The sequence below is a fragment of the Lepidochelys kempii genome, chromosome 7 (assembly GCF_965140285.1).
Source record: "Lepidochelys kempii isolate rLepKem1 chromosome 7, rLepKem1.hap1, whole genome shotgun sequence".
NCBI classification, from domain to species: domain Eukaryota; kingdom Metazoa; phylum Chordata; order Testudines; family Cheloniidae; genus Lepidochelys; species Lepidochelys kempii.
The window spans coordinates 124,462,758-124,740,605 of record NC_136386.1 but is presented as its reverse complement, the minus strand read 5'-3'; the positions used below and the strand labels follow the sequence as shown (position 1 = coordinate 124,740,605).

The 277,848-nt window shown below is 58.0% G+C and overlaps 4 protein-coding genes across 6 annotated transcripts; all 4 read left to right on the top strand.

Annotated features, from left to right (window-relative positions):
* Nucleotides 1-2,581: 2,581 nt before the first annotated feature.
* RRP12 (ribosomal RNA processing 12 homolog) lies at nucleotides 2,582-26,366 on the top strand. The gene is made up of 34 exons (XM_073354615.2): nucleotides 2,582-2,790; nucleotides 4,560-4,795; nucleotides 5,233-5,316; nucleotides 6,264-6,340; nucleotides 6,691-6,796; nucleotides 7,175-7,291; nucleotides 7,573-7,711; nucleotides 8,026-8,153; nucleotides 8,517-8,615; nucleotides 8,747-8,838; nucleotides 9,027-9,138; nucleotides 9,339-9,424; nucleotides 9,582-9,696; nucleotides 10,369-10,511; nucleotides 13,760-13,881; nucleotides 14,657-14,721; nucleotides 14,870-15,032; nucleotides 16,152-16,306; nucleotides 16,814-16,881; nucleotides 17,285-17,378; nucleotides 17,664-17,822; nucleotides 17,951-18,031; nucleotides 18,237-18,342; nucleotides 18,749-18,856; nucleotides 19,316-19,473; nucleotides 20,258-20,349; nucleotides 20,557-20,709; nucleotides 21,116-21,285; nucleotides 21,557-21,673; nucleotides 22,202-22,251; nucleotides 22,499-22,577; nucleotides 24,335-24,402; nucleotides 24,991-25,073; nucleotides 25,924-26,366. The coding sequence occupies exons 1-34, from the start codon at nucleotides 2,652-2,654 to the stop codon at nucleotides 26,024-26,026; spliced, it is 3,867 nt and encodes a 1,288-aa protein (XP_073210716.2). The 5' UTR covers nucleotides 2,582-2,651; the 3' UTR covers nucleotides 26,027-26,366.
* Nucleotides 26,367-37,747: 11,381 nt separating this feature from the next.
* On the top strand, nucleotides 37,748-43,504 carry LOC140915399 (neurotensin receptor type 1). Its single transcript, XM_073354987.2, has 2 exons — nucleotides 37,748-38,362; nucleotides 41,991-43,504. The coding sequence occupies exons 1-2, from the start codon at nucleotides 37,978-37,980 to the stop codon at nucleotides 42,302-42,304; spliced, it is 699 nt and encodes a 232-aa protein (XP_073211088.1). The 5' UTR covers nucleotides 37,748-37,977; the 3' UTR covers nucleotides 42,305-43,504.
* A 6,615-nt stretch (nucleotides 43,505-50,119) lies between these two features.
* ARHGAP19 (Rho GTPase activating protein 19) lies at nucleotides 50,120-111,654 on the top strand. 3 transcript variants are annotated; one of them, XM_073354612.2, is made up of 12 exons: nucleotides 50,121-50,316; nucleotides 84,766-85,031; nucleotides 97,306-97,386; nucleotides 99,022-99,231; nucleotides 99,619-99,845; nucleotides 100,412-100,498; nucleotides 102,091-102,156; nucleotides 103,006-103,194; nucleotides 103,413-103,511; nucleotides 105,290-105,382; nucleotides 106,490-106,564; nucleotides 107,455-111,654. In XM_073354612.2, exons 1-12 carry the CDS (start codon nucleotides 50,159-50,161, stop codon nucleotides 107,509-107,511), a joined length of 1,608 nt encoding a protein of 535 aa, XP_073210713.1. In that variant the 5' UTR covers nucleotides 50,121-50,158; the 3' UTR covers nucleotides 107,512-111,654. The 3 variants fall into 3 exon arrangements, with proteins under 3 accessions (XP_073210715.1, XP_073210713.1, XP_073210714.1); XM_073354613.2 differs by lacking the exon at nucleotides 50,121-50,316 and adding an exon at nucleotides 72,380-72,514; XM_073354614.2 differs by lacking the exon at nucleotides 103,006-103,194 and having other exon boundaries at nucleotides 50,120-50,316.
* A 25,638-nt stretch (nucleotides 111,655-137,292) lies between these two features.
* Nucleotides 137,293-276,197, top strand: SLIT1 (slit guidance ligand 1). Its single transcript, XM_073354611.2, is given in 38 exon segments — nucleotides 137,293-137,471; nucleotides 164,992-165,063; nucleotides 166,015-166,086; nucleotides 169,188-169,259; nucleotides 231,650-231,721; nucleotides 232,520-232,591; nucleotides 233,810-233,881; nucleotides 236,803-236,902; nucleotides 236,904-236,967; nucleotides 237,344-237,491; nucleotides 242,769-242,840; nucleotides 245,015-245,086; nucleotides 245,654-245,725; nucleotides 245,890-246,033; nucleotides 246,562-246,725; nucleotides 247,312-247,335; nucleotides 248,061-248,205; nucleotides 248,434-248,508; nucleotides 249,039-249,182; nucleotides 249,898-250,041; nucleotides 251,354-251,520; nucleotides 252,295-252,427; nucleotides 256,487-256,555; nucleotides 258,822-258,893; nucleotides 259,282-259,353; nucleotides 260,484-260,555; nucleotides 261,857-262,020; nucleotides 266,229-266,353; nucleotides 266,644-266,741; nucleotides 268,618-268,757; nucleotides 269,484-269,577; nucleotides 270,373-270,510; nucleotides 270,991-271,222; nucleotides 271,657-271,787; nucleotides 272,834-272,988; nucleotides 273,327-273,615; nucleotides 275,163-275,374; nucleotides 275,866-276,197. Coding segments are annotated over 38 exon segments (4,581 nt in total). The 3' UTR covers nucleotides 276,105-276,197.
* Nucleotides 276,198-277,848: the final 1,651 nt, after the last annotated feature.

Below are 277,848 nucleotides of genomic sequence, written 5' to 3'. Positions count from 1 at the left end.
AGACAGGCTGCTCCCAGAAAGGAGACTTCCCCAGAGTCCTGGCTGGCTTCATAGGGAGCAGTTCCAGGGCATCGCCCAGGGACTCTGTGACACCGTGTTAGTCTGTATCAACAAAAACAATGAGGAGTCCTTGTGGCACCTTAGAGATGAACACATTTATTTGGACAGAAGCTTTCATAAAAGGGCTATAACCGTTATAGCCCACGAAAGCTTATGCCCACATAAATGTGTTCGTCTCTAAGGTGCCACAAGGACTCCCGTTGTTTTTCCAGGAAGTGTGACAGCGGTCACAGAGTTTGCATGCCCATTGTGAGACCCATAAGCCCTGGTTTTCAAAGGTGCTGGTTGCCCACAACACTGTTGCCAACTCTTATGATATTTGGTGTTTGTGCCCACTCTAGGCCCGAGTGGATAGCAAATGTTCAGGGCCCTGCAGGTTGTTTCTGTTAGGAGGAGAAATTGGTGATGGAGACAGGTATCTCAGGTACAACCCTGTGCATGTACAAATAATGAACAAAGTCCACATAAGAACAGCCAGACTGGGCCAGGTTGTTGCCGGCACCCAGTGCCGAGAGGCTGAACAACAGCTTGAGTGGTTCGTTACCCGGTGTGCTACACCCAATAATCACAACGTGATGGAGAAGCAGAAAAGTTTATTTGAAGCTTCAAATAGGTACAGGGAGATTTGAATCTCAAATCCTGTACACAGAGCAGGAAGTTACACAGGCTTTTATACATCCTTTTTCCCAGCATACTTATCCAATAGCAAGCTGCCCCAAGTATCCATATAGCCAGCCAATCCAGTTCCCAGCTAGTTCCCTGGTTCTCTGTATCATTTGTTAAACTATACATAAAGCTGCTTTATTCAGCATTGTTCTTCCATATTTGTCCTGTTTGGCCTTGCTTAGTTTCAGGCAGTCTGACTCGGCAGCATATTGTTGCAGATCCACAGCTTAACTGCTGTGTGTGCCTCTAGGCGGGGGGGCCAAGGACACTTGGGCCTAGTACGCAGAGCTGCTGCGAGTGCCTCCAGGCGGGGCGGGGGGGGGGGCAAGGACACCTGGGCCTAGTGCGAGGGGGCTTCATCGACACTCGTGGTCTTCCATCCCCTTGAGTTACCTAGTGGCCATGCCCCAGTGTCCCCAACAAGGTCAATGGTCCATCTAGCCCAGTGTCTTGTCTTCCGACATTGGCCAGTGCCAGGTGCCCCAGGGGGAATGAACAGAACAGGGAATCATCAAGGGATCCATCCCCTGTGGCCCATTCCCAGCTTCTGGCAAACAGAGGCTTGGGACACCCAGATCATGGGGTTGCGTCCCTTCCCATCCTCACTAATAGCCATTGCTGGATCCAGGAACTTATCTAGTTCTTTTTTGAACCCAGTTATAGTTTTGGCCTTCGCAACATCCCCTGGCAAGGAGTTCCCCAGGTTGACTGCATGTGGTGTGAAGAAGTACTTCCTTGTGTTTGTTTTAAACTTGCTGTCTGTTAAGTCCTGTTAATAAATCCTATTCCCCTGAACACAGCAGGAATGGAACTGTAGGAGACAGTTTCTTTGCTCACAGCTCCGAGCCCCTTTCAGACAGCACTCTGCCCAAAAGCCCTCCACTCTCTCTCGGCTTTCATGGGGCCACGGTGCGGGTGCTTGTGTTGCTGTGTGTGGTGCTTCCTTGCCGCCTTTTCTCTCATCTTCTCTGGTCTTTCTGCCTCTTTCACAGACACCCAAACCTTCACAAAAGAATAGCCAGCGAAACCCTTCCACCCTCGTGTGGCTTTGTTTTGGGCGGTGACATGCCTGAGTTTGAGGTGGAGGCTGCTGTTGTTTCAGCCACCTGGGTCCATAAAAGAGCTGACTGGCTTCCTACCCGAAGGGCAGTGGTTATGCACAACATGCTCTTCTGAAAGCCCCAGCTCCCAGAGTCATGGGATTAGGTCCGACTCTCAGTTTCCTTTAAGGGTTCCAGCCCTAGCCGTGGTGGGTAAAGGCCTGGAAATGTGACCCCTAAAGGCACCAGCATTAGAAGGCCCATAAAAGGACCCACATTGATTCTCAAACTCATCTCATGATTCTGGGGGCCCTGGTTCATGACTTTTAATGGTTGTGGTGACAAACTGGAGAGGGCCACAACTCCCTCCGGAGCCCGTGGGGCTCAGCCCCTCTGACCCTCCGGCTCTGGCGGCTCCCGAAAGCCCCAAGGCCCCCAAGGGCAGGCTGTGACCGCTCTGGGCCGGCTCTGGGGCTCTCCGACGGGTGCTGTGTGGGCGCAGGGCGGGGCTCTAGGGCAGAAGCCCCCTGGGGCAGGGCTGGGGCTGAACTGGATGGGGGGAGCCCCTCGGTGCCACCGGTGCTGGGCCAGGCCCGTGGCACGCAGGGCACAGGGGCCAACGCAGCTGCCCCAGTTGTGCCCCCAGGCTCTCGGGGCGGGGGGGGGGGGGCGGGCTGGCAGTGAGGGCGGAAGTAGTGGCTGTGGCCGACGAGGGGGGGAGGAAAAAAAAAATCATCCCGTCTGCCCGCAGTAAAGATGGCGCCCTGCCCAGACCGGAAGTGCCCCCACTCCCGGGCCGGAAGGGGCGGCGGAGAGGGCGGAAGTGGGCCGCACGTGGTTTCCGCGTGGCCGGCGCCGCGGCTGCTGTGTCCCGCCAGGCTCGCGATGGGCAAGGCCGGGAGGCTCCGCTCCGGGGCCGCCCGCAAGCTCCGGCGCTGGCAGAAGGGCCACAGCAGCGACAGCAACCCCGAGAGCCGCCGCCACCGCCTGGCCGCCCGCAGCCGCTTCTTCAGCCGGCCCGCGGGTGAGCGGGGCTGGGAGCCGGGGGGGAGCGGGGGGCGCCGGGCTGGGGGGGCCAGGCAGGGGGCGGGGCTGGGGGAAGCGGGGCTGGGGGGGGCCAGGCAGGGGGCGGGGCTGGGGGGGCCAGGCAGGGGGCGGGGCTGGGGGAAGCGGGGCTGGGGGGGCCAGGCAGGGGGCGGGGCTGGGGGGGCCAGGCAGGGAGCGGGGATGGGGGAAGCGGGGCTGGGGGGCGCCGGGCAGGGAGCGGGGATGGGGGAAGCGGGGCTGGGGGGGCCAGGCAGGGAGCGGGGATGGGGGAAGCGGGGCTGGGGGGCGCCGGGCTGGGGGGGCCAGGCAGGGGGCGGGGCTGGGGGAAGCGGGGCTGGGGGGCGCCGGGCAGGGGGCGGGGCTGTGGGAAGCGGGGATGGGGGGGCCGCACTCTGTCCTTGAGGGGCCTGGGGCACAAGCCACCCAGTCGATCTTCACACCCAACTCCTCCTGGTGCTGGGGCCCCCAGGCTGCTCCCCGTGCGGAGCCCCTTTCCCGGGTCTCCTGTGGCGCTAGGTGGTGCAGGCTGGCCCCCCGGGGTGCTTGTAAGGAGACGCTGGGGCCTGCAGGGGGTGGGGCGGTCCTTGGGCTCTGGCCCAGTGCAGCGCTGTGGCTCAGTCCAGTTTCCAGCTCCCTGGGGGACGGGGGAGGGAGTGGGGCGCAGCATGGGGCTGGGGGGAACAGCTTGTCTATCGGGGTGCTGGTCTTGGGGCAGAACTGACCTGCACCGTGCCATGGGGCCTGCTGCTGGGCGGTTGGCAGGCTGCGTCTGGCTGGCAGCTGTGGGATGTGTCCGCTGTCCCAGGTGTGGGTTGTGTGGGAAGATCACGGGCTCTGGGTCGGGGCCTGCCAGCCTGCGTGTCTGAGTGGAGCACAGCGGTCCCGCTCCTGGCTGGGGCCTCTGGGTGCGACTGCACTGCAGCCAGTAACACCTCTGCGAAGGTGATGCAAAGCCTGACGTGCCGGGCCGCGGTCCCTGGACTTGAAAGATGCCAGGAAAACGTGCCCGGGTTATAAACCCCTTGGTGTCGTGAGCGCCGGGGGGCAGTGCTGGGAACCGGACCTGGCACGACTCCTGTGCTGGGAGCTGCAGGAGGCCAAAGCACGGCCCGTGCCCTGGGGGTGTTGAAAACCCAGGTGCTGCGGGTAACGCTGGCGGGGATTTGTTTCTCTCACCCGTTTGGAAGCATCACCTCTCAACTTGGGAAGGGAAATGCTGCTCTGGCAACGCACGGTTACCTGCCACAGCTGGGGCCACAGGTGGTGAGAGCTGCCTGCTACCTTGGCGGGAATCAGAAGCTACCTGGAAACTGCCGGCGTCTCCGCATTGCACTGGCTAGGAGATGGTGACAGGGCTCTTGAGTTCCCGGACCCCCCTGCCCTGACACAGCACAGCCAAGCACGCCTAAGGCTTTGCCTCCTGAGGGGGAGGAGGCTGGGCTGGATGGGCTGGCCTGGGGTGTCTGCACCCCGGTGAGCAGCCTTATAGACCCCCTGCTCCCTCGCTCACTGCTCTGCCTCCTCGGTGGTTCTGGCCCAGGGCTCTCGTTCCACTGGAGATCTGTGACCCTGCCAGGCCGCCAGAGGTCCATGCGCTGCAGGCCTGGCCCGGCCCGGAGGACCCGTGCGAGGCCAGGTGTTGGCTGCATTGGCTGCATGGCAGTGTGAGGATTAGGGCGCCAGCCTGGGGGAGGGGAGGGAATTCGGGTGTCGATCTGGCCGGCCCTGAGCATGTCCGTCCCACAGAGAAGAGCGACCTGACTGTGGATGCCCTGAAGCTGCACAATGAGCTGCAGTCGGGGTCCGTGCTCTCGGAGCTGCCGGGCCAGGGCGCCCAGCTCCGCATGGAGGAGGACGACGACGGACCCGCTGTCAGCGAGAAGTCCTCGCGCACCTTCCTGAGCGGCTTGAGCGACTGCACCAACATCACCTTCAGCAAAGTGCAGCGGTTCTGGGAGTCCAACTCCGCGGCGCACAGAGAGGTGGGTGGGGCGCTCAGCTTGCAGGCGGCGGAGACTCTGGCCTTTGCCTCGGGGGGGAGGGGATTTGTGCACTTGGGGCCTTTGTGAGCACGTTGCCCCCTGCCCACGGAGGGGGGTGGCGTGTTCTGGTGCCAGGTTCTTGCCCCCCGGCCTGGCCCAGATGCTGTGGAGGGGTGGGGCGGCATGTTCTGGGGCCGGGTTCTTGGCCCCCCAGCCTGGCCCAGATGCCACAGAGGGGGAGGGGTGGTGTGTTCTGGGGCTGGGTTCTTGCCCCCCGGCCTGGCCCAGATGCCGCGGAGGGGGGGGCAGCGTGTTCTGGGGTTGGGTTCTTGCCCCCCGGCCTGGCCCGGAGACTGCGGAGGGGGTGGGGCGGTGTGCGCTGGGGCCAGGCCTGCGTCCTGTGGTGCTCACCCGTCCCCTCCTGCATGCTCTCGCAGATCTGTGCCGTGCTGGCTGCGGTGACGGAGGTGATCCGCTCACAGGGCGGCACGGAGAGTGAGACCGAGTACTTCGCTGCGCTGGTGAGTGGTTGTTGTGTGTGGGGCAGGTCTCAGCTAGAGGTGGGGAGCAGCCTGTGCTGGGGGGCGCTGGAAGGGACTGTGACCTTCCCTCTGCACTGGGCTGTCCTGGGGTAGCTGGATGGGCTGCGTACGGCCAGAGGCTGCGGGGGTCTCCGTGAAGGGCCCTGGGTACTGTGGCAACAGAGCTCTGGCTAGGAGGGCCAGGTGCTGGACACCCCCCTCCCCCTCCAGCTGTGCTCAGTGGGGCTGAGCCCTGGGGCTGGGGGGTGGTTCCTTCAGCAAGCCAGAGGTGAAGCCGTCAGGCAGTATGAGTTTGAGGGACATGGACTCCACCATGGTGGGCCTGGGGGTGTCCAGCCGGGGGTCCTAGCCAGGCGGTTGCCGTGCATAGAGGGATGGGCTGGGGATCCGTGAGTGGCTCTTGGTGGAGCCCTAGAGGCTGCCTGCTCTGCTATCCCTGACATGGAGCGCCAGCTGGGTCGTGGGCACTCCCTCCCGCCGCCCCCGTGCTCGGCCGGGCCCGGCAGCGGGGTCGCCCGCCGCCCCCGGCCGGGCCCGGCAGCGGGGTCGCCCGCCGCCCCCGGCCGGGCCCGGCAGCGGGGTCGCCCGCCGCCCCCGGCCGGGCCCGGCAGCGGGGTCGCCCGCCGCCCCCGGCCGGGCCCGGCAGCGGGGTCGCCCGCCGCCCCCGGCCGGGCCCGGCAGCGGGGTCGCCCGCCGCCCCCGGCCGGGCCCGGCAGCGGGGTCGCCCGCCGCCCCCGGCCGGGCCCGGCAGCGGGGTCGCCCGCCGCCCCCGGCCGGGCCCGGCAGCGGGGTCGCCCGCCGCCCCCGGCCGGGCCCGGCAGCGGGGTCGCCCGCCGCCCCCGGCCGGGCCCGGCAGCGGGGTCGCCCGCCGCCCCCGGCCGGGCCCGGCAGCGGGGTCGCCCCACTCACCCCAGCTGTGTTGCCAGATGACGACGCTGGAGGCCGTGGAGTCGCCGGAGTCGCTGGCTGCTGTCGCCTACCTGCTCAACCTGGTGCTGAAGCGGTGAGTCACCCCCGCCCACGGGTTAGTCTCACTGCCCCGGGGGGTCGGGGCCTGGGCAGGGTGAGGCAGCGGCCAGGGATGGAAACAAGGTGTAGGGAACAATGCAGGGTGCTGCTTGCAGGCGGAGCCGTGTGGCCGCTGATGGCTGGTGTCTCCGAGTTGAGCTGGCAGGACCAGCCGTGTCGGAGGGTCCCACTCACAAGGGGGCTCACCCTTGAGCTCCGGGGTGTGGAAGGGCTGGGAATCGCGGCTGGGGGTGTGGGGTGGAGGCAGTGCAGCGCATCTCCCATTGTCTCCCTCCCCGTTGCGGGCCCCCAGCCATGCTGACGCCCTCCCCTCCCTGCCCGCAGGGTGCCAGGGCCCGTGCTGATAAAGAAGTTCTCGGACACCTCCAAAGTGTTGATGAGCATCATGGCCTCGCAGGCCGGCAGCGGCCCCTCCTCCGCCCTGCGGTGGGTGAGTTCAGGACGTGGGCAGGGGGTCACTGGGGTGCGGCTGGCTGGGGGTTGTGAGCTGGGGCAGCTGGCTCGGACTCCCTGCCCTCAGCGAGGGTGTGACTGGTACAGAGCCATCCCCTTGTGCTGAGCGTGCGGGGGGGGAAGGACAGGGTGTGTCTCCCCCAGCATCCTGGGGTTCCTGCCGTCCCTGGATGGGTCAGGCTGGTGGGGGTGCTCGGTGCGGGGGAGGGGCAGTCTGACTTTCGGGGCTGGGGGGGTCAGGCGTGCGTGGGACGAGCAGCCTGACTTGGGGGACTGGTGGGGGGAGGCAGGCAGTTGCCCTGGCTTGGGAGGGTGGCACCGATACCCACGTGTCCCTGTTGGTCTCTCCCTGCAGGTGCTCTCCTGCCTGGCCACGCTGCTACGGAAGCAGGACCTGGCAGCCTGGAGCTACCCTGTCACGCTGCAGGTTTACCACGGCTTGCTGAGCTTCACGGTCCACGCCAAGCCCAAGGTGAGCTCATCGGGACCCTGTGGGGTGCCCCTCCTGCCCCCCAAGTGGGGTCCTGTGTAGCTCTGCCCCAGTCTGCAGGATCTTGCTAGGGCGTAGGTCTGGAGCTGCTTGGTCTGTGCGATGCCTTGGGCGCAGGGGTCCCAGCCCCACGGGGCCTGGTCAAGCAGGCAGGTGCACTCCAGGGGCTCCCAGCCCTGGCTCTCGCAGGTGTTGGCCTCCCTGATCTTTGGCAGGAGGCTGCCTGGGGCACCCCCTGCTCACCCCGCTCCCATGCTCGGCAGGTACGGAAGGAAGCCCAGCACGGCGTCTGTTCCATCCTGAAGGGCAGCGAGTTCCTGTTCGGGGACACGGCTCCCACACACCACCCAGCTGCACAGTCCACAGCCCGGTTCTGTGTGCAGGAGATCGAGAAGTCTGGAGGTACGGGAGGGACGGGGACGTGGGGTGCACAGCTGTGGGGGGTGCGTGGGGACCTGGCTGGGACGTGGGGTGCACGGGTGTGGGGGGTGCATGGGGACCTGGCTGGGACGTGGGGCTACTGGGTGACTGCCGGGCTCTGGGGTCTGTGCTGGGCTTTTTGGCCCCTGGCCCCTGTGCTGCTGCCCCTGAGCTGCATGCTGTGGGTTCGGTGTTGAGCTCTCGGGCCCCTGGCAGAGGGGTTCAGTCATGGGGGCCTCGCTGGCTGGGCCGAGCAGGGGGCTGTTCTGTGTGTTCATCTCTGCCCCGTTTCCCAGGTACCAAGGAGGCCACCACCACCCTGCACGTCCTGACCCTGCTCCGGGACCTGCTGCCCTGTCTGCCCCTGGCCGCGGTGAAGACCTGCTGCGAGACCCTGCTCCGCGTCATGACCCTCAGCCATGTGGTGAGCAGCCGGCCGGGCTCCGGGAGGGAGGGGACCCATCACTGTCCTCGGCCCCCAGCTTCTCGCCCCGGGACCGACCAGGCGCTGTCTCCGGGCCGTGACACACCAGGGCTAGGACTGCACAGCGCCCGCTCCCTGCCGGCCTGGGCCAGCTCCGCGGGGTCAGGCAAGGGGGCCCTGCAGGGTACCGGGGTGCGTGCGGGGGACACCTGGACTCCATCTAGGACAATTCCGCCCCTTCCCGCTGGCTGCAGCGTTCGTGGGGCTCCCGGCTGGGGCTGGGATCTGCCCAGGCCTGTGGATCGAGGGGCCCAGTAGGGCAGCACCTTCCCCCATCGCTCCCTAACGCTGTGTCCTTTGCAGCTGGTGACGGCGTGTGCCATGCAGGCCTTCCACAGCCTCTTCACGGCCAAGCCTGGCCTGGCGTGCCTGTCTGCCGAGCTCAACGCCCAGATCATCACCGTGAGTGCCGGGGTGGGGGCAGGGGGGCTGAGGGATGGGGGCGGGGTCAGAGGGAGGGGGCTGAGGGATGGGGGTGGGGTCACGGGGAGGGAGGCATCTTTCACTGAGCCCGCCCCGCCCTGCCCTGCCAGGCCCTGTACGACTACACGCCCAGCGAGAACGACCTGCAGCCCCTGCTGGCCTGGCTGGCCGTCATGGAGAAGGCACACAGCAACCTGGCCAGGTAACAGGCTGGGCCGGGATCGGGGTGGCAGGGGCTCCCATGGGGGGTCGGGTGCGGGGGCCCCTGGGGACGGGGGGAGGGGAGCAGGGACCCCATGGGGGGTGATGGGAGGGAGAGCGGGGGCCCCTGTTGCAGGAAGGGGGGCGGCCGGGGGCTCTCCCTGGTGCTGGACCCTCTCTCTCTTGCAGGCTGCAGAGGGACCTGTGCTGGGGACACCTCCCCCGCCTCTTCACGGCTGCCGTGAGCTGCCTCCTCTCCCCCCACCCACAGGTGCTGGCGGCCGCGACCCAGACACTCAAGGTACCGTGAGCAGCTGCTCCCCCCGTCCCGCCCTGGCCTGGCTATTCCAGCCCCCGCCATGGGGCACCAGGCTTTGTTCGGGCAGGCTGCGGTGGAGCGCTGCACGCTGGGATCTGCCCCGCTGCAGCCTGCTCCCGTCCCTGGCCCGCATGGAGCTGAGGGGCGTGACTAACCCCTCCCGTCCTGACTGCCCCCTGCAGGCTCTGCTGAGCGAGTGCGTTGCTCCCCACATGGCCGAGCTGGGGCCCGTTTCTGCCTCCGCCTCCCACGTCTGCAGGATGTTCAGGTGAGTGGGGCCCGCCTGGCTGTGGGGCTGGGGCTGCCCCATGGCCCCCTTCCCTCCCCACCTCCGGGCTCTTGTGCCTGGCCCGCGGGGAGCCCCGTGTGATGGGTGCCGGGACAGTGTGTCCTGCAGTGACGGGCGGTGCTCTCTCCCGGTGCAGGGCGGTGGAGGAGGGCTTGACGTACCGATTCCACGCGGCGTGGGCCTCCGTGCTGCAGGTGCTGCGGGCCTTCTTCGAGACGTGCGGGAAGCAGTGCCATCCCTTCATGAGGAAGGTAAGGGGGCAGGGAGAGCCCTGGGTGCTCGCTCGGAGAGGGGCCTGGGCTCGGGGCTCTGGGGCTGGGCCTTGCAAATGCTTCCCATGATACAGAGGCTGCTGAGAGCCGGTCGGTGGCGCTGGCTTCCCAGAGGTGGGCATTTGGGTGGCGAGTGGGCGCTTAAAGCCCCGTCCTGGGCATTCCAAGGGCCGTTCCAGGGTAGCAGGGTGGAGCGGGAGTCCAGCAGTGGCTTCCCAGACCCGGGCTGGCCTACGCTGCAGCAGCTGGCCCAGAGTGGGGGAGTGTGTGCATGGCACCCTGCTGCCCGGAGCCCGGGTTGCTATGGCTGAGGGGCTGCATGCCCCTGTGGGCCGGCCCTGCCCTTCCTGCCCCGGGGCGAAGGAGGTTCCAAGCGCTGTCCTGGGGCCAGAGATCTCTGGGTAGGCTTGCTCCTGCCTCCTTAGTCCACCCTGGCTGGTGCTGGCTGCGCTCCTCTTCAGAGGTGGCTGCACTGGCATGGCCCCACCTAGAGCGCCTGGGGATCTGCTCTGAGAAGGTCTCGGACTGTGGCCAGGCGTGTGACTGTCTCAGTGGGGCGGGGGGGGACACCTGCCTGTGGATGGGGGTTGCTCTCTGGCACAGGGACCCTCGGGGAGGAGTCCGTGTGACCACCCCGTCTCTGCTCTGCAGTGTCTCCAGTCCCTGTGCGACCTGCGCCACTCCCCACACTTCCCCCACACCAGCGAGCTGGACCGGGCAGTGGGGGCTGCTGTGGCCAGCATGGGCCCTGAGGTGGTGCTGCAGGCTGTGGCCCTGGAGATAGATGGCACGGAGTAAGTACAACCCCCGGGCGGCTGCAGGGAGCCACGGCTGGGCCTCACCCTCCTTCAGACAAACAGCTGGACGGGTCCAGGGACCGGATCCCAACAGGGCTGTACCAGGAGCCCTAAACCTTTACGCATCCTCATGGAGTCACGGGGTCTGGTCTATGCCCCAGGCTGTCCCCAGTCTGCCGGGGGTGACCCCTTTAGTGGGCTGGACCCAGGGCCTCTCTCTGCACTGCAGGGGCAGGACTCCCCACCGGGCCTCCGGCACCAGCAGTCCCTGTCTCTCCCCGGGGCTCCCTGCAGCAAATACAGCCAGGCCAGACTCCTGCAGAAGGCTTGTGCTGTAGCTTTGAGTGTTTCCAGGGACACAGGCAGCCCCTTCCAAACAAGGGAACTGGCTATTAGTCCCCTGGCCATGGGGGCTGGAAGCCCTTCGTGAAGGCTACAGCACAGACCCTTCTGGGCAGCCCAGCCACGCTCCAGTGAACCTCCCGTCAGGCTGCGTCTGACCTCCTGAGCCAGTTCCCAGGTGTCACGGAGCCCCAGGGTCAGTGCTACAGCCCAGAAGGAAGAGTGAGACCCCTCGAGGGCCTGGCCCGCTGAAAGGTTTCTAAGAGCATAAGAACAGCCATGCTGGATCAGACCAGTGGCCCCTCCTGCCTGATAGCCGTTGCTGGCCCTGTCCTCCAGGAACTTACCGAGTTGGTTTTTGAATCCACTTCTACGTTTGGCTTTTTCAGCATCCCCTGGCAAGGAGTTCCACAGGCTAGCTGTGTGGTGTGACGTGCTCCATGTGGAGGTTCTCACCCTCCGCCCTGTTAATGTCATTCGGTGACCCCATTCTGTGTGTTATGTGAAGGCCCCAACCCCTCCTGGTCTCTTCCCGCCCCGCACCGCCCCGGCGCCTTCTGCACACCTCGGAACAGCGGATCCCCCGTGGGCGGGAGGGAGGTGCTGATCGGCGGGGCTGCCGGTGGGTGCTCACCACCCACCATGTTTTCCCCGTGGGTGCTCCAGCCCCGGAGCACCCACGGAGTCGGCGCCTATGAAGTGAAGGAGTAAATAACACCTCCTTCTTCACTTTCTCCGCGCCAGTCACGATTTTATAGACCTGGATCGTCTCCCCCTGAGTCGTCTCTTTGCCAAGATGAACTGTCCCAGCTTTTTTAATCCCTCGTGCGGGAAATGCTCCATCCCCTTCATCGCTTTTGTTGCCCTTCTCTGCACCTTTCCCAGTTCTCACCAGGGTTCCCTCTAGTTTTTCCCACCCGTGTGCGGAATGAATTTTATGTGCACCATTATGGAAGCGACGTGTGACCCATCACCTCCTTGTTGGTGCACGTAACAAAATTCAAGCAGCAGGAGTGGGGCCAAGGGGTATGGAGAGTGGGAGGGGGCGGGCTCTGGCGTGGGGCTGGGGAGGAGGGGCTCGGGGAGGAGGGGCTCAGGGCTGGGGCAGAGGGTTGGGTGCAGGGGATGAGGGCTCCGGCTAGGGGTGCAGGCTCTGGGGTGCAGCCAGGGATGAGGGGCTCTGGGCTGGGGCAGAGGGTTGGGTGCAGGGGCTGAGGCTTTGGGGTGCAGAAGGGTGCTCCAGGACTACAGTGGGGAGAAAGGACTCTTCCCTCCCCCCCCAGCTCTCTCTCCCCACAGCAGCATCTGGGCTGGGGGGGAGAGGCGGCAGCTCTGCTGTGGGAGGTGCCCCTCCCCTGGCCCCAGCAGGTCTGGGCTGGGGGAGGGCCGTGGCAGGTTGGGGGCCCCTCCCCTGGCTGCGGCACGTCCCCAGGCGGGTTCCCTGGGCACCTGTGCAGCACTAAATGGGCTGCTGCACAGCCATGCAGCTTACAGAGAACGTAGGTTCTAATGTGTCTTCTTTGAGAGGGGGCAGCCAGGTCTGTACTCGGTGTTCATGGTGTGGGCATGCCCCGGATGTATATAGGGGAAGTATGATATTTACTGTCTAGTTATCTTTCCCTTTCCTAATGATTCCTAACATTGTTCGCTTTTTTGACGGCCGCTGCACATTGAGTGGATGTTTTCAGAGAACTCTCCATGGTGACCCCAAGATCTGTTTCTTGAGTGAGAACAGCTAATTCAGATTGCAGCGTTTTGGACGCATAGTTGGGATTGTTTTCCGATGGGCATTGCTTTGCATTTGTCAGCGCTGAATTTCTCCGGCCATTTTGCTGCCCAGTCACCCAGTTCTGTGAGGTCCCTTTTGTAACTATTTGCAGTCAGCTTTGGACTATCTTGAGTAATTTTGTATTGTCCGCAAACTGTTGACCCCTTTTTCCAGATCGTTTGTAATGTGTTGAACAGCACTGGTCCCCGTCCAGACCCCTGGGGGACATCGCTGTTTACCTTGTTCCATTGTGAAAACTGACCGTATCTTCCTACATTTTGTTTCTATCTTGTAACTAGTCACTGATCCGTGAGAGGGACCTTCCCTCTTATCCCATGACTCCTTACTTTTCTTAAGAGCCTTTGGTGAGGGACCTTGTCAAAGGCTTTCCGAAAGTCCAAGTAAACTATAGCCACTGGATCCCCGCATCCACATGCTTATTGACCCCCTAAAAGAATTCCAGTAGATTGGTGGGGATTGAGTTCCCTTTACAAAAGCCATGTTGACTCTTCCCGAGTATATCACGTTCGTCGGTCTGTGTGTCTGACAATTCTGTTCTTTACTACAGTTTCAGTCCGTTTGTCCGGTACTGAAATCCGGCTTAGCGGCCGGTGTTTGCCGGGATCACCTCTGGAACCTTTTTTTAATAATCAGCGTCACACTAGTTACCCTCCAGTCATTTGGGACAGAAACTGATTTAATCCAGTTAGCAGTTCTGCAGTTTCACGTCTCAGTTCCTTCAGAACCCTTGGGTGAATCCCATCTGGTCCTGGGGACGTATTGCTGTTTATCAGTTTGTTCCCAACCTCCTCTAGTGACCCCTCAGCCTGGGACAGTTCCTCAGATTGTCACCTAAGAAGCCTGGCTCAGGCGTGGGAATCTCCCTCGCGCCCTCAGCCGGGAAGAGCAAAGCAAAGAGTTCATTTAGTTTCTCCGCAGCGGCCTTGTCTGCCTGGAGCTCTCCTTTCACCCCACTGTCGCTTTGGCTGCTTCCTGCTTCCAGCGTAGGTAGTAGAGTGTTTGGTGTGTGTGAGCCTTTGGCCCGTTCTCCCGGACGCTGTTCCAGCATGGGGGGCGAAGCCCCGATCCTGCGGAGCACCCCCTGCTGCACCTCACCTGTGTGTTCCCTCCACAGGGAGACGCTGGATTTCCCCCGCAGCTGGCTCCTGCCGGTGATCCGGGACCACGTCCAGGGCACACGGCTCAGCTTCTTCACCAGCTATTTCCTGCCCCTGGCGGCCACCCTGAAAAGCAGAGGTAACTAGTGGGGGTGGGGGAGGGCCCCAAGGCGAGGCGCAGCCATGCTGCAGGCAACCCCTCCATTCAGCCTGGTGCAGGAGGCAGGGGGTGTCCCCATACTGGGGGTGGGGTGAGCTGCTGGGGGACATGGGGGCTGTCCCCAGAAGGCATGTCCCCATGGGGCACTGAGCCAACATGGCCCCCGCAGGGCAGGCAGATGAGGAGCACTGGCTGAATAAACTGCACCCTGGCCCATCTCCTGCTGTGGGTTCAGAGGCCATGGTCTGGGTGCTCTGCTCCCCAGGGGCCCTGAGATCAGAGGCTGGTGGTGCCTTTGGTCTCTCAGACTCTGCTGCCCCCCATGGGCAGATTTGCCCCATCGCAGGTGGCCCCGGGACGCTCCCAGGGATGCCCCTCCCCGGGTTAACTCTGGGGTTGCAGCCTGCAAGTACCCACGCAGGGAACGGGTACGGGAGGGTGGGCGCTGCTGTCTAGCCGAGGAAGGCCTAAGGCGACCCGGGGCTGGAAGCTGGAGCGAGACACACCGAGGCAGGTAATCAGGCATGGATCTGTGCCAGGGCAGGGAATTAACCTGGAACATCGCCCCGGGGCGGGTGGCTTCTCCGTCACTGACCATGTTTAAATCCAGGTGATCGGCTCTGGGGTCGTTGCGGGGCTGGTCTCTGGCCTGAGCTGTCCAGGGGTCAGACGAGTGGGTCCCAGTGAGTCCTTCTGGCCACAGGGTCTAGGCACCCCCTGCAGCCCTCACGCCCCTCTTGTCTCTTTGCTGCAGCCGTGGAGCTGGCGCAGGCCGGGAGGAGTCTGGAGTCCAAGATCTATGACACGCTGCAGTGTCAGGTGAGAGGCTCAGGCCCTGGGGCTCCCAGGGTGGGGCTCCCAGGAGCAGGGGCCTGCAGCTAGGCTGGCTGGATCCTCGCGAGGGGCGGCTCTGCCGTGTCAGGCTGGTGTCCCCTCCGCCCCTTCACGCACCTCCTTTACCTTTCAGATCTGGACCATGCTGCCTGGCTTCTGCACCAGGCCCACGGACTTGGCGGCCTCCTTCAAAGGGCTGGCGCGGACGCTGGGCACGGCCATCAGCGAGCGGGCAGACCTGCGGCTCACCGTCTGCCAGGCCCTGCGCACGCTCATCAGCAAGGGCTGCGAGACAGGTAAGGGCCGGGCCCTGGGGTGCCCCCGGCAAGGGGACTGGGCCACTCGGCAGGTGGAGGGGCACATTGCTGGGGCAGGCGCGCATCCTTCAGCGGACTGGGAGCTGCAGTGCGGCAGGGCCGAGGTCCAGTCTCTAGGGCCTTCAGTCCGCCCTGAGCCCCCCAGGGTGCTGGAATGCCCAATGGTCTTTCCCATCCGGGCTGGGTTCTGTCTCTCCTCCTCCACTCCTGTCCCCGCCGTGTCCCGTCCTCCTCTCCCCTCCCCCTCCCGTGGATCCCAGGGTTGTGGGAAGGTATCACGGAGTCCCCGGGCGGTGCTCTGGAACTGCTCCCTACGAAGCCAGTCAGGACTCTGGGGCAGTCGCCTTCCTGTGAGCAGCCTGTCTGCAGGACACACAGCTCACCCAGCTTCCACCTTCCTGGGTCTGACCTCGGAGCATTCAGCCTCCTCTGCCCCTCCGTGCGCTTCCCCCAGCAAGTCCGCCCAGGAAGGCTCCTGGGGAAGCCAGAGGGTCCTGCCCCCCAACTCCGCAGTCAGACGTGACTCTCAGCCAGCCAGTAACACAGAAGGTTTATTAGACGACAGGAACATGGTCTAACACAGAGCTTGCAGGTGCAGAGAATGGGACACCTCAGCTGGGTCCATTTTGGGGGCAGTGAGCCAGACAACCCCGTCTGCCCTTCACTCCATGTCCCCAGCCAGCCCCAAACTGAAATTCTCTCCCACCGCTCCTCCTCTGGGCTTTGTCCCTTTCCTGGGCCAGGAGGGCACCTGATTCCTTTGTTCTCCAACCCTTTAGCTCTCACCTTGCAGGGGGGAAGGGCCCAGGCCATCAGTTGCCAGGACACAGGGTGTCGGCCATTCTCTGTGTCCAGACCCCTGCACACACCTGCCCTCTGGGGCTCTGCAATGATCATACACCCTTACCCCACCCCCTAGATACTTAAGAACTGCCTAGGGGAAACTGAGGCACCCCCACACTATTCAGAGGAAACATTAAGAACAGTCCCACTTCGTCACAGAAGGTGCCAGGCGTGAGCAGCTGGATCCCTCTTGGGGCGGTGGGTGAGTCCGAGGGCCCTGGGTGCAGACCCTCACTGCTCTGTGCCCCTCCCCAGACGCCGAGCGGGCGGAGGTCGGCCGCTTTGCCAAGAACTTCCTGCCCATCCTGTTCAATGTGTACAGCCAGCCGGGGGACGCTGGGGAGGGCGCAGCCCATCGGCGCTCATTGCTGGACACCGTCCGCACGTACCTGACAGTCACTGAGCAGCAGGTGAGGCAGGCGGGGGCCCGGACCAGCCCTGTGGGGCAGGGGGTAGCTTTGCGGCATAGGGCAGCGCAGCCAGCTGTAACGATGGCCCGGGGAGCCCATGGAAGCAGCTCCCTGCGGGGCCTGCCGCAGAACCAGCTGCTGGCGTCTAGGCGCTGCGGAGCCCAGGCCTCGGGATGCTGAGTGACCATGGCTGGGGGGGTCATTCCCCCTGCCAGGGGCCTCACAGAAATGCTGTGTCTGGGTAATGCCTCTGTGCTGGGGAGGAGCACACCCCAGGGATGAGGTATTGAATTCCCTCTGGAGCTGGTGCGGGGCTCAGCGAGGACCCTGGGGAGCTGCCCTGGGGGGCTCAAGGCTCCGCTGCCTGAACTTTTGGCCTTGCTCAGGGGCTGCCATATGCTCGCCATCTCCTGCGGGCCAGTGGGCAGAGCCGTGCTGAGCGGGGGTTACGTGGGTGGGGTGTGGCCCCGAACTGATCCCGGGCCGGCGGCTCGTCCCCTCCTGCAGATGGTGTGCGGGTTCCTGGAGAAAGCCAGCGAGAAACTGACCAGCCCCGAGAGCACCGAGTTCACCAGGTAATGCCGCAGGTTAGCGCTCTGCCTGCCACGCCCCTGGGCGCCCCATCCCCGGGCCTGGGCACAGCCGAGCTGCTGGGGGGCACTGCACAGAGCGCTGGAAGGGACCTCCTGACCCTCACAGTTCCTCCCCTCCACAGACTCTTCCTGATCCCCCTTCTGACTGGGTGGGTTGTTTGCCCTGCTGGTGCTGGGGGGCTGGCCTGGAGCCTGCCTCTGCTGGTGGCTAGGAACGTCTCACTCGTGGTGGCGGTGTGGTCCTGGCCAGTGCCCCCCCCCCCCCACTTGTTCTCATTGCTGCTGGGCGGGGGGGCATGGCGCTGAGATCCTTCCCCCCCCCAGCAGGGAGCCGGGCAGAATCCTGGGCATCCCACCTCCCCTCCGCTAACCCCCTCTGCTGCAGGCTCTCCATCCTGGACCTGATAGTGGCCATGGCGCCCTACACCGACGAGCCCTCCCTGGGTGCCCTCTACCGCACCATCCAGCCCTCCCTGCAGGTGAGTCGCCCAGGCTGGGGCTGGGGCGGGAGGGGACTGGGCGCCCTGCGAGGGCCTCCAGGGTGCTCCACTTCCGGCTCCCCGATCCCTCCATCCCTCGCTGCAGGCTCTCTGGAGGGGGCCTGGCTCCTGACGCCTCTCCCTGGATCTGGGGAGCGGAGAGGCTCTGCGGCTCGGGGGTCTCTGGCTGAGGCTCGCTCAGTGGAGCGGGGGTGAGGCTGGCTCTCGGGGGGAGAGGTGTGGGCAGGGGCTTGGCTGACGCCGTCTGGTGCCGTCTCCCCGCAGAGCAAGGAGCATGGCATGCAGAAGAAGGCGTACCGCGTGCTGGAGGAGGTGTGCGCGGCTCCCCGGCTCCCCTGCCAGGCCTTCGTCCGCAGCCACCTGGCGGAGCTGAAGAGAGATCTGCTGGGCTCCCTGCAGAGCACCGCTTCCCCTGCCAAGAGGGTGAGCCGGGGTTGGGGGCAGGCGATGAGGAACCTGTGGGCGTGGGGCAGACGGCATGGCCCGGGGGGAAGGGGGGGCGCACAGGGGTGTCTCTGGATCTGACCGTGCTGCCCTGCTCCCCTCCCCAGCCACGGCTGAAATGCCTGTTCCACATTGTGAAGCAGCTGACGGCTGAGCACGAGGACTTCGTCGTGGCCCTGGTCCCAGAGGTGAGCGGGGGGGGCTTGGCCCCTGGGGCTGGGGGGTTCCGGGGGGGTGGCACGCGCAGCCGGGCTGTTCTATGGGAGCGGGCTCCTTGCAGAGTGCTGCTAAAACTTGGTGCAAGCGGCGCCGGGGGCGGGCGGTGGCGGGCGCCGGGGGAGCGGCAGCGGGTGCCGGGGGGGGCGCCGGTTCTGATGGTGTTTGCGCCGCCAGGTGATTCTCTGCACCAAGGAGGTGTCGGTGGGGGCCCGCAAGAACGCCTTTGTGCTGCTGGTGGAGATGGGGCAGGCCTTCCTCCGCTTTGGCCCCACACCGCAAGGTAAGGCGTCCCTGCCCCCTTCCCTGCCTGCCCTGCCCCCTTCCCTGCCTGGGCCCTGCTCCCGGCCCGCTCTGGACCTCTGGGTCCTCCGATTTCCACCCCCATCCATGCCAAGGCCTCTCCAATGCTCATTCCACCAGCCCAGCCATATAGCTGCTTCCAGCCCCCTCTGTGGGAGGCCCTGCCTACCCCTCTGTCCCAGCCCCGTGGGGCGCAAAGGCCTGTCCTGCACGGCCCCAGTGGCCAGCATGCCTTCCAGTCCCCTGCCCGTGCTGTGGGCTGCAGTGGGGCCTGCCGGGGCCGGGCACCAGGGCTAGCCTGGCGGAGGCCTCCAGCAGAGCCGGGAGGCCTTGGAGCTGCCACGGGGCCGGGCTGAGCTAACGCGGGGCCGTCCCTTCCCGCACAGGTGCCATGCAGCGGTTCCTGCTCCTGATCTCCGCGGGGCTGACGGGCTCGGTCACCATGGTCAGCTGCACCGTGCTGGTGCTGACCTGCCTCCTCTTCCAGTTCAAAGGTGAGGGGCTCTGTGGGGAGGGGTGGGAAGGGCTGTGCTGGGGCGGGGGCTGGAACCCCAGCTGCTCGCTTGACGCAGGACTGAGCAAGGGGTGTCCGACCCCCTGCGGCTGGGGCAGCCCCCGGGCACCTCCGCTGGCGCTCGCAGCCGGGCCTGGGGGTGGGAAGTGCCCCAGCCGCGGGGGCACTGGGTGCACATGGGGAGCACCATCGGGGCCTGCTGCACCCCTGGGCCAGCGGCTAGGGGCGCTGAGGCTGGCCAGAAGGCGGGGCGAGAGGGAAGGCCCTGCCCCATGGCTAAGGGGGCTGGCGCCGAGCACAGGTCGTGTTGGGCAAGCGTGTCCTGAGCCAACTCTCTCCAGCCTTCTCCCCCGGCTCCACCCCCCTGGGGCGGCTGCTGCCCCGGCCTGGGGGGCTGGGGGGACCCCGCTGCCCGGCCTGAGCCCTGTGCCTCTTGCAGATCACATGGGGCTGGCGGTGGCAGAGCAGCTGCTGCACAACGTCTGCCTGCTGCTGGGCTCGCGCACGCGGGACGTGGTCAAGGCCGCCCTGGGCTTCCTCAAGGCAGCCCTGCTGCTGGTGGATGCCCGGCTGCTGGCCAAGCACGTCCAGACCATGGTGAGTCGGGGTCAGGGGGGCAGGCCGGGGGGCCTCCAGAGAGGGAGTGGCTGCCTTTAGAACAGGGTCCCTGCCCGGCGTCCATGGGTCCTGCCCACAAGCTGGGGGCACATGGAGGGGCCCTTCCCTTGCTGTGGCTGGCTGCCTGCCCCATCTAGGGCCATTGGAGCCCAATCCTGGCCCTGAGGTGGATGCTGCCAATCCCTGTTCCTAGTGACCCACGCGAGGCCTGCCCTGCAGCGTGGGGGCCCGGGCGAGGCTCCTTTCCCCCAACAGCTGACAGGGGTCACTGCGCTCTGGCCGACTGCCCAGTGCCTGGGCTCTGAGCACGTAGGGAGAGCACCCGCTGTCAGGCACCCACCGCCAGCTTCCCCCTCCCAGCTGGCAGGGGAGGGTGGCAGGGCTGTGAGAGCTTGGGGGGCAGGGGTGACCGTGCAGGGAGGGTGAGGCCTGGCTGGGGAGTGCTGAGCAATGTCTGAGGAGTGGGGCCCATGGGCAGGGGGAGATGGTGCAGGGGTGAAGTGTCCTGTCCCATGGGGGTGGGGGATTGTGGTGAGGGGAACATGCATGCTGTCCCTGGAGATCGTAGGGGGGTGCCTGCATATTCTCTTGTGGGGAAGGGGATGGGGCGGGCACGCTCTGTCCCAAGTGGGGGGGGGGCAGAGGATGGGGGTGGGGGGTGCTGTCCCAGGGACGGGGGGTGATGGGTGCTGTCTGGGGAGGGCTGGGGATGGGGGACGCGTGCTGTCCCGGGGACTGGGGGTGACGCGCTCTGTCCCGGCAGCTGGAGGCCGTGGGGCGCCTGACGGACGACATGCGACGTCACTTCCGCATGAAGCTGAGAAACCTCTTCACCAAGTTCATCCGGAAGTTCGGGTGAGCGGGCTGGGGAGTCGGGGGGCTGCGGGGCTTGTGCTCGGGCCGCAGGCCAGCCGGGGGGCTCCAGCGCATGGGCTGTCCCCTGGCTTTGAGCTGGGCGGGGGGTGCATGTCTGGGGGAGGGGAGGCTGCTCTGTGTCGGGGGGTGTCGATCAGGGGGCTGTGCCAGGCTGGGGGTTGCTCAGCTCTCTCTCTCTGCCCCCAGCTTCGAGCTGGTGCGGGGGCTGCTGCCCCCCGAGTTCCACAAGGTGCTGCTGAACATCCGCAAGGCGGAGGCCCGGAGCCGCAAGCAGCGAGCCCTGAAGCAGGCGGTGGCCGCGAGCGAGGAGGAGGTGCCGGTGCAGCCCAGGGGAGACAGGTACTGCGGGGAGGGCAGCCCATGAGCCCAGGGCCTGGCACGTGGGGAGCCTCTGCCAGCCACAGCGCTGCCTGGCTTGTCCATCAGGAGACTTGTGGGGCAGGGACACCTGGGCCCAGGCCTGGGTTCCTCAGGAGTTGGGGAGGGGGGTGAATGACGCCCCAGGGCCTGTGCTGGGGGATGGCGTGGGGTTGAGGAGGGGTTCTCGTGCCCCAGGGCCTGTGCTGGGGGATGGCGTGGGGTTGAGGAGGGGTTCTCGTGCCCCAGGGCCTGTGCTGGGGGTGGCATGGGGCTGCGAGGGTGTCTCATGCCCCGGGGCTGGGCTGGGCTGGGCTGGGGGGTCTCGTGCTGGGCACTCTGCATTGGCCTGGCACAGCACCCTTTGCCGACTCTCTCTCCGTCCCAGCATGGAGGAACTCCTGGCCGACTCAGACTCGGAGGAGGAGGAGGGCGAGAGGCGCGGCGGCAGAGAGCAGAGGAAGCAGGCACGGCAGAAGAGCCAAGCCTGGCTGAAGGAGGGCGAAGGGGATGAGCCTCTCAACTTTCTGGACCCCAACGTGGCCCAGAGGGTGCTGGGTAAGGAGCGGCTGATGGGGCCCAGCATTGAGGACGTGGCTGTATCAACTCGGGGACCTTGGCCGTTGCCCCTGCTGTCCGGGTCAGTCCCCGTTCCCCAGTGCACGCAGGCTGGGCTTTGTGGGGCTGTGCACGGTGGGGTAGCCATGGGCATGCCCCAGCTGGGGGTGGGTTGGGTGGCTGGCCGGCCGTGTTCCCAGCCAGGGCCCCTCTCGGCTCGAGCTGTGTATGCCCCGGGCTCCCTAACCCCTCCGTCTCTCGGCTGAACCAGCTACGAAGCCGAGCAGCGGCAGGCCTAGGGGAGCGAGCCATGACTTCAAGGTGTCGGCGGACGGGCGCCTGGTTATCCGCGAGGGTCCCGAGGACGAGGACGACGAGGGAGCCAAAGGTACCGACCCGGGTGGAGAATGCGGGGACCCAGCTCCACCACACCTCCTCTGGAGGCTCAGCAACCTGCTCCGGGTTCACCTCCTCCCACCCAATGCTCCACGTTGGGCAGCCCCCTCCCTGCCCCAGTGCCCGCAGCTGGCATGCTGTGTGATGGGGCGTGGGCCCCGGAATGTCTCCTGGCCCTGGGCATGGGGTCTGGGGTCACCCCTCTGCTGGGCTCATGGCAGCCAGCCTGGGCAGTGCTGGGACAGTCTCACCCCGGGCGGGGGCGCTCTTTTGAGCTGTGAAGCTGCCCGGCCACACCCACCTGGTGACATGGGGCAGCCATAGCAAGCAGGTCTCCCCTTCTGGCAAAGGCGCCCTGGGGCCCCCCCAGCAGCCCTGCTGGGCACAGCAGCAGGGGAGCTGTGTCCGTCCCTGAGCCGCCCTCCGTCTGGCTATGCCGAGGCAGGAGGTCCCAGCCCCAGTGCTGGGTGGGTCCGGGCCCTGGCTCCCGGCTCTGACCCAGCTGTTCGCTGCTTTGCAGGAGTGGATGAGGAGATGGCCGACCTGATGCAGGAAGTGGGGATCCGGAGCGTAAGTACCAGCACTTGCCCCCAGGGCCGGGGTAGGGCTCCGGCCAGTCACGCCCTGCGGCCCCAGTGGGGGCTCGTTCCAGGGGAGAGACTGGGACCCGGGGCAGGCCCTTGTCTCTGCCTGGGGCACAGCCTTCTGGGCAGGGCCTCGCCAGCAAAGCAGATACCCATGGCGGGGATGGCGGCACAGAGGGATGGGGGGAGCGGGGGTCCTAGCTGCTCCTGGCTGAGCTGCCCTCTCCCTGCAGAAGAAGGCTCAGAAGCGCCGGTTCCGGGAGGAGGTGGAGGACGAGGAGCCGGAGGACGGGACCCAGGCACACTACAAAGGTGACTCCAGGCTGCGTGGTGCTGGCTCCAGCATGCGTGGGGGCCGGCCGGCCCGCTGCCCCCAGCCCCTGCGCAGCCGGCCGGCTCCCCGAGGGCGGGGCGTCCCGAGGCCTCAGCCTTGGCTCCCGCCCCCAGCCCCTGCGCAGCCGGCCGGCTCCCCGAGGGCGGGGCGTCCCGAGGCCTCAGCCTTGGCTCCCGCCCCCAGCCCCTGCACAGCCAGCCGGCTCCCCGAGGACGGGGCGTCCCGAGGCCTCAGCGTTGGCCCCCAGCCCCTGCGCAGCCGGCCGGCTCCCCGAGGGCGGGGCGTCCCAAGGCCTCGGCGTCCCGAGGCCTCAGCGTTGGCCCCCAGCCCCTGCACAGCCGGCCGGCTCCCCGAGGGTGGGGCGTCCCGAGGCCTCAGCGTTGGCCCCCAGCCCCTGCGCAGCCGGCCGGCTCCCCGAGGGCGGGGCGTCCCGAGGCCTCAGCCTTGGCTCCCGCCCCCAGCCCCTGCACAGCCGGCCGGCTCCCCGAGGGCGGGGCGTCCCGAGGCCTCAGCCTTGGCTCCCGCCCCCAGCCCCTGCACAGCCGGCCGGCTCCCCGAGGGCGGGGCGTCCCGAGGCCTCAGCGTTGGCCCCCAGCCCCTGCGCAGCCGGCCGGCTCTCCGAGGGCGGGGCGTCCCGAGGCCTCAGCGTTGGCCCCCAGCCCCTGCGCAGCCGGCCGGCTCCCCGAGGGCGGGGCGTCCCGAGGCCTCAGCGTTGGCCCCCAGCCCCTGCGCAGCCGGCCGGCTCCCCGAGGGCGGGGCGTCCCGAGGCCTCAGCCTTGGCTCCCAGCCCCTGCGCAGCTGGCCGGCTCCCCGAGGGCGGGGTGTCCCGAGGCCTCAGAGTTGGCTCCCGCCCCCAGCCCCTGCACAGCCGGCCGGCTCCCCGAGGGCGGGGCGTCCCGAGGCCTCAGCGTTGGCCCCCAGCCCCTGCGCAGCCGGCCGGCTCCCTGAGGGCGGGGCGTCCCGAGGCCTCAGCGTTGGCCCCAGCCCCTGCGCAGCCGGCCGGCTCCCCGAGGGCGGGGTGTCCCGAGGCCTCAGAGTTGGCTCCCGCCCCCAGCCCCTGCACAGCCGGCCGGCTCCCCGAGGGCGGGGCGTCCCGAGGCCTCAGCCTTGGCTCCCAGCCCCTGCTCAGCCGGCCGGCTCCCCGAGGGCGGGGCATCCCGAGGCCTCAGCGTTGGCCCCAGCCCCTGCGCAGCCGGCCGGCTCCCCGAGGGCGGGGTGTCCCGAGGCCTCAGAGTTGGCTCCCGCCCCCAGCCCCTGCACAGCCGGCCGGCTCCCCGAGGGCGGGGCGTCCCGAGGCCTCAGCCTTGGCTCCCAGCCCCTGCTCAGCCGGCCGGCTCCCCGAGGGCGGGGCATCCCGAGGCCTCAGCGTTGGCCCCAGCCCCTGCGCAGCCGGCCGGCTCCCCGAGGGCAGGGCGTCCCGAGGCCTCAGCGTTGGCTCCCGCCCCCAGCTCCTGCGGCTGGAGCTGGGTCCTGGATGGGCTCTGGGTCCCTGCGGGAGCGCTGGGCTTGGAGCCTGGTTCCAAGGCTGGGCTCAGTCACTGGCACACCCTGGCAGACCCGGGGATCGCCCCTACCTTGCCCATGGCCTGGGGCAGAACTCAGGGGTGTGGGATGCCCAGCTCTGTGCTGGTTCCTGCCTCTTGCCCTCCCCTGGGTAGGGACCATGAACCGGGGCCCCCCCTCCCAATCTCAGCCCTGGAGCTGCATCTGATGCACGTTTGCTGCTATTTTTCAGCTGGAGGCTCCGGCATCCACCGGCAGCTGGGCGCAGGGCCGGCGCTGGGGGCAGACTACAAGGCCAAGGTAAGGAGGCAGGGGGAGTCACTTTCCATGGGCTCTCAGGGGGGCAGGCTGAGGGGGCTGGGGGTGGAGTAAAGCAGATCCCGGGGGGGATGGGAGGGTGTTGTCCCCCCTGGCTGCAGGGCCCCGTCTCCAGGGGCTTTGGGGTCTGCCCTGGGAGGGAGCAGATGGCAGGGCAGTGCTGTTGCCTGGCACCCCCCCTTTGCAGCGTGTGGGCTGTGTGGGCAGTTTCCCAGCCTGGAGCTGCAGCATTTCCCTGGCCATGGGTGCAGGGGGCCCTGCCCTGGGGCGTGTTCCCTGGGATTGTCTCTCTGCCCTCACGGTCTCCTGGCCTGGTTCCCTCCCTGGAGCAGGTCTCTGCAGGGCTGGCATGGCCCAGCGGCCGCCCCTGACCAGGTGGACTGCAGCCCTGCTGCCTGGTCCTGGAGGTGGCTACAGCCAGGCTGGGCTCTGGGCTTGGTGAGAGGGGTGGGGCTGGACCCTGCTGGCCCCGTGGCTGCATCGGGGCCCCCTGCCCAGGGCTGTCAGCATGCCCGCCCCGACCTGGGTGTGCTGGTTCCTTACCCCCCCCCCGCCCCGTGTGCTCCCCAGAAAGGCCGAGGTGACGTGAAGAAGAAAGGCCGGCTGGACCCCTACGCCTACATCCCGCTGAACAGAGCCAAGCTCAACCGAAGGTGAGGCTGGGGTGGAACTGGAGTGAAGCCAGGAGTAGATCCCTGTGCTCCGTGGCCCTGCCAGCCCCCCCTGCTGGGAGAGGCCACGGCTGGAGTAGCCAGGATCCCTCCCCCACCGCCAGTGCCCTGCCCCCCTCCCCACAGCACCCCCTGCTGGGAGAGGCTGGGGCTGGAGTAGTCAGGAGGCCCCCCCATACACACACAGCCAGTGCCCTGCCCCCCTCCCCACAGCGCCCCCTGCTGGGAGAGGCTGGGGCTGGAGTAGTCAGGAGGCCCCCCCATACACACACAGCCAGTGCCCTGCCCCCCTCCCCACCGCACCCCCTGCTGGGAGAGGCTGGGGCTGGAGTAGCCAGGAGCCCCCCCCAGCCAGTGCCCTGCCCCCCTCCCCACAGCGCCCCCTGCTGGGAGAGGCCGGGGCTGGAGGAGCCGGGAGCCCTTCCCCCCCCTTCCCCCCACACAGCCAGTGCCCTGCCCCCCTCCCCACAGCGCCCCCTGCTGGGAGAGGCTGGGGCTGGAGTAGTCAGGAGGCCCCCCCATACACACACAGCCAGTGCCCTGCCCCCCTCCCCACCGCACCCCCTGCTGGGAGAGGCTGGGGCTGGAGTAGCCAGGAGCCCCCCCCAGCCAGTGCCCTGCCCCCCTCCCCACAGCGCCCCCTGCTGGGAGAGGCCGGGGCTGGAGTAGCCGGGAGCCCTTCCCCCCCCTTCCCCCCACACAGCCAGTGCCCTGCCCCCCTCCCCACAGCGCCCCCTGCTGGGAGAGGCCAGGCGCTCCCCACTCGGTGGCTTGCTCTGGAGCTGGCTTTGGGCAGTGCCCGCTCTAACCCGTGCCCCCTGCCCCCGCCCAGGAAGAAGGCGAAGATGCAGGGACAGTTCAAGGGGCTGATGAAGGGGGCCCAGCGGGGTGCGCAGACCGGCCGCAAGCACCACCAGAAGGAGCGTCGCGTGTGAGGTGGGGCCCCTCAGGGCTTTGAACACCCCTTCTCCCCACACCCCCTGCCGCCTTCGAAGACCCTCCCAGGCCGGACGCTGGTCCCTGCCCGCCCAGAGCCCCGTCTGCCCTTCCTGGGGCTGGTGGTTGGGGGCAGGGCGGGGGCTCAGCGTGGCCCCGGCAGGAGGAGATGGACACTGATGGTGCGAGATTTGTTCCGGACACGGGTGGGCTCCCAGCTGCAGCTGGGCCCTCTGTTTTGGGGAGGAGGAAGCTGCCTTGGCACGGAGCCAGGCTGGGGAGTGGGGCGAGCCAGTGACTGGCTGCACTGAACCAGCATGGTGAGAAATAAACACGGTGCCCACCTCACGCGGCTCCCTCGCCGTTCGTCCTGCCAGCAGGGCCCTGCTGTGCGGGGACAGTGCCCGGGGTGGCACCAGAGTGAGCGGCGGGGCCAGGCCCCATCGCTCCTCCCCACACTCTGCCCATTAACCCTCCCCGCTGTGGCTGGTTCCAGCCTCCCAGCAGCCTCCTGCTGCCCCCCCCCCATGCTGTGCTCAGACCCATGGCGGGTTTGTCCAGTGCCCTGCGCCCATGGGGCCTGGAAACGGGACCGGGCCTGGCACTCTGGGGTGTGGCTGGGCAGAAAGTGGCCGTGGGGAGGCTGGGGGAACTGTACGCTCACTCCGTTCCCGCCCGCCGGCTCGTGGGGCTGAGAGCCGGGCTGCTGGCCAGTCCCCCCACCCCCAGCCTGTCCCAGCCGGCTCTGCTAGGGCGCGGCGTGTCCCATCCCTGGGCCGGGGCCTGCCGGGGGCGCTCTAACCGGGCTGGACTCCGCTGCTCTGAGCGGGAGCATTGACCCCCCCCGGCCCCCCGCCGCATGCAGGCTCGTGCTGCTCCGAGGCCCGTGTGGTTTGTTAGCACTGTGCGGGTACGCGAGGAGACCCTCGCCCCCTGAAGCGGGCTGTAGACCCCGCTGGGCTGGGCCAGGAGAGGGTGGGGACGAGCTGAGGAATGTCTCCGAAAGGCCTCACGGCCCAGCCAGGGCCTCGCCGGGCAGCCGCGCTGGTCGGTGCTCCAGGGAGGAGAGCGGGGCTGGGGAAACTAGGCCGCTCGACGCTTCTGCGGTGGCAGTGTGGCCTCACCAGCCTGCTGTGCCAAAGCAAAGGAGCCAACAGGTCCCCCAGCCCAGCACCCGGCACTGGGCCTGGGCCTAAACCACTGTGGTCACAGGCAGGGAACAGGGGGAGCAGGGGCCCCCCTCCAGGCTGAGGCCCCTGACCGGGAAGTGAGTAGGGCAGGCAGCCAGATGATCCCAGCGTGGGGCCTGCACCTCATGCTGCCCGCAGAGGGAGGCAAATCCCCCCCAAGGTTGCTGCCGGTCTCGGGGGGGGGGGGGGAGATTCCTAAGGTCACCAGTTAGCCCCTGTGCAGGGGAGCAAGACCCATGGGCCATGTCCCTGAGGGGATTCTCTGGGGAGCCTCAGAGCCCCAGCCCTGAGGAAGGAGGAACAAAAAAATCCAGCCGGGACCCAGCTAATGGTGGAGTGGGTCTTTCTCTCCTTGGCCAGCGCGGCGCCCCCCGTCATGTCCTCTGTACCCAGCAAACACGCTGTGGTGGAGCCCCGGGGGGCACTAAATCCCCGTGTTTCTAACTGGGCCCCCCGCCAGGCCTGCTGCAGCCACACTGCTGCTCCAACAGTGTCTAAACCTGAGCGCTGAGCACCCCCAGGGGGTCACATACCCGATTCCTATACACCCCCTGCTGCCCCGTTCCCTTCCCCCGGGGCTAGGGTGCTGCTGGGTCTCCTCACCTGGGCATTGTCTGTGGGGTGCACAGGAATTGCCACCATGGCAGACGGTGGGGCCCGCCTTGCCAGCAGGATGTCCCCATGGGTCAGGTCGGCTCAAGCCGTGAAGCAGTAGAGGGTGTCGCCCAGCTAACCCTGACTACTTCCCCTCGTAACTCTGGCTCTTCTTGGTAGAGCACAATGTCCAGTCAAGCACAGACCCAGCCAGGGCACGAGGTGTAACCCGAGCACACCCCGACAGGCTGGCACACAGGTCTCCTAGACTAAGGCTGGGGCTGAGCTGGTAGGAGCAGTGCAAATCCCCATCATGTCTCGACCAGTCAAGCCTCAGTTCTCTCGTACCGCGAGCAGTCCCCAAGAGCAAGGATGTGCATGGCCGAACCGCGCTTTCAGGAGCGTAGGCCTGGCGGTGTGAATGGTTTGGCCTGAAAGGGGCTCGTTTGCAATCTCAAAAACCGTTGTCTAAAGTTCTTGTTTTAACTCTCCTAGGCCAGTTTGCTGGGGCCGGGGACTGTGGAAATATGAGTGTTAGAATCCAAACCATGTGCTGGTCACGTGTCGGGTTCTGCAGCTTCTTGGTGGTGTCACTCAACCCTTGGGCCTGTGACCCTGGCCAAAGGGTGAGGATGCTGGGGGGGGTGTGGGGGGTGGTCAGTAAGCCCTGGTGTCCCACACTGTGGCCTCAGGTGTGTGTACTCTGTCCAGACCCTGCTGGAGGAAGCCACCCTCTTGATTTCTGCTGGGGACTTTCCAACAGGCTTGTAGCTTTCAGCTCTGGGCTCTGCTCCGCTTCCAGCAGCAGCCAGTAGAGGGCACCGATGTGTGACTTTTTCAAGGAGACGGGGTGGGGGGAGAGAGATCTTTACCGGCCCAGCCTCTGGTGGGGGGAGCAATGCTTCCCGGTGTGCACAGGGCTCCAGGAAAGAACAAATGGTCGGCCTGTCTCACCCGCAGGATTGGGTCCAATCAAAGGTTTTCCTTCCCCCACCGTGTTGCTGATATCCCGGGAGCCAACGTGGCTCCAGCAACGCTGCAAACATGCTTCCCGTGCGCCTTTTACTCGGTGGAGTCGTTTGATTCCTGTCCTGGGCTGTGTTTGGCCGTGGCAGACTTCGAGTTTATCATTTTGACAGATCATATCAACGTTTCTTTTTAAGCATTTTTTTCGGCTGGGATCCGCTGGAATGTCCTCGGGGCGTGGTGGAATGCGGTTTGACTTCTTGTTTTTATTTTTTGAATCTCCACAGCTGTGGGACACTGCCGGGGGAGGGCTGAGGAGGGGGGACAGACAATTATTGAGTGGTGCCTGACCTCGGCAGGTGCAGGGCAGGCAGAGACCTCGGGTAGGGCAGCGAGGAGGAGCCCCCGTTCCTGTTTCTACAGCCCGGGGGCCATGCAAGGAGCCTCCTGCACCCACGTGGATATTTTTTTTCCCTTGATTTCTGTGTGTCACCTGAAATCAATCTTTACCAGCAACTAAGGAGATCAATCCAAGCCTGGCTGGATTTCAGTATCGGCCCAGACTATTGACTGGTCTTCTTTCTAAAGCAATGCCTTCTAACAGTTCCTAGCTATACCCTGGTTAGCGGCACTTATCTCCCAGCATCCCCTTTTCCTGCTTGGGCTGTGCAATTCCTACCACTCGTAGCGTCAGTTACAAAGGAAATCTCGGCTGGTTCCTCGGAATCTCGTGGGCAGGAGCCCTACGTTCTTTGATTATATTCAGTACTTCTCATTTTACCTCTTCCAGGGCTTATCCTGGGCTGAGAGATGTGTTGGTGGAACAAGCCATACAGAGAGATGGCTAGTTGCACAGTGCACACATGTACAGTTTCTAAGTTGGGTGAGAGACACAGATTGGACTTCTGCAGCCCTCAGGAAGTTTGAGCTGTGGAAATTCCAGCCTGTTTGAGTCACACAGCAAGCTGTTCTTAGCTAGTTTAAACTTGTTTTTTCTACACTCCATTCTGGCCCTTGGTTAGCCTAGAGGAGACAATGGAGACCTGGCACCGGACTAGAGCCGTTATTCTGGTCTCTTGCCCAGGAGGCATTCTCTAGTTAGAGGTGGGCGTCTTATCCACAAGTAAATTCTGAGCAGCTTTGGGCTGAAGGACGAAGAGTTGGAAGGTTTCTTCCTGAGCATCTGAGCTTTCCTGGGAATTGGTATTTTAAGTTTAGCTTAATTAATGCTCCCTCTCCAGGATTCCCCTGTTGGGATGCGTCTTTTGATGCCTATTGTCTCTAGCTCTGTGAGGAAGCCATTGGGTGAGGTTGCCACAGGCAGTTAGAAGGGCAGAGAGAGAACTGTAGATGTTAACTCATGTTCGAGGCACATTTGACACTTATGCTTCAGACACGTGGACTCTGGGCCTCTGTGACATCTTGTGACTGAGGTCCACAGACTCATGAAAGTATTTCCTTCTATCAGTGCTGGATTTCCACTTTTCAGCATCACTGAATGGCCCTTGGTCTTGTGTGAGGAGCCAGGAGTACAGGAGCGTCCGATCTACTTCTCTTTCCCAGCTATTGTTTTGTGTCCCGCTGTTGCATCTACTTGTGTGCTGTCTTCTCTCCCCTAAGGGAACCACTCCACGCTGCTCAGTCTCTCCATGTGAGAGTTTTTCCAGGCCCTGGATCGTTCTTGTCACCCTTCTCTGAACCTTTCTATTCGCTCTCCTGGTGAGCTGGGGGCTGGAAGCATTCCTGCATACGGCAATCAGAATAGGCCATACCCTTGATGCATAGAATGGCATCGGAAAAAGGTGCAACCCAACATCTTGTTGGCATTTTCCTGGCTGCTGACCGCTGAGCTGTGGGTTCAGGGAGCTCTTTGCACGCTGTCCTGCGCCCGTTACCTTGGCACCCAGGGGATGTAAGGAGTTCGGATTGTTCTCAGCCGCATGCAAGTCCTGGCTGCCTTCATTCTGCTGCTGTGGGGCACACACCAGGAGCTTTCCAGCCCCGCTTTCTCTGGATTCATGCAGCGCTCGTGCTGCCCTGTCCCCTCCGGCAGGAGCCAGGGGAGCGGTTCTGTTCTCACTGCAGGCGTGTCTGAGCCAGTCCGGACACCACCGTTGTGATGGGAATGTCTGAGACGACGAGCTCCTGGGGGCCAGCAAGGCATTTCCTAGGGGCGGGGGCATAGTCTGGGCCCCCAGGAGCTTATCCTGGGCTGAGAGACTCTCCCGCCAGCTCCTCTCTGCCTCATTACTCCCCTCCAGCCACCTTGGCCTCTGGCTCAGGTGCATTGCATCTACAGCCCGGTTCCAGCCCTGTCCCTGGGTTGGAGACAGGATCTTGGGTGGTCGGGGTAGAGGAGACCCATTGGCGTTAACTCCCCATCTCCCAAGGCCTTGGCAGAACCGTTCCCAGGCTGCAGTGTCTCACCCCGTCTGGCTGTACATGGCCCAAGCAGGGGGTGTCCAGCCTGTCCCTGGGGAGAGGCTTCTGCAGCTTGAGCCATCAGCTCCTACCTGGACACCGACTCCCTCCTGGCCCGGGCCCTGCAGTGCCCCCCTGCCGCTGACCCAGTTCAGCAGCATCAGAGCTTGTCTGGTCTCACCGTTAATTCTCTGGGCACCGGGACACAGGACTACGTGGAGTCAGCCAGTGCAAGCCTCCAATCCAGGCTCGGTGAACAGGTGAGGGGAGAGGAGGTTGTCAGCGATCATTAGCAGGGGGTGGGAATGCTTTGTCTGTCTGCTAGTGCACCCCACCAGCCTTGGACACCCCTGTGTTCACCCCACGCTAGCCTAGAAAGGGTTTCATGAGGCTGCGAACAGGCCACTCCTGAGGGGAATGTGGCCTAAGCAGCCCCGCTTGATGGTGGAGCAGGTGGGGTGATATAAAGCCAGGAGCTGACAGCACAAGGGGGATGCAGGGTGGGGAAGTCTGCAAAGAGGGAAAGGAGAACACCTGGGGGAGAGCCAAAGCCCTAGGTGCACCCAGGCCGTGGTGGAGAAGGAAGTCTGACAGACAAGTGGGAGAAGGCTCAGGGGAAACGCGCAAGGTTTGGGATGGAGCCAACCCCAGCTGCTGATTTGAGGGTCCCTGAGCTGGAACCCAGAGCAGCAGGCCAGGTTCCTCTGCCCGCCGCTGGGGAAGTGATGCAGTCTGGGCAGCAGAACGGAAGATGGCCTGAGACAGATCATCCGAAAGGGGGAACCACATAGTGAGGGGGCCGCGGTGCCGAGCCACAAAGAGGGAGCATGGCAGCTCCTGGAATGCCAGAGGGGCCGCTGTGCGAACGAGAGCCAGACGGGAATCGGACCGAGCGGAGCTATTCCCCAGACGTGCCCACAAGGAGGACCCCCAGTGGGGAGTACACCCCCGTGACAGCCCAGCACAGGCCTGGAGGAAAATTAGCGACTGTCACTGGCTGCCGGCTCTGATGCCGTTGGGATGAGACGAGCAGATTCCACCGATTTGGGCGACATAGTTTACCCTCTACACGCACGTCCTATGTCACTTGAAAGCTTATTTCGTCTGCTTTACGATGACGTACGATGTGGAGCTGTCAAGTGGTGTCATTACCATAGAAACGGGGATGAACAATGACCCCATCAACGGGTTAAAATTACCACTTGGAACTGTTTCCCTTTGTTTCTGTTACTTTGAATGACTGTCTTATGCCGAGACACAACTGGATTTCTTTGTGGCCTCAGAGCATCACGGCAACAGGCAAGCATAAATCAACCTCTAATGGTGTGCACTGGGATCGTTGAAATGTGATCGCGCTGGTGACATTTCTGCTCAATATCATTGTCGGCTTCTTGTTCATCTTTCCGATCTCTGCCAAGAGCACTGGGGGTGCCCCAGGCTCCAGATGCTGCACCCTGCAGGAGCACCGCTGACTTTCTGGGGAAAGTAAGTGACTCTTCTTTCCCATGCCTCAGTGATAGCCCAGCCTCATGGGAAACGTCTGCAGGCCGCTCTTGACATGCCTGTCTAGCCATTGAATGGAAGCCATCCTTACCCTCCATGAGTGCTAGCGTCTCCTTCCTGGACGAGCGCTTCCCACAGCGAGTCCCCCCAGGCGGGGTCCTGGGGAAGCTAGAGGGTCCTGCCTCCCAACTTCGCAGTCAGACGTGACTCTCAGCCAGCCAGTGAAACAGAGGTTTATTAGACGACAGTAACATGGTCTAAAACAGAGCTTGCAGGTGCAGAGAACCAGACCCCTCAGCCGGGTCCCTTTTGGGGGGCAGTGAGCCAGACAACCACATCTGCCCTTCGCTCCTCGTCCCCAGCCAGCCCCAAACTGAAACTCCCTCCAGCCCCTCCTCCTCTGGGCTTTGTCCCTTTCCCGGGCCAGGAGGTCACCGGATTCCTTTGTTCTCCAGCCCTTTAGCTCTCACCTTGCGGGGGGGGGGGGGGAAAGGCCAGGACATCAGTTGCCAGGAAACAGGGTGTCGGCCATTGTCTGTGTCCAGACCCCTGCACACACCTGCCCTCTAGGGCTCTGCAACGATCATACACCCTTACCCCACCCCCTAGATACTTAAGAACTGCGTAGGGGAAACTGAGGCACCCCCACACTATTCAGAGGAAACATTAAGAACAGTCCCACTTCGTCATACCACGCCAGCCCGGGTGTAGGGAGGGAGCCCCAGCTCCCTCTGCCGCCTGCTGCCCCTTGGTGCTCCCAGGTGCATTTCTGCCCCCTCTGTTGCTGCAGGGCGCTGTTGCCAGCTGGGACCGCTGTGGCTGCCAGTGCAGGGGAGAGGGCAGAGGCTGCTATTGTGCTACATTACCGGGGGAGTCGGGGCGCTGGCTGGGGTCACGCACCGGGTCGGCACTGGCTGGGGTCCCATGCCCTGGGGGGTCTGGGCGCTGGCTGGGGGTCCCATGCCCAGGGTGGGCCAGGCGCTGGCTGGGGTCCCATGCCCAGGGGAGGGGGGCAATGACCGGTGTCCCATGCCCAGGGTGGTCGGTGCGCTGGCCGGGGTCCCATGCCTGGGGGGTCCGGGGGCTGGCCGGGGTCTCATGCCCAGGGGGGGCCAGGCGCTGGCTGGGGTCCCATGCCCTGGGAGGTCGGGGCGCTGGCCGGGGTCCCATGCCCGGGGGGCTGGGCGCTGGCTGGGGGTCCCATGCCCAGGGAGGTTGGGGCGCTGGCCGGGGTCCCATGCCCAGGAGGGCCGGGCACTGGCCGGGGTCCCATGCCCTGGGAGGCCGGCCGCTGGCTGCGTGTCCCATGCCCGGGGGGTCTGGGCGCTGGCCGGGGGTCCCATGCCCAGGGGGGGCCGGGCACTGGCTGCGTGTCCCATGCCCAGGGGGGGCCGGGCACTGGCTGCGTGTCCCATGCCCAGGGGGATCTGGGCACTGGCCGGCAGTCCCATGCCCAGGGAGGTCAGGGCGCTGGCTGGGGGTCCCATGCCCAGGGGGGCCGGGCACTGGCTGGGGGTCTCATGGCCGGGTGCTGGCTGGGGCTCCCATGCCCAGGGGGGTCGGGGCGCTGGCTGGGGGTCCCATGCCCAGAAGGGCCGGGCGCTGGCCGGGGTCCCATGCCCAGGGAGGTCGGGGCGCTGGCCGGGGTCCCATGCCCGGGGGGCTGGGCGCTGGCTGGGGGTCCCATGCCCAGGGAGGTCGGGGCGCTGGCCGGGGTCCCATGCCCAGGAGGGCCGGGCACTGGCCGGGGTCCCATGCCCAGGGGGTCGGGGCGCTGGCCGGGGTCCTGCCCCCCGGTGCTCTGGGCTGCCCCCAGCATCCCTAGGCTCGGCCTGTTTGTCCCGACTCCCGGGCCCCAGGTCGCTGCGCCCCGAGCGCGGAGCCGGGCTGCGGGGATCGGGCTGCGCCCTGGGAGCCCGGCGGACGGTGCCTGGCGGAGCGGGGGGCGGCCAGCGAGCGGCAGCCCCGGCCCGGCTGGGTGGGGGGCAGGCGGGGGGCAGGTCCCTGGGCAGGAGCCGCCCCGCCGCCTGGCAGCGCCGCAGACCCCAGCCCGGCTCCCAGCAGCGCCGCGAGGCTCCGCACAGGTGAGTGGGGGACCCGGCGCCCCGGAGTGGGGGTGCCGGACAGACGGGGGGGCGGACAGACGGGCGGGGGGGGCGGATAGGCGGGCGGGGGGTGCCGGACAGACGGGGGGGCGGACAGACGGGCGGGGGGTGCCGGATAGGCGGGCGGGGGGTGCCGGACAGACGGCGGGGGCGGACAGACGGGGTGCCGGATAGGCGGGCGGGGGGTGCCGGACAGACGGGGTGCCGGATAGGCGGGCGGGGGGTGCCGGACAGACGGGGGGGGCGGATAGGCGGGCGGGGGGTGCACGCGAGAGGTCCCCGGCGCTAGAACGCGGGGGGCGCCCCAGAGCAGGGGGGGATGGGGGAGGTGCGGGGTGAACACTGGCGGTGGGGGGGGATGGAGGAGTGGAGGGGGTGTGCCCCAGAAGTACGGGGGGGGGCTGTGGTGTGGGGGGGGGGTGAAGGCTGGCAGTAGGGGGGGTGGAGGAGGGGAAGGGAGGGGGTGTGCCCCAGAAGCACGGGGGGGGGCTGGCAGTAGGGGGGGTTGGAGGAGGGAAGGGGAGGGGTGTGCCCTAGAAGCACACGGGGGGGGGCTGTGGTGGGGGGGTGAAGGCTGGCAGCAGGGGGAGATGGAGGAGGGGAAGGGAGGGGGTGTGCCCCAGAAGCACGGGGGGGGGCTGTGGTGGGGGGGTGAAGGCTGGCAGCAGGGGGAGATGGAGGAGGGGAAGGGAGGGGGTGTGCCCCAGAAGCACGGGGGGGGGCTGTGGTGGGGGGGTGAAGGCTGGCAGTAGGGGGGGTTGGAGGAGGGGAGGGGAGGGGGTGTGCCCCAGAAGCACGGGGGGGGGCTGTGGTGTGTGTGGGGGGAAGGCTGGCAGTAGGGGGGGTTGGAGGAGGGAAGGGGAGGGGTGTGCCCCAGAAGCACGGGGGGGGCTGTGGTGTGTGTGGGGGGGGAAGGCTGGCAGTAGGGGGGGTTGGAGGAGGGAAGGGGAGGGGTGTGCCCCAGAAGCACACAGGGGGGGCTGTGGTGGGGGGGTGAAGGCTGGCAGCAGGGGGGGATGGAGGAGGGGAGGGGAGGGGTGTGCCCCAGAAGCACACGGGGGGGGGGCTGTGGTGGGGGGGTGAAGGCTGGCAGTAGGGGGCATGGAGGAGGGGAGGGGGCCGGGTGTGCCCCAGCAGCCCCTCCATCTGCCCCAGGGGGAAGGGCCCTCTGCTCAGGGCAGCTCCTTGTGGAGCAGCTTCCTAGAAAGTCATTCTCCCCGCTAGCCCGGGGAGGTGCTGCCAGGTCCCCCCTTGGTCGTGCAGGGAGCCCTGAGTATCCTGGTTCCCCCAGCTAGGATGTGCCAAGGGACAACCTGGGGAGACCCAGGGGCGGTGGCCTGTGCCCTCCCTGTATCAGGAAAGGGGCAGAGCCGGCTCCTCGGGCGCCCCTGGGGACCCGTGCCCAGCCCCACCTCCACCAATTCGGGGCAGGGCTGCTCTGCGAACCCAGGTGTGCTCTGGCCCACGAGCAGCGCGGACCCAGCAACGCGGCCTGCAGCCTTAGGGGCACAAGCCTGCCGCTAACCCGCGTCACAAACCCACATGTGCCGCGTCCGCTGCCCTGTGCCAAGAACACACCTGGCTCTGGTGTGGCCAGGCCCTGCCAGGTCAGCATGGGTGGGCAGGCCTCTGCCCCTCGCCCTGAACAGCCTCGCCCTGGCAGCAGCTGCAGCCCAGGGGTGTGGGGTGGGGGTCGCTATGTTTCCCGGACACTTCCAGCCCCCAGAGAGGACGTGGTGTGGATGGCACTGTGGGGCTGAGGGCCAGGACCCAGGGAGAGTGCTCCCTGCTGGGGGAGCTGCCCAGGGGAGCCTGCTCGCTGCGGGGCCATCCAGTGCGCTGGGACCTGGGGCTGGGCCTACCGACGGGAGCTGGGCTCTCAGACCTGCCCCCCCTCACCAGTGCTCCTCCCCTGGCCATGGTGAGGGGCCAGGGGGTGCAGCCCAGGAGCCTCCCTCCCCCCTTTGTTCCCACCTCCCTGTATCCCGGCTGCCTGGCTCTTGGGCTGATCAGTCAGAGCTGCTGCATCTCCGCGGATCCTTCTCCAGCCGCCTTCTGCGGGGCCAGGGGTCTGCCGCCGTGGGGGCACAGCGGCACCCAGGCAGCTGAGTGGATGGCACACCATGGCCTGCCGCCCTCCCCAGCCCCCAACGTTGAGACAGCGTGGGCTAGTGGGCAGGGCTGGGGCCAGGGACTCCTGGGTCCTCTCCCCAGCCCTGCCACTGCCTCCCTCAGCAGCCCCTCCTGCAGGAGAGAGGGAGCAGCCAGCGTCTGGGAGGGCTGGGAAGGGGCCTGGTGTTCAGGGTGGTGGGCAGGGTGAAGCCACCTAACCGTCCCCCCCCCGGCCCCTCGGGGCCCCTCTGCAGGGAGGGAGACAAACCATGACAGCTCATTGCTTTCCCTCGAGGGGCCGGCTGCTGCAGAGCCTAGGAGTCAGGCTGGACCAGGAGAAACCTGCCCCGAATCCACCCCGGGGCACTCACTGATGCTCCCGCGCCTTCCCAGCATTCCCTGCTCTCCCCCGTCACGGAGGCAGGACACAGCGCTCGGCTGAGGGGGGTCGGATTCTGAAGCTGCTTCTGCAGTTCTCTTGGCCCTGGAGAGTGAACCCAGCTCCTTGGTGAGGCCCCCTGGCTCCCCAGGGCCCCCCGGCTGCCTGGATGGCCCCCAGCGCCAGCACCAACAGCTCTGAGCCCCTGGGTGCTGCGGCCAGCGACTGCCTGGGGTACCTGACTGCTCAGAACCACTTGGCCGGGAACAGCACCGCGGGGGCCCACGCGACCCAGCCAGACCCCCAGCTCCTCCTGATCGGCGCCCAGCAGCAGGAGCCCGACTACGTGGCCATCCCCGTCACCGTCTTCTACAGCCTGCTCTTCGTCTTCGGGCTCCTGGCCAACGGGCTGAGCCTGCTGACGCTGCTGCGGAGCGGGCGCATGAGGGCGGGCGCCGGGCGCTTCTACCTGCTGAGCCTGGCCACGGCCGACGTGCTGATGCTGCTCACTGTGCCGGGGACCCGGGACTGCTCCTTCTGGCAGACGGGGGGGGCGGACAGACGGGGCCCCCGGGCCCTGAGCGACGCCGTCTGCAAGCTCTGCTTCATGGCCCAGCACCACCGCCAGCTGGACCATCGTCGCCTTCACCGCGGAGCGCTACGCGGCCATCTGCCACCCCATGTGGGCCACGGCCGGCCTGCGGCGGTCCCGCATGGCCTACCTGCTGGCCCTCCTGAGCTCGGCGCCCCTCACCGTGGTCTACGGGAAGGCGTCAGCCTGCATCCTGGACTACACCTCCACCCGCCGGGTCTGCGAGATGCTGGAGCCCGAGCCGTACGCCATCTACAAGAGCATCATCGAAGCACGCAGTGTCCTCTGCTTCCTGCTCCCCCTGGCCGCCATCGTCACCTTCCACCTCCTCATCTTCCGCCACCTCAGCCAGACCCGCCGGCAGCGGGAGGAGATGGGCCTGACCCACCCCTGCTCAGGGGGCTTCTCTGCACAGGTCCACCAGCCCCCCGGGAGCCTGCCTCTGTCGGAGAGGAAGGCCCGGCACCTCATGGGTGAGTGACAGCCTCTGAACGGCGCTCAGTGTTACCCCAGCGCCTTCTGGCCCAGGGCCCTGCAGCACTTTCCTGGGGCAGGGCATGTCTTCAGCCCATTTCACAGGTGGGGAGGCCGGGGGGGGGGGGCCGCGGAAAGACCCCACGCTTCCAGACGTGGCCTCTCATCCCCAGTGACAAGTTCTAAGAGGCCACCTCTGAACACCTGGGGCCTGATACTTAGAGCTGCCGCATACCCGGAGCCCCCGGTCAGGATGCATGCTCGGCACCTCTGAAAGTCGGGCCCCAGCTGGCTCAGACCGAGCCCCAAACTCAGAGGCCACTTTCAGAATATCTGGGCCTAAGTGACTTGTCCAAGTCACAGGAGTCAGTGGCAGACCTGGGGCTCGATCCAATGTATTATCACACCCACATACACAGAGCAGCGTCACATCCTGCTTGTTTTATCACATCGTGTACTGCCCCACGCACTGCCCCTGGGGCAGTCCAGTGGACCTGGGCCTGGGGTGGTCTGGTGCACCTGGAGCGGTTCAGCGCAGCTGGGGCAGTCCAGTGAGGCTGGGATGGTCCAGTGGGCCTGGGGCAATGTGGGGGGCCTGGGAGGGTATCCTGCACCTCCTCCAGCCCCTTTGAAAAGCTAAACCATACTTTGAGACTCGTTTTAATCAGTAAAATAAATAATTTGTATTAACAAACTGGAGGGGTGAAAAGCTGCATAAATCCGACTGCCACATCCAATATCCAGGGTGCACCTAGGAGTTAACCAGCCCCTGCAGGGAGAGAAGGTCAAGCCAATACATGCTCCTAGCAGAGTCATCCCGACAGCGTCAGCCGCTGATGCACCGGTCCCATCTGCCCCGCAGGAAGTGCAATCCTGACACTGCTGTTCTTAGTGTTGTGGCATGAACAGCGCAGGCCTCAGTCGGGATCAGGCCCGCTGGACCTGGCTCTGTGTGGTACAGACACACAGGGAGACGTGCTCCCTGCCCCAGGAGCTCACAGTCCACATGCAAAGCCCAGTGTAACCTATGCTATGGCACTGTGACCAGCGCCTCCGGAACAAACAGACCCTCCTGTCTCCACTGTTCGTCAGACCCCTCCAGACGGCTGAGCAGATGCCGCTGACTCCTTCCAGCTGCGCGTTCCGTTCCCGGGTTGTGCTCCGCAGGTGGCTGGCTCGCTCAGCGCCCTGGCCTGGCGGGATGCTGGCCGCTAGTGGGGATTGCCAGTTCCCTCAAGCTCCCTTTGCAGGAAAGAATTCCTGCAGCCACGAATGGAGTCGGTCCCAGCGGCAGGCAGCCTCTGTGCCAAGCACAGTGAACACTCTCTATGCAAATCTCCCTTGTCGGTGGGCTCATCCCTCCTGGGGGCCGGGGCTGAGCCACATCGCAGGGTCCAGTCCCAACCTGTCTACTTCCCTAATGGCCTGGCCCGGCCCCATCCATAACCAAGGCCCTGTGGCTCGTTCAGCATGCTGGACCTAAACTATTCGATAGGGACCCTGGAATCGCTTGGCAGGCACCAGAATTCAGTGGCTGTGCTCCCCCAGCCCTCTCTCCCTTACTGCCCCCTTCTGCCCAGTCCAGTGCAATCCGTACAGCTGGTTAATCAATCATTCATTGTACGCTGCCCCAGGATTTTCATTGTGCTGCAGGTTTCTGTGTGGTGGCATTGTAGCAACTGGGAGGGGCAGGCAGAGATCTGGGGTAGCTGGGCACGGCTGCTGGGGCATTCGGCACCGAGGGAAGTTGTGAGAGTTGATTTCGGGGGTTGGCGCACAGGAGGCAGCTGAGGATCGCAGCGCTGGGAGGGGCTGCATCTCCCCATCCCGCCCTCAGCTGGGCAGGGCAAGAGGAGGAAGGCTGAATTCCTCATTCCCCATCCCAGGAAACATTGACTGCAGCTCATGGCCCCTGAGCTCGTATCAGGACATAAGAACAGCCAGACTGCATCAGGCCAATGGTCCATCGAGCCCAGTGTCCTGTTTCACAGTGGTCGGTGCCGGACGCTTCCGAGGAAATGAACAGAACAGGCCAATTATCGAGTGATCCATCCCCTGTCGTCCACTCCCAGCTTCTGGCAAACAGAGTCTTGGGGTTGTGTCCCTGGCCATCTTTGCTAATAGCCATTGATGAACCTGTCCTCCAGGAACCTGTCCTCCAGGAACTGTCCTCCAGACTAACCAATTTATTTGAGCATCAGCTTTTGTGAGCTACAGCTCACTTCATCGGATGCATTCAGTGGCCACATCGGATGCAGTGAGCTGTAGCTCACGAAAGCTGATGCTCAAATAAATTGGTTAGTCTCTAAGGTGCCACTCGTCCTCCTTTTCTTCTTGCGAATACAGACTAACACGGCTGCTACTCTGAGAGCTGGTCTGGTATTGCCACCCTTACTTAACATAACAGTCCAGAGTCCAGTCAGCAGGCAATGGGATGGGTTTACTGGGGCCAAACAAGCATGTTCCAAAGCCCTTCACACAGTCGGGCTATCGCTATACGCTGATAGAGTTTTCCTCTTTCGCTCCCCCAGCTGGTTTTCTAGTCGCTGCTGGAACCCCCTCCTTCTCCTGACCCCTAGCTCCCCACGCCGACAGAGCTCCCTCTTCCCCCTCCCTCTTCTTGGCAAACTGAATTATATTTGCAGTGCCCCTCCCCTGGTACCACCCTTCCAGTGTATGGTCCTGTTCCGTTCTGGGGGTCTGGGGGTGATGGGACACTTCTTTTGTATCTGGTGGGAGAGGTAAGGAGCGGGGTTACTTGTGTCCAGGGTCACTTCTTTGCAGACTTTGCATCTTTTCTTAACACCTTCCTGCTGCTCGATTAGCCCCTTATCTTCTCTTGTTACTGAAAGGTGCAGCCTTGTGCTTTCCCTTACATTCTCTTGCTTGCTTATTTAGCTTGTTTAAAAGCAAGGACAGAAGCAAGATTATTATTGTTTAGTTTTTATTTTATTTACTTTACATTCTTCTAACGATCAGCAGTGAGATGGTTGAGTGTGGAGGGTTAAAATCTCAAGGAACCCCTCAAGATGAAATCCAGTAAACATAAAAAACATTTTAAGAGTAATCTCTCTGCCCATTAGCACTTGGCTGATTTCTGCCGATTTACATCCCATTTTCCTACTTCTAAAATGTTTTTCTCTTCCCTGTTTCTACATGACATAGTGACACTACCTATACAGAAAGCATTGTCACATGTACAAAAGAAATACTGAAAAAACAGGGAAATTAAACCATCTTTCTGATCTCTCTGTTATAGTGAGCTGAGGTGTTAACTGCGACAAGAGCAGGTTAAAAATATTCAAGTGGAAATGTGATTTTGAAGTTCATCGTGATAAACAAGGTGTAATTTTTCTCTTCCAGAGCTGTGGTTTCAGGCTCTTTGCAGACTCAGGCAGGTGTCATTGTGTTGGTCACAGTTGGGTCACGTTTTGAAAGTTTACTTTGAAACCAAAAGGGCAGAGAGAGACATTTTTTTAATGAAATCTGAGTTTGTGGGTGCAACTGTGCATCAGGTTCTAAAAGAGGGACAATGATATGGTCATCTCCATGGTTGCATAATCCCATTATGCAAGGAGCCCTGTGCTATGTGGCTGGGCATTAATCTCTCTCCTCTCTTCCATGCAGGTGCTGTGGTGGCTGCGTTTTTCTTTTGCAACTTCCCCGACACGGCGTCATCCCTGATGCACGTTTACATTCACAGCTGGAGCACCAGCATCCTGGTGCTCTACACCTGGCTGAAGACCTACCTCTCACTGCCTCTCTGGTACCTCAACAGTGCCCTGGACCCCCTCCTCTTCTGCATCTCCTCAGCCTCCTTCCGCAACGCCTGCCACGAGAGCCTCCCCCACTCCTGCCCTGGATCAGTAAGAAACTGCAAGGCTCCTGTGTCAGGTCGGGAGGGCAAGTGCCCAGGACTGGAAGATCTTTGTGGACCTTAAATTCCATGAAAGGGGAGCAAAGCAAATCCTCCAGAGATTCTCAGCCCAGTGAGCCACAGCTCCTTTCCTGTGGGAAGAGAGCGGGCCCATGAGCCTTGCCCAGTGGAAACACAGCCTGTGCACAATAGAGAAAGCCATGCATTATTCACAATGTCCTGGCACAATCGTGTGAGAGATACCCTGGTGCACATGCATTCGTGCTTGCACACTTTCCCCTCCTCCCGGGTGCTAGGGGACCAAGTGGAGGCTTACTGCAGCAGGGATTGCAGCTGGTGTAACAGCTGACTAGCTAGCAGTTCCGCTGTTCCGTTGTTGCTCTTGTGTGGAAATCTGTTGCTGAGTTGTTTGCGGCGTGTTTGCTGTTGTGAGGCGTTTCGGTCACTATTGTGGTGCATGGCTCAGTCTGTGTGACACAGTGTAGGCTTTAGAGTAGCAGCCGTGTTAGTCTGTATCTGCAAAAAGAACAGGAGATCTTCTCGTCCATCCTCCCCGTGGAAGGAAAAGGCCTAGGTAGGGAGCGTCGAATCGTGGAAGTCAACGAATGGCTACACAGGTGGTGTCGGAGAGAAGGCTTTGGTTTCTTTGACCATGGGATGGTGTTCCATGAAGGAGGAGTGCTGGGCAGAGACGGGCTCCATCTTACGAAGAGAGGGAAGAGCATCTTTGCCAGCAGGCTGGCTAACCTAGTGAGGAGGGCTTTAAACTAGGTTCACCGGGGGAAGGAGACCAAAGCCCTGAGGTAAGTGGGAAAGCGGGATACCGGGAGGAAGCACAGGCAGGAATGTCTGTGAGGGGAGGGCTCCTGCCTCATACTGGCAATGAGGGGCGATCAACAGGTTATCTCAAGTGCTTATATACAAATGCACAAAGCCTTGGAAACAAGCAGGGAGAACTGGAGGTCCTGGTGATGTCAAGGAACTATGACGTGATCGGAATAACAGAGACTTGGTGGGATAACTCACATGACTGGAGTACTGTCATGGATGGTTATAAACTGTTCAGGAAGGACAGGCAGGGCAGAAAAGGTGGGGGAGTAGCACTGTATGTAAGGGAGCAGTATGACTGCTCAGAGCTCCGGTACAAAAGTGCAGAAAAACCTGAGTGTCTCTGGATTAAGTTTAGAAGTGTGTGCAACAAGAGTGATGTAGTGGTGGGAGTCTGCTATAGACCACCGGACCAGGGGGATGAGGTGGATGAGGCTTTCTTGTATAAGTAGGGGCATAGTGAGCAGATCGAGGGACGTGATCGTTCCCCTCTATTCGACATTGGTGAGGCCTCATCTGGAGTACTGTGTGCAGTTTTGGGCCCCACACTTCAAGAAGGATGTGGATAAATTGGAGAGAGTCCAGCGAAGGGCAACAAAAATGATTAGGGGTCTGGAACACATGAGTTATGAGGAGAGGCTGAGGGAGCTGGGATTGTTTAGCCTGCAGAAGAGAAGAATGAGGGGGGATTTGATAGCTGCTTTCAACTACCTGAAAGGGGGTTCCAAAGAGGATGGCTCTAGACTGTTCTCAATGGTAGCAGATGACAGAACGAGGAGTAATGGTCTCAAGTTGCAGTGGGGGAGGTTTAGATTGGATATTAGGAAAAACTTTTTCACTAAGAGGGTGGTGAAACACTGGAATGCGTTACCTAGGGAGGTGGTAGAATCTCCTTCCTTAGAGGTTTTTAAGGTCAGGCTTGACAAAGCCCTGGCTGGGATGATTTAACTGGGAATTGGTCCTGCTTTGAGCAGGGGGTTGGACTAGATGACCTTCTGGGGTCCCTTCCAACCCTGATATTCTATGATTCTATGATTCTATGATTCTTCCGGCAGCTCACGGAGGCTACTAGATCGCATGCCCTGATTCTCATGGGTGACTTTAATTTTCCTGATATCTGCTGGGAGAGCAATACAGCGGTGCATAGACAATCCAGGAAGTTTTTGGAAAGCGTAGGGGACAATTTCCTGGCGCAAGTGCTAGAGGAGCCAACTAGGGGGGGCGCTTTTCTTGACCTGCTGCTCACAAACCGGGTAGAATTAGTGGGGGAAGCAAAAGTGGATGGGAATCTGGGAGGCAGTGACCATGAGTTGGTTGAGTTCAGGATCCTGACGCAGGGAAGAAAGGTAAGCAGCAGGATACGGACCCTGGACTTCAGGAAAGCAGACTTCGACTCCCTCAGGGAACGGATGGCCAGGATCCCCTGGGGGACTAACTTGAAGGGGAAAGGAGTCCAGGAGAGCTGGCTGTATTTCAAGGAATCCCTGTTGAGGTTACAGGGACAAACCATCCCGATGAGTCGAAAGAATAGTAAATATGGCAGGCGACCAGCTTGGCTTAATGGTGAAATCCTAGCGGATCTTAAACATAAAAAAGAAGCTTACAAGAAGTGGAAGGTTGGACATATGACCAGGGAAGAGTATAAAAATATTGCTCGGGCATGTAGGAATGTTATCAGGAGGGCCAAATCGCACCTGGAGCTGCAGCTAGCCAGAGATGTCAAGAGTAACAAGAAGGGTTTCTTCAGGTATGTTGGCAACAAGAAGAAAGCCAAGGAATGTGTGGGCCCCTTACTGAATGAGGGAGGCAACCTAGTGACAGAGGATGTGGAAAAAGCTAATGTACTCAATGCTTTTTTTGCCTCTGTTTTCACTAACAAGGTCAGCTCCCAGACTGCTGCGCTGGGCATCATAAAATGTGGAAGAGATGGCCAGCCCTCTGTGGAGATAGAGGCGGTTAGGGACTATTTAGAAAAGCTGGACGTGCACAAGTCCATGGGGCCGGACGAGTTGCATCCGAGAGTGCTGAAGGAATTGGCGGCTGTGATTGCAGAGCCATTGGCCATTATCTTTGAAAACTCGTGGCGAACCGGGGAAGTCCCGGATGACTGGAAAAAGGCTAATGTAGTGCCAATCTTTAAAAAAGGGAAGAAGGAAGATCCTGGGAACTACAGGCCAGTCAGCCTCACCTCAGTCCCTGGAAAAATCATGGAGCAGGTCCTCAAAGAATCAATCCTGAAGCACTTGCATGAGAGGAAAGTGATCAGGAACAGCCAGCATGGATTCACCAAGGGAAGGTCATGCCTGACTAATCTAATCGCCTTTTACGATGAGATTACTGGTTCTGTGGATGAAGGGAAAGCAGTGGATGTATTGTTTCTTGACTTTAGCAAAGCTTTTGACACGGTCTCCCACAGTATTCTTGTCAGCAAGTTAAGGAAGTATGGGCTGGATGAATGCACTATAAGGTGGGTAGAAAGCTGGCTAGATTGTCGGGCTCAACGGGTAGTGATCAATGGCTCCATGTCTAGTTGGCAGCCGGTATCAAGTGGAGTGCCCCAAGGGTCGGTCCTGGGGCCGGTTTTATTCAATATCTTCATTAATGATCTGGAGGATGGTGTGGATTGCACTCTCAGCAAATTTGCGGATGATACTAAACTGGGAGGAGTGGTAGATACGCTGGAGGGGAGGGATAGGATACAGAAGGACCTAGACCAATTGGAAGATTGGGCCAAAAGGAATCTGATGAGGTTCAATAAGGATAAGTGCAGGGTCCTGCACTTAGGACGGAAGAACCCAATGCACAGCTACAGACTAGGGACCGAATGGCTAGGCAGCAGTTCTGCGGAAAAGGACCTAGGGGTGACAGTGGACGAGAAGCTGGATATGAGTCAGCAGTGTGCCCTTGTTGCCAAGAAGGCCAATGGCATTTTGGGATGTATAAGTAGGGGCATAGCGAGCAGATCGAGGGACGTGATCGTTCCCCTCTATTCGACATTGGTGAGGCCTCATCTGGAGTACTGTCCAGTTTTGGGCCCCACACTTCAAGAAGGATGTGGATAAATTGGAGAGAGTCCAGCGAAGGGCAACAAAAATGATTAGGGGACTGGAACACATGAGTTATGAGGAGAGGCTGAGGGAGCTGGGATTGTTTAGCCTGCAGAAGAGAAGAATGAGGGGGGATTTGATAGCTGCTTTCAACTACCTGAAAGGGGGTTCCAAAGAGGATGGCTCTAGACTGTTCTCAATGGTAGCAGATGACAGAACGAGGAGTAATGGTCTCAAGTTGCAGTGGGGGAGGTTTAGATTGGATATTAGGAAAAACTTTTTCACTAAGAGGGTGGTGAAACACTGGAATGCGTTACCTAGGGAGGTGGTGGAATCTCCTTCCTTAGAGGTTTTTAAGGTCAGGCTTGACAAAGCCCTGGCTGGGATGATTTAACTGGGAATTGGTCCTGCTTTGAGCAGGGGGTTGGACTAGATGACCTTCTGGGGTCCCTTCCAACCCTGATATTCTATGATTCTATGATTCTAGGAGGACTTGTGGCACCTTAGAGACTAACCAATTTATTTGAGCAGAAGCTTTCATGAAAGCTCATGCTCAAATAAATTGGTTAGTCTCTAAGGTGCCACAAGTCCTCCTGTTCTTAGTGTAGGCTTTGTACCTGCTTGAAATCTAGTTGTGTATTCTCTGGGCGGGCTAATATTTTGGAGGGCTATTGCAACAGGAGATAGGAACAGGTGGAGGACAATGGCTCCCTCCTTCTCCAGTTAGGGTTTCCCCCAACCTCAGTTTGATCAGGTTTCCTTTGTTCCAAGAATGGATGCAAGATACTGATACGAATCCCAAAATCCTTTGGGACATGGAGTCAACTCCCCAAAATACCACAGAATCCCAGAGCAAACCCTGAGCTCCTTATGGTGCTATCTCCCGGTCCTTACTCAGACACAACTCCCACTGGAGCCTGGAGCCGGTATTTCCATGAAGGAGAGAATGGATCCAAAACCCTGGGTATACAATGGCAAGCTGGGCCTGGAGTCTCTGGCATGGTCCCTGGATTCTGCATGGCTGTGAGGCAGCAGTTGGGAAATTTGGCAGGAGCTTAATTTTAATTAAAAAGAGAGTTTTTAAATTAAATCTGAAAGTGCACAATCCAATCAGCAGTGTCCTCTGAGTTATTCTGATATTACATTCCATTTATTTGATGCTGTCCCACACTTTAGATGTTGGTAGTGAGAATATGTAACTCATCGGAGTGGCCAAGGGAGCTGCATGTGCGTTTGAGAGAGACACACAAACACTGGGGCTTTTGGCATGAGGGTAGTAAGGAGGCAGCTGGAGATGGTGAGACTGCACATTAGCTAAAAGATCGGCAGTGAAATAGTTAAACATATTGACATTTAAATAGTCTTTGGCATTAACACCCCATGTGATGATGGAGCAGCCCACCTTTCTCGGAGCCAGTCTTTCAGGCTGCCTGCTGCTTCTTGACCAAAACACTGCTTCACTTCACCTGGCCCATGTTTTCAAGGTTACCTGTACAACCAGAAGAGACCTTGAGACATCATTGTTGGAAATGCAGGCTGAGATTGACGAACACAGTTCTGTGGCAGGGATGGATTCTGTGGCAAATCCTATGGGCACAGAATACAAGGTCATATCCACTGTGAATTTTTTTTTTTTTTTTGCTTAATATTGTAGCTGACTCGGGTCAGAGGTTAGACTTCAACGGGGGTTTCCCTGAGTGAGGACTGAGAAAAAAGGCAAGATCTCATCAGGATCTGGCCTCATAAAAGAGTTGTGTCTGTCTGTATTGAAGGCTGTACATCAGAATACCAGCTTCTTGTTGCGTGTCACGCTACTGCTTCGGCAGCCCCAAATCAGGTTTGTTTCTTTCTGGCATAATGCATTGCAAACTGCTGCTTAATTCTCTGCCCACTCTCCTCATTCACTGTCTTCCTCATCCGTCTGCTCCTTACTCCTAGGTTTCTCTTTCCCAGATGGTTTTATTTTCCCAGATGCATCAGCTGCATTTATCCAAGTTGAATCTCATCTGTAATTCCCTGCCAATATTTCTAACATACGTGACCTTTTGTATAATTTCTCTGTCCTCGCCGGCGGATGCAGCTTCTCTCAGTTTTGCATCATCTGGAGATTTTGTCGCGACCTGCTCCCTTTTTCAGCTCATTTAATAAATAAGAAAAAATGAGACCTACCACCCCACCATGAAGCACCTCACCAGGCCCACCTCCAAGTCAGTCCATATGCTATGGTCATTTTGTGGCTCTATTATTGTTAGTTATTTGTAGAGCAGTTTCTAGTCTATGTGACCATGCTCCTATCCGAGACAGCTGGAATTCTATCGTTTAATATGATTTTGTGAATCACCGTATCCGGTGCTTTATTAAGGCCAGAAACCTGCTGTGTTCTTTGTCCAAAGATGGTCAATTCTGTCAAAAAAAAAACCAACCCAGGTTTTTGGCATGACTTGCTCTTCCTACACCTCCAGTGTTGTTGATTGCTCATGTTCTGTCAGGCTCTAGGAGCCCGGTTTGTAAAGGTGGTGAGGTTTTATGGATCACTGAATCCAGCTGGTGATGTGGATGCTCAGCACCTCTGGAAATCAGGCCTTAAATGTTGCAAGCCAGATTATCCCCCTGAAAACTGCATAGCAGGGTCTCTCCCCATGCAGACCTCTACCTGCTTAGGTGGACGTTTGTATGTGTGTTGTCTCTGTGGCACGTTCCTCCCTTTCCCCTGCACAGGAGCTGTGCAAGTTGGGAGGGAGTGGATTCTGGCTGGGCACCTTCCCTCACGTCATGGAGGTAACCAACATGAGCTAAGGGGACCCCGGAGTGAAGGACCTGGTTTCCTCAGCAGGGGAACCAAGCCACCACGGCAGGAATTCTAAAGGCCCTCGGTGAGTTCCAGCTCCCTCTCTGCCCTCCCCTACATCACGCACCAGTGGTTCTCAAACCTTTTTTTTCGCAGACCACTTGAAAATTGCTGAGGGTCTCCGCGGACCACTTAATGATCTTTCCAAATGTTGTTTGTACCCTTAGCTGTTGTAAAGTGCAGCCACAGCCCTGGAGCTGGGGAAAGCCGTCTCTTTCTCTGGCTGCCAGAGCCCAGCATGTCCAAAATTTCCTCCACCCCCTCTTCTCACCCCACTGCCCCCTATTCCCCCAAGGCCACCTTACATGTGCGTCTTCTCCAGGGTCCAGACCTAATTAGTGGAGCCATGCCTGTGCGGCTCCACTAATTAGGTGGGTGGCCCTTTGTTCTCTTGTGTGCAGCCGCCCAGGCGGGCACCTCAGAGGGAACTGTCCACGGACCTCCTGAATGGAGCTCGCGGACCACAGTCTGAGAACCTCTGACGTAGGCTAATGGGAGAATGGGTCCCACAGTGACTTCTCCTCTTACTGCCGACCCCTGGTTTGACTTAGGTAGGAGTTATCCTCCCCGGCCAGACTCGCCCCTCAGTTGCTCAGTGAACTGGGAATGACGTCAGGCCAGGCTGGGCTCTGCTGCACCCGTGTAAATCCAGACTAACTGCCTTGACGTCAGTGGAACCAGGTGTAACAGCCGGGGTGGCCCCAGCAGAACGGAGCGGGGGGCCGGGGGTACGAGCGGTGTCTCAGATCTGCCTCGGACTGTTCCGCCCTGTGGTGTGGGCAAGCCCTTCCCCCTGTGCGGCCCCTGGCTGTGCAATGGGGACAAGGACCCCGACCCCCTTTGGAGGGGCCCTGGCCTGCCCATGTGCTGAGGGCTGCAGCGAGGGGGGGACCTGAGGTACCCCCCTGCCCCTGGCCACACAGAGGGGCTGCCACGTCCCCACTGCCTCGGCCTGTGCCAGCCCAGGCAGCGTTGGCAGCTGGGGAACCCCTGCCCCCTCCCCCACCACAGGCAGGGGCTGCTCCACCCCCACCCCCGCGGCTTCCCCGCCCTGGGGCGTGTCCTCAGCCTGGGGGCGGGGCCTGCTGATCCCCCTCCCCCTCAGGAAAACTACAACCCCCAGGACCCTTTGCGCACCCGGCGGCCCCCCGCCCGGCCAGCGCGCGGGTCGTCTGTTGACTATTCGAACCGGCCAATGGCGGCCCCGCCCTTTGGGGGCCCCGCCCCGGGACGGCGCTCGCTCCAGCCAATCGCTTTGCAGGGGCTGGGGCGCGGAGGGCCAATGGGGAAGCGGAGCGGCAGGTATGAGATGGCGGCGGGGAGCCCAGGAGCCGCTGCGCGCCGGGGCGGCAGGTAGGTGCGCGTCCGGTCCGGTCCGGTCCAGCCCGGCCCAGCCCAGCGGCTCGGCCTCTGGCTGGCTCCGGCGGGGGCCTGAGGGAGACCCGGGGCCGGGGGGGCCGGAAGGGAGAACGCTGCTGGGGGCGAACCCCCCCCCCCCGGCGCCGGTTGGCGGGGCGCGAGCAGGCCGCGGCTCCTGCGCTGCCCCCCCCCCCCCCGTGTGTCCCCGCCGCAGCCGGTTCGGCGCCCGCCGCAAGCCCAGCCGGCGGCCTCGGGGCGCCTCGGAGACGAGCCCGCCTGTTGGCGCCTAAGCTGCCCCGGCGCCCGCCCCGCGAAATACGGGCCGGGGGGGGGCGTTATCTGCCCCGCGGAGACCGGCCGCCGCGGGCGCTGCGCCGAGAGGCGCCCGAGCAGCGGCCGGGTCCGTCTGCACCCGCCCGACGAACCGGGGGGGGCTTGCGGCACCCTGGCGACGGACCCACGTGCCGGGGCCTCCGCCTGCCCGGGCGGGAGCCCGCTTCATCCCGTGCGGAGGCCCCGGCACGTGGGTCCGTCGCCAGGGTGCCGCAAGCCCCCCCCCCCCGCCCGGTTCCTCGCATTGCGCTGTGACGCCCTGCCCGGGTCTGCGCTGTGCCGGAAGAACGGGGGGGGCACCTCGGAGACTAGCCAACTTATCTGAGCGTGAGCTACAGCCCACTTCGTCGGGGCAGTACCTCCTTCTGCGAAGAAAACGTTTCTTTCGCAGGTACTTAAGCCTCCACCCCCACCCCCCCACCCCCACACACTGCAAAGACACAAAGTTTTGCAAATGGCAGTGTGACAAAGCTAACTCCAGCTCAGCCAGCGGGTGGTATTTTGTCAACAAGGGGGCCAATGAGGAGCATTTACACATGCTGACTTTTAGTGACAAGGCCGTGTGGACGCAGCCTTGTTGCTAAAAGCTGCGTGGTGTAGACACGCCCTCTGAATAGTTTTTCCAAACTCTGTGGAGCTTGAAAGCTTGTCTCTCTTGCTGGCACACATTAGTCCACCAAAACAGTGGTTCTTAACCAGGAGTCCAGAGAGGCCTTCCAGAGGGTACATCAACGCCTCTAGATATTTGCCTAGTTTTACAACAGGCCACATAAAACACTAATGAAGTCAGTACAAACTCAAATTTCATACTGACAATGGCTTGTTTATACTGCTCTATATGCTGAAATGTAAGTACAATATTTATATTCCAAACAATTTATTTTATAATTGCATGGTAAAAATGAGAATCGACCATTATTCAGTAATAGCGTGCTGTGCCTCTTTTGTGTTTCAATGTCTGATATGGTAAGCAAGTTGTTTTTAAGTGAGGTGATGCTTTGGGTACGCAAGACAAAGCAGACTCCTCAAATGGGTAGAGTAGTCTGTAAGGGCTGAGAACCACTGCAATAAAAGATCCACTCACCCACCTGGTCTCTAATATCCTGAGACCAATACGGCTATACTAACCCTGTGTACAAATGCCTACGAAGAGACCGCCTCTGCCCCAGAGAGCTCACAGTCTAAACAGCCAAACCAAAAGAGGGAAGTACAAGTGCAATACCTATTTGAGAGGAAAACTGAGGCAACTGGAGTTGAGGTGAGTGGTGTGTGGGTCTGCAGGAAGCTTGTGGCAGAGCTCCTGCCTCCTGGTTCAGTGCATCTTGTCTCTCTGAAAATGCCTTATCTGAGGGCAATCTTGATATCACTCACCCCTCTACCCCCCACCCTGGGCAGTGACACTTCCTTAAAATCTAGCATGGAGACAGACTTACTTAAAAAAAAACAACAAAAAAACAAAAAACCCACAACACATTCCTGTCCTGTTGGGCAACCCTCCAGACCCAAGCTCCAGCAGGGTTCTTTCTGCAGTTATTTCTATGACTGCATGTAACACCCCCTCCTGTTCTTATCCAGGGCTTTGTTGGGCTCGGACAGCAGGATCCTTGTTCTTCTACACTCCAGTACATTGTCTGGTCGGAAGAGGGGGTGGGGTAGCATTACTTGCCCACACAATCCAAAGCAGCATCTAGGTGCCTCCGTCTACCAGCCTAGCCAGTGTCCTTGTTCTAGTGATCATGTTCGTGGCACTGTGTAAAATGTCACCCCACATTTGAACTGGGGTGTGTCTTTGTGTCCAGAGGTGCCAATCAGGAATTGATTCCTCATTGGGCTGGGCACTGTGTGCAGGAAATAACAAGCCCCTGCCCCCAAATAGCTTACAGTGTAAGCCAGAGGGTCCCCAAAGTGTGGGGTGCAACCTCTCTAGGGAGGCATGGAGGAGTGTCGGGGGGGGGGGGGGTGCAGCCCAAGAAACCCTGCCCAGGGGTGGGGAGGGAGCGCCATGAAGCCCTCCCCTCCCCTCCCCTGCTCTGCTCCTGCCTCCAGCTGCATCCCTGGTCCCGGCCTTGGTGCGGTTCTACTCCCATCACCACACTAGCCGCTGGTTGTGGCTCCATTCCCTACCTGGGACCAATGCTGGGGGCAAAGCCGGAAGCGGAGCCGCACCTGGCTGCAGCTCTGCTCCCGCTCCAGCCTCGGCCCCTGGCTGTGGCACCTCTCCCGGCCACAAACCTGGCCTTAGCCTTAACCACCTTACCGCTGTTCCTCCTCCTCTTTCTCTTCTCCCCTCCTCCCCCCCCCACTGCCCCGGTGTGGGGACACAGACAAGTAAGGGGGGGGGGTTAGGGACAGCTCATCTAAGTGTATAACCAGTGGAGAAAACAAAGGGGGGGGGCAGATTGGCACTGAAATGGCTCTTTGATGTATTAAGTAGCAGTCACACTGAAGTCCACCAAGTCTTGATGATGTGACACATTTGGCCCCCATTGCTCCTTTCCTGGCCATAGCTGGTGTTGGACACTTCTCCCTCCTCAGCAAATAGTGCGCGCGCGCGCGCGCGCTCTCTCTCTCTATCTATATATAATTTTTTTTTTAGCAGGTTCATGCAGCTTTCTCTTAGTTACTTTAGAACCTATTCTCCTTTAGTTCTTTCTCTCACCTCTGGCTCTGGGACTTTGGCTTCTGGAGATAGGTCCATTTGCCTGCGTCACTCCCATTCTGTTGCTTTCAGGCATTGTGCTTTCTGTGAGGCCCTTGCATAGAGCCAGCAAGCACACATCCTGGTTAAATTGCAGAACTGAACCAAACTTGCATAAAATTACTCTCTAAACTGTTCACAGTGCCCCTTCTCTGTTCCATACAGAGTTTTGTTCTCCATAATCCAAGCTGTCTGTATGAATCGGTGTGGGGGAAGTAACTGGGAAAAAGACAGGTTTCAGAGCAGCAGCCCTGTTAGTCTGTATCCGCAAAAAGAACAGGAAGATTTGTGGCACCCTAGAGATGAACACATTTATTTGAGGTTTTGGCTTTCATTTTGTTTGCCAACACAAGTGTTGGCTTCTCCCACAGGGGGTGTTGCAGCCCCATCACCCTGTGGGGCAGGGTAGCAAATCCTCTTGGTCACCACCATATAAGTGGCATCCGACGGGTAACACATGCATCCGATGAGGTGAGCTGTAGCCCACAAAAGCTGATGCTCCAATAACCTTGTTAGTCTCTTAGGTGCCACACACCCCCTGTTCTGTTTGGGGAGAACGATGGAGGCTATTGCAGCCCATCCAGCTGTTTGTTTCAAAGGCTTATGGCCTGGCGGGATCCTCCGCCTCTGTGGGCTGCAGCTTTTCTCAGGACGACGCTATTTTATTATCTGCACTTGGCAGGAAAGTTGCATCCTTCTCTTCCTGATGCAGAGCCCTCGCTCCAGTGCTCCTGGCCTTTCCCGCCTCCTGGTTGGGTGAGAGCAGTGTGCACTACGTGGGGGCGTTCTCCTCACACCATTCAGAAATGGCAGTTCATGCAGAATGAGGCAGGCTGCTCACTAAGAGCACAGCACAGGGGTAACTGGCTGCCAGCCCTCTCCCAAAGAGACGTTTTAATGGGTTTGCCTTTGGCTTCCCAGCAAGACCTCCCCTCTCTCCCTGTGTAATGACATGGCAGGTGTGATCCTCTGAGGCAGGAAGTTCTGGGTGGCTCTGGACCTGGCTTCTCCCCCGGGTTTGCCAGAGCTCAGCTTTGATCCTGACATTATTCTGCTTTGTTGTGGAGACTTCTCAACATTTCGCGGGTGGGGTTGGTACCCTGCAGGGGACAGCTGGGTTATGGGCTGGCTCATGCTTTAGGGTGGGAGAGGCCCTTTGAGGAGGACCCTCCTTAGACTCACTTCTGTCTGGAACTTTTTTAACATGTTTGATTTAATGTGTGTAATTTACTTTTGTAAAAGTGCTGAGGGGATTATTGATAGTGCAGGAATCTCAGTCAGTGCTCCCTGGGCTTGGTTGAGTACATGAAAGAGAAATCTGATGCATCCCTCTGGTCGTGGCTCAGTCACAAAATACATGTTTCAGGGTGGGGGGACCCCCCCACCAATTTCCAGATTCTGAGGACAGCTTTTTTTCCCCCTGACATCAACTGCCTTGCATCCATACAAGTTATTTTTTGATTTATCTTTTGTCTTATCCTGCTTTAATCCTCTTTGCAAGCGGCATAACACTAGTCGGGAATGAGTATATATTCTGGTATATGGTTCATGTGGATACATCCCCATTTTGAATTAACTACCTCACTTCAAGATGTCCTCCCACTGCTATCCCACTCTGTAGTACTTTATACCTAGACTAGCCTGTCTGTTTACCCATGTGCCCTCCACTGCTCCAGGGTCCTCTTGTCCAGATGTCACCTGCCTATTTAAATGCTGTTTGCAGTGGTGTTGTAGCCACATTGATCTCAAGAAATGAGAGATACAAGCTAGGTAAGGTAATATCTTTTATTGGACCAACTTCTTTTGGTGTTTGGTTGAAGGTCCAAACTTTCAGGTTCTAAAGTTTGTACTTTCCACCAACAGGAGTTGGTCCAATAAAAGATATTTCCTTACCTACCTTGTCTCTGTCTCTCTCCTCTCTTTAATGGCTAGCATATGGCCAGGTATGCCCCTTTGTGATTCTACCCCTTGGTAAGTTCACATACCTGAAGTCCATTCTAGCAGCCGTGCCTGTATTTCTGTGTGGTCCTATCTGGAGGGCCTGGGTGTCTTTGCCCTCTGGGGAGAGGAGCATGTCAACCCCCATCTTAACAGCCCTTACCAGGATGTGGATATCTACAAGTGGCTATTGGAACAATTGTGGGAAAAGGGGCACTCCTGGGACGCACCCCTGTGCCCACCAAAGCTCAAGCAGAACTATGAAAACGGGACCAAAAGAGGGACCAAAACAAGCCCATCAGTAATGCTCCTGCTACATGTGCATATTCAGAGGAGCTGGATTGGATTTTTGCCAGGTCACCGCAGAATCCTGCTATGTTGTGGCTGTTTAGAACTGGCCACAGACCCTGTGAAGAAATTTCCCCAGACAGCTACGATATTTTCAGCACACCTGAGCCAGAGACCCATGAAGAGACACTCCCTGAGACCCAGGTGGATTGCTAGCCGCACACTACTGGGAAGGAAACCTCTACTAGTAAGTATTCCATGTTGCGTTACAATAAACTGTCTGGGTACTGACTGTATAGGAGGATTTAAGTAACTTTGTTCCAGGGACTGCTAGATGCTGCCTTGTTGTCCAGATACCACTAGTCATAGAATCATAGGACTGGAAGTGACCTTGAGAGGTCATCTAGTCCAGTCCCCTGCACTCGTGGCAGGACTAAGTATTATCCAGACCATTTCTGACAGGTGTTTGTCTAGCCTGCTCTTAAAAATCTCCAGTGATGGAGATTCCACAGCCTCAGGCAATTTATTCCAGTGCTTAACCACCCTGAGAGTTAGGAAGTTTTTTCCTAATGTCCAACCTAAACCTCCCTTGCTGCAATTTAAGCCCATTGCTTCTTGCCCTATCCTCAGGGGTTAACAAGAACAATTTACCTCCTTGGAACAATCTTTTATGTACTTGAAAACTGTTATGTCCCCTTTGTCCTCTTTTTCCAGACTAAACAAACCCAATTTTTTTCAATCTTCCCTCATAGGTCATGTTTTCTAGACCTTTAATCATTTTTGTTGCTCTTCTCTGGACTCTCTCCAGTTTGTCCACATCTTTTCTGAAATGTGGCCCCCAGAACCGGACACACTGCTCCAGTTGAGGCCAAATCAGTGCAGAGTAGAAGAACTACTGCTCATGCCTTGCTTACAACACTCCTGCTAAGACATCCCAGAGTGATATTTGCGCCTTTTTTTTTTTTTTTTTTTTTTTTTTTTTTTTTTGCAACAGCGTTACACTGTTGACTCGTAGTTAGCTTGTGGTCCGCTATGACCCTCAGATCCCTTTCCACAGTACTCCTTCCTAGGCAGTCATTTCCTATTGTGTATGTGTGCAACTGATTGTTCCTTCCTAAGTGGAGTACTTTGCATTTGTCCTTATTGAATTTCATCCTATTTACTTCAGACCATTTCTCCAGTTTGTCCAGATCATTTTGAATTTTAATCTTAGCCTCCAAAGCACTTGCAGCCCCTCCCAGCTTGGTATCATCCGCAAACTTTAAGTGTACTCTGCAAGCCAGTATCTAAATCATTGATGAAGATATGGAACAGAACCAGTCCCAGAACTGACCCTTGTGGGACCCCACTTTTTATGCCCTTCCAGCATGACTGTGAACCACTAACTACTCTCCGCAAATGGTTTTCCAACCAGTTTTGCACCCACCTTATAGTAGCTCTATCTAGGTTGCATTTCCCTAGTTGGTTTATGAGAAGGTCATGCAAGACAGTATCAAAAGCTTTACTAAAGTCAAGATATACCACGTCTACCGCTTCCCCCCATCCACAAGGCTTGTAACCCATCAAAGAAAGTGATCAGGTTGGTTTGACACTATTTGTTCTTGACAAATCCATGCTGATTGTTACTTATCACCTTATTATCTTCTAGATGTTGGCAAATTGATTGCTTAAGTATTTGCTCCATTATCTTAACAAGGTCAGCTCCCAGACTACTGCACTGGGCAGCACAGCATGGGGAGGAGGTGACCAGCCCTCTGTGGAGAAAAATGGTTCGGGACTATTTAGAAAAGCTGGATGAGCACAAGTCCATGGGGCCGGATGCGCTGCATCCAAGAGTGCTAAAGGAGTTGGCGGATGTGATTGCAGAGCCATTGGCCATTATCTTTGAAAACTCATGGCGATCGGGGGAAGTTCCAGACGACTGGAAAAAGGCTAATGTAGTGTCCATCTTTAAAAAAGGGAAGAAGGAGGATCCTAGGAATTATAGGCCAGTCAGCCTCACCTCAGTCCCTGGAAAAATCATGGAGCAGGTCCTCAAGGAATCAATTCTGAAGCACTTAGAGGAGAGGAAAATGATCAGGAACAGTCAGCATGGATTCACCAAGGGCAAGTCATGCCTGACTAATCTAATTGCCTTCTATGATGAGATAACTGGCTTTGTGGATGAGGGAAAAGCAGTGGACGTGTTATTCCTTGACTTTAGCAAAGCTTTTGACACGGTCTCCCACAATATTCTTGCCAGCAAGTTAAAGAAGTATGGGCTGGATGAATGGACTATAAGGTGGATAGAAAGTTGGCTAGATTGTCGGGCTCAACAGGTAGTGATCAATGGCTCCATGTCTAGTTGGCAGCCGGTATCTAGCGGAGTGCCCCGAGGGTCAGTCCTGGGGCCGGTTTTGTTCAAGATCTTCATTAATGATCTGGAGGATGGTGTGGATTGCACCCTCAGCAAGTTTGCAGATGACACTAAACTGGGAGGAGCGGTAGATAGGATACAGAGGGACCTAGACAAATTGAAGGATTGGGCCAAAAGAAATCTGATGAGGTTCAACAATGACAAGTGCAGAGTCCTGCACTTAGGACAGAAGAATCCCATGCACCGTTACAGACTAGGGACCGAATGGCTCGGCAGCAGTTCTGCAGAAAAGGACTTAGGGCTTACAGTGGACGAGAAGCTGGATATGAGTCAACAGTGTGCCCTTGTTGCCAAGAAGGCCAATGGCATTTTGGGATGTATAAGTAGGAGCATTGCCAGCAGATCGAGGGACATGATCGTTCCCCTCTATTTGACATTGGTGAGGCCTCATCTGGAGTACTGTCCAGTTTTGGGCCCCACACTACAAGAAGGATGTGGAAAAATTGGAGAGAGTCCAGCGGAGGGCAACAAAAATGATTAGGGGACTGGAACACATGACTTATGAGGAGAGGCTGAGGGAACTGGGATTGTTTAGTCTGCGGAAGAGAAGAATGTGGGGGGAATTTGATAGCTGCTTTCCACTACCTGAAAGGGGGTTCCAAAGAGGATGGATCTAGACTGTTCTCAGTGGTAGTTGATGACAGAGCAAGGAGTAATGGTCTCAAGTTGCAGTGGGGGTGGTTTAGGTTGAATATTAGGAAAAACTTTTTCACTAGGAGGGTGGTGAAACACTGGAATGCATTACTTAGGGAGGTGGTGGAATCTCTTTCCTTAGATATTTTTAAGGTCAGGCTTGACAAAGCCCTGTCTGGGATGATTTAGTTGGGGATTGATCCTGCTTTGAGCAGGGGGTTGGACTAGATGACCTCCTGAGGTCCCTTCCAACCCTGATATTCTATGATTCTTTCTGGGTTCAGAAGTTAAGCTGACTGGTCTGTAATTCCCTGGGTTGGACTTATTTCCCTTTTGTAGGTGGGCACTATATTTACCCTTTTCCAGTCTTTTGGAATCTCTCTCGTCTTCTATGACTTGTCAAAGATAATTGCCAATGGTTCAGATCTCCTCAGTCAGCTCCTTGAGTATTCTAGGATGCAGTTCATCAGGCCCTGGTGACTTGAAGACCTCTATTTTGTCTAAGTAACTTTTAACTTGTTCTTTCCCTATTTTTAGCCTCTCTTGATCCGACCTCATTTTTACCGGCATTCACTGTTATGTCCAATCACCACCAACCTTCTCGATGAAAACTGAAACAAAGAAGTCATTAAGCACCTCTGCCATTTCCACATTTTCTATTATTGTTTTCCCCCATTCATTGAGTAACGGGCCTACCCTGTCCTTGGTCTTCCTCTTGCTTCTAATGTATTCATAGGATGTTTTCTTGTTAGCCTTATATCTCTAGCTAGTTTGACCTCATTTTGTGCCTTGGCCTTTCCAATTTTGTCCCTACATACTTGTGTTATTTGTTTATATTTATGCTTTGTAATTTGACCTAGTTTCAACTTTTTAGAGAACTCTTTTTTGATTTTTAGATTATGAAGATCTGGTTAAGCCAGGGTGGTCTCTTGCCATACTTCATGTGTTTCCTACACAGTGGGATAGTTTGCTTTTGTGCCTTTAATAATGTCTCTTTGAAAAACTGCCAACTGTATTCAATTGTTTTTCCCCTTACGCTTGCTTCCCATGGGATTTTACTTACCAGCTCCCTGAGTTTGCTAAAGTCTACCTTCTTGAAATCCATTATCTTTATTTTATTGTTCTCCCTCCTACTATTCCTTAGAATCTCATCATTTCATGATCACTTTCACCCAAGCTGTCTTCCGCTTTCAAATTCTCCACCAGTTCTTCCCTATTTGTCAAAATCAAATCTAGAACAGTCTCTCCCTAGTAGCTGTCTCCACCTTCTGAAATAAAATAATTGTCTCCAATACATTCCAAAAGCTTGTTGGAGTTTCTGTGCCCCGCTGTGTTGTTTTTCCCAGCAGATGTCTGGGTGTTGAAGTCCCCCATCACCACCAAGTCCTGGGCTTTAAATAATTTTGTTAATTTGAAAAAAGCCTCATCCACCTCTTCTTCTTGTCATGGTAGGGGTCTACTACAGACCATCAAACATCACCCTTGTTTTTTACCCCTTTTATCCTTAGCCAGAGCCTCTCAACAAGTCTGTCTCCTATTCCCATCTCAACCTCAGTCCAATTGTGTATGTTTTTAATATCTAAGGCAACATCTCCTCCCTTTTTAACCTGCCTGTCCTTCCTCAGCAAGCTATAACCTTCTATGCCAATATTCCAGTCATGCATATTATCTCACCAGCTCTGTGATGCCAACTATTCTATTGTTTGTTTGTTAGTATTTTGTGTTCTTACTGCTTATTCCCCTTTCTTCTTGCATTAGTATACAGACACATAAGATACTGGTTTAATTTCCCCACAGTTCTGTCTTGTCTCTCCTTTATCCCTTCTATAACAGCCCATGCTCCCCCTAAATTGCAAAACTTCTCCCAGGTCTCTCTGTTCTTGACTTACCTGTGGGCTTTGATCACCTGCCCTCTTTGAACGTAGTTTAAAGCTCTTCTCATGAGGTTATCCAGTCTGTATCCAAATATGCTCTTCCCCTTCCTCAATAGGTGAACCCCATCTCTGCTTAGCAATCCTTCCTGGAACAGCATCCTATGGTCAAGGAAGCTGAAGCCCTCCTGGAGACACCATCTTCGCAGACAGGCATTCACCCCCCGGGGTGTATCTGTCTCTGCCTGGGCCCCTACCCTTGACCAGAAGGGTCAAAGAGAACACCACTTGTGCTCCCAACCCTTTCACTCTTTCTCCCAGAGCCCTGTAGTCACTTCTGATCAGCTGAGGGTCATACCTTGCTGTATCATTAGTGCCCACAGCGATGAGTAGCATGGGGTAGGAGTCAGCGGGCCGGATGATCCTCGACAATCCCTCTGTAACGTCTCTGATACGGGCCCCTGGCAGGCAGCATACCTCCCAGGATGCCATGTCAGGGGGACAGTTAAATGCCTCTGTACCCCTCAAAAAAGAGTCTCCAACCCCCACTACCCTATATTTTCTCCTAGGAGTGGTGGCTGTGATCCTCCCAGTCTTGGGGGTACATGGCTTCTCCTCCACCTTTTAGAGGTGATTCCTCAGCACTTGTTGCCAGGGCAGTATATTGAGATGTGAGAGGATGGAAATGTGTCCCTAGTTCTCAGCTCATTGGGCTTTTAACTCACTCGCCTTCTAATGATTCAGAATAGTGCCCACACTGACAAGTTTTATGCACAGATTTCCCTGAAATATTGACTCCACCAACCATGGAACAACTGTGCTGGCCCTGAATCCCCTTCCTGTGCTGCTTGAGACTCCCTCTCCCTCCCAGCAGACCTTCCCCTACTCTAGATGGCAGAACTACAGTGGTTTTTATTTAAAAAAACAAAAAAACCCCAACAACATGGCTGGCTATTTTTATTGTATCAGTCCATACAGAAAGAGAAATAGCAATAGAAACCTTACTCTGCATCACAGTTTGATCATTGCTCTGAACTTTTAGCTACCTGAAGTTTTCAAACATTCACTAAAATGATGTAAATTGGCTAGATATGGCTACTTATGCATTTCATAATTGCCCAAATGAGACATTCATAAGCACCGAGAGATAGCATTTGTGCTTACATAAGGACACGATTATCTGCCTTTGTTTGTTACAGTGAACAGCACTGTTAGTCCCGTTGTAGCTGAATGCGTTCAGAACAATCATTGCAAAAGTCTTTGTGCTCATCAGCAGGTGTCAATGAGAATTTAAGGCAAATATACTGCATTTTCCCCTGTTTGTATAGTGCCTTGCCCGATGGGGTCCTGGCTGGGGCTAAGGCTCCGAGCTGGTATGGTAATACATATAATTAATAAGATAATGTGGCCTTTTTAGGGCTTCCTATATAGGCAGCGGTTTCCTTCTATTTCTACACAAGATGAAATGGCAGCTTCTTGGTAAATAGCAACTCTGCATATTTTCCTGGTTAGCCCCTCGTTATAAAGCAAAAAAAAAAACCCCAGCACCCTTCTCTGACTCTTGGGGATGTGCTTCACAGTAACATCATCCAATGTAAGAATAGCCTGCAGAGGTGCCCATGCAATTTCCAACCTGCTGCTTTCCCCCTATTTAGCAGTGGTACAGAGGTCCTGGGGGAGGGGGAAAATAAGGTGGAAAACCTCATACCATCTCCAAGCATGTCCCAGACTGGCAAGAGCATGGGAAAGGGAATTCTAAAATTTGGGTGTGGGGGAGTGACATTTTATCACTGTTGGCGTGGAAACCATACTCGGATGACAACGTCTTATATTGTTTGTTCTCCTGGCACCTGACACACCACAGCCCTGGCAGAGAGGAGTGTTCTCAATCTCTGAATGCCTGGCAAAAGTCCAAGGGAAGAGAGAGAGAGGATATGTGCCTGCCTAGTTTCTGCATACCAGCAAGACAATAGAGTGGAGGGAAGGTTTCATGTTCCTGGCTCAGAAGGAGTGAGGACAGGGAGCAGTCAAGGGAATGCATGGCTGGACCAAGGGACATTCAGGAAAAGATGCCAGCTGTGACACAGAACTAAACTAACCTCCTGGAGAACACTCTTGCTCTCTGCAGTCTGTCAAGGACAGTGGGACTCCCCTGTCCCTGAACTGCAAGGGACAAGCCATTTCCCTGTCATTCCACACCCCTCCCTCCCCCAAGGCCATGTATGTGTTTGTGTGACCCTATTGGTGCAAAGATATATTCTCTGCACTTTGGGCAGGTCTGTCCCTTTTCTATTGGTTTTTATTACAACTTGGCTGAAAAGAAATTTGGCGGGCTCCTGCTCTGCCTAAGAACATCCACTCCTACTACCATCATTACACAAAGCATATTAATGGCCTTGGTTACATTACATTCATTTCCCTCACCTAGCCCCTGCTCTCAGAGTGGGAGCACGGCACTTCCCTGACTAGTTGGGGGATTTTGCAGAGGCAGCTTCTCTGGCTTTCGCAAAATTCCACAAGTCCTTCTGCCCCTTTGCCTTCAGGGAGGCTCTTTTGCTCTCATAGAGGTTGTTCAAATTATAGCAAGCACTTATAAGACAAAGTAGGTATTTCTCAGATGCCCTCTGCCCTTTGTATCAGGCACCTCCACCTTCCCTTCAGTCTTCCAAATGCACTCTCCATTGTCATTCTGCAGCTGCTCAGGGGAGAGTTAAACAGCTCCTTTCTCCTATCAAAGTGTCCACTAAAAGGCTTTATAAGCCAGGGAGCAGAGGGTAAGCTGGGTCTGCTATAATGACTGGAGGAATCACATCTCTGTCACCACCAATGTCCATTGGTGATCATGGAAGCAAAGTTCTATTTGTCATAAAGATCCTGGTATGGACCTTTCCAGACCACCTCACTTTATTACTAGTGAAGTCCGTAGAATCACAGAAGATTAGGGTTGGAATAGACCTCAGGAGATCATCTAGTCCAACCCCAGCTAAATCATCCCACCAAAGGTTTTGTTAAGCCGGGCCTTAGAGGCTTTTAAGGGTGGAGATTCCACCACCACCTGAGGTAACCAATTCCAGTTTTTTGCCACACTCCTAGTGAAATAGTGTTTCCTAATATCCAACCTAGATCTCCCACACTACAGCTTGAGACCATTGCTTCTTGTTCTGTCATCTGCCACCACTGAGAACAGCCGAGCTCCATCCTCTTTGGAACCCCCCTTCAAGTAGTTGAAGGCTGCTATCAAATCCTCCCTCCCTCCCTCCTGCAGACTAAATAAGCCTAGTTCCCTCAGCCTCTCCTCATAAGTAATGTGCTCCAGCCCCCTAATAATTTTTGTTGCACTCTGCTGGACTCATTCAATTTGTCCACATCCTTTCTGTAGTGGGGGGCCCAAAACTGGATGCGATACTCCAGATGTGGCCTCACCAGTGCTGAATAGAGGGGGGAATAATCACTTCCCTTGATCGGCTGGCAATGCTCCTACTTATACATCCCAAAATGCCATTAGCCTTCTTGGCAACACGGGCACACTGCTGATTCATATCCAGCTTCTCGTCCACTGTAATCCCCAGGTCCTTTCTGCAGAACTGCCACTTAGCCAGAGAATGATGGCCACACACTTCTCCATGCTGATGGGACCTGGCCCGTGGGTGTTCTGCAGCTTCAGCTCTGGAGCGAGCTCTGCAGAGATCTTCAGGACAGTAGCATTCCACATCTTGAAGTTCTGCCCCACTGGTGGTCATCCCAATTCTGTAGCAATGTCCTGTCCCACCAGTTGGTGTCGGGTGGCCAAACACAAAAGTGGGGCTCGGTGGAGGGAAGCTGCTCCAGGAAAATGTCATACAGAAGTAACTGCTGGGTTTCTTCTCCTCCAGCAATATCTGCGCGACATTGTGCAATGGCTGGCTCCCAGCTCCTCCAGAGCCATCTGGCTGCATGACCGCCGCTGTTTACATTAATGTCTGTCAGGAGTCTGGCGCTCAGCAGCGCTTCCTCCATGCTGCCTGACAAGTTTGAAAATGGTGCTGGCCTACTAAAACCAAATGAAATATGGGATACCAAAAAAGGAATCATGGGAGTTTGAGTGCCAGAATTCCCATAGGTTCTGGTAGGTATCTCACAATATGCTGCAAAAAAAAATATCTCAGAATGTGTAGAATCTAGCACTGGAACATTGCACCATGGGATATCTGCCCAGAAGCTGACTGGCTATTTCAGAAGCAGTGCAGAATGGGGTGGTTGCAGTTACTTCTCATGTGACTAGCTTAAACCAGCATAAACAAAGTGGTGGGGTGTAGTTTTGGGATAGTTATAGCAGAAAAACATATACAGTACTCTATTGGAAATGGTTTCGCCTGCAGAAAAGCCCTGAGCCTGAAGACGTTTTCTTCCAAAGGCTATGTGTACATTGTGACGAAGTGGGACTATTCTTAATGTTTCCTCTGAATAGTGTGGGGGTGCCTCAGTTTCCCCTATGCAGTTCTTAAGTATCTAGGGGGTGGGGTAAGGGTGTATGATCACTGCAGAGCCCTAGAGGGCAGGTGTGTGCAGGGGTGAGAGAATGGCCGACACCCTGTTTCCTGGCCACTGATGGCCTGGGCCCTTCCCCCCCGCCAGGTGAGAGCTAAAGGGTTGGAGAACAAAGGAATCAGGTGACCTCTTGGCCCGGGAAAGGGACAAAGCCCAGAGGAGGAGGGGCTGGAAGGAGTTTCAGTTTGGGGCTGGCTGGGACATGGAGTGAAGGGCAGACGGGGTTGTCTGGCTCCCTGCCCCCCAAAATGGACCCAGCTGAGGGGTCCTGTTCTCTGCACCTACAAGCTCTGTGTTAGACCATGTTCCTGTCGTCTAATAAACCTCTGTTTTACTGGCTGGCTGAGAGTCCTGTCTGACTGCGGAGTTGCGGGGCAGGACCCTCTGGCTTCCCCAGGACCCCGCCTGGGCAGACTCGCTGTCAGAAGCACATGGAGGGGCAGAGGATGCTGAATGCTCCGAGGTCAGACCCAGGAAGGTGGAAGCTGTGTGAGCTGTGTGTCCTGCAGGCAGGCTGCTCACAGAAAGGAGACTCCCCCAGAGTCCTGCCTGGCTTCGTAGGGAGCAGTTCCAGAGCATCGCCCAGGGACTCCGTGACATACATAACTGCCAGAGCCTGTCCCTGCGGCGAGGCTCTGGCAGGGTGGATATGGCAGGCTCTGGCAGCAGACAGCCACCCTACTGAAAATAGCAGTGTAGATGGGGGAGGCGCTGCCCACATGTGTAGAAAGCCGGTTAGGGTGCAGACCCTGTGGGTTCAGACATGTAGGGCACTCTACTTGCCTAAGCTGTGCCTCGCTGTCTCCACTGCTCTTTATACCCGTGCTAGCTGGGCACGAGGTGTCTGCACTCTACACGCCAGCACAAGCGCATATGCCCCGAGAGTGTTTTAGAACAAACCATATTTTCTTTAGAAACTCACAACTTGAATTAGAGGTTGCAACATCGAAGCTGTAGAAATTCTGTTCCTCTGAGGAATGGCCTCTCTAAGGTGAGAGGTTAAATCCTGTGGCTGATGAAAACAGCCAGGGTTCTTCTGTGTGCCCTGCTGTCTGGTGCATATCCCGGTGCTATGGCTGCCTGCCCCTTCCTTCTGCAGAAGGCAGTGTGTCTCCACATTTGCTTGGCTACTTGCCATTCAATTAGACAACGAGAGGGAATGTTCCATGGAAAAAGCTAGTTTGGGTTGACATCAGTGGAAGCAGGATTGGGCCCAAGCCTACCTCCCAGCTCTGCCTCTCTAAGGATTTTAAATAAAAATAGTTAGAGCCAGTGACAAAGATTGTGCAGCCCTGAAAGCTGAGGAAATGGATGCTGTTTTTCATTTTTAAATGTAAAATGTTGCACCGCTGTGGTATGAAGGGTGAGACTTTAATTGGACAACAATCTAGGGAGTCAGAGTTAAGGTTTCCCTAGTAGCATTATTTGTGCCCCATCGCATGGCTGCGTTACAATGAGGTTTTTAATCTGATTATAGCACATGCATGTGCCTTTTGAACTACATCAGGTTACATAGAAAGGGAGAGTTTAAGCATTAAACAGATTATTCACTGTTCAATCTAGCTAGAGGAGCAGTACAGAATACTGTGCAGCTCCCTCCCAGATTCCTGTTTTGTCCTTTTCCCTAGACTTTATTAATGTAAAGCTGCTGCCTTTCCCCTCTGGGGACAAATGGACTTTTATTAACATTTTTCAAGAACTAATTAACTTCTGGGCTCAGACCAGAATTTAGAGCAACTTCACTCTAAAATATAAATTTCTTTCAGAAAGTTCTAAGCACTTGAATAGCAGAGGTCGGTGAAAATGCCATGTCAGCCGTAACCAGTCTCGCTATTGCAATGTTAGTTGATACCCTGTGTTGTTGTAGTTAAAGACAGGTTTCAGAGTAACAGCCGTGTCAGTCTGTATTCGCAAAAAGAAAAGGAGGACTTGTGGCACCTTAGAGACTAACCCATTTATTTGAGCATGAGCTTTCGTGAGCTACAGCTCACTTCATTGGATGCATACCGTGGAAACTGCAGCAGACTTTATATACACACAGAGAACGTGAAACAATACCTCCTCCCACCCCACTGTCCTGCTGGTGGGGGGGTGGAGGGTGAGAAAACCTGGATTTGTGCTGGAAATGGCCCAACTTGATGAGCACTTTAGATAAGCTATTACCAGCAGGACAGTGGGGTGGGAGGAGGTATTGTTTCATGCTCTCTGTGTGTATATAAAGTCTGCTGCAGTTTCCACGGTAAGCATCCGATGCAGTGAGCTGTAGCTCACAAAAGCTCATGCTCAAATAAATTGGTTAGTCTCTAAGGTGCCACAAGTACTCCTTTTCTTTTTGTAGTTAAAGAGCAGATTTAAAGCAACAGACAAGCTGACTTTCCCAAGTAAGGGCACTTTTCTTTACGTCTCTAGATCCGCAGCAGAGTGTGGGCAATGATGCTTTTCAGGTCTGTTTGCTTTAATTGACGAAACTCAATTTGTTTATGACAGATTGTAGCAATAACTTGAATATTCTAAATTCTATGATTTAGCCAATGCCTAAAAGGTTGCAAAGACGAGTTACTGGTGACATCTGAAGCCTGTACAACACTTTATCTTTAAATTTCCCTAAATAAATGTGAGGGAAGCAGGGCAAAATTTCAGCAAGGAAGTGTTTTCTATTATGATTTATTATTTATATTGTAGTAGACTCTAAAAATACAAGTCAGGGATTGGCTCCCCTTGTGCAAGGCATCAGGGACACACAACAGAAAGCATGTCCCTGTCCTAAGGAGCTCGTAAATATAATCTATGCAAACATTACTAAATATTTATATTTAAAATGTATATAGAAAAATAAGTTTCAGAGTAGCAGCCGTGTTAGTCTGTATTCGCAAAAAGAACAGGAGTACTTGTGGCACCTTAGAGACTAACACATTTATTGGAGCATAAGCTTTCGTGAGCTGCATCCGATGAAGTGAGCTGTAGCTCACGAAAGCTCATGCTCAAATAAATTGGTTAGTCTCTAAGGTGCCACTAGTACTCCTTTTCTTTTTATAGAAAAATAAGTTATTCTATAGAAGAGAGATGGGCAAACTACGGCCCGCGGGCCACATCCGGCCCACGGCACCATCCTGCCCGGTCCCTGAGCTTCCGGCTGGGGAGGCTAGCCCCTGGCCCCTCCCCTGCTGTCCCCCCTCTCCCGCATCCTCAGTGCTCCGCTCCTGCCAGGCAGTGTGGCGGCGTGGCTGGCTCTTGTGTGGTAAGGGGGCGGGGAGCTGGGGGTCCCAGGGGGCAGAGCAAGGGGGGTTGGATGGGTTGGGGGGTTGCGGGGGCAGTCAGGGAGCAGGGGGCAGTTGGATAGGCATAGGAGTCCTGGGGGGCCTGTCGGGGGCGGGGGTGTGGATAAGGGGCAGGGCAATCAGGGAGCAGGGTGGTTGGATGGGTTGGGGGTCCTGGGGGGAAACAGGGAACAGGGGAGGTTGGATAGGGGATGGGGTTCCGGGGGCAGGGGGCCATGAAGGAGCAGGGGGCGTTGGATGGGTTGGAGATTCTGAGGGGGGCAGTCAGGGAGCAGGGGGGGTTGGATGGGGGGTTGGATAGGGGGTGGGGTCCCGGGGGGGGCCGTTAGGGGCAGGGGGTCCCAGGAAGGGGCCATCAGGGGACAAAGAGCAGGGGGGGTTGGATGGGTCAGGGATTCTGAGGGGGGCAGTCAGGGGCGGGAAGTGGGAGGGGGCGGATGCCAGGCTGTTTGGGGAGGCACAGCCTTCCCTACCCGGCCCTCCATATAGTTTTGCAACCCCGATACGGCCCTTTGACCAAAAAGTTTGCCCTCCCCGCTATAGAATCATAGAAGTGTAGCTGCAGGCGGCCGTGCCTGCAGACGAACAATGTAAACAAACTGTCTCGCGCCCCGCCAGCGGATTACTCTGACGGGCCGCAGGTTGCCCACCATTGCCTTGGACTTTGCTATTGCACTCCCCTAGTACCAGCTTTCATAGTGGCCAGTTGGGCTTTTGGCATCGGTGGCAGTTTGCACTCCTGTGGAGCCTGGCCTAGTGATCCAGCGTTGTCCTTAAACAACACAAGGGGAATTAACACGAACAAAGGGAGTCAATGTGAGAGAGAGAGAAGGAATGTAGGTATCCCAGGAGGTATCTCAAGCAGGTACTCCCTTCCCTCAGGGGCTGCAGTTGCAGGTGGGCTCTCTTCCCAGACCTGCCCCCAGCTGAGCTGCTCTGCTCTGCTCCAGCTCAGCTCAGCTCCCTGAGCATCTCTTGCGGGTGGGGCAGGGCTGGCTGAGCCTGGGGCAAGGCTGGCTGCGGGTGGGGCAGCTCCTTAACCCTTTGTTGTCTGGTGTGGGATTTGCATACCCCATCGCAGCATATTTTTGAAGCCTTCCCAAAACGCCCTTGCAGTATCCTATTACTACAAACCCATCTGCAGTTCTTCCATTTTCTGTTCCCTGTTCCATGTTTCCCTCGATGCCTGTCCATCTCTGACTGACACACCTGGAAACAGCCTCCAATTTCCTATTCCTGCACTTCAGTGGGCCTTTTAATTTATAAAGGTCACTTTATCAGTGACCCTTCCTCGCACACAAAGATGCCTGGGTATCGTTATTGATAATCAAAATGGAAATGTAAAGCAGGACCCCATTTCTGCACAGAAATAAAGCCCCCACAGGCATTGCACTCAATAATCCTGTTAATCTGCAACACCGCAAGTGTGTAACCTTCAGACAAAGCCCAGTGCTAATGCCTGCTATACCCAGGGTAAACAGGGAGAATGGATATGTCCCACCTACACACAGTTCACAGAACAGCAGCAAAGGGGAGACGGGCATTTGCTCAAACATGTCCTTTCTATTTTCTGCCTTGTTTGTAATTAGGATTTCTTTCCTCTTCCCTTTTATAGATTACTCATCACCATAGTATCTGAGTGCCTTTCATCATCTCAGAGTACACAATAAAGGAACAAATGGCTTGTTTTCCTTTCCCGCTCCCCTCCCCCTAATTAGCCCAAGGTTTTGTTATTATAGAGAAAGCTAGGACAAAACAGTGGGCACTAATTTTGCTCATAAGATTCACGGTGAGCCTAGCACCTTCTGGGAGCGAGTCTCACGATCATGGACAAGTTGCAGGAAAAGCTATCAGGCACACAAGTCTCACTCTAGGGGTAACAGTGCCATTATTTCAGTGGAGTGCAGCTGTTGTCAGAGGTCACAATCATGCAGGATGAATTGATCCCTTGTGTAGCTTGAGTCAATCTATGGAGGTCTTTGAAGATCAGGACTAAAGTGAGACCTCAGCTAGCAAACTATGGTTAACTGAGTTTGTGGAAAGAAATTTTGGGAAGCAAACAAATGGGATAATATAATAAAGGAAGTGAATGGCAAATGTCTCCAGGAAAGAGACAGGCTGTGTGACTGAGAATTGCCGTTATAGTGGGATACACGAGAAGTAAGTTCTGTTGACTTAATGGAGTTACATGAGCATAAAATCTGTGTTTGTGAAGTTAGAAGCAACCCCAGACAATGTAAAGCCAGAGCAGAACGTCAACCTAGGTAAATCAGGAGTTAAGAGTGAGAGGAACCATTTGCGAGCAGTGATGGAAGGCATGGAGCACAGACCTTCCTGGCTGGGAGAGTGGTAAAAACTGGGAGGCTGGAAGGCCAGAAGTAAGTTAACCACTTGAGTGCTACCTGATGTACCTGGCAGATGGGGAAAAGTTCATCTCCAGTGCTATGCTGCGTGCCTCCTACCTAGGTTCTCAGTGAAGTGCCAACGTTCCATCAGAGTCATTGCACAGTGGGAATGCCCTAACGTTCAGCAGTAAAAGGGTTAACGTTTATGACACAATTAGGCAGAAAATGGAAGAAAGACTCCACGTTTAACAATAAATTAAAAATGTTTAGAACATAGAAGATAAAGGCTAATGAAGGAAATGGTGAGTTCATTAGGAGATATCAAGGGTTGAGGGAGATGCAGGAAATACTAAATAGAAAAATGTAATGGATTCTTTGCCTGGGTCCTCACAAAGGAAGATGGGGACACAGATGCCACAAAGGCATATTTTTCTTCAGGAAGAAAGAAAAAATATTACAGAAAACTGAGATTGTGCCAGAACAAGAATCAAGGAACAAGAATGGCTGGAGCCAAATTTCCAGGGTCAGACAGGATTCATCCCAGATTTTTTTGGGGGGGGGGGGGGAGGGGGGGGGAGAGAAGAGGGACAGAAAAAAATGGAGGAACCTGTAGTGGAATGATGTGAAAAGCATTATCTTCTAGTCCTTTGGTACTTAAATGTATCTCCTCTATTTAAGAGAGGATTTAGGGAAGCTCTGATGAACATTTGATATGGAGACATTAGAAATTACTCTCTAATTTACATTGGGCATTAACATTGTTAACAAAATTAATATTGAATTAACACAATTAACATTTCTGAGACTGAAAGCAGGACTAAAATCCCTTTAAATTAGGGCTGTCAAGCGATTAAAAATATTAAGCGCGATTAATCGCACTGTTAAACAATAATAGAATAGCATTTATATATTTTTGAATGTCGTCTACATTTTCAAATATATTGATTTCAATTACAACACAGAATACAAAGTGTACAGTGCTCACTTTATATTTATTTTTGATTACAAGTATTTGCACTGTATATAAAAAAAGAAATAGTATTTTTCAATTCACCTCATACAAGTACTTTAGTGCAATCTCTTTATCATGAAAGTTGAACTTACAAATGTAGAATTATGTACAAAAAACCTGCATTCAAAAATAAAACAATGTAAAATTTTAGAGCCATTCAGTCCTACTTCTTGTTCAGGCAATCGCTCAGACAAACTAGTGTAACAAGTGTCTTTGTAAGTGGCGAACCGTGGCCACTGGGAGTTGCAGGCGGCCGTGCCTGTGGACGGTCAATGTAAACAAACTGTCTCGTACCCCGCCAGCAGATTACCATGACGGACTGCATGCGGCCCGCAGGTTGCCCATCACTGGTCCAAAGATATGGCTTTAGCACGATTGAGAGACATGGTGACGGCTCTGTAATCACTACAAAATGGAACCATGCTTCATCCCAGACAGGGGACCTGGTGACATGGCTTCACTTGTCATATAGATGGGTTAAATTGGGGCCCATTTGGTAGGTTCCTGTGAGTTACATTACTTAAGCCCAAAGTGTCCCTAATTCAAAGCCCTAGTTTCCATGCAGATGGAATTGGTTGCCATGAGACTCCAGCTACACTGGCATTTGGGAAGTGACATAATCAGTTTATCCAGCTTTTCTTTTCAGTTTTGTCTCTGCGTGACGGCTGATGCCCAGTGTGTGCCAAGGGGGCCCTTCAGACCCAATAATGCACCCTTGTGTCTTGTAGCATGCGTGGAATTTGCACAGGCTGTGCTGGGGCAGGCGGGTGTCTTTGTTGTTGGAAACAAGGAGCAAGTTCTTTTCTCGGTGTCTTTGCTTCCCAATGCCTCTCCAAAAGCTCTCAGCATTCATGTAAGAGATTTGGTTTTCTGTCTATTTTTGCTTTAGGCATTATTGAATTTACTGAAACTAACCTCTGGAATATGCATGGTGATCCTGTCGGTTGCTCTAGGTTGGCGAGTTATTTGATTTTAGTGCAGTGGGGTTTCTCTCTGTGAATCTAGAGATGTAATTAGCAGTGGAGGGAGCAGATAGTTTGTGCTTCTTGATGTAGCTGTTAGAGAGTATTTGCATATCTACTGTGTGGGGAACAAAAACTGCTAGTGAGTTAGTAACAGAGGATCATTGCGGGCAAGGTAGCTGGGTCTAAATATTAAACCACCTCATAAGAGTGGCCAGACTGGGTCAGATCAATGGTCCAGCTAGCCTAGCGTCCTGTCTTCCAACAGTGGCCAGTGCCAGACGCTTCAGAGGGAATGAACAAAACAGGACATTTGAGTGATCTATCCCCTGTCATCCAGTCCCATCTTTTAGTAGCCAGAGATTTAAGGACACCCAGAGAGTGGGTTTGCATCTCTGACCATCTTGGCTAATACCAATTGATGGATCTATCCTCCATTAGCTTATCTAATTCTTTTTTGAACCTGCTTATACTTTCAGTCTTTAACATCCCTTGGTAATGAGTTCCCCAGGTTGACTGTGCGTTGTGTGAAGAAGTACTTCCTTATGTTTGTTTTTAAACCTGCTGCCTGTTAATTTCATTGGTTGATTCCCAGTTCTTGTGTTATGTGAAGGGGTAAATAACACTTTTTCTCCAAATCAGTCATTATTTTATAGACCACTATCATATCCCCCATCAGTCGTCTCTTTTTCCAATTTAACAGTCCCAATCTTTTAAATCTCTCCTCCTATGGAAGCTGTTCCATACCCTGATCATTTTTGTTGCCCTTCTCTGTACTTTTTCCAATTCTAATATATTTTTTGAGATGGGGCAACCAGAACTGCATGCAGTATTCAAGATGTGGGCGTACCATGGATTTATATAGTGGCATTATGACATTTTCTGTCTTATTATCTATCTTTTTCCTAATGAGTCCTACCATTCTCTTAGCTTTTTTGACAGCCGCTGCACATTGAGCAGATGTTTTCAGAGAACTATCCATGATGATTCCAAGATCTCTTTCTTAAGTGGGAACAGCTAATTTAGATCCCACCATTTCGTATGTATAGTTGGGATTATGTTTTCCAATGTGCATTACTTTGCATTTATCAACATTGAATTTCCTCTGCCATCTTGTTGCCCAGTCACCTAGTTTTGTAAGATCCCTTTGTAACTCTTCACAGTCAGCAAGAGGACTTGTGTTGGATCAAAGTGGGTTGTTACAGATTTCAGGACGGAGCCCTGGCTCCACATTGTTGGGAAGAATTGGCACTTGTGTATGTTTTTAAATGCATCCGATGAAGTGAGCTGTAGCTCATGAAAGCTTATGCTCAAATAAATTGGTTAGTCTCTAAGGTGCCACAAGTCCTCCTTTTCTTTTTGTAACAATGTGAGTATTGGGAGATCAATCAGCGGGTGTCTTTGGCAGTTGGTACTGCATTGCTCCATTTTGGTCTTAAGTCCTTAGGTGCAACAAACGGCTGAGAAACCCATCAGGTGATACTGGAATCAGTAGCATGCTGCCTAGGCTACCCTACAGGATGCAGCTGTGAACCCCTCATAGCTTGTTACTCTGAGATGATTCTGCCAGTCTCATCTGCCTTGCATCCTTTCAGTCTCCAGCATTTTCTCAAAATAGCCCTCATCACGCCTGTATAGTAGTGACAGCAGGAGGGTTTCTGCTGGGACTCTCACTCAGCATAAATTGCAGAGTGCTGGCTGCAAGTCCATGGTTTACAGTGATTCCAGCAAGTACTTTCCACTGTGGAGTCTAAGTCCCAAGTTCTCTTGTCACTTATTCTGGTCACGTATCCTAGAAATGACACCACAGTCCTTCAAGTGCTTGCTCATGTCGATTCCATTCTAGGTGTGTGCGGTCATCAGAGATTTTTGCCTCTAGCGGTATTTGTAGGGCCGGCTGTGATGCCCCCTTGAGTGCCGTGCTCATGTGCTGGTATATCAGGCCGGCCAGCCCTACGCCCTCTCAGTTCTTTCTTACTGCCCATGGCCGTTAGTCGGAGCGCCTTTCCTTGCTTAGCAAGGGCTAGCAGTTTTCGTCTTCAGACTTTGTGCCTTTGGGCCTTGTAAATAGTTAATTTTTTAATAGCTGATGTTCAGCAGCTGTTACATGTTCATAGTTGTTAGTAGAGTCCCAGTCGGCACTTTGCCCTGGACGCGGCATGCCTCAGTCTCCCACATTTAATCCCTGCGCAGACTGTAACAGGTCTATGCCTGTGAGTGACCCCTACAGCAGCTGTCTCAAGTTCTTGGAGGAGGCATGTATTAAAGACAAGTGCCGTATTTGTAAGAACTTTCAGCTCAGCACGCAGAAGGAGCGGGTATTCGATTACGGGCTCTCCTCATGGAGTCCACCCTCTGTCTGGCCTCTGAGCTGTCCCAGCAGGATTTGCTGAGCACCTCTGCATCGGTGTGAAGTGCACTTCCAGCACCGACTTCAGCCCAGCACTGTTCCCCATTGACTGTGCCTAAAAAGAAGGCGAGGAAGTATGACTCCCTGGTGCCAGGAAAGAAAAGCCAGGTTTCATCGGGCAAAGGACCCACTTCAGACCACCTGTCTACCCCGGAGCCACGCAGTCGGCCTTCTCCCGTCGGAGCTGTTATCCCCATGAAAGGTCCTCCGATTCCTGTGAGTGGTATCAGACCAACACTCCTGCCGATACCAATGCCCTTGCGTGCTCACCCACCGCCGAGAGAGCAAAGGCCTCCACCCACGCCGCCAACACAGCAAGTGCCGCAGATTTCGGCTAAGGCTAAAGCTCCTCAGGGAGTGGTGGAGTGCTGCCAATCCCCGGAGACAATGACATGCTCTCCATCTCCACGCTGCAGGTCACTGGAGCCACCTCCCAGATCATCTGGGGCTCACCCTCGGTCACTGGCATCACAACTGCAGTCCCCGTCGTCTTGATGTGGATTGCCTAGAGTAACAGCCGTGTTAGTCTGTATTCGCAAAAAGAAAAGGAGGACTTGTGGCACCTTAGAGACTAACCAATTTATTTGAGCATAAGCTTTTGTGAGCTACAGCTCACTTCATCGGATGCATACTGATGAAGTGAGCTGTAGCTCATGAAAGCTTATGCGCAAATAAATTGGTTAGTCTCTAAGGTGCCACAAGTACTCCTTTTCTTTTTGCCTAGAGGGAGGCGCTGGTCTCCTTACTACCGGTACCAGTCACCCTCCTGCCACTTGCTTTCTCAATGCTGACCTTGGTTGCCCACACCATGGGAGCACTCTCCATCCCATCTCCGGTCCCCCCGGCTCCGACATCAGTCCCCTCGTTCCGGCACCAGTCTCCAATGACAGCGGTCTCTAAACAGACCCAGGCGTTCATGGCCCCACCATAGTCTCCGGAAGGCAGTTCCTCCGGCACGGAAGGGAGAGTTAGCCCCTCGCCTAGACCCCAACGGCGTGAATGGGTGCCCGAGGCTGCATCGGTGCAGTAGCAGCCCAGCCAGTGGCCTTGTTGGAACACGTGGGGAGTGCCGGTCATGGCAATGCCTCCTTCGCTCCGCTTGTCTGCCACTGCCTTGGAGCAGCAGGTGATGGCACTGATGGCACCAGGTTCAGTGCGAGAGGTGTGCCCGGAGGCAGAGGAGGCAGTACCCACTCCTAAGAGTTTGATACTCTGGTGGAGGAGGGCACCGCAATGGCCAGTTGCTCCTTCCAAATGGCATAGGATTCGGCGGTCTCAGCAGTCAGGGTGGTAGCATCCGTGGTGGTAATGAGGTGCAACTCCTGGCTTCAGACCACCGGACTCTCCCAGGAGATGTAGACTTCCATGCAAGACCTCCCGTTTGATGGGAACAGTCTCTTTTCTGACCAGATGGATGTGAGACTCCATGGGCTGAAAGACACCAGGTCCACCTTTCGCTCACTGGGCATGCAATCGCCACAGTCAGTGCGCAAGCAGTTCCAGCCACCTCCACCACCAAAGTCTTGGCAGCCTTGCCTGGGGTCTGTGAGAAGGAGGGAGAGAGACACTGGGTTTGGTCATCACTGTCTTTCCACCTCCCGCTCCCCTGAGCAGCCTGGCCCGGCAAAGCATTCCGGAAGCCAGAAGTGAGAGCGCAAGGCCCCAGTCAATCCCCTCGGCTCCACCGTTTTCTTTCCTCTACTACCTTCATCCCTACCATTCGTCCTGGTTGCAGGTCACCTTGGACTGCTGGGTACTGGACATAGTATCTCAGGGCTGTACCCTGCTGATGTATGCCTTCCCCCCAGTGCCATTGGTTCACAGGGTCCTTGTGAAAGTCAAGCAAGACAGAGCAAAGACTATCCTAGAGGCCCCCGCATGGCCTTGCCAGCACTGGTTCGGCATGTTGCTGAGCCTTTCAGCAGCTGCCCTGCTACACCTGCCACTTCGGCCAGATCTGCTGTCCCAGAACCGCGGCAGTCTGTTGCACCCGAACCTGGCAATGCTGCACTTGATGGCTTGGCTACTGTGTGGCTAAGCACAGACGAACGGGTATGCTCGACCCATGTTCAGCAGGTCTTGCTAGGCAGCAGGAAACCCTCCAGCAGGGCGACCTATCTGGCGAAGTGGAAAAGGTTCACATGTTGGACCTCGGGGTGTCATATTCGGGCCTCAGAGGCCCAGTTGCAGGATATCCTGGATTATTTGCTGCACCTCAAGCTCTAATGCTTGTCCATCTCTTCGATCAAGGTCCACCTGGCTGCCATTTCAGCGTTCCATCCTCCATTCTAAGGCAGGTCTATCTTCGCTCACCATATGACGGCGTGGTTTTTGAAGGGTCTGAAGCGGCTCTATCCACACATCTCGGGGCCTGAATCTTGTGCTGTCAAGGCTCATGGGATCTCCCTTTGAGCCTTTGGCTTCCTGCTCTCTCCTGGAAGGTTTCATTCTTGGTCGCGATAACGTCAGCCCATAGGGTGTCTGAGATCAGGTCTTGGAGCCACCGTGTACGATTTTCTATAAGGGCAAGGTTCAGCTGTGCCCACACCTGGCATTTCTGCCCAAGGTTATTTCCCAATTTCATACTGGCCAGGACATATACTTACCAGTCTTCATTCCAAAGCCTCATGCGTTAGATGAGGAACGCAGGCTACACACCCTGGACACCTGGAGGGCACAGGCTTTCTACATAGATAGAACGAAGCCGCTTCATAAGTGAATGCAGTTGTTCGTTGCAGTGGCAGACAGGATGAAGGGTTGCCCAATGCCTGCTCAGAGGATCTCGTCCTGGATCACGGGTTCCAGCCTGCATCCGCCAGTGATCATGATGGCACGCTCAACTAGGGCACAGGCGTCATTGGCAGCCTTCCTGGCACAGGTACCGAGCCAAGAGATCTGTCGAGATGCTACCTGGTCGTCCGTTCACACGTTCGCGTCTCATTATGCTCTGACCCAGCAAGCTTGAGACGATGCTAGCTTTGGCAGAGCAGTGCTGCAAGACTGTGAACTCTGAGCCCACCTCCGTTGATGCTGCTTGTGCGTCGCCTAGAATGGAATCAGCATAAGCAAGCACTCAAAGAAGAAAAAACGGTTACCTACCTTTTATAACTGTTGTTCTTCGAGATGTGTTGCTAATGTCCATTCCATTATCTGCCCTCTTGCCCCTCTGTCGGGGTTGTCAGGAAGAAGGAACCGAGATGCTGTAGGGCTGGTGGCACCTGATATACCAGCGGCTGAGAGCACACTCATGGGGGCGCCATGGCCAACCCTATGGATATCGCTAAGGCAAAAATCTCCGATGACCACACACGTGGGCGCGCGCACACGTACAATGGAATGGACATGAGCAACACATCTCAAAGAACAACAGTTACGAAAAGGTGGGTAACCGTTTTTTCTGCCTTTTAGGTGAAAGACGCTGTAACGAAGCGGCCTTTGGCAGGAAACTACTGAGAGTATCCATTCAGGACAAATTGCTTAGAGCAGGGCAGTTACAGCCCAAGGCTGGGGTTCCTTTACTAGCTGAGGCACACAAACCAGCCAAACAGAGAGGACTTCGGTTTTGCCCCACTGGCTAACCAGAAGTCACACATGCAATTCCCGTAGACACTCCAGTTTCTCGGTATCACCACCAGCACTGTTCCTTATGGGGATGAATGGTTATGAAAACCAATACCCCAGTAAAAGAAAAAAGGTTCTCCTGATCCCAAAGGACCGAGCCCCAAACCCCGGTCAATATACCAGGCAGATTTTACCCACAAATCAAGCTGTTTCCCATCCTTTAGAATCTAAAATCTAAAGGTTTATTTATAAAAAGAAAGAAATATAAATGAGACTTAAAACTGGTTAAATGGAATCAAATAGATACAACAACTGCAAAGTTCTTCGTTCAGGCTTGAAGGAACAAATATGGACACTGTGTAAAATCAAGCACATGGGTTTATTACATACAGTGCTGACGGAGTGTCACCTCACTTATTAGGCTCAGAGACACGGCCAAACAATTGATTACAATGGATTATATGGATTTTCCATGGGTGGAGGGAGATGATGGGGTAGGCAGTCCCAAACCCCTGGATAGGTCTAGCAGCAAGACCAGATAAGCACAGTAGCCAATAGTCAAAAGGTTACATAATGTCTCCGGCCATGGTTTCAGGTTAACACATGACACTTAATTAGTACACAGGTGTTTTCCATTAAACAATATATAAAGTGTGTTAGTATAAAATATATATGTTAAATTCTGATTTGGGATCCATAGATAATGAAGTAGCTCCCTTGATTGTCCAACACGTACACATCTAGGAGTTAAAGCAAAAGGACAAACGAAAAGTATATAGCAGTAAAGGTTGTCTTTTAATTATTCATTTGTGTTTCTAAGGCAGGTACTGGCAATGGCTTGGAGGAGAGGTGCACATCTGTGAGCGGGAGGATATCCTATCTCATACTGATATGTCTGAACCTCTTCCATAAACTTAAGGCTGGTGTGTAAGAAGGCACCTCTTCTACAGAAGAAACAGGGCCCCTTTCATTCCCATGGTCTGTTCTCAACTTTGAGATAAAGCCCGCAATTATAATTTCCACCTGGCTTCTTGCTGACCAAGCTTATCTTAGCAAAAAGCAAGGTTGTCCTTTGTTTGTTCTGCTTCTCAGCTAATATTGTTCACTATTTGCTAGGCCTCTGTCTTCTTGACCAAACTCTGGATTTTGGGCCTGTAGGAAGAGTTGACACAGTCTCTATATCAGGTTGTAACATAAACAACATAGGGATTTTAGCCGTTCAAGGCTTGTTTCAGGCTTGATGGGATTACTGCTGATTTAAACCAATTAAGTGTCTGTAGTACAAACATCCCAGCTTGGCTTGGTCGTTCAGTCCTTTGTTCAGAGCTTCAGTGTCAAGTATAGTCCCTCCAGAGGTCAGAAGGAGGGTTGAAGACAAAATGGAGAAGATGCAGCTGCCTTTTATAGTCTCTTGCCATGCGGCCTGTGCGCCTTTGTTTCAAACACAAGCTGCCCAGCACATGGCTTGCAAGCCTTAGAGTGCTGTCCATAGGCGTGTCTCTGCATGCCTTGCTGAGTCATAAGGTGTATCTGCCTTCTCTCAATGGGTCAGTTATATAACTGATGGTTCTTAATGGGCCAGCAAGCAGACTAGGCAGTACTGATGCCAAACTGTCTGGGGTGTCCCCCAGAAGCAGAGCACAAGTTTGAAATACAGACAGTATAGAGCCAATACTTATCACTTTAAATACAAAATGATACATGCATACAGATCGCATAATCATAACCAGCAAATCATAACCTTTTCATAGACACCTTACTTGATCTCCTTTGTACAAAATTTGGTGCCACTATAGGACCTTGGTTGCAACAATGATCTGTACGGTCACAGTTCATGTCAATAACATCACCGATGCGTATAGTTGTTCACATAGTTATTGAAGCTCACAAATAACAGGGAGACAATAGATTGTAGGTTGAGGTTACCTTTCTAACCTCTTCTGAGTAGGGAAGGAAATAGACTCTTCATCTGAGTAGGGAAGGAAATAGACTTCTAGGATGGAGGCTGGCACAACTGATTAAGAGAGCTTTAAACTAGGAATTTGGGGGAGATGGTTGGGAGATGTCCAGGTAATCTCCACGCCAGAATTTAGCATAGAGTGGAAAGAAAATGAAGTAAGAGTGGATACAGCTGTAGGTAGGAGGAAGGGCAGTGTAGATACAAGTCTAATAGGTTATACTGGTAGTAAAATAACCGTGCCTAATAGGGTACAGAATGTGAGTGAGGCCAAACAGCAAAAATTAAGATGTTTGTACACTAATGCAAGGAGCCTAGGTAACAAAATGGAGGAACTAGAGTTACTGGTGCAGGAAGTGAAACCAGATATTATAGGTATAACAGAGACCTGGTGGAATAGTCGTCATGACTGGGCTACAGGTATTGAAGGGTCTGTGCTGTTTAGGAAAGACAGAAATAAAGGTAAAGGTGGTGGAGTAGCCCTGTATATCAATGATGAGATAGAATGTAAAGAAATAAGAAGCGATGAAATGGATATGACTGAGTCTGTCTGGGCAACAATTAAATTGGGGAAGAAAACTATTAGAGCCTCCCCTGGGATAGTGCTTGGGGTGTGCTATAGACCGCCGGGATCTAATTTGGATATGGATAGAGCCCTTTTTAATGTTTTTAATAAAGTAAATACTAATGGAAACTGTGTGATCATGGGAGACTTTAACTTCCCAGATATAGACTGGAGGACGAGTGCTAGTAATAATAATAGGGCTCAGATTTTCCTAGATGCGATAGCTGATGGATTCCTTCAGCAAGTAGTTGCTGAACCGACTAGAGGGGATGCCATTTTAGATTTGGTCTTGGTGAGTAATGAGGACCTCATAGAGGAAATGGTTGTAGGGGATAATCTTGGCTCAAGTGATCATGAGCTAATTCAGTTCAAACTGAATGGAAGGATTAACAAAAATAAATCTGCAACTAAGGTTTTTGATTTCAAAAGGGCTGACTTTCAAAAATTAAGGAAATTAGTTAGGGAAGTGGATTGGACTGAAGAATTTATGGGTTTAAAGGTAGAGGAGGCCTGGGATTATTTTAAATTAAAGCTGCAGAAGCTATCGGAAGCCTGCATCCCAAGAAAGGGGAAAAAATTCATAGGCAGGAGTTGTAGACCAAGCTGGATGAGCAAGCATCTTAGAGAGGTAATTAAGAAAAAGCAGAAAGCATATAGGGAGTGGAAGAAGGGAGGGATCAGTAAGGAAAGCTACCTTATTGAGGTCAGAATATGTAGGGATAAAGTGAGACAGGCTAAAAGTCAAGTAGAGTTGGACCTTGCAAAGGGAATTAAAACCAATAGTAAAAGGTTCTATAGTCATATAAATAGGAAGAAAACAAAGAAAGAAGAAGTGGGACCGCTAAAAACTGAGGATGGAGTGGAGGTCAAGGATAATCTAGGCATGGCCCAATATCTAAACAAATACTTTGCCTCAGTCTTTAATAAGACTAAAGAGGATCTTAGGGATAATGGTAGCATGATAAATGGGAATGAGGATATGGAGGTAGACATCACCATATCTGAGGTAGAAGCGAAACTCAAACAGCTTAATGGGACTAAATCGGGGGGCCCAGATAATCTTCATCCAAGAATATTAAAAGAATTGGCACAAGAAATTGCAAGCCCATTAGCAAGAATTTTTAATGAATCTGTAAACTCAGGGGTTGTACCGTATGATTGGAGAATTGCTAACATAGTTCCTATTTTTAAGAAAGGGAAAAAAAGTGATCCAAGTAATTATAGGCCTGTTAGTTTGACATCTGTAGTATGCAAGGTCTTGGAAAAAATTTTGAAGGAGAAGGTAGTTAAGGACATTGAAGTCAATGGTAAATGGGACAAAATACAACATGGTTTTACAAAAGGTAGATCGTGCCAAACCAACCTGATCTCCTTCTTTGAGAGAGTAACAGATTTTTTAGATAAAGGAAACGCAGTGGATCTAATTTACTTAGATTTTAGTAAGGCGTTTGATACTGTGCCACATGGGGAATTATTAGTTAAATTGGATAAGATGGGCATCAATAGGAAAATTGAAAGGTGGATAGGGAATTGGTTAAAGGGGAGACTACAACGGGTCCTACTGAAAGGTGAACTGTCAAGTTGGAGGGAGGTTACCAGTGGAGTTCCTCAAGGATCAGTTTTGGGACCAATCTTATTTAATCTTTTTATTACTGACCTGGGCACAAAAAGTGGGAGTGTGCTAATAAAGTTTGCAGATGATACAAAGCTGGGAGGTATTGCTAATTTAGAGAAGGACAGGGATACCCTACAGGAGGATCTGGATGACCTTGTAAACTGGAGTAATAGGATGAAATTTAATAGTGAGAAGTGTAAGGTCATGCATTTAGGGATTAATAACAAGAATTTTAGTTATAAGCTAGGGACGCATCAACTAGAAGTAACGGAGGAGGAAAAGGACCTTGGAGTATTGGTTGATCATAGGATGACTATGAGCTGCCAATGTGATATGGCTGTGAAAAAAGCTAATGTCGTCTTGGGATGCATCAGGAGAGGTATTTCCAGTAGGGATAAGGAGGTTTTAGTACCGTTATATAAGGCACTGGTGAGACCTCACCTGGAATACTGTGTGCAGTTCTGGTCTCCCATGTTTAAGAAGGATGAATTCAAACTGGAACAGGTACAGAGAAGGGCTACTGGGATGATCCGAGGAATGGAAAACTTGTCTTATGAAAGGAGACTCAGGGAGCTTGGCTTGTTTAGCCTAACTAAAAGAAGGTTGAGGGGAGATATGATTGCTCTCTATAAATATATCAGAGGGATAAATACCAGAGAGGGAGAGGAATTATTTAAACTCAGTACCAATGTGGACACAAGAACAAATGGATATAAACTGGCCACTAGGAAATTTAGATTAGAAATTAGACGAAGGTTTCTAACCATCAGAGGAGTGAAGTTTTGGAATAGCCTTCCGAGGGAAGTAGTGGGGGCAAAAGATCTATCTTGCTTTAAGATTAAACTCGATAAGTTTATGGAGGAGATGGTATGATGGGATAACGTGGTTTTGGTAATTAAATATTCATGGTAAATAGGCCCAATGGCCTGTGATGGGTTTTTAGATGGGGTAAGATCCAAGTTACCCGGGAAAGAATTTTCTGTAGTATCTGGCTGATGAATCTTGCCCATATGCTCAGGGTTTAGCTGATCGCCATATTTGGGGTCGGGAAGGAATTTTCCTCCAGGGCAGATTGGAAGGCCCTGGAGGTTTTTCGCCTTCCTCTGTAGCATGGGGCACGGGTCACTTGCTGGAGGATTCTCTGCTCCTTGAGGTCTTCAAACTACAATTTGAGGACTTCAATAGCATAGATATAGGTGTGAGGTCTTTTTTAGGAGTGGTGGGTGAAATTCTGTGGCCTGCATTGTGCAGGAGGTCAGACTAGATGATCATAATGGTCCCTTCTGGCCTAAATATCTATGAATCTATGAATCTATGTGTAGTATGGGATTTTTTTCTGTCTTCTCCATTAATTGCTATTTGTAATTATTGGTTTACAGCAGCTAGTGGAGAATCCAGTCCCAGGGTTTAGTCCCTAATCTTGATCTGAGTACACTTGGGGCCCATAGTTTCTGTGGGCCTTTCTTTGTATTAAAAATAAAGGTAGTTGCAGGCTACATTGTAGCATTCCATGTGTGGCTGTGCTTTTGTTCCCTGGTATATATTCTTTGGGGATATGCTCACTGTCACAAGTGATAGTTGCTCTGGTAGTGGGACTAGAGCCTTCAGGTTTAAAGTTTAGTTAATGATTAAAATAGCTGCTTTTGAGGCTTTTTCCCTTTCTCTGAGATTTCTACCCTGAGGCATTTAGTGATCTGAAATCTTCCTGGCAAGGTTTATTAGACAGAGTTGTGAGACACTTGTACAGTTTTGTGCATCTTGTCTTGGCTACAGTTGTTAATTATAATGTTAACAAACAAAACCAAGAAGAGCTGTTGTCCCAGCTCGGCTGAAGCTGCGCACGGTGTGGATTAATAGCAAGCATTGGACAGGCAGTGGTTTTGAAGAACACACTGGCAGCTCCAGTGCGAGTAGGTGTCTTTTCCAGAGTGAGGTCGCTCAGGAGGCCTGTGATCTGGGATTTGGGGGGACACTGGCTGTACGAGAGAATTCTGGAGGAAATGTTTTACAACCTGTCTTCTTTTTCTTTCCCAGTGATGCCATCTGCAGGTTTGTCATCTGCAATGACTCCTCCCTCCATGGGCAAACAGTCATCTTCAACCCTGACTTCTTTGTGGAGAAGTTGCGGCATGAGAAGCCTGAAGTCTTCACAGAGCTAGTGGTCAGCAACATCACCAGGCTCATCGACCTGCCGGGAGCAGAGCTGGCCCAGCTGATGGGGGAGGAGGACCCCAAGCTGCCTGGTGGCATTGGCACAACCTCTGGATTCTTTCGGTCCCTAATGTCTCTGAAGCGTAAAGGTAGGCACTATGCTCTGCCTGGCAGCTGTCTCCATGGTTTGATGTGGACCACTGTGGTCCTGAATCAGATTCCATTAGCTATACCACATACCATACTCTCTCTCTAAGCACTCTTCGGAGCCAGGCGTGTTGCATATGTTCCTTATTGCATCCACCTGTTGTGTTACCTCTTCTATTTAGATTGTAAGCTCTTCAGGACAGTGCTTGTCTCTCTGTGTTTATTCATTGCCTGGTACCCTGGGGCTGTAATCCCAGACTAGGGCCCCCAGCATGGAGGAAGGAGCCAAACCAAGAGTGAATCTAATTAGCAGTGAATCCAAGGTAGCCCCCTCTTTCGTTTCTGCTTGATTTGTGGTGTCTGACCCCAGGGGTAGCTGCAGGGAGATCTCTGCACCCGTTCTCGTCATTCCCAAAGCATCAGCCTTTCTCAGGGAAGTCTTATTGAGTATTCAGATTCCTGTCGCTCCCCCAAAGCCCTGTGAGAAGGCAGCCCCATTGTGCCAGAGTCCGAACAAACATGTGTGAAGAAATGCTCCCTGCCCTGAAGAGCGGACAGTTTGAGAATGAATGAGGTCAGTCTATAACTGGATGGGTTATATCAAACTTGGACAGGTCTATGCAATCAGTCAAATTGAAGATAACTGGCTCTGTGGATGAGGGGAAAGCAGTGGACGTGGTGTCTCCCACAGCGGACACGGTCTCCCACAGTATTCTTGCCAGCAAGTTAAAGAAGTATGGGCTGGATGAATGGACTATAAGGTGGATAGAAAGTTGGCTAGATTGTCGGGCTTAATGGGTAGTGATCAATGGCTCCATGTCTAGTTGGCAGCCGGTATCAAGTGGAGTGCGCAGGGGTCGGTTCTGGGGCCGGTTTTGTTCAACAACTTCATTAATGATCTAGATGATAGGATGGATTGCACCCTCAGCAAGTTTGCGGATGACACTAAACTGGGGGGAGAGGTAGATACGCTGGAGGGTAGGGATAGGATACAGAGGGACCTAGACAAATTGGAGGATTGGGCCAAAAGAAATCTGATGAGGTTCAACAAGGACAAGTGCAGAGTCCTGCACTTAGGACAGAAGAATCCCATGCACTTCTACAGACTAGGGACCGAGTGGCTAGGCAGCAGTTCTGTAGGGTAAGGCTGGCTCCCGGAGTCAAGGTTTGGAGTGACCTAGCAGATCACTGGTCTGGATAACACCAGGAGAACGTCACAGTGGCAGTCTGAGAACAAGGTCATTGCCTGCACCTTGCTCCAAGAAGCATTTGATGTGGCTGATTCAGCCACCCACACCATGGCCTCTGGGGTAGCCATGAGGAGCAGCTCCTCGCTGCAAGTCTCAGGGCTCCCATATGACATCCAGCAGACTATACAGGACCTCCCCTTTGAGGTTTCCGGCCCTCTTTTCAGAAAAGACTGATTCACGGCTTCATAGCTTCAAGAATTCAAGGGCCACCCTCAAGTCCCTGGGTCTGCATGCTCTGGCTACACAATGGAGGCACTTTAAGCCGCAACCCACGACTCATTTTTACCACCCACAAAACGGGCAGGATTTTTCTTGGAGGCATAATAGAAACAACAGAAAGAGGCCTCCCCCTTCATTAGCTCTGGGCTTGCAAAACAGTCCTCAGGCCAGAAGCAGAACTTTTGAAAGTGTGCCTGGGGGCGACACACCAGTCTGGACTCTGGATCCATTCCCCCCTTACCTTCTTGTGCCGACTGTCCTGCGTGGGCCCAAATGACATTGGATCGCTGGATACTCTGTACGGTACAAAGGGGATACTCTCTCCAGTTCTCCCTCCCTTCCACCCCTCTTCAGGAACCCTTCTTACGAGCAACTCCTCACACAGGACGTGCACACTCCTAACGCTGGGGACAGTGGAAGAGATTCCTCAGGAGCTGAAGGGCAGGGGATTCTATTCCCAGTATGTCCTAATACTGAAAGCCAAATGCGGCCTCAGGCCCACCCTAGACCTGCGAGAGCTCAACAAGTTCATAAAGAAACTGAAGTTTTGCATTGTCTCTTTAGCCTCCATTATCCCTTGGATCCAGGGGACTGGTACGCTGCCCTTGACTTGAAGGATGCTTACTTTCATATTTCAATAACGCCGTCTCACAGAAGGTACCTGAGGTTCGTGGTGAACCACAATCATCATCAGTTCACAGTCCATCCATTCGGCCTGTCAGCAGCTCCTTGAATGTTTACTAAGAGCATGGCAGTTGTGGCTGCGTTCCTATGCAAGCATCAGGTGCAGGGATTCCCATACCTCGACAACTGGCTAATCAAGGGCCACTCCAGGGCGCAAGTGGAGGTGCAAGTGAGCTTCATAAGGGCTACTTTGGACAACGTGGGCCTTCTACTGAATGTACAGAAGTCAACCCTATCCCCCGTTCAGTGGACAGAGTTCATAGGGGCAGTGTTGGACTCTACACAGACGAGGGCGTACCTCCCGGAGTCACATTTCCGGTCCCTGTGCGACATCATACGAAGTCTTAGGCAGTTCCCTACCACCACAGCAAGGAATTGCCTAAAGCTTCTGGGCCACATGGCTGCTTGTACCTATGTAGTATAGCATACCAGACTGAGACTCTGACCTCTTCAGGCGTGGCTGGCTTCGGTGTATCGTTCTATTTGGGATAGTCTAGACAAAATCATCACTTTACCTCGACCGGTCCTCGAGTCCCTTCTATGGTGGCTCGACGTGTAGGCAGTGTGTGCGGGTGTCCCCTTCGTCAGACCACAGCCATCCCTTTCACTAGTGACAGACACGTCAGCATTGGGTTGGGGCGCGCACCTGGGAGACCGCAGGACTCAGGGCCTCTGGTCCCAAGCGGAGCTCTCATTTCACATCAATAAGGACAAGGTTCAACTTAGACCACATCCAGCTTTTCTTCCTAAAGTTGTCTCCCAGTTTCATGTTAACCAGGATATCTTCCAGTTTTCTACCTTAAGCCACACGCAGGCAGCAAGGAGCAAAAACTTCACTCGTTGGACGTTCGCTGGGCGTTAGGCTTCTATATCAAGCGGATGAAACCGTTCTGGAAGTCCATTCAGCTGTTTGTCGCAGTAGCAGACGGAATGAAAGGGCTTCTAGTCTCCGCCCAATCGTAGCATGCCCAGATACAGGATGTGATCCATGCTGAAATTCTTTGGGCAAAGATACCTGCCCCTCCGCTTACAGCACACTCCACAAGGACATTCCTGGCCCAGGTTCCGACCCAGGAAATCTGCAGAGCTGTGACGTGGTCCTCAGTCCACACTTTTACCTTGCATTACACCATTACCCAGCAGGCTAGAAATAATGCAGCCTTTGGCAGAGCGGTGCTATAGTCAGCAAACCTTTGAGCTCCGACCCCGCCTCCAAAATGTAGGCTTGGTAGTCACCTAATTGGAATTGACATGAGCAATCAGTCAAAGAAGAAAAACCGGTTACCTACCTTTCCAATACCCACAAACCTACCCCTCTGTCAAAGCAAACCTCCAAGAAGGAACTGAGTTGGTGGCGGGTTGGCAGGGCCCTATATTTGGCGCCACAGAGGCATGACTCCAGGGGATGCCTGGACCGACCCGATGGGTACTGCTAGGGGAAAAACCTTCTGGCTGCCATGCACGCGGCGCATGCACACCTAATTGGAATGGACGTGAGCAACATATCTTGAGGAACAACAGTTACGAAAGGTAGGCAACCATTTTTTTTAATGGCTTTCAGAACTGATGTCTCCACCAGCCCAGGTTCTATTAAGAATAGCCCGGAGAAGTTGACCTTTCTTGATACAATCTAGAAGTGTTTTCACAGTTATGCATCGCATCCATACTACAGCTGTTTTAGCAGGTGTTTCAGAGCTGCAATTCTAGGCTAGAGGGGAATTCTCTCTTAATGTTAAGATATCTAGCCTTTCCCTTTTTTAATCTCTCCGACGGAAGCTGTTCCATCCCCTCATCATCTTTGTTGCCCTGCTCCATATCTGTTCCAGTTCTAATCTATCTTCTTTGAGATAGGGCGACCAGAACGGCAGTATTCAAGGTGTGGGCGTACCAGGGATTTATACAGCGGCATTATGATATTTTCTGTTTTATTATTTATCCCTTTCCTAATGATTTCTAACATTCTGTTAGGGTTTTTTTGACTGACACTGCACACTGAGCAGATGTTTTCAGCGAACTATCCACAATGATGCCAAGATCTCTTTCTTGAATGGTAACAGCTGATTTAGACCCCATCATTTTGCATGTACAGTTAGGATCATGTTTTCCAGTGTGCATTACTTTGCACTTATACACTTAGCCCTGGTCTACGCTACGAGTTTAGGTCAAATTTAGCAGCATTAGGTCGATTTAACCCTGCACATGTCCACATGACGAAGCCATTTTTGTCCATTTAAAGGCTCTTAAAATCAATTTTTGTACTCCTCCCCGACAAGGGGATTTGCGCTAAAATCAACATCGCTGGGTCGAATTTGGGGTAGTGTGGATGCAATTTGATGGTACTTACCTCTGGGAGCTATCCCAGAGTGCTCCATTATGACCACTCTGGACAGCACTTTCAACTTAGATGCACTAGTCAGGTACACAGGAAAAGCCCCGGGAACTTTTGAATTTCATTTCCTGTTTGGCCAGCGTGGTGAGCTCATCAGCACAGGTGACCATGCAGTCCCAGAATCGCAAAAGAGTTTCAGCATAGGCTGAATGGGAGGTACTGGATCTGATCGCTGTATTGGGAGACGAATCCGTGCCATCAGAACTCCGTTCCAAAAGACGTATATATGCCAAAATCTCCAAGGGCAAATGTGAGGTGTTTACAATGCTCACAACTGCAGTGGTGATCAGAGTGGGCTCCTGCTTGCAAAGCTATGGCGTATGCGCGGGCAATCCAGGAAAAAGGGCGAGAAATGATTGTCTGCCATTGCTTTCACTGAGGGAGGGAGGGAGGGAATGGTCACTGACGACATGTACCCAAAACTACCTGCCGCTATCTTGTCCGTCAATTTTTTTTAATTAATAAAGAAAGAATGCATGGTTTCAAAACAATAGTTACTTTATTTCGAAGGGGGGGAGGGTGGTTGGCTTACAGGGAATTAAAATCAACAAAGGGGGCGGGTTTGCATCAAGGAGAAAAACACACAACTGTCACACTGTAGCCTGGCCAGTCATGAAACTGGTTTTCAAAGTCTCTGTGATGCGCCGCGTGCCTTGCTGTGCTCTTCTAATCAGTGTCTGGCTCCTCAAAATCGTACACCAGGCTATTTGCCTCAAACTCCCACCCCGCCATAAACTTACTCTTACACCCCCCCTTACTCTCACAGATAATATGGAGCACACAGCAATAACAATGGGAATATTGGTTTCGCTGAGGTCTGACCAACAGCGCCAGCGAGCTTTTAAACGTCCAAAGGCACATTTTACCACCATTCTGCACTTGCTCAGACGATAGTTGAACTGCTCCTTACTACTGCCAAGGCTTCATGAGCCATGGGAGCAAGGGATAGGCTGGGGTAGGTGTGACCGCGTGGTGCTGCCGGCTGGGAGAGCAGCCTGAGGCAGGTAAGCCTCCAGCTCACAGGAGCTCAGGATAGCAGAGTTGCAGCGGAAGAGGTGGAGCGAGCAAAACACCATTGATGAGGACAGCTAGCAGTCCTACTGTCCTGTCTGCTGCAGAGTTTCAGCGGAAGCGGTGGAGCCATTCACCACTGATGCGAAGGCACCCAGGAGCTGCTGCTGTGTGGCCAAGGCAAAAGAGCAAGAGCCCTGGAGCTGTTACATGTGGCATGTGCGGCTGCAGGATTCCTTCACCAGCGACAAAGGACAGGAATATGATGCACCTAAAATCTAAAAAGGCCCGCACATTTCCCAGAGTCACTATGCTTGATAACAGACCGTCAATGATTGCATTGGCTATTTGGATCACAGCAGCCCCCACAGTAGACTTGCCCGCAACAGCAGTGGTGACGGTGAGCTGAGCGGGCTCCTGCTTGCAGTGCTATGGCATCTGCGCAGTTAACTCAGGAGAAAAGCCACAAAATGATTGTCTGCTGTTGCTTTCACGGAGGGAGGGAGGGAGCAGCGACTGATGATGTACCCAAAACCACCTGCGACAATGTTTTTGCCCCATCAGGCATTGGGAGCTTAACCCAGAATTCCAATGGGCGGTAGAGACTGTGGGAACTGTGGGATAGCTACCCACTGTGTACCACTCTGAAAGTTGACCCTAGCCACGGTACTGTGGACGCACTCCGCCAACTCAGTGCGCTTAGTGGGGACGAACACAATTGACTGTATAAAACTGCTTCCTAAAAAATAGACTTCTATAAAATCGACCTAATTTCATAGTGTAAACATACCCTTATTTAAGTGCCTAAGAATGGGATCATAGAATCATAAAATATTAGGGTTGGAAGAGACCTCAGGAGGTCATCTAGTCATATTTTGTCTCCTCCAAAGACTCCAAATTTTTAATCTTCCATCCCCCACCTAAAGTTCTCTGGTGGTGGATATGGTGAACAAGTAGGGTAAGCAACACTACTCCGAGTCTACTCCATATGACAAAGACCAAAAGCACTTAGAACACTTTGCATGGAAGTCCTATTCATCAATGACCCTATAATTTTGGATTTCAAACTATCAGGCGGTCATGGCTAAATATAATTTCACAAACTATAATAAGTTTCTGGTCTTTATTGATCATCTTGAGGAACAGAGGAAACAATTTCTGGACATCATAATGGAGGGTCAGTTGTTAGCCAGGATGTCTCCAAGTGTCCTTGGATGCTGCAGACACTGGTGCCAGATCCATCTCTGTGGCGGTAGTTATGAGCAGTGCATCATGGTTCCAGCTCTCAGGGTTCCCAAGCATGGTTCAGAACACTGTTGAGGACCTCCCCTTCAATGGTTGAAAGTCGTTCTCAGAAACTATGGACAACTCTCTTCAAATGCTAAAAGATTCCAGGGCCATGTTAAGATCTCTGGGTATGTATACTCCTACGAATAAAAAATGATTTAATAGGTCACAAACTGCCCAGAGATCTTGCCCTGCTCTGTTCTCTGGGTTTGAGAGATCTACTGAATCCCCAAGGAAAAGACTTAAGTTCCAGAGGAAGAGGGCTGCTCATCCTCCTTCCACAAGTACCCAGTCATCATAGAAACAACAGTTTTGACACGACAGTTGAGGGTTCAAATCCTCCCACGCCTCTAGTTCAGCAACTGCAACCCTTTGCCCACCTCCCCCTTTTTCCATTTCCAACATGCTTGAAGACAGATCACTACAGATAAGGGGGTTATAGAGATCATAACATTAGACTACACCATCCGCTTTACATCCCTCCCTTCCACCCCCTTTCCCTGTCCCTATTTAGGGACCTTGCTCAAGAGCTTTTTCTGAGGCAAGAAATAGACTCTCTCTTTTGATTAGGAGCAATCATGCTGGTACTAAAACCTCACAAAGGAAAGGGGTTCTATTTGATGTATTTCCTTGTGCGAAAGAAGGACAGAGGGTAGAGACTGATTTTGGATCTAACTCTACTAAACAATTCGTAAAGTTTCAAAAGTTCAGGATGGTGACTCTGGCAGCTATAATCGCTTCACTAGAGGTAAGAGAATGGTTTTTAGCCCTCAACCTATAAGATGCCTATTTCCATATAGCAATACATTCATCTCATAGAAAATACATACGCCTTAGGAACGTTTTCAATACAAAGTACTTCCCTTCGGACTCTCCTAAGCCCCAAGGGTGTTCTCAAAGGTCCTAGTGGTAGAGGCCATTTACCTTCGTCGGGTGGCAATTTTAGTCTTCCGGTATCCTGAGGCCTGGCTGCTTCGGGGCTGATCTTACAAAGCAGTACTGTCATCAACTCAGGTGGCCCTTTCTCTTTGCCAGGAATTGGGTGTTCTGCTCAGTGTAAGAAAATCCACATTAACCCCAGTACAAAGAATATAGTTCAAAGGGGCATGCTAGGATTTGTTGACAGGGCCTACCTTCTCACGGACAGATTCATAGCTTTATCAAGTCTAATAGGACCATTCAAGGGAGTCTTTGAACCTCAGTAAAGAACTGTCTACAGCTCTTGGGTCATATGGTAGCTTGCACCTTTGTGACCAGTGATGCAAGACTACGCCTTGGTTGCTTTCAGGGCTGGCTCGGAACAATCTATTCATCAACCAGAGAGAGTTTGGACAAGCAAGTAGCTGTTCCCCTTCATGTAAAGCATTTCCAAGGGTGGTTGAAAAATCAACTCAGCGTCAGTGCAGGCATTCCTTTCATCTACCCAACTCCAACAACAACAGTGACAACTGATGCATCTCTGTTGGGATGGAGAACTCGCCTGAATACCCTCATGGCTCAGGGCAAATGGTCACCTCCGGAAACCAGTCTCCCCATTAACCTCTTGGAACTCAGGACAGTCAGGAATGCTTGCCTTCATTTCTTATCCCTCATTAGGGGCAAATCCATCGGGCTCGTGACGGACAATATGGCCTGCATGTTCTGTGTCAGCAAACAAGAAGAAGCAAGATTCCCCTCCCTGTGCACCAAAGCAATAATGTTGTGAATCTGGTGTATAGCCCATCAGATCCAAATTTCAGCCATCTACCTCCCTGGTGTTGAGAACCCCACAGCCGATACTCTCAGCAGGTGCTTCTCCCAGGATTAGGAATGGGAGCTGGACTCTCAAATTCTCCATGGTATATTCCAAAATTGGGGACTTCCAAAAATGAACCTCTGCTCTAACTCCAGGACAAGAAATGTCATCTGTTGTGCTCAAGTAGAGGTCTAGGCCGTCACGCTCTGGGGAACGCCTTTCTCCTATCTTGGATGAAGGGACTATTTTGTGCATTTCCTCCAACACTGCTAGTATTGAGAGTGATACACAAGATCAGACTCAACAAAGTCAGAATTATCCTTAAAGTACCGATCTGGCCGAGACAAGCTTGGTATCCTGGCCTGCTTCACCTATGTGTCCACCCGATGATCAAACTTCTGATCATTCATGTGGAAAAATTGGAGAGAGTCCAGCGGAGGGCAACAAAAATGATTAGGGGTCTGGAACACATGACTTATGAGGAGAGGCTGAGGGAACTGGGATTGTTTAGCCTGCGGAAGAGAAGAGTGAGGAGGGATTTGATAGCTGCTTTCAACTACCTGAAAGGGGGTTCCAGAGAGGATGGCTCTAGACTGTTCTCAATGGTAGCAGATGACAGAACGAGGAGTAATGGTCTCAAGTTGCAGTGGGGGAGGTTTAGGTTGGATATTAGGAAAAACTTTTTCACTAGGAGGGTGGTGAAACACTGGAATGCGTTACCTAGGGAGGTGGTGGAATCTCCTTCCTTAGAAGTTTTTAAGGCCCGGCTTGACAAAGCCCTGGCTGGGATGATTTAGTTGGGGATTGGTCCTGCTTTGGGCAGGGGGTTGGACTAGATGACCTCCTGAGGTCCCTTCCAACCCTGATATTCATAGAATCATAATCATATTCTATGATTCTATGATTCCTCAGCTCTTCCAAGATCCAGATCATTTACTTCACTCCAACCTAGGGGTCCTTCGCATCAGAGCATGGTTCCTCGATGGTTCGTGGGATTAGAATCTACCTGCTCTGTGAAAGTACAAGTGTTACTCAACAGTAGAAAGTAAAACTGAATTACTTACCTGCAGAAGTGGAACAGATTCAGCCACTGTTGTCAACACCACTGGCTTGTGTCTGAATCTTCATCACTTTCAGCTATCCTGGACTTACCTGTTGGACCTAAAGAAACCAGGGTCATCAATTAGCTCGATTAAGGTTCACATGGCTACAGTATCAGCTTTTCATCCTCCAGTAGAAGGGTTTTCTATATTTGCTCACCTATGTCTTCAAGGTTTATTAAGGGTTTGGGGAACCTCTACGCTCAAGTTAAGGATCACTACTGCAACTTGGGACCTCAGACTAGTACTTAGATATCTCATGAGACTTGCCCAGTGTTCCAAGACTTATTCAAAATCAGCATTAGCAGTCCAGAGTGCTCGCTGGCCAGCTATTTAAACCTCTTGATTGCAGCTCTTGAGCTGCACCTGCTTTTTTACAAATATCAAACTTTAGTAGCTGCCTTTTAAAATCCTTCTTAGTTACTGTTGGAATGGAAAGTATTTCCTCATTCATCATCATCTTCTATGAATATATCAGCTGGCTTTTTCCCAAAAACAGAACAGAAATATTTATTGAATGCTTGTGCCATTCTTTCATTATTCAATACCATTGTTAGGATTTCTTTTGCTCCTAATATACTTTTAAAAGCCCTCCTTCTTATCGTTCTGAATTCTGCTGGCCATAGGTTTTTCCTTGTGTCTTTTTGATTCCCTTTTCAATTTTCTACCTTTCCTATCTTCCAATTTATATTCATTACTATCAACCTCTCCTTTTTTCCATTTGTTTATATATTGTTTTTTTTAAATGTATACTTGCTTTCACTTCACCCTTAACTCAAATTGTTTGTAGCCTCTTTGTCAGTGGTTGCTTTTGGAACATGTAATAAAATGTTCTTAGAGAGTGCCCAGTTATTCACATTCACATTCTTTAATTTTTTCCTCCCAGTTGATTTGGCTCAATTGTTTTCAGCATTGTGAAATTGTCCCTTTTAAAGCACCAAGAGTGTGTGCGTGTGTGTTTATTTATTTCTATTTACTGGTTAAGACTTTTTTCTGTTTGCGCATTGTAAATGTGATCAAGTCATGATCACTTGCACCAAAGCAACCACTAACTTTTAGTTCTGTGATCAATTCCCTTTGATCTATTAGACTGTCCTTGTTCACTAAGGATCTGATCCAGTTGCTGCGATAGCCAGTGGGCATTGGATCAGGCCCTTGGAGAACAGAGCATTCTTGTTATCTGTATGTGGTATTTCTCTGATGAACAAGGTTATTCACCAGCAACTCTCCCTTTGTTTGAAATTCTAGGCAGATTTCTGTCCTGTCTGTTGTTGACACTGTTCCACACTGGAAAGTCTCTCTTCAGATAGGAACAGTTTTCTGTCTTGGTTAAGCAAGAGGGTTAGGGTTGAATATGCTTCTCATCTAACACTTTCCTTCCATCCAGGCGTCTCCCTGTTCAGCCTGTGCGCATCATTTTTGCTCTGGTATTCGTGAGCCTGAGATGCTGAGCGGAGGCTTGGGTGCTCAGGCTGGCATCTTGCACCTGCATTTTGGCTGGTGCCCCCAAGTGACATAAGCAAACCCCAAGTGAGTGAGATGAGAGTCTCACTGTGATCATTGTGGAGACGCCACCCCTCCATATGGATCTACCTCCGAGCTCCCCATTTCTCCTGGTGATTTCCTTGTCTGCCTTTTGGCACTTTTCACTTCTATTTACACACGCAGGAGACCAGTTGGGGCAGGAGGCAAGGATTAATTTTATTTTGGCCACCCTGAAATGGAGCTTATAGAATGCCAGCAATGGGAGTTCTCCAGTCAGGCCACAGCTGCCCTCACCTTCAGTATTTGTTCCTTTGTCCCCCACCTCTCACGACTGCCCTCTGCACCTGCACCAGCCTCGCTTTCCCCAGGCACCCAGCAACATTCTCCTCTTCACTGTCAAATCAGCCACCCTGGGGAGTTGCTTACAAAATGAGAGTCCCTCGACAACGGTGCTTTAACGGGGCTTTAGCACTGGGGCACAGCCTGGGGGAATGGTGAAAATGGTTTGGTCCCATCCGCGCTGCGTTTGGGGACTGCTGTATTGTAACTGAGTCCCAAAGGGTTATTGAGCTGACAGTGTCGAGTTAAACAAGCCACAGTTGGGCCTTCTCTAGTCCCCTGCTTACCTGCATTAAAGCTCCACGTGGAAGCTCAGAATTGGAGGGGAAGCTGTGTTTTGTTTAACTTTCCTGCTCCAGGAGGGAGCCTGCTCCCAATGGGTCTGGTCTGTAGCTAACACATCCTGTAAGGTTGAAGTGTCCCTGGTCTGACATGGCTTTCCTCACGGGGGTTCAGTAATATGTTTTATTTAGAACATTGGTGAGAATCTGCAGTTGCATTGATATAAACAGCAAATTGATAAAAGCCCCTTGGAACACAGCCATTGCAAGGTAAAAGTATTTGGGGGTGCTTGTGATGTCAGAGGAGTAGGGTTCTCCTCTGACCTTTACCCCAACTCTCTTGGCCACTAGTTTCCCAGCAACAGAATCCCCTGCTGGAAATCCTGGTCTCACAGTAGACAAATGCCTGCTAAGCTCTGTGGCTCCTGTGCCCAGAGGTGCCATGCCTGAGTTGCTCCTGTCCCATGTGTGCTGACTGGATTGCTTTGTTCCCCAGATAAAGGGATGGTGTTTGGCTCCCCGCTGACCGAGGAGGGCATCGCCCAGGTCTCGCAGCTCATCGAATACCTGCACAAGCGTAAGTGACTCTCAGCTCTCTTGCCAGCTTGCCATTCCCAGGGTGCATCCTGCTGGGGCATCTGGGGTTGCTTTAGAATCATAGAATATCAGGAGTGGAAGCGACCTCAGGAGGTCATCTAGTCCAACCCCCTGCTCAAAGCAGGACCAATCCCCAACTAAATCATCCCAGCCAGGGCTTTGTCAAGCCTGACCTTAAAAATATCTAAGGAAGGAGATTCCACCACCTCCCTAGGTAACGCATTCCAGTGTTTCACCACCCTCCTAGTGAAAAAGTTTTTCCTAATATCCAATCTAAACCTCCTCCACTGCAACTTGAGACCATTACTCCTTGTTCTGTCATCTGCTACCACTGAGAACAGTCTAGAGCCATCCTCTTTGGAACCCCCTTTCAGATAGTTGAAAGCAGCGATCAAATCCCCGCTCGTTCTTCTCTTCTGCAGACTAAACAGTCCCAGTTCCCTCAGCCTCTCCTCATAAGTCATGTGTTCCAGTCCCCTAATAATTTTTGTTGCCCTCCGCTGGACTCTTTCCAATTTTTCCACATCCTTCGTGTAGTGTGGGGCCCAAAACTGGACACAGTACTCCAGATGAGGCCTTACCAATGTCGAATAGAGGGGAATGATCACGTCCCTCGATCTGCTGGCAATGCTCCTACTTATACATCCCAAAATGCCATTGGCCTTCTTGGCAACAAGGGCACACTGTTGACTCATATCCAGCTTCTCGTCCACTGTCACCCCTAGGTCCTTTTCTGCAGAACTGCTGCCTAGCCATTCGGTCCCTAGTCTGTAGCGGTGCATGGGATTACTCCATCCTAAGTGCAGAACTCTGCACTTGTCCTTGTTGAACCACATCAGATTTCTTTTGGCCCAATCCTCTAATTTGTCTAGGTCCCTCTGTATCCTATTCCTACCCTCCAGCGTATCTACCACTCCTCCCAGTTTAGTGTCATCTGCAAACTTGCTGAGGGTGCAATCCACGCCATCCTCCAGATCATTAATGAAGATATTGAACAAAACCAGCACCAGGACCGACCCTTGGGGCACTCCACTTGATACCGGCTGCCAACTAGACATGAAGCCATTGATCATTACCCGTTGAGCCCGACAATCTAGCCAACTTTCTATCCATCTTATAGTCCATTCATCCAGCCCATACTTCTTTAACTTGCTGGCAAGAATACTGTGGGAGACCGTGTCAAAAGCTTTGCTAAAGTCAAGGAACAACACATCCACCGCTTTCCCCTCATCCACAGAGTCAGTTATCTCGTCATAGAAAGTAATTAGATTAGTCAGGCATGACTTGCCCTTGGTGAATCCTGTGCTTTGTGGCACAGGGCAGAACACTGGGCTCCAAACTTGAGCGTTTTGCTTGGATTATGTGCTGGTGCTGTGACCCAGAGTCACCTGTAGCAGCTCCTAGCCTGTCTCTCACCTCTCTGATTTTGCAAGCATTCCTTCTGCCAGAGCTGTAGGGCACATCCTGGGGCTGTATATAGCCCACTGAGTAAGGTTTTCTATATGGGATCCCGTACAGGTGGCTAGAAGAGAAATTGGGAGAGGGCTCCTTGTGTCAAAGGTCGGGAGCCCCCTCCTCACGGTGAGTGATCTCTTTCCCACTCCCTGCCGAGCAGATCTGCGAATGGAGGGCTTGTTTCGAGTGCCAGGGAACAGTCTCAGGCAGCAGACCCTGAAGGATGCCCTGAACAGCGGGTCTGATATTGACCTGGAATCGGGGGAGTTTCACTCCAATGATGTGGCCTCTCTGCTGAAGATGTTCCTGGGTGAATTACCAGAGCCCCTGCTGACACACAAGCACTTCCAAGCCCACCTCAAAATTGCAGGTGAGTAGGTAACGGGGGCAGTGATAGAAACGAGGAATGGGAGCTGAACGAGCCTCCTCGAGGGCAGCTTATGTCAATGGGCAACACACTGGAATGTTTGTCTCTTTTGGGAACTGGGTCTTCTGACAGGGGAGGGACCCAAAAGGCGAATAACCCCGAGGGTGTTTTTCCTGTGTACTTTTCAGCCCCATGGGCAGGAGTTAAACAGCATGTGGAGGGTTCCCGGGGGTGATGGAGCCAGGGTAGGCATGTCTGGAGAAGTACAATGTATAAGGGGGAGGGTTGATGGGGGTTGGAGGCGGTAACTGGTCAGTATGGACATAGCTTCCTAGTTACGGAGACCTGAGGGGCTCCAAATGGCTTCAGCTTCTATGCCCTGGCTTGCAGGCCTGATGCAGTTTGATGACAAGGGGAACAAGACCAGTACACCGGATAAGGAGCGGCAGATCGAAGCTCTGCAGCTGCTCTTCCTGATCCTCCCCCCGCCCAATCGCAACCTGCTTAAGCTGCTGCTGGACCTGCTCTACCAGACGGCCAAGAAACAGGACAAGAACAAGATGTCTGCCCACAACCTGGCTCTCATGTTTGCACCCCACATCCTGTGGCCCAGAAATGTAAGCAACACTTAGCAGCAGCTGGGTTATACTGCAGGGAAGAGCAGCGGAGCTGGGAGGGGCTCCGGATTACAACAATAGATGAGGCTGTGGGCCAGGACTGGAGGGTGCTGGCCAGGCTGTGTGGGGGACACAGGAGTGGGAGAGTGGGCTGGGCTGACAGTCAAGATTCAGGGGCCTTGGCAGAGCTGTGTTGGGAGATGCTGGTGCCATGGCTGCTGCCTGCCATAGGATTGACAGCCGTGTATATTGCTTCCTCTTTTTCAATACTTCTGAAAAGTCACCAAACTCCTGCTGTTCCTAAGAATTGCCTTGTGAGCGATGCATGTGGCCTGAGGGATGCACCGCAGCCCTTTCTCTGCAGGGCCACCTGTGCCTGCTGCTAAACTTCTGCTCTGAAGTGCAGGTGCCTGAGACTCTGGGCTGTCCTCCTGGCACAGGCTTTGGATCTGTGTCCAGTGCAATAGAGGCCTGAGCAGAGGGACAGGATCTTCCTGGAAAGTCGGCCAGCACACTCAGCCTCCTCCTCTTCTAATGCTCGTGCGTGGGCTTTGTCCCCTCTCCAGGTGACAGCAAACGACCTGCAGGAGAATATCACAAAGCTGAATGAGGGCGTGGCCTTCATGATCAAACACTCGCAGAAACTCTTCAAGGTCAGTGCGCCCCATGGGGGCCTCGGACCCCTGCTCTCCCTGTCGCTTCCACACACCCTTTCTGGAGGGGCTCTCAGGGTGCTGCGGCTGGCTGGTGACACTGCCTGTGCTCTCCTGAGAGGGGTAACTGAGAGGTGCCAAGCTAGTGACCCAGCAGAAGCGAAGTGCACAGGTCTGAGATGCCTGAACTTGGCCTCTTCCTCCTTTGGCTGGTTGAAAGCACGGGACAGAGTAACAGCACCCTCTGCAGGCCAGTTCAGGCACTGGCTTTGGCAGGCTCCGAAGCATGTTTGTTTCATAGGGGATGTTCACAAGGGCCATTTTTGGGGAACTTAGGGTCCCTATTTACGGGAGAACATCTCCTGGGGCTCTCCCGTGGCGAGTGCTGATAGGAGCTGAATCTGTATCCAGGTGGGATGTCCTCGGTCTCATAGATATTCATGCACATGGCGAAGCCTCTCCCAGGGCTGGGGCTGAGCTGGTAGGCTGTGACCAGAGGAGAGGCCCAGCTCTGCATGCTCCAGGTGCAGGGTGGGTTGGTGGGACATTGCTAAGGGGCTCTCTGCACCAGTCCAGGTCCTCTCGGGGAGGACCGAATTCATTTGCAGGGTAGGGTGTGTCTTGGCCATGCAGCACGCTCCTCAGTCATGCTAGGGTCTCCAAGGCCTGGGGCTGCCATTCTCAGCATGCCCGTTTTCTCTCTGCAAGGCCACACCGTCTCTAGGTGAGCAGTTCTTCCTCTCCTAGTCAGGCTCTGGCTCTGACCCCAGCGACTGGGTCAGTTGTCAGACCCTTTTCGGGGTGCGCTGGGCTGGCCGCACTCTCTCGGTCCCGCCGGGGTTGGCTTCGTGTCTCAGCAGAAGCGCACTGTGCCGCTAGCTCCTGTGAGTCCAGAAAGAACAGGGGGACGCGGGCACCTCCGCGACGAGCCCATTTATTGAGCCTCAGCTCCCGTGAGCCGCAGCCCACTGCACCGGGTGCGCGCCGCGGGGACTGCAGCGGGGTTAACTTGGACTAAAACTTGGAGAGCGGTCAGTTTGGATGGGCTGTCACCAGCGGGAGAGTGAGTCTGTGTGTGTATGGGTGGGGGGGATGTGAGAAAACCTGGATTTGTGCTGGAAATGGCCCAACTTGATTGTCATGCACATTGTAGGGAGAGTGGTCACTTTGGATGGGCTATCACCAGCAGGAGAGTGAATTTGTGTGGGGGGGTGGAGGGTGAGAAAACCTGGATTTGTGCTGGAAATGGCCCAACCTGATGATCACTTTAGATAAGCTATTACCAGCAGGACAGTGGGGTGGGAGGAGGTATTGGTTCATGCTCTCTGTGTGTATATAAAGTCTGCTGCAGTTTCCACGGCATGCATCCGACGAAGTGAGCTGTAGCTCACGAAAGCTCATGCTCAAATAAATGGGTTAGTCTCTAAGGTGCCCCAAGTACTCCTTTTCTTTTTGCGAATACAGACTAACACGGCTGTTACTCTGAAACCTGTGAGTCCAGAGGGGCCGGTGGGGTGTGCAGTGTGGTCCAGGGCCCAGGGGAAATGCCAGCTTTCGCCTGTGCTCACTGCCTACCTTCCCTCCCTGTCCAGGCTCCAGCATACGTTCGAGAATGTGCCAGGCTGCACTACCTGGGGTCCAGGGCGCACGCTTCAAAGGTGAGGACAGCAGATGAGTGGCTGCCCACGGGGAGGGGGCAGGTGCTGGGAGGAAAGCGTGTCACTCCCAAGAACAGGATCTGCCCAGAGAGTGGAGGGGGATTCGGAGTTAGCAGGTCCCTGGGAAAGCTGCCATGGGACCATGGCTCAGGATCACCCACGTGATGGCACTGGGGAAATCAGGACCTTTGCAGGAGGGAGGAGTTGGAGCATGAACACCATGGCAGCCCCCAGATCTAACACCAGGCCTATTATCTGTCCCCAGACGCAGTATGTGTAGTGACTAGATACTTCTTCGCTGGGCTGTCATGTTCAAACCAACCTGAGCAATTCACATTAACCACTGGGGTCAGGCCATTCTTGGTCCGGGGGCAGTACAGGCTGCTGCAGCAAGGGGGATCAGACCCTCCACTAGATGGGGAAAGAGAATTTCTCCCCTTGCTCTCCAGCAAACTAGCCCTTCCCCATCTAGCTGAAGGAACTGGAATGATGCGCTGAAGGGAGAGCTGCACCAAGTCCTTCTCGGCCTGGGGGAGCTGCTGCCCAGTGGTGTCCAGGGGACAGGAAGAGCCAGGGGAAGTCACCTCACTGCCGCCCCCATGCTGGGCACAGCTCTGATGGGTTTGTTAGTGGACCGTTGCTGCACAGCAATGGGAATGGGGTGTGACCAAGTCTTGCTCGGGAGCCGGCACAGCTGTTCCTGCGGGCCCTCAGACGCAATGGCTGGTTTGGGTTTTGTAACGAGTCATGTCGCTTTCTGGGATCGCGGGCGCGCGCACGCTGTGGAGCGCAGCAGGCTGGCACTAGGGCAGGGAGTGACGTGGGAACATGACGTGGGAACTTTCCCAGGATGACCTGGATTTGCTGACATCTGCTGGGTCCAAGGAACTCCAGCCCCTGAAGTCTCAGAAGCGGAGCAGGCTGGATCCTTGCCACCGGGAGGAGACGCAGCAGCGCACGGAGGAGGCTCTGAAGGAGCTCTTCCACCACGTCCACAGCATGCCAGACTCTGCTAAGAAGAAAAAGCTCATCCGGCAGGTAGTGTTCAATGGGCAGGGGCTGGTCCGAGGGAGCACACCACTGGCTGCAGGCTCCCAGAGGCAGGGCTCGCCCACAAAGCCACCCACAGATCCTGAGCAGGCAGGGAGTTTGGGGTGCTGTGCCCTAGAGCTGAGCCGGGTAGCTGGGTGGGGTGACTGGAAGATAACATCATTGTTGGTTTACACCTAACATGCTGCCCTGCGTGTTCTCTCTAGTTTCATAAGCATCCCGGCACTCTCACCCCTGGGCCCGATGCACCGACACCCCCAGTACAGAGGCGCACCCGATCCCGCTCCTTTAGCGGCCTCATTAAGGTAACTGCAGCTCCCCGTCAGAGCGCTGTCTGTTGCGGGTCTCTGGCTGAAGTCCCTCTCTGGCCCTGCCTGCTGCCATCTCCAATGCTTCGGGGCAGCTCCTAAATCTCACAGGCCTGGCTCTTTGCAGTGTGTTGGGATGGTCCGGCTTAGTGACGCCCCCTGCTCCGGTGCAGTGGTCGGAATAGTAAACCAAGTGTTGAGGTGCCTGAGGAAAGGGATAGCAAACAAAACGGAGACTATTCCAATCCTCTACATCAGCCCCAGGGCATACGCGTGTGCGTACGGGTCACCCTGGCTCCAGAACAGCCTAGAAGGGGCCCAGGAACAGGCGACAAGCTCTGGAGGGACTGAAAAGCCTGGAGTGGGTTACTGGAGAGAGGGGCCAGGAGAGGGATACGAAATACTGAATGGCGCAGAAAGAACAGACTGTGCTCTGGTTACCCTGCATAACGGGAGAGCAACGACGTTGGGAGACAGCACATGTAAATTATGGGGTCATCTAGTCCAAAGCATTTCTCAACCCTCTTGATACCAGGGACCGGCTTGCTGCCTTCCTAACCTGTGTCAGGGAGATCTCCGGGGCCGGGGCCGGTCCACAGACTGGTCATTGAGAAACATTGAGCTAGTCTAACCCCTGGCCAAGAGGCAGGATTTGTGGTGTCTAACCCATCCCAGAGAGATGGCTCCAGCCTCCTTTGGAAACCTCCAGCAAAGGAGCTTCACGACCTCCCGAGGTATCTGTTCCATTGGTCTACTGCTCTTATAGTTAAGAAGTTTTTCCTGAGCTTTAATTTAAAAGTAAAACTGCTAAGACCTTTCTACACCATGCATAACCAGTTGGGGAACTCACTGCCCCGGCTGTCAGAGCTAGTAAGATATGGGATTAGCGGCTTCTCCTGATAATCAGCATGTCTGCAGGTTCGTGAGAAAGGGGAACGATAATGTCGGTGTGAGGATAGAAACAGGTGTTTCACACCTTCCTGTGGACAGCTTGTGTCAGCCACTGTCAGAGACAGGATATCAGGCTAAACGGGCCCATTCTGGTCTCAGGCCCAGTGTTTGTGCCCATGCAAAGTGAAGTGAGTGTCTTGCATCCTTCTGTGACAAAGTCAGTCTGATGGCTGCAAGAGAGTGGTGGAAGACAGTATGAGAATGATAAAGACCCTTTTTCCTACCAGCTGAGAAGGGGTTACCTCAGGTCATTTCAGGACACCTGAGTCCAATTAAGGGCTGCTGGAGACCTTTACAGACCCCTCCTCTGAGAGGGGTGAGAGAGGGAGAGGAGGGCTGAATGCCTGTTTAGGGGAAGGACTGACACCCCAGGGCCTACAACAGGACAACACCCCCCCCCCCCAGCCAGGGGGCAGGGAAAGGTTTGTGTTTGTAAATTGGTTTCTCTTTGTTTGATGGAGGAGCCCTCCTAGGGCCTGCCCCAAGGCATACCTCCAAAATCCTGATAAGTAAACCCAGCAGGGGAAGAGAAACATTGTGTGTGGCCGGAGTGTGGCTGCTTTACCCCAGGCCCCACCGCTGCCAGAGGGGGAAATGCTGGGAGGAGGTGCCCGGCCACACCTTCCTTTGAGCAAACCTTGTTAGGTCAGATTTCAAGTTGGTCCTGTTTGCAGGGAGTCTTTTGCTTCTTTTCCCAACATCCAGCTGCTGGCCATGTGAGGCTGTGATTTGAACCCAGAATCCTCATCCTATCCCAGCGCTCCCCTCCCTGCTTAAGGCCTCTCACAGCACTTACCAACAACCCTCTCTTTTTTCTAACTCAGCGGAGGATGCTGGGGAACCCGCTGATCTTGGAAAGGAAAAGCAGGGACTCCACACCAGAATCCGAGCGAGTCAGCAAAGAGAGCCTCCACCTGGTAAGAGCTGGGCCTGGGGACTTTGCTTCAACAGGGGCGTGTTGGCTGCGCTCTGCTGGAGTCTGGGCCTGTGGATGATCTGTCTGCAATCAGACACGAGGCCAGAAGATGCCATTCTGGGGACAGCCCTTTGTGCAACCCAAGGCTTGGGATGGAGACAGCCCTGGAGTTCAGTGCTGAGTCTCACCTGGGCGGAGCTCCTCTGGCTCTAGTTGTGCTGTGGAAGTTCTCTCCTGGCTTCTCTGCCCTCCGTAGTTTATCCCATTATATCAGCCTCGCTCTCACACTCCTCCTAAAGCTGCTTCTCCCACTTCACCATGATCTTTGCCATGGCGCTCTCTGAGGGACTGAGCTAAAGATTCATGTTAGGAGCACAGGACCTCCTGGCCATGGAGTCCAGTCCCTGATATCTCAGGGAAGTCCTGTCAGATTGTCCCCATCATTGACTTATCAAGCTCCAGGTTGTTTGCTCCACTGCTCCTACTGGGAGGCCGCTCCAGATTGCTTCCCTGTGAGGATTAGAAACCACCTTCTCATTTCCAGCCTTAGCTCCCTTTGTTCTGGTGCCAGCAGTGTCCTTTAGCTGCAGCAGCTCTTCTCCCTCTCAGCTGTTTACCCCCAGGGTATTTATAGAAAGCAACTGATCCCCTCTCAGCCTGCACTGTGCTAGGCTGAATAAGCCACCGTCTTCCAGTCTCCTCTCAGAAGCTCACTCTCCATTCCCCTGATCATCCTAGGAGCCCTTCTCTGCACTGTTCCAATTTGAATTCAGATTATTTTCATATTTACCTCCGGGCCAGCCCTGCATCTTTCCTCTCACTCCTTCAGTCCCAGGCCCAGGTTTGTTTGGTGGGTTAATCTAGACTAACCAGCAGTTTAAGGCAAAGGCAGTCTACTCCCTGCACAGGAGATCATTGTTCTTTGTGGGGTGTGGGTAACACCATGTCCTATGCCAGTCGAGGTGAATTTGGACTTGGGTAAGAGACTAACCATCTACTTAGCATGGTCTGCTTGCAAGGAAGATCTTGGAGTGCCAGTTTATCCCCCAGCCTGTCTCTGCTCCCTCTGACCCTTCTGCTTCTGTCTCACCATTTAAACCGTGTCCAGTTACAGAGACCTCCTGAATCTCCAGCAAGTCATGGGACCCGAGCAAGGCTAAAATTGTCTGAGGGCAGGAAAGAGGTGAGAAATTCTGCACGCACAAGGTACCATACACACATGTTGATCTCACACCACTCCAGTACGGGTAAACCCCTGCAGCCCATTGCATTCTAAATTGCGGTCTGTGCCTGCCTTCATCTTGAATATGGGAACGAGGCCTGCAGGATGACAGATCCCAGCATGCAATGCTCCATTTCGGTTTAAGTTGCCTGGATCATTGTGTATTGGGAGCTACAGTGCCATTGGTCTTTCTCTCTGTATTAAAGAAGGGGGTTGCTGCAGTCTGCTGCGTGTGCTTGGCCCCTTTGGAAGTCAGGGCGGGAGTCTCATGCTGGGCTTCCATACCCAGAATGAGTGGGTAGGATGAAAATATTGACTAGGTGCAGCTGTCAGGCTGCTGGCGAGCAGAGGTGTGGCGCTTTGGAATGTGCTGGTTAAAGCCGTGGCCAGCTCTAGGGCACGGTTAAAAGCCCCCTGGGAAGGGAGTTCAGCCCAGCTCCCAGTGCTGAATGTCAGCCCCAGCCAGGCACTTCCCAGGACAGTGCTGTCAGAAAACACACGCTGTCTGAAACTTGCTGGGCTGGCAGCTGGTCTAAGAGGGAGGGACAGAGTGACACGCAGAAGCAGCATGGTGGTGGGAGAGCTGAGGTCTGCTAGGAGATGGGCGCTGGCTTGGCGGATGCTAGAGGAGGAGAAAGGAGGGTGACCAGTTACTGACCCTGTAGGGATTGTTCATACCTTGTGCCAGCTCGCAGGAGACGCTGAATAGCTGTGAGTCCTAGGGTCTTCCGCTCGCCTACCACTGGGGCTGCCCCGAGACCTCGGCTTGCGGGGAGAGAAACATGAGCCCTTCACACTCAGTTATACTCAGCCTTTCGGGCGTATTAACGGCTGTAATTCCTCTGGCCCAGGACTCCCGTAAACATCTGCAGGCCCTTGTGCCTTCCACCAAGGAGTCGTCCATCTGAGCAGCCAGGCACCAGCCCTTGTGTGCAGCAGAAGTCTGGACATGTAAGCTGTGACTAATGCCTGCTGCATCTCAAGCTGTGAGAGGACTTAGTGCCGCAGCCTCCGGCGATCCCTCTAATCCAGCTCACCAGTGCTTGGCTTGCAACGGGGCTTGCTGCAAGAACAATGAGGACGCTGACTTCTCTATGTTAATATGGGCAAACCACTATCTAACCAAGCACCTGCAGGGTGTGTCTGAGGAAGGGCTGGAGAGTCCGTTGGAAGAAGGCAGGAGCTTTGTATTCACTGGTTTTGTTCAGTGCTCCGGCTTCTCACTCTCTGAGCTTTTAACACGTTTGTCTTGTTTTCACGCCCTGCCTCCCATCAACAACCAGAGCGGTCAGCCGCGTCCAGGCAGCTCACTGCCTTACTAGCTCTCGTGCAGTAGTCTCTCCGTGCGGGTGTCGATGGAGGTCAGAGGATGGCTGCAGCATCTCAAATCCCCAACCCCAGGGGTCACTTCTGCATTCCTGACAGGCTGCGTGCCTGGCTTGGCCATGGCAGCCCCATGGCAGCGGTATAAGGGGAATTGGGGGGTGACATCTTAATGTCAAATGGCAAAGAAGCAGATTCCAGAATAAACTCTCATCATCCTGATGTTAACAGAGCCCCTTAGCTACAGTCCCTGCTACTTAAAGGGTAGTCGGTAGAAAGCACCCAGTGAAACCAGCCCAGGGAACAGACTGTGTGGTCTTTAACTAAAGGTCAGACATAATTATAGAGGGAACCTTGAGGATACTTCAGAGTGCTTGTTTACGCAAGGGCTGTGTCTCCTACCGGGAGGTGCTGGAAGGCAGGTTTCTCTGCGTCTGGAGTGGATTGTGTTTCCATGTACCTGTCACCTCTCTGCACCCTGCTTCCTCTCCCATCACACTGATTGCCAAGCCGGGAAGGTCTGTCTCCTTTCTAATCAGCCGCCGAGTGCCTGGCACATCCAGCATTGCCGCAGCACCATGCTGGTCACCTCCCAGTTGTTTCCGTGGTCGAGGTGTCTGGAGGACAAGGAGGGGGTAGCTAATGGCTTTTCACAGTCTCTATCTAGGGGGTGCTGAGCCAGGCAGAATCTCTTGAATGGGAAAGGGGGTGGGAGGGGGAGGCAGACAGGTTGTCTGAAGCTAGCATGGTGATGTGACCTCCCATCGCTCAGAAGCAGGTGTCCACGGCAGCCAGGCAGAGCCCTCGTGGGAGCAGTGCAGGGGCGAGGGTGTTGCTTGGTGGGTGCTGGAAGCTACCGGCAGCTTTCCAAGTGATGGCTGGAGATAGGTTTGCCAGGCCCAGTGCCCTGGGATATGTACCTCCCTCTGTCAGTGGTACCGAAGACTGGCCTGCGGACTGTGTATTGTAACCAATATGCTGATCACATACAGGGACTGCAGACTACCTGAACAATCAGTTAGCAAGCTGTCACCTGAGGTGCGGGAGAAGACTGGATCTTGGCTCAGAGCTGCAGAAATGGGATGAAATCACCTAGACCCAGAATAAGCCCCCATTGCAGCTGGTCACCGGCAGCTGTCTGGTTCATTAAGCTGAAGTACTCTGCTAAGCCAATACCTCAGCCACATGTCTGTGTGAGCACTGTGGTGTATGGTGATACACAAGATCACCACTGTGAAGTAGAGGCTGAATCAGTAGGGGAGCCGGCTAAACCCTTCTGAGCCCTCCTAGATGGAGCAAGTAATCACTGAAATCCAATTACAATTGTCTCCTAAGCTGCAGGGGCCAGCAGGGTAGAGCTCCATCCATGGCAGATTCTCCATGTTTGAGGATTGGTGACAGCAGGTGTGAACAGAGACGGAGCAGTGAGGTGAGCCCAGCTCTAGGCGAGGGGCAGAGCTTTGCATGCAGGTCCCTGACCCAAGTTCTGCCCTGTTCGTCTAGTGTCAGAGAAGCAGCGTGGCCAGTGGGCAGGCACTGCTAGTGGACGTAGGGGACTGAGCTAGGATTCTGTTCCTGGTGCTGTCATGCAGCGGGCATGTGACTTGCCCAGGACACCCTGCACAGTGGCAGAGGTGGGTATGCCCAGACTCCCAGTCCCCCCTTTGGATCCCTAAATGCCACCAACAGAGAGTCAATTGGAGGTACTGGATTTGTGTGTTAGTTTAAAATAACTCCCCCCTCTAAGCCCCCCTTTAATGGAGCCGTGAGTCACTTTCTTCATAAAGGTTCCAAACTGCTTCACGTTCACAGACAGCTACGAGGAAAACTGGGTTTTTAGCTCCCCTTCAAATGCCCCCGAAGCGGTGCCACGCACGGGGCTCTGTCTGGCACACAGAGTGGAGCAGCATCTCCTTACCTGGCTCAAGGACATGCTGTGTCTTTGTGTTGAGCCTCGTTTTCTAGCTAGGAGAGGTTTGTCTCTGTCCTTCCCAGCTGAACAGTATCAGCCCTGCATTCTGCATGGCTCACAAACCCCCCACCCTCTGGCTGCGGTTGGGTGTGGTGCCAAAGTGAGAGGGCTTGTAGGTCCCACGGGAAGGATGAGTCCCATGCCTGCCCTCATTTCTAATCAACAAGGTGCTCCTTGAATACTGTGGGTCCCAGATTGCTCCTCCATTGGCTCCTTCATGTTCTGGGACTCCATGGCCCGCCCCTCCCTGAGACAGCCGAGGTATGGCCTTGGGGCTCCTGAGAGTTTGGGCACTTGCCAGGTAACCCTTTGGGATCCCGATTGGCCTGGCTCAGTTCCACCAGGTCTGGAGCCAGGCTGGAGAGTCTGGAGCCCTGTCCTGGTCCTGTTCCAGTCTGCTTCTCTCTGCCTCAGCTAGCTGGGGCTGCTTGACATTGCTCTGGGGATCCAGGCTTGCCCCAGCCCTGCCCTTGGCTGCCTCTGTCCTTGCCACCACTAGTCGGAGGCTGTTGCATGTCCTGTCCCTTGACGTTATTTGGAATAGCTCAATCCCAGGAAGGTGTTTCTCGGCCGGGGAGAGTCCAGAGAGGCAGCCTGGACCAGGGAGTAAGGACCTGGCTTGTGTGTTCAGTGCAGCATCCACCAGCACATAAACCCGGGGCTCGTATTGCTGCGAGGCAGTGCCAGGGTAAATGGGCCTGTACAGACCCCCCTCAGGAACCCTTTTGTAAATAGCCTGTATCGGATACGCTGTTGGGCAGACGGATAATGCAGCCTAGCAGCAGAAACGGCAGCCGACGAGCGAACAGTTATTGCGCCAAGCAAGCAGCATTGTGTGCGTGGGGAGCTGGAGCGAGCGCTAGGAGGTGCTGCTGGCAGGTGCAGCTCCCCCCAGAGAACGAGAGCAGCAGTGATGCTGGAAAGCCTGACGGCTTGCTAGGGCCTGTGAGGAGAGACGTGTGTGTGCACCTGGCCTGAATGGTGACCCTGGGACTGCACCGACCCATTCAAACACTCCACGGTGCCAGAGACCGACTGAAAACCAGCGTGGTCCTTGTGCAGGGGGCAGCCCCTTCACTGGAGCCTGGTGCTACTCCAGTGCAGGTCGTTGGCCCTCCCCTCTACCCAGTGAGGGACAGGCCAGGTGCCCGGTTAGTGCTTCCCTCCAGCTTAGCAAGGCCAGCCTCTGCTCCTAGCCTCAGTCCTTGCGCAGGGGCATTGCCCGTCTCCTAGCTCCCCAGGGAAGGAGGGGCAATGTTCAGGCTCCTGATAGATCCCAGCCTGGCCTGGCTGTTAACTGGGTTTCTTGCTGTCCCCATTGCGGGGTTTCTGGATTCCACGGAAATACCGTCTGTTCTGCCGGGACTTTGTCCGTGGGGATTTCAGTGCAGGACACAAGGGATCACACCCCAGCTGGCAGCACCCTCCATCCTGTGCACTCTGTGGGCAGAGGGGACTCGTGGTGCATCTCTGGACATTGCCAGCCCAGCTGCAGAGCCCACAGGTGCTGCAAGAAACCACTGGGTGCCAACTCATCACTTATGGCCACAGGGGCTGTAGTAGCTACGGAGCACCCCTAGCCTGGGCTGTGCCCGGTGCCCCATCTGCTAGGAGTGGCACTGCTGGCGACGTGGCCCTAGCGAGCCTGGCCCTGGAGCTGGGGCATTCAGTGTCATTTTTAATCTTTGTCCTTATTTATATGTGCAATGTGTGATTGTCAGTCTTAACGGGGAGTTCCCATATTAAAGGCTTGTTAGCGCTCTACACTCAGTGGCTTATTCTCGGCTTCATTGGGTCACCTCCTGCTGTTTGATGAGGATTTGGGGGTTGGTTTGTTTGCTCTGGGGGGGTGGGGGGATAGCTGTTGACCAAGCCAGTCCCTTCATCTGGTCTCAACAGCACCGATGGGTCAAGCAGCTGGGCATGGGCAACTCCGAGGAATGGCGGGGTGACTCGGGCAGCGGTGACCCTGCGGGATGGTGGAGGGGAGGAGGCACATCAGAATGGCCATACTGGGAGGGAGACCAAAGGTCCATCTAGCCCAGTGTCCTGTCTTCCGACAGTGGCCAGTGCCAGCTGCACACAGGGACTGAACAGAACAGGGAATCATCTAGTGACCCATCCCCTGCCGTTCCCTCCCAGCTTCTGGCAAACAGAGGCTAGAGACACTGTGAAGCCACGCTCCTACCCATTCAGGCTCTTCAAAGGTTTCCTGCAAACGGCAGGGGTCCCCCACATGTGCTGTTCCTTCAGCTGGCCTCCGTAAGAACCCCACCACTTTTAATCTGGGTGGATAAAAATCAGAAGTTTTAATTTAAATCTTTTTTTTTTAAATGTGTACGCTGCTCACTCTTTGCTTTCTGCCCATTTCATTGTCTTAAATAGCTGACGTGGATGATTTGTGCTTGTTTCCCTGATTAGTTTCCTGATTGTTAATAGAATTTTGGATTCTAGAGTCTTTTTTTCTGCCAAGAACCTTCACACTTAAAATGTTCCTCTGGGCTGTAAAAGATCAACCCAGGGCTTCATTAATGTCCTTGTTGTGAGAAGAGCTCAGACACAAACTGGATAAGCAGGCCGCCTGTGTACCATCTGCAACCAACATTCCCTTCCCATACAGTGAGCCTCCACCAGGCAAGAGCTGCAATGCTTTGCCCAGGCTGCCCTCCTCCACTGGGGCTGGCAGTCTGGAATCAGGGCTGCTGTGCTCCTAAGTCTGAAACGTCTATCCTCTGCTACCCAAAGATGGCTCCTAGGGGAACTGTTGGCCTGCGTGTTTAAAAGCAGGCCCCTGTGACTTTATTAGTGTACAGGAAATCAAACTCCCTTTGCAGTGTTAACTCTGACGCATTTTGGTTTCGAAGTGACACCGATTTTATGCAAGCCAAGAGAAGTTTTTAATAAAAATACAGATTTAGCCGCTGATGCTGCAAACACTTACACCCGTGCTTAGGCTTACGCAGACAAGCCGTGGCATTGAAGTCAGTGGGGCTAGGCGTGAGGAAAGTTACAGGAATTGCGGCCTTAATTTCCAATATTTTGGTTTTTGCCTGTAGTAGTTTTGTAAATTCAGATGAGATACCCAGCCCGGAGTTGTATGGGGGGAAAACCCACAGCATTTATCATTTACTTCATAATACATTGTAATCTAAATTTTCAACAGCACAAATTGTCAAATTAGTTTTACGAAACCTCAACCTCATTTAAATCAATTCTTTAAATTGCCTTGAATCACTTCACTCTGGTTTCAATTTGACGTGTGATTTTCATTTAATCTTTTCTGTTGTCATGTGGTGTGCTGGGAGCTGTCAAACAGCTGCTATGTTGCACCCCAGCGCTGGCTGCATTGCGTGGATTGGAGACAGGATTCTATCTATAAAATCATTTTTATAGCGTAGCTTGCCTGGAACAAGTGATAATTTTGGCTGGGTGAATAAATGACACTTTTTTTTTCTCATCCCCTTGGTAATGGGCATTAGATTTTGTGCTGAGGCTGCTAAATTGTGTATGAAGATAGATGCAGACAGCTCTGGGCTGTGTTCCCATGGAATTCGGAGCCACGGCTGGGAGCCGATGTCTGGCTGGCAGCTCGTCTGCGGGACCCCATCTCTGAGGCTGTGTCGGTCTCCATCCTGCTTTGATCCTCTTTCCTTTTGATCCTCTGGAGGTAGAAGATGTTCAGGGTTTCTGGGAGTTTGATTCCGGGGCTAATCCCTGTGAGGAGGCCAGATGGAAGCTGTGTCCAGCACTACGCTCTGCTGGTGCTGGGATCAGTGGTGGCCCTGCTCAGCAGGAACTTCACGGGGGCTGATTTTAGTGCAAATGCCGACGGGGGAGCAGTGTGGGCTGAGACGCTCTGTTCCCTCCGTAGCCCGTGTCACGGAGTCCCCGGGCGATGCTCTGGAGCTGCTCCCTACGAAGCCAGGCAGGACTCTGGGGCAGTCGCCTTCCTGTGAGCAGCCTGTCTGCAGGATACACAGCTCACCCGGCTCCCACCTTCCTGGGTCTGACCTCGGAGCATTCAGCATCCTCTGCCCCTCCGTGTGCTTCCCACAGTGAGTCCGCCCAGGCGGGGTCCTGGGGAAGCCAGAGGGTCCTGCCCCCCAACTCCGCAGTCAGACGTGACTCTCAGCCAGCCAGGAAAACAGAAGGTTTATTAGACGACAGGAACATGGTCTAAAACAGAGCTTGTAGGTGCAGAGAACAGGACCCCTAAGCTGGGTCTATTTTGGGGGGCAGTGAGCCAGACAACCACGTCTGCACTTCACTCCATGTCCACAGCCAGCCCCAAACTGAAACTCCCTCCAGCCCCTCCTCCTCTGGGCTTTCCCCTTTCCCGGGCCAGGAGGTCACCGGATTCCTTTGTTCTCCAACCCTTTAGCTCTCACCTTGCAGGGGGGAAGGGCCCAGGCCATCAGTTGCCAGGAAACAGGGTGTCGGCCATTCTCTGTGTCCAGACCCCTGCACACACCTGCCCTCTAGGGCTCTGCAATGATCATACACCCTTACCCCACCCCCTAGATACTTAAGAACGGCCATGGGGAAACTGAGGCACCCCCACAATATTCAGAGGAAACATTAAGAACAGTCCCGCTTCATCACAGCCAGCCAGTCGGTGCTTCCTCCTCCCAGACGCTCAGCCATTGGGCCCACCTGGAGTGCTCAGGTCTCTCCCCCCCACCTGGGGGCCCAGGGCCATGCTGGGGAGGGCCAAGGGGACTCGGAGTCCCTCATTGCTTGGCAGTAGGCTGAGCTGCAGCTGGCTGGGCCTGACCCACTGTTAGCTTTGGCACTGGCTTCAATGGGAGCAGGAGCAGGCTTGTAATTAAGCTACAGAGTTCTGGCCTCCAGCTGGTTAATTTCCTGTCCCCTTGCCCACCCTCCCAGCCCCACCTGCACCTTCTCATCTTTCTCTTCCATGGCTTGGGACTGTCTCCCTCCAGTGTTGAGACTGATCTGTGCCTTGCTGGGGGAGGAGGAAGCTGCCTGGCAGCCTGAGGGCTGGCACAGCCACAGCCGGGTGCATCTGAATCATGGAGCAACTTGCAAAGGACTTTCCCCGTCCTAATTCACACGGTGTCCCGGGAGCTGACTGGGTGAGTGGCGTTTTCAAACCTCCCACTGCCAGATGTCCAGGGAGAGTGTGTGTCATTCTGCTTCTCCCAGGGCTTTCAGTTAACAGCAAAGACACTGCTTGTACTGCCCCATAGCCCCACAAAGCCCAGCCAGACCCAGCAGGGTGCGCATGGCGGGAGTGCGGGGGAACACACCTGATCCAGTTACAAAGTAATTTACAGAGGGTGGTGCTGGGCCTATCCCACTAATATCCTCCCGCATGAAAAGGGAAGAATTAAAACCCACTGTTCCTGCCCCCTCTGGGAGCAGCTTGTTCCTGTCTGGCCTGGCTCATCACAGGAGTCAGCCTCCCTCCATGTGTCCCGGCGTTAAGTTCCCTTTCTGGGGCTGGTTGCCGTGTTTGGAGTTGCGGCTGCAGGGAGGGAAGGTGGAGTTCTTCGAGGGATTGCTCCTGTCGATTCCAATGAGCTGTGCACGGCCGTCGGAAAGTTTTCCCTTCTCAGCTCCCGTCGGTCGGCTGTGGAGCCCTCTGAAGTGGCGCCTTCATGGCACTGAATATGCCCCTTCTGGCCCGGCGTCTCCTCAGGTCCTTCTTACCGCCAGGGACCGTCATTGGAACTGCGGTCGCTTGCCTAGCAAGTGCTTCCCTTAGCGTACTTGCTGATCGTTGTAGTTTAGTTCTCAGTTAGTGGATTAAGTGTATATAGTGATAGATAAGGTTGGGGAGTGGGGTATTTTTCTCCAATCCCTAAACCTTCCCCCTTGGGCTCCAGGACGTGCTGCGAGCCCAGGGGTTCAAACCCAGCAAGCCTATGCCAATGAGCGACCCCCACGACTCATTCTGAAGTGCCTGGGGGAAGCGCCCCAAACAGACAAGTGCCAAATCTGCAGAGCTTCCTGCCCCAGGACGAAAAAGGAGCGAGATTTCCGACTGAAGTAATTACAGATGGAAACTGCTCTTCGTCCTGCCTGCCACAGACCGTTTAAGTTAAAGGTTTCAGAGTAACAGCCGTGTTAGTCTGTATTCGCAAAAAGAAAAGGAGGACTTGTGGCACCTTAGAGACTAACCCATTTATTTGAGCATGAGCTTTCGTGAGCTACAGCTCACTTCATCGGATGCATACCGTGCAAACTGCAGAAGACATTATATACACAGAGACCATGAAACAATACCTCCTCCCACCCCACTGTCCTGCTGGTAATAGCTTATCTAAAGTGATCATCAAGTTGGGCCATTTCCAGCACAAATCCAGGTTTTCTCACCCCCACCCCTCTCTGAAACCTTTAACTTTCTTAACAGCTTTCACTCCATTTGAGACCTTCTCAGACTGGGAGTGAATGAGTCATTACACAAAGTAATACTATTTCCCCATGTTTATTTCCCCCCCTCACCTCCACTGCTCCTCGGACAACATTCCTGTTAACTGCTGGAAATGGCCCACCTTGATTATCACTACAAAAGGTGTTTCTCCCCCCCACCCCCAGCCCCGCTCTCCTGCTGGTAGTGGCTCATCTTAGGTGATCACTCTCCTTACAGTGTGTATGGTAACACCCATTTTTTCATGTTCTGTGTGTATATAAATCTCCCCACTGTATTTTCCACTGAATGCATCCGATGAAGTGAGCTGTAGCTCACGAAAGCTCATGCTCAAATAAATGGGTTAGTCTCTAAGGTGCCACAAGTCCTCCTTTTCTTTTTGTGGATACAGACTAACACGGCTGTTACTCTGAAATTTATCTAGGAAATCTGTCAGTTTGCCTGAAAGGGGATTGTGTAGGAATCCACCGGATGAGCCAGAGGTAATTCTGGATGTAAGGGAGACCCAGAAAGTGTCTGTTGTTGCTCAGGAAGGTGTTCCTCTGGAGCAAGCCCTACGCAAGCCCTACGTAAAGAGGGTAAGAGCAGAATTTCTGTGAGGGGTGAATTGTTGCATAGAAAAGCCCTAGGGAAAGGAATCCTCATGGAGTCTTTACAAGCAGTTTACTGCAACTGAAGGGTGTGAAAGTGATTTAATCAAGAAAGTTTCAGTTCCTAACAGCCAGAAATTTTCTGTTGTGAATGAAGCCACTGACTTTCCTGATGAAAGATCCAGTGTGGATAGCTTTGAGAAGGTCTCAGATGGAGTGAAATCTGTTAAGAAAGGTAAACCGTCCTCTAACCAAGTGGCTGTGTTTGGCCAGCTTGTTGGGGAGAAGATCCAATCCCAGTTTGAACCCCTGGGGTTTTGGGGTGGCTAAAGGGCACGGGCCGCATAAACCTTCCCACATGCGGCCTGCGAGTGCTATTGACCACCCCCGACCTAAGGGAGGGCATGAAACTGGAAGGGCCTGGTGTAACTCCTACCAAGGAATGGGAGAGATGCTGGGGCATCCATGGGAACGTTGGTGGATTCGAACTTCTCCAGGTCACCGGCTAAAGTGACCCCGCTCAGTTTGATCTCAAAGGGGGGAGAGATGTGACGAAGTGGGACTGTTATAATGTTTCCTCTGAATAATGTGGGGGTGCCTCAGTTTCCCCTATGCAGTTCTTAAGTATCTAGGTGGTGGGGTAAGGGTGTATGATCATTGCAGAGCCCTACAGGGCAGGTATGTGCAGGGGTCTGGACACAGAGAATGGCCGACACCCTGTTTCTTGGCAACTGATGGCCTGGGCCCTTCCCCCCTGCAAGGTGAGAGCTAAAGGGTTGGAGAACAAAGGAATCAGGTGACCACCTGGCCCGGGAAAGGGACAAAGCCCAGAGGAGGAGGGGCTGGAGGGAGTTTCAGTTTGGGGCTGGCTGGGACATGGAGTGAAGGGCAGACGTGGTTGTCTGGCTCACTGCCCCCCAAAATGGACCCAGCTGAGGGGTCCTGTTCTCTGCACCTGCAAGCTCTGTGTTAGACCATGTTCCTGTCGTCTAATAAACCTTCTGTTTTCCTGGCTGGCTGAGAGTCCCGTCTGACTGCGGAGTTGGGGGGCAGGACCCTCTGGCTTCCCCAGGAGCCCCGCCTGAGCGGACTCGCTGGGGGAAGCGCACGGATGGGCAGAGGAGGCTGAATGCTCCGAGGTCAGACCCAGGAAGGTGGAAGCTGGGTGAGCTGTGTGTCCTGCAGACAGGCTGCTCACAGAAAGGCGACTGCCCCAGAGTCCTGACTGGCTTCATGGGGAGCAGTTCCAGAGCATCGCCCGGGGACTCTGTGACAGGCACCACAGCCCCCGGCGGTCAGGGATAAGCCTCCGGCACTGCCTAGGGGCAAGCCGGCCATGCTGAGGAGATCACCATCGCCAGTCCAGCACCGTTTGCCCCGGCGCTGCTGCCGATCACTGTTGCCAAGACACCGTTCTCCAGCACCAGGTCCCGGGCATGGCTCCCGGCACCGCGAGAGGAGCGGCACCAGACCCTCGGCACTGATCACTGGCACTGGATTCCCAGCACTATTAATACCCCTCAGCGCCACTGTGGCCATCACGGTCGAGATCGGTCTCGTCCGACTCCGATGGAGACTCCTCTTCCCGCCGCAGCAGGTTTTCCACAGGGTTACGGTGCAACTCCGGCTTCACCCGGCCTTTCTTCCTCAGGTTGTGTCACGTTTCCCTACTAGCCAAGACATTTTCCTCCCTGTTTTTTATGCTAAGCCTCGTGCCAGTAGCCGTGAGCAGAAGCGGCGCTCCCTGGATGTTCAACGAGCACGAGCCTTCTACATGGAGAGCACTAGGCCATTCAGGAAGTCGAACCAGCTGTTCGTAGCCATGGCAGACCTGGTGAAAGGCCTCCCAGTCTCATCTCAAAGAATGGCTTCCTGGATCCCGTCCTGCATCCACACGTGCTCCAAGCTGGCCAAGGTCCCAGCCCCGGCTCATACGGCACACTCCGCGAGCGCCCAGGCCTCAGTGATGTTCCTGGCCCAGGTCCCGATACAAGAAATCTGCAGGGCAGCGACTTGGCCCTCGGTGCATACCTTCACCTCTCACTATGCCATCGTCCGGCACGCCAGAGACGACGCGGCTTTCGGCAGAGCGGAGCTGCAGTCAGTGATTCCATAACTCCCACCCCATTGCCTGGGTGGGGCTTGGGAGTCACCTAATTGGAATGGATATGAGCAATCACTCGAAGAAGAAAGAACAGTTCCTCCCCTCTCCTAACTCTTGTTCTTCGAGGTGTGTGGCTCACTCCGTTCCAAACCCACCCCCCTTCCCCTCTGTCGGAGCAGCCGGCAAGCAGGGACTGAGGGGCTGGGTCGGCAGGGGCCTATGTTCAGCGCCATGAAGGTGCCACTCCAGAGGGCTCCACAGCCGACCCCACGGGAGCTGCTGGGGGAAACTTTCCGAACAGGGGGCACGTGGCGCATACAGCTCATTGGGCTGGACGTGAGCAACACGTCTTGTGCGTAACCGTCTTCTACTGTCACACTGAATCGGGCTGGGGGTGTGATTGTACGTGTGTACGCGTGTGTGACAGAGAGAGCGAGACCCCACGCGCTTCCCTATGGGGCTGAGCCTGACGTCTTGCCAAACCCAAAATTCAGAGCCGGTTCTTCGCCCTACCCCAGGGGAGGGAGCGGCCAGGGGCTCTCCTCTGGAGGGTATCTACAGACAATCCATCTGCTCAGGGCTGGACCACACCACTCCATCACACACTGCAGAGACCGCCTTTCTAGTGCGGAACCACCGGGGGGAGCTAGAGCAGAGCAAACGAGCCCCCCGGGCCTCGAGGGACAGTCACATGTGGGGCAGGCTGGGGGGATGCGAGGGGCAGGGGCTCAGGGCCTAGCCGCTCGCTCTGACCTGGGTTTAGTGTCTGGGGTCCCTGCAGGGCAAGGAGGGAGGGAGTCTGGGCTGTGAATAAAACAGAAACACAGAGAGCAAGCGGAGGCGAGGACCGCAGCTTCCCTCCCCACTGGGGCAGTGCGGGTGGGCGAGGATCGCTGCCCTCGGGGGCAGAGCAGGCAGAGTCCCTTTAGCCCCCCCTTGCAGTAAAGCGGCCTGGCGATTCCCCCCAGATGGCCTGCTGCTCCCAGCGGGGAGAGCAGGCTGCATCCTGGATCCTCCCTGCCCTTAGCAAAGGGCTCCAGGGGCCTGGCTTAGCCGGGCCCCTCTCTGACTCGCCCCTGAGCCGGGGACTCTGGGCTAATGTAGGACCAGCCTGAGGGGTGGGGGCCATGGCAGGACCTTTTGGACAAAGGGGCTGGGGAAAATCCCAATACTTCGCTTGTCTCTGGCGCTCCCCGGCTCAGAGCCCGGCTGGCATGAACCTCACGCTCCGCCCAAGTCCACAGGGCTTGGCTGATTTCCAGCAGCCGAGGGTCGGGCCCATTCCCCCTGGATCTCGCAGGGCTTCGCAAAGGCAGCTGAGCAGCACTGCGACGAGTGGGACTCGCGAAAGAGGGTCAGGTTCCAGGAGGGGGACTCAGTTCAGCAACCCCTGGAGCTCACAAGTGCACTGGGCCAGGCTGCTGCTGGACGAACAGGCCCCTGCATGTAACCCTGGCTTCTCTGCATGATCGGCAAAGACCTCTGACCTGTCAGTTCCTGATGCCCCCAGCCACTACAGCAGCGCTTCCCGGGACCCTGGCTCTGCCTGGAGCCGGCCGACCTGGATACAGGCCGGTTTGCTCCGTAGCGCAGCGTGCCGGGAGCCTTTTGCCTGGAGGCTAGCTTGGCTTAATGACCGAGCCGTGTGGCATCTCTGGGCAAGGGCTCCAGGGGATGGACGCTGCCCCCTGGTCTGAGTGGATACACGAGGTTGTTAGGAGCTGCATTGAAGTCCCAGGCAAAGACACCGTTGCAGGGCAGTAAGACACAGGCTCGTGGCTGGCTGGGCCGTAGCAGGTTGCAGAGCGGGACGTAGGCAGTCAGGCCTATTGGTCAGAGCAGGACACAGGCACTGGAGCCGGGGGTCGGTGAGGGATCCAGTCAGGACTCGGTGGGTTGGAGGCGGTGTCTGTAGGCAGGGGTGGGGCGTAGGAGCAGGGATCTGAACAAGGCAGGGCTCAGGAGTCAGGCAGGAACGCAGGGTCTAATGTAGCAGCTGGCCAAGGATTCACATGGTTGTCAAGACAACTTCCTGTGCCTCCTTCTGGCTTAAATAGTGAGCCGTGGCCAGACATCCCCTCCCATCGGGAGCTTCCTGGGCGGTTCCATGGGTCCCCCAGCCCACACGCCCTGCTGGTATCAGTGAGCTGCTGGGTGGAGACCTAGGGTCCCTCGCACAGTGTCCCACTGCGAGCTGGGAAATCCTGACCCTTGCCCTGCCGGACCGTCCATGGCTGACAGCAGCCGCTCCGTGCTGCAGGCCCTGCTGGCTCCAGGCTGGGCGCTTCGCTCCCAGTTCACCCGCCCCATAGCATTGCCCTGGCTCCCGCCCTGCTCACCGTTCCTGCCTCCTGCACAGACACAGGCTGGCGTTGTCAGTGCCCACTGCCCGTGAGGTGCGGAGCCCAGCTCCCGCGGGCCCTGCAGTTCCTCCGCCTGGACCCCCCAGATCGGCCGGGGCCAGATCTCTCTTCAACGGCCAGCAGCTCTGACCCTGGGCGATGCAGACGCCTGCAGAGCTCCCGCCCTGGGCTCCCGGCGGCAGGGCCTGACCCAGGCTAGCAGGGTTCAGTGCAGCAGCCTGCCAGTGCCTGGCTCCCCTCCACGGGATCTCTGGGGACAAGGGGAGCAAGGTTCATCGGTGACGCCACCTCAGCTGCTGCCAAAGGACCCCAAGGCCGCTGCAGCCACCAAGGGTGGGCAGCTCCGTGCCAGCAGGCTCAGCCAGCGAGCAGATCCTCCCATGTGATGGGGCCGCTGCCTGGTCCCCGGGGCTGTACAAGGAGCCCAGGTGTCAGAGACCTTTGTCAGCTCCTGCCTGGGAGGACCCTGGGCCAGGCTGCTGCCGAAAGGGCAGCTCCTGTCCACCCCCCGTTGTGACCCCCCTTCTGCACAGCTGGTGCCCTGTTGGGTTGGTTGCAGGAGCCTCAGCCCCTGGGCACTGCAGCCCACAGCTGCCCCCACAAGCAAAGAGCCCTCGGCCCTGGTCCAGGTCTGATTGGCCGATGACTGCCACGTCCCTAAAGCTCCCCCAGTGTCCGCAGGGTGCTGGGTTTCTGCTGTCTCCCTCCAGAGGGACCTGCAGCACTGCTGGGCAGAGCTTGCTGCATGCCCAGCGTGGGGCTCGCTCTGCAGAGCCCTGGGAACTCGGGACCCGGCGCGAGCGGCCGTTACGGGACGGGAGGCGATGAGCAGCATCGGTACCCACGTGAGAACGCCATACTGCTGGCGACTGGGCATGGAACTGGGCGCCCCCAGAGCGAAGCCGTGCTTGGCCAGCGTCCCCAGCTTGAGCTGGAGGCTTCGTGCCCCGGGCTAGGGCTGTAGCAGTTGGCTGCTTTGTGGATCGAGCGCAGCGCAGCACATGCTGGCCGGCGGGTTCCCTCAGCCCCAGGGCTTCCAGACCTTCCCGTGGGAACAGGGCTTGGCTGGCTTCCCAGAGCTCCTGCCCTTTGGGGACCCCACGGGGCTGGGAAACTGCCTTTGGCCCACACTGGGACTCCACCTCCGGCTCTGTCACGTTGTGGGGGTTCAGAGCAGGGAAGGGTTGGGCCACCGCCTGCCCTGTTGCCCTGGGTGCCTAAGATGCCCTGCGACTGAGGCTCACAGCCTGGACCCCAGCAGACAAGGGCCCTGGTTCTGCATGGGCCTCTATGCGACGGGCAGCCTGTGGCCAGGGCCCAGCCTGCTCCCCCTTGCTTGGGACCATGAGCTGGGAGGGACAAATCAGCCACGCGTTGCCGCTGGTGCTCTCCTTGTTACTCAGCTGCGGGGGCATTTCTGGGGTTCCCTCAGGCACCGGGGACCCCTTGGCTGCTCTCCTCGTTTGGCGTTGGCCAGATCCAGCCCTGTCAGGGAGCGACGGGGCTCCCCCTCCCCCCAGGACACAGCATTACCACCAGGGCACCCTTCCTGCTTCGGGTTTGCCCCGTGGCTCCCATCCCTCGCTCTGGGTGTGGGAAGCCCTTCCCAGGACGGAGCAGACACATGGGGCTGGCTCCTGGTGCTTCTACAGGCACCCAGGAAATGAAGGGCCTGGATTCCTGTGACGGCCACTGGCGAGGAGGAAGGGGAGCCGGGCTGGCTGGCTCGGCCAGAGCCAGTGCTGAACCAGGGGCGAGCACATGGGAACCCCCTTCAGGGATTGGAGCCACGGTGGAGGCTGAGCTGCCAGCTCCTGGCCAAACGGCATCCAGGAGGAGCCCATGATGGTGACCGAGGGGTGCCCAGGGCAGGGCTGACAGGGAGAAATTTCCAGCAAACTCTTGAAAACACGCAAGGAACATTTCCGGTAAATTTCACTAAACTTAAAAATGCCCCCATGGCCTCCAGGCCAGCAACTGGGCAGGGCCGACCAGGCTGGGGCATTGGAGGGAGGGACCTGGGCCCGGACCCGGACCCAGCCCCATGAAGCACCTGCTTTTGTAACATCAGAGCCTGCCACTGCTGTGGGAGAGGAAATTGTCCCCCTCAGCACTGCCCCGGGAGATGGAGATCTGCTGCGATCCCTTGCAGAATGTCCCTGGCGAGCGGCTCGGGGCAGGAGGCCGGGATGCTGGCTGGACCCGTCAGCAGGGCCGGGTTCCAGGTGGAGGGACTGTGACAGTCTCCTGGGGCTGCCGGGCCCTGGTCTTGCCTTCCCCAATGCCAGTCGAAAGTGCACGACCTGTCACTTTGGGGTAAGTGCAGAGTAAGCACACCTGGCACATGATTTATCGGTTCCCTCCCAGCGTGGGACCAGCCTCCAGCGATCAATAAATATGGAGCAAAGACGGGCTCATCCGTATCCGGTGCCTCGTCATGAACAAAGCCAGGGCAGCCCCACTGTGTCCCTGGGCCGAGCGGCGCCTGGTTCACGTGAGATGGTTCCCAGCTCAGGGACGCTGGTGCAAAGGGGAATCGAAAGGGGGCTATAGGGGGCTGCTGGGAACAGGCTCCCAGACAAGCTGCTTTCAAAGCGGAGTGGAACGTGTCTGCTCGTCCCAGGGCCCGGGTCATCAGCAGAACCCGCCGGGCGGCATGGGGTCACTGCAGAGAGGCTGCGGTTTATGGCACCGCGGAGAAATGCATCGGCTGTGCTCGCCAGCAGCAAATGGAGCGTTAGTCTATTAAACGGTCAATTATCCTTCCAACACGTCTTCAGTGAAGAGGGCTAATGCATGGCTGCGGGCAGCGTGTGGGTGGGCGGGCACAAGCAGCCGGGGCCCGTTGGAGCGAGAGCCCACGCTCCAGCAACAACAGCCTTTCCATGGGTGCGTTGCACCAAAACTGCCTCCTGACGTGGTTTATTTCACCCACCTTGTGCCGGGTGATACAGCTCCCGGGAAGCCTGCATGCTGGGGTGGACTCTGCCCATCCAGCTGGGGATGCTTGGAGCCAAACTTTCACGGGCGGGCTAGAGCCACCACTGCAAACCAGAGAACAGAGAGCATGGGCACTCACCCAGGGCACAGCCTTCATCCTGCCCCGTGACAGACCCTGCCAAGGAGCCGAGCCTGGCCAGCTAGTCTCCTGACGTGTTCTGGAGCTTGGCGACGCGCGCACCCCTGGTCCCTGCTGAGAAACATCGTGTCTGTCGGAGGGAAGGCGAGCGGAGGGGGCAGGACTCCCTGGGATCCTCTGGATGAACCACGCTACACAGGCTAGGCTGCAGCCCCGAGCCGGCAGCTGAGCACAGTGCCCAGCCGTGCTGCCAGGCGCCGGTGGTAGGCGTATTTCTGAGACTCGTGTGCTCCGAGGCCACAGCAACGAGCACTGTGGCAGCCCTGGACATAAACGACCCATGGCCCCGGGGCTTGGAGCGCGGAGCAGGGCAAAGCCCAGCCCGTGGGGCAGGACCAGTGCTACCTGCACCTTGCTGCTGGACCAGCAGTGCCTGGCCTGCCCGGCGTCGGAGCCTGCCAGGGATGCACTGAAGAGGGGCTCTGGGCCTGGGCCTGGCCCGTGCCTTGCTTTTGCCATGGTTAGATGGGCCAGTTGGGGGGGGACTTTGAACCTGGGGCGCCCGGGAAATGCAGCTGCCTTCTGTGCCGGCCCCTCCCTTGGTGCCGAGGGAGCTGGTGGGGAGCGGCGCTCGGCTCTCCGTGCTGCGGCTACCGAGCGTGACTCGCAGCCAGGGGGTTTGCTTTGAAGATTTGCCGGCTCTGAGGCGAGCGTGGTTGGCACACGCCTCTGGGTAGCTGCAGGCTACAGCTGGTTAGTGCTGGCAGCTGGCGCCTGAAACACCCCCCCAGCAGCACGGGTTCAGCCAGCTTCTGCCATCATGGAGCCTCGTCTGGCCTGCGAGGGGAGCTCGCCCTGGGGCCCGTTCCTTTCTCCACAGAGACCCCCAAGCAGGCCCCTTAACGCCTGCGGTGGGGCGGGTTCTGGGGGGTGGACGCCTGTCGTGGGACCTGGTGGTGACCCTCGGCCCAGCTCACACGGGGAGGCTGAGCAAGTGGCCCGTCCTGGGGGGACCTTTGACTCCAAACACCATGAGCCAGCCCCTGGGGGGGCTCTCGAACCCCTCCTCCATGCCCTGGCCCAGCCAGCCCCCAGGAGGCGCTCCGTGCACAGGGCTCGGAGTGTGCGTTTCGGGGGTGGACTGGGCCATTTCATTGCAATGTCCTGCATGCCAGTGTCCATGAGCTCTGCGCCCTCCCTTCGCTGGCTGATGTACCCACTGCTGCCGGGTGGGCTGCGGAGACACCCCGAGAGCCACACGCTGCTGCTGAGGTTAACCAGAGGGAGGACATGCCCCAGGAAGTCTGATCCCCCCCTTCCCTCACTCAGCCCCTCCCGCTGGGATGTCACAGGGCTGTCAGTCCCTTGTGTGGGCTGGGCCTCACAGCTCTGACTAGGCCCTGGCCAAGCTCCCCGGGATCGGAAAAGCAGGGAGTGGGATGCAGAGTTGCACAGAGACGTGTGGGCAGGGCAGAGGAGAGGAGCTTGGGGCAGGCGCTCTCAGCCGACCGCAGGATCTGGGCTGGGTGCAGGGATCACTGGCCAAGGGTCCCGGCCTGTGGTCTGTGCTGGCCTTGCACTCGATGCCTGTAGGGACTCCAGGGCCGAGGGTCCTTCGGGCAGTTCCAGGGGCGCGTGCAGCTGGAGGGATGGGTCCCACACTCTCGCCCCCTCACGGTGCCTTTGCGAGTTTTCTGGCCTCTTTCCTCGCAGCTGCTGGTGAGATGTGTCCAGGGGACCCCGGAGCAGGGGCAGGCCAGAGGCTGCACATGGTGCATCCTCCCAGCCCAGGAAGATGAATGTGGTGGGAGGGGGTAGCTCGGTGCTGAGATTGGCCCCTGTGAGACCTGCTATGATCCCAGGGCTGGGAGCGGGGGCCTCCTGGGTTCCAGTCCCAGCACTGCGACCAATTCCCTTTCGGGGCCTGTGACTGCTGCCTGCTTTGAGACCCCAGGGCTAATTCCAGGGTGCTGAGCACCCGAAGCTCCCCTAACAGCAGGAAGCCTTGGACCTCCAAGAGCCAGGCCCTGGGGCCTGAAGCTGAGCACCCAGAATCAGAGCCCACTTGTGAAGATCTAGGTCTAGCTCTTCCTGCCTCAGTTTCTCCATTTGTGACACAGGATCAGTGCCCTGCTTCTCCCCAGCCGGGGCCATGCGGACTGGCTGCCTGGGGTGGGTCCTAGAACCCCCCAGGCTGTCGCTTTCCAATGCACAATGGCCAGGTCTCTCCTAGGAACACGGAGGCCTTGCTCTCCCATGCTCTGCTCTTTGCTGCATTGAGGCTGGATGCTGGAACCATGACACAGCATGAGCATGGCTGGGGGGCAGGCTGAGAGCACTGAGCTGGCTTTGCCATGTGTCACGGAGTCCCTGGGCGATGCTCTGAAACTGCTCCCCATGCAGCCAGTCAGGACTCTGGGGAAGTCTCTTCTCTGTGAGCAGCCTGTCTGCAGGACACACAGCTCACCCAGCTTCCACCTTCCTAGGTCTGACCTCTGAGCATTCAGCATCCTCTGCCCCTCCGTGCGCTTCCCACAGCGAGTCCGCCCAGGCAGGGTCCTGGGGGGGGGGCAGAGGGTCCTGCCCCCCAACTTCGCAGTCAGACGTGACTCTCAGCCAGCCAGTAAAACAGAAGGTTTATTAGACGACAGGAACATGGTCTAACACAGAGATTGTAGGTGCAGAGAACAGGACCCCTCAGCTGCGTCCATTTTGGGGAGCAGTGAGCCAGACAACCACGTCTGCCCTTCACTCCATGTCCCAGCCAGCCCCCAACTGAAACTCCCTCCAGCCCCTCCTCCCCTGGGCTTTGTCCCTTTCCCGGGCCAGGAGGTCATCGGATTCCTTTGTTCTCCAACCCTTTAGCTCTCACCTCGCAGGGGGGAAGGGCCAGGCCATCAGTTGCCAGGAAACAGGGTGTCGGCCATTCTCTGTGTCCAGACCCCTGCACACACCTGCCCTCTAGGGCTCTGCAATGATCATACACCCTTACCCCACCACCTAGATACTGCCATGGGGAAACTGAGGCACCCCCACACTATTCAGAGAAAACATTAAGAACAGTCCCACTTCGTCACACCATGTAGCCGTGGCCCAGTCTCTGCTCTCTGTGCCTCAGTTCCCCCCGTGCAGTGGGGAGAGAGACGCTTACGTCCCCTGGGGAGATGCTCCAGGAAGAGCGAGGCAGGAGAACACCGAGTCCGCCAGCTGCCCCGTGCAGCAGGGAGAGGCTCCCGTCTGGTTCACCAGGTGAGTTGAGAGAACGGCTGCAGGAGAGTCACTGATCCCTGAGAGGCTCCCGGCCTGCCCTCTCCGTGGAGGAAGGGCTTGGGCTTGGGTCAGGAGGCCTCTGGGAAGAGCTGCCCCTCGTCACATTCCCCCACCGGCAGCTGCCTCCGCCGCTACCTGGGCAAGATTTGCTGCAGCGCCAACACCCCGAGCTGCCTGCGTGACTCCATATTGGCCCATCCAGGGCTCAAGGACCCTTCTCATGAGCAGCTCCTCGTGCAGGAGGTGCACTCGCTTCTTTCGCTGGGGCCAGTAGAACAGGTTCCTCAGGAGCAGAAGGGCAAGGGTTTCTATTCCCAGTATTTCCTAATGGCGAAAGCCAAGGGCAGGCTCAGGCCCATCCTAGGTCTGGGAGAACTCAACAAGTTCATGAAGAAGCTCAAGTTCCGCATGGTCTCTCTGGCCTCCATCATCCCTTCACTGGATCCAGGGGACGGGGACGGCGCCCTCGACTTGAAGGACGCCTGCTTTCACATCGCAATAACTCTGTGCCACAGAAAATACCTCAGGTTTGTGGTGAGCAACACCCACTGCCAGTTCGCAAGTCCCCCCATTCAGCCTGTCAGGGGCACCTCGTGTCTTTACCAAGTGCCTGGCGGTCGTGGCCGCGTGCCTGTGTGGGCAGGAGGTACAGGAGTTCCCGCAGCTCGACGGCTGGCTGATCCAGGGCCGCTCCAGGGTGCGGGTGGAGGCCCAGTCCGGCTTCATGCGAGCAAAGTGCAGCAAACTGGGCCTTCTCCTGAACAGGGGGAATCAACGCTGTCCCTGGTTCGCAGGATCGAGTTTACAGGGGCAAGGCGGGACTCGACCCAGCCCAGGGCGTACATGCCGGAAGCCCAGCTTTGGCCCCTCGGAGACAGGCAAGGTCTCAGGCAGTTCCCCACCCCACAGCACGGCGCTGCCCGAGGCTCCCGGGCCCCATGGCTGCGTGTACCTATGTAGAGCAGCACGCCAGGCTCAGGCTTCGACCTCTGCAGGCGTCAGTGTATCGGCCAGCCCGGGGCAGCCTGGAGAGGACTGTAACCCTGCCTCCTGCGGTGGCTCGACCCGACTCTGGATGTCCGCAGGGTGCTGGCCTTTTGCATCGAGAGCGCGAAGCCGTTCTGAAACTCGGTGCAGCTATCTGTGGCCGTGGTAGACAGAAGGAAAGGCCTCCCCGTCCCCCCCACCTCCTCCACCCAAAGTTACGTTTCACAAATAACATTTGTTGAAAGCTGCGTTTTCTGCTTTGGTACAAAACGTTGGGGCGGCGCGGGGGGAGGAAAATTGCGCGTGCCCCTCTTTTGCAGGGAGAAAGGGCCGCTGAGACACACAAAGACCACCACAATCCAGCCTCAAGCTCCTACCCCAACCTTCACAGCTGGTGCTCCCCCCCGCCCACTATCCCCACCCCACACAACTAGGAAAGGCTCTCCTCGGTCTCCCTGCTACTGCCCCTCCCCCCCTTTCATCTCCCTTCTGTCTATGACCCCCCCCACTGAGCCAACCCCCACCTTCAACCCAGACTCTCCCCTCCCTCTGCCCCCTGCCACACCGACCCCCACCTTAACACCCTGCTTCTCCTACACCGCCCAACGCGGAGTCACCGCCAGCTCCCCCACCGCACCCCGACTTGCCCCACAACTGCCCCTTTCCCCCCACACCGCGCTGCGCCCCTCCCCTCCCCGGAGTGCAGGGGCGCCATACCACCCCCGTTCCTGCCAGACTCCGCCAGCTCGCAGGCAGGCAGACCCTGACTCCTGCTCCCTTTGCTTTACACCAGCAAAGCGGGGCCATTACTGTAGTGCAGGCCTCAGGCCTCACACCGGGCCCCTGCCACAGGGCTTATGTCTCAGGGTCGCTTCCTACTACAGTTCCCAGCTCCCAGACCAGGCCCCTCCTGTGTTCACCCTTCTCAAAATAACCAGCTGTAGCAACACACCCATACTCCCGCGTACTGCTCGTCCACATAGGATAACAGCCTTCCACCCCTCCTGGCTATGGAGTCACTCCTTCAGCCCACCCAGAACACCTGCCCTCCAGAGGGCGAGGCTGAGGCAGCGGCTGGCAATGGCTGCCAGCCCACGGAAGTGGGTTCTTACACGGGTGCCATCACCAGAGCCTCTGGGCGCCTGCGCACGCAGAGCATTTACCCTCCCAGCATCGGTGAGGCCAGGTTCCAGTGGGGAGCCGAGGCCCAGAGATTAAGTGACTCACCCAAGGACACCCGGGATTGTGTCACAGACCTGGGAACTGAACCCCGCTACTGGAGGCCCAGCCCAGCACCTGAACCCTTCTTCCCCAGCCGCTCCTGCCCTGCTGAGCGGCACCCTGGGCTGTTCCTGCAGCCCCCTTGCTTCCCTGAGCCCCTGGCACAGGCAGCGTCTGGACCCATGAGCCAGGTCTCGTTCCGTTGCTGCAGGGACAGGCTGGCCGGGGGCCCATTCATCCTATACAGCAGGAGGGCGCTCCCTGGCTGAGTGACTCCGGCAATGGGTCCTGCTCCTCCTGCTCGGCCCTGCACCCACCCTGGTCCTGCTGCCAGGTTCCCCTGGACAGGGAGCCCCGAATGGCTGGGGAAGCTGGCTTCCCGCTCTCACCAGCTGGGCGGGGGTGCTGCAGGAGCAGGACCCCTCTGTCTGAGCAAGGGCAGGCTGGCCCTAGGCCAGGGGCTCTGGGGCCCAGAGGATATGTACAGCAGAGAGAGAAGGTAGAGTCCATGGGACTCCCACAGTGCCTGGCCCTCCTTGGGATCCTCTTCTGTGCCAGCTGGGACACTTCCTTGAGCGACCGCTCGGCTTTCCTCCTCTCCCAGAGTCATCTCAGCCTGGGGCCCTGCCAGCGAGGGAGCAGCTCCTGGAGGCCTGGGAAGAAGCACTCCTTCCCTAAGGTCAGGGCTTCTGTGTAGCAACAAGAAACATCCCCTTTCATGCGTCTGGGCCTCGGCCCTCTTCCAAGGCTGGGGCCAGAGGAAGGCGATGTCACAGAGACACAGATGGATGAGGAGCCTGTAAAGAGGCATGGGGGGAGGATGCTCTGGTGGGCCAAGCGTGTGTCCCGGCTACCCTCTCCGGAGCTGGCGCAGATGTGTGTCTGGTGGAGGAGCGCTGGCGTGGGGAGATACGTGGGGAGCACTGCTTTAAACCACGCCTGCTCCCGGCACCCTCCGCGCAGCCTCTGTGGAATATCAGCCTTCCTGGAGGGGGAGTATCAGCACACACCCCAGCAGCACGAGCCCCCCAGCACAAGGAGCAGGTGCAAAGGAAAAGCAGGGGGAGTTGGTGTCACGGAGTCCCTGGGCGATGCTCTGGAACTGCTCCCCATGAAGCCAGGCAGGACGCTGGGGAAGTCTCCTTTCTGGGAGCAGCCTGTCTGCAGGACACACAGCTCACCCGGCTTCCACCTTCCTGGGTCTGACCTCGGAGCATTCAGCCTCCTCTGCCCCTCTGTGCGCTTCCCCCCAGCGAGTCCGCTCAGGCGGGGCTCCTGGGGAAGCCAGAGGGTCCTGCCCCCCAACTCCGCAGTCAGACGTGACTCTCAGCCAGCCAGTAAAACAGAGGTTTATTAAATGACAGGAACATGGTCTAAAACAGAGCTTGCAGGTGCAGAGAACAGGACCCCTCAGCTGGGTCCTTTTTGGGGGGCAGGGAGCCAGACAACCACGTCTGCCCTTCACTCCATGTCCCCAGCCAGCCCCAAACTGAAACTCTCTCCAGCCCCTCCTCCTCTGGGCTTTGTTCCTTTCCTGGGCCAGGAGGTCACCTGATTTCTTTGTTCTCCAACCCTTTAGCTCTCACCTGGCAGGGGGGAAGGTCCCAGGCCATCAGTTGCCAGGAAACAGGGTGTCGGCCATTCTCTGTGTCCAGACCCCTGCACACACCTGCCCTCTAGGGCTCTGCAGTGATCATACACCCTTACCCCACCCCCTAGATACTTAAGAACTGCCTAGGGGAAACTGAGGCACCCCCACACTATTCAGAGGAACCATTAAGAACAGTCCCACTTCATCACAGTTGGGAGGGAAGAGACGCAGGAAGAAAGAGGAGCCCCTTGCAGGGCTTGATCCTGCTCCCCTGGAAGTTAATGGGGCGACTCCCATTGATGCCAATGGGACTAGGATCAGGCCCATCATGGGGCAGGGACCTTGTGTCTGTCTGTAATATGCCAAGTTCTCGGTGGGGTCTGGGTGGAAGGAGACTTGGGGCAGGGAGGGGGAAATTGGCATGGTGCCTCTGACACACCCTAGGTGCTGCCCAGACTGCTGTGAAGAGCCAGTCCCTAGGGTTCAGCAGTACACCGCAGCCAGGAAAGTCTGGCTGCAGAAAGTCGCGTGAGGCAGAGCCCTGACCTACGTAAGAAACCAGAGGGGGAAGGAAGCCCCCAGCCAGGGGAGCGAGGAAAGGGCTAGTCCAGGAGGAATGGTGCATGGGGGGGTTTATATACTAAGTCACTCCCTCTACACTGTCAGAGCCCTCCTCTGAATCCTTGTCTGGCCCCAGATGCTTGCGTGGAGCCTAGCGGGCCCAGCCTTGTCTCTTTCAGCGGCATCTGCTCTCTGGGGCGATACGCTCAGAACGGAGCGGATCATTCATGGCAGCTGACCTCGGTGCTGCAAACGCCCTGATTTTATCATGAATCTCACAGTGTTTGGTGTTTTTCTTACAGCCCCAGCTCTGGGAGTCCTGGGGTTCTGTGAGATTCTCAGCTTTCACTACAACACTGTGCATTTCCAGCCCTTCTGGTTGAGGAGAAAAGCTTGGAAATGACACCCCAGTGGCTCTAAGAGCAGCAGATGAGTAGAAAGAACCCCATTTCTTACTGTGTATGATCTCATGAGTTTGAAGCCAGTCTCTTGGGAAGGTAGGCGGCCATCCAAAAAGCCCATAGAATGTTGGGAACCATTAGGAAAGGGACAGATAATCAGACAGAGACTATCATATTGCCTCTATATATCCATGGGACGCCCACACCTTGAATACTGCGTGCGGATGTGGTCGCCCCATCTCAAAAAGCATTATTGGACTTGGAAAAGGTTCAGAAAAGGGCAACAAAAAATTATTAGGGGTTTGAAATGGCTGCCATATGAGGAGAGATTTAAAAGACACGGACTTTTCAGCTTGGAAAAGAGACGACTAAAGGGGGATATGATTGAGGTCTATAAAATCATGACTGGTGTGGAGAAAGTAAATAAGTGTTATTTACTCATAACGCAAGAACTAGGGGTCACCAAATGAAATTAACAGGCAGCAGGTTTAAAACAAACACAAGGAAGTATTCACACAAGGCACAGTCAACCTGTGGAACTCCTTGCCGGAGGATGTTCTGAAGGCAAGACTATAACAGGGTTAAAAAAAAAACTAGATCAGTTCATGGAGGATAGCTCCATCAATGGCTGTTAGCCAGGCTGGGCAGGGATGGTGTCCCAAGCCTCTGTTTGTCAGAAGCTGGGAATGGGCGACAGGGGATGGATCCCTTGAGGATTCCCTGTTCTGTTCATTCCCTATGGGGCACCTGGCACTGGCCACTGTCAGAAGACAGGATCCTGGGCTCAGTGGACCTTTGGCCTCTCCCAGTAGGGCCGTTCTTATGACTCAAGATTACCGGCACTGGCCACACTGGCATCGGCTGGATTTTGCCTCCTTTCTCGTGATAAACAGAGAGTTTTTTGTTTGTTGAAATCATTCCCCAGGTAACTGCATCAGGAAATACTGCCTGGATGGTGCCGCTGCATCGATTCGAAACTCAGGCCCCGGACGCCAGTCCTGTGACACTGGTTCTGTTCCCTGATTGGATGTGACAGGCTTTTGGTTCCGTTCATTGAGGCCAGCGGCAAAGCCCTGAGTCTCCCCAAAGTTGGGGTGTTCAGATCTGGGGTTCCAGAGTGGGCCTAACATAATCCCCTCTTGGAGCTGCATCCCCCCGGCCTAATTTCTACATCCAGACACTAGCCGGAGACCCGGGTTTGTTCCTGCTCCAGCCACAGCCTTCCTGTGTAGCCTCGGGCGTGCCCAGACCTAGTGGAGTGGGTGGAAAGGGACAGATAATTAGTGACTATCCTAATGCCAGTGTAGGGAGCCCTGGTACGCCTACCCCTGAACCCGGCCCACAGCTCAGCTTGCCCCATCTCCAAAGGGTCGATTAGGACTGGGCAAGACGCAGAGAAGGGCAACAAAGATGATGAGGGGGATGGACCCGCTTCCGTGCAAGGAGAGATTAAAAAGACTGGTACAGTTCAGCTGGGAAAAGAGATGACTAAGGAGGGGAGGGGGACATGTGGGGGGTCTATAAAACCACCTTAGCCTGGACCCGTCCACACAAAAGATCCACTTCCTGGACACCACGGTGCTAACAAAGGTTGGTCACATAAACACCACCCTATACAGGAGACCTACTGACCGCTATTCCTACCTACACGCTTCCAGCTTTCATCCACACCACACGATCCATTGACTACAGCTCTTCGATACAACCACATTTGCTCCAACCCCTCAGACAGAGACAAACACCTACAAGATCTCTGTCAAGCATTCTTACAACTACAGTACCCACCTGCAGAAGTGAAGAAACAGATTGACAGAGCCAGAAGAGTTCCCAGAAGTCACCTACTACAGGACAGGCCCAACAAAGAAAATAACAGAACGCCACTAGCCGTCACCTTCAGCCCCCAACTAAAACCTCTCCAATGCATCGTCAAGGATCTACAACCTATCCTGAAGGATGACCCATCACTCTCACAGATCTTGGGAGACAGGCCAGTCCTCGTCTACAGACAGCCCCGCAACCTGAAACAAATACTCACCAGCAACCACACACCACACAACAGAACCACTAACCCAGGAACCTATCCTTGCAACAAAGCCCATTGCCAGCTGTGCCCACATATCTATTCAGGGGACCCCATCACAGGGCCTAATCACATCAGCCACACTATCAGAGGCTCGTATACCTGCACATCCACCAATGTGATATATAGAATCATAGAATCACAGAATATCAGGGTTGGAAGGGACCCCAGAAGGTCATCTAGTCCAACCCCCTGCTCGAAGCAGGACCAATTCCCAGTTAAATCATCCCAGCCAGGGCTTTGTCAAGCCTGACCTTAAAAACCTCTAAGGAAGGAGATTCTACCACCTCCCTAGGTAACGCATTCCAGTGTTTCACCACCCTCTTAGTGAAAAAGTTTTTCCTAATATCCAATCTAAACCTCCCCCACTGCAACTTGAGACCATTACTCCTCGTTCTGTCATCTGCTACCATTGAGAACAGTCTAGAGCCATCCTCTTTGGAACCCCCTTTCAGGTAGTTGAAAGCAGCTATCAAATCCCCCCTCATTCTTCTCTTCTGCAGGCTAAACAATCCCAGCTCCCTCAGCCTCTCCTCATAACTCATGTGTTCCAGACCCCTCATCATTTTTGTTGCCCTTCGCTGGACTCTCTCCAATTTATCCACATCCTTCTTGAAGTGTGGGGCCCAAAACTGTACACAGTACTCCAGATGAGGCCTCACCAATGTCGAATAGAGGGGAACGATCACGTCCCTCGATCTGCTCGCTATGCCCCTACTTATACATCCCAAAATGCCATTGGCCTTCTTGGCAACAAGGGCACACTGCTGACTCATATCCAGCTTCTCGTCCACTGTCACCCCTAGGTCCTTTTCCGCAGAACTGCTGCCTAGCCATTCGGTCCCTAGTCTGTAGCTGTGCATTGGGTTCTTCCGTCCTAAGTGCAGGACCCTGCACTTATCCTTATTGAACCTCATCAGATTCCTTTTGGCCCAATCTTCCAATTGGTCTAGGTCCCTCTGTATCCTATCCCTCCCCTCCAGCGTATCTACCACTCCTCCCAGTTTAGTATCATCCGCAAATTTGCTGAGAGTGCAATCCACACCATCCTCCAGATCATTTATGAAGATATTGAATAAAACCGGCCCCAGGACCGACCCTTGGGGCACTCCACTTGATACCGGCTGCCAACTAGACATGGAGCCATTGATCACTACCCGTTGAGCCCGACAATTTAGCCAGCTTTCTACCCACCTTATAGTGCATTCATCCAGCCCATACTTCCTTAACTTGCTGACAAGAATACTATGGGAGACCGTGTCAAAAGCTTTGCTAAAGTCAAGAAACAATACATCCACTGCTTTCCCTTCATCCACAGAACCAGTAATCTCATCATAAAAGGCGATTAGATTAGTCAGGCATGACCTTCCCTTGGTGAATCCATGCTGGCTGTTCCTGATCACTTTCCTCTCATGCAAGTGCTTCAGGATTGATTCTTTGAGGACCTGCTCCATGAATCATGATATGCCATCATGTGCCAGCAACGCCCCTCTGCCATGTACATTGGTCAAACTGGACAGTCTCTACGTCAAAGAATAAATGGACACAAATCAGATGTCAAGAATTATAACATTCAAAAACCAATCTCTCTGGTCACTCGATCTCTGACCTAAAAGTTGCAATTCTTCAACAAAAAACCTTCAGAAACACACTCCAATGAGAGACTGCTGAATTGGAATTCATTTGCAAACTGGATACAATTAACTTAGGCTTGAATAGAGACTGGGAGTGGATGGGTCATTACACAAAGTAAAACTATTTCCCCAGGTTTATCCCCCCTCCCCGTTCCTCCCACGTTCTTGTCAACTGCTGGAAATGGCCCACCTTGATTATCACTACAAAAGGTCCCCCCCGCCCCCCTGCTGGTAACAGCTCCCCTTACCTGATCACTCTGGTTACAGCGTGTCTGGTAACACCCATTGTTTCACGTTCTCTGTGTATATAAATCTCCCCACTGTATTTTCCACTGTGCTCAGATAAATGGGTTAGTCTCCAGGGTGCCACAAGGCCTCCTGTTCTTTTTGCGGGTGCGGACTAACAGGGCTGCTGCTCTGAGACCTGAACAGGGGAGTGTTATTTGCCCCTTCCCTTAACACGAGAACCGGGGTCACCCAAGGGCATTGCCAGGCCGCGGGTTGAAACCAAACCAAAGGCAGTGTTCCTCCAGGCAAGGGGCCTGGCCGGCGGCTCAGGGCAGCGCTTCTGCTGTTCCCAGGCCATGACCCTCTGGCCCCCGCAGGGCCAGGCTCCGCCCGGGGCCATTACACGGCCCAGACCCTGGACCCCCCGCGGGGGGCGGCGGCCAGCCTGCCCCCCCCAGCCCCCAGCCGCGTGCGACCCCCGCGGGCCCCGAGCCCCTCGGAGGCGCGGGGGGCAGCTCCCCGCCGCGGGCCCCGAGCCCCTCGGAGGCGCGGGGGGCAGCTCCCCGCCGCGGGCCCCGAGCCCCTCGGAGGCGCGGGGGGCAGCTCCCCGCCGCGGGCCCCGAGCCCCTCGGAGGCGCGGGGGGCAGCTCCCCGCCGCGGGCCCCGAGCCCCTCGGAGGCGCGGGGGGCAGCTCCCCGCCGCGGGCCCGCCTTTGTGTGCGGGCCGGGGCGGGGGCCGCTCGGCGGGGCGCGGCGAGGGGCTGGCGCGGGGGCGGAGCCGGCCGGGCCGGGGGGCGCGGAGCTCGCGCGTTCCCCGCGCCCCGCGCCCGCCGCTCAGACGCCGCTGGCTGGGGAGGGCGCTGGGCGGCGGCGGCGCGGCTCCGAGCCCGGCATGGCTCCGCAGGGCAGGTGGCGGCGAGCCGGCGGCTGGCTGCTGGCCTGGGCGGCCGTGTGCGGGGTGCGGGCCGCCGGCTGCCCCGCGCCCTGCACCTGCAGCGGGACCAGCGTGGACTGCCACGGCACCGGGCTCGGGGGCGTCCCCAGAAACATCCCGCGCAACACGGAGCGACTGTGAGTGCGGACCCCCCCGCGCTGCTGCTGCTGCTTGCCCCCGGGGCAGCCCCGGTGCCCCCTCCCGCTCCCTGCGCCCGGGGCAGCCCCGGGGCCCCCTCCCGCTCCCTGCGCAGCCCCGCGGCCCCCTCCCGCTCCCTGCCCCCGCGGCCCCCTCCCGCTCCCTGCCCCCGCTCCTGGGGCAGCCCCGGTGCCCCCTCCCGCTCCCTGCCCCCGCCCCCGGGGCAGCCCCGGTGCCCCCTCCCGCTCCCTGCCCCCGGGGCAGCCCCTGTGTCTGGGGCGCCTGCTTTTGTAGCGCCCCCCTTCCAGCCTGGCGTCACGGCCACTCACCCCCCATGGGTGGGGTCGGGTCGGGCCGGGGCTGGGACCCCCCCATGGGTGGGGTCGGGCTGGGGCCGGCGGGCCGGGGAAGGCGCCCTGCAGCGGGTTTGCAGGGACCCATGCGGGGTGAGAGTCCGGGCGCGGGGCGCACAAAAGGGGGCGGGGGGAGCCAGACCGGGATTTTTGTCCTGAAGCTCCCGAGCCAGCCTCCAATTGTCTTTGTTACGGAGCTGGGGGGGGGGGGGGCTGCGTCTGTGTCTCCGCGCGTGGGGCTGTGGGATGGCATCGGAGCGGGACCCCGCCGCGCACACGCGTGGATCTCCGCGCTCTCCAGCCGCGCACACACGTGCGCCAGCCCCCGTCCCCCCGCTGTGTCATGCGGAGCCCGCCGCGGACCTCTGGCTTTCGGGGCTCCCCCGGTGTCCGTCCCACGCCATTGGCTCCGCGGGGGCTGGCTGGGTAACGGGGGCTCCGAGTAAACCTCCCTCCTATTAAACCCCCGCCGCCCAGCGTGGGGCGCAGTGTCCGCTCCGGGGGCGCACGGCCGAGCCAGCCCGTGCCGCTCCGCTCGCTTCGCCGGGGACCCCCAGCCCAGGGGCGGGCGGCAGCGGGCTGGAGGGGCCCCGCGTGGGACATGGGACCCCCGGGGACAGGGCAGCCGGGCGCAGCAGCGGATGGGAACAACGAGGCAGCCCCAGGGCAGCGCCGTGCTCCGGGGGTCTCAGGGAGGGTTGAGCTGCGTCGGAGCGGGGCTGCCGGGGGCCCGGCTCAGCCCAGTTTGCAGCCCCCCAGTCTAGACGAGCCGGGGGGCTGCCCGGCCTGTAACTGCAAATCCCGGGGCGAGGGCCCGGCCCCCTCCCGCCTGCAGTGCGCTCCCCGCCGGGAGCATCCCCGAGAGCCGGGCCGGGAGCGGAGCCGGGCTCCGCGGGGCAGGACATGGGGCTCCGGTCCGGAGGGGGGCGAGCTCCAGCGAGCCAGTGTCGCCCTTTGTCCTCGGGGAATTTCCCCGGCACCTCCGGTGGACGCCCCCCGGCGGTCCGCCCTGCCCGGGCCAGCCCCCGACCCCCCGGGGGAAGCCCATGAGGGCCGCCCCCACTTCTCCAGCGCAGTCCTGGGTTCTCCGGAGGGGTGTTCCCTGCGCGAGCACCGGCAGAGAAGGGCCAGGGCTGGATCTGCTGGGGGTTGTGAGCTGGGCTCTGCCGGCCCCTCCGTCTGCACCCCAGTCACCTGCTGTCCCTGCCCCCCCCAGCTCTGGGGTACCCCCCATCCTGACCTGCCTCCAGTGCGAATTCCGCCCCTGCAGCTCTGCTGGTCTGCTTGAGGGTCCAGCCCTGGGCCCCTGCCCAGGATCTGAACCGGGGCGGGGGCTGGAGCAGGAAGTCTCTGCTTGGCCAGTTATTACCATCCTAGACCTGGTGTGCCCCAGTGTCTGGCTGGCAGCCTGCTCAGCTGCTCCCACTTAGCCAGGTGGCCGGGCAACCCCACCGGGGACCTAAGTCTGTTCCAGGCGGAGAGGAGGCCTCATCTGCATTGAATGCACTAGGGTAAGTCCTGCCCTGGGGTGAGCCAGTGCAGCTCAGCTGAGGATGACTCCGGCAAGCCTGGCAGGGAGATTTGTAAAGTGCGTGAAACATAAGAGCAGCCAGACTGGGTCAGACCAATGGTCCATCGAGCCCTGTGTCCTGTCTTCTGACACTGGCCAATGCCAGGTGCCCCAGAGGGAATGAACGGAACAGGGAATCATCAAGGGATCCATCCCCTCTCGCCCATTCCCAGCTTCTGGCAAACAGAGGCCAGGAACACCATTGCTGCCCATCCTGGCTAATAGCCTTTGATGGACCTAACCTCCAGGAACTGATCTAGTTCTTTTTTGAACCCTGTTATAGTCTTGGCCTTCACAACATCCTCTGGCAAAGAGCTCCCTAGGCTGACTGAGAGTGCATTGGGTGAGGAAACACTTCCTTGTGTTCGTTTTAAACCTGCTGCCTAGTATTGTCACTTGGTGACCCCTAGTTTGTGTGCATCAGCTCCGGGTGCCAGGCTCCCAGGAAATGGGTGTCTTGGGGCATCTCAATGTCTCCACAACTCCTCTGGGCTTCCCTTCTGCTCCTTGGCCACTTGCGGCTGACCCAGCAGGAAGTGATGGGAGACATGGCTGCTTTAGTTAATCTTCTCTGCATGGCACAAGGCAGACACCACCCTGGCCAGTCAGCACTCAGTCTCCATGCACAGCCAGTCCTGCTGCACCGGCATAGTCTGGGCTGGGAGGGGAGGGGGTGCACGTCTCTGGCCCCAGAATTACAGCTTTGGCATGAGATCCATATTACATGCCTAGCCTTGGGACTGTGATCCCGATACAGGGCTGGGCCATGGAGTCTTCAGGCTCTGGGAAAGAGCAGCTCTGGGACTCCCGCACACCTCAGAATGGAATGATAACCCTGGAACCTAATGATGGCAGTGGCATAAGTGTCATGGTTGTTAACATTTTAGCAGGAATGTCTAGCTACTCTGGGATTGTGACTCTTTCAGGTGTGCATGGCCCCTGTGAGTCTTTGCTGGGGTGTGCGCTCTCCCTGTGACTCCCCACCTGTCTGGGGGCTCGCCAGCTCCCCAGATAGCTCGGGGGTAAGTCTAGGGGAGACCCTTGGTTTCAGTGTGAGGAGGTGTGTGCGCAGGAGGGGCTGTTGGAGCCTTTCCCAAACTCTGGTGTGGGGTGGGTGACTGTCGGTGCCAGTGAGGGGCATCATAGGGCTGGCCCTGTCACTGGGTGCAGGGCTTTGTTGCTAACGGGCTTGGATCTGCGACAGGAACAAAGGAAGGGCATGGGCTGTGTGCAGAGGACTTAGAGTGTGAATGGCTGCAGAGAGCTGCCCCAGCATGCCCTGGGTGTCTACAGGACCTTTTTCAAAAGGCTCCAGAGGTGATCCCAGCAATTACAGGCCAGTAAGTCTAACTTCAGTGCCAGGAAAACTGGTTGAAACTATAGTAAAGAACAAAATTGTCAGACACATAGATAGATGAACATAATTTGTTGGGGACAAGTCAACATGGTTCTTGTAAAGGGAAATCATGCCTCACCAATCTACTAGAATTCTTTGAGGGGGTCGACAAGGGTGATCCAGTGGATATAGTATACTTAGATTTTCAGAAAGCCTTTGACAAGTTCCCTCAGCAAAGGCTCTTAAGCAAAGTAAGCTGTCATGGGATAAGAGGGAAGATCCTCTCATGGATCGGTAACTGATTAAAAGATTGGAAACAAAGGGTAGGGATAAATAGTCAGTTTTCAGACTGGAGAGAGGTAAATAGTGGTGTCCCCCAGGGGTCTGTGCTGGGCCCAGTCCTATTTAACATATCCATAAATGATCTGGTAAAAGGGGTAAACAGTGACATGGCAAAATTTTCGGATGATACAAAACTACTCAAGGTAGTTAAGTCCCAGGCAGACTGCGAAGAGCTACAAAGGGATCTCACAAACCAGGGTGACTGGGCAACAAAATGACTGATGAAATTCAGTGTTGATAAATGCAAAGTGATGCACATTGGAAAACATCATCCTGACTATACATACAATATGAAGAGGTCTAAATTAGCTGTTCCCACTCAAGAGAGAGATCTTGGAGAGTCACCATGGAGAGTTCTCTGAAAACATCTGCTCAATGTGCAGTGGCCATCAAAAAAGCTAAGAGAATGACAGGTTTCAGAGTAACAGCTGTGTTAGTCTGTATTGTAAGGAGAGTGATCACTTTACATAAGCTATTACCAGCAGGAGAGTGGGGTGGGGGGAGAGAAAACCTTTTGTAGTGATAAACACCCATTTTTTCATGGTTTGTATGTATAAAAACATCTTCTGTATTTTCCACAGTATGCATCCAATGAAGTGAGCTGTAGCTCATGAAAGCTTATGCTCAAATAAATTGGTTAGTCTCTAAGGTGCCACAAGTCCTCCTTTAAGAGAATGGTAGGAACCCGTAGGAAAGGGAGAGATAATACGACAGAAATGCCACTGTAGAAATCCAGGGCACGCCCACACTGTGAACACTGCATTCAGTTCTGGAGGCCCCATCTCAAGAAAGATATATTAGAATTAGAAAAAGTACAAAGAAGGACAACAAAAGTGATTAGGGGGATGGAACAGCTCAGGTATGAGGAGAGATTGAAAAGCCTGGGGCTTTTCAGCTTGGCAAAGAGACGACTACAGGGGATGTGATTGAGGTGAATAAAATCGTGACAGGGTGGAGACAGTGAACAGGGAAGTGTTATTACTCCTTCACATAACAAATGAACCAGGGGTTGCCCAAATGAAATCAACAGGCAGCACGTTTAAAACAAACACAAGGAAGTGCTTCACACAACACACAGTCAACCTGTGGAACTCCTTGCCAGAGGATATGGTGAAGGCCAAAAGTATAACAGGGTTCAAAAAATAACTAGATAAGTTCCTGGAGGTCTTGTCCATCAACAGCTATTAGCCAAAATGGTCAGGGATGCAACCCCATGCTCTGGGTGTTCCTAGCCTCTGTTTGCCAGAAGCTGGGAACAGGTGACAGGGGATGGATCATGCGATGATTCCCTGTTCTGTTCATTCCCTCTGGGGCACCTGGCCCCATCCCGTCAGAAGACAGGACCCCGGGCTAGCTGGGCTCAGCGTGGCCGGCCTGATGAGGCTGTCACAGTCCCATGGAGCGCTTTCTGTGAGAGACCCATGCTGGAACGGTGCCTCTCATTACCAGTCCTTCCCCAGACCAATTCATTTACTGGGATTGAGCCTAATGAGGTCAGGGGCTTGTCAGGAATGGCAGCCAGCCTCCTGCGCCTGCCCCGGTGTGAGCGCAGCCCTGTGGCCCTGCTAGCAGCACCGCAGGGCGCCCCTTTAATGGGATTTTCTCGTCTCCTGCTGTAATGATCCTCAGAGCCGTGATGATTACGCCGTGCGGTGACAGGGCTGCCATGAGCTGTGGACACAGGGAAGCTCTAATGGCTGAACCGCCCTTTACTAAGCCTTTGGGCGGGGGGCGCGGGGCTGGGTTTGCACAGACACTCTGGTCCGGCACAGCCCCAGGCTCGTCCCTCTGGGAGCTCGGCAGGACCCACAGCATCCATTCTCTAGCCCCCCGCCCGTCCGTGTGCTCGGAGCACGGGCAGCGGGTGACGCTGACAGCCCCGAGAGGCACGCCCACTGGCATCTCTGGGTGCGGCTGGTCTCAGTGCCTCTCCCGCTGCAGTTCCCCCCCGTCTGTTCAGGGGCGTAAGACATTCTCCTACGTGGGGCTCTGACTCCTGAGCTGGAAACAGTCCCACGGGTGATGTTCTTCATTCAGCCCGTGGAGTGAATCCAGCCCAGCATCCCGCCTATGACTGCAGCCAGCACCAGCCTCTGCAGAGAGCCCCTGTGGTCGGCAGCCCTGGCACTTACGATGGACTTCGGCGTCAAGAGCTTGGACTTTCTTCCCTTCTGCCCCAGAGCCTGCCACGCGCAGCGTCTCGTACTGAGCCGTTGGCATGCTTGGAGCCCTGGGCTGAGCTGGGCCGAGAGCTCTCATCTCTCGCAGGCGCCGCTTGTGGGTTTTCCCAGCCCCACGCCCTAGGCTTTGGGGCTCTCTGCAGCCGACTTCTCCCTCTGCTCTGTCACTCCTTGGCACGGCAGCTCACAAGCTGTTTGGAGCCCACTCACTGGCGACGGTAAACTCCATGGGGCAGCCTAGCCCAATGGGGCCCGATTCCTGACGAGCCTTGGGCACATGGCATTTATACCTGGGAGCTGTATTAACAGTGGGACAGGCCTGCCCCCATTCTCTGCCCTCAGTGGGGCCCTTCTGTGAAGGGGTCTCCTGAACTCCCCCAGGAGCCATGTGGGGAGGGGGCAGGGAGTGGGCATGCTGGGAAAATGCCAATTCTTTGCCAAAGTCCCCCACCTGGCCAGCTGCCCCCCCATCAGATGCATATGCTGTAGGGGCCCTATAAATTTGCCAGCACATGGGGCCAAGAGAAACCAGGAGCCGGCCCTGTATCGAGTCCATGGGCCACATTAATTGCTGGGCTGTGTGCGTCAAAGCCCATTGGGCTCAGTGGAGCTGCTCCTGCTTTTGCCAGCTGTGAATTCGGCCCTATGCACCTGCCACCTTCCTGTAGGCTGGGGGTACCTGCCGGCACTCCAAGGGGACCCCTGTTGGCAGTTAATGTCGCAGCTGGCTGCTGTGGCTGAGTCTGGAGGGGTCTGCGATGGGGCACAGCTAGGCAGAGCCACTGGGGGCCCCAGCCCCTCTCACTGCCTGGTGCAGCTTGAGGAGAGTCCCCGGGGTTGCTCTGCTGGTCGGGTCTGGGAGTGGCGGGGGAAGTTGAGGCAGGGAGACCCTGATGTGTGGGTCTGGGGGGGCACGCTCCCCGTCAGCACTCCACCCAGCGTGCTGCACCTTCAGACTGGGGGGCTGCTTTCATTTGGCTCCTTCTTCCCATAATCAATGGAAACTTTGGGTTTAATTAGCAGGTAATGAACTAGGCCAGATTGCTCCACCCTTGCTCAAGGCAAATAGCCCTGTATCTCCCAGGTAGCCCTTCTCACCTCTCTCCCAGGAAGGCCCTTCAGTTATTTGCTTCCCTGCCGTCATGTCATCAGCCAGTCTGCGGCCTTCTGTCCTGGCATTTCATGGCCCATTGGTCCCTTTGTTCTGTTGGGGGAGCCCTTAGCCTCCTTTGGCTCTCGGATCTAATGCCGGAGCCGCCTCTCTGGACTGACCCTCAGCTGTAGGGGAGCCACGTGGGTTTTAGCCAGTGGAGATCTGGGCCGGTGACTTGCCTTTTCCCTAGCAGAGTTGTGAATTCTGCCAATCTTCTTTTCTTGGACTCCTGCCATCTGGTCTGGATCCAGCCAGGAGAGGAGCTGCAGCTGTGGGAGGGTGGAGAGCTGAGCCTCTCGTGAAAGCTCAGTGTATTTCTAAGCCCTGTGTGCGCCTCCTGGACGCTGCTGTGTAGAGATGTGTGCGCCTAAGAACGTTAAATGGGGCTCAGGGACAGGGCCGTTCGTTAAGCGGCACGGCTCTATTCGGTCTCCCTCGCCTTTGGGGGAAAGAAAGTTACTTTCCTGGGGCCTTTCTAGCGACTTTCCCAAGCGTCCCGTGGGGCAGGGGCCAGGTTTTGCTCTGTGTTTGTACAGCGTCTAGCGCAGCAGGGTCCTAGGCTCGACCCTGATACAAATCACCATAAATACTGAGCTGAGTGGGGGCTGCGGATGGTCAGCACCGCGGAGAAACAGCCCGCGTATGTCCAACAGACCCCCCTTGGCCGGGCTGTTCCATTCTCTCGGACCAGCACCTCCGGAGGGTGCGAAATCCTTCCCCTTTGCTGGTCAGTGTCACTCACCCCCTCGCGTCCGCAACCCAGGAGCGTGTGCGGCTCTTGCAGATCGGCAGCCGTCACGGAGCAGGAAGGCCGGGCAGAAGAGGAACTTTGTCCTCGTGTTTATTTTTCCTTTGTGCAGTGTTCACAGTGGCTCAGCTGATGGCCCAGGAATCCCAGCCATGGTTTTCTCACGCAGCCTGGCATCAGTGGGGTCATAGCTTCGCCGTGTGCAAGGTGGGTTGTCACCTGTTCACGTTGCTCTTCTTTTACTGGGGGAAAGAGAGACCTGGGTGCCCGAGGCCTGCGACATGCAGGAGGTCAGACTCAGTGATCACAATGGTCCCTTCTGGCCGTAAAGTCTCTGAGGCTGTGAGCATCAGAGAAAGAGGAGCTAGAAAGGCCAGAATGGCGCAAGTTGGCTTTCCAGCGTCACGTTGCTCTCTCCAAAAGCAGGGCGGCCGCAAGCCGGGTACGCTGGCAGCACTGACTGGGGCTGTGCCAGGTAGGACTCTAGGAGCTTGCCTAGACAGGATGGCAGAGTCCAGGCCGTCTCAGAGCCTCTTCCTCCTGCACCAGGACTGAAAGGTCAAGGGGCCTCTGAATCAGCCCTCTGGGGACGAATCCGAGAGGCTCACATTGCGGAGAAAAGGACGCACCGGAATCTTGCATTGAGATTTGCAAGGCTGCCTCCTGGGCTCCTGCCCACGCCTTTGGCAGCGCTGCAGGACCGGCTGCAAGACGGCTTTGCCGAAGGGCCTGGCAAGCGGCCTCAGCATGACCGTGTTAACCCGCGCTGGGAGCTCCCCGGCGCCTGGACTGCTTTAGAACATCATGGACAGATGGGGACATTCTCCTGGCCTGTTAATTTTCGTTCTTTGAGACCTTCTGTAGAAAGCCGCCCCTCTTCTGCCTGAGTGGGGTGCTGGCCGACGGCCAGAGAAGCCGCACAGGGCTCCGATGCTGCTGTCCGAGCAGCTGTTCGCTGGGGGTTGGTGAATCGCGTCTGTGTGATTTTTGTATTTGGTTTCACTTTTGAAGTGTTTAGCTGTTGGCTCAGAGGCGGCCCAACACTTACACGGGAGGGCAGGACATAGATGGGTAGCTTTTAAGGCCAGAAGGGCCCATTGTGATAATCTAGGTCGGGGTGGGCAAACTTTTTGGCCCGAGGGCCACATCGGGATGCGAAATTGTATGGAGGGCCGGGTAGGGAAGGCTGTGCCCCCCCAAACAGTCTGGCATCCGCCCCCTCCCACTTCCTGCCCCTGACTGCCCCCCTCAGAATCCCTGACCCATCCAACCCCCCCTGCTCCTTGTCCCCTGACCACCCCCTCCTGGGACGCCCCCAACCTCCCCCCCCGGGACCCCACCCTCTATCTAACCCCTCCCCCTGTGGCCCGCGGACCATAGTTTGCCCACCTCTGATCTAGGCTGACCCCCTGCCTAGGACAGGCTAGAGACCTGCCCCGAGTCCATTCCTGTTTCAAGTCCAGTAGTTGGGGTTGAACTAGCGCATAAATATTAACTAGCCTGGGGCCAAGAACCCTTCAGGACCCCCCTGGAACCAGTCAGGCTCGATGAGGATTCCCCGTTTAGCTGCGTTCTGAGACCGCTGAGCCAGGCAGCTGGAGGTCCTGGTGATGTCAAGGAACTATGACGTGATCGGAATAACAGAGACTTGGTGGGATAACTCACATGACTGGAGTACTGTCATGGATGGTTATAAACTGTTCAGGAAGGACAGGCAGGGCAGAAAAGGTGGGGGAGTAGCACTGTATGTAAGGGAGCAGTATGACTGCTCAGAGCTCCGGTACGAAACTGCAGAAAAACCTGAGTGTCTCTGGATTAAGTTTAGAAGTGTGTGCAACAAGAGTGATGTAGTGGTGGGAGTCTGCTATAGACCACCGGACCAGGGGGATGAGGTGGATGAGGCTTTCTTCCGGCAGCTCACGGAAGCTACTAGATCGCATGCCCTGATTCTCATGGGTGACTTTAATTTTCCTGATATCTGCTGGGAGAGCAATACAGCGATGCATAGACAATCCAGGAAGTTTTTGGAAAGCGTAGGGGACAATTTCCTGGCGCAAGTGCTAGAGGAGCCAACTAGGGGGGGTGCTTTTCTTGACCTGCTGCTCACAAACCGGGTAGAATTAGTGGGGGAAGCAAAAGTGGATGGGAATCTGGGAGGCAGTGACCATGAGTTGGTTGAGTTCAGGATCCTGACGCAGGGAAGAAAGGTAAGCAGCAGGATACCGACCCTGGACTTCAGGAAAGCAGACTTCGACTCCCTCAGGGAACGGATGGCCAGGATCCCCTGGGGGACTAACTTGAAGGGGAAAGGAGTCCAGGAGAGCTGGCTGTATTTCAAGGAATCCCTGTTGAGGTTACAGGGACAAACCATCCCGATGAGTCGAAAGAATAGTAAATATGGCAGGCGACCAACTTGGCTTAATGGTGAAATCCTAGCGGATCTTAAACATAAAAAAGAAGCTTACAAGAAGTGGAAGGTTGGACATATGACCAGGGAAGAGTATAAAAATATTGCTCGGGCATGTAGGAATGTTATCAGGAGGGCCAAATCGCACCTGGAGCTGCAGCTAGCCAGAGATGTCAAGAGTAACAAGAAGGGTTTCTTCAGGTATGTTGGCAACAAGAAGAAAGCCAAGGAATGTGTGGGCCCCTTACTGAATGAGGGAGGCAACCTAGTGACAGAGGATGTGGAAAAAGCTAATGTACTCAATGCTTTTTTTGCCTCTGTTTTCACTAACAAGGTCAGCTCCCAGACTGCTGCGCTGGGCATCACAAAATGCGGAAGAGATGGCCAGCCCTCTGTGGAGATAGAGGCGGTTAGGGACTATTTAGAAAAGCTGGACGTGCACAAGTCCATGGGGCCGGACGAGTTGCATCCGAGAGTGCTGAAGGAATTGGCGGCTGTGATTGCAGAGCCACTGGCCATTATCTTTGAAAACTCGTGGCGAACCGGGGAAGTCCCGGATGACTGGAAAAAGGCTAATGTAGTGCCAATCTTTAAAAAAGGGAAGAAGGAAGATCCTGGGAACTACAGGCCAGTCAGCCTCACCTCAGTCCCTGGAAAAATCATGGAGCAGGTCCTCAAAGAATCAATCCTGAAGCACTTGCATGAGAGGAAAGTGATCAGGAACAGCCAGCATGGATTCACCAAGGGAAGGTCATGCCTGACTAATCTAATCGCCTTTTATGATGAGATTACTGGTTCTGTGGATGAAGGGAAAGCAGTGGATGTATTGTTTCTTGACTTTAGCAAAGCTTTTGACACGGTCTCCCATAGTATTCTTGTCACCAAGTTAAGGAAGTATGGGCTGGATGAATGCACTATAAGGTGGGTAGAAAGCTGGCTAGATTGTCGGGCTCAACGGGTAGTGATCAATGGCTCCATGTCTAGTTGGCAGCCGGTATCAAGTGGAGTGCCCCAAGGGTCGGTCCTGGGGCCGGTTTTATTCAATATCTTCATAAATGATCTGGAGGATGGTGTGGATTGCACTCTCAGCAAATTTGCAGATGATACTAAACTGGGAGGAGTGGTAGATACGCTGGAGGGGAGGGATAGGATACAGAAGGACCTAGACCAATTGGAAGATTGGGCCAAAAGGAATCTGATGAGGTTCAATAAGGATAAGTGCAGGGTCCTGCACTTAGGACGGAAGAACCCAATGCACAGCTACAGACTAGGGACCGAATGGCTAGGCAGCAGTTCTGCAGAAAAGGACCTAGGGGTGACAGTGGACGAGAAGCTGGATATGAGTCAGCAGTGTGCCCTTGTTGCCAAGAAGGCCAATGGCATTTTGGGATGTATAAGTAGGGGCATAGCGAGCAGATCGAGGGACGTGATCGTTCCCCTCTATTCGACATTGGTGAGGCCTCATCTGGAGTACTGTGTCCAGTTTTGGGCCCCACACTTCAAGAAGGATGTGGATAAATTGGAGAGAGTCCAGCGAAGGGCAACAAAAATGATTAGGGGACTGGAACACATGAGTTATGAGGAGAGGCTGAGGGAGCTGGGATTGTTTAGCCTGCAGAAGAGAAGAATGAGGGGGGATTTGATAGCTGCTTTCAACTACCTGAAAGGGGGTTCCAAAGAGGATGGCTCTAGACTGTTCTCAATGGTAGCAGATGACAGAACGAGGAGTAATGGTCTCAAGTTGCAGTGGGGGAGGTTTAGATTGGATATTAGGAAAAACTTTTTCACTAAGAGGGTGGTGAAACACTGGAATGCGTTACCTAGGGAGGTGGTAGAATCTCCTTCCTTAGAGGTTTTTAAGGTCAGGCTTGACAAAGCCCTGGCTGGGATGATTTAACTGGGAATTGGTCCTGCTTTGAGCAGGGGGTTGGACTAGATGACCTTCTGGGGTCCCTTCCAACCCTGATATTCTATGATTCTATGATTAAGCGGTTCCGTGGGGGGGGGGGGGGGGGTTGACTTGCTGTCGTTCCAGGGATGTTGTGTGTTACCAAGTCAAGGTGTCTCACGGCAGCACTGCTGCCTGGGTCAGCCAGCCGTGTAACCTCAGCACAACGTGATGTCCAGGTAGTTCGACACCAGCACCAGGCTTCGCGCTCTGTCTCCACGGGCCGGTTGGGGAGAGCTGTTGTCACCAGCGTGGGGGCTGGCGCAGGAGAGCTCGGAGGAGGAAATTTCCCCTTTCTCTCTGGGACCCGGTGCAGGGCTTGCAGTATGTTATGCCGTAGCCAGCTGCCGAGGATCCTCTTGCTCTAGGCAAGTGTAGAGAGAGCTGACGCTGTCCCTGCTCGCTGGACAAAGGGCTATGCGCTGAGTGGGTGCAAGGGCTTGGCAGTGAATTGCCACTGGGAGTATTTGCTCCCCAAGAGGATGGAGATGCTCTGCGTGGTGTCTGCCAAGGGGGTCTGGAGGGAGATGCAGACATGAATGGAGCCCTGTGGCTGTTCGTGGGAGTGCTTCTCCTCAGGCAGCCTTGATGGACAGAATAGGAGACCAGCTTCCAGCTGAGCGAGCACCCAGCATGGCTCCGCTCCTGGCCGAGCTGCCCGATGGGGCCCCAGGGTCGCGGGCTGCGATGGGCAGGGCTCTCTCTGGGAGCCAGGCTGCTGCAGTCCGGCTCGCTGGATTCCCGTGGCGTCCTCCTCAGGACTGAGCAAATTTGCAATTCTATTCCCATTTCTCCCTTCAGCTCCTTCCCAGGCAGATGCTGTCTATATGTCGCCATGGCAACGCTGTGCCTCTCTCCCCATGGAATTGCATGTTGGAAAAATATTAGTTTAAAAAACTACGTTGTGTTTGTATTGACCAGAGCTGAGGCTGGCCGCGGAGAATCTATTGTCCCCATGTCGGAAAAAGTCACTGGTAAGAGACATGAAAGCCTCTCGGATTGGCCCCAGGTGGCCACTTTTCACGCCAAGCAGCGGTGGTTTCCTGGGAAAGTCTGATCCGCCCCTGGTTTATTGCACTGTTTCAAATACGTATTTTTGTCTTAAATGTGCTGCTGCATTGTTCGCTCCGGAGTGGAGCCGCTCCGCCGCCATCGGCTCCTCTGAGCCACACAGGCCTGGGAGCGAGTGCTGTCCGCAGCTGTAATCGGTCGGCCTGTACAATCACCTCAAAACCTGGTGGTTGTTTAGGCTCTTGTCTGTCTGCTGCTTCCCCGTACCCGTACCCTGGGCACGGCCTCACTGCAATTTTCACCAACGGCACCCGGGCCCTCTGGCTCCAAAAGCCCAGGAGCTGAGAGAGAATCCCCATTGGCAGTAGAGAGGCGGTGATGTCTGGTGGAACAGTTCAGAGTCTGTCCAGCAGGGGGTGTTATTGTTGAGTACTTGTAGGACCCCATCGGGCCGGACGCTGGACAAACACAGAACAGAAAGCCCCTGCCCCAAAGCGCTGGCAATTTAAGTGTAAAAAGACGAGAGACAAGTGGATCAGATGGAGGAGTAGCAGGAAACAATGAGAGAGCCTCAGTCAGTGTGGGCGGGCGGGGGGCTCGGCGCGGGTGGGCGGCCAAACCGTTGCTGAGTTTTGTGCAGACATCACGGCCAAGGAGAGTTTTGAGGAGAGATTTGAAGGAGGACGGTGAGGTGGCTTTGCTGATGTTTACAGGGAGCTTCTCCCAGGTGAGAAGGGCAGCCGGGGAGGAAACTCAAGGGTGCTTGTTTGAAAATGTGACAAGGGGGTTCATGAACGTATGTGGACACGCGCACACTCTCTCTCTCTCCAGCCAGCTCATTACAGTATTTGCATTTACTTCTACTGTCATGCTCCCTTTCCTTCAGCGTTTCCCCCCATGCTGGTAAGCAGCGGGGGTGGGGGGGTGAGGCAGTCTCTGCCCAGGGTGTAATGAAGTGTCACGGCTGGAGTTTCTCATGGAGCCCACGCAGGATGGAGCAGGCGAGCGCTGGGAGATGGGAAATCACAGAGCTCTGCGCAGGTTCCTGGCTGACCGAGCAGTGTACAGAGGCTGCCCCGAAGGAAGAGAAGCCCACCTTTGGGTGGGGTTTAGTCTGTACAGAGCCAGGGCTCTGTTTTGGCTCATCGCTAGGAGCGTTAAAGCGATGGGGAATGGGATGTGTGTGGATGGGGGAGAACGGCAAGATGGCAAATGCTGGAACAGAGTCTGCATCCCCTAGTAGGGCCCAATCCTGTGTGGTTCTGTGCCCTTCCGAGGGGTGCTCAGCACCCTCAGCTTAAATGGGGCCCTGCCTTTTTAACTCTGTATAAAGGAGTTTTCATAAAGCCAAGGGGCCATAGAAACATTCCCGAAGATTCAAATAACAAGGAATAAAGCCAGTTGAGTGCCAGCAAGGGGCTCTTCCCCTGCAGGGTCCAAAACCCAGATTGTTGCTAAGAAGCTGAAAGTGCAGCTGACTCTAAAGCAAAGGCAGACAGGCTCCCTGGATCTCTCTGTCCCAGCCTGGAGAGATGGTTAAGTGACTCGGAGCAGCCAGAGTGGCGCGTTGGATTTCTCCCAGCATTGACGTCGAGGGCCCATTGGTAACTCAGGCAGAGAAAGGGGTTTGTCGAGAACGTGGCTGTTAAATTCACGGTGTTGCTTTAAATTAGAAGATAAATTATGTGAGACCAAGACCCCTTGGTGGTGTGTATCAGGGTAGGATATTTTTGGACCCGCTGCCGCCAGGCTGAGTTACAGCACTGGAGGATCTGGCCTGTGGCCGGGGCCATTTCAGGCTTCCTGAGGCTTTGCTGAGACTTCTTTCCCGGCGTGAATTTTGGATGCAAACGCAGCTTCAGATAGCAGAGGCAGTGCCCTAGGGAACAGAGACTCTGCTAGGAATGGGTAGAGCAGAAAAAGAGAAATGAATTTTTCAGGCCACTGGGCTCTGAAATCGGAGGAATGCGAGCTCACCCCGCTGAGGGCAGGAGCACCAATGGATCTGAGGCTTGGCAAACCAAGGTTGAGTCACCAGGCTGGAGACTGGAGTCGAAACGGGATCTCTTGGCTCCCTCACTGGAACAGGGGCAAAGCTGGGAGATGCAGGGATTCAGGAGAGCAAATGGATGTGGATCATTCAACATATCTGGGTGCCGAGGCTTCCCACAGGAGTCAGTCCCAGCCGCCTTTGGGGCCGCAGATCCCTACCGCTCCTAAACCGGGGGTGACAGGAGTCCTGCTTTATGTCCTGTCTAAGTACTTCCATGACCCAATTCCATAGCAACTGAGCACCTCCTAATCTCCCGTGTGCTCTCTGGACGCCCCCCTGCGAGGCAGGGACCTGCCACTGCTCTCGCCTTGCTGATGGGGGCAGAAAGACTAAGCAATGTGCCCAAGGTCACACGGGCAGTCTGTGGCAGACCCCAGAACTGAAGCCGGCTCTGAGTGCCATGGTAGTGCTCTAACCACTGGGCTATCCTTCCCCTGTGTCTGAGAAACAGGAGCAGCAAAGGCAGTAACCGCAGAACTCAAATCTTTAGTGTGTCCAGCTGGACTAGTGGACAGAGCACAGGGCTGGCCATCAGGACTCAGAGACTTTAAGGTCAGACGGGACCATTATGATCGTCTAGTCTGACCTCTTGCACAATGCAGGCCACAGAATCTCACCCACCCACTCCTGTAACAAACCCCTGACCTATGTCTGAGCTATTGAAGTCCTCAGCTTGTGCTTTAAAGACTTCAAGGAACAGAGAATCCTCCAGCAAGTGACCTGTGCCCCATGCTGCAGAGGAAGGCGAAAAACCCCCAGGGCCTCTGCCAATCTGCCCTGGAGGAAAATTCCTTCCCGACCGCAAATATGGTGATTAGCTAAACCCTGAGCATGTGGGCAAGACTCACCAGCCAGACACCCAGGACTTATCTGGCAACATGGGGCAGGGCTGGGTTCAGCCCTGGGTTCAGCGGCCAGTGGGTGATTTCCAGAAGCCGACTGGGCTTGGGGAGGTTTGCAGAATGCAATGAAAGGAGCTTGTGAAGTTGCAGCTGCTCAGGCCCCTGGTGCTGATCGTGGCATCATCATCACTTCATATTGCGGCGGTGTCACCCAGCCTCAGGCAGGGACTAGGGCCCACGGTGCCAGGTGCTGCAGACACATCTAACGAGAGGAGCTTGCAACCGAAGTGTAAGCAGAAGGGTTCTCTAAGCAAGTGTCAGACACAGCGCGCAGACACTGGCTGGGGGTGAGGAGCACAAGGTAACAATGGAGTGGCCCGGCAGATGGGCTGTTGCAGCCCCATTCGAAGCGAGAGCCATGTGATCACGTCTGACTGGTGACAGATTAAGCACCAGATTTTTCACAACATGCCTCTGAAATGGCAGCTCCATATGCTGGTGCACACGCTCTGCCTTGGCACTCGCCGATCGCGTAGTGAGATGTCGCTCCGCTTCCCCATGCAAATGCAGGTTTTTCATTCCACCCCCGTATCTGGTGCAATTTCAGAGGCTGAATCAAGGCCGGCTGCATGCGTGGCCCTGAGAGCCCCAACTTGATCACGCATTGCATCAAGAAAGCAAAACTAAGTGGGTCAGCATGGTAGCAAGAGCCAAGTGTGTGCCAGCCTCTGTCGTGGTGGGCACCCTCGGCATTCATGGGCTTTGGGGCATGCACCGCCAGGAACTACAGACGATTGGAATCGCCGTGTCTGCCTGCCTGCCTGCCTTGTGCCGCTTTCCCCAGAAATCAAGTCCCTGGGGAATAGATTTGATTGTGACCATGTCTGGCTAATTATCTTTCAGCGTTTCCATTCCATTCAGTTGCTACAGGGTGAGCCAGCCCCCAAACCCTCCAAGTGGCTGTGGTAAAATCCAGCAAATCCACAAGGAACTAATCAAGCCATCCAAATGCAGAGCCCTGTAAGCCAATAAACCGCAGGGTGTGACCTGCTAATGTGGCAACAAAGGGCTCATTCATTTGAACTGATTTTACCAGGGGATTTGCCATCACCTGACATCTTCACATGAAGCTTGGGCATTTCTGTCTAAACTGTGTCCTAGCATAGCCACCGGTTCTGGGCTGAAGGCAGGAAGCACTGGGGCTGGGGGGGAGACCCTGGCCTGTGTTATGTGGGAGGTCAGGCAAGAGGACCATAATGGTTGCCTCTGGCCTTTACCTCTAGGAACGACCGGGAAGAGCAAGGCTGTGTTGTTATTTCCCAGCCAGGAAGATACGAGCAGGTGCCCAGACAGGCCTCGTCGGTGATCTCTGATAGCTGCATGGCACATGGCCGAGGAGGTGTTTTTTTTACTCTGCTGGAACAGGGCATCAAGGCAAAGGGTTAGCTATTGAGCGGCAAGAATTTCAGAGGCCTGGGCCTGACAGGCTGTAATTTAGTATCTGAGGCACTGGGTGGGGGTTGGAGGGGAGAAAGTGGCGTGAAGTGAAATCAGAGCGCTGTTGTCTTGGCAGCAGTCTAAACACGCTTTCACCTGCTGCTAATTCCCCTCTGGGTTCCAAGGCTGCCGCTCATCTGAACAAAGAGGGGAGAGGAGTGCAGGGCGGGGGGTATGAATGTTCAGTGGGATGATGGTCAGGTCCGTGTGCAGCTGTGAGCATGGCCCAGCTCCTGAACACGCTGCAAATGGGATGGTAGCTGGTGCACGAGCCTGGAGAAGCTTTAAGTGGTCTGGAAGAAATGGGGGGGTCTGTCATCATGTGGGAGCTACAGTTCTGGGGAGACAGTGCTGAAAGCGCCCCTCAGCCTGCGGCTCGAGGAAAACACGGGGTCTCTGGCCGGGTCCGTGACCCCTTGCAGATCACACCCCCCACCCCACATGCACACTTCAATTGCTGGCAGTTGGATGGATGGTTACGGTTCCTGGCGCTGGAGACGGCGGTGCTGCCCCTGACTTGCTGCGCCATGCTGCCCGGTGTGTCTCCTGCCCCCTGCTCAAAATCTAGTCCTGAACTATCTGCTAAATTACCCCAAACACCCTGCAGTGCCCAGCCTCAGTCCCTGCGAAGCTTTTCTGTTCCACACTCCGGAGCAGGGGCTCTCAGCCTCTCTGGACTATTGTACTCCTTTCAGGGATCTGACTTCTCCCCACGTTTCACCTCGCTTAAAAACGACCCGCTTACAAAATCAGACCTAAAAATACAAGTGTCCCAGCGCACTGTTCCCGAAACATTGCCGGTTTTCTCATTTTACCGTATAATTGGAAGTTAATCGATGGGAATACAAACACTGTGGGTACATGTCAGTGTACAGCGTATGGGGCAGCATGAACCAGTCATTGTCTGGATGAACTTTTAGTTTGTACGGACTCCGCTAGTGCGTTTGATGTAGCCTGCTGTAAAACTAGGCCAATCTTTAGACGAGTTGCTGTGTGCCCCAGCAGACCTCTCCGTACCCCAGGGGTACGCATACTCCGGTGAGAACCACTGCTCTGGAGGCAGTTTGGGCTAGGTGCTAGGGCTCCAGTGCATCCAGTTCCGCCGTGTGGCACTGACGAGCTGCCTGGGCCAGGTACGTCCCCTGTCAGAGCCTCTGCCTTCCCGTCTGGAGATAATGGCTCCAGCCTCCCTCCCCGCCGGCCGGGCTGGGGCTCAGTGAAGTGCTTTGCTAGCCTTGCACTGTTGTTATCAGAGATTCCGAGGCCGAAGAGCCCATTGTGATCATCTCCTCTGACCTCCTGTGTAACACAGGCCAGAGACCTGCCCCGCAATAATTCCTAGGGCAAAGCTTCGAAAAACATCCCGTCTGGATTTAACAATGGCCGGTGATGGAGGATCCACCTGGCCCTGGGTAAATTGTTCCAATGGTTAATTACTGTCACCGTTAAAAATGTCTGAGTGTGTCTAGCTTCAGCTTCCGGCCATTGGATCGTGCTCAACCTTTCTCAGCTAGACTGCAGAGCCCAGCAGTAAATATCTGTTCCCCATGTAGGTGCTTATAGACTGTGAGCAAGTCAGCCATTAACCGTCTCGTTGTTAAGCTAATTACATCGAGCTCCTTGAGTCTGTCACTATCAGGCAGGTTTCCTAATCCTTTCATCATTCCCATGGCTCTTCTCTGACCCCTCCAATTTACCCACATCCTTCTTGCACCCTGGGCATGAGAACTGGACACACAATCCCAACAGCGGTTGCACCAGGGCCAAATCCAGAGGGAAAATCACCTCTCTGCTCCTACTCGAGAATCCCCTGTTTATGCATCCTGGGATCACATTAGCTCTTTTGGCCACAGCATCGCACTGGGAGCTCATGTTCAGCTGATTCTCCACCAGAACCCCCAAGTCTTTGTCAGAGTCCCTGCTTACCAGGGTAGAGTCCCCCATCCTGTAAGTATGGCTGATGCTCTTTGTTCCTAGGTGTATGCCATATTAGCTTTAGTAAAATGCATATTGTTTGTTTGCTTGCACCCAGTATTCCAAACGTCCCAGATCTCTCTGAATCAGTGACTTGCCCTCTTCATTATTTACCAATCCTCTAGTCTTTGCGTCATCTGCAGACATCAGTGAAGACGTGTGTTTTCTTCCAGGTAAAAATGTTAAAGAGCAGAGGGCCAAGAACTGATCCTCTCGGGACCCCACTGGAAACACACCCGCTTGATGATTCCCCATTTACAGTGACATTTGGAGACCTATCAGTTAGCCAGTTTTTAATCTGTTTAATGTGTGCCAGGTTCATTTTATATTCAAGTTTTTTAATCAAAACGCCCTATGTTACCAAGTCAAACACCTTACAGAAATCTAAGTATATTACGGCAAAACGATTACCTTTATCAACAAAAGTTGTAAACTCATTAAAAAACACTATCAAGTTAGCTTGACAGGATCTATTTTCCATAAACCCATGTTGATTTGCATTAATTACATCACCCTCCTTTAGTTCTTTATTAATTGAGCCCGGTATTGGCCACTCCATTTATCTTGCCTGGGATCTATGTCAGACTGACAGGCCTATAATTACCCAAGTCATCCCATTTACTCTTTTAGAAATTGGCACAACATTTGCTTTCTTCCAGTCTTATGGCACTTCCCCAGTGCTCCACAACTGAACGGACCAGTGAGCTCCTCAGCAGCTCTTCAAAGCTCTTGGATGCAAGTTGTCTGGAGCTGCTGATTTAAGAATGTCTGACTTTAGTTGCTTCTGTTTAACATCCTCCAGAGATACTAATGGAATGGAAAGAGTTAGCATCACTATATGATAGGGTGACCAGACAGCAAATGTGAAAAATCGGGATGGGGTGTGGGGTCATAGGAGCCTATATAAGAAAAAGACCCAAAAATTGGGACTGTCCCTATAAAATCGGGACATCTGGTCACCCTACTATATGAAGAGATTGCTTCATCTGGCTTTGCCCCCAAATACAGAACAGAAATATTTATTGAACACTTCTGCCTTTTCTGCATTATTGATAATTCTACCATTTCCATCTAATAATGGACAAGTACCATTGTCAGGATTCTTTTTGTTCCTAATGTATTCAAAAAACTCCTTCTTGTCCTTAAGTCTGCTGGCCATAGATGTCACTTTGTGTCTCTTGGCTTCCCTTATCAATTTTCTACAATTCCTAACTTCTGATTTATATTCATTACTATCAACTTCCCCTTTCTTCCATTTGTTATGTATTACTTAGTAATACTTAGTGCCTTGAGTGTGGGGGACTGGACTAGATGACCTCTCAAGGTCCCTTCCAGTTCTATGATTCTTTTTATTGTTTTACATCTGCTTTCACTTCCCCTCTAACCCAGGTTTTCTTTTTAACCAGCCCAACCTTCTTCCTCAATTGTGGCTTTTGAGTCATCTCGTCAGGTGTTCTTAAATGATTTCCATTTATTCACATTTTTCTGATTAAATTCTTCCTCCCAGCTGATTTGGCTCACAATCATTTTCAGCTTTGTGAAATGGGCCCTGTTAAAGAACCAAATGTATCTATATTACTTGTCTAGTCTTTATTCTGCTTGCACATTATAAATGTGACCAGCATGATCACTTGTACCTAGGCTACCATTAATTTTTAGGTCTGTGATCTGTGCTTCTATCTGTCAGGACAAGGTCTAATACAGAATTCACCCATGTTGGCTGTAGCTCTTTTTGAGTTAGGAAATTGTCAGCTAGAATGTTTAGAAACTCCATGGATGTTTTAGTCCTGGCTGCATGATACCTCCAGCATATGTCACTCTCACTGATCACACAGTGCTTTTTCCTACACACTACCGGTAGGTGTGTAAGGAGCCTGTTAGGGGCTTATTCCTTCACCCACTCACTTCCCTGGTCCTTCTCGCATGAACAGAGAGCAACAATACCCGAAGTCCAAAGGTGCAAACAATTCAGTGTTTATTGGGGTGAACTTCCAGCAAGCATGATTCCAGTTTCCTTCCTTAGTGTCCCCCTTTCCAGCTCTGACACCACAGAGCCTTACCTGTGTCCCTGTTCCCATTCCCCCGCTTAGCAAAACAAGAGTCCAATTTCCCCACCCCATTCCCTGTTCCCATTTCCCCGCCCCCCCACTCACTTCCTGATTGACTGCAGACTATACAGTAAAACTTGAGTTCTGCTTAGCTATACCTTAACCAATCATTTTACTGAAATTTAACTAACCAATCCTAACATATTGGAACATGATTATTTAACCAATTATATCCCACCACCTCAATTAGTTTACACCCAGCAAAATTAATTATACAGCAGGCAGAAACAATCACAGAACCAGACAGAGATTATACAGACAAACAATAGGGAAATGGGGACTACAATGATAGAACAACACAGAAATGAGGATTTCACAACCCAGCTATGGATATGTGAGTTCTTGCCAGACAGTGATTTTGATTCTTTCTTTTATACCTCTATAACTAGCTAAGTGATAAGAATACACCTAAATTCTTAGAGTATAGGCCTTTACAGACAGGCCTGAATATCTATATCCTAACAGAGCCGGATATGTTCCCTGTTCCCTGGTGTGGTTTGGGGGTCTGTGGACTGCCTCTGGTGCTTTATGTGTTAGGACATTGATCCATAAGCAGAGAGGATAATTTTCTTCCAAGATATCAGTGACTCGGAACAGTTGATGTAATTTTTGATGTAGAGTCCCCTGGCCTAAGAGTGTGGGGCAGAACAAGACTGTTTGATCAGACAAATCACTCTAAAGATGCAAACGATCTAAGACGATCTGTCCATGCTGCGTAGTTGCAAATTACACAGTATTGAAAAACCTGGCGTGGGACACCACCAACTTCCTACGTCCTTGGTGAGCAAGCTCAGCAGCGGCAGAGCTGTGTGTGCTGCGGGGGCCCTGGAGCCCAGGGATTGGGAGTTGCCTGGGATCCTGCAGTCCGAGGCTTATGTCTTGTCTTTCAGACTGGGAGCTCTTTGGGTCAAAGCCTGCCATTTGCTTCGTGCGTGCAGTGTCTGGGACAGTGGGGCCCTGCTGGCTTATGTATTCCACCCATGTAAATGTTACCGCAGTTTAAAATGAGGTCCTGATAGGTGGGAGTCTGAACCCTGAGAAACCCCTAAGCCAACAACCCCAAAATTGCACCATTAACTCTACCCTCGCTTCTGATGTGGCACAATCTGCATTGTGGGTGCATTTTAGAGCAGTTTGGAAAATCAGCACTCAAACATAAAGCTCTGGCGTGTGTGCGCATGTTTCCTTCTAACCCTGAGTCCGATTGCGGCAGTCAAGTCCGTTATCTCTGGAACTCTGCACCTGCCCTGGGCTCACAGCCTTGCTGAACTGCTGCTTGGTCCCCATCCTGCAAGGGGATGAGCAGCCTCTGTGTGCTCAGTGCCTCTGGAGTTACTCCCCTCCTGGCAGGATCTGGCCCTTGTTCCTGGGAGGGCGGGGGGCAGGAATCCAAATGTCTCTGCCCACCTGGTGCCTTTGCTGGGCCTGCTGGGAGCTGGATGCGCTGCTGGGTTTCGGTTTAATCAGCAGGGCAGGGAGCGTCTATTCATTCCCACCGAGGCATTCATCAGTGTCCTAGTAACCTGCCCCCCAGCCCCCTCGCACTCAGGCGCACACGGCTCCATAGTGGAAGGAGCCAGGCAATCTCAGCAGCTGAATGGGGTTTTGAGCTGTGTAATTATGAGGCTGTACCGGTCGAGCTGGAACTCATTAGCCATTATCAGTCATTTCAGCAGCACAATGCCACCACCCCAGGCTGCACGGCCTCAGTGTCTATACACGCTGCTGAGGGGCTGGAGGCCGTCCTGCCTCTGACCTCAGCCCTCCCTCGGGCCCCGCGCTGCGCAGGAACCCCAAGGGCAGGTTTGGGGCGCCCTGCAGCTGTTCTACCAGCCAAGTGGGGCAGAGCCATCGAGTGCAGGTGTAGCAGGGTGCTGCCCGCAGGGAGGTCAGAGCCTGGGGTCCCGGTTTGCTCCTTTGCTCTGGGTGAGGCCCCAAAGGCCGGCAGGAGCCAGGAGACAATGCACTTTGACCCCTTCGGTAGCCTGGGGGATGGCATCGCTGCAAGGGAGCTGTGTCCCGCCCTCCTGAGCCGGGAGTAGCGTAACGGGGCAGAGGTAGCATGGGCCTGGTGGGGAAGCACCCAGGCTGGTTGTAGCCCGCGAGGGGGGACCCGTAACTGGGGAGGGCTCCGCCCTGGCTTGCTAGCCGGAGTTGCAGCCCTGCAGGTCATTGATGGCGGTGGGGCTCATTAGATGCCACCTTGACTAGCAGGGAGGTGGGAGTAGCCCGGTGTCAGGGGAGCTGGGGCTCCTGCAGGGGTACCCAGGAGTGCCCTCACTGGCAGGGGAGACACTGACCCCTCGGGGATCGTGGGAGGTTTGCCTGGAGTTGGGTGGGGGTTTCTCCACTGGCAGACACACAGTGGCCATCTCTGCACCAGGAACCAGCCAGCCTTCCCTGTCCTCCTAATCCCCAGTGGGCCTGTTTAAAGGGCCCCCAAGACAAAGGGCCCCGTCCTGGCTTTAGGTGCATACCTACCGCTCCTGGGTACGGACGCTTTCCTCTACCCACGGTTCTAGCTCTGCAGGACCTGACTAGGGCGTCAGGCGCTTCCTGCTCCGTGTGTGTGTGTCACACCAAAATGGTGGCCATATTAATTGGTGCAGTGGCTAATGACAAATAACTTGCATGCAGAAGGCCTTTCCCACCAGACTGTAGCAGCTAACTGTGGGGCCAATATTGGGCCTAGCAAAGATGATTTTGTCTGTGGGGCCCCCTGGTTCTACTCACAGGTGCTGCTCTCAGGGTGGTGCCGAGTACAAACACTCCCCTTCTCTGCTCTGTGTGTGTCTCAGCCGGAGCCAGGCTGGGTGGGTGTTTGTCTGTTGCTGCCCCTCATTCCCACACCCTCCTGACACCTGGGAATGAATCAGCATAGCCTCTGGACTTCAGGAGGAGCGACTGAGCCCCCGGCAAGCCAGGATTGCAGCTCCCCTTGGAGTTCTGGCTGGCTCTGAGCCCCACGTCTTTTGTTGGGGAAACCTGACTCCAGAAGAAACAATGGGGTTTGTGTTAGTGTCTCTTGCATGGGAAACTTTAAACGCAGTTTATTTCCCGAACGACGTTTCTGGGAGCTGCTTTGATACCACTGAAAACAAACCTAGGGCAGTGGGCTGGGTTTGTGTGGGGGGGAGCCCAGGGCTCCCAACAACCGCAGTGTTTATGGGGGAAGGGAAACACTTTCATTGACTCGAAAGCCCTGGCAGTGCCTGCCAGTCTCCAGTGCAGACATTCCAGGGGTCCAGGCGGCTCTCCCTACAGAGGCTTGTTCCAGGGCAGCTGGGGGAGGCTGAGAGCAAGGTGCGATGTGACTCAAGTTTTGTGCCGTGGTATAAACCTGGCTCTAAGCTGCAGATAGGCACGCTGCAGGGCCTCCATGCTAATTTATAGGAGTTCAGAAACATCTGTCGGTCCGTGCATCTGGGTCTCTGCAGACGCTCGATGTTTGCTGCATCGGCGCAAGGGGACGGCGTTCCAGGGCTTTGTTGTACATATAGTGGGCAGCTGTTGCTATTCCTGAGCCGGTCATTGCTTTTGTGAGAGCGACATTATCCCCCCCACCCAGAGAGCCGCACACATGTGTGGGGTGGGAGGTGGGTGCAGGGAGCTGCCCTGCTCCTGCCCACCCTGCATTCAATGCCATTGAAGGGGGACAGATTAAAAACTAATACATGGCAATGCTTTTACACACGGCCCACAAGGAGCCTGTGGAACTTGCTGCTACAAGATCTCGTTGAGGCCAAGAGCCAAGTGACGGCCATTGGCATGGATAATGGGTGTGACATTACATTCCACATTCCTTATGAAAATATGCTTATGCTATGAATATGACATAACTGAGATATACTTTTATGCAAGATGGCTCATGTGAGATCTCATTGGAAAGGTTATGATTTACTGAATTGGATTATCCAGTCTGTATGCCTCTGTTATTTCTATATCTGAAGTAAGGAATATTGGCTATGTATCTGTATTTCAACTATGCTGCTTTGGGTGATGACCACTGCTAACACTTCAGGTTCAACAATGGAAAAGCCAGACAGGGCAGATGGCCCATCAGCAAGGACAATAGGCTGTGAAAACTTGGCCTTCCTGTGGACCCTCCATACTGCCCCTGACTCATGGACGCTGTGATTCTACAGGGTCAGGTGGTCTTGTCAAGTTTGGGAAACAAAGGATTCCCGTCTTATGTAAATCCTATTTAAGGGTGGGGAGGAAGGCAAATAGGGCTCCTCCTCTCCATGGCCTGTCTGCCCAAGAAGAAAAACTGACGGCAAGGGGGGAGTCCAGGCTGAGACAGGGGTCCTGTCTGAAAAGGACTATACCTGGAACTCTGAACCACAGAAACGTTGCAAACTGCCTACAACAATGTCTAGAGCAGTGGTTCTCAAACTTTTGCACTGGTGACCCCTTTCATATAGCTAGCCTCTGAGTGCGACACCCCCTTATAAATTAAAAGCACTTTTTAAAATCTGTTTAACACCGTTATGAATGCTGGAGGCAAAGCGGGGTTTGGGGTGGAGGCTGACAGCTCATGACCCTCCACATAATAACCTCATGACCCCCTAGAATCATAGAATCATAGAATATCAGGGTTGGAAGGGACCCCAGAAGGTCATCTAGTCCAACCCCCTGCTCAAAGCAGGACCAATTCCCAGTTAAATCATCCCAGCCAGGGCTTTGTCAAGCCTGACCTTAAAAACCTCTAAGGAAGGAGATTCTACCACCTCCCTAGGTAACGCATTCCAGTGTTTCACCACCCTCTTAGTGAAAAAGTTTTTCCTAATATCCAATCTAAACCTCCCCCACTGCAACTTGAGACCATTATTCCTCGTTCTGTCATCTGCTACCATTGAGAACAGTCTAGAGCCATCCTCTTTGGAACCCCCTTTCAGGTAGTTGAAAGCAGCTATCAAATCCCCCCTCATTCTTCTCTTCTGCAGGCTAAACAATCCCAGCTCCCTCAGCCTCTCCTCATAACTCATGTGTTCCAGACCCCTAATCATTTTTGTTGCCCTTCGCTGGACTCTCTCCAATTTATCCACATCCTTCTTGAAGTGTGGGGCCCAAAACTGGACACAGTACTCCAGATGAGGCCTCACCAATGTCGAACCCCAGTTTGAGAACCCCTGATCTAGGGAGAGAAATACTATTTGTCACCAATTTCTTTAGTGAAACTAGCTTTAATTTGCGTGTTTGATTTAATTTGCTTAGTAATCTGCTTTGTTCTGTTTGTTACCCCTTTTACCACATAACATCTGCCTTTTATAGTTAATAAAATTTGTTTTGTTTATTATTAAACCCAGTTTCTGTAATTTCTAACTGGAGGAGGGGTCTTAAGAAGTGTGCACACCTCTCTCCACACTGAGGGAGGGGGCGAATTTCATAATATATCTGTGGGTCTGCCCCCCAAGGGAGAGGACAGCTGAGCGCTGGAGCAAGTCCCTGAAGCGGAGTCTTCCCAGAGCTGATCTGCAGCTGGGGTGGCCCTGCCTGTGTGTGGGTTAGAGGAGCCCTTAAGGGCCTGGCTCAGCAAGACAGGTCAAAGGGGGCCCAGGCTGGCAGAACAGGTAGACTCAGGGGTATTTCGGCACATCAGGTGGCTTCCCAAGGGGTCCAATCCGTCACAGTGGGAACATCCAAAGCCAGACTAACAGTCGGGGTGTTGAGAAGGGCTGTAAACCCTCCTGCTTCGGGGCGTTAGCTGACCATTAACAACTGGCCATTTGGAGGAAACGTTCCCCGCAGGGGTCCTCACACCTTCCCAGACAGCAGCTGGTGCTGGCCGGTGTCTCAGACAGGAATGCGGGCGAGCTGCCTGTTTCCAGGTCCATGGAGAAGCCCTGTTAAATCTAGCTGTGGTCTGGCGCCTGCCTGCCTCTGGGGGGCCTCAGCCCCCCCCACCCGGCCCAAGCACTGGCTGCGGGAGCCCAGGGCTCCGACCCTGCCGTACATCCGCCCCCGTTCGCTGACCGTCCCTTCTTCTCTCCTCAGGGAGCTGAACGGGAACAACATCACCCGGATCAACAGGAACGACTTCTCGGGGCTGAAGCAGCTGCGTGTCCTGTGAGTCCCCTGCCCCGAGCGCTAGCGTGGGGGGCGCCCGCCCCCTCTGCAGCAGTGTCTGTGACGGGGGGTGCTGCCAGGCCTGGCTGGGGCTCAGCACTGCCTGGGGCAGAGGCCTGACCGGGCCAGGGCTGACCCAGGTGGGACTCAGCCTTGGGAGGCTGGTGCCGCTAAAGCCCGGGCTAACAGAGAACTGGGGCAAGCGGGGGAGGCGAAGGGCTGCTGGACCTCAGCAGGTCCCAGGCTCGTTGTAGGGCCTGTGCTGTCGGAAAGGCGGTTCGGGGGGTCAGAGGTCACGGGCCTCCTGGGTGGCTTGGGCTGGGAGGCGGGCGACTCCTCTGACGGTAAAGGGGGCTGGGATGAAAGGGACTGGGGGAGACCAGAAACAGTGAGCGTGAGCCTGAGGGCACCGACTGGGCCACCTCCCGGGAAGGGGGCTGGGTCTGCTGCCGGGTGACCCCAGTATCCTGGAGGGACTTCGGCCCTTGCCCTCCGGCTGACTCGCTGCCGACAAGGCTGCATGCCCTCCACGGGCGCGGAAAGCGGGTGATGGGAAAGGGCGCGGCTGGGAGCTGCTCTGCGGTGCACCTCCGACGGCACTAAACACGAACGTGATGCCAAGGAGGAGCCGTGTGACCGCGAGTGGCCTAGCTGGGGCACCGGTAGGTGTCTGAACAAAGCAGCCCTTTCCCTGGCTGGCTCCCAGTGATGCTGATGGGAGGTGGCTGGGGTCTCTGTGAAGGTGGCCCCTGCTCCAAGGGAGTGTGGCAAGGCCTCAGCCCCCCCTGACACGGTCCATTGCACCCCTAGAATGAGCATGCCCTGCCCAGCCAGTACCCGGGCAGGTCCCCAGGCTGCTGTGCGGGGGCTTCCTGTGGATTGACGGCGAGCGAGCGCTCTGCCCTCGGTGTGTCTCGGCTCTGACCTGTTCTCTCTGCCTCCCGTTTCCAGGCAGCTGATGGAAAACCAGATCAACACGGTGGAGCGGGGAGCGTTTGATGACATGAAGGAGCTGGAGCGGCTGTGAGTGTCTGGGCACTGCGGGACGGGGAGGGGGAGGGGGGAATGGCCGTTATTGCTGCAGACAGCAGAAGGGTCGGTGGTCCCACGGGCTGCTGGGGGGGCCACTGGCTGTGCTATCGTGTGGGGGGGATTTGGGTGCAACCCACTGCTCTCTCTGTGCTGGCAGGGCCTGGCACTGCTCTCATGCTCTGGAGAAGAGAGAGCACCTGACTGCTCTGAATTGAGCTCCCTCTGGCTGATCCAGGACCAGCCTGAGCAAAGACCCTGGTGGGGATGGGAGAGCATAAAGAGAATTGGGTGGGGGTCTGGAGCAGACCCTTGTCCATCTCTGCTCTCCAGTACAATTCAGGTGCCAGCAGGATAATCTGGGGGGCAGGACTCCTGTGGGAATGGTCGAAGTCAGACCCCGTTTGAGGGCAGGGCATGGCAGTGTCTCGGTGTGGTGCTGTGCTGCGGGACAGGCCCTGCTCTCTCGCTAACACAGACGGGTGGCTGGAGGACAAACCTTTCTAGACCCCAGCCGCGGAGCTGCCCGCCGTTTGTACTCAGACGCTTCCCAATCTGCTCCTCTTCCCTCGTGGATCAAAATAACTCCTTAGCGATGTGCTTAAGGCGTCTGTGAGTAAATCAGCCACAAGCGCAGCTGGGACCTCACCTAACAGCTCCTTCAGTGCCGTGCAAAACCTGCACCAGCTCAGGTAGGTCTTGGCAGCCGAAGTGCTGCCGCGGACACCCCGCCTTAGGCTGTGACCCCGTCCGCTCTCTTCCGGGAAGCAGAGGCAGGGCTGGAACGGGCAGCCTCCAAGGCTCACACAAGCGTGGTGATGACTCAGGAGCGGACATTCATCTCGAATCAGAACTGACTCACGTTCCCGCAAGGCGCCGTGCTGCAGAGTGGAGCATGCGGCTCAGTGGGGGCCCTGTCCCCTCTTAGCGTCCGCATGCACAGCAAAAAACCCCCCCAAAACCGCGTGACAGCATGGCTCAGACTCAGAGCCTGGCTCAACTGACTTGGACTCTCATGACAGGGCTAAAAATAACAGTGTGGACCTTCCTGCTTGGGCTGAACCTTGGGCTCTGAGACCCTCCCCCATTTTGGGTTTCAGAGCCCGGGCCCCAGCCCGAGTGGGAACAGCTGCCTAAGTCAGCTGATCTGGGCTCTGAGACTTGCAGTTGCAGATCTTTTTCGCAGTGTAGATCTAACTTAGGGCTGAACCCAGTGTCACTAGAGGGTGCTGTGCTAAAGGAGGTGCTCCACCTTTCAGGTGAGCTAGAAAACGGAAATTGTGACTATTAACGATCCCGCAGCACCTTTCACAGGAGTAGGGGTGTCCTGTCCAAAGTCCAAGTTGTGCAATTATATTTTGCCTCTTTGAAACTGCAGGGGATTTTAATCGGAGGTGGTCTTCACTTTCTGTCCTAAACTGCAACGTCGTGTTGCTGGGTGCTTTTTTAAACAGCTGCTTGTCTTGCCCCAGAGGTGGCTGCATGTAATGGTGGAGGAAATCAGATACAACCGATACTAACGGTGTATATGTAAAGTACTGCGAACAAGGGTGATACCTGTTCTACTTCAATCGTTGCTAGATAAAGAGACTCGGCAAACTGACTGAGCAGTGGCTCACCAGGCAAAGCTGCAGCAGATATTGTCTGTGCACCCTCTGGAAGGGGACCCCACATCTGAGCCTGAATAAGGCGTCAGTTTTTACCGGGGAGAGTAACTGGCCATTGGAACAGTTTACCAAGAGCTGTGCTGGATTCTCCGTCACTGACCATTTTTGAATCAAGCTGGGATGTTTTGCTAAACAATACACTTTTGGTCAGGAGTCGGTGGGCTGGAGCAGTGTCTACAGTGCGGGGCTGAGAGCCACTGAACCAGACTGTCACTCCTGGATATGATGGAAACCATGGCAAGCCGGGGAGTGCGGCAGCCCCCCAGCACCCCTAGTTCCAGCCCCTGTGTTAGGAGTTATTGTGGGGACGTTCTGTTGTTGGTGCTCTCCAGGGGGTCAGACTAGGTCAGTGGTTCTCAACCTGTTTGCCATTGCGAGCCTCCTGTGTAGCTCTCTGTGTGTTACGTGGGTCGCATCCACACAATAGGTATCCTGCCTGTGTGGCCCTGAGGAGGTCCCATGGGCTGCAGCTGTGTGCTGATCGGGCCGTGGGTTGAGAACCAATGGACTGATCATGATGGTCTGCTTTAGACACATCCCTGCAACCCTCGTGTGTGGCCGCTCCTCTCAAACTGAAATCAGTGCCCAGGCAAGGAAACAAAGTCTGTTTCTCAACCAGCTCCGTTAAACCAGAGCGACTTCTGTGCACAGACTAGGCCCCTGCTCAGCCGTTGAGCACTGCCCGGGCGTTTCCGTAAAGGGTGGTGGTGTAATGTACGTGCCGCAGGGAGTAAGGCCACAGCAAAGGGTGGGGTGAGCACTGGTGGGTAGGAAGTACGGAGTATGGGGGTCTGGGGCTTTGCTGAAGAAGGAGCAGAGCAGATGCTGAGTGACAGGCTGAATGTAACTGCCCTTTGCTGGAGTCTGCTAGAGCAGGCAGGAGAGCGCCTTGCCTTTGGCTGCGCTGCACCAAAGCTCAGACCTGGCTGTGCTCACGATGATTTCAGCGGGAGCTGCTGAAAATCAGGCCACATATTTAGGTACCTAAAGGTGGACTTAGAAGTCCAACGTCCAGGGCCCATTTAAAAAAATCTCTTAGAGCCTAGAGACTCCTGGGCAGGGTGTCCCATGCACCCCTCGGCTAGCTATGGACTAAGAAGACTAACCATTAAGGAGACAAGTGGTTCTCAGTAGAGAGAATGTGAGGAATGCCCTGATTTTGGCCCAGTAACTCTGTAATTACTCTGTAAGGGGAAGGGTAACGTCTATGAGAGAGACCCTGTATGGGCCCGTGCAGCAAATCTTGATCTTTCCAGCTGCTGGCTCCTTCCACTTCCCATCCCCCCAGCATTCCTCTCTCACTGGAGCCATCCCTGCATCAGTTCCAGGGGTTCAGATCTGGGCACTGGGGCTCCTGGTTGGGCTGGGATCATTGCCTTCCTCCTTGAACATGTGACTCCCTGTGACCCTTTCTCTCCCCTTTCCCAGACGGCTGAATCGGAACCAGCTGCACACGCTGCCGGAGCTTCTGTTCCAGCACAACCAGGCCCTGTCGCGACTGTGAGTACCTTTCTTCTCACTCGAGGGTCCATCCTCTGCCTTTGGACGGCTCAGACACTGGGGGGGCCCTGGCTCGCCACACAGAGCTCTCTGGGTGAGAATGCAGCAGAGTTCTAGAATTAGATCCAGAGTTCTCGGCTGCTGCGTTGGAGTTAACTGGGGTTTTATCAGAGGGGGAACTAATTGGGATGCGAGGAAACATGTTTAGTTGGAGTGACGTAAATTCATTGCCCGGCGTAAATTCATTGCCCGGCGTCTGCAGAATGAAAAGAAATCAGCCCTGGAAGATCTGAAGGATCAGCATCTTTAAAGGCTGTTAAATGTTATTAAAGAAAAGAGCAGTGCCTAACAAACTGCTTAGTATTCAGGCTGGCTGGGCAGCGTTAGTATTGTGACGTGCAGGTTTGTCTGTGCTAATGTGAAATTTAAAGGAACACAAACGCCCCGGGGCCCTGTCCAGCTGGAGTCCCAGAGACATTGAAATGTGACACTTTTAAACATGAAGTGAGGCTGTGAGCTCTGGTTTCTCCAATACCTTTCCTATGTCTTTCATTTGGATCCTCTTGTGGGCCTGCTTCTAAACTTGCTTATATTGGTGTAACGCCGTCAACTTGGACAGAGCTACTTCGGATTTACTCTGCTGTCTACGGGAGATGAACCACTCTGGCGAGCCCTAAGCAGGGGGTGGAATTATCCGCAGCTTGGAGATACCAAATGCAAACCATGGCCAGCAGCAAAGCCCATCTTTGTGTGATTCTGATAGAGCTGATTCTGGTAGAGCTGTGTGAAGCGTCAGGGCTGCGCGGATGTGCTATCTGAGCTGCTGTGTCGATTGCATCAGAGCTAGACTTGCTTCTGAAGGGCGTGCTGCTGGCTTTCAATTTGTGCCACCATGCTGAACTCCAGCTGGCATTTTAGGAGCTGGTTTCCAGGTGTGACATGTTCTGGCTGGCTAGCAAGGCAGCTGTGTTGGAAGCGAGTGTTTCTTTGGGCCTTAGAGAAGCGTGGCGGTGGAGGAACTGGAAGGAGAGGGCTGAGGTATTGGGGTGCAAAGCCAGTGTCAGACATGGGGTTTCTCCCGGCTGTCATGGAACAGTTTGGTAGGGACACTTTCCCCAGTAGTGACGGGAGCTCTGATTGTGCCTGGAGAGCATTTCCATTGCAAGTGTATATCATGGTGTGTAGCGTGGGGAGCGAGCTGGAGGAGATGATAATGCTGGATGCTGCGGGCTGGAAGCGCTTTCTCCAGCTCAGGGGCACGCTTGTCTTGGAATCCAGGAAGTCTCCATTGTGCCCTTTCTTTCCCAGGATGCGTGGTTTGTTGGTGCAGCTTGTCTCTGGGTTGCACGACTTGTGAGTGGCTGATCCTGTGTGAATGGTATTGTCGGGAGCCCGCGTGTGCTGGGCCTGAGCTCTGAGGATTAAGAAAGGAATTTCTAGCATGTGTCGTTGCGTGAATCTTTCTGGAGTGCCTTTGCCCTTGGTTCTTGCCGGGCAGGGACCGGCTGAGAAGGCAGCATGTGATCTATGGAGACAGCAGTCTGTGCATTCAGCGCTTACCAAGAGCTGGGCAGGACGGAGCTGGAACCTCTCTGTGGGGGGATGTTCTCAGGGCCCCTTTTGGGTGGACGCGGGGTGGCTAGGGTGTGACCTAAATCTGCTGCGGTTCCTTTTCCCACCTCTGTTCTGTGTGTGCACAGAGGGGAAGGGAGAGATGCCAAGTGCTTTCTGGGTACTGGGCTGGGCCACTATCTAGACCCTCCGCCTGCCCATTCAGCCTCGTTCCAGGGGTGCTAAAGCACTGGGAGGATACAGCCGCGCTGCTGTTCTCTCAGTGTAGGAGATCTGCAGCCTGGGAGGGCGTGCTGGCCCCGAGAGAACTGAGTGCCCTTGTTCGGTGTCTCCTTAATGATCTCTTCAGCCCTTCCATCCCCAGACCTGCAGGCTCTTGCTTTGTCGGCCTGTGAAGTGTGCCTGGCCCACGGGGAGGCAGGAGATGGAGGGAAGGTGAAACCAAGGAGGCAGCTGCTAATAAAACCATAATGAATGCAAAGGCAGCAGTAACCTACAGTCACTAATTAGCGCGTCAGGATGCATCTGGATCTGCACAGCCTTTCAGCAGAAGGAAAAAGGCCCTTGTATTATCAAAAGGGGTGGGGTGGGGGAGGCGGGATGGGACACAGGTGGGAGCTGCAGCAAGGGCTGGGGCTCTGGGGAGGCTGCACCTGGCGCAGGAGAGGTGCCAGGGAGAACCACCATGGCGCCGTGTGTTATTTGCATGGCTCTCGTGTTGGTGGTGGGATGCTGGGGGCAGGGGTGGCTGTTCAGGCTCAGACAAAGCGGGAGCTGGCTCTCCCCTGGCACCGCGCCCCGGAGAGCGTTCCCCGAAGGGTCTGGACGGGCCCTTGGCAGGTGGATTGCTGCCACTCGGTGCCCAGCGGCCCCCAGGGCTGCTCTGGCCTGCGTTGGAGGGGGCACGCTGGGCAGCGGGTCCTGGCAAGGGGCATCTCCAGAGGTGCCGGTGAAGGAGCCGCCTGCCTCGCTCAGAGCACAGCGCTGGCCCCTGTTGTTAGGGGCTCCCCCGGGGACAGGGAGAATATGCGTCAGGCCATTTCTCAGCACAGCCGGGGCCCTGCTCCCCTCCAGGTGCGGAGGCCGGTGGGAGGGGGCGAGGGGAAGTGGCTGGAAGATTGTTTCCTCGGTTTTGTGTGTGAGAGAAAAGGACAAGAGACGGGGTGGCCTGTGCCAAGCACCCTGAAAAGGGCCCGTTTATGAGGCAGCCGTTACTATGGCACCAGATGACTTGATCTGGCGCTTTGCCATTGGTCAGCGACTGAGCTCCCATTAGCTCCTTTACCTCGGAAACGCCATGAGCGGTTGGCGGCGGGTTTGATCCCCCAGCCCAGATTCTCTTCCCACGCGAGTTTCAGGGCTGCGGATGTCCCAGGGGTCAGTCCACCCTGGTCTTCCCCCGCCCCGTGCAGAGCTCTGGGCTCGACCCCCTGTCTCCCCAGCCCGAGAACATGCTGATTCTTACCCCGGCTCTTGCTGGAATAACCCCCCCATGCCACAGGGGCTGATACAGACTTGGTGCAACAAAACAGAGGCAGCACTGCTCTGACACTGCGGCCCTGGGTGCTGCGTAAGTGCCCAGATGGACAGCGAGTCCCCGTAATGCTAAGAACAGAATCAACCCAGGCCGGGCTGCTGGGAATGCTGGAGAAGCAGAGCTGCAATGAGGCTAGTTTGTGGTTTTCCCTGATGTGGTTTGTATTGCACCCAAGATGAGCAGAAGGTTAGCCAGGAGCCTGAGTTCGAGCGGCTAGGAGGAGGGAGAGGTGTATGCCATACATTACAAGGGACCTTGTGTGCGTGTCCTGCGTCCCTCTTTTTACAAACATTCTATCTGCCCGTCCAGCCTGCTGCCCAGCACTGTGGTATCTGGGCGCCTCCCATGCAAAGTCAATAGCCCTAGGGGACTCCACGGAGCGTCTGGCCTGTCTCATTTTTGAGGGTTAAAAACTCTGCTTGGGGAAGAGTTTGTGCTTTTTAAACTGTTATTAATTTTCTTGGCTTGTCCTAGGCTGTGGTTGTCGGGGCAGTTTGGCCGTTGTGGGTGGCTGGGTTCTTGGTACCATTCTTGTGCGGGGAAAGTCTTTTAACAAAGCAATTCAAATTCTAAATAATAATCATCCTCTTGTCTCCATCCAAGTTCCACGGCAAATGTAAACACCAGATGCTAATAGGATTCTGGGCAACAGCCTGGCTTGAATGTAAGTTGGCTGTCTCTAGAGGCGGGGGGCTTGAGGGCGGATGAGTCACACAGTGTGGTCCTAGACTCTTTCTAGGTGCATCCCGTAGCTGAGAGCAGTGTCCTTTGGTGCTGCTGACCCAGTGATCTCCTTCAGCAGGTTGATCGGTTTGTACTTTGTGTGAGTGGGAAGAGTGGGCTAGTGGACAGGGCGCTGGGCTGGGGCCCAGGCTCACTGGGAGACCTCAGGCGAGTTGCTTCCTCTAGTCTATGTCTCAATTCCTAGCTGTAAAGCGGTGATAATAGTTCCTGCCTCACAGGCGTGTGCGAGGCTAGAGCCCATGAATGAGCGTGAGGAGCTGCAGAACTAGGGGGCTGAGGGCCAGGAAAGCACCTAGACAGACGTGTCACCACCTCTGCAGTGCGTCTTTGCTGGCACAGCCAGCGGGTTTGGAATAAGCTCCTTGGCCTGCCAGAGAGCTGGTCCCAAGAGTCCGTCCACAAATGTATTGAAAAGGGTTAAAACCCGCCTGGGGCTGCCAGCTTGGAGTGTGTGAAAGGGTGGATCAGTGCTCAAAACTGGCATATGTAATGGCAGCTGATAATGCACCCTTCCAATTAATTATAGATTGGCGTTTCTCTTGGTCTCAGCTCTGCGGTGGTGGAGCGTGAGGATGGGCCGTCCTGCTTCAAAGGCTCCTATTACATAAAAAGAAAAAACAATTAAGGTAATGAGGAACATTTTCATTTTAATCCGCGCTGGGTTTTAATACCAGGCTCTGAAATAAAATCCCATCAGAGGGATACAGATGTGGGGTGGCCCCCGGGGGGGCTGGGATGGTGAGAGCTGTCGCGGCTCCCTCTCTGTCTCTTTTTGCGGTGTGATTATTTATAGTCCATGCTGGTGTGCACGGAGCTGTGCAGACAGCTGAGAAGGGACCGTCCCTGCCTTGAACAGCTCCTGGTCTAACATGCAAGTGTCCGGACAAAGCGGGTGCAGAAGAGATGCAAATGGGTGGCACGGACGGCTTGAAATCCTTTCTGACCTTACTTTGTGTGGTGTGGTAGCTCTTAGCCCTTGGCCTGTTTCACTGTGGCCTCCCTGTTCTTATTTTGTTTGTTTGTTCCAACCCTTTCCTTTATGAGTGTGTTTTAGCCCTTTCCTGGTGGGGAAAATAGCCGTTGCTGGAACTCTCTGAAATGTTGTTTTTTGAAACTGTGACTAGCCCCAGATCCTGATTTTGCAGCTATTCCGGCTGCTCTTTGATGGTCCAAACGGCATCTCCTGCTGCTAACTCCACTGTCTTGGTGCTGGCTTTTGTATCCCAAGCTGTGCATGAGCTCAGGCGATCTGACCAGAGAGCTGTTGCATGTCCTGTGTCTAATCCTTCGCTGAGTGAAGTGCTGCGGGGTACGTGAAGGAGGAAGGTGTGTGTGAGACCAAACATGCCCTTGCTGTAGGGTATCGTTCTTAACAATTGCTGTCCTCGCTATGAGCTGGTATGTTCTAGCAGTAACCAGGGAGCTCCAAGGGTTGGAGGGTATTCCAGGAAGGGTCTGGGACGCGTCTGCAGTGCTGTAATCCTGAATCCAGAGACACTGGGCCAGATTCTGCTTCTCTACGCTGGTGTCCGGCCAGAGAAACTGCGCTCTCTGTCTGTTAAATTACTCCGGCTTTACTCTGCCATCGCTGCCAGCCAAGCCTGTCCCGTGCCCCGCAGTGTTAAGTGCAAGCCCAGGTGGGTGTGGGGTGCGACTGGTCCCTGTAGGGCTGAGAGCATGGGGTACACTCAGTGCTCCAAAGTCTGTGCAGCTTGGAGCTCCAGGGGGAACTGGAGCCCGTGGAGGCTTTGCTGGGATTCCCACCCGGGCAGCGGAAAGGGCTAGTGACCTGAGCACAGGCAGGAAGGCAGCAGCTGACTGAGTGGGAGGCTCAGGAGACTGATGGCAACACTCGCTGCACCGGGGCTCCTGTCAGCCATTTCCCATAGGGGGCTGCTTTGCCCTGGCCCTCCCGGATCCGCACTGCTCCCAAGTGGGAGACTTGGGGTTTAGATGGGAGGGGCTGGGGGGGAGCGAGTCCCAGAGCAGAGCTGGTCTACGTGCAGAATCACACTGGTTTACCTGGAGGTGAGATTTAAAATGGATTTAGTCCAGCCAGTGCCAAGGGCCACGTGGACACTCTTAGCGCTCTGTATACATGGCTCGGGCTATGTGGAGATAGCTTGGCTAGGAACAGGTTTAAGTTAAACTGAAATAAGCTCGTCTTGAACCAAACCTAGAGTGTCAACAGGGGCCTTTGCTCCGATTTAACTAGAAACTGGTGCAGCCTGAGTGTGTGGACAAGGCAGTATGGCCCCTCTCCGACCTGTCTGACCTGCAGAGCAGGTGCTGGGTTTTGTTGTCTCAGGCTGCCCTGCGGGGCAGGTGGTGGCTGGGCAGGGAGATCTCCCGTGGGGAGTCTTGTGGATTGGGTTGTGGCTGTTTTGTTGGGACTGGTGCCTTTGATAAATAAAGGGAGCTGAGCTGGCTCTGCTGGGCTTGGGGCCATAGCGCTACAGACCCCGCCCTACCACTGTACCTCGGCCCGCCCTGCAGAGACCCCTGGGCAGCCAAGGGCCAGCAAGAGCCAGTCATGGCATGGCTGCTCACACTGAGGGCACTGCCCAGCTGTCAGATGGCAGCAAGGTCAGTCTCACCTTGGGAGGGGTGGGGGGTGCAGCTTGCTGACCTAGAGGTGACAGGCTCCGATTGCGTCTCACCTGAGCCCTGCAATCCCCAGCACCTCCCTACCTCGCTGGAGCTATGGGGAGAGAGGCCGGTCTGAGTGCAGAAGTGGTTTCTGGCTCCTGTGTCAGCAGGGACCACTACGCGGATGTATTGCCTGCAATGAGTGATAGGAGCGTGGGAGGGCCAGGGAACGGGGGTCAGCTAGGAGAGAGGGGAGGAGGCGGAGGGTCCCTGGCAGGAGAGAGGCGGCTTGGCATGAGAGCTGCAGAGACAGGGACCATAAGGCTCTTCAATCTCTGGAAAAGCCCAAAACCTGAGCGAGGGAATAAACCTGCTTTTGTGCTGCCCAGGGCATTTCTTCTCCCGTGGTTGGCTCAGCCCCCAGTTCCACTGGTGTGAGTGGACAGTACTGCCCTTCGCGTAGTGCAGGTCCCCAGCTCCACACCCAGGAGTGGAGTCTGGCCTGCTGTCTGCATCCTGAGCAACGCCTGGTGGACCGGCTGCAGCTCCCCGAGGCACGCTTGCTTTATCTGTTAAGAGCTGACTTCCTCATGCTCTGGGGAAGGATCGCTGGGAGCAGAGGGCATTTTGAGCTCCAGTGCTTGGAAGTGGAAGCTAGACAAATTCAGATTAAAAATGCACCCCACATTTTTAACCGTGAGAGACACTACCCATGGAAACGACGTACGCGGGGCCAGGGTGGGTTCTGTGTCACTTGGCAGCGTTAAATCGTGTGTAAAGCACCCGCTCTAGCTCCACCAGGAGCTGTGGGCTGCAGGCAGGCGATGCTGGGGAGGTGCTGTGGCTTGGGCCCTGCAGGAGGCCAGGCTGAAGGGTCAGCACGGTCCCTTCTGGCTTTGACATCTGTGACTCTTCATTGCCATGTTAGTAAAGCAACGAGGCAGGTAGATGCTGGCAGTGCCACGCTCACCACTGTATGCTGGTCTCGAAGCCCTTCACAAACCACGCCCCAGAGCCCGGGGAGAGTGAGCCGGAGGAACAGCTGGGAACCTGAGGCACGCAGTGGGGGGTGACCTGCCGGGGCACACGCTGGGTAGGGTCGGAGCCTGGCAGAGCCCAGCTCTGCTGTCTCCCAGGCCGGAGTATCAAATCGTCATCCACTCTTGTGGCATGCTATGGTCTGAAAGCCCTGCTCCAACTGCCATTAGTTACTCGGCTCCGTGCTGCAAGTAACGTTTCTCCATCACCGTCATGGAGGGGGTTGTTGTTCACTCTGAGCCTCCGACCTGAACTGAACTCCGGGAACGACAGGCAAGAACCAACGGAGATGATCCCAGGATGCATGCGCAGGGGCCTCGCTCACCTCGACCTCTCGGAACAGGCAGGACTGTCGACTCCCCAAGTCCCACTCCCACCTCCCCTGAATTGCTGGGAATGGTCGGGGCCACTGGCTTTCCCAGCCTGTCCCCCTCTGTATTGCTGGGGACAGCTCGGGCTGATGGCTCTCCCGTCGGGCACTGGTCAGGGTGTATTCTCTGATGAGCCATTTCTTGGAATTAAGACGAAGGCTTCTCTCCCAGACACTCCTGTGGGGTGGCTGCCCTGTGCCCTTGGCCCGGCCATGTGACCTGCTCAGGCCTCAGCTGAGAAGGCAGGGGCACCAGTCTGATGCTACAGGACCCTCCCTTGTCAGGCTGGGGGGGTTAATTGTGAGGTTGGGGGCAGACAATGATCAGATCTGGGACAGGGCAAGTGCAGGGAGAGGTTGGCTATCCAGCGGCTTATTTCCTGAATTGACGTGAGCGGAGCTCGCCATGGGCCGATGGTCTTGCTGCTTTGGTCTACCCCTGTGCACGGTGCTGTACTCTGCCCTTGTCCTCTGCCTTCTCTCTCACCAGCCCCAGCTGCATGTGGGGACAAAGCCGCTGCTAACAGGTAGCCCAAATCCTTTGTGTCTGTGCCAAGGTGTGAGGCAGGGAAGGATCTGGGGGCTGGAGGGCCCTGGACTAGCTTGCAGAAAGAGCCAGGCAGGCAAGTCAGTGCATTGCGCTCCCTTGTTTACACCTCCGCCGGAACGAGGGGCTAGCTCATTAATCGCCCCCAGTGGCTGGAAAAGGGGCGATCTGAGATTTCACTGGAGAACGCACGACCCTGCTGACCCTGTCACAAATTGAGTTTAATTAAACTGTCAGCGCTGGACAGAAGAACAAAGGCCTGTGGTTTCCCCCTCCTAATGCAGTCGGGAGAACGTTGTCTCCCGTGAAACGCAGAGCTGTTAAAAATGGATCTTTCTTTCCATCAAGGAAAATTACCAAGGCAGGAAGGTGACCCTGGCTCTCGGGCTGGGCTCTGCACAGCTAAACACATTTACACTCACTCCCCATGCACGCGGTTCCCGGCCCCCCTCGTGCATCCGGCAGACTGAAAGACAAGGAGGGGAGGGGGGGCTGGAGGCTTTTCCCCAACTTTTCTGAGAGTGCCTGATCCCAGGCCTGTGAGTGTTTTTCCAGTGGCTTTAGCCCAGGCCCCAGGCCTCCATCTCCCAGAAACCTGCACTGGGAAGGGGCTGTGGGATGTTTCTTATAACTGCCCTGGATTTCTTCTCTCTCTGCTTCCCCACCCTGCCTTTAAACCTCTCTCCAGAAATTGCTTCCCTCTAGCAGCTGCCACCAGGCACTGTGATAGAGAGAGATGGAGAAAAGGCTACAACAGCAGAGTGAGAACGTATGGTGGCGGCTAAATATGGCAGGAACAGTGTCAGGGAGGCAGGCGCGTGGGATGGAAAACTGGTAGCCAGAGGTGTTAAGAAATACTATAAATAAGAGGATGTTAAAAGGAAAAGCCAGCAAAGGGTCGGGGGAAGCAGAGAGCAATATGATCAGATGCTGCTAACAATCCAGCAGCAGATGGTCCTGCAATGGCTGGGAGACAGAACTGCCCTGTCAGAGGATGCTACCGAAGGGAGCTGTGAACTCAAGGTCAGTGTGAGAACATGTGTAGGATGGGGACAGACGGCTTAGGGATGGCAAGACCAGCATGTTCCAAAGTGGTTCCTGAGTTTGGGGGCGAACCTGAGACATCTTCTGGGCTTGATTGTTGGGGGTGTTGGAGCCCAGGGGCCCTTCCTGGTGTCTGAAGTGGGGCCGCCAGCCTCCCTGGGCTCTGTCGAAATGTCGGCCTCCACGTACGGGTCAGCAGGAACAAGCAAAAGCTGCCGTCAGCTCTGCCGAGAGTGGGCGGCTCGGTAAGCCACCACTCACCAGCCCGGACCGACACAGGAGACACAGGAGAATGTGGCCCATTGGTTCGCCGAAGCTCTGTGCCAGCCAAGAGGCTGGAGTTGGTTACCAGGAGCCGACAGGACGCGACTAAGCGCAGGCAGGAATGCTCATCCCAGGGCCACACTAGGGATCTGCTCCTGCTGCCAGTGAGTCAATAGCGAAACTCCCAGGTGGTTTGGGGCCAGCCTCGCTCTGTGATGCGGCCTTGGCAGGGGGAGGTGGGAAATGCTGTTGGGGTTCTTGCATTCGTTCCTCGTGACTAGTCTGAGCCCCACAGCCTGGGAAGGAACCTGTAGCCAGAGTGCAGTAGAGGTGCTCCCGGATTGCTCTGATCGGGACCGGTAGAGCGGTGCGTGGTGAAGTACCAGCAGTGCCCTGCAGGGGTCGCTGCTGGGAGAGGGTTATTTGATGGAGTCGAGTTGCACATGGCCCGCAGCTGGGTGTCTTGTGGGCACACGAGAGGTTAGCGGGGTAAAACATTGAGACTAGAGGGAGATTCATTGTGGGTTTAACTCTTACCCCCAGGCCTGAATGGGACCCAGATGTGTTAGGAAGAGCAGGCAAAGACTCATCCAGTTATGGCAAGTGATCTGGAGAAGCGCAAAGTATCCCTCCCCGTGGAACAATACCCTGGTGGGACGGCACAGCGGGAAGCCGTTCATTGATTAGTAACAAAGCAAGGTGGCCATCGCAGGGTGAGCCTGCTGAGAGAGTGATCACAAAACGGGCCGCTCAGGTGGGCTGTGTCCAGGCAAGGTGCAGCTGGTGAGTCCCGAGCAGCGAGGGCTCCCCTGCACAGAACGGGGCAGGCCTCCCCAATACCCTGTGGGGGACCAGTGCTACAAAACAGAAGTGACAGATCAAAGCCAAGAGCAAACCCATGTCAGCGCAGTGCTGGGGTCCAAACTTAAAACACAGCCCAGTCGGGAAATCCAAGGTTTGGGTTCCCACCGGAGTCATAGCATCCCCTCACCTCCCCTCCCCGCGGGCTCCACTTTGTGTTAGTATCCAAATGGTTAGATTTGTGCTTTACAGTGAAATAAACTGTTCTCCAGTAACCCTAGCACTTGGATGCTCTCTGGCTGTGGGTTCGTCTCCCAGAAGCAATGAGGGAAAGCCTGTCACTTGGGTAATTTAACACGAGATGAGAAAACGCCTCCCCCAGGAGAACAGACTGCTGGGGACAAGCCTGCAAACTGACCTCTGGGGAAATTAACTTGCTGGGACCTGAGAGACCTTTCCCATTTCCAGCTCTATCATTTACCGTCCGTGAAATGGTTTCTATTCCAGAGCCATCCCTTCCAGCATCAGGGCAGCTTAGCTGCCGGATTGCTGACTCCTCTGGTCCCTGTGCTGCCCGTGGTGTGTGTCCCCAGTGCTCGGCGGGTAGCTTGGGCCTGCGTGGTGGACCCTGCTAGAGGTTTCCGTGTCTGGTTGTATATGGTGGGCTCTGATCCACCCCCATCCTTCCACTCAGTGGCCCCAGCCCCTGCCTTACCGCTTGTACATGACCCCTGTGCTGTGGAAGGGCTGATTGGGACAGAAATGCCACGTCCCCGCTCAGCTGCCTGCGGGGCATTTCCTGGGTGCCAGAGGGGCGGGGGGCAGCTGTGATCAGAAGCACCTGGGACCAATGTTCCCTCTAATTTTTGACAGGCCGTGTGCGCAAAAAATTTATTCTGTGCAAACTGTTGTGCTTGTGTGCAAATGTTTGTGCGTGCGGTGTTTCGCCAGGTGTGCAGGGTGTGTGCACACGCACAGCTGAGCGGGAACAGTGCCTGGGACTGTTTGGGAGTTGGAAGGCGAGTGGACACCTGAAGCAGCCTCACCCCACCTTTCGCGGAGGTCTGGATATGAGCAACGTGACAGGTCTCCCAGCAGCGTGGCCGCGCTTCCCCGTGAATCCGTGCTGTACGGGGGGGGCAGAGGACTCTGCCTCCTCCCACGCTTGGCACCGGTGGCTGCTGCCATCTGGAGGAGGCCTGTGTGGAGGCGGCAGGCAACTCCATAGCCCCTAGAGAGGCAACAGCCCATGGTCAGTGCTATCCCAGGGGGCTGAGAACGGCCAGCTGCCAGAGCCTCCGCGAAAGGTGGGGTGAGGCTGCTTCAGGTGTCCAACTCGCCTTCCAACTCCCAAACCGGGACCCACCCGGGCTGGAGGAAGGAATCACGGGGCGGGTGCTCTGCCGGAGGCCTGAACCTCTCTGAAGGGGGCAGGCCAGAGCCAGGCCAAGCCCGCGCTGTCCTGACTCCATTGGGCATGGGTTTCTACTTGTTTGTTGAGGGGGTGCGTGGACCAGTCTGAGTCACGGGCCCTGCCCTGAAGAGCTCACCACCCGGGTCCTGCCCTGGGACTGGAAAGCCCTCGGGTTCTGGGAGACTGGGTCACTGGACCCTGTTCTGGGGTCCGTTGGCTGAGCAGTGGAGGGGGAATGCAGGTGGCTGTCCAGGCTGGGCTCTCCTCAGCCTGGCTTTTGTGCCCGTGATGTTCGCTCTGCAGTGGTGTGCCCCCACCGTCAGCCTCTCACTCTTCTCCGCGAGGGCAAGGTGGCTCCTCCTCAGCCGGGGCTGCGCTCGCCTTTTGCAGGGGGTGCCATTGGGCTCGCACGCCAGGTGCTGCACCCCCTCTGCACCCCAACAAAGGCCCCTCTGTTAGGGAAGGAGCAAGGCGGCATGGCAGAGGGAGCCTGGCCAGAAGGTGTTCACCGAATACCAATCAGGAGGAGGGGGCGTTTGAGTCCCCCCCGCCTGCTCTGCTGGGCCGGGGCGTTAGGCTCTGAGAATGTAAACCCCCCCCCCCCCCCCCCCCCCCCCCGGCTGTCTGACTCCGGAGAGGGCGGGCTCCGCACAAGCCCCAGAGGAACAAAGAGTCACTGTGGCCTGGTGACAGCTCCAAGGAAATGCAGGGAGACAAATGAGCCACTAATAGGTGGGGAGGTTACCGAGGAAAAGACGGGGCAAAAGACGGGGCAAGCCGAGCTGGCAGAGCAAGGCCCTCCTGGCAGGGCATCAGGCAGCGCACAGAGAGCCAGGCCGAGAGGGCCGGAGGAGGAGTGCCACGCAGACGGATGGGAGCATTGCGGTCAGGCCTGGAGATGAAAGCGCTGAGCCATGGGGAAAGCAGAGACCCCAGGGAGGAGACCCCAGGCTACAGCCTGACCGCAATAGGGCAGGCTCTGGAGACGCAGGTCCCAGAGACTGGCAGCCACCCACTGTCTTGGAGTCAGGCCTTCGGTTGAGAAGGCTGCGCTTGAGAGTTATCAGCTGCTTGCTCCTTCCCCATGCCGCCTCCCCTGCCCTGTATGAGGTCTGGGGGGCTCAGCTAGAGTTAGCTCCTCGGTCACGGGAAACCTGCCCCATGTCCCAGCTGGGTGTAGGGAAGAAGAAGTGACTTTGGGACAGCTGTTCCATGGAGCCAGGGCCGGTCCCAGAGGTCACAGGAGCAGGGCTTGGAAGGAGGGCCAGGCCCCCTCCCCGCTAATCGGAGACGTCCGCGGTCTAGACGCTGTCCTGAACCCCCAGGCTGGAGCTGGCCAGTGCTTCGAGAAGGAGCCTTGAGCGGGGCAGGCAGGAGAGCCCCAGCACTCCTGCCCCCGGGCAGCTCTGCATTGGCACTGGGCTGTGAGCTGCTCTAGCAGTAAAGCCTGGGCTGGGGCCGTGTGGCTGGGCGGCGGTTTCCAGAGGCTGTGTCTTGTCCCCGGCTCATTGTAGAGGAGCAAACCAGGGTCGCCAGCGCTCACAGGCTGATTGTAAAGCCCCAGCTTCTGCGTCAGGCGGTTTCAGGGGAATCTCCGCTTTCACGCAGAAACGGTTTCTGGTTCTTGTGGTTGTGGAGAAAAGTCTGAAATGGGGATTCGACAGGTGCAGAAGCCAGACGCCAACTAGCAAAAGGCCCCCCCCCAGCCCTTTTTTTAAGCTCGTCTCATGACTTATGAGTGCCTGAACGCCTCTGACGGTGGGAAATGCCCGTGCGTCTCACCGAACAAGCTGAACGCTGGGGGCCTCTCCAAAGACTTGTCTGAACACTTTTCCCACAGCAGTGCCCACCAGCCCCTGGCCCTCTCCCTGGTTAGGGTCTGAGATGGGCCCACGGCACAGGTCTGGGGTCCAAAGCTGAACCCGCCCTGAGTCTGTGGGCATTTGGCTCTGGGGTTTTGTTTTGGTCCATTATCCATTTTGTGCATCTTGGGTGTCAGAAAAGAGAGACAGTGTGACTGAGTCCGCTGCTTGGAGATACCCCCCGCCCCACCCTCTCACCCAATGGTGTAATTAATACGTCACAGGCTTGAGCCTTTAGGTGTTCGTTAGCCTCCAGGATGTCCTCAGCAATGTGCACACTTGGGCCCTATATCTCCTACTGTGGCCAACTGCCCCCTTGCCTGCTTTACTTGGGGCGCGGCTACACCAGGCCGTGTGAGCTCTCTAACGGAGCTGCTCTAAGCCGCCAGGAAAGAGCTCGCCCGGGGTCACTTGTGCTGCTGAGAGGAGGGGTTTATTCATCTCCCTGAGCGCCATACCTTACGCTGACGTAAGAACAAGTACACACAAGGTTGTTACAAGGAGGAGGGAGGTAAATTGTTCTCCGTAACCTCTGAGGACAGGATAAGAAACAATGGCCTTAAATTGCAGCCAGGGCGGTTTAGGTTGGACATTAGGAAAAACTTCCTGACTCTCAGGGTGATTAAGCCCTGCTGATGGGGGTCGTGGCAACTCTGTCATTGGGGCTTTGTAGGAGCAGGTTGGACAATCACCTGTCAGGGATGGTCTCGATAATACTTAATCCTGCCATGAGTGCAGGGGCTGGACTAGACGACCTCTCGAGGTCCCTCCCAGTCCTACAGTTCTGTGTTTCTAAGCTCTAGTGTAGACATAGCTACATAGACATAGCAATTCAGCGTTTCTAAGCTGTAGTGTAGACATAGAGCCCACCCGCTTTCCTTGTCCTCTCTTTGCTTGTCCTTCTTTAATTGGTAAGTGATTTGGGGCATTTGTTCATGTCTGGAAATTACCCAGCGCATTGTGGGCACTGCCAAAAACAAACGGTTAATAATCAGGAATGCGTGATTAGGGTTGTTCCAGTACAAGTCAGAACGTTTGGATTTGGATCTAGCTCTGAGGCGGAAAAAAAGCAACGTTGGCTCCAGTTTTCGGTTCAGCTCCGTGTCCAGCGAGCATCCACTACCCCTCGTATTTTGTACCGTCATTTCCACCATTTAGGTGGTGCCTGCTCGCCCCTGGAGTTCCCTTTTCATTCCAACGAATGGATATTTGCAGCTCACGAGACAATCAACAGCAAGTAGAAGCTTAATTATCCAATGCTGGGGCAGCAGTACTGAATACCGAGCTGTTAAAACATGAAGGAACTCTTTTGTCTCTCCAAATCCCCTTTCAGCTCCTCCCGCACATTACAGAATGTTTGCCCACCTAGTCGCTGTTCCACCGAAAGAGTTAAACAAAGAGAGCTAATCCCTTGTTTATCGATGGCAGTAGTAGAATAAAAATACCTTCTCTCTTTGTTTTTTTTCAGTTCAGATAGTAAAAAAAGAAAAGATTCTTGTCCTTCAGTAATTGGAGTATAGGAAATGGAGAGACAAGGCAACCGCCTGACAACTCATTACATATGCCCAGGCAGCCAGCAGATAGGGGAATTTGCAGAGCCTTCTGATTAAACTTCATTTATGATGCACTTTGTACTGCCTTACCTGCCCACTGATCTCTCACCATCGAGAATACCAAACCCACCAGCTGCTTCAAACAGCCCCCTTTTGAAACAGCCTCTCCGAGGAAATGTCTCCTCCCCCCTGTGTCCTACAGATGGCAAATTTGTCTCCATAAATTCCACCAGGATGAGGAGGATTCAGGCTTGCCCCAGTGACGTGTGGAACTCTTCAGAGCTGGGACTGGGTCTGACAATGGGTTTGTTGCAGTGTCCTATGCCGGCAGGCCAGTCCTGATTCAGGCTTTAGGGCATAACCATAATATAAATAATAATCTCCAGTACATCACAGCCAGCGGGGCTAAAACTGTGCTCTCTATCCCATCCGAAGTTCCACGTCCGGCTGCTCTGTGGCTCTGTATATTATGAACTATCAGACCTCACCAGTAAAACTGCTGTGAGGATTTCCCTCCCATCCCGAGGCAGGCCTAAGCAGTTCGAATCCTGGTGCTAAGTGAGTGTGAAGCTGAGTGAGGGATGCAAGAAATAAACCCAGTGCAATTTTAAAAAAATCCCTCTGAACCCTTCTTTCAGACTGGCTTTCCTGCTCAGCATGGCATGTGCTGAGTGCGGCATGATGTGGAGGCCAGTGCGGCTCACTCAGGAGTCCTGCGGCCACGCCACACTTGCTGGGAGTATTAATCCGTGGGAGGACAGTGGCGCCTGGAGACCCCGGCAGAGTTCAGGGCTGCGTCCCAATGGGTGCTGTCTATTTGACCGAATCCTGCCCAGCAGAGCGTATGGGCTGCAGAGACACGCCACCGAAAGGGTGAATTATTACCCTTAGTTCGCAGGCGGGAGGTGAGGCCAGAGATGCAGGGCGTCTGTGACACAGCTGGGAACTGAGCCTCCCTGGGTCCACGGGCCATGCCTTTAATCATGGGAGCAGCCTTCTGCCCCTAGCACAGGCCAGTAGCTGGGCGCTCTCGGTATGGTGTTACTTTCACCCGTCCCTGTAACCAATTTCCCCCTTTGCCGCAGATGCTCTCCTTCCCTTGGCCTTAGGGACTGTGCTCGCCTGACTCCCCTCCCTGCCTCGCGGACTGACTTCCTTCAAGGCCTCCCCTGTTGGCTCTCTGTTCTCCCCTCCCCTGCTGTCTGTCGGCTCCAGCCCTGGCCCTCCTCCCTTGGCACCACTAACTGGCTGCTCTCCCTCCGGGCCAACCACTTACACGGTTTGGGTGCCTGGCTGTGCTGCCACATGGGACCTTGCGCAGAATCCGCCTGGTGCCGTCGCCTTTTCCTCGTTAGCTGAACCACGGCTCCCTCTTCTGCAGAGCTCGGCCTGCCCACACACGCAGCAGCCTCGCCTGCCAGCTCCCTTACCCATCGATGGGCAGAGCCTCCCGGGCGGCACAGCGGGGAGGTGGGGCTGGCAGCGACACAGAGAACTAAGGGATGTTGTTACCACCCAGACACAGATCTGGTCCGTGGCTGGGCCCGTGTCGTGCTGTCCAGTCCCTACATCAGTTGGGGCCAGACTGCTTCTAAGCCGGTCGCTAGACAGACGTGCTACAGAGGAAGTGGATCCATTTAATGGATTCCTAGATGATGAGGCCGGAAGGGACCAGCCTGACCATCCATTCTGACCTCCTGCAGAGCACAGGCCAGAGTCCTGCATCACTCGCATCGTGTGGTTGAGCTAGAATGATTCCAGCCCAATAACAACCTGCATACTTCCTTTTTTTTTTAATGTGAGGAAAATGAGCCTGTTTCACCCTCGGGTGACTCGATAGTTTGGCAGCTGGTTACGCTGAAACAAAACCTTTAGACTGGAGAAGCAAAGACTGAGGGGGGTCTGATAGGGTGGTTAAGCCCTGGGATAAATTGCCTAGAGAGTTGTGGACTCTCTGTCATTGGAGGTTTTAAGAGCAGGTTGGACAAACACCTGCCAGGGATGGTCTAGTTATTCCGTAGCCCCTCCTTGAGTGCTGGGGACTGGACAGGTGACTACTGAGGTCCTTCCGGTCCTACACATCTCTGATTCTGATTCTTTGTGCCAGGCAGGGTGCCATTTCAGTGCCAGCCACCAGCCTGAGAGAGTTCACCTGAGGCATGCTCACCCTAAGGTGGAGCGAAATGCACTAGTAAGGGAGTGTGCGTCTCTGGCAGTGTCCATGCATGTGTGCGGGACACGTGTGCTAGAAACCTGTCATGGAGCGGGCGTGGTCTAGGAAGAAGGGAATTTGTTCCCCAGATTCTTGGCTGGGTTAAATTAACGATCATCCGTGCTTATCCCCACTTAGACACCTAGACATAGATGTCTGGCGTTAATTCCCCCTTGGCTGGAGTCTGCTGGAGCATCTGTGCTATTAAACAGCCTGTGGATTACAGTGTCTCATCGGCTGCCCCCTCATCCCCCCCAGGCTTCAGTCCCACTTTGTGTGTGTTTTTCTTAAAGGCAGGAAAAGCTGGATGAATTGTTACTCCCCTGACAGAGCTGTTGGTTACTGAAGACGTGTTTTCTGTAAACTGGGAGGCAAGAACCAACACTGGTGGTTTTCTAATGGGGTGTCCTCAGCTCTCCCCCCATCCCCATCTCTTCCTCACTGCCCAGCTTCCTCTCCAGCGGGGTTTGATTCACAGCAAGAATGACTTTTGCTAATATGCTCCCTCCAACCTATGCCTCCCAGAATGCTTGGTGGCAAACGTCTTCCCAGCTGGCCGGGATGGTGGGAAATATTATACCCATTATATAGCTGGGAAAACTGAAGCACTATGCTGCCAAGTGACTTGCCCAACCCCACATTCTAGTGAAAGGGCAAGGAACAGAACCCAGGCGTCCTGGTGCCCAGCCCTGTGCTCTAACTATTAGAGACTAGTGTTTCATTTCCTAAGTAGCAGAGATGCTCTGAGGCAACCAGCGCTCGAGTTGCTGTGGCTGCATGAAGGGCTCTGGAGTTCAATCCCCTTCCCAGCACGCACTCGGTGGCAGCTGAGTTTATCTGTGTGTGATCCAGCTGTGCAGCCCTGGAAACAGAAATAAATCAGTGCCCCAAAACCGGCACGAATGGGTGGATTTGCAGCCAGGCCGGGCCGGGGCTGGGCGTCTCAGTGCGGCCAAGGGAGGGGGATGCATTCTCAAAGACACTTCTGTTTAGCGCCAGCTAACTCCTGCACAGGTGGGTGGGTGCTTCCTCCGCCCGCCCTGGCCAGCCCAGCGCCGAGCCCCCCATGGCTCAGGCAGGGCCCGCGGTGGCAGCTTGGATTCCTCCCTGGGCTTCGCGGCAGGAGCCCGGAGCCATCACGGGACCCAGCAGCTCAGGGGGGAAATGCTGCAGGTGCTTTTCACAGGAGCCATTGTTCCCAGTTGCTAGGAGACGTCGGCCTTGAGGTGTCGCCAGGGAAACAAAGGCCTGGGTATTTGGCCATAGGTCAGGTACACGAAAGGCCTCGCAATGGGCTGGGCGTTCTGGGCCCTCCTCAGTCTGCCGCGGAGCCTGGGGGTAGGGACGTGTGTGATGCTGGCGCTGGGCAGAGGAGGGAGCAGGCCGCCTGGCAGCACAGTGCCTGGCAGCTCACTAGCCCACCTGGCTCCGTCGCCATGGGCAGAACTGCGGGAGCAAAGGCCTGGGGAGCAGTCCTGCCCTACCGGCCCGGGTGGAACCCCAGTGGGATGTGATGTGGCTTGACCACGGGCCTAGGAGCCAGGGCCTGCTGTTTCCCAATCCTGGCTCAGGCACCCACTTGCTGCGTGACCTGGGGAGAGATCCAGCTGCTCTCCGTGCCTCAGTTTCCCCAGCTGTGCAATAGGGGAAGAGTCCTGACCTACCCCTCGGAAGGCTGTAGGGATTCATTAGCTAAAGGTGACCTGCAGGGGCATTTTAAAATTGGGTTTGTGTCCTGAGTTGCTCTGTTTTGATGGATAAAAGAGGCCAGAGAGGTTGCTTTGCTATATTTTATTTTTTAAAGTTTTTTAAATGATATTTTCTGCTTTTTATGACCATAAAGGAGTCTCTGGAATGTGAAGTCCTGTGCTGCCCTGGCTTTGCTGCAGGACTCCGGGAGGGACTCAGCTGTGAATTGCCTGCTCTCAAAACGTAATTGGTGGGATTGGTTGAGATTTTAACGGAGATGTCCTTTCTCCCATGAGTTCTCAGGCTTTAGAGTTAAATGGTGTTAACCGAACAGCAAGGGGTTAAAATTCTCTCCCCCTCTCAGCGTCGCTCTGGGCTCTATGTCCTCAGTTCAGTAGTTCTCCGCTCTGCCCCAAGGCAAGCCCAGCCTGGATTTCTAATGGAAAAAGAAGCTGGAAGAGAGAAAACTGTTTTTTGATAAAATCCCTTTCATGCCTCCCTTGTGTAAAGAGGGCTGAGCCCGGCTTCTTTCTCCCATGCAGGTCATTTTTAAAGTGTAGATATTGACGTGTGATGTACCAGGAGAGGGACAGGCCACCTGCCAGCCCACTACAATGCAAAACCTTGTCGGAAGAGAGAGACTGGGGAAAGGCCCTGATCCTGAGCCCCCGCAATTCCCAGTGGCATCAGTTCAGCCCTTAGTTACCATAAGAATCATTCCATCCCCACTGGCCCGGGCAGCATGCTCAGCGTCACTGGGTGGCTCTGACTCCCAGGCTGCTCAGACTCCAGTCCTCTTCACACAGTGGTGCCCAAAACACAGGAAATGCTGGTCTGATGTGACAGCCGCCATCTTAGCCAACACTGTGTACCTGTGTCTCTGCACCTTGCCTGTAGAGACAGGCTCCAGTGCGGAGTCTGTAACAGACTCGCATCCTCTGTGGATCAGGCCGGGAGGGGGCTGCATAACACACATGGACCAGGGTGACACAGCCACATGTGAAGAGACATGAAGGAAAAGGGTGGGAAAGGCAGGCCCTCTGCTAAGAGCAGCCCTGGCTTTGCCCCCTTCTTGGCCCATAGCTCCTGAGGAGAGGGAGGCTGGTCCAGTGGTTCGAGCACTAGCCTAGGGTTTGGGAGCCCGAATCCAAGTCCTGCCTCTTCCACAGACTGCCTGTATGACCCTGGGCAAGTCACTTAGGACAGCAGATATCTTTGAGGATCTGGGCCTTAGCCGCTCTGTGCCTCAGTTTCCCCTCTGTTAAATAGGGATAACAGCTCTGCCCTGTTGTGAGGAAAAATACATTAACGAGTGTGTGGTGCCAGATATTGTGGTGATGGGGGTCATATAAATACATTATCTAGACTAGCCAGATAGCAATTGTGACTAGCCCTGTTAATTACTGTTTGGATTTCTGTATCATCTAGATGCCCTACCTGAGACCTGGCGGGAGGGGGAGCAGGGGGAGAAGGCCAGGGGTAATGCATACACAGTTAATGACAGGCCCTGCCTCAAAGAGTTTACAAGCCTCATGGATGGAGGGACGCAGTAGATGTAGTATATCTTGACTTTAGTAGGGCTTTTTGATTCTGTCCCACATGACCTGCTCATAAACAAACTGGAAAAATACAACCTAGACAAACCCATAAGGTGGTGCGCAACTAGTAATCATCAATGGTTCACAGTCAAGCTGGAAGGTCCTATCAAGTGAGGACCTGCAGGGATCTATCCTGAGTCCAGTTCTATTCAATGTCGTCATCAATGACTTGAATAATGGCATAGAGAGTGCACTTATAAAGCTTGCGGACAATACCAAGCTGGAAGTGGCTACAAGTGCTTTGGAGGACAAGATTTGAATTCAAAATGATCTGGACAAACTGGAGAAATGGTCTGAAGTAAATAGGATGTAATTCAGTAAGGACAAATGCAAAGTACTCCACTTAGGAAGGATCAATCAGTTGCACACATACACAATAGGAAATGACTGCCTGGGAAGGAGTCCTGCCCAAAGCACAAGCTAAATATGAGTCACCCGTGTAACGCTGTTGCAAAAAAAGCGAACATCACTCTGGGCTGTATCAGCAGGAATGTTGTAAGCAAGACACGAGAAATAATTCTTCCTCTCTACTCCACACTGATAGCTCTCAGCCGGAGTCTTGTGTCCAGTTCAGGGGGCCACATGTCAGGAAAGATTTGGACAAATTGGAGCAAGTCCAGAGAAGAGTAACAAAAAGGATGGAAGGTCTAGAAAACATGACCTATGAGGGAAGATTGAAAAAACTGGGTTTGTTTCGTCTGGAGAAGAGAAGACTGGGGGGACGGACCCAAAGGAGGATGTGGAATCTCCATCGTAGGTGTTTAAGAGCAGGTTAGACACACGCCTGTCAGGGCTGGTCTAGATAATACGTAGTCCTTCCTCAGTGCAGGGGACTGGACTAGCCGAGCACTCCGCGTCCCTTCCAGCCCGACATTTCTGTGATACTAACCCGATCAGAAGGGGAGTATTACCCCTTTCCCCTCCCCCACGCCAGCTCAGCCCAGAGCACTGCTGTCGGGCCGGGGCATTTCCTACTTCCATTGTCCCCTGGCCCCGTATCGCTCCTCGCCGGCTCTCCTGCAACTTGTTGTGCTGCTCATTCCTGCATCCTCAGATTTCACACCCTCTGCTGGGCTGTGTGCTAATGAGATTAGACATGAGCTGTAAGCCGTCCCTACCCGTCGGTTTGCCATTCACTCGCACAGGGTGCCCAGTGTCTGCCTCTGAGCAGTGCGGGTGCCAGCCAGCCGGGGCGCTTGGTGGAGCCCGGGGCATGGTGCTGGGTGCCAGCTGGCCGGGGTGCTCGGCGGAGCCCTGGGCAAGGTGCTGGCCGGCTGGGGTGCTCAACGGAGCCCTGGGTGCGGCCCTGGGTGCCAGCCAGCCGTGGTGCTCGGCAGAGCCCTGGGCAAGGTGCTGGGTGCCCGCCGGCCAGGGGGCTCAACGGAGCCTTGGGTGTGGTGCTGGGTGCCCGCCGGCCAGGCGGCTCAATGGAGCCCTGGGTGCCAGCCGGCCAGGGGGCTCAACAGAGCCTTGGGTGTGGTGCTGGGTGCCCGCTCAACGGAGCCCTGGGTGCGGCGCTGGGTGCCAGCCGGCTGGGGTGCTCAGTGGAGCCCTGGATGCGGCGCTGGGTGCCAGCCAGTGTTGAGTGTGTGTTTTGGCTGCTCTGCACAGTCTGGCATTTTCGTTGCTGCCTGCTCCTCGACGGGGCCGCTGGAGCGCAGAGGAGTTGTTTGCATTATCTGCGAGAATGGTGATGTTTGTTGTCCGGGGGGGGGGGGGCAGACGGCTGCAGAATTTAAAGCAAGGATTAAAGGCAGGGGGTGGGCTCCAGTTGGGCATCCCCACACAATGAGAAGTGCTGTCTGGGGGCCGAGAAGGGGTTGGTGGCTGTGGGCAGCCCCATGGTTTGGGGATGGGGAGGCGGGAGCAGCTTGGAGGGAGCGTTCGTCTCTTCTCTGCTGTGCTGGGGCCTGGGGCTTGTGCTGAAGCGTGTCTAACTCCCAATAGCCAGGGCTCTGCAGGCCATCTTCCCATGGGGAGCTGGGCAGTGACCCCACCTCCTGGCTGTCAGGCTCCCCTCTGCTCCGTCTGCCCCTGGGGAAGGCTGCCTGCCCCTCTGGCACCCTTCTAGGCTAGGACATGGTGCCAGCGGACATGGTCTGTGACAATGGCAGGCCCCATGGCAGCTGCACAGGGACTGGGGAGCATGTGGGATGGGGGCCTCCATTCCCAGTGATATCACAGCAATACCGAGCCCTCCTCCGGTGCCTTCCAGCTCTGGCTCTCAAGGCGCTCTGTGGACGTGCATTCCTGCCCTCGGCAGCAGCTCAATGGCCTTAGTCAGGAAACAGAGGCCCAGGGAGGTGAGGTGACCTGCCCCATGCCCCAGCTTGGCTCACTTCCCTGCCCCTCGTTAAATCTCAGGAAAAGCTTCCAAACTGTCAGAGGAGTCGGCCAATGGCACAGACGCCTCGGGAGGTCGTGAAGCTCCTTTGCTGGAGGTTTCCCAAGGAGGCTGGAGCCATCTCTCTGGGATGGGTTAGACACCACAAATCCTGCCTCTCGGCCGGGGGGTCAGACTAGCTGACCCCCGCGGTGCCGTCTGCCCCTGGGGCTCTATGAGTCTAGAAAGCCAGTGGAATCGCACCTGCTTATGATTCTGGCTTGAGGAGTCGGTGGGAGAGCTGGGCACAGGCCCGGGAGTCCAGCCTGTGAGCTCACCACCTCCTGCTGGGTGAGTCCATCCCGAGTCTCAGGCTGAAGCCAGCTCCTGGCTGGGTCAGAAGGGAGCAGAAAAGAAGCACAAGGCACCCCGTCCAGCCCAAGGACTGAGCTCACTGCCTCACAGCCCTGGGGGTGCGGAGTTCTTCCGTTCCCCACGTGTACATGGCCGTGACTTCTAACGATGCTGTGTCTTTGAGAGGCTCTCTGCAGGCTGCTAGGGCTTCTCATTTGCAGCGTCGCCATGCTAGGCGTGTCCACTGCAAATGGAATAAAACGTGCAGGAGTCACAGTGCTGCGAATGGCTGTGGGCTGCAGGGGTGCATCTCCAGCAGCACGGCAGGCCTGTCGCTCTGCGGTTTCATGAATGACCTAGAGCAGGGTTGGGACATAGTCTAGCAAGGCCACTGCTGCTGGGAAGAGCGTTCACGCCCTTGGAGATGTCTGGGTTGTAAAGCAGCTGGTTGGTTGCAATGTGAACGAAGGTCCAGCAATTCATTTTCCACCGCAAAGTCCTAAGGCGGAAGGGACGTTGCTGGGTACAGATTGCAGAGGGCCAGATCCCACACACCCTTTTCCCCAACCCAGCACCTGACACAGAAGCCCTGCAGCGTTTTGATGCACATCCCCGTCCGTAGGCTGGACACGTGGCAGTACCTAAAACCAGAGGTGAAAGTAAGCCAGACAGGCTTTCCCAGGCAGCAATTTAAAGCCCTGGGGTTGTGGCGGCGGGGCTCCAGCGGGGATTTAAAGGGCCCCGGAGCTCCAGCCCCCGCTACCACCCCAGGGCCCTTTAAAGCTCTGCCAGAGCCCCGGGGTAGCAGTGGCAGCTGGGAGCCCCCAGGGCTCCTCAGTGATTTAAAGGGCCCAGGCCTCCACTGCGGTCGCAGCAGCTGGAGCCCTGGGCCCTTTAAATCACCCCTGAGCCCTGGGGTTCCCAGCCGCCTCTGCAGCTGGTAGCTCCCAGCCGCCACTACTGTAGCGGAGCCCTGGGCCCTTTAAATCAAGATTTAAAGGGCCGGGGAATTAAGGCCCTGCCTTTTCCAGTTGAGACCATGCCCCCTGCTCAGGACTCTGGCGTACCGGTAAGTCCTTTAACTTACTTTCACCCCTGCCTAAAACTGAAATGCCCGTCCACAGTGCAGACTGAGAGGGTCTGGGAGAAGAGGAACATAAAGGCATCAGAGAGCATCTCTTATAGGGGAGATCTGACGAGGAGAGGGAAGCAGAACACAGCTGTGTGGGTCAGCCCCTCACGTATGGGGAGGGCCCATCTCTGCCTCTCTCCCTGACGTTACTCTTCATCTCCGTCCCTCTGAACCTCCCTGTCCATCAAGCTGATCTGAGGCCTTATGGGTTCTGGTGACAGCTGGCTGCCTGCGTGGCCTGGCGGGCCGACGGGATGGCTGGAACGTGCAGGGCCACGGAGAGAGCACCCCTGTTCCTTGAGAGCACGTTGCGTGGCAGAGCGGGCGGCGTGTCCCCTGCTCTAACTGGCCCTGCTTGGTGCTGGTCTCCAGATGATCCAGCGGAGACCAGCCGGGAGTCGCCCTGCCCAGGGGGTCGGGGTTCGCCTCTTGCATTGTAACAGCTGTTCGGGTTTGCGACATGCTTGGCCTTCCCCCGTCCATGTGGGGACCCGCATTGCTTGCACCATGCCACGCTCGCTGCCTCTCTTCTGCGCTGGTTTTCGCAGGACACTGTTTGCTGCTCCTCCCTTGGTCCCTCCCCCGACTGTAGGAGCAGCATAGACCCCACCCCTCTCCCTTTCAGGGCAGGCCGTGCCCCTTGAAAGGACCTGGACTTTTCTTCCCAGGGCGAGCCCCCCTTGTTGGGAGATGCAGAGTTGTTTGGAAGAGCAGGATCCCGTGCCCAGAAACTCTGAAAGCCCTGCGGCTGGGCGGGCTGGCCCGGAGCCCCCCTCAGTCGTGGGCATGCATGTCGGGGATGCCCTGCGCGATGCCGTGAGACCTGCCACAGCTGCTTCCACGCACGCTGTGCCTCCGGACTCCCTGCCGAGCCATCGGCTCTGGGGACGCAGCTGATGGGAGCAGTGGAGGCTGGGGAGGCCGTGCGTTTTCGGCTGGGGAGGCCGACGGCGCGTCGGTGCGACGGAGACACAGGGCGGCTGTTCCCGGCTGCGGGGGCTGTGGAGCGGGAAACGCTTGGGCCCGGATGATGGGGCCTGGTGCTAGAGCAGCAGAGGGGCTCGGGGGGGCTCAGAATGAGGCGCAGGCATGGAGGGTTTTGTGAGCGGGGAGGGCTGGCGTCTGCACTGATCTGGGGGGGCCTTCCTCACCCGTAGCTGCTGTGGGGGTTGGGGCCCAGCCTGTCGACCTCCCGCAGACTTTCTTTTGGCGACCTGCCTGGGCCCCGGCCCCCAGCTCTCGTTTCCTTCCACAAATATTGACAAAACAGAGCAGCGTGAAAAGGATGAAGGGGGCTCCCTCCACAAGCAGGCCCCCCCTCCCGGGAACCAAGCAGGCGATGACCCCGACATCCCCCTGCTCCAAGGCTTAACCTGAGAGAAAGCAAATATTCGCTTCCCTCTCACTGGAGCCCCCAGCTGGGGCCTGCTCCTCGCCAGTGCCCCCCAGCACGTGGCTAGGACGCGGGGTCCCATGTGGCTGGGGGGGGCCGCAGACGAGCTGGGACAGGGCATCTGTGTGACACGAGCCGTTGCCCTAAGCCCATCTGCAGGCCCCCTTGGGTGAGCCTGGCCGCCTGGGGTGAGCGGGGGCCCAGCTCTCCGAGCGGATAAGCATGGGCCCAAGCCAGGCCTACTGGGGCAGCTGCCCTGCAGTCAGTGGGGATATGCCAGCCACAGATTTGGCTGTAAACCCTCATGTTCCCGACATACTCCCAGGGCTTGTGCCTCTGTCCCCACAGACTGGTGATGGCCCTGGGGGCTGGGACACGGTTCCGAGGGGGTCTAAGGTTGGGCTCAGGGCCGACCCGTCGTTGCAGGATGTTCCCAGGGTGCTGTGGCTCATATGGTGGCAGTTGCACGGGCTGGGTTGTTCTCACAGGGTTTGGGCAGGCCCTTCTGGTTTGCATCTGACCTGACCCAGGGCCATGGAGCTGGGGCTGGATGCCAGTATTTGGGCTTCAGGGAGGTCAGTCACTTGTGTGGGTCTGGGTTGGGCCTGTCTCTGGACTCACACCCAGAAGGGGTCTCAGCCTGGGCCCACAGGAGCTCCAAGGGGTTAGTTGTGCTCTGGGTCCCGTGCGCCAGGGGCTCGCATCGCTGGGCTCCGTCCTAGTGCGGCACCTTGCTGCATGGTGCCTGCTGGGTCTCGCTTCCTTAGCAGAGGCGCCAAGCTGAGAGCGCTCTGCCGGTGCCCTGCTCCCCAAGAGCTCCTGGGGAGCGAAGCCCAGTCAGAGGGACAGTGCTAGTGAGCACAGGGCCCAGCCAGGGCCCCCGGCGCGTCCTGTGGCTGATTCACAGGCTGTGGCAGCTTCTCTCTTTGCCTGCTTGGCCCTGCATGTGTTTGTGGCTGAGCCAGGGAGGAGCTGCTCCATGAAGTGTGTGATTTGTGCTGGAGGAGTGAGCCAGGAGCTCAGCGATGCTGCGGCCTGAGATGCACTTCACAGTGCTGAGCGAAACCTCTGCTCCCTCTGGGAGGCTCTGGCCGGAGCTGAGATCCATCACAGCGAGCGCCTCAAACGCTCCTCGCTTGCTTGTGCACAGACCTTAGTTTCTGCTCCCGCTGGGCATCCTCTGTCTCTTAGCAACTGCCTCTGGCCAGCACCTGGGGCTTGCCTCTGCCACCTGACCCTTTCTGCACATCACTCCCCTTGCTGTTGGAGACCTTCCAGGAAGGTGTTAACTCCTGCGAGCCTGGCTTGCCATTTCGCAGAGCAAGCTGGGTTTTCGGAGGGAGGTTCAGTGCTGTGAAGTCTGCTGGATTCTCTGCGAGGTTAATTGACCCAATAACTATAGCCCCGTTAGTCTGACACCGATCCTGGGCAAAATCCTGGGAAGACTGATATGGGATGTGCTCAGTGAAGAATTAAACGAGAATTGAAGCCAATCCAAATGGTTTCATGGACAATTGGTCTTGTCAGACATACCTGGTATCATGTTTTTGATCAGATCACAGTCTGGTTGGTAACTCTCTGCACTGACGTAGTCAACATCGACTTCTGTGCGGCACGGGGCTGAGTCCTGCGGGCAGCCTCATAAAACATTAGCAGGATACTGTCACGGAGTCCCCGGGCGATGCTCTGGAACTGCTCCCCATGAAGCCAGTCAGGACTCTGGGGAAGTCTCCTTTCTGTGAGCAGCCTGTCTTCAGGACACACAGCTCACACAGCTTCCACCTTCCTGGGTCTGACCTCGGAGCATTCAGCATCCTCTGCCCCTCCGTGCGCTTCTCCCAGCGAGTCCACCCAGGCGGGTTCCTGGGGAAGCCAGAGGGTCCTGCCCCCCAACTCTGCAGTCAGACGGGACTCTCAGCCAGCCAGTAAATCAGAGGTTTATTAGATGACAGGAACATGGTCTAACACAGAGCTTGTACGTGCAGAGAACCGAACCCCTCAGCTGGGTCCATTTTCGGGCCAGTGAGCCAGAGAACCACGTCTGCCCTTCACTCCATGTCCCAGCCAGCCCCAAACTGAAACTCCCTCCAGCCCCTCCTCCTCTGGGCTTTCCCCTTTCCCGGGCCAGGAGGTCATCGGATTCCTTTGTTCTCCAACCCTTTAGCTCTCACCTTGCAGGGGGGAAGGGCCCAGGCCATCAATTGCCAGGAAACAGGGTGTCGGCCATTGTCTGTGTCCAGACCCCTGCACACACTTGCCCTCTAGGGCTCTGCAATGATCATACACCCTTATCCCACCCCCTAGATACTTAAGAACTGCCTAGGGGAAACTGAGACACCCCCACACTATTCAGAGGAAACATTAAGAACAGTCCCACTTTGTCACAGATACACGGTCTGTGGAGCCAAATCAAAAAACTGATAGACTCAAAAAAGTCGCTAAGGATGGGAACTGTCGTTCCCTGGGGGTTTTTCTAGTGGGGTCTGTGAAACTTTGGGCTTCAACCCAGATCACTAAGAGGTTGTGTCATCAACCTTGGGTGCCTGGAACGCTTGCTGCAAAGTTCACAGCCCTGACACTAATAGCCAGCCTACAAGCATGTGGTCACATCCTGGCTGTCACCATCCAGTTACTGTTGGCAGGGTGAGCCCAACACCCCCGAGTCCCAAATCTTCCCCTAACCGTCTGCCCTGCAGTGTCCAGCTCTCTCCTGGGACCGTCACCAAAGTGAGGTAGTTCCCTGCTTTCTTAAAGAGAGAGTGTCCAGCAGCTTATTCCCTTAACTAGGGCTAACAAACACTCTGTTTTAAAACTGGCTTCTACGCAAAGTCAAACAAGTTTATTAGGGCTGTTGATTAATTGCAGTTAACTCACTAAATTAACTCAAAAAAATTAATCGCAATTAATTGCACTGTTGAACAATAGAATACCAATTGAAGTTTATTAAATATTTTTGGATGTTTTTCTACATTTTCAAATATATCGATTTCAGGTACAACACAGAATACAAACTGTACAGTGCTCACTTTATATTATTTTTATTACAAATATTTGCACTGTAAAAATGATAAACAAAATAAATGGTATTTTTCTGTTCACCTCATACAAGTACTGTTGTGCAATCTCTTTATTGTGAAAGTCCAACTTACAAATGTAGATTTTTTTGTTACATAACTGCACTCAAAAACAAAACAATGTAAAACTTTAGAGTCTACAAGTCCACTCAGTCCTACTTCTTGTTTAGCCAATCGCTAAGAGAAGGAAGCTTCTTTCCATTTACGGGAGATAATGCTGCCCACTATTTAATTACAATGTCACCTGAAAATGAGAACAGGCTTCGCATGGCACTGTTGTAGCCGGTGTCGCAAGATATTTACATGTCAGATGTGCTAAAGATCAATATGTCCCTTCATGTGTCGGCTGCCATTCCAGAGGACATGCTTCCATCCTGATGACGCATATTAAAAAAATAATGTGTTAATTAAATTTGTGACTGAATTCCTTGGGGGAGAATTGTACGCTCTGCTCTGTTTGACCCGCATTCTGCCAGATATCTCATGTTACAACCGTCTCGGGTGATGACCCAGCACATGTTCGTTTTAAGAACGCTTTCACTGCAGATTTGACAAAATGCAAAGAAGGTACCAATGTGAGATTTCTAACGATGGCTACAGCACTCGACCCAAGGTTTAAGAATCTGAAGTGCCTTCCAAAATCTGAGAGGGACGAGGTGTGGAGCATGCTTTCAGAAGTCTTAAAAGAGCAACGCTCAGATGTGGAAACTACAGAACCCAAACCATCACAAAAGAAAATCAACCTTCTGCTGGTGGCATCTGACTCAGATGATGAAAATGAACATGCATCAGTCCGCACTGCTTTGGATCGTTATCGAGCAGAACCTGTCATCAGCATGGACGCATGTCCCCTGGAATGGTGGTTGAAGCATCAAGTGACATATGAATCTTTAGCGCACCTGGCACGTAAATATCTTGTGATGCCGGCTACAACAGTGCCATGCGAACGCCTGTTCTCACTTTGAGGTGACAGTGTAAACAAGAAGCAGGCGGTATAATCTCCTGCAAATTGTAATCAAACTTGTTTGTCTGAGCGATTGGCTGAAGTAGGACTGAGTGGACTTGTAGGTTCTAAAGTTTTACATTGTTTTGTTTTTGAATGCAGGTTTTTGTGTACATAATTCTACATTTGTAAGTTCAACTTTCATGATACAGAGATTGCCCTGCCGTGCTTGTATGAGGTGAACTGAAAAATACTATTTCTTTTGTTTTTTACAGTGCAAATATTTGTATTAAAAATAAAGTGAGCACTGTACACTGTATTCTGTGTTGTAATTGAAATCGATATATTTGAAAATGTAGAAAACATCCAAAAATATTTCAATAAATAGTATTCTATTATTAACAGTAAAAAGAAAAGGAGGACTTGTGGCACCTTAGAGACTAACAAATTTATTTGAGCATGAGCTTTCGTGAGCTACAGGTCACTTCATCAGATGCATGCAGTGGAAAATATAGTGGGGAGATTTTATGGAAATAAACAAGGGGAAACAGTTTTACTTTGTGTAACACAAAGTAAAACTGTTTCCCCTTGTTTATTTCAACCTCCTACTGTTCTTGTAAACTGCTGGAAATGGCCCACCTTGATAATCACTACAAAAGGTGTCTCCGCCCCCCACCCCCGAGCTCTCCTGCTGGTAATAGCTCACCTTTCCTGATCACTCTTGCTACAGTGTGTCTGGTAACACCTACTGGTTCATGTTCTCTGTGTATATAAAATCTCCCCACTATATTTTCCACTGTATGCATCCGGTGAAGTGAGCTTCACGAAAGCTTATGCTCTAATAAATTTGTTAGTCTCTAAGGAGCCACAAGGCCTCCTTTTCTTATTATGGGTACAGACTAACATGGCTGCTGCTCTGAAACCTGTTACTATTAACAGTGTGATTAATCGCAATTAATTTTTTTAATCGCTTGACAGCCCTAGAGTTTATCAACCAAAAGGTGGTAGATTTCAGTGAGACCCGGGATAAGGAACAAAGACAGGAAGGGTTACAGGCAAACAAAAGTACCAATGTGCTTCTAAGACTAAAACTTAGCAAGTGCCAATCTTGGCCTAAGCCGGTTTCTCACCTATGCTCGGTTCCCAGAGACTCCTGCTCCCTGGCTGAAGGATCCAACCTACTGTCGTTTCAAGAGCTCTGGCCCCTTTAGTCCCTCAAGTGATGGATGCCAGAGTGGCTTTTTCTCTCTCCTTATATCTTCTGCAAGTTCATTGCCCTGCTTCCAGAGGCAGGAGGGCTTCCTGGGGGTGCCATCTGCATCCCCGTGGAGACTGTTAGGTGGTTGTCTTTCCCCTCTTGCTCTCCTGATGGCTTTGTTCACATTGCGTGGAAATGTGCTTTGCTTTGTGATCACCTCTTGCTCCATTTACATTGGAGACACATTGCAGCAGGCGGATCCACATTCCTCTCTCTGGAACAGGTGTGGCATGGGCACTGCTTGCCACATACATCTGAAGAACATATCTCCAGGAGTTGTGCGACAGAGTTATGCGGTTCTTTGTGGGTTTACTGTACATACATCACGCAAGAATACTGTGACGAAGTGGGACTGTTCTTAATGTTTCCCCTGAATAGTATGGGGGTGCCTCAGTTTCCCCTAGGCAGTTCTTAAGTATCTAGGGGGTGGGGTAAGGGTGTATGATCGTTGCAGAGCCCTAGAGGGCAGGTGTGTGCAGGGGTCTGGACACAGAAAATGGCCGACACCCTGTTTCCTGGCAATTGGTGGCCTGGCCCTTCCCCCCTGCAAGGTGAGAGCTAAAGGGTTGGAGAACAAAGGAAAAAGGTGACGTCCTGGCCTGGGAAAGGGGAAAGCCCAGAGGAGGAGGGGCTGGAGGGTGAGTCAGTTGGGGGCTGGCTGGGGACATGGAGTGAAGGGCAGACATGGTTGTCTGGCTCACTGCCCCCCAAAATGGACCCAGCTGAGGGGTCCTGTTCTCTGCACCTACAAGCTCTGTTTTAGACCATGTTCCTGTCGTCTAATAAGCCTCTGTTTTCCTGGCTGGCTGAGAGTCACGTCTGACTGCGGAGTTGAGGGGCAGGACCCTCTGGCTTCCCCAGGACCCCACCTGAGCGGACTCGCTGGGGGAAGCGCACGGAGGGGCAGAGGATGCTGAATGCTCCGAGGTCAGACCCAGGAAGGGGGAAGCTGGGTGAGCTGTTTGCCTGCAGACAGGCTGCTCCCAGAAAGGCGACTGCCCCAGAGTCCTGCCTGGCTTCGTAGGGAGCAGCTCCAGAGCATCGCCCGGGGACTCCGAGACAAATACTAATGATTAGTTTTCCAAGGGCATGTTACATGCCCCGTTTTGGATGTCTATCATAACAGCAGTGTGCCAGCTGACTCTCAGGGGCTTTCAGGGTCCCAGTGCTAGTGACTGTCGTTCAGTGAGCTGGAAGAAAATATAAAATAATTGTGGGTAAAATTTGCAGCTGACACAGAAATTGGTGGCGTGATAGATGATGATGGGGATAGGTCAGTTTTATAGCCTGGCCTGGCTCAGGTGAGCGTATTTGAAAAACATGCTGAATGCAAGGGGCAGACATCTAGGAACAAGAAATGTAGGTCACATAGTCCAGATGGGGGACGGGAGTGTCGGATGCAGTGACACGGGAAAGGACTTTGGGGTCATGAGAGAAACCAACTAACCATGAGGTCCCAGCACGATGCTGTAGCTAAGAGGGGGAACCCGATCCTGGGTGTATAAACAGAGCCATACCAAATGGGAGTAGGGAGGTGGTATTACCTCATTGCTGGATATTATGTCCATTCTGGATGCCCTCCTTCAGCAGAGGTGTTGACCAGTTGGAGGGGGCCACGGAAGAAGTTTTCTGAGAGCAGACAGCTCTTTGTAAATAAAGGCAGACAGGATCCAAGGCTCGGAAACTGAATTCAGATTAGAAATGAAGTGTCTTTTTAAACAAGCAGCGTAATTAACCATTGGAACAGCTTGCCCTGGGATGTGGTGCATTCCCCAGCATTGGGTCCCAGACAGGCTGCCATTCTGCTAGCTCGGTGCTGGCTCCCCAGAGGTTGTGGGCTTAGTTCAGGAATCGCTGGGTGAGACTCTGGCCTGTGCTCTGCAGGAGATCAGACTATAGAGCTGTGGTGACCAACCAGTCGATCCTAGAGAATCTCCCAGTCGATCACGATCTCCGGCAGCACAGCGGGGCTCCACTAAGGCCCCACGCCATTCCCAGAAGCAACCAGCGCAGCCCTGTGGCCCCAGGAGTGGGGAGGGCAGAGGGTCTCCCTCCACATGCTGCTGCTGCCTGCAAGCCGTGGCAGTGTAGGGGCAGGGAAGTGCCTGTCGCTGCAGTCCTTTCTATTTCATTTACATACCTGGCCATGCTGAAGTCCCGCTGCGTGGCTGGGACATCACCAGAGTGGCCCAGGTGACCCATCAGAAGGTGGCTCTGAACAAGCAGCCCTGATCCCACCCCCCTCTTGAGCGTCTCAGATGTGGCCAGAGCCTGCGCGGCATTGCATGACCGTCGGAAGCACATGGATGTGGGGAACCTAACTTTCCACGTGTGTGTCGAATTCCCTGAGCACAGCACAGATGTTCGTTGGTGGCGTGCTGACCCCTAAGCCCCGAGTGGGAGGAATTTGATCCCAGGCTTTCGGAATTGCTACATTCTCCTCCTCGGTTTCTGGGACGGGTTCATGTTTTCCAGCCCCAGTTAACAAAGGCACCTATTCTCCTCTTAACACACTGGGGATTTGCACAGAAAGCTCACCCTGGCAGGAGAATAAACCCCTCTGGCTGGGTGGGGCAGCTCACATGACATGCCATGTGTGTGGCTTTTCTGTGTAATTCTGCAGCACAGTGAACTGCCCTGGCCACCCCCCGAACGAAGGGAACCTGAGGTGCCCTCCTGGGGCCAATAGAAGCTGCCCCGGCCTAGAGCCCAGTGTGCACAGCGAGGCCTCTGCCTGGGCAGATCCTGCTCCAGCCTCATGAGTGTAGAGCAGAGTCAGCGGCATTCCTGGCATAGCACAGCCCTTTGTGCTCAGGCCAGGGGCGTTCGGCAGGAAGCAGACGGTTGTGTTCCAGCATCAGGAATAAAATGCATCCAGCCGCCCCCCATGAGGCTGGAGCTGCCCGTGCAGGGCTGCAGGGATATTCCCGCAGCCGGCACTGCTGGCTTTTACCATGGTAATGACTCTCGCAGGGCCGCAGCAGCTCTGTCAAACCTTTGTTCAGACCTGGTCACGGACATTGGCTCAGAGCATGTTGTTAAATATTTATCCTCTCCACCACTGCCCCCTCCCCCCTCAGCACAATGGAGATTCCCCGCCCGTGACAGCTACATTATCGTTTGTCCCAGTGAATTATTGATGAGCTATAAGGTCGTTCTTGCATTGCAGTAACAAGGAGAAGGCGAGAACTGTTTGCATGGCTCAGGCTTGGGCTGCACCTCCACCGAGGATGGGCCGAGGACGGGGCTGGAACAGGCAGCGGCTCCGTCCCATTTGTGGCTTTAAACCCCCCATCAGCCTGGCTCTGCCAGTCGGCTGACCAGGTGGCTGATGAGCATGGCAGTGCAGGGCCAGGCTGGGCTGTCCTGTGCGCATTCAGGCCCTGGGCAGGAAGGGCTGTGTGTTTTCCCCTCCTGGATGGTGCTGCCAGCCCAAGCCGGACTGTGTCCCAACCCAGAAGCCAGGCCTCCCTCCCCAGCCCTTCTCCTGGTCTCCGCTCCGTTTGGCATGGCATCTCTTTCTCTCACTCCCTAGGATCTGTTCCTGGCTCCGACAGATCTCCAGACCTGCCGTGCTGGGTGGGATCAGAGCCAGACAGATCCTGCCCGGCCCTGCCCCTCGCAGGCTCTGTCAAAGGCATTGGAATAAGCTACTGGCTGGAGAGCTGGAGCCGGGGCTTTCTACCCGGTTGTACAAAGGGCTGGGCCAGATCCTTGGCTCCGCTGACTTCCCCTCTTGGCTCAGCGGAGCTGTGCTGACTGAAAGCCGCCGGAGATCTAGCCCTGGGCCTCTTGCCTCACCCACAGCCCCCTTTCTGGGTCGGCTGGGCTTGCCGGACTGCCTTCTCCAGCTGGCCACTCCGCTTTCCTCCCCCTTCCCCAGCTCTCCCCTGGAGCCCAGCCACCCACTAGCGTCAACTGGAGCTGAACCTTCCTCCCAGAGCCCTGCGCGGAGCGGTGCTGCCCCGCCGCCCCAGATCCAGCGAGCTGCTCCCCAATCCCACCGCCATGCTCTGGGCATCCGCTCCTTCCAGCTCAGGTGCCACACTCCTGCTAGTAGGTGTCCTTATCCAGACTTTCCTGGGCTGCCGACAGCCGCCTGCAGCGGGGAAAGCTTTGCTTTGAAAAGCCGAGCTGCCTGGCGGGGGGGTGGGAGGGTGGGGAGGAGCATGGCCCAGTGGCTAGAGCCCTAGGCTGGGAGACAGGAGATCCACTCCTGGCTTTGTCCCCGTGTCCCCACCCTGCGCTTGGTTTCCCCCTCTCGGTAAAATGGAGCGAATGCTGCAGATCCCCAGTGTAAAGCAGCGAGTAAGTGCAAAGTCTTACTCTTAACTATAATTAAGGCTAAAAGAAAAGGAGTACTTGTGGCACCTTAGAGACTAACCAATTTATTAGAGCATAAGCTTTCGTGAGCTACAGCTCACTTCCTCAGATGCATATCGTGGAAACTGCAGCAGGCTTTATATATACACAGAGAATATGAAACAATACCTACTCCCACCCCACTGTCCTGCTGGTAATAGCTTATCTAAAGTGATCATCAGGTGGGCCATTTCCAGCACAAATCCAGGTTTTCTCACCCTCCACCCCCCCACACAAATTCACTCTCCTGCTGGTGATAGCCCATCCAAAGTGACAACTCTTTACACAATGTGCATGATAATCAAGGTGGGCCATTTCCTGCACAAATCCAGGTTCTCTCACATCCCCCCCACCCCCATACACATGTGTGTATGGGGGTGGGGGGGATGTGAGAAAACCTGGATTTGTGCAGGAAATAGCCCAACTTGATTGTCATGCACATTGTGTAAAGAGTTGTCACTTTGGATGGGCTATCACCAGCAGGAGAGTGAATTTGTGTGGGGGGGTGGAGGGTGAGAAAACCTGGATTTGTGCTGGAAATGGCCCACCTGATGATCACTTTAGATAAGCTATTACCAGCAGGACAGTGGGGTGGGAGTAGGTATTGTTTCATATTCTCTGTGTATATATAAAGCCTGCTGCAGTTTCCACGATATGCATCTGAGGAAGTGAGCTGTAGCTCACGAAAGCTTATGCTCTAATAAATTGGTTAGTCTCTAAGGTGCCACAAGTACTCCTTTTCTTTTTGTGAATACAGACTAACACGGCTGTTACTCTGAAACCTATAATTAAGGCTACGATTTTTTCACGGAGGTTGCGGAAGTCACAGAATCTGTGATTCCAGCAGCCACCAATACTTCAGCCTGCGGCAGCCGGAACCAGCCAGAGGCCCCCCTGCAGCTCCTGGCGACAGCAGATGGTGCAGGGACCCCTGGAGCTCCGAGCCCACACGGGTGGCGGGGGGACCCCTGGAGCTTCTGCCTTCCACAGGCTGTAGAGGGACCCCCAGAGCTCGGAACCCCACAGACAGTGGGGGGCCCCCAGAGCTTCGAGCGGCCCCTGCAGCTGCCCAGACTCTGCAGGGGGTGTGGGGACCCCGCAGCTGAGCGCCCCATTTGGTCAGGGATATTTTCAGTAAAAGTCAGGGACAGGCCACGGGCTTCCGGGAACTTTATTGCCATGCCCTGTCCATGACTTTTACTAAAAATATCCCTGACAGAATCTTCGCTGTAGCTAGATCCCGGGCCGGGGTTTGCCCCCTTGGTGCCCAACCTGGCACTTAGCGGGAAGAGGAGCAGCAAAGCCAAACTTGCCAGTGCGAATGGAGCATACCCTGGCATGCAGAGGTGAGCCCAGCGCTGACGAGGAGCCCAGCCAAGCATCCTGAGCACGGCCGTGTCTTCACCTCCAGCCCTCATAGAATCATAGAATATCAGGGTTGGAAGGGACCCCAGAAGGTCATCTAGTCCAACCCCCTGCTCGAAGCAGGACCAATTCCCAGTTAAATCATCCCAGCCAGGGCTTTGTCACGCCTGACCTTAAAAACCTCTAAGGAAGGAGATTCCACCACCTCCCTAGGTAACGCGTTCCAGTGTTTCACCACCCTCTTAGTGAAAAAGTTTTTCCTAATATCCAACCTAAACCTCCCCCACTGCAACTTGAGACCATTACTCCTCGTTCTGTCATCTGCTACCATTGAGAACAGTCTGGAGCCATCCTCTTTGGAACCCCCTTTCAGGTAGTTGAAAGCAGCTATCAAATCCCCCCTCATTCTTCTCTTCTGCAGACTAAACAATCCCAGCTCCCTCAGCCTCTCCTCATAAGTCATGTGCTCCAGACCCCTAATAATTTTTGTTGCCCTTCGCTGGACTCTCTCCAATTTATCCACATCCTTCTTGTAGTGTGGGGCCCAAAACTGGACACAGTACTCCAGATGAGGCCTCACCAATGTCGAATAGAGGGGAACGATCACGTCCCTCGATCTGCTCGCTATGCCCCTACTTATACATCCCAAAATGCCATTGGCCTTCTTGGCAACAAGGGCACACTGCTGACTCATATCCAGCTTCTCGTCCACTGTGACCCCTAGGTCCTTTTCCGCAGAACTGCTGCCTAGCCATTCGGTCCCTAGTCTGTAGCTGTGCATTGGATTCTTCCATCCTAAGTGCAGGACCCTGCACTTATCCTTATTGAACCTCATCAGATTTCTTTTGGCCCAATCCTCCAATTTGTCTAGGTCCCTCTGTATCCTACCCCTCCCCTCCAGCGTATCTACCACTCCTCCCAGTTTAGTATCATCCGCAAATTTGCTGAGAGTGCAATCCACACCATCCTCCAGATCATTTATGAAGATATTGAACAAAACCGGCCCCAGGACCGACCCTTGGGGCACTCCACTTGATACCGGCTGCCAACTAGACATGGAGCCATTGATCACTACCCGTTGAGCCCGACAATCTAGCCAACTTTCTACCCACCTTATAGTGCATTGATCCAGCCCATACTTCCTTAACTTGCTGACAAGAATACTGTGGGAGACCGTGTCAAAAGCTTTGCTAAAGTCAAGAAACAATACATCCACTGCTTTCTCTTCATCCACAGAACCAGTAATCTCATCATAAAAGGCGATTAGATTAGTCAGGCATGACCTTCCCTTGGTGAATCCATGCTGGCTGTTCCTGATCACTTTCCTCTCATGCAAGTGCTTCAGGATTGATTCTTTGAGGACCTGCTCCATGATTTTTCCAGGGACTGAGGTGAGGCTGACTGGCCTGTAGTTCCCAGGAGGGCCTGGTGGCCCTCCCTGCAGTATCTGGGCATCTTACATTCACTTTCCTCCCATCTTTTACTGTGATTCCATCAGGATGGGCAGATGGAAACCGGGGGATCATGTAGCCAGACTAAAGCCAAGGCACCTAACTTAGAGCCAGGCGTGAGCCAAGTCCCATGGCTGGGTCCTAACAGGGCAGGGGCATTGTCATGCCATGTAGCCAGTGCGATGCACAGCTGTGATCCTCCACCCAGTCCCCCCCAACTCGACTGGCTCTGTAGCGGGCTCCTGAGGGTGGTTTTTAGGCAGCAACTCCCCCTTCAGCTGTGATCACACAAGCTAAGCCCGGTCAACCCCGGTCAGTGCTTGGAAGGGAGACCTCAGCTTGATGCAGGAGGCTGCAGGGACTGGGGCGGGAGAATCACTTCTCCTGCTGTCTGCACAGAACCAATGCCCCAGTGTGCTGCCAAGGGGGCGCCGTGCTGCCGGACGTGCCGTGCCGTGGTGCCGTGCTGCCGGAGGTGCCGTGCCGTGCCGTGGTGCCAGGGGGTGCCGTGCTGCCGGAGGTGCCGTGCCGTGGTGCCGGGGGTGCCGTGCTGCCAGACGTGCCGTGCCGTGGTGCCAGGGGGCGCCGTGCTGACAGACGTGCCGTGCCGTGGTGCTGGGGGTGCCGTGCTGCCGGAGGTGCCGTGCCGTGGTGCCAGGGGGCGCCGTGCTGCCGGAGGTGCCGTGCCGTGGTGCCAGGGGGGGCCGTGCTGACAGACGTGCCGTGCCGTGGTGCCAGGGGGGCCGTGCTGCCGGAGGTGCCGTGCCGGCGGGGGTGCCGTGCTGCCAGACGTGCCGTGCCGTGGTGCCAGGGGGGCCGTGCTGACAGACGTGCCGTGCCGTGGTGCTGGGGGTGCCGTGCTGCCGGAGGTGCCGTGCCGTGGTGCCAGGGGGCGCCGTGCTGATGGGGCGCCGTGCCGTGGTGCCGGACGCGCCGTGCTGCTGGAGGTGGTGTGGCAAGTGAAATCCTGGCTCTGTGGTCGTTAAAGGTTCTCCAGCACTCCCCCGAGGGCTGGCGCGTGAACCCCCAGGGCCTGGGCAGGGTCCGGTGCTCGTCATTCTCTTCTGCCTCCCCAGCTTGACGCAGGTGCAGAAACTGCCTGCTGTCCCTGTCCTAGGATATTGGGCAGCGTCGCCCCCCGCCCGCCCCGCGGCAGCCGCACGGCACAGACCCACGCGAAGGCTGGGGGCTCTGCTCCCCTGCAGCGCCTGCTAGCAAAGGCTCCCAGCTTTGTCTTATTCCCTCGTTGGCTCCCTGCCGGGATCCTTTGGGGGTGATGGGAGGGAGTTCGGATACCCAGCAATGCAGGAGCCGGAGAGCAGCAGGAGGGTGGCCTGTGCTGGGCTCCAGGTCCTCCTGCCACACACAAGAAATGGGAACGGTCAAAGGAGCACAGCCATGGAGCAGGGCACCGTCGCGAGTCTCGCAGGATCTGAGGTTTTTTCTTCAAGCCCCAGCTCCGGGAGCCAGGTGATCAGGTGATCATCTCTGCGTGCGTTTTACGATAATGTCAGTTTCTAGCCCTCCAGGGTTGCAGAGAGAACCCTAAAAATGTGACTCCAAAAGGCTCCAAAAACAGCCGGCAAAGAAGTGAAGCCAAACACTGATTGTTCTAAAAAAGCATGTGATTTGGAGCCTGGCTCGCGGCTGTGGGACGTGGGGAGCGGGGCCTGGGGAGTGCTCTCCGGGAGTCATTCAAGTTACAGCAGCAGGGAGCGTGGTCCCCGATATTTTATTATAAAACAAACCAATCCAGCTGTCCTCCCCATGCTCCCAGATACAGCTCTGGAGGCTGACATGAGGAATTTCGCCAGCCACGCTGGCCAGCCCCTGAGCCGAGCCGAGCTGAGCAGCAGTTTCCCATTTGTCTAGAGTCTGACATGCAGGTTCCTGCAGCCTCTGCCGATCCCCAGGGCACGTCTGCACTGCAAAGAAAAACCCACGGCACCAAGACGGAGAGCCTGGGTCACCTGGCTCAGACTCCCAGGGCTCAGGGCTAACCAGAGGCATGTAGATGTTCCCACTTGGGCTGGAACTCGGCTCCAGGACCCTTGCCTGAGCGGGAATACCCACACGGCTCTGGTTAGCTGTGCAGCCCAAGCCCCAGCTTTGCAGTGTAGATGGACCCATGATTCCCCAGCGAGGCCGTTGCAATGGCTCCCGTTGAGTCCAGCAGGCAGTGGGTCAGAGCCCTCGCGCTCAGTGCTCGGTTCACGGTGGGACGCAGCCTGGGCGTCGGGGCATTCGGCTGGGCGCAGGGCTGTGCCTGGCTGGGCTTTGCAGAGCCGGGTTCTGAGCCGGGTTTGCTCCATTGGTGGAGCGCGGGGCTGGGAGATGGCTCCTCCAGATCCCTGACCGGGGTGGGGGCAAGTCCCCTTTCGGCTACACTCGCGCTTTAGCAGGGAAGAGCCTGACTCCCCCAACCCCAGCCCCTAGCGCGGGAGCAGGGAGGGGCTAGAGTGGACACCATGTTTCCCCACAGCTCACAGGGCCACGGCAGCAGAGTGCCCCCGAATGATGGAGTGCACAGGTGGTGTCTACCCAGCCTCAGCCCCGGGGTGGCGTCACTGAGCACGGGGCCCAGAGCAGCGCTCCCAGGCCAGGAGCTCGCTCCGGGGTCCCTGCGTCCTGGTAGCCTGGGACGAACCATGAGACAGACTGTGGGTCTGATGCTTAGAAACGGGGGCACTTGGTTAAACAACCAACCGCAGGCCTCCCACCTCCCCACCCCAAACAGCTCCATTCTCCTGCTGCCAGGGAATCCAGGGGGGATTCATTTTCACCCCGTGGCTGGCAATGGTGGGAGGCGGGTACAGAGACCATGGCCCAGTCCCCACCTCTGCCCTGCTGGGGGTGCTGCCCCTCCTGCCTGGCACAGAGGGCCCTGTCCACCCCTTACATTTGCTTTTCTGGCCCGAGCGATGGCTTTGGGGCAGCAGCGGGTCACTCCCTGCGTCTAGCTCCAGACTTGGCCCCCCACAGAGCCGGTACCAGTGGCACGCGCACCCCCCCCCACCTCCCATGGGACGCTCCCAGGGAGGGGGCCCTGGGAAGGACATGCGGGGACTGCGCTCCTGCCTGAGGCCGTGGTTCCTCTGGCCCCTGGGGCTGCAGAGGGGGCACCACAGCTTCCTGGTGTGACCGTCCCAGCTCCCCTGGGGCACAGGGCCTCGAACACTGGCAGGTCAGGGGCGCTGCTTTCTCCCCACTGGTTGCTGGTGCTGAAGAAGATGAGCCAACCCTGGGATGCAGGGGTGTAAAAGGCGACTGTCATTCTGGGCGTATTCACAGGAGTGTTGTCTGTCCGGAGCGCTCCAGTGCACCTTCGGGTGGCCAAAAGGCCTCTCGTGTTCCCTGGCGGCTGCATGGGTCGGTCTGCGAGGAGCAGGGCGGGGAACAGAGGTCACGTGGGGTTACGTCGGCTCCCACCGTGGGCCCCTTTGCAGTCCATTCTTGGCATCTGTCTTTTTCAAGGGCTTACAGCCGTTCCAGAGAGCGTCCTAGGCTGGCTGTCTGCGCCGCTCCAGGGTGTCTTGGAGGCGCTCCTCTTGACTGCCCTGCCGGCACTTCCTGCCCTGCCGGCACTTCTCCGACTGCCTGGAAAGGCAGAGCAGGCGATTGAGCCAGCATAAAAGCCTCGGGGAGCCCAGGGTCGGTCCTCGCTCGCTCACCTCCAGCTCTCCAGCTGGGAAGCGCCCACCAAGGCTGCTCAGAGATGTACTTTGAAGGGTGAATTTCAAACACTTCTGTCTCTTTTCATCCATTCTTCTGGGTCCGGCGGGAGGCCAGGACCACGAAACGCCTTCTTGCTCAAAGCCTGGCCCCAGGGCTTCAGCTTGAACAGCCTAGTAAACTTCCAGCCCATTCCCCAGCTCTGGTCTCTGGAGCAACTGCTGCCTTTTCCCCTGCCGGCTCGCCGGTCCTGTGCCCCACAGCACCTGCTGCTGGGACAGGCCGGGACTGGAGTAGCCGGGAGCTCCCCCCAAGCCCAGAACCCTGGGCCTTCTAAAACAGTCGGGGGAGCTGAGATGAGTGTTATGAAAACTGGACTTTGCCTGGTGGGTCCTTGTGCGTTTTCTCTTTTGTCTCCTAAAAGTCCATTTGGAGCTTTTAAACAAATAGTCTAAACTCCCGCCCCCATCCCCAAATCTACATGGGGAAAAGTCAATGAATTCTGCACTGGCTCTTTCCAGACTGTTGGCTATGGAGGAGGCCAAACAAACTCCTCTGCTTTAGAGGCTTTTAATTTTGCTGCTGGTTAGAGGGCTGTGGTGACAACTTCCCCGTCTACCCATGGGCCTCAGTGAGTGGAGCCTTACAGTCCCTGAGCGTGTTTTACAGCTGGGGAAACTGAGTCATAGAAGGAGGAAGGGACTGTCTGAGTTGGGACTAGAACCCAGGAACCAGCTCTCTACACCCTACCCCCATCACTACCAGCCGGTCCTTCCTCGCTGGCCCCGTAGGCCTTCCAATGTGAGTCACTGGGCAGGCACGTGCATCCTGCTAGAGGGGAGCCTGTAGCCTCCTGGCGAGGGGACGGAGGGAGGGAGTCACTTGACGTGTCCTAGAGCAGTGGCTGGCACCTCATTCCCACCGCAGTTTCCGTATGGGCTTGGCATCCCCGGGGGCTAGTGGAATGCTGGGGGTCGGGCAGGGTCGCCCAGGGCCTGGGACACAGGGCTTCCCTGCTGTGCGTGGTGGGCGAAGGGCTCAGAGGGCTCTGTGCAGTGACAGCCCCTTTCACGCGCTGCCCCAGGCCGAGACGCTGCCTGTTGTCAGCGCTCCTGGCTCGAGCCCGAGGGCTCTGCTTGTCCAGCTGGCCTGGCCCCGGACAAACCAGAGACTGGGCAGCACGTTCTGCTTGGGGAGCCTTCTCGTCAGGCTGGCTACCAGCCCCTGCGACCTCCTCGCCCCTGCTCAGCGCCCCACGTCTGCTCCCTCTGTAGCCCCATCTCCAGGCTCGCAGACAACTCAGGAATGGTTGCTTAGCTGATCAGGCGCACGCCTCCCATTGGCTCTGCTGGGCCGGGGCTGGGGTGCTGCTCTAGGACTGGGGCCCTGCTCCCCACCTGGGCCCTGGGGTATGGGCAGCCCGGCAGAGCCGGCATGCCACGGCACTGCCCGCTAAGCTGCAGAGTGTGGCAGCTCTGATAGGTTACTGCTGAGTGAGGGGGCGGCTTTTGGAGCAGGCCTGGTCATTTCAGTCGTGAACACGGTGGGACCCACGTTTCTCTGTGTAAATTCCCTGCCAGGCTGTGCATCACAGCGGGGTGAGCGCCTGTTCCGGCTGGTGCAGTGCCTGGCCCCTGGCCCCATTGTGTGCTCAGGGAAAGTTCTGCATGTGGCAAGGCAGGGCCCTGTGCCTGGGGGGCAGTGGGGACAGCCTAAGCCCTGCCCGTACGCTGCCCAGACATGCCCCCTCGGGGCAGCGAGCCCTGCAGGCTCCACTGGGTGGGAGCCCACTTTCCGACTGCCCTGCACACACGTGAGGGCTGCTTGCTGCATGGAGGGGCCAGAGGGGGGTGTCCCCACAGGGCCCCCACATGCACTGGGGCAAGCAGTGCTCAGCGCGTAGTGTTTTCCTGGCTGAGCTCCCCCCTTCTGGCCACATGGCAAACCAGAGCCGTGGTGGGTACCACCCCTGCTGGCATGCCCCCCGCCATGTGATCTGTTGCTACAAGAAATGCCAGGCTTTGCTCCCCCTGCAGAAGCCCAGGAAATGTGGGGCTCCAGGGGGACAGGCCTGCAGAGGGAGCAGCCTGTCTCCAGGCCTCGAGCGGGGGCTCTCACCTGATGTCAGCCAGCGCAGGGGTGCCTAGGGAGAGAGGGGGCCCCAGGCCCCCGGACTCCTGGCTCAGGTGCAGCGCTTGCTGGCCTACAGCACAGAGCCCGCGGCTGGGAGAGCAGTCCTGTCCCCGGTGGTTCCTTAGCCCCCCCGCTCCCTGCTCTGGGGGGAGCCCCCGTGGCCCGAGTGTGGCACAGCTGGCACTGGGTGTGCGGCTTCCAGCCTTGTGCGGCGGAGTGCCGGGTTCGGCACGAACGTTTACCACCCCGGCGGGTGGGAGGTAGGCGAGAGCAGCTGCCCGCTGGCCTCAGGCCGGCTGTGAGATTGATACTTGGGCGCAGGCTTGACATGCTAACGCCACGGGCAGAGCCCTGCCGTCGGCGAGCACGATGCCAGGCTCAGAGAAGGAGCGTTGGCCCTGCCAAGCTGTCTCTGCGGGCCCAGGCTGTGGCGCCATTTCCTTGTGTTTGCCGTGACGCCCAGCTGGCACGGATCTCCTGGGATACGGCCAGGAGCTCTCGCTATTCCACCGCCGGCAAGGCAAGGCTGTCCTGACGGTGAGAGAGGGAGAATGGCCACCGAGCAGTGCTGGGCTGTGCAAGGAGAGGGCGGGAGTCCAGGTGCCCCAGAGGAGACCTGCTGCCAAACAGTCCCTCCGGGGAAAGCTCAGACATGGATTCTGGACGGACGAGGCAGAAGGGAACTTCTCTGGCCACCAGGAAACGGTCTGGCTCGGCACCTGGGGCCTTCCCTACAGCCATCCCTGCCGGCCTGGCCTAGGAGGAACCTGCCCAGCCAAATCCAGCTCCCCTTTCTCTCCAATGCCTCCTCGTCCTTGGGTGGTGTGGTGCAAAGGGTTCGGCTATACCAGGGAGCTGCGGTGCGAAGGGTTCGGCTGTGTGTCCGTCAGCCCAGGGAGCTGCGGTGCGAAGGGTTCGGCTGTGTGTCCGTCAGCCCAGGGAACTGCGGTGCGAAGGGCTCGGCTGTATGTCAGTCAGCCCGGGGAGCTGCGGTGCGAAGGGTTCGGCTGTGTGTCCATCAGCCCAGGGAGCTGCGGTGCGAAGGTTTCGGCTGTATGTCAGTCAGCCCGGGGAGCTGCGGTGCGAAGGGTTCGGCTGTGTGTCCATCAGCCCAGGGAGCTGCGGTGCGAAGGGCTCGGCTGTGTGTCCATCAGCCCAGGGAGCTGCGGTGCGAAGGGTTCGGCTGTGTGTCCATCAGCCCGGGGAGCTGCGGTGCGAAGTGTTCGGCTGTGTGTCAGTCAGCCCGGGGAGCTGCGGTGCGAAGGATTCGGCTGTGTGTCTGTCAGCCCAGGGAGCTGCGGTGTGAAGAGTTCGGCTGTGTGTCAGTCAGCCCAGGGAGCTGGGGTGCGAAGGGCTTGGCTGTGTGTCAGTCAGCCCGGAGAGCTGCGGTGCGAAGGGTTCGGCTGTGTGTCCGTCATCCCAGGGAGCTGCGGTGCGAAGGGCTCGGCTGTGTGTCCGTCAGTCCAGGGAGCTGCGGTGCGAAGAGTTCGGCTGTGTGTCAGTCAGCCCAGGGAGCTGGGGTGCGAAGGGCTCGGCTGTGTGTCCGTCAGCCCAGGGAGCTGTGGTGCGAAGGGTTCGGCTGTATGTCAGTCAGCCCGGGGAGCTGCGGTGCGAAGGGCTCGGCTGTGTGTCCGTCAGCCCAGGGAGCTGCGGTGCGAAGGGCTCGGCTGTGTGTCAGTCAGCCCGGAGGGCTGCGGTGCGAAGGGTTCGGCTGTGTGTCCGTCAGCCCGGAGAGCTGCGGTGCGAAGGGTTCGGCTGTGTGTCCGTCAGCCCAGGGAGCTGCGGTGCGAAGGGTTCGGCTGTATGTCAGACAGCCCGGGGAGCTGCGGTGCGAAGGATTCGGCTGTGTGTCCGTCAGCCCAGGGAGCTGCGGTGCGAAGTGTTCGGCTGTGTGTCAGTCAGCCCAGGGAGCTGCGGTGCGAAGGGCTCGGCTGTGTGTCAGTCAGCCCAGGGAGCTGCGGTGCGAAGGGCTCGGCTGGGGTTCGGCTCTCCCCAGAGGACAGAGCAGGGGAGTGACCCCCGGCCGTGCAGCAGCATCCCCCGAAGGAGGCTGGTCTTGGAATGACATTAAATCAGCAGGGGACAACTGAGCCGCTGGGAACCCCGGAAGCAGAGCCCCGAGGGAGATGGGCTTGAAGAAGGATTTGTGTTAGCTACGCATACCCTGATCCAGCCACTGATCCAGGCTTGTCCCTAGGACAGAGAGAATCCAGGGAGCGGAGCCCACCAGGGGCCAGTGGCAGAGAGCCCTGGGCATCAGCCCAAACCCGCAGCTCCGGAAGAATGGGGCCTGCTGAAACCAACCAGCCAGGCTCCTCCAGACCCTGTCAAGGGGTGGCGGGCGCGGATCAGGTGCCCTCGTTAGGGCGCTGCAGAAGCGAGAGCTCCTCGGATCAGGAGCTGCGTTCTCACTGGCACTGTGACAGGCGGGGGGTGGTTACCCAAGATAACACAGCGGCCTACCCTGTGCAGAGACGTGGCTTCCCCGGCCGGACGCACCCAGCCCTCACTAGGCCTGGCTCCTTGCAGAGCGCCGGTTTGACAGGATCACAGAACCGGAGCCTGGACAGGGGACAAGCCATTTAGGCCAGTCTCCCGGGGGCTGTGCAGTGTGGGGCCTATGGCACGTTTACCTGGCTCTGCCCAGCGCTCGATGCCCCAAGTGCTGGGGCTCCCCACCTGCCCCCTGGGAGATGAGTCCCTGGCCAGATCTGTTCCCCCACCAGGGAGCTTCTGCAGCCTGAGTCCGGGCATCTCTCCCTCTCTGGTTCCTGCAGCCAGGACCCCGCTGGTGGGAGATTTCACCCCCTTTCATCTTGGCTGTTGGAAGCTGGGAGCTGATAATGAGGAAGGAGTGTAACTGTCAGCGGGAGACTGGCTTCAATCAGAGCTGTTAAAATAAACCCACCGGGGTAATGGGGTGGAGTGGCTCCTTCCTCTGGGTCCTAGAGCCCCTGGTCCACTGCACAGAGCGAGCTGCTGTGTCTCTGAGACTCCTGAGAGGGGATCGCTGTGTGCAGACCCCCCCCCGCAGTTATGCCCAGGCTGAGAATCCTCCTGGAGCCCCAGTGTCACGGTGATGGGGAGCTGCGCGTTGGGCCCCTGTGAGCCCCTCCCGCATGCAGCCGTCTGGTGACAGATTGTGCCACCTTCACCCTCGTCCAACCACATGGTCCCAGCACTCTTCAATTGGATCTCTGGGCTTGCACCCCCGTTTACCGGCTGTGGTAAATGACAGGCCCTGCTGGGTTGGGCACCTGAATGCCCTTTACCTGCGGGAGCCTGTGACCAGCAATTGATTAAAGTGACTCAAAAACGCTTCTTTGAAGCAAAGTATTTATTCCCCCAAAGGTCCACAGCCAGCAGACCAAAGAGATAAAACAATAAAAGGCCTGTATGCCAGGTCCTACCAAACCTGTATCTTTTCCCTGCAAGGCTTGGGTAAGTTCCACTCAGCCTAGACCCCTACTCCTGGCCTGGGAGAGACAGACAGCCCCTATCATGTTCTCCCAGCGTCTCTGCCAGAGACTCATCTCCAGCCACTGCTGCCCCCTTGTCCCCCTCCTCTCTAGGCTGGGTCTTTCATGGTTTGGTGCCCCTTTGATCCTAGGCCTCAGAAAACTGAACCTGCTAGTCTGGTGGGAGCCAGGCAGGTGGGCACTTCCCAATTAACAGCTCCCACCTCGTTCCTTGAAGGACCCTGGACCTTCCCTCTGAAGGTACCTTAGTTCTGTCATCGTTTCGTTTCCTGTTTGTTTCTCCCGAGCCGCCTCCCCTGATTTAGCTCCATGCAGTCTGGCAGTTGTTGATGTTGATAAATTGGAGGGGTCAGAGAAGAGCCATGAGATGGATCAAAGGGTTAGAAAACCCGCCTTATAGAGATGGACTCAAGAAGCTCAATTTATTTAGTTTTACACAGTGAAGGTTAAAGGGTGACTTGATCACAGTCTGTCAGCACCTACAGGGGCATCAGATATTTAATCCTGAGCTCTTCCATCCAGCCAAGGAAGGTTTAACATGATCCAATGGCTGGAAGTTGAAGCTAGACACACTCAGACTGGAAATAAGGCATCCATTTAACCATGACAGGAATTAACCATTGGAACAGCTCCCCCAGGGCCAGGGGGATTCTCCAGCACTGACCATTGTTAAATTAAGATGGGATGTTTTCCTAAAAGACCTTACACAGGAGTCCCACAAGATGATCACAATGGTCACTGCTGGCCTTGGAATCTGTGACTCTGTGAGTTTTCATGCGGTAAAATCACTCACACCTGGTCCCCACTTACAGTGACATGCTGAGACCTGTCAGTCAGCCAGTTTTCAGTCCACTGAATGGGTCGTGTGAATTTTATAGTCGAGTGTTTTAGTTAAAGTGTCATGCGGTGCCCAGGCAAACATCTTACTGAAAACTGAGTTTCAGAGCAGCAGCCCTGTTAGTCTGTATCCACAAAAAGAAAAGGAGGACTTGTGGCACCTTAGAGACTAACCCATTTATTTGAGCATAAGCTTTTGTGAGCTACAACTCACTTCATCGGATGCATTCAGTGGAAAATACAGTGGGGAGATTTATATACACACAGAACATGAAATAATGGGTGTTACCATACAGATTATTTCCCCATGTTTATTCCCCCCACCCACTCCCACCCCACCCCGCTGTTCCTCAGGCGTTCTTGTCAACTGCTGGAAATGGCCCACCTTGATTATCACTACAAAAGGTGTCCCCACCCCCACCCCCCAGCTCTCCTGCTGGTAATAGCTCACCTTTCCTGATCACTCTCCTTGCAGTGTGTCTGGTAACACCCATTGTTTCGTGTTCTCTGTGTATATAAATCTCCCCACTGTATTTTCCACTGCATGCATCCGATGAAGTGAGCTGTAGCTCACGAAAGCTTCTGCTCAAATAAATTGGTTAGTCTCTAAGGTGCCACAAGTCCTCCTGTTCTTTTTGTGAAATCTGAGTGTATCACATTAACACTCTTACCTTTCTCAACCAATCCTATCATCTCATCCAAAAAAGATAGCAAGTTAGTTTGACAGGATCTATTTTCCATAAACCTCTGTTGATTGTCATTAATCACATTACCCTCCATTGATTCTTTGTTAATTGAGTCCTGTATCCGCCGCCCCATTAGCTTGTCTGGGATCCATATCAGGCTGACATCTTGTTTACCTTTTTCAAATATTGGCACACCATTACCTTTCTTCCAGCCTTCTGGAACTTCCCCAGTGTTCCAAGACTTACTGAAAATCAACACTGGCGGACCAATGAACTTCTCTGCCAGCTCTTTTAAATCTCTTGGATGCAGGTTATCTGGAGCTGCTGATTTAAAATTTTCTGACTTTATTAGCTGCTGTTTAACATTCTCCAAGATACTAGTGGAATAGAAAGAGCAATATCATCATCATATGATATGACTACTGTCACAGAGTCCCTGGGCGATGCTCTGGAACTGCTCCCTACGAAGCCAGGCAGGACTCTGGGGCAGTCTCCTTCCTGTGAGCAGCCTGTCTGCAGGACACACAGCTTCCACCTTCCTGGGTCTGACCTCGGAGCATTCAGCATCCTCTGCCCCTCCGTGCGCTTCCCACAGCGAGTCCGCTCAGGCAGGGCTCCTGGGGAAGCCAGAGGGTTCTGCACTCCAGCTCTGCAGTCAGACGGGACTCTCAGCCAGCCAGTAAAACAGAGGTTTATTAGACAACAGGAACATGGTCTAACACAGAGCTTGAAGGTGCAGAGAACAGGACCCCTCAGCTGGGTTCATTTTGGGGGGCAGTGAGCCAGATAACCACGTCTGTACTTCACTCCATGTCCCAGCCAGCCCCAAACTGAAACTCCCTCCAGCCCCGCCCTGCTCTGAGCTTTGTCCCTTTCCCCGGCCAGGAGATCAACTGATTCCTTTGGTCTCCAACCCTTTAGCTCTCACCTTGCAGAGGGGAAGGGCCCAGGCCATCAGTTGCCAGGAAACAGGGTGTCGGCCCTTCTCTGTGTCCAGATCCCTGCACACACCTGCCCTCTAGGGCTCTGCAATGATTACACACCCTTATCCCACCCCCTAGAGACTTAAGAACTGCCTAGGGGAAACTGAGGAAACCCCACACTATTCAGAGGAAACATTAAGAACAGTCCCGCTTCATCACAACTACATCAAATACAGAACAGAAATATTTATTGAACACTTCTGCCTTTTCTGAATTATTGATAATTCTACTGTTTCCATCTAGTAATGCATCAATATCATTGTTAGGATTCTTATTGTTCATAATATACTATAAAAAAACTCCTTATTGTTCTTAACTCAGCTAACCATTGAGGTCTCCTAGTGTCCCTTTGCTTCCCTTATCAATTTTCTATAATTTCTAGCTTCTCATTTGTATTAATTTAGGAGGCATCTGGGACTTTCAAACATTCGCCTGTACAGTCAAATCCCTCTTTATAGGGATTCTGCATGGGTGGGAACCTTTCAGAGAACCTGGACCAATAATTTCTGCCCCCCCTCTTTTTTTGCCTATTTCCAAGTATGCACACTGAGTGTGGGGAGCCCAGAAGGTGCTTTCAATTCCCACTGAGGCAGCTCATCTCTGCCAAGCACAGTTTGCTCACGGGATGATTCTCTTTCTGTCAAGATGCAGGGTTCAGATCTGAGTTTCAGAACCTTCCAAACCCTGCATCCCTGGGATGTGGAGGTTTGGTTCGGCCCATTACAGAGACTTGGATCTGGATCAGGGTTTGGCTCTGGGAGTTGGCTGAGGCCTATCTGTACCTGGGAGAGGAGCTGGAGTGACTGTGGGAAGCAGAGCCTGGCAGAGGGCTCCAGTCTGCTTTTCCAGGGGTCTGGGCATGGGGTGAGAGCCTGCGGTGCGGAAAGGCCCCCAGCAGCATCACACCCTGCCAGAGCCCAGGACCAGCTGGGACTCAATTCTCAGCTTCGCTCGGATTCACGCTCACCTGACTTGAATCCGGATGGGCGAGCGGGGCCGGCTTCACACTTATTAGCAATTAAAAGCCCCAGAGCCCAGAAGTAAATTAGCTCTGAGCTCGGCCAGGACACAAAGCCATGGGCTGGCTGGCTATGGAGAGCGGCAGCCTGCTCCCCAAGGGGCTCAGCGCTGGCTTGGCAGGAAGGGCTGTTCGCTTTTCCATTTGCACCTCAGAGGAGCAGTGGTGGCGGGGAGACCTCTCAGCTGACGGGACTCCCCTTCCGGCCCCAGCCAGAGCCGGCAGGATGGGAGAGAGCTCAGGGGCTCCCTGAGGCACGGTGCCTCCTGGCGCTCCCAATGGGGCAGTGCAGCTCGGCACCATCTCATCAGGTACAACGGAGCCCAGTGACTATGAACTGTGTGGGGGTCCTCGGAGGAACGGGGGAGTACGTGCTGCTGGCGATGGGGGTCTCAGAACCACAGCCCTGCACGGCTCCCACCGCAGGTCAGCTCACCCCCCAGAACAGCCGGGACACTCGGGGGCTAATCCTTGTGCCCAGGTACTTCCCAGCACCCTGTGTTCCCGCCTGCGGGTCACCAGCCGGCCAGACTTCACTGATGAAAGGGCACCGCAAACCGAGTTCTTGCTGTCTGGTGTCGCTCCCCATCCCGGCCTCTGTTGAGAGCCACAGGGTGTTTGACTGGTTTGGGTAGCGGCTGCTGGGCACTGTTGTGCGTGAGCCACCCTGTGTGGCATGCCGGGGCCCGTGTGGACTCACTCACCCTGTGTGTGGGCAGTACCTGCAGCAGCCCTTCGCAGCAGCCCCGCACGGTGCAATGCCCAGGGAAGCTGGAGAGCGCTCTGCTTCGTGAAGGTTGTGTGGGCGGGGGAGGAGGGTGTCAACTGAGCATCGAGATTTGGGGGGGACAAAGAGTACAAAGCCTGCCGGGGAGGAGTTATCTCTGTGCACAAGCTGGAGGGGGTCTCTGTTGCCGGAAAAGGTGGTGAGGGGTCTGGGCGCCAGGCATGAAGTGTCTGGCATCGTCTCAAACTCTCTGCTAAGCCCCGCTGCGCTGTCACTGCATCCGGCCCGGAGTTTCAGGCAGGGTTGCGCTAAGATGTCCCAGCTCCTGGTCCTGTCTCCTCTCTGCAGAGTGCAGGGGCCTTGTTTTCAGAGGCGCTGAGCGTGGCGTCCGTACAAGCCGTGCCAGCTCAGTGCAAGGCACTCGCAGAGCATGGGGCTGGGCTGCCCAGAGGAGAGCCGCCAGAGAAGGGAGTTTCCCTGCTAGCTCAAGTGGCGGAGGTCTGTGCTGAAGGTTGCATCCGATGAAGTGAGCTGTAGCTCACGAAAGCTCATGCTCAAATAAACTGGTTAGTCTCTAAGGTGCCACAAGTCCTCCTGTTCTTTTTGCAAATACAGACTAACACGGCTGCTATTCTGAAACCATTCAAACAGTGTTAAACTCGCGGTCTGTCACTTTCAGTCCCCCGGGGTTTTCCTTGCAGGCCAGGGGCTCTGGGGGAAGCGGGCAAGCTGGGCCTAGCAGCAGGCAGTTCTGCAGCCAGCCAGCCTAGGGCAAGGGGGCTGAACGTGCCTCTCTGTTTTAGGGAGCAGCCTGCTTTGCCCTTTGGGGTTCTTGGGGGTTCTCATTCCTAATCCCCCTGTGCTCCCACTCTCCTGGGCTTGGTGTAGCCTGCGGCCTCTTGCCTTACGCGGCACGTGGGAGCAGCTCTGGGGAGGGACCCTCGCGGTGTCCTGGGCTGGGCACAACGGGGCTCTGATCCCGGATCATGACAACTACGCTGCAGCAGTGCTGAACCCCCCAGGCAGGGGGACGAGTACAAGAGTGACAGCAGTTACCCCTCCCATTCCCACGGCCTTAACGAGCTTGAGTTAACCAGACCTACTCCACGCTCCTAGGGTCGCTGCGGCATAGCTGGGCGCTCAGCAGCAGGGATAGTCCTCCCATCCCACACACACGCCAGACGTGGCCATGAGCGTGCCCAGCCCCTGGGGATGGGAACCAGGGGCACCTGGGCTGTGTTCGAGCTGTGCGGACTTGCCCCCTTGCAGGCGGGGGTGTGGGTGATGGGCCAGCCTGCCAGATGGACCTCGCATACGTAGCCGAGCCCGGGCACAGACAGGAGCAGACTGGTGTGGGGCAGGGGTGAGGTCTGGGGTTTTGGGCACAAGCTCACCCGGACTTCTCCCAAACTGGCAGCTGTTCCCAGCCGGCCACGCCAATCCTCCTGTCCGCTGAGCTCAAGGGCCAAATCGCCCTTATGAAACGAGCTCCGTTCATCCCAGCCCCTGTGCCCCTGAGGTCGCCTGGCCATCGAGTGAGATGAAGGGGCAGGGTGTGACGAAGTGGGACTGTTCTTAATGTTTTCTCTGAATAGTGTGGGGGTGCCTCAGTTTCCCCTAGGCAGTTCTTAAGTCTCTAGGGGGTGGGATAAGGGTGTGTAATCATTGCAGAGCCCTAGAGGGCATGTGTGTGCAGGGGTCTGGACACAGAGAAGGGCCGACACCCTGTTTCCTGGCAACTGATGGCCTTGGCCCTTCCCCCCTGCAAGGTGAGAGCTAAAGGGTTGGAGACCAAAGGAATCCGGTGACCTCCTGGCCCGTGAAAGGGACAAAGCCCAGAGGAGGAGAGGCTGGAGGGAGTTTCAGTTTGGGGCTGGCTGGGACATGGAATGAAGGGCAGATGGGGTTGTCTGGCTCACTGCCCCCCAAAATGAACCCAGCTGAGGGGTCCTGTTCTCTGTACCTACAAGCTCTGTGTTAGACCATGGTCCTGACGTCTAATAAACCTTCTGTTTTACTGGCTGGCTGAGCGGACTCGCTGGTGGAAGTGCACGGAGGGGCAGAGGATGCTGAATGCTCCGAGGTCAAACCCAGGAAGGTGGAAGCCGGGTGAGCTGTGTGTCCTGAAGACAGGCTGCTCACAGAAAGGCGACTGCCCCGGAGTCCTGACTGGCTTCATGGGGAGCAGTTCCAGAGCATCGCCCGGGGACTCCATGACACCCTCCCTCTGCCTGGGCCCCCTACGAGGGCCGCGCTCCCCGAGAAGGGGCTTGCTTGCAGCACAGAGGGCTACCGGCTGCAGACAGCCCCGCCCCCACCCAGTCCTGCCTGCCAGCTGTTGCCTGCATCCCCCCAGATACAGAGGGAGACCAACAGCTGTGAAACGGCCTCGCACAATTGGCTGTGCGGCCTCTGTGCTAATTGCAGCCTTCGCCGTGGCTCAGGGATCGGGGGGGGACATGCTGGCGGGGCCCAGATCAGTCCTGGGGTAAGAGAGCATGACATCCCGTGCAACCAGCGGCGCTGCTCCCCCTTACGCTAAGGCTGCACTTGGCCCTCAGTGAATCTCCTTCCTCAGCCCCCTGCACCGTCCCTGGGGGCCCCAGGTGCTGCGTCAGCTTAGGACCAAAGAGGGCCTAGGCTCCAGGAGACCTGGCTTCCCCCAGCCCCTGCTGGTGTGCTCCCTCTGCCCTGCTGGATCCCCCTCAAGGGGCAAGAGGGGTGTTCAGACTCCGGCGCTTGCTCAGGCCTTGGCCACAATGAGGAGGTTGGCCCGTTTCGGCTGCGCCGTTGCACAGCTGTTAGGCGGCCATGAGCCATTAGCTATGAATAATTGATGGGCTGGCCTGACCTAGTCTCATTATAAACAAACAGTGGGAAATCAAACAGCGGCTCATTTAAAACTGAGAAAACAAAGTGCATTTCTGTGCACTGCGCTGTTAGCCTGTGGAACTCACTGCCACAGGATGGCATTGAAGCCTGGGGATCAGTGGGATTCAGCAAAAGACTGGACATTTCTGTGGATAATGAGACCATCTGATGGCCCGTTAGATGGGGCTGTAACCTCTCCTGCATCCAGCCATGTGCCAACCCCTGACTAGCTCCCCCTTAGTCGGTGGTCCCAGAGCTGCCACGGCAGGTTCATGCCCTTCCTTTGCAGCAGCTGGTGCTGCCTTCTGGCGTAGGGGACGCTGGGCTGGATGGCCTCTGGGCTGACCCGGTCTCTGTTCTGGCAGTGTCTGGCGCAGTTTGTGTGAGGCAGGCAGCCCGGGTGAGGTCCTGCTGGCCCGTACATCAGTGCAACTCCGCTGGCTTCTCTGGGGGTCACTGCAGATTGACGCTGATGCTGCTGAAGGTGGGCTCTGGCCCCACTTCTGTAGCTAAACCCAGCAGATCCCCCTCTCTGGGGGGGCGGGCTCCAAGGGAAGCTGGGTCCCTCTCCCCAGACCAGCCCCACTGGCGGGAAGGCTGGAAACCCCCCTGCTCCAGAAGCGTTGGCACCCACTCATTGGCAGGGCAGAGAGGAGCCGGGCGCAGCGTCCTGCTCCAGGCCTGGAAAGTTCCTGGGGTATAGCTGGGCCATCCTGTCCCCGGCATGGGGGGCATGAAGGAGTTAAGTACCGAAGCTGACAGAACTGGCCTGCTGGATGAGCAGAGAGCCGTGGTGCATCAGCCTTTCGTCTGGGGAGCAGGAGCCTGGCAGCAGCAAAAGGGTTAATGCCTTTGATCTGCTCGCGAGCGTGTTGCCCATGCTGAGCGGGAGCTGTGCGCCCGCTGGATGCTAACGAGTTCCCAGCACACAGGCCTGGCGAGGCAAGAATTAACGAGCAATAGAAATTCCATTTGATTGGACCCGCCTGGAGCAGGGGGATGTGAAGGGCCCAGTGCAGGGGGGAGGAGAGACCCCGAGCGCTCGGGGCGGGGGCAGGATGGGGAGCCGGCAGCAGACGATTTCAGATGCCAGCTGTGAGGGAGGCCAAGTCCTGCCTTGCTCCCTGCTTGGCACCAGGCAGGGGACGGGCGGAGACCCGCCGTGGGCGCAGGGGCACAGAGTGCTGGCACGGAGGGTAATACCAGGGGAAGGGAGGCATCTCACTGGCTCTGCAGTCAGGGCCTGATCCTCACCTGCCCCGCGTTTGGGGTAGGGGACGAGGCGGGAGCACCCTGTGCTCCAGCAATTGCTGACTGCCCCTGGAGGGCTGCCAGGCCAGGAGCTCAGTCCAGCCAGTGCCCAGGATGCGAGGGAGCTAGAGGTGGCCTAGAGCCATCTTTGTGTGTGTGGCAGGACCTGGGATCTGGTACTTCAGAGCCTGGCTTTCAGAATTAGGGGCTTGCAAAGGGCGGGTGTGATCCCCCACTGCAGTCAACCCGGGATTCACACCCACGGCCTCCTGCCCGTGCAGACGGGATTGCACTCGCTGGCTGGGCTCACGGCCGCCCGCGCCCCACTGGAACGCCACCACCCTGAGATCCCGCAGGAGTTGTCACCACCTCCCCGGCAGGCGCGCTGCAACCAGGGTCCCCAGGCACGCCCAGCGCTGCGCTTTCGGGAAGCTGGGGGCCAGCGTGCCGCAGATTGCTCCGGCCCAGCCCCCCGCTGCGGACTCTGGAAGCGATGGTTTGTGCCTGGCACCAGTGACCCATCCGCTTGGCTCAGGTGGAGTCTGTGACGTGCCTGCCCTGACGTGCTGTTTGGGGGGCAGGGGACTGCTCATGGGGCTGCTCCGCACGACTCGGTTAACGGGACCCTTCGCCCCGGCTCTGGGCTTCCTGTGCAGGCTGCGTGCCGCGCTGTGGGTGCGGGTGCGGGGGAAATCCCGCCGTTCCTGCTCTGGGCTCCGCCCGCCGGGGGGCAGGGGGTGTATGCCCATCTTGGGGTGCTGGGGGGGTGACTGGCCCCAGCCCTCCCTCAAGGGAACCAGAGCTGTGTGTAGGGGGGCTGGGCGGAGGTCGGGGAGAAGCAGGGCTGGGCCGTGACCCCTGGAGCCACCAGCTGCGGGGGACCGCGCGTTGCTGTCTGAAGGGCTGGCCCAGCCGCTGTGGTCCCCCAGGAGATGAGCATGTCTGGGATGCTGAGCCCTGGGACCGTGGGGAGGGAGGTTGTGAGTCCGTGTGGGCCTGGGGTCGGCATGGGCCTGGGGTCGGGGTGGCCGGGGGAAGGGGTGCTGGCCTGGGGTCAGCGTGGTCAGGGGGTGGGCGCTGGCCTGGGGTTGCTGTGGCCGGGGGGTTCAGTGTTGCCGGAGGGGCTCTCCATGGAGCCGTGACACTGATGTGCCCAGTGGGGATCTGGCCCCTGATTTCAGGGATGGGGAGGGGAGCCCGCCAGGCCCAGCCGCCCAGCGCTGGGAGACGGGGTGTGGGGAACTCCATGCCACAAGGAGACGTCTCGCAGCTGAAGCCAGGTCTCTGCTGCCCGGCCAGCAGCCAGCGGGGATCAGAGAACGCAAGGCCCAGGCCGCCAGGCTGCAATTACCTCCCCGCTGCACCCTGCTGTAATCCCGCTGGGCTCTCCAAACAAGACTCAATCAGGTTAAAGTGTGAAAGCAGGATTAGCCCGGAGCCGGAGCTGTGGTAACAGCCCTGCCTGGTCTCGCCTGCCTGCTTTGTCTGCTGGAGTGGGCTCCCCGCCGGGAAGCCGTGTCCTAGTGAAGTTATCCATTGCTGCCCCGCTGAGTGCCAGGCCGGGCAGCACGCGGGGGGCTGCAGGCTTCCCCGGGGCGCCCCGACCAAGATCTGCCATGGAGCTGGGCAGCACAGGGCTTTATCCTGCAGCCGCAGCCCAGCAGCGAGCGGACGGGGCAGCACCCTCGGGCAGGCAGCTCAGCACAGAGGGAAGCTGCAGGATGTGGCCCAGCTCTGCTCTCGCCAGGGAGCTGCATGTCCCAGCGCAGGGCAGGATGTGCTGTCGTCCCCCCGGGCAGTGCAAGTGGATCTGGGCCCACGCGCCTCGCCCACGCTCACATGCACAGAGTCTGTGGTATTCCTGAGTCCCGGCCTTCTCTGAGACGCCTGACCCCCCAGGACCCCACAGAGCCCCCTGGAGCAGCCCCTCTGGGGGACATGGCCTCTGCTGCCCGGCAGGGAGCGCTGGGAACAGACCGGAGGGCCCCAGCAGTCAGAATAGAGGCCGTGGGGGGCTGAGCTGGTGCATGCAGCCAGCCGTGCTGCGGTGCCGGCCATTGGCTGAGTGTGGGATGGGGCCTGTGCACGGGGCAGACGGGAACCCCCAGCGTCCCTGCAGGGGTCGCCCCGGCCGTGGGGGCGGGACTTCGGCCCCCAGATCTGAGCCCTGCCTGGCGTCTAGTGCGTGGGGGGCGCGTGGCCTGGGCAGCCTCACAGCTTGTGGCAAAGCAGCCGGGGGCACACGAGCCATCCCGGGGAGAGGCTGCAGCCCCTCCCTGCCAGAGTCTCGCTGGGAGGTTTCGCTGCCCACCCAGCTAGCGCCGGGGATTAGCCGGATGTTCAGGGCAATGAATTGTCACAGCTCCCTGGTGGCCAGAGCAGGGAGGCTGCTGCTCTCCTTCCCAGACAGCTGCCGGCCAAGCGCCCTTCCGAGGCATGTCTGCTGGAAGGGTTATTTAGCACACGTGTCACAGCAGCGCCCGGGGGCCCGCTCAGGATCAGGCCTCATCGCTGCACAGACCCCCCGGAATTACAGACTTGCCACAGACTCAAGGCGGGCGGGCAGGGGAGGGAGGTGCCGATGGGCGCACGTTTTCAGGGGGCGGGTTTCTCCAGTGGGGTTCACAGGCAGGGTCAGGCCATTTGTTGGCGTTTCATACTTTGGATTCCTTCGGCACGGGCACATCGCAGGGGGCTGAGATGTCAGACGTCAATCTCGGGTGTCAGCCTTTGAGCAAACGCTTGCGGTGGCCTGGAACGGCTGAGTGCCGACGCGCTCAGCACAGTGCTGACAGTGCCCACTAGGAGGCGATACGCTGTGGCTGGGCCAGTCGGAGCTTGGAGACAGGGCGTGCTAAGGACACAGCGACTGTCTCTGGAGGTCAAAGAGAAGGCGGGAAGGGGTGTGAATAGAGCTGGGTGGGAAGTGATATTTTTTGTGCAAAAAATGCATTTGAAACAAAACATTTTTTTCTTCCTCAAATAACTGAAAACTTTGGGAAAGAAATGAAATCAGGGAAGAAAAGGAAACCAGCAAGGAACAAGCCCTTTCATTAAAAGGCCCACTTTTCCTCACGCGATTCCCGCGGGGGAAGTGTTTGTGGGGCGTGCTGTGCTGGACTCTGGAGGGGTCTGCAGTGTCTCCGGTCTGGGGCTCCATATTACCCTGACTCCTCTCGTTCGTCAGTATTCCCCAGGGCGCAAAGTCTGAAGGAACTGGGTATGTTTAGCTTGGAAGAGAAGAGATTGCAGGGGAACATGAGAGCCTTCGAACACTTGAAAGGCTGCCGTCAAAAAGAGGGAGACAGGTCGTTCTCTCTTGCCACAGAGGGCATGACGAGGCAACTCGCTCGAACTCCAGCACAGCAGATTTAGATTCAATCTCAGGAAAAGCTTCCCACCTGCAAGAGCAGTAGGACAGTGGAACAGACGCGTGGGGACTTCACAAGCTATCTGGCTTGGATGGTTTAGACCCAATAACTCCTGCATCTCAGCTGGGGGGTTAGACGAGGTGAGCCTTGTGATCCTGTCTACACCCATGGCTCTGTCGTTTATTGGACCGAGGGCTGTAGGTGAAAGAGACGAGGCCCCCCCCCCAGATCCCCGGGCTCTTCTTTGGGGGGACGAGGTAATTTACCCAGGTTTGTCCCCACAGCTCCAGGACAGCCTGTCAGCGCCACCCCCTGGGCAGAACATGAACTGCAGGTCAGCGCTCACAGAGCTAGAAGGCCCTTTAAAACCCCACCTGCGCCCATGGCCGGTTAGTGCGAGGCCCAGGGCCCGGCTCTCCAAAGGGCTCCGATGTGTCAAAAGAGCTTTTTCCTCTGACTTCCCTGCCGCTGCCCCGGCATCCTGCCCACCCCGTGTGTGTCCCTGAGAGCTGCTCGCGGCCAGCCAAGGGCTCGCTGGGCCTGCGGGCGCCCACCTGCAGACAGAGCCCTGAACACCCGGCTGCTCTGGGGCAGGGGCCCCTCTGCTCTGGCCCCATGTCCCCCACGCTGGATTTGCCCCCTTGTGCACCCTGGATTGGCTCTCGGAGCTGAAGGCCAATCTTCCCCCCTGCGTCACTGCTGGGGGACCGAGGCAGCCTGCCCCTCTCTCCTTGGGAGACCTGCTGCCTCCTAGTCCCAGGGAAGCTGTGCCTGGCAAGGCCCTTTGCAAATTCAACCTCAGGGCAGGACCATCGTTCCTGTTGTACTGATGGGGAAACTGAGGCAGAGCGCCTCTCCTTCAACGCACAGCCTGGATGATTGGCGACATCCCAGGAGGGGCGGACGCTGATCCTGGGTCACATGGCCTAGGGACAGTGCAGGCCAATCAGGCTCCTGTTCGGGTTGGTTTTCTTAACGTGTCCCATCCAGATCCATTCGGACATGCCCTGCCCCGGCTCCATGCAGCTCCACCTTGCCCTTAGCCATCCTGGACCAGCGTTCATCCTGGCCGCGAGCCCGGGGAGGCTGCAGGCGCCCCTGTTCCTCCATCCCCTGGTTCCCTGGGAGGCCAGGTCAGAGTCTTCTGTGGAAACAACTTTCCAAGTCACTGGCTGCTCAGGGCCTGGGCCCAGCCCCACTGGCTCTTCCTGACCTACAGCGGGGCTGTCTGTCTGTCCATCTCCGCCTGGCTGACTCAGGAGCAGCAGAGAGCTCGGAGGGAGCTAGCTCTCTGTGTTGGGGCTGGTGAGATCAGCGCCCTAAGGGGCTTAGCAGCCGTAATGCCCCCTCTCCCGATTTCTTTTGGGAGCCGCTCCCCTCCAGATGGTTGGGCTGGGAGTGGCTGCTGGGGCCACAGACCCTTCCTGGCTGCAAGGAAGCTGCTCCACGTTTCCTCTTTGGTTTGGATTTAAAGCGCTGCCTGCCGGGGGGGTGCCATTCCCAGTCCCCAGGGGTCAGGACTGCGGGAGGAGTGAAGTCTCCCCGTGATCCCCCTGGGTGTCTCTGCCTCTCACTGGCTCTCAACCGGTCAGTGCTGCCCGGCCCCCGCCAGATCTGTGGTTCTGAGACAAGCCTGGGAGAATTCAGTTCCGATTAGCGTGACCAGGTGGTGTCCGTGTGCTCTGGAATCTGGATCCCATTGCACGGGATGGCTCTTGGCCAGCCTCCTGCTGAGGACTGCCCATGGCTCTGCCCACGTGTTCCTGGTGCCCCTGCCAGCCAGGACAGAGCAGCTCCTGCCCTGGGGCCATTCGCTGGTGTCTGCACTGAGCCCTGAATGGGCTTTGGTGCATATGGGATTGAGCCAGAGCCCAGGGGACTCTCAGCCAGCCAGTAAAACAGAAGGTTTATTAGACGACAGGGACATGGTCTAAAACAGAGCTTGTAGGTGCAGAGAACAGGACCCCTCAGCTGGGTCCATTTTGGGGGGCAGGGAGCCAGACAACCACGTCTGCCCTTCACTCCATGTCCCAGCCAGCCCCAAACTGAAACTCCCTCCAGCCCCTCCTCCTCTGGGCTTTGTCCCTTTCCTGGGCCAGGAGGTCACCCTATTCCTTTGTTCTCCAACCCTTCAGCTCTCACCTTGCAGGGGGAAGGGCCCAGACCATCAGTTGCCAGGAAACAGAGTGTCGGCCATTCTCTGTGTCCAGACCCCTGCACACACCTGCCCTCCAGGGCTCTGCAAGGATCATACACCCTTACCGCACCCACTAGATACTTAAGAACTGCCTAGGGGAAACTGAGGCACCCCCACACTATTCAGAGGAAACATTAAGAACAGTCCCGCTTCATCACACAGGGTTACCTGCAGCGACCCCCCCTCGGCGTAGGTGGATCCCACCCTGGAGCACTGCAGTGTAGACGTAGCACAAGAGACAGGAGCCAGGTGGAGGGACGAATTCTGCCACCTGCCTGCCAGTGCCCACCCCAGGCCTTCGGGCAGTGTAATGGCAGAATTAACCTACCTCACTGCAGCGTAGCCTGGCCCGGAGAGTCCTGGGGGAGCCCCTGTGTCAGTCCGGGGGTCACACGGGAAGTCCCAAATTCCCCAAGCCCCCTAAAGCAGGAGGAGATACTCTGGGGTGTGCTAGGCAGGTCCTGGGGTCGCAGGCCCCAGCTATCACACTGATCGCTAATGCTGAATGCTGCCCGCTAGGAAGGCGCTGTCCCTGCCCTATGGCCTGGCGATAGCAGCCGTGGGCACTGAGCTGACCCGACGCGTCCCGGTTCCCCCGGCGCGTGCCCCACTCTCAGGGAGGGGACGTTGCTTTCAGGGCTTCGCTGATTTCACCGCCCACATTTTGTTTCCCCAGGGACCTGAGCGAGAACCTCCTCCAGGCCGTGCCGAGGAAAGCCTTCCGCGGAGCCACCGACCTGAAGAACCTGTGAGTGGCCGTGGTCCAGCCCCCCTCTGGCCTGGCTCCTCTTCCCCTCCGGGATGGGCCACGGAACTGGGCCAGGGGCTCCCCGGTGCTTTGCTCCAGGATCACGCACGCTGGGGGTGCTGGAGCGTGGGGAGTCCAGCTGGGGAAGGGCGGGTCTCTGGATGCAGACAGCTGTGAGTCCCTGGGGCGTCCCGTGTTCTGCTGCTCCCCAGGGATGCAGATGGCCGAGCGCTGCACCACCCGGCCCTTCCCATCCTCTGCAGTGGGAGCGCACGGGGCAGCAGGACGCCCCAGCAGCCTGCCCCCCTCTGCCTGCTGTGACCGATGGCACATGGTGCCGGGCAGCGAGGGGCAGGATGATCCACCAAGCGTGGCAACGAGGGGGGCTCAGCCCGGGAGAGCCACGTCTCCATGGCACGGGGGCGGCCCCTGGGCAAAGCCCCGGGCTCACAGCCAGGAGGCATGGTGGTGCCCAGGGTCCCCAGCCCTGCCCTGGGGCACACCTGGGGCAATATCTGCTTAGTTCAGGCCAGGAGGGGGCCCCATGGGGGCAGATATTGCGTAAGCCTCCCACACAGCTCTGCCAGCGCCCCTCACTCCCAACCCGCAGCCCCTGCTGTGGCTGTTCTGGGCTCCCCCCAGCTCGGCCAGTGCCCCTCACTCCCAACCCGCAGCCCCTGCTGTGGCTGTTCTGGGCCCTGGCATTCCTCTGCCCAGCTCAGGGCGCCGGCCCGGCCTGCAGACTGTCCTGGGGCCTGGAGTCTGTTCGGCAAAGCTGGGTCCCCTTTTCTTGTGCAGGCAGCTGGACAAGAACCAGATCAGCTGTATCGAGGACGGGGCCTTCCGCGCGCTGCGGAGCCTGGAGGTTCTGTAAGTGGGGCGGGCATGGGGCACGGGATTCGGAGCCATGAGTTCGGCTGTCCTGGGAGGGGTGGGGGGCTCCCACCTGCCCGGCCTCCAGGCGCCAGCTCCGGGAACAGGCTGTCTGGGGGTGGCCAGCCTGGCCAAGCCTCGCTGAGCAAACCGGGGCTCAGCCCAAGCCCCAGTCGCCAGCAGCGCAGAGCTGTGGGGGGGGGATCAGCCCCAAGTGCGGGCAGCAGGGGGCACGGAGCTGGGGGGGGGTCGGGAACTCCCTGGCCCTGGGCACACAGCCCGTGTGGGCCCTGCCCCAGCATCTGCCCCCTCCCCGGCCCCCTGCACTCGCCCAAGAGCCTCTCAGAGCCAGAGCCAAGTGGCTCCTCCTAGCCACTCGGACCCGTCTGTGCGTCTGTCTGTTCGCCTGGGGGGTCCCCACTGGGAGGGGGGCTCTGGCTGGGCTGTCCCGGTGGGGGGACACTTGGGGTGGGGCTCTGGCTGGTCTGTCCCGGCGGGGGGACATGTGGGGGGGGTCTCTGGCTGGGCTGTCCCGGCGGGGGAGACACGTGGGGGGGGCTCTGGCTGGTCTGTCCCGGTGGGGGGACATAGAATCATAGAATCATAGAATATCAGGGTTGGAAGGGACCCCAGAAGGTCATCTAGTCCAACCCCCTGCTCGAAGCAGGACCAATTCCCAGTTAAATCATCCCAGCCAGGGCTTTGTCAAGCCTGACCTTAAAAACCTCTAAGGAAGGAGATTCTACCACCTCCCTAGGTAACGCATTCCAGTGTTTCACCACCCTCTTAGTGAAAAAGTTTTTCCTAATATCCAATCTAAACCTTCCCCACTGCAACTTGAAACATGTGGGGGGGGGTGCCTGGCTGGGCTGTCCCGGCGGGGGAGACACGTGGGGGGGGCTCTGGCTGGGCTGTCCCGGCAGGGGGACACGTGAGGGGGGGCGAGCTCTGGCTGGTCTGTCCTGGCGGGGGGACACGTGGGGGGGGCTCTGGCTGGTCTGTCCCGGCGGGGGGACATGTGGGGGGGGGGGTCTCTGGCTGGGCTGTCCCGGCGGGGGAGATACGTGGGGGGGCTCTGGCTGGTCTGTCCTGGCGGGGGGACACATGGGGGGGGCTCTGGCTGGTCTGTCCCGGCGGGGGGACATGGGGGGGGGGCTCTGGCTGGTCTGTCCCATCCAGGGGGGGGCCCTGACCCATCTCAGTCGCCTCCTGCAGGACACTGAATAACAACAACATCAGCGCCATCCCCGTGTCCAGCTTCAACCACATGCCCAGACTCCGGACCTTGTGAGTATGGGGGGGATGGGGGGATGGGTGCGGGGGCTGGAGCAGGGAGCACAGTGGGGGGCTGAGGGCCATTGAACCAGGCTGTAACCCCTGGATATGGTGGAACCCAGTCAAGCCAGGGGGCACTGCAGCCCCCCCGCACTCCCTCACCCCTAATCCCAGCACCTGTGGGGGCAGGTGGTCCCGGGGGATGGGTGGAGGGCAGGGCCCCGGGGCTGGGCTGGACACGTGGGGGGGAAGCTGGCCGGGGGGGACGTGCTGCTGCCTCCAACCCAGCGCGTTGCAGAAGCTTTTGGCCCCCCCTTTGTTCCCACGCTCTGGTGCTGCCTGCCGCAGCTCAGCCATTGCCCCTCCCGGGGTCCCCGTGCGCCCCTGGAGCTGGGGCCGTGGGCTCTGGGGGGCTGAGGCCGTGTGCTCTGGGGGGCTGAGGCCGTGGGCCCTGGGGGGCTGGGCCGTGGGCTCTGGGGGGCTGAGGCCGTGGGCCCTGGGCGGCTGGGCCGTGGGCTCTGGGGGGCTGAGGCCGTAGGCCCTGGGGGGCTGGGCTGTGGGCTCTGGGGGGCTGAGGCCGTGTGCTCTGGGGCCGTGGGCCCTGGGGGGCTGGGCCGTGGGCTCTGGGGGGCTGAGGCCGTGGGCCCTGGGGGGCTGGGCTGTGGGCTCTGGGGGGCTGAGGCCGTGGGCTCTGGGGCCGTGAGCTCTGGGGGGCTGGGCTGTGGGCTCTGGGGGGCTGGGCCATGGGCCCTGGGGCCGTGGGCTCTGGGGCCGTGGGCCCTGGGAGGCTGGGCCGTGGGCCCTGGGGGGCTGGGGCTGTGGGCTCTGGGGGGCTGAGGCCGTGGGCTCTGGGGGGCTGGGCCGTGGGCCCTGGGGCTGTGGGCTCTGGGGCCGTGGGCCCTGGGGGGCTGGGCCGTGGGCTCTGGGGGGCTGAGGCCGTGTGCTCTGGGGCCGTGGGCCCTGGGGGGCTGGGCCGTGGGCTCTGGGGGGCTGAGGCCGTGGGCCCTGGGGGGCTGGGCTGTGGGCTCTAGGGGGCTGAGGCCGTGGGCTCTGGGGCCGTGGGCTCTGGGGGGCTGGGCTGTGGGCTCTGGGGGGCTGGGCCGTGGGCTCTGGGGGGCTGAGGCTGTGGGCTCTGGGGCCGTGGGCCCTGGGGGGCTGTGGGCTCTGGGGGGCTGAGGCCGTGGGCTCTGGGGGGCTGGGCCGTGGGCTCTGGGGCCGTGGGCTCTGGGGGGCTGGGCCGTGGGCTCTGGGGCCGTGGGCCCTGGGGGGCTGGGCCGTGGGCCCTGGGGGGCTGGGGCTGTGGGCTCTGGGGGGCTGGGCCGTGGGCCCTGGGGCTGTGGGCTCTGGGGCCATGGGCCCTGGGGGGCTGGGCCATGGGCTCTGGCGGGCTGAGGCCGTGGGCTCTGGGGGGCTGGGCTGTGGGCTCTGGGGGGCTGAGGCCGTGTGCTCTGGGGCTGTGGGCCCTGGGGGGCTGGGCCGTGGGCCGTGGGCCCTGGGGGGCTGGGGCTGTGGGCTCTGGGGGGCTGAGGCCATGGGCTCTGGGGGGCTGGGCCGTGGGCCCTGGGCCCTGGGGCCGTGGGCTCTGGGGCTGTGGGCCCTGGGGGGCTGGGCCGTGGGCCCTGGGGGGCTGAGGCTGTGGGCTCTGGGGGGCTGAGGCCGTGGGCTCTGGGGGGCTGGGCCGTGGGCCCTGGGGCTGTGGGCTCTGGGGCCGTGGGCTCTGGGGGGCTGAGGCCGTGGGCTCTGGGGGGCTGGGCCGTGGGCCCTGGGGCTGTGGGCTCTGGGGTCGTGGGCCCTGGGGGGCTGGGCCGTGGGCCCTGGGGGGCTGGGGCTGTGGGCTCTGGGGGGCTGAGGCCGTGGGCTCTGGGGGGCTGGGCCGTGGGCCCTGGGGCTGTGGGCTCTGGGGCCGTGGGCCCTGGGGGGCTGGGCCGTGGGCTCTGGGGGGCTGAGGCCGTGTGCTCTGGGGCCGTGGGCCCTGGGGGGCTGGGCCGTGGGCTCTGGGGGGCTGAGGCCGTGGGCCCTGGGGGGCTGGGCTGTGGGCTCTAGGGGGCTGAGGCCGTGGGCTCTGGGGCCGTGGGCTCTGGGGGGCTGGGCTGTGGGCTCTGGGGGGCTGGGCCGTGGGCTCTGGGGGGCTGAGGCTGTGGGCTCTGGGGCCGTGGGCCCTGGGGGGCTGTGGGCTCTGGGGGGCTGAGGCCGTGGGCTCTGGGGGGCTGGGCCGTGGGCTCTGGGGCCGTGGGCTCTGGGGGGCTGGGCCGTGGGCTCTGGGGCCGTGGGCCCTGGGGGGCTGGGCCGTGGGCCCTGGGGGGCTGGGGCTGTGGGCTCTGGGGGGCTGGGCCGTGGGCCCTGGGGCTGTGGGCTCTGGGGCCATGGGCCCTGGGGGGCTGGGCCATGGGCTCTGGCGGGCTGAGGCCGTGGGCTCTGGGGGGCTGGGCTGTGGGCTCTGGGGGGCTGAGGCCGTGTGCTCTGGGGCTGTGGGCCCTGGGGGGCTGGGCCGTGGGCCGTGGGCCCTGGGGGGCTGGGGCTGTGGGCTCTGGGGGGCTGAGGCCATGGGCTCTGGGGGGCTGGGCCGTGGGCCCTGGGCCCTGGGGCCGTGGGCTCTGGGGCTGTGGGCCCTGGGGGGCTGGGCCGTGGGCCCTGGGGGGCTGAGGCTGTGGGCTCTGGGGGGCTGAGGCCGTGGGCTCTGGGGGGCTGGGCCGTGGGCCCTGGGGCTGTGGGCTCTGGGGCCGTGGGCTCTGGGGGGCTGAGGCCGTGGGCTCTGGGGGGCTGGGCCGTGGGCCCTGGGGCTGTGGGCTCTGGGGTCGTGGGCCCTGGGGGGCTGGGCTGTGGGCGCTTGGGAGGCCCGGCTGGGGGCTCCGCAGGAGCTGGCAGCCCAGGGACGGGCGGCTGGGGACGTCCCCGCGGGGAGACCCTGACACTGACCCTCTGCCCTTCCCCAGCCGCCTCCACTCCAACCAGCTGTTCTGCGACTGCCACCTGGGCTGGCTCGCGGGGTGGCTGCAGCAGCGCCCCGCCATCGGGCTCTTCACGCAGTGCGCCGGGCCCCCCCCCCCTCCGCGGCACCAGCCTGCCCGAGCTCCGGAAACACGACTTCAGCTGCTCAGGTCAGGGGCTGCTGTGGCCCTGGGGGCCTGCCTGGGCGGGGGGTCTGGGCTGCAGGGGGGGCCCTGCCTGGGCTGGGGGTCTGGCCTGCGGGGGGCTCTGCCTGGGCGGGGGGTCTGGCCTGTGGGGGGCTCTGCCTGGATGGGGGGGTCTGGGCTGCGGGGGGGGGCCCTGCCTGGGGGGTGTCTGGCCTGCGAGGGGCTCTGCCTGGGGGGAGGGAGCTGCTCTGGGCTGCCGGGGGGGCTGGTGCCCTGGGGGGTGAGGTGAGGGTGATGCTGCGTCTCCGCCCGGCCCAGCACCAGCCGCGCCCTCGAGCTCCCTGCCCCTGCCCAGGCCATGTCCCCGTCTCACTCGGCCGCTGCTCTGCTTCCCCGGCAGGACAAACGGACGCCTCCCACGCCCAGGTCTGCAGCCTCTCGTCCGGCTCCTGCCCCGCCATGTGCACCTGCAGCAACAGCGTGGTGGACTGCCGCGGCAAGGGGCTGACGGCCATCCCCGCCAACCTGCCCGAGGGCATGACAGAGATGTGAGTGCACCAGTGCCCCCCGCCGGACCCCCCGCAGCCCCACGGCGACACAGGGCGCAGCAGCTGGGCCCAGCCCCACCCCCAGGGGACAGGGCCGGGGACGGCTCTGCAGGGCCGGGTGGGGCCGAGGGAGCAGACCCGCCTGTGTTCGCCGGGCGCCGGTGTCACGGAGTGTGGGGGAGTCCAGGCCCTGCACCCCTCTTCCTGGGATCCACTGAGACTCTCAGCCAGCCAGTAAAACAGAAGGTTTATTGGACAACAGGAACACAGTCCACAACAGAGCTTGTGGGTACACCCAGGACCCCTCAGTCAACTCCTTCTGGGGGAGCAGGGAGCTTAGACCCCAGCCCTGGGGTTCCCTGCGTTCCTCCACCCAGCCCCAAACTGAAACTAAACCCCCCCAGCAGGCCCCCTCCTGCAGCCTTTGTCCACATTCCTGGGCAGAGGTGTTACCTCCCCCGCCCCCTCCTGGCTCAGGTGACAGGCTCTCAGGTCTCCCCTCCCCAGGGCACATTCCCAGGTCAACGCTCCCCCCTCCCTGCGGAGTCACATCAGGTCTGCTCAGTTTGTCCCTGAGCCCGGGGCACTGGGTCCGTACGTGGCCTCTCTGGCCACAGTGATAGCAGCTCAGGTCACGTTGGTCCCCTCGAGCGGGTCGGAGGGGCCCGACGCCAGGCGTTCCCCTTGGGAGGGGGTTCTCCCTATTTCCCCGCTGGGAGGCCCCATGGTGACTCTCTCTCTGCATCGGGGGGGGGGGCCTGTCCTTTTGGGACTCCTCCCGGCTACCCCCTGACCGACTGTTCACAAACTCGTCGGCCAGCTGCCCTGCGTGCTGGGGGTTCTCGAGCTTTTTGTCCACCAGCCACAGCCTCAGGTCGGACGGGCACTGTTCATACAGTTGCTCCAGTACGATTAGGTCAAGCAGGTCACCTTTAGCTCGGGCCCCAGCTGTCCACTTGCGGGCATATCCCTGCATCCGGTTGGCCAGTTGTAGGTAGGTGACCTCAGGCGTTTTACGCTGACTCCGGAACCTTCTCCGGTACATCTCGGGGGTCAGCCCAAACTCGCGGAGCAGGGCCTGTTTGAACAGTTCATAGTCCCCTGCCTCCGGCCCTGTCATCCGGCTGTACACCTCCACGGCTTTGGGGTCCAGTAAGGGGGTGAGAAACTGGAGCCTGTCTGCGGGGTCAACCCTGTGCATCTCACAGGCATTCTCAAAGGCCGTCAGGAAGCTATCTATGTCCTCCCCCTCCTTCCGCTGGGCCAGGAAGCACTTATCAAAGCTCCTTGCGGTCTTGGGTCCCCCCTCACTCACCGCAGCCGGGGCCCCACTGCTCCTCAGCCTGGTCAGCTCCAGTTCATGCTGTCTTTGTTTCTCCTTCTCCTGACGTTCCCTCTCCTTCTCCTGACGCTCATGTTGACGTTGTTTCTCCTCATGCTGACGTTGTTTTTCATGATCCTCCAGCTCCCCCATTTTCATCTCCCTCTCCCATTCCAGCCGCATCCGCTCCAGGGATGGGGAGCTCCGCCGGGAGGATCCCCTGCTGGCTGCTGGGGTCAGGGTGCCCTCGGTATTCGCTGGGCTTCCCCCAACCCCTCCCCCAGGCATAGGTAGGAAGGGTCTCGGGATGTCCTCAGCAGCAGTCTGACCCCTCCCAGCCCGGTTAGGCCCCAGGGCCCACGCTGCGTCTGCCAGGCGCCTTCCCTCAGGGACGGGGATCGGGTCATCCAAGCGATCCCTCTCCTCCAACTGGGCAATCAGCTGTTCCTTGGTGGACCTCCCGATGCGCAGCCCCCTCTGCCTGCACAGCTCCACCAGGTCGCTCTTCAGGCGTTTAGCGTACATCTCCCTGCTGGCCACTCGCAGGCCGGGCAGCTTTCCTCGGTTTCCAGGAAAAGCCCCTAGGGTGCCAGTCCTTCTTGAGGTCACCACCTCTTTGCCAGGGTCGAGCTGCAGACTCCTCCGTCCCTGGGACCGCTCGCTGCAATCCCCCGGGGGACCCTGTTTCTGCAAGAGTCCTTCTCTCAGGTCACACACTGCCAGGGTTTACCCGCCCCCTGAAATCGTCTCTCTCTGAATCTTCAGCACGCCTGGTCCCCGTCAATCCCCCTTCGTTTGACTGTTCCCCAGTCACTTACTGCAGGAAGCGCCGTTCACGGGGTGCAGCAGGTCCCACCACTGCCACCAGTTGTCACGGAGTGTGGGGGAGTCCAGGCCCTGCACCCCTCTTCCTGGGATTCACTGAGACTCTCAGCCAGCCAGTAAAACAGAAGGTTTATTGGACAACAGGAACACAGTCCAAAACAGAGCTTGTGGGTACAACCAGGACCCCTCAGTCAAGTCCTTCTGGGGGAGCAGGGAGCTTAGACCCCAGCCCTGGGGTTCCCTGTGTTCCTCCACCCAGCCCCAAACTGAAACTAAACCCCCCCCAGCAGGCTCTCTCCTGCAGCCTGTCTTCACATTCCTGGGCAGAGGTGTCACCCCCCCGCCCCCCCCCCCGGCTCAGGTCTCCCATCCCCAGGGCACATTCCCAGGACAACACTCCCCTGTCCCTTCTGCGTCACATCCTCACAGCCGGGCATCCTGCTCGCCCAGGGAGCCCCCGGCAGACACCGACCTGGCGTCGGCGCACAACAGGCCGGCTCCCGATGGCGGCCAGGGCCATGCCAGGCGTGTCACATCTCGCGTGTGGCTGCCGCCTGGGAAAGGAGTCGCTCTTCAGAGCAGCCCTTGGCTGCAGGAGGGTGGTGCCGCTAGAGCCGGCTGGAGCCGGCCCTTGGACAAACCCGTTGCCCGGTGTAATGAGGCTGGTTCTGGCGGGACCCCACTGAGAGTGCCAATTCAGGGCAAACTGCTCAGAGCAGGGCAGTCACAGCCCCATGCTGGGGTTTCTGTGCACACCGAGGCAAACCAAACCAGCCAGATAGAGAGGACTTTGGTGTCACCCCACTGGCTAACCACAAGTCACACAAGCAATTCCCCCTGGACACTCCAGTTTCCCAGTCTCCCCACCAGTGCCCCTCGTTATGGGACAGATGGTTATGAAAACCAATACCCCAGTAAAAGAGAAAAGGTTCCCTCGATCCCAAAGGACCAAGCCCCAGACCCAGGTGTGATGTTATGAGTGTAATATAATATCTCATTGAAAGGTGACAGGGCCAGAAAGAGTTAATGAACTCCCAGACTGACCTGACCCCGGCCCCGAACTTTAAAGCCTGGTTAGGAAGAGATGGAAATGGAGAGAGCTGTGAAATGCAGCCGGCATGGTGAGAGAGAGAAGGGGAGCTGTGTGCTCAGGGCTTGTGATGTCAGCAAACGAGGCTTGGCTATGGCTATGGCTTTGATTCAAAGACCAAAAAAGGAGGATTAACATTTAGGAAGACACTTGAGTGACATAGTATTGTTGTCTATGTGCCTCTTTGAAGGTTGTGGTAACCTGTGTCTGAACGGTTAATGGATAAATGACCCTGTGCTAATTGCCAGGGTGTTTGGGAGAAGGAAAGTGAAGCCGATTGTTTTCTCAGGCCAAGAGGCTGCTGGAAATGTATAAAAACCCTGGGACATGGTCCTTCTTCATCTCAGATCTGCTTTGGGTTTCAAGAAGGGGAAACCCTGAGCCATGAGGATTGAGATCCTCAGTCGCTGACTGGAGTCACCCTGAATACGAACACTGGACTGTAACCTGTGGACTATTTCTAAAAGGACTTTTGGCCACTACACACTCACCATCTCTGCCATGTACCTGGACCTCAAGAACTGAACTCAAGTCTGCCTGTATATTGATCTTTCAGCCAATTCTCTCTCTTTTCTTTTTAAATAAATGTTAGTTTAGTTAACAAGAATTGGTTCTAGCGTGTATTTTGGGTACGATCTAAGTTATCATTGGACCTGGGAGTGTGGCAGATCCTTTGGGGTTGGAGAATCTTTTCTTTTATAGGATGAGATAAGATGTTCGGTAACCATCCTCGTATCTGACAGGTGTGTCTGGAGGGGGGCCTGAGGCTGGCACTTTAAGGGCACTGCGTCGTGTGGACGTCTGAGTACCCAGGGAGGTGATACAGAGGCTGGTTTGGGCTGGTTTGATAACTCTAAGTATTGGAATATCCACCAGCGTGTGGGGTTTGTCTGCCCCGGTCTGTTTGCAGTTCACCCAGACTGAGTGACCTCAGCGGGTTCCCACGGACAGCACCGTCACCCCAGGTCAATGTACAAATCAGATCTTACCCACAAATCACGCTGTTGCCAAACCTTTAGCATCTAAAATCTAAAGGTTTATTCAGAAAAGGAAAAGGATAGACACGAGAGCTAGAAGTGGTGAAATGGAATCAATGACATACAGTGATGGCAAAGTTCTTGGTTCAGGCTTGCAGCAGTGATGGAATAAGCTGCAGGTTCAAATCAAGTCTCTGAAGAACATCCCCAGCTGGGGTGGGTCTTTCAGTCCTTGGTTCAAAGCTTCAGTGCAGCAAAGTCCCTCCAGAGGTCAGAAGCAGGATTGAAGACCAGATGGAGGAGCTGCAGCAGGTTTTTATAGTCTCTTGCCATGTGGTCTCTGCTTTCTTTGTCCCAAGGACAAGCTGCCCATCTCACGGCCTGGAAACACCTCAGAGTTCTGTCCATAGGCAGGTCCCTGCACACTTTGCTGAGTCGCAAGGCGTGTCTGCCTTCTCTCAATGGGTCAGTTGTGTCGCTGATGGTCCTTAATGAGCCACCCAGCAGGCTAGGCAGAGCTGACACCAACTTGTCTGGGGTGTCCCCCAGAAGCAGAGCACAAGTTTGAACTACGGACAGTACAGAGCCAATATTCATAACTTCAACTACAAAAATGATACCCACATATAGGCAGCATAATCATAACCAGCCAACCATCACCTCGTCTTAGACTCCTCATTTGACCCCCTTTATACAAGATTTGGTGCCACTACAGGACTTTGGTTGCAACGATGATCTATACAGATTATGTCAATAACATCACACCCAGTTTCCCGACAACCCCCCCTCCCCCCGGGGGGGCAGTGGCCCTGCTCACCTGTTCCCCCAGGACTTCGCCCAAAGTGTAACTAGAGCGAATCTCCATCGGGAACTCCAGCTGAGCCAGCCCAGGGCAAATCTGCGCCGCGGAGAGCACCCCTGCAGGGAGAGGTGGGGCTGGGGCAGCTCCCCCCACAGCCAGCACCCCCCTGTGCTCCCCACAGCGCCCCCTGCAGGGAGAGGCCAGGCTGCAGTAGGCAGCCAGCAGGACGGGCGGGTTTGGTTCATTTTCTGTCTCCCCACAGACGCCTTGAGCTGAACGGGATCAGATCTGTCCCCCCTGGTGCCTTCTCGCCCTACAAGAAGCTGCGGCGGATGTAAGTGCCCCGAGCCTGACCCTGGGCGTGCCCGGAACTGCCCCCGTGCCTCTGCCCCATTGCCCCCAGCGCCTGCCCCGCGTCCCTGCTGCCGCCTCTGGAGTCTCAGCCCGTGAGGAGCCCAAGGGGCTCTGGTCCTGTCCTGGGTGCCCTGTGGTCTCTCAGCTCCCCACCCAGTGGAGTCCCCGCCACAGCGGGCAGGGCGGGGCCCCCGGCACTGGGCCCCTCTGCCCCAGGCTCACGCAGCAGGTCCCAATGGGGCTTAGGGCGCCTGTGGGGCGAAACCAGCCCTCCGAGCCGCCCACACCAATTCCGGGCCCCAGGGCAGAACAGTCCATGGGCCCCTAGAAGGGGCCACCTGACATCGGGCGGGGCTGCAGCTGTGCTGGCTGGTGCCTGGAGCGGCCCTGGCTGGCTGCGCTGCTGGGCACGCTCTTCCGGCACAGCCAGGGCTTCCACGTGCCCGCCCGGCTGCCCGCGCTGGCAGGAGTGCCAGGACAGCCGTCCCCCCGGGCCCCCGAACCTGCAGGAGGTTTCTAGCCGGTAACGGGTGCTGGGAAGACATGGGGCCACCGGACGGCCCCATGGCAGCAGCTCCAACACCCGCCCACGGAGCCCCGCCAGAGGACATGGCTGGGGGGCAGGGCTGTGCCTCGAGGGCCATTCATTCTTAACAGCACAATCCCTATGCTAACAACCTTAAAGGAAGCCTTCGTTAGCATGTGCCCGGCTGTTTTACCTTGGTCAGGGCCACGTCAAAGGCACAGGGGCTGGTAAAGGCAGGCTGGCAGAAGCTTAGTTTGGCACTGATACTGTGTTACCGGCAAGTGGGGTGACTGTCCTCCCTAGCCTTCTTTCCTTCAATGTGGGGGGCTGCTGGACCCTCAATGACACCTGGAGGTACAGGTGGCCCCAGGGACCCAGAGCATCATTTTACACCTGCCTCTGTTAAATTGTAGACAGGTAACGGGGGTGTCAGAGGGGACGGGGAGAGCGTGGGGACCTGGGGCTGGGCAGGGTCACATGGAGGGTCACGTGCCCCCCATTGTGTCCCTCCCATGAGTGCAGTACTGGCAAGAAATTATTTCTACTTGCACCACTGGCCGCCAGTACCACCCCGCACACCTAGGAGGCCTGTGGCCCAGCCGGGCAATTTAAAACGGCCCCACTGCCGAGTTCCCTCGAATGTTTCCCAGCTGTGTGTGGAATGAATTTTGTTACGTGCCCCAATATGGAGGTGAGGTGGGACACGACCCTGTGTGACACATCACCTCCGTATTCGTGCACATAACAAAATCCATGTGGTGGGGGTGAGGCCGAGGGGTTTGGGGTGCGGGAGGGGGCTCAGGGCCAGGGCAGAGGGTTGGGTGCAGGGGATGAGGACTCCAGCTGGGGGTGCGGGCTCTGGGGTGGAGCCAGGGATGAGGGGTTTGGGGTGCAGGCTGCCCTAGGGCTACGGCAGGAGAGAAGACACCACCACCCCGCCCCAGCTCTCTCTCCCTGCAGCAGGGCTGGGGCTGGGTTCGGGCCTGAGGAGGGGCGCCCCCACCACACCAGAGTTCGGGTATCCCAGCTGTGTCCAGGCTGGGCCGGGCTAGGTGGGGTCTGGGGGAGGGGTACCCCCAGCTGCGGCAGGTCCCTGGGTGGATTCCCTGAGCACCTGCACAGTGGTAACTAGGCTGTTGCATGGCCGTGCCACTTCCAGGGACCTCCCCGGGCCCTTTTACATTGCCCAGGCCCCTGGGCAATTCCCCCTTTGCCCCCATCGCTGGCCTGCCAGCCCTAAGGACTGGGACTCACAACTGGCCAGCTCACAAGAGCAACAGCTGAAGCTTCTGCCTCCTGACCCACCCCCAGCCCCACTCCTGCGAGCCCATCCGCCAGCCCATCACCCTCCCCTCAGGGCACCTGCCACGGCCCCATAACCCCTGTCATCCTTGCAGCGCCCGTGGGGGAGAGACCCATCTTCTGCCCCAGGGCGGCTAGCCATCCCACAACCTTGTCCCTCCCCGCCCGGTGGAGGGCGACTGGGCAAAGACTTGGCCCCTCCATGGGGTGCTGTGGGGAGCAGTGGGATTCTGGGCCCCCCAGGGCTGCAGCTGGGCGGGGCTGGTGTGGCGGACGGGGGCTGGGGAGGGAAGACAACGCTGGGCATTTCCCCTTTTGCCTTGCAGAGACCTGAGCAACAACCAGATCTCGGAGATCGCACGTGACGCCTTCCAGGGGCTGCGCTCGCTGAACTCCCTGTGAGTCCCCGGGCCGCCCCCGGCCAAGGGCTTCGCCACGTCCAGAGCCCCGGGAATCACGACCTCCAGCCTCACTGATCGTCACACGGTCCCTGGGAGCCGCTACGGAGCCACGCTGCCCTGGGCCCCCGCCGCGCCGCCAAGGCCCCTCACTCCCGACCCACAGCCCTGGGCCTCCACCACGCCGCCAACGCCCCTCACTCCCGACCCGCAGCCCCAGCCCTGGGCCCCCGCCGCTCCGCCAAGGCCCCTCACTCCCGATCCGCAGCCCCAGCCCTGGGCCCCCGCTGCTCCGCCAACACCCCTCACTCCCGACCCGCGGCCCCTCGGCTGAGGGTAGCCCGTCGCACTGGGAGGTGGGTCTGGATTGGAGGCGGAGGTAAGATCCCTGGCCAGGACCAAGGCTTGGGGCCCCAGCAACGTGGGGTGGCCCGTGCTGGGGGTCGGCAAAGCTGGGGGCTGCGGGGCTCCTGGCTGGGGTCCTGTGGGGATCCCTGTTCGCTGGGCCGGGGGCTCAGGCCGATGCCCATGGGTCTGCGTGCGAGCGACGGGCTCTGTCTTTTCCAGTGTGCTGTATGGGAACAAGATCACAGACCTGCCCAGGGGCGTCTTCGGGGGACTCCACGCGCTGCAGCTGCTGTAAGGATGCGGCGGCTCGGGCAGGGGCTGGGGTCTGCCCGGCTCTGCTCTCGGGAGCCCGGAGTGCCAGCCCCGATGTCTGCGGTGCCCCCCCGGGCTGGCCCCGGCAGGGCCCAGAGCAGGGCCGGCCTGCGTCTCTGTTTGACGTCTCCCTGCCCCCCCAGGCTCATCAACGCCAACAAGATCAGCTGCCTCCGTGCTGACACCTTCGGGGACCTGCAGAGCCTCTCGCTGCTCTCGCTGTACGACAACAAGCTGCAGGGCCTGGCCAAGGGCACCTTCGCCCCCCTGCGGGCCATCCAGACGCTGTGAGTGCCAGGCAGCGCCCGCCCCGCCCAGCCACCAACTCCCAGGCTCGGGGGGATTCCTGCCCCGCCCTGCGTGGCCCACGTGGGGCAGGCTCTGGTCCAGGAGGTGCAGCCTGGGGGGTGGGCAAAGGGGCCTTCATGCCCTCGGATCCTGGGCTCCCCCGGGGCTGAGGGGGGAATAAAACCCTGGAACCGGGTAAGTCAGCGGAACCTGGGGGGGTCCCAGCACCACGTGCTGCAGGCCCCGCAGCAGGGCTCGGTGGGGCAGCATGGAGGGCTAGCTGGGGCTGGGGGTCATGAGCTGCTCTGCAGGCCCCAGGGCAGCACAGAGGGGCCAGGCCGGGGGTTGCTGTGATTTACCCACAGAGTCCCTAGAGCCCTGTTGGGGTTGACGCTACCCGCCTGGGCCCAGCTGCGAGCCAGGGCCCTGCCCATGTGGGGCCGGCACCCCCAGCTCAGGGCCTGGCCAGTAACGCTCAGTGCTGGGGCCAGCTTCACCCTCCTCCCCTCTGCATCCCCCCCCGCCAGGCACCTGGCTCAGAACCCCTTCATCTGCGACTGCCACCTGCGGTGGCTGGCGGATTTCCTGCGCGCCAACCCCATTGAGACCAGCGGTGCCCGCTGCGCCAGCCCGCGCCGCCTGGCCAACAAGCGCATCGGCCAGATCAAGAGCAAGAAGTTTCGCTGCTCAGGTGAGTCCATCTCCTCTGTCCAGGGCCCTCCCTGCCCCCTACCACTGCGGGACCCGGGGCTGGGGCACGGAGGCACTTAATCGGGGAGCTGCTGTTAGACCCCGGAAGGCAGCTGGGGTCCCTCCAGGATCTTGGCCCCGTCAGTGAAGGGAGCGAGGGGCCGGTGCCCCCTGGGTGCTGAGCAGGCAGAGGGGTGAGCTGGGGCATGGAGCTCCTGCTCTGCCAGCCCCGGGCCCTTCCCTGGGGAACCAGAGCATCCGTCCCCCCCGCCGCTATCGTGGCCTTGACAGAGCCGTGGGGTGCTGGGCGCCGCAGACACCACGTCACACCCTGCTCTGCAAGGGAGGAGGGGAAACTGAGGCACGGAGCTGGAGGGACTTGCCCAAGCTCAGCCGGTCGGTCAGTGGCAGAGCCGGGGCTCGAGCCCTGAGTGCCAGCCCACCAGAGCCTGTCTCACTGAGCGAACCGAGGGCGGGAAGGAGGAGATCTCGCCAGGCACCACTGGCTGTGCCCAGCTGTCCCCCTCCCCACGCGGGCCCCGGCGCCAGGCTGCCCCGCTAACGTGTTTGTGCCTTTCTCTCCGCAGCCAAGGAGCAGTACTTTATCCCAGGTAAGGACCGAGCAGAGCCCTGCGGGCGGGAGCCGGGGCTGAGGGGACGTGTCTGCCCAGGGACTGTCCATGGGCCTCTCTCGGAGGGGCTGTGGTTTGCCGTGTGACGTCCTGCAAGGTTCAGTCACTGGGTTCCCGGGTACCTGGGCTCTGAGTCGCTGGGTACAGTGCCCCGCAGGACTCGCATGGCCCGGCTCTCCGGCCTGGCACAGATATTGCCACCGGCTGCTGGCACCCTGGGGTCCGGCTCCAGAGGTGGGCGAATGGCCTTTTGCTAAGCAGTCAAAGGCCCTAACCCAGCCTGGCCCACGCCCCACACAGCGCCACACACTGGCACGGGGCTGGTGCAGGGGCTGGGATGGAGGCTGAATGAGAGAAGAAAACCAGCCATGGCCCCTCCCCACGCCTGGCTGCCGGGCACTGCCTGGGCTTCTAGCAGAGAGCAGCTGGGGGCTGCGATCTCAACTCCCATGTGGGGCAGGGGTGGCCCTGAACCCCCCGGCCCGGGGGCTTGATCGCTGCAGGGAAATGGCATCTGCTCCTAAACCCCGGGGGAGCAGGAGGTGCAGCTTCATGCGCGGCAGGCTGCGCTGCCCCCTGCTGACCTCGCTGCACTGGGGCAGGACTGTGGCAGGCCAGCCCCCCCCGCCCAGAGCCCGCCCCCCTGCCCCCCCCGCAGGGCGGTGGCTGGCGTCCTGGCCTCCCCGGCGTGTCTCTCGTGGCAGGCACGGAGGATCAGCAGCTGAACCGCGAGTGCAGCAGCGACGTGAGCTGCCCCCCGAAGTGCCGCTGTGAGGCCAGCGTGGTGGAGTGCTCCAGCCTGAAACTCTCCAAGCTCCCGGAGCGCATCCCGCAGGCCACGGCAGAGCTGTAAGGGCCCCCGGCGGCTCCCCGCGTGCTGGGCGTCCTGCCCCGGGTCTGTCTGTCTGTTGCACACGCACTCGCCTTGCCGGAGCCCCCGCCCGGTCCAGGGGGCTGCATGCGTCACAGCTGTGGGGGGGCAGGGGGCTTCCTTTATTCCTCCGGGGGGGCCGAGCCCTGCCTGGGCCTCATCGTCAGCGTCTTTGTTCTTCTCTTCCCCGCCTCCCCCACTCCCAGACGCCTGAACAGCAACGAGATCTCGGTCCTGGAGGCCACGGGGCTCTTCAAAAACCTCCCACACCTGAAAAAAATGTGAGTGCGACCCCAGCGAGTCCTCGCGGCCACGGTGAGGGCATTGGAGACACTGCAGGCAGGGCCGGGGAGCAGGGCACAGCCAGCGGAAGGGGGAGGCCGACGCTGCATCGTTTACCTGTGGAACTCACTGACGCAAGATGTCACTGAGGCCATGAGCTGAGCAGGAGTGGGCATTTCTGTGGCTAGTAAGAACAGCCAGAGTTACGGTAAACCTCCCATTCCTGGGCACAAGCCAGCCTCTCACGGACAGGGCCAGGAGGAACCGCCGCCGCCCCAGACCAGTTATTCTACTAGTTCCCACTAGGGGGTGCCATACACCTTCTCTGCAGCAGCTGGTGCTGGCCCCTGCTGGACAGACGCCCCCAGCCTGCCCGTGTTCCCACGGCATGTAGGACCGGACGCCCCCAGGGGATAGAGGGGTGGGACCCAGCAGGTGATGGCCCGCAGTGCACAGGGGTGGCTCTCTGGGGGGCTGCACCCCCCCATCCCCTGCGTAGGCCCAGCCTGCTGCTCCCCTCTCTCTCCAGCAACCTGAGCAACAACAAGGTGACGGAGATCGAGGACGGGGCCTTCGAGGGGGCGGCGTCCGTCAGCGAGCTGCACCTGACGGCCAATCAGCTGGAGTCGGTGCGCGGCGGCATGTTCCGGGGCCTGGTGGGGCTGCGCACCCTGTGAGTGGAGCCGGGGCCAGATCGGGCTGGGGGGGCTGGGGGGGGCTGCGGGCGGGTTTCACTGGGTGCCTCATGCCACCCCCGTGCCTGCGTCTGCCCTCCCGGTGCCGCACCCCGCCCTCACGCTGCCTGCTCCTTAGATCGGGCCCCTGCAGCTGCCCCAGCAGGCGCGACCCAGACGGCTCTCCCCACTCGGGGCAGCCTCCCACTGCACCCCCTGCCCTGGCACAGAGCCTGATCATTGCTGCTTCTGTCTGACTGCTGCCTGCCGCCCGCACTCACCCCGGCCCTGGGGACGAGAGGGAGACCCCCCACTCACCCCGGCGCTGTCTGGGCAGGAGGGTGCCCCGTGCCTGCTTCCTCCCTGCCGGGGCCGGGGGCGGGAGGGATGGGGAACAGCCGGGGAGTGGCACCCTCTGGCGCTGCCCCCGTTGCACTGACGTGGGGCGTCTGTTTGCTGCTGGTCTGGGCCAGGCCCTTTGCTGCCTCCCCGCCCCCAGCTGGCCTGAGTCGCCGGGGCTGCTCCTGGGGGGTCCGTGCGCCCAGCGCCCCGTGCATGAGGTGGTGCCCCGGCTCCGGGCAGGGCTGAGTCTCACTGCAGTGAGGGTTCCTGGGTGCCAAGGCGGGCAGCGGGCGGGTGCGGCTGGCATGGCGACAGGGAGCCAGGCCGGGGCACTGCTCGGGGGGCCGTTAACCCTCCCTCCCTCCCTGCCAGGATGCTGCGAAACAACCGCATCAGCTGCATCCACAACGACAGCTTCACGGGGCTGCGCAGCGTCCGCCTGCTCTCGCTCTATGACAACCAGATCAGCACCATCGCGCCCGGCGCCTTCGACACGCTGCAGTCGCTCTCCACGCTGTGAGTCGGGGCGTCCCGCGGTCCCTGCCGCTCCCAGCCAGCTCAGCCCGGCCTGGGGACCCTTCCCTCCCTCTCCCTGCCTGCCTGACGGCCCCGCCCCGCTGCCTCTGGGCTCTGGGGTGGGTGATGCTGGAACGATGGGGGAGCCCGCTGAGGTCACTCAATCGGGGTGAACTGCAAACAGACCGGGGCAGACAAACCCCACACGCTGGTGGATATTCCAATACTTAGAGTTATCAAACCAGCCCAAACCAGCCTCTGTATCACCTCCCCGGGTACTCTGACGTCCACACGACGCAGTGCCCTTAAAGTGCCAGCCTCAGGCCCCCCTCCAGACACACCTGTCAGATACGAGGATGGTTACCGAACATCTTATCTCATCCTATAAAAGAAAAGATTCTCCAACCCCAAAGGATCCGCCACACTCCCAGGTCCAATGATAACTTAGATCGTACCCAAAATACACGCTAGAGCCAATTCTTGTTAACTAAACTAACATTTATTTAAAAAGAAAAGAGAGAGAGTTGGCTGAAAGATCAATATACAGGCAGACTTGAGTTCAGTTCTTGAGGTCCAGGTACGTGGCAGAGATGGTGAGTGTGTAGTGGCCAAAAGTCCTTTTAGAAATAGTCCACAGGTTACAGTCCAGTGTCCATCTTCAGGGTGACTCCAGTCAGTGACTGGGGATCTCAATCCTCATGACTCAGGGTTTCCCCTTCTTGAAACCCAAAGCAGATCTGAGATGAAGAAGGACCATGTCCCAGGGTTTTTATACATTTCCAGCAGCCTCTTGGCCTGAGAAAACAATCGGCTTCACTTTCCTTCTCCCAAACACCCTGGCAATTAGCACAGGGTCATTTATCCATTCCACTGTTCAGACACAGGTTACCACAACCTTCAAAGAGGCACATAGACAACAATACTATGTCACTCAAGTGTCTTCCTAAATGTTAATCCTCCTTTTTTGGTCTTTGAATCAAAGCCATAGCCATAGCCAAGCCTCGTTTGCTGACATCACAAGCCCTGAGCACACAGCTCCCCTTCTCTCTCTCACCATGCCAGCTGCATTTCACAGCTCTCTCCATTTCCATCTCTTCCTAACCAGGCTTTAAAGTTCAGCCCTGGGTCAGGTCAGTCTGGGAGTTCATTAACTCTTTCTGGCCCTGTCTCCTTTCAATGAGATATTATATTACACTCATAACGTCAGAGATGCGCACGCCTGAGGCTTGGTCCAGGCCCCGCTGGCTCGGGAGCTGGGAGCCAGGGGGACTCCAGGTACCACGTTAGCCCCGCACTCCCCTCTGCTGCGCAGGAACCTGCTGGCCAATCCCTTCGACTGTAACTGCCGGCTGGCCTGGCTGGGTGACTGGCTGCGGAGGAGGAAGATCGTGACGGGGAACCCGCGCTGCCAGAACCCCGACTTCCTGCGGCAGATCCCGCTCCAGGACGTGGCCTTCCCCGACTTCAGGTGTGAGGAAGGTAACTCACAGGCGCCATGGGGCTGAGCGGGGCGGCCGATGATGGGTCACCCCGCAGCAGGGTCCCCCGGCAGGTGCTTCCCGGCTGGCCACGTCGGGCCCCGCTGCCACCCCACGCCAGCCTCTCGGTCCTAGCTGTGCCACCTCCAAGCCGCGCCCGGCTGGTCTCAGACTCAGAGCGGAGGCTGGTGCTGGGACACGACCCAGGGCCCAGGCACGTGGGCCAGCAGGCGGGTGGCTGGACCGGATTAACTCAGGCTGGGGAGTTACACCCGCCCCAAGGGCATCAGGGACAGCATTATTTTGATTTTTAGCCTTGGTTTGGTTTCGATTAAGGGCACACGAGACTGAGGAAAACCTGCCCTGTAGTGCCGGACCCCTGGATCCCCGTCTGCTCAGTTTCCCAGAGAGACGGTGAAGGGGTGACTTAATTACGGCCCACAGGTATCGCCACGGGGAGCGAGTCCTGGGCGGTGGGCTGCCGACCAGCTGAGGAAGGTCTAACAAGGCCCAGGGGCTGGAAGCTGGAGCGAGACTCCTGCAGGCTGGAAACCAGGCGTGGATCTGTGCCAGGGAGGGGAAGTAGCTGTTGGAACAAGTGACCTGGGGGCAGGCGGATTCTCCAGCAAGGGATCTGCTTTTGGGGCACTTGGGGGGCAGGCACGGCCCAGGGCCCTTCTGGCCTTGGAGTGTAGGAATCTCTGCCCCCAGGACGGGGCGAGAGCCTGGATCTGGATGGGCCCGTTACTTGCTGTGCTCCCCCGCAACTTTGCAGGCCAGGAGGAGACGGGCTGCGTCCCACGGCCACAGTGCCCTCAGGAGTGCACCTGCCTGGACACGGTCGTTCGCTGCAGCAACAAACACCTCAAGTCCCTGCCCAAGGGGATCCCAAAGAACGTCACTGAGCTGTGAGTGTCCCAGGGCTCGGCCCGATTCCTCTCACCGCCCACCCCGGGCCCCGGCTCATGGGGCAGGGAGCCTGCGAGGCCAGGCCTGCTGAGCACAGGGAGAGCGGGACAGATTTCCCAGCAGGGGCTGGGAGGAGGGAGGGGGTGACAGTCACAGAACAGCCGGGCCCCCCTGCAGCAGCCATTCCCCCCCGGAGGTCACAGTGACACCCTGCACGCTCAGGCCAGCTGATCCGCCTGGCAACGGGCCCAGAGCCACGTGCGTAGCACGCTGGTGTGAATCCAGAGGGACCCCACTGGCTTCAGTGGCATTTACCCCGGCAGCCCAAGAGCGGAGCCTGGCCATGAAGCGGGCGTCGATGGGGAGCTGGAGGTGTGAATTCCCGCCCCAGGAGAGGTGCCCAGGCCAGCACTGGCCCAGCCAGCGGGCTGACAGTGGCAGTGTCGTGGGTGGGGGGGGGCTACCCCCGAGCCAGAGGGGATCCCCCCTCCGCCACAGCCTGCGAGAGCCCAGTCCTGTGAACGCTCCCTGGTGTCCCGGGGCACGGCGGGGCACGGCGGGGCACGGCCGCACGTGGGAGCTGCGGGAATGCCTGGGCCAGACGAAGCTGTTTGCGCTGCTCCAAGGAGGGGTCAGGGTAGCGCCACGTCATTCGGGCCCCGACCAGGTGTGTGACCCGCCCGGCGGGAGACAGGGGGGCAGGGGAGGGCAGGAAACGCAGCTAATGGAGGCTGCACATTAAAGTCGGGGGGGGGCATTAGCTGTTCCTGCTCCTGTGACCCCCCCATGCCCCATAATTAAACAGGAGCAGAACAAATCCTCGTTAGCAATGGGGCGCCCCATGCGCTGGCTGGGACTCTGGGGCGGGGCCGTCTCTCGCCGGGTGTTCACGCAGCACCCGCTGCACTGGGGCTGTGACCTCGCCCGCTTCGCGCTTGCTCCCGGCGGAGGCTGCCGAACCGGCCCCAGGCCCTGCCGAACTGGCCCCAACTTCCTACACGCCCGAAACAGAACACCCTGCCCCGCCCCTTCTGCGAGGCCCCGCCCCTTCTGCGAGGGCCCCCCCCTCCCCCCCGCGCTCACTCTCCCCACCCTCATTTTCGCTCACTCGCTCATTTTCACTGGGCTGGGGTGCGGGGCCAGGGGGGGAAGGCCCCGGCTGGGGGTGCGGACTCCGGGATGGGGCCAGAAATGAGGGGTTCAGGGTGTGGGAGGGGCCTCTGGGTTGGGGCAGGCGGTTGGGATGTGGGAGGGGGTGAGGGCTCTGGCTGGGGCCGGCGATGAGGGGTTTCGGGTGCAGGAGGGGGCTCTGGGCTGGGGGTGGAGCCGAGGGGTTTGGAGTATGGAGGGGGGTCCAGGCTGAGGCAGTGGGTTGTGGTGTGGGAGGGGTACGGGTTCTGGGCTGGAGCAGGAGGTTGGGGTGCAGGGGGGAGGTAAGGTCTCCCGCTGGGGGTGCAGGCTCTGGCTGGGGCCGGCGATGAGGGATTTGGGGTGCAGGAGGGGGGCTCCGGGCTGGGGCTGAGGGGTTCTGAGGGCAGGAGGGGGATCAGGGCTGGGGCAGGGGGTTAGGGCCCGGGAGGGGGTTAGGGGTGCAGGGGGGAGGTAAGGTCTCCCGCTGGGGGTGCAGGCTCTGGCTGGGGCCGGCGATGAGGGATTTGGGGTGCAGGAGGGGGGCTCCGGGCTGGGGCTGAGGGGTTCTGAGGGCAGGAGGGGGATCAGGGCTGGGGCAGGGGGTTAGGGCCCGGGAGGGGGTTAGGGGTGCAGGGGGGAGGTAAGGTCTCCCGCTGGGGGTGCAGGCTCTGGCTGGGGCCGGCGATGAGGGGTTTGGGGTGCAGGAGGGGGCTCCGGGCTGGGGCAGGGGGTTAGGGCCCGGGAGGGGGTTAGGGGTGCAGAGGGGAGGTAAGGTCTCCCGCTGGGGGTGCAGGCTCTGGTGCGGGGCCGGCGATGAGGGGTTTCGGGTGCAGGAGGGGCTCCGGGCTGGGGCAGGGGGTTAGGGCCCGGGAGGGGGTTAGGGGTGCAGGGGGGAGGTAAGGTCTCCTGCTGGGGGTGCAGGCTCTGGCTGGGGCCGGCGATGAGGGGTTTGGGGTGCAGGAGGGGGGCTCCGGGCTGGGGCAGGGGGTTAGGGCCCGGGAGGGGGTTAGGGGTGCAGGAGGGGGTCCAGGCTGGGGCAGGGGGTTAGGGCCCGGGAGGGGGTTAGGGGTGCAGGAGGGGGTCCGGGCTGGGGCAGGGGGTTAGGGCCCGGGAGGGGGTTAGGGGTGCAGGCTCTGGCTCGGGCCGGCGATGAGGGGTTTCGGGTGCAGGAGGGGGGCTCCGGGCTGGGGCAGGGGGTTAGGGCCCGGGAGGGGGTTAGGGGTGCAGGGGGGAGGTAAGGTCTCCCGCTGGGGGTGCAGGCTCTGGCTGGGGCCAGTGATGAGGGGTTTCGGGTGCAGGAGGGGGTCCGGGCTGGGGCAGGGGGTTAGGGCCCGGGAGGGGGTTAGGGGTGCAGGGGGGAGGTAAGGTCTCCCGCTGGGGGTGCAGGCTCTGGTGCGGGGCCAGTGATGAGGGATTTCGGGTGCAGGAGGGGGTCCGGGCTGGGGCAGGGGGTTAGGGCCCGGGACGGGGTTAGGGGTGCAGGGGGGAGGTAAGGTCTCCCGCTGGGGGTGCAGGCTCTGGCTGGGGCCGGCGATGAGGGGTTTCGGGTGCAGGAGGGGCTCCGGGCGGGGGCAGGGGGTTAGGGCCCGGGAGGGGGTTAGGGGTGCAGGGGGGAGGTAAGGTCTCCCGCTGGGGGTGCAGGCTCTGGTGCGGGGCCAGTGATGAGGGATTTCGGGTGCAGGAGGGGGGCTCCGGGCTGGGGCAGGGGGTTAGGGCCCGGGAGGGGGTTAGGGGTGCAGGAGGGGGTCCGGGCTGGGGCAGGGGGTTAGGGCCCGGGAGGGGGTTAGGGGTGCAGGGGGGAGGTAAGGTCTCCCGCTGGGGGTGCAGGCTCTGGCTGGGGCCGGCGATGAGGGGTTTCGGGTGCAGGAGGGGCTCCGGGCGGGGGCAGGGGGTTAGGGCCCGGGAGGGGGTTTGGGGTGCAGGAGGGGGCTCCGGGCTGGGGCAGGGGGTTAGGGCCCGGGAGGGGGTTTGGGGTGCAGGAGGGGCTCCGGGCTGGGGCAGGGGGTTAGGGCCCGGGAGGGGGTTAGGGGTGCAGGAGGGGCTCCGGGCTGGGGCAGGGGGTTAGGGCCCGGGAGGGGGTTAGGGGTGCAGGAGGGGCTCCGGGCTGGGGCAGGGGGTTAGGGCCCGGGAGGGGGTTAGGGGTGCAGGAGGGGCTCCGGGCGGGGGCAGGGGGTTAGGGCCCGGGAGGGGGTTTGGGGTGCAGGAGGGGTTCCGGGCTGGGGGTGGAGCCGAGGGGTTTCGGGTGCAGGAGGGGGCTCCGGGCTGGGGCAGGGGGTTAGGGCCCGGGAGGGGGTTAGGGGTGCAGGAGGGGGCTCCGGGCGGGGGCAGGGGTTTAGGGCCCGGGAGGGGGTTAGGGGTGCAGGGGGGAGGTAAGGTCTCCCGCTGGGGGTGCAGGCTCTGGCTGGGGCCAGTGATGAGGGGTTTCGGGTGCAGGAGGGGCTCCGGGCTGGGGCAGGGGGTTAGGGCCCGGGAGGGGGTTAGGGGTGCAGGAGGGGCTCCGGGCTGGGGCAGGGGGTTAGGGCCCGGGAGGGGGTTAGGGGTGCAGGAGGGGCTCCGGGCTGGGGCAGGGGGTTAGGGCCCGGGAGGGGGTTAGGGGTGCAGGCCCACCTCAGGCAGCTCCTGGAAGCAGAGACACGTCCCCCTCCGGCTCCTACATGTTCCCCTGCCCAAAGCACCAGCTCTGCAGCTCCCATTGGCCAGGAACCACAAACACTTCCAGCCCCCGCAGTCAGGGCGGGACCCTGATCCCCTGCATGGCTGTGCTCCGCTCAGCGTGGGGTCGGGGGGTCTCTGCACGGACGGACCCCGGGCCGAACTGGGTGCGGTTGGTGCTGCACCCCACACGTGAGCCCTGCCCCCTCACTGCCCGTGCACCGGCCTCCTGAGCCCAGCCCCGATTGGTGACGGGCCTTTGTTCTCGCCCGCAGTTACCTGGACGGCAATCAGTTCGCGCGGGTCCCTGGAGAGCTCTCCTCCTTCAGATCCCTGCAGCTGGTGTAAGTATCCCGGCCCGGCTCTGCTGCTGGGTGGGCCCCGGCGGCAGGGATCCCGTGGGCTGGGCTGGCTGAGACTCGAGCCGCGAAGGCCGGGCAGTGCGTGGGGGCGGGGGCAGCAAGCCAGCCGGCGTCTGGGCACTCGCTCAAGGCCGCGCAGCCTGGAAGCCGTGACAAAGCTGGGATCAGCCCTCGGGGGCTCCTGGCTCCAACCTGCCGCTTCTCTCCCTGCGGCGCGGAAGGTTTCTCAGCTGCTTTCCCGAAGGGGGCCGGTGAGGGCAGGGACCGCGGGGGCCCAGCCAGGCGATGGCAGGGTGTGTGCTCTAGCAGGCCCAGCGTCTTCTGCCCATTTGCCCCCAAATTCACCCCCTCTGCCCCGTCCCCTGTCCTGTCTTTTCCCTGCTCCCGTTCCAGTCCCACGTCCCGTTCCCCCGGCACCCTGGGGAAGGGCTGTGAGCCTGTTGGAAACGCAGAGACAGCCATGTCCAAAGTGCCCACCCACCGGGGCTCCGAGCTGCCGAGGACCTGGCTGGTCAGAGCACTGAGCCTGATGCTGCCCTTCACTGTTCAGGGCATAGCCCAGCACTTCTGCAGAGCAGCCCTCAGCGCCTCCCGTTAGCACCCAGAAAACCGGGCACACACCGTAGTGGCCCCTTTAAGTGACTTGCCCAGCATCTCACAGGAACTCTGTGGCAGAGGCAGGGACAGACTCCAGTTCTCCAGGGCAGCATTCAACTGCGTTAACCACGGGATCGTCCTCCCTCCTTCTGCAGTCCCCGCCTCGCTCGCTGCCCAGTTTCAGTCCCCCTGGTTGACATTTGGGAAAGTTATAAACAGTTGAAAATTAGGGCTTATATTGGGACGTGTCGGGGAACCTTCCTGATAGGTGGGTGCTCCCAGTCCCTTGTCTGAGAAAAAACAACTCCCTTCTCTTTGGAGAAACTAGGAGTGACCCCCTTTCTCCATCGCAGACCCCAACACCCCCCAGGCCCTGGGGTGAGCTTCTGAGCCATAGAGTCTTTTGGTCCTTCTGCCCCACACATCGCAGGCCTCAGAACCTCACCCACCTGCTCCTGTGCTAGACCCCGACCTCCGGCTGAGTCACTGACGTCCTCAAATCATGGTTTAAAGACGTCAAGTTACAGAGAATCCACCATTGACACTAGTTTAAACCTGAAGGCAACTTCCCACCCCCCAGGGTCTCTGCCAGGCTGTCCTTCCCCACCCCAATATGGCGACCAGACCCTGAGCAGGTGGGCGAGACCCATCAGCCAGACACGTGGGAAAGAATTCGCTGTAGTAACTCAGAGCCCTCCCCGTCCAGCGTCCCATCACCGGCCGTTGCGGGTATTTGCTACTAACAGTCGCCGATTGGCCATTGTGGGCAGTCCCCATCACACCATCCCCTCCACACACGTATCACGCTCAGGCTTGAAGCCGGTTCGGTGTTCTGCCCCCCCTTGGCTCACCCCTCCAGTGCTTAGAAACCTTCACCTCATGTCGAGCCCAAACTTGTTGATGGCCAGTTTGTCTCCATTTGTTCTCGGGGTCAGTCTGCGACAAAGCAGGGAACCGAACCACAGTAGCTACGTACCCAGCGGAGCAGCCCCGCTCTCCTCCCTAGGGCTTGTGCCCGCCACCCACACGGGGTGAGTGGAACCTGCATCACCGCCCCCTGCAAAAGTCACACCAGGCCACAGTCAACCAGCGAGTGCACCCGGGTGCCTTTCCGTTGCCTCCTGGTGCCGGCACGGGGAGGTGACGTTTTCAAGCTTTGCTGTGCAACCCGGAGGGCTGGAAACTAGCGTAGTGAAGTGAACACTCAGCTCAGCGCCTGACTTGGCAGCTGGGGCTTCATGAGAAACACCGGCAGCCAGGAGACTTGCCAGTGACCTGAGCGTTGGCAGTACTGGTTAATCGAGTGGCACGTGGTTAAACTGCCACAGGAAACAGCTTCCTCCTGGAGCTGCCGGCGCGTCGTCTCCCGGGGCCCCAGTGGACGAGGGGAGCCCGCGGTGGCAGAGGAATCACACCACCTGCAAGGCACCCAGGGCACTCACACCACAGCGCCCGCCTGCCCTAGCCTGGCCACAGGGGGTGGCATCTCCTACAAAACCACGGTTCCTTCCCACTGCCCGGCCCCTGGGGCTGCGCCCGCCTGTACCTCCTGCGCCCGCCATGGCGTGTGACACCAGCCAGCACCACCCACAGGCTGGGCGAGGCCGAGAGCCCAGCCCAGTTGACACCCTGCTGCCCTCGTGTTTTCCAGAGACCTGAGCAACAACAAGATCAGCTCCTTGAGCAACTCCTCCTTCAGCAATACGAGCCAGCTCACCACCCTGTAAGTCCCGGCCCCGCGGGGAGGGGGCTGCGGCTACTGACCCACTGAGGGGTGGGAGGGCAAGGCCTGGGAGTGCTGCAGAGAGGAGACTGGGCTCTGCCTCCAAACGCAGCCCCACCTGGCTTGCTGCTGAGGCCTCTGGGCCGTGCAGTCCAGGGCCGGATCCTGTAGAAGAAGAACCATCACTGGTGGCCTCGCTGGAGGGCGCCCGAGAGGCCGTGAGCGGGGGGTGCTGGGCCTCTGCCCGGGGGTGACTCGGCGGCATCCCGTAAGGGAGAACGGCGCGGGAGCAGCCCAGGGGAGCCCCACCGGGGCGCCGCCCCTCACTGGGTGCGTGTCGGTGCTCGGAGGACGTGACCGCGTGTTGCTTCCTCCCCTGCGTCCCTAGGATCCTCAGCTACAACGCCCTGCAGTGCATCCCCCCACTGGCCTTTGAAGGGCTCCGGGCGCTCCGGCTGCTGTAAGTACGTCCCCATGCCCAGGGCAGTGTCCTGCTCTGCTCACAGCAGGGGCCCAAGTGGCACCTCCGTGGCGCTGTCAGTGGCCTGCTTTGGAGAGGTGCTGAGCACCTACAGCGCCAGGGGCGAGGTGCGTGGTGTGAGGACGTGTGTCCCAGCTCGGTTCAGCCGTGGGGGGCTGGGGAAGGTGCCGGGCGGACGTGGTGCCAGGGGACGGGGGGCTGGGGAAGGTGCCGGGCGGACGCGGTGTGGTGCCAGGGGACGGGGGGCTGGGGAAGGTGCCGGGCGGACGCGGTGCCAGGGGACGGGGGGCTGGGGAAGGTGCCGGGCGGACGCGGTGCCAGGGGACGGGGGGCTGGGGAAGGTGCCGAGCGGACGCGGTGCCAGGGGACGGGGGGCTGGGGAAGGTGCCGGGCAGACGCGGTGCCAGGGGACGGGGGGCTGGGGAAGGTGCCGGGCGGACGCGGTGCCAGGGGACGGGGGGCTGGGGAAGGTGCCGGGCGGACGCGGTGCCAGGGGACGGGGGGCTGGGGAAGGTGCCGGGCGGACGCGGTGCCAGGGGACGGGGGGCTGGGGAAGGTGCCGGGCGGACGCAGTGCCAAGGGACGGGGGGCTGGGGAAGGTGCCGGGCGGACGTGGTGCGGTGCCAGGGGACGGGGGGCTGGGGAAGGTGCCGGGCGGACGCGGTGCGGTGCCAGGGGACGGGGGGCTGGGGAAGGTGCCGGGCGGACGCGGTGCCAGGGGACGGGGGGCTGGGGAAGGTGCCGGGCGGACGCGGTGCCAGGGGACGGGGGGCTGGGGAAGGTGCCGGGCGGACGCGGTGCCAGGGGACGGGGGGCTGGGGAAGGTGCCGGGCGGACGCGGTGCGGTGCCAGGGGATGGGGGTGGAGGCGGGCGAGGGGCGGGGCTGCCGCCATGAGCCCTGGGCTCCTGCTCCGCTGCCTCCAGGTGGATGCAGCCCGAGGGTGTAAGCTGCCTGGGTGTCCCTCTGGGCCCCGCGCTGGGCGGGCGCATGCCTGGCTCTCATGGAAATGCACGGGCTGCCCGGTGGCGCACTCTGGCCCTGTGTTGCCATGAGCCTTGATCCCAAGCTGCCAGCATCCTCTGGGCTCAGAGCCTCTCGTTCCCGCAGGTCTCTGCACGGCAACGACATCTCCAGCCTGCCAGAGGGCATCTTCGCCGACGTCACCTCCTTGTCCCACCTGTGAGTAGCTCCCTGTGCCCGGCTGCCCCGGGAAGGCCCCACGGTGCTGGGCCAGGCTCCCCACAGAGCTCAGAGATCGCAGACGGGCCCCAAAGGGCAGGAGACAATCACTGCTGGGGTGGGGGCGTTATTTCCTTCTGGGGTCAGCGCCTGGGGCCAGGTCCCAGCGTCTCTCTGCAGCCTGGGCAACACGTGGCCAAGGCCTTGCCAGGCCCCAGCCAGGCCCCTGGCTCTCTGGCTCGAGTGCCGCTGACGCAGGGCCCAGTAAGTGCAGAAGGGACTCGGCTGCTCCATGCCGCCGGCATGCTCCAGCCCCTCTGCGCCGCGGGGCCGTGCAGCTGCTCTCACTCCAGGCGAGTCGGGAGCAGCTACCTGCAGCCAGCCTCGCAGGCAGGACCAGCTCTTCGGCTCCAACGGCAGCTGGGATCCCCTGGCAAACCCCTGGCATCGGGAGCCTCGCTGGGAATGAGCGGAGCTGGGCTCCCAGCCGGGGGGCGAGAGGTGCTGCTGGGAGCAGGGTCAGTACAGGGTCTGCGAGGCCCCCTCTCACCCCGAACACCCCTGGCAGCCCCCATGCAGCTTCTCTCCGGTCCCCGGCATGGCAGGGCATGTGCACAGGCCCAGGACAGTCAGCCCCTGACCTGGGCACCCATCGGCTACAGGAGAGACTGTGGCAGGGAGACCGTGGCAGGCGGGCAGCCAAGGGCCGAAGCCCGGTGAGCAGCAAGTGCCCGGGCCCCACACGTCCTGACGTGCCCTGGCGCACGGCCTGGCCAGCAGCCTCTGCGAGCTCCTAGGAGAGGGGCCCCAGAGTCAGCTCCTGGGGGAGGGGGGCCCCAGAGGGGGTGCTCAGGAAAGCCAGGACTGTCTCCTTCCCAGGGCACCGTGCCGTGGGCCCTCAGAGCGCTCAGTGCCGAGCCCCGAGAAACGTCCGCCCCCCCGAGACAGGCAGGGACGCCACTCGCCTGGCTCTGGGGAAAGGGGGGCTCCCGCCTGGCCAGCTCCGAGCAGCTCCGAGCAGCTTGGAGCAGCTCCCAGCTCTGGGGCTGGAGATGGATTTGTGGGAGTGGTGTGCCCCCTGGAGGAGGTATCGTGGCACTGCACCCTTGTCTTCCCCACACCCGCGGGTGGCGGGAGAACCAGCAGCTCCCCGTGAGCGCCGCCCCTGGGAGTTGGGCCTGCCGGCTGGCCTTGCTCAGCCCAGGGGCTGCAAAGGGAGCGGGGCCAGGCGGGCTCATCCCGCCCCGGGGCCAGGGGCCAGGTCTCGCTGACTCACCTTTGCTCTTGTCTCCCCTGTGCAGCGCCATCGGGGCCAACCCCCTGTACTGCGACTGCCAGCTACGCTGGCTCTCGGGCTGGGTCAAAACGGGCTACAAGGAGCCCGGCATTGCCCGCTGTGCCGGCCCGCCCGACATGGAAGGCAAGCTGCTGCTCACCACCCCAGCCAAGAAGTTTGAGTGCCAAGGTGAGGGGCCCGTTCAGTGCACGGTTACTGGGGGCTGTGCCCGGTGGATGGGCACAGACAGGGTCCCGTGGACTCTGACCCCTGCCCTGCTCTGTCCTGGCTGTCACCCCCTGCAGGTTAATTCTGGAGCGAATGTGCTGGGTGGGGTCACTGCGGGCAGGGGATCGTGTGTCATGGTGGGTCCCAAGCAGGGCTGGGACCTGGGAGGTCCTGAGTCCGATGCCCAGCTCTGAGACACCTTCTCCATGTGGCAAAGCCCATCCCGCACCCTGTGCCTCAGTTTCCCTCTGCTGATTCTGACCAGCCTCCTGGGCTGCTGTGAGGGTCAGAGACGCTAGGGCCAGGAGGGACCCTGCCGAACAGCCCATCTGACGTCCTGCACAGCACAGGCTGGAGAACCTGCCCCGGATTCTGCCTCCAGCCCAGTCACACTGGATACGTCTACCCCTGCCCGCAGCAGGCCCGGCTCAGCCGACGGGCTTGCAGCGCTAAGCACGGCTGTGTAGACTTTCCGGCTCAGGTTGCAGCCCGGGTTCCGGGACCCTCCCCCCTCCTGGGGTCCCAGAGCCAGGCCCCAGACATCTCCCCACCCCTGGCAGTGGAGAGCGGCTGTCTGATTGCTGGGTGGACGTGCCCCTGGCTGAGCTGGAGTGTGTCTGTCAGGGAGAAGAGTCCAGCCGCGGGCTGGTGAACCCCCCGTCCCTCGGTGGGTTAATTCCCTACTGGGTGGAAATGGGGTTCACCTTAGTTCTAGTCGGAATGGGTCTGGCTTCAGCTCCGGCTGCTGGCTCTGACTTGGCCCTGACCTAGCGAGTCAGGGCTCCCTGGACAATGCGGGGCCCGGCAAAGGGGCTGTGCCAGGAAAGGTCCCTGTCTGGAGAAGGGCAGCTCTGCTCCCTGAGCAATGCCAGGGGCTGCCAGGGCCTGGCTCGAGCCGTCTGTGACTTGCGACTCCTGGCCCAGGCCGGCCAGTGGGTAAGTCTGAACCTAGAGGGTGTGATGGCTGCAGCCCTGCTTCGGTCCAGCCGGAGCAGACCCTCAGAGGGGAGAGAAGGACACCCTGTGGAGATGGCTAACACTGGGTCAGACCCTAGCAGGGCCCAGGCCCGGCCGTAGCTAGTCACGGTCAGTAACCGCCCCCGGCACTGGCCGCAGCGTGGTAGGTGGGTGCAGCCACCGAGCTAACCGGGGTTTGCACCTGCCTGGCCTTGGTTCAGCGGGTGCAGACACTGCCTTGCCCCGGGGCCTGTCCCTGCTGTGGGGTCGGGGGTCCCTGGAGCCCTGACCTGGGGCCAGCCCCCAGCACAGCCCAGGCCTGGGCGTTTGCACCGTTACAGCCCCACAGGGCGAAAGGGACACGGGGGCCTGGGGCCGGGCCGGCTGGTCCCACGTTCCCAGGAGGACTTTGACGCCCCAGCAGCAAGAGGCACCAGTTCGGGCCACGCTCTCCAATGAGGAGCAGATATTTATAGGGGTGAGAGGAGCCCCCACCCCGAGGGGGCGGAGCCAGAATTCCAGCCGCGTGTGAGACCCCCGGCTCCAGGGGCTGAGCCAGATACTGGAGACCAGGACGAGACCTGCGGGGAGGGGGCCTATCCCACAGCGGCTGCACCGGCCCATCAGAGACCGGACACGGACCTGGTCCAGCCGTGGCCGTCTTCCACTAGCCGGTCGCTACCCAGAGACCACAGAGGGGCCCTTTGGGGTCTCGTATGGCAACCCTGTGACTCTGAGAAATGAACCCACCCTCGCTAGGCCAGGAAAGCCCCCCCCTCACGGCCTGCTGGGGAGATGAGCCCATTTTAACCCCTCGGTCCCACAGCTGGCCCACACTGCACTGACCAAAGAGGGCTTGAAAGAAAAGAGCTGGAAGGAAACCCAGCGTGGCTGCTGCCGCTGGGCCAGGCCTGGGGCTTTACAAACTGTCCCAAAAGAGGGTGAGACTCACCCTGCCAGGCGTGGGCCCCTGCTTCCGCCCGGCAGGTCAGCGCTGCCCCCGCTTCCCCCAGGATTGCAGGGATTGAAAGGGAGCCGCTCAGCCTAGCCAGAGCTCCCGTTTGATGGGCTACAGGCTGGGCTGATACTGCTCATGGTGTGGGCGTGCTGTGGCTGGGGGCCCACGACACGGCCGCTACAAACGAGAACCCCACAAACGGGGCTTGGCGCACGGGGACTGGGGCAGGAGCTGGCTGGCTGGTCGGTCCCCAGCATGACTGACTGGGGGATCGGCATGGGGCGGGGGTGTTGCCAGTGGGGGCCCACGGGGATGGGTTCTTGACCCTACGCCAGGTAACATCTGTATCGATGACCTGGAGAACCCACAAGCGCGGTCACTAGCCCCAGGTGTGCGGTGGCTTGGCAAGCTGGGCACAAGCAGCAGGAGCACCAGCAACACGCCCCGAGGGGCCGATACCCTGAGCGCTGAGGAAAGGCTAAAAGCTGGGCCAGTTCAGTATGGGGCCAAGAAGACTGAGGGGGCCTGCGAGCAGCCTACACCTATGAGCAGGGCTGTTCCAGCGGGCGGGGAGCGGTTGTTCCCCGTGTCCACTGCAAGCTGGACAAGTAGCAATGGGCGTAATTCGCAGCCAGGAGATGTTGGGTTGGTATTCGGAAAACGAACGCTCAGGGCAGCGAAGCTCTGGGCCAGGCTCCCAGGGGAGGTTGTGGAGGTTTTCAAGGCAGGTTAGACACACGCCTGGCAGGGCTGGTTAGGTGACTTGGCCTCGCTGCCCTCTCAAGGTCCCTTCAGCCCGAGAGGTCTGTGATTCTGTGTCTGTGTTTCGGACGGTTCTGTAACGACAGCTGGGAACAAAGACTCGGCCCTACTCACCCGACAGGGGACTCCATCCTCGGAAGCAGCGACGCTGAAAAAGACCAGGGTCAGGGTGGACAATCAGCTGACAGGAGCTCCCAGTGTGAGGCCAAAAGGGCCAGTGTGATCCTGGGCTGCATGCCCAGGGTACTCTCGAGAGGGAGCAGAGAGGTTATGTTCCCTCTGGATTTGGCCCTGGTGCGACCGCTGCTGGGATCCTGTGTCCAGTTCTGGTGTCCACAGTGCAAGAGGGATGCTGATAAATTGGAGGGGTCAGAGAAGAGCCACGGGAGTGATTAAAGGATTAGAAAACCTGTCTGATAGTGACAGAAGCAAGGAGCTGAATCTGTTTCACTTAACGAGGAGAAGGTGAAGGGATGGTTTGATCCCAGTCTGTCCGCACCTGCCTGGGGAACAGGTATTTAACCACGGGCTCTGCAGTCCAGCCGAGGAAGGTCTCACATGATCCAGTGGCTGGACATTGAGGCTAGACTCGCAGACAGGAAACAAGGTGTTTCTTTAACAGTGAGGGTAACTAGCCACTGGATCGCATTACCCAGCCTTGGGCAGATTCTCCATCACTGGCCGTTGTTTAATGGAGTTGGGCGGTTTCCCTGAACGCTCTGTCCTGGTGCAGAGCGCAATGAATCCAGGGCCATCGCGTGGTTTGTGCTGCGCAGAGCTCCAAGCAGATGATCACAGGGCTCCTGGCCGTGGACTCTCTGAGCCTGGTTCAGGGGCTGGCAACCTGCCATAGAGTGAGAGGCTGCTGGAGCTCGGGCTGTTCAGTGCCTGATGGCTGGCAGGTGACTGGATCCAGGTCTGTAAGTGTCGCCCTGGGGAGAAGAAGTTCGGCTAGGGACAGCCCTGCTGCCGACCACGCTGAAGCCAGACACGCCCATTGAACGGGGAGGGCAATTAACCGTTGGCCCCTCCCAGGGAACGGACGGGTTCTCCATCACTGGAGGCTTTTCATCGGGCGGCTCTTTCTGAACGCTGGACGAAGGGGCCTTGGGGCGGGGCCCTGGCCTGGGTTGTGCCCCAGGTCAGACTGGCCTTAGACACTGCTGATCTGGGACCCCTTGCTCCTGCCCCCCGGCCCATGGCAGCCGGTGGCTGAGTGCGGGGGGCTGCCCAGCTGTGCTCCAGGGATGGTCGAGCTGTGCTCGGCGCCGGCTGCCTTGCACGGGGGTTGAACACCTCCCTGCGTAGCCCAGCCGTGCGTTAGGGGCTGGGGCTGTGGGACTGGCCTGCTCCTGGATTATCCGGCCCTGGGAGTACGGCCCCAAGGCCAAAGTGCCCTGGCTGAAACAGCAGCTGCGCCTGTGTCCCCCCCGCACGGTCACGCGCTGCCAGTGGGCTCCAGGGACCCTCCCTCCTTCCTTCCCTCCACCAGGTCCGCCGGCCCTGAGCATCCAGGCCAAGTGTGACCCCTGCCTCTCCAGCCCATGCCAGAACCAAGGCACCTGCCACAATGACCCGCTGGCTGCCTACCGCTGCAGCTGCCCCAGCGGGCACAAGGTGAGCAGGGGCGGGTGCCAGCCCCTGGGCGGGTGCACCGGGCATTCGTTCGCTGTCCCGGCCTCCCGCGGGCAGGAGCCCAGGGCTCTGCCAACAGCTCACATTGGGGGCGGGGGGCGGCACTCGCACCCACTGGCTGCGGCCCCCGATCCTGCCCGGCGGGGCGTCGCTCCCCACAGGATGGGGCCTTGCCAGGGTATTGCTCGTGGCACCATTACGGGACTGGCAACGGGGGACGGGGCAGGGATCTCAGTGGCCACAGCGCCCAGCTTTGAGCTCTCCGTCCCCAGGGCAAGGACTGTGAGGAGCCCGTGGACAGCTGCTCCAGTGGCCCCTGTGTGAACGGCGGGACCTGCCAGCCCCCGGCGCGGGAGGGAGCCGGGTTCACGTGAGTGCGAGCGTGGGGGGGTTACGGCTGTGGGACCCCGGAGATGGGGCACCGGGGGATGGCGCTGGGCGCCCACGCAGCTGAGCGGGCCCGTGTGTGCATGGGCTGCGCCTCAGCTCCGAGACCTGCGCCCAGCGGCCTTGCCTAAGCTCACCAAGTCCATCCCGGAGCCAGGAATAGCACCCGCGGGGCTGGGACCCTGCGGCCCAAGGCCAGGTGGGGCTTGGCGGCTGTGGCAAAGGTGGGGCTGGCTGTGGGGGCGGGAGCTGGGAGCTGCTGAAGAGGGCCCAGCGAGGGACTGGGAGGCCATGCTGCAGCCCACGGGGCCATGTGGCAGGGACACTGGGTCCCCCCCGCCACCCCTGCATCCGCTCCGTGCTGAGCGGCCCCTCCACCCCTCAGAGAGGAGCCCCCAATGCGGCCCGGCCCAGCCGCTCGCCCCGTTCCCCCGTCGATGAGAGCGGAGCTTGGGGAGCTGAGTGCCAGGGCAGGTGCCCGGGCGTGATTCCCTTTGAGCCCGAGTCCAAGCAGGTCTGTGTGCCAGGCCGGTCCCTGCAGGGGGGCCCCGCCGGGCACAGGAACCAGCCCCGGGAGCGGGGCTCACGCACTCCCCACTGCAAGCCGGAGGCAGCGGGGTCTCTTCTCGCGCCCCAGAGAAACGCCCCATAACTCACTGCTGAGGCAGGGAGAGCCAACGGGCTCCTGGCACAGCCAGCCCTGCCCCCGCGCGCCCAGCCTCCCCCAGACACCAGTGCCCACGCTGAACGGCCTTAGCCCGTCGCCACAGCAGCCCAGCCTCCGCACCAGCCAGCCTGGCCTGGGGGTTTGCAGCGCTCTGAGCCGGGGCTGCCGGAGGCTCCGGGCACGGCCAGCCGAGCAGCCCTGGCCCCGGGGCCCACAGCCAGTCATTCGTGTCAGCCAGCCACCCCCAGCCTCCTTTGCACACACACGTGCAGGGCGTGCACTTGCCACGCACACAGAGATCTCGGGCCAGGCAGGTTCTTGGTACAGCTAGTAATTCATCCCTCACAGCTTCATCTCTCCCGGAGCGCTGAACTCCGGCCCAGCTCAGGACGGGGCGTCCTGTGAAGCCGTCCCCCGCTCCCGCCCCTTTACAACCACGGGACTCGCAGTTGGCCCTGCGTGCATGCCGGGCTGGGCCTGTCCTGGGGTCCCGCTGATCTGGGCCTCGGGCAGCTTCCTGCAGACGGCCTTTCCTGGCTCGCTCCCCTTGCAGCTCTGCGTCAGTTCAGACCTAGCAGGGCTGAGCACAGGGTCTGATCTCCAGCTTTGCCACAGTCATGCCATGGGCCCAGCAGGTGCGCCTGGCTGCAGCGGGGAGCTGGAAGGCAGGATTCCTGGGTTCTGCCCAGGCCTGGCTCTGGTCAGGAGGAGCATAGAGTGCAGGACTCCTGGGTCCTGCCCCAAGGGTTTGCGCGCCAGGGGCTAGAGCAGGGAGCTGGTGGGTGCGGCTGGTTCCAGCCCCAACTCTTCTGCTGCCTTGGGGCACGTCCCCTCGCAGCTCTGGGCGTCGGTTCCCATGGGGGTGGGGGTCTCCCTCTCACAGAGCAGTGTGGGTTCAAAGGCAGTCGTGTCTGCAAAGGGCGCAGGCTCCCTTGGACAAGACGTGCTGCGGCTGGCCCCTTGTGCTTCGCTCCATTGGCAGTCCAGGGTTGTGCCCCACTGGGAAAGCAGGCGCGGGGGGGTGGGGGGGGGTGATTGCTGGAGAGCCAGCGGGGGAGCCTGCGCAGTGGTTTTGGTGGGCCACACAGAACCGGTGGCTGCTCCTTGCCAGCTCAGCCGGGGGTAGCCGGGGGGCCGGGGCGTTAACCTGTGGGTTGTTTTCCTCCCCCCCCCCCCCCCCCCCCCCCGGCAGGTGCCTTTGTGCAGCAGGATTCGAGGGGCCGACCTGCAGCGGCATCAGCGACGCCTGCCAGGACCACGCCTGTGCCAATGGGGGCACCTGTGTGCAGGGGCTCGGAAACTACACCTGTCTGTGCGAGCCCCACTACACAGGTACAGGGCAGGAGGGGCCCTCCCCGGGCTGGGGCCAGGGGACAGCCCACCTGCGAATCAGCCTCTGAGGTCCCCAGCCAGGCGCTGTCCTCCCCCAGGAGGAGAATGCTCTCCCTGGCCCCACACACATCTGTCTGTCTGCATACCCCCCAGCCAGCCATCCCTCTCCCGCCCTGCTCACCTGAGCGAGGCTGAGCACCCAGCAGCTGGTGCAGACAGACAGCCGCTGGCCCTGCCGCTGGCCAGTGTCCCAGACCCTGCCTGTGGGAGCCGGGCACAGGCCCCAGGGTTGGGACTCCTTGCTTGTGCCAGAGGGACATTTCAGGACGCTCCGGCTAGCACAGGCCAGGCCTCTGTGCAGCACCATGCGCCCTGGCAGCATCTCCCTGACCCAGATCCGAACGGGCAAGGCGCCTGGAGAGGAGGCCTGGCTGGGTAACGGGGGGACTTGCCTGGAGTGCACATAGCCTGGGGACCTTCTCTGCCAGGCTGTGGTGCCCTGCGCCAGCCTCCCGCGCAGACCCCCGCCATGCTCCCCGCGGCTGTGGGGACAGCTCCCAGGCCCCAGCGGTGACTCAGTGGCCCTGGCTGCTCCCTTCCTTCTGCCGCGCGGAGCCGGGGCCCTGGGGGGCCAGCAGGCTCAGAAGGGTCACTGCCCAGCCCCTGCAGCTCTGGGAGCAGAGGGCTGCAGCCAGATGAGCCCGGCCTCTCCCCTCCCTTGTCCAGGACGGGCCTGCGAGGAGCTGGTGGATCTCTGCTCCGTGGACCTCAGCCCCTGCCAGCACAGTGCCCAGTGCGTCGTCACCGCCGAGGGGCCCCGGTGAGTTAAATCCCCCTGTTCCCTGCCCGTGTGGCTGGGCACAAGGCACCTGGGGCTGCCCCAGACATGCCACGTTCGTGGGCACGAGCCCGCAGACCCCCCCAAGTCCCCAGGCATTGGGGAGGGGCAGCGCCAGTCACCGCAGCATCTGAATTGGGACCCCATTCGCCGTTGTGCTGGGCCTCCCGCCTCCCCTCCCTGGGCTGCCGGGGGCACAGAGGGTGGGCAAGGAATTCACACCAGAGGGGCAGAGCCGTGAGCCAGATGGACCTGCAGCCAGGGGACTCCCGGGGTGCCGAGTGCCTTTGGCCTGGCTTGACATTGCTTGTGCCCGGACGTCCCACTGGGGCGGTTTTCCCTGGTGCTGGAGGGCAGCCTGGAGGAATTGTCGGGGGCACCTGGCCTGGGCACAGATCCCCCTTGTGCGTTCCGGGGCTGGGACTGTCGGGCTCTGGGGCCGGCCAGCACCTAGCGCTCCGGGGCCCTGGGTCACAACGGCCCCTGAGAGTCAAAGGATCCCCCGGCGCGAGGCGTGGAGAGCCCGGCAGAGCCTGAGGCAGATTCAGCTCTGCCAGGTCCCCACGGGCGGGAGGGGGAGCTGTGCTGGCATGGGGCGGGGGCTAGGCCAGGGCAATGCACGGGCATGGAACCTGGGGGAAGGCCCCGAAGGAGCGTGGGGCAGCCAGCGAGTCCTCGGAGACACAAGCACAGGGACAGTGGGGCCTAACCCTGCCCTGGCCCGGAGCTGGGCTGCGGGGCCCGGTGGATCTCGGAGCAAGGTTCCCTTCCCCCCAGGTGTGAGTGCGCCCCCGGCTACGGGGGGGACAACTGCAGCCTGGACTACGACGCCTGCCGGGACCACCGGTGCCAGCACGGTGCCCAGTGCCAGGACGAGGGAAACGGCTACTCCTGCCTCTGCACACAGGGCTACAGGTCAGGCCGGCCGAGCCCCGCTGTCACCCCCGGGAGGGGTGGGATGCACAGGCCCCAGCACCTCCATCCCATGCCCCTGCACACGTGGCCCGGGCGGGCCCCAGCCTGGGCCATGCAGCTGGAGGTGAGGGGGCGGCGGGGGGCCGTGCCCTGCTGCAAGCGGGCCCCGGGCACCCCCTCACGCACCAGAGCCAGACGGAGGCACCTCGTGGTCCGGGGAGTCTGGTCCTGCCCGTGTTGCTGCCCCAGTGCAGCCGAGGGGGGCCCAGAACCTGGCCTTGCTCTTTGGGGTTTGCTGTGGGGGGCTGTCGCCCTCACCCACCCAGAGCCCCTGCAGCTGCTGTGGGGTGGCTGATCTGGGCCAGGCCTGGTTCTCCATTCCCTGCTGCAGGAGGGGACCAGCTGCCCTGGCCTGGGTCTCGCTGGGGTCCCCGGCTTACGGGCTCCTCTCACCACCTGCTGGCCGGTCCCTCTCCCCAGCGGGCAGCTGTGTGAGATGCCGCCTCGCGCCCAGCCCAGTCTCTGCGCGCGGACCGAGTGCCAGAACGGGGCCGACTGCGTGGAGCTGGGCAGCCGGGCCGTGTGCCGCTGCCAGCCTGGCTTCGGGGGCCCCGAGTGCGAGAAGCTCCTGAGCGTCAACTTTGTGGACCGGGACACGTACCTGCAATTCACCGACCTGCACAACTGGCCACGGGCCAACATCACGCTGCAGGTACGGCCCGCGCCGGCCCCCCACCCGTCAGCACCGGGCACGGCCCCTGCCAGGGCTGCACCTGGGGCTGCTGCAGGGCCGGCACGTGGGGTGAGCAGGGGCAGCATGGCTCTGGGCCTGGCATTGTGTCCCCAGGCCCTGCCAGGAGGTGAGGCTGAGGGCTGGAGGGAGGTGGGGGTCTGGGAGGCAGGGCTGTGTGCCAGGTGGGGTGCATGGAGGTGGAGCCGGGAGTGGGGCTGGGTGCCAGGGGGTGGGGCTGCACGCCCGGTGGGGTGCAGGGAGGCGGGGGTGGGGCTGGGTGCCAGGGGGCGGGGCTGGGTACCAGATGGGGTGCAGGAAGGCAGGTGCCGGGCGGGGATGCCAGGGAGCTGCCCAGGCCGGCTGCTGGGCCGTGGCCCCTGGTGTGACATCCCGCCCCCCACGCCCTCCACCAGGTCTCCACAGCCGAGGACAACGGGATCCTGCTGTACAACGGGGACCGGGACCACATGGCCGTGGAGCTGTACCAGGGCCATGTGCGGGTCAGTTACGACCCCGGGAGCTACCCCAGCTCGGCTATCTACAGGTACCACCCCCTCCCCGCCAGCCGTGGCACTGGCTGCACCCAGCACTGGGGGGGCAGCCCATGGCCTCCCATGGGGGGGGCGATTCCTGAGGGGCCAGCTCCTCTCAGTGCATCTAGGAGCCACCGCCCCCCTGCCACCGCCCAGCCTGGCCATGCCCCTGCCAGAGCCGGACCCATGATGCAGGGCATGGGGCAGACCCTGGCGTAACCTGCTGCACACCGCGCCCCTCTCCCTGCCCAGCCGCGGGCACCACGGCCCCGGCACAGCCCCCTGCCCCATTGCCTCTGTGCCGGGCGGCCAGAGAGCCTGGCCCGTCCCCAGAGGGTTCTTCCAGGCACGGCGCCGTCCCGCTGCCCCACAGCACGGCTGGCTGGAGTGGCAGTGACGGGGGGCGCAGCCTGGGAAGGATGCCCCAGTGTAGATAAGGTCAGCGCCCCCCAGCTCAGTGCACCCCCGACGGTGGGGCCAGCCCTGAGCCCTGTTGGGGGAGGGGACTGGGCCAGCTGCCGAGGAGCCACTCCCTGAACCCGTCTGTGCCCTGGGATAGCACGTGCCCGCCCCAGGCCTGGGCACAGCCCTCCCCCCCCCGGGTCTGGGCACTCCCCCCCGCATGACAGACACTGAAGGCAGCGAGTGTGGGTGGCTGGGGTGGTGGTGGGGGGCTGGGCTGGGCAGCAGAGTGGGGACGTGTGGCAAGGGGGCCGGGGTACCAGGAGCTGGGGTAAGTGACTGAGCCCAGCTCAGGGATGCCAGGGCTGGGGGCAGGGCGGGGCCAGGCGCTGGGCTCTGGCACGAACCCCGGGGGGCTGAGATGGGGGCGCAGGGTGGGGCTGGGCTGGGCAGCGAGGGGGCTGGGGGCTGGGCTCAGTCAGTAACTCCAGGGGGCTGGGGGCGGGGGGGGCTGGGCAGCGAGGGGGCTGGGGGGGGAGCTGGGCTCTGTCACGAGCCCCGGGGGGCTGAGATGGGGGGCTGGGCGGGGCTGGGCAGCGAGGGGGCTGGGGGCTGGGCTCAGTCACTAACCCCGGGGCCTGGGCCCTGCCCCCAGCGCCGAGACCATCAACGACGGGCAGTTCCACACGGTGGAGCTGGTGACGTTCGAGCAGACGGTGAATCTCTCCATCGACGGCGGCAGCCCCATGACCATGGACGGCTTCGGCAAGCCCCACACACTGACCAGCGAGGCGCCGCTGTACGTGGGAGGTGGGTCCCGGCGCTGGGGTGCCAACTCGCGGGGAGGGGTCCCAGGGCTGGCCGGGGGCAGGAGCTGAGCTCAGCCGGGGAGGGCCCGTGGGTGCCAGGAGCCGTCAGGGAGGCTGGCAGACGGGGCTTGGCAGGGGGCAGGCCGGGACAGGTGGCACCGTTCGGGGGGAGGCTTCACTGAGCCCGGAGGGAGGGGATCTCGGCGCTCGGATCTCTGTGCACGGGGGGGTGTCCGGGCCGGGGGCAGGCGCGTGTCCCTGGCTGCCTGGGGGAGGACGGGGTGGGGGCTGGGTACCCCATGCGCCCGCCTCACGCCCGCCCCACCCACTCTCTGCCAGGCATGCCGGTGGACGTGAACTCGGCCGCCTTCCGCCTCTGGCAGATCCTCAACGGCACCAGCTTCCACGGCTGCATCCGCAACCTCTACATCAACCACGAGCTGCAGGACTTCACCAAGACCCAGATGAAGCCGGGGGTGGTGCCCGGCTGCGAGCCCTGCCGCAAGCTGTACTGCCTTCACGGCCTGTGCCAGCCCGATGCCGCCCATGGCCCCGTGTGCCATTGCGAGCCGGGCTGGGCAGGGCCGCACTGCGACCAGCAGGGCCCCAGCCCCTGCCAGGGCCACAAGTGAGTGGGCTGCCCACGCTGGCCTCGCGGCACCGGGCACTAGCAGCAAAGCCGGGCTCCAGCTCGGCAGCACGGCCCCCGGGCGCTCAGCGCACGGGCCCCTCCAGGAACCGGGGCTTAAACCCCCTGCCAGGGCCAACAGCAAATCAGTTCGGGCCTGTCTGCTTCTCAAACCACCATGGAAAGGGGCACAGGGCGGCCAAGGACTGGACTAGCCAGTGAGAGGGTTCATGGGCACCGGTAGAGCTGGGGGGGCCTGGGGCTTGGCTAGCAGGGGCTGCGGGTCGGGAATGAGGGGCACTGGCAGGGCTGGGCTGGCAGGGGGCTGCGGGTCGGGAGTGAGGGGCACCGGCAGAGCTGGGGGGGCGGGGCTGGGCTGGCAGGGGGCTGCGGGTCGGGAGTGAGGGGCACGGCAGAGCTGGGGGGGGCGGGGCTGGGAGGCAGGGGGCTGCGGGTCGGGGGTGAGGGGCACGGCAGAGCTGGGGGGGGGCTGGGATGGGCTGGCAGGGGGCTGCGGGTCGGGAGTGAGGGGCACAGCAGAGCTGGGGGGGGCTGGGCTGGGCTGGCAGGGGGCTGCGGGTTGGGAGTGAGGGGCGCAGCGGGGCTGGGAGGCAGGGGGCTGCGGGTCGGGAGTGAGGGGCACAGCAGAGCTGGGGGGGGCTGGGCTGGGCTGGCAGGGGGCTGCGGGTCGGGAGTGAGGGGCACGGCAGAGCTGGGGGGGGGCGGGGCTGGGCTGGCAGGGGGCTGCGGGTTGGGAGTGAGGGGCGCAGCGGGGCTGGGAGGCAGGGGGCTGCGGGTCGGGAGTGAGGGGCGCCGGCAGAGCTGGGGGGGCGGGGCTGGGCTGGCAGGGGGCTGCGGGTCGGGAGTGAGGGGCGCCGCCAGAGCTGGGGGGGCGGGGCTGGGCTGGCAGGGGGCTGCGGGTCGGGAGTGAGGGGCGCTGCCAGAGCTGGGGGGGCGGGGCTGGGCTGGCAGGGGGCTGCGGGTCGGGAGTGAGGGGCGCCGGCAGAGCTGGGGGGGCGGGGCTGGGCTGGCAGGGGGCTGCGGGTCGGGAGTGAGGGGCACGGCAGAGCTGCGGCAGGAGGAGTGAGCAGTGTACAGGGCAGCGGGCACTTGCCGCATCTCTGTGCTGTGTCACGCTCCCGCTGGTGCTGCCAGCTGCTCCCTTGCACGAGCCCCGAGGCCACGCGCAGCCAGAGGCGCGAGATCTTGCCTGGCCGAGGCGGGGCCGCGCGGCTGGGCACTGTTAACCTGTCCCCGGTGGCTGCATCCAAGCGGGCCCGGCAGGAGCGGTGCCGGGGAAGGAGCAGGCCGGGAGTAGCCAGCTTGGATCTGCTGAGTGGCTGGATTGGTACCAGCTCCGGGGGTGGCGGGGGGGGCCGCGTCACGCCCTCTGCTGCCAGGGGTGCCCTGCGGGCGCTGTCCTGCCGGTCGCTGAGCACGCGCCGGGCTGCCTGGGTCAAGGCCCCTGGCAGACAGTGCAGCTGGTCCCCGCCAGGCAGGCCGGGCTCCCGGCGGCTCTGCCCAGGTTCGTGTCTCTGCTCCCGCAGGTGTGTCCACGGGGACTGCGTGCCCCTCGACGCGCTCTCCTACAGCTGCCAGTGCCACGACGGGTACCACGGCGCCCTGTGCAGCCAGCAAGGGGAGCTCTACAACCCCTGCAAGAGCCTGCACTGCGGCCACGGGCACTGCCAGATCTCGGACCGGGGGGAGGCGGCCTGCGAGTGCCAGAGCGGCTACACCGGCCAGCTGTGCGACCAAGGTCAGAGCCCCACCCTCCCTGGGCCCCCCATGCTCCTGGCCTGGGTCGGCCGGGGCTCGGCCCTGCTGCCCGGGCGGCTCCGGAGAGCCCCGGGCGTGGCTGACAGCAGAGCCCCACGGACAAGCCGGGCCTGCCCCTCCCGCTGAGAGGTGCCCAGGGCCACCATGGAGCCAGTGGGCCCCGTGGCTCCCTGGCGTAGCACTGCTCCCCGCAGTGCAGCTGCCCCGGGTGAGTTCGGCCCCATGTGCCCGGAGCAGGGCTCCTGGTGGCGTTTGCTGCTGGCACTTGGGAGCTAGCTCCTGCCTCGTGGGCTCCTCCCCGTGGGCTGGGCCTAGGCAAAGAGCCTCTCAGCCAGCAGGTGCCACGGAGCAGCCATCCAGGGCTGGCGCCGTGGCACCCAGGGCCGGGGCCTCACCCCTGTGCAGGAGGCAGCGTGCCAGGCTCCTCGGAGAGCCCGGGGTCTGACTGCCTCTCTCCTTCTGGCCCTGCAGAGTCAGCGTGCCGGGGCGAGCCGGTGCGGGACCACCCCCAAGTGCAGCGGGGCTACGCCATCTGCCAGACCACGCGCCCCGTCTCCTGGGTGGAGTGCCGGGGCTCCTGCCAGGGCCAGGGCTGCTGCACGGGGCTGCGCCTCAAGAGGAGGAAGGTCACCTTCGAGTGCAGCGACGGCTCCTCCTTCGTGGAGGAGGTGGAGAAGGCCAGCAAGTGCGGCTGCGCCCGATGCATGTAGCAGCCGGGGGCGGGCGGGGGAACGCCGATAGAGACCGAGGGGCGGAGCCGCTGGAGGCACCGCCCATGAGCTGGGACTGTCTGCCTGGCACTCCCAAAGCCTGCCTCGCTGTCCCTCCCCCGTGTGCACCGCGGGTGTGAGCCGGGCCCCACCCGACCGCCCTGGGGCAGGGGCTGCCCCATGCAGCGAGCCAGCACGAAACACCTGTGTAGATAGGGAGGGTTTTTTAAACCTGCAGCTCCCCCAATGTATTCATAGTGGGCAGGGCACGGGAGTCGCCCCAGCCCCCTGCCTGTCTGTCTCTCTGCTTTCTCCGCTTTGTACAGCCCCAGCCCTGGGCTCAGCCCCGCCATGTGAATTCCCATGGGCTAGGGGCCTGGCGGCTGGGGGTGCAGCGGGGGGCTCTGACCCTGCTGCCTTTGCCTGGGGTGGCGGGACGCAGCCGGCTCAGCGGCAAGGCCAGTCCCGGCCGTGCAGCATTGGCTGGAACGGCAGCAGTGTTGGTTCGTGGGCAGCGCCGGAGACAGGCCCCCCCCCGCCGTGGGAGTGTTGAGCCCCGCGCGGCCCAGAGCCACCCCTGCTGTGCCAGGCCCCTGGCACTGCCCCCGCCCCAGGGCTGAGCTGGGAGGACGGCAGTGTTTGGGCTGGCGGCCTGGCCACGTGCCCAGGCAAGCGCAGGGCCTGCTGCGGTGGCCGTGAAGCCAGGCTGGGCTGTTCCTGCCTGTGGGCGCGGCCGGAGCCGGAGCCGGGCCGAGTACCGAAGGGAGCTGGGTGCTCCCTCCCCCTACCAGTTAACATGGGGCCATGTGTCACTGCCCTAGTGTTTGTGTGACAAGGGCCCGGGGGGTGGGGTGGGGCGGGACAGTGAATGGTTGAACAGCTGGGCTATTTAACCCCCTTTGACCCCAACCCCCCGGCCAGGCTTGGCCGGCGCAGGGCCCTGCACGCTGAAGTGTGTCGGGGGCAGGGCCGATAGGGCCAAACCCACACTGCCCTGCACCCCCTTGGAACAGGGCACTTGAAAAACCAGGGGCTTCCTGTGGCTGGGAGCCCAGCAGCTAAGTGCGGATGAGGCCCAGGCCGAGGCGTCCCGTGTGAGGCTGGTGGCACCAGCTGGCACACTGTGAAGGCCTGGTTGGGTCCTGCTCTGGCGTGGGCAGGAAGCAGCCCCACAGAACTCTGGGGTGGAGCCAGGGATGAGGATTTTAGGGCGCTGGGCTGAGGGAGGGGGGAGTGAGGGCTCTGGACTGTGGGTGCAGGTTCCAGGGTGGGGACAGAAATAAGGGGTGGGAGAGAGGGCTCTGGGCTGGAGCAGGGGGTGGGTGTGAGGGCTCCGGCTGGGGGTGTAGATGCTGGGGTGGGGCTGGGGATGAGTGGCTTGGGGTATAGGAGGGTACGCTGGGCTGGGAAGGTAGGAGGGGGAGCAGGGCTGGGGCAGGGGATTGGGGCACAGAGGGGATGGGGGAGGTGCAGGCTCACGGGTGGGGCTCAGGATGAGGGGTTTGCGGTGCAGAAGGGTGCTCTGGGCTGGGATTGAGGGCTTTGGAGGGCAGGAGCAGGATCAGGGCTGGGACAGGGGATTGGGGTGTGGAGGGAGGCTCAGGGGTGCAGGCTCTAGGCGGCGTTTACCTCAAGCAGCTCCCGGAAGCAGCGGCATGTTCCCTCTCCGGCTCCTATGCAGAGGCACGACCAGATGGGTCTGCACACTGCCCTGTGCACATGCGCTGCCCTCGCAGCTCCTCCT

Excerpts from the sequence above, each read along its gene's own strand:
- RRP12 (XM_073354615.2), top strand. The coding sequence starts at position 2,652 with ATGGGCAAGGCCGGGAGGCTCCGCTCCGGGGCCGCCCGCAAGCTCCGG. Across the intron at positions 18,032-18,236 it reads TCGTGGCCCTGGTCCCAGAG|GTGATTCTCTGCACCAAGGA; the intron begins GTGAGCGGGGGG and ends TTGCGCCGCCAG. Across the intron at positions 25,074-25,923 it reads AGAGCCAAGCTCAACCGAAG|GAAGAAGGCGAAGATGCAGG; the intron begins GTGAGGCTGGGG and ends GCCCCCGCCCAG.
- LOC140915399 (XM_073354987.2), top strand. The coding sequence starts at position 37,978 with ATGTGGGCCACGGCCGGCCTGCGGCGGTCCCGCATGGCCTACCTGCTG. Across the intron at positions 38,363-41,990 it reads GAAGGCCCGGCACCTCATGG|GTGCTGTGGTGGCTGCGTTT; the intron begins GTGAGTGACAGC and ends TCTTCCATGCAG.
- ARHGAP19 (XM_073354612.2), top strand. The coding sequence starts at position 50,159 with ATGGCGGCCCCGCCCTTTGGGGGCCCCGCCCCGGGACGGCGCTCGCTC. Across the intron at positions 85,032-97,305 it reads AATGTCTCTGAAGCGTAAAG|ATAAAGGGATGGTGTTTGGC; the intron begins GTAGGCACTATG and ends TTTGTTCCCCAG. Across the intron at positions 103,195-103,412 it reads AGAAAAAGCTCATCCGGCAG|TTTCATAAGCATCCCGGCAC; the intron begins GTAGTGTTCAAT and ends TGTTCTCTCTAG.